Source organism: Bos taurus, chromosome 6 (genome assembly GCF_002263795.3).
Source record: "Bos taurus isolate L1 Dominette 01449 registration number 42190680 breed Hereford chromosome 6, ARS-UCD2.0, whole genome shotgun sequence".
Taxonomy (NCBI): domain Eukaryota; kingdom Metazoa; phylum Chordata; class Mammalia; order Artiodactyla; family Bovidae; genus Bos; species Bos taurus.
The window spans coordinates 18,049,736-18,338,093 of record NC_037333.1 but is presented as its reverse complement, the minus strand read 5'-3'; the positions used below and the strand labels follow the sequence as shown (position 1 = coordinate 18,338,093).

The following is a 288,358-nucleotide window of genomic DNA, read 5'->3' as shown; positions in this document are numbered from 1 at the left end:
CAGATTTTGCCTTGCTCAACTTTTTCATTCCTGCCAGAGAGTCCTGAAGTCCCTGCCCTATCCTGAGGGATAAGGAGCATAATTTGGAAGCTCTCTATGGAAAGTACTATATATTTTCTTACGGCTATTCCCAAAATGTTTCTTGAGTTAAAAAAATTAGATACACACACACCACACATATGCAGATATATGACGGCTTTTTTTTTTTCCTGGTGTTTGCTCAGTCTCTGAGTCATGTCTGACTTTGTGACCCCATGGACTGTATAGCCTGCCAGGTTCCTCTGTCCATGGGATTTCGCAGGCAAGAATGCTGGATTGGGTTGCTGTTTCCTACTGCAGGGGATCTTCCCTATCTAGGAATTGAACCCACATCTCTAATATATATATATATATATATATGCACGCGCGCGCACACACACACACACACACCTGCATACATACTGGCCTTCAATCTCTCTGAGGTCCAGTTTTTTAATCTGTTGAGTAGGCATTACGCTTTACCTCATGGGTTTTTATGACAACTGTGTTTGAGGATAGGGCCTGGTGTCCTTGCAATTCTATCTCTAGAGCCTCATCAGTTGCCTGTCACAGAGTACCAATGGATGCTTAGTAAATATTTTCTGAATAAGTGAAATGAAAAAAAAAAACAAAACAATAAATCCAGTATTTGAGCATGACTTAAAAGGACTTAAAATCCTATCCAAATGCTAATTGTTACCATTATAAATTCTGCTGAAACTAAAACACAAAATCATATCATTTTTCTTTTGCCATGGTTAAATTGATTTGCTGCGATTTCATATACGAAAGAGTTCTTTTGAAAGTGGTTAAATATTTCCATGTAAATTCCAGTCATCAGCCTTTAAAGAAAAACATAATGACTGTTAATTCTCCTGATTTGAGTTTTGGTGTTGGTCAGCAGGGGACAGAGAGACATTTTCTCTCATGACTTAATAACTAAATGTGCTACAATGACTATCTGGTTTCCTCAGAAGAATATGCAATATGGCATTGGACTTATTCCAAATAATAACTGAATATCATACACCAAGTCTTGGAAGACTAAAAATCTCTGATAATGACAGATTATTTGTTCTCAAAGATATATCACAGTGGAAGCCAAAGAGATCATCTGATGGTCACAAAAATGTTTTTTTTTAAGAAGTTGCTTACTGGAGGTACCTGCTTCTTTATTATAAAATCAATCCTAAACAAATCTTAGTCTTTACTTAATCATGATCTTACAGACTGAATAAAAAATGTTTTTAAAATTTAGATATAATCTTATTTTGTTTTCCATTTTTCAGTATCATTTAGAAGTCGTATATAGCCAAAATTTTTTAAGCATGGAATTAAAAGTTATATATTACTGGAAAATTTTGAAACATTTTAATATTGTTTTTCTATAATTTAATGTTTTTCATACCATCAATTCAGTTCAGTCGCTCAGTCGTTTACAACTCTTTGCAACCCCATAGACTGTAGCACACCAGGCCGCCATGTCCATCACTAACTCCCAAAGCTTGCTCAAACTCATATCCATCAAGTTGGTGATGCCATCTCACCAGCTCATCGTCTGCCATCCCCTTCTCTTCTTGCCTTCAAACTTTCCCAGCATTAGGGTCTTTGCCAGTGAGTCAGTTCTTTACATCAGGTGGCCAAAGTATTGGAGCTTCAGCTTCATCATCAGTCCTTGCAATGAATATTCAGGACTGATTTCCTTTAGGATTGACTGGTTTGATATCCCTGCAGTCCAAGGGACTCTCAAGAGTTCTCTCCAACACCACAGTTGAAAAGCACCAACTCTTCAGCACTCAGCTTTCTTTATAGTCCAACTCTCACATCCATACATGACTACTGGAAAAACCATAGCTTTGACTAGATGGACCCTGTAAGCAAAGTAATGTCTCAGCTTTTTAATATGCTGTCTAGGTTGATCATAGCTTTTCCTACAAGGAGCAAGCATCTAATTTCATGGCTGCAGTCACCATCTGCAGTGATTTTGGAGTCCGTGGAAATAAAGCCTTTAACGATTTCCATTGTTTCCCCATCTGTTTGCCACGAAGTGATGGGACTGGATGCTATGATCTTCATTTTCTGAATGTTGAGTTTTAAGCCAGCTTTTTCATTTTCCTCTTTCACTTTCATCAAGAGACACTTCAGTTCATTTTCACTTTCTGCCATAAGGGTGGTTTCATCTGGATTTTTGTGGTTATTGATATTTCTCCCAGCAGTGGTGATTCCAGCTTGTCCTTCGTCCAGCCCGGCATTTCTCATGATATACTCTGCATAGAAGTTAAATAAGCAGGGTGACAATATACAGCCTTGATGTTCTCCTTTCCCAATTTGGAACCAGTCCATTGTTCCATACCCAGTCCTAACTGTTGCTTCTTTACCGGCATACAGATTTCTCAGGAGGCAGGTCAGGTGGTCTGGTATTCATATCTCTTTAAGAATTTTCCACAGTTTGTTGTGATCCACACAGTCAAAGGGTTTGACAGAGTCAGTAAAGCAGAAATAGATGTTTTTATGGAACTCTTTTTCTATGATCCAACTGATGTTGGCAATTTGATCGCTGATTCCTCTGCCTTTTCTAAATCCAGCTTGAACATCAGGAATTCTCACGTGGAGAATTTTGAGCATTCCTTTCCTAGTGTGTGAGATGAGTGCAGTTGTGTGGTAGTTTGAATCTTCTTTGGCATTGCCTTTCTTTGGTATCAGAATGAAAACTGACCTTTTCCAGTCCTGTGGCCACTTCTGAGTTTTCCAAATATGCTGGCATATATTGTGCAGCACTTTCACAGCATTATCTCTTAGGATTTGAAATAGCTCAACTGCAATTCTATCATCTCCACTAGTTTGTTCGTAGTGATGCTTCCTAAGGCCCACCTGACTTCACATTCCAGGATGTCTGGCTCTGGGAGAGTGATCACACCATCATGGTTATCTGGGTCATTAACATCTGTTTTGTACAGTTCTTCTGTGTATTCTTGCCACTTCTTAGTATCTTCTGCTTCTGTTAGGTCCATACCATTTCTGTCCTTTATTGAGCCCATCTTTACATGAAATGTTCCCTTGGTATCGCTAATCTTCTTAAAGAGATCTCTAGTCTTTCCCAGTCTATTGTTTTCCTCTGTTTCTTATCATCGATCACTGAGGAAGGCTTTCTTACATCTCCTTGCTATTCTTTGTAACTCTGCATTCAGATGAGTGTATCTTTCCTTTTCTCCTTTGCCTTTGCTTCTCTTCTTTTCTCAGCTATTTGTAAGGCCTCCTCAGACAACCATTTTGCCTTTCTGCATTTCTTTTTCTAGGGGATGGTCTTGATCACTGCCCTCCTATACAATGTCATGAACCTCCATCCATAGTTCTTCAGGCACTCTGTCTACCAGATCTAATCCCTTGAATCTGTTTGTCACTTCCACTGTATAACCATAAGGGATTTGATTTAGGTCATTCCTCAATGGTCTAGTGGTTTTACCTACTTTCTTCAATTTAAGTCTGAATTTGTCAATAAGGAGTTCATGATCTGAGCTGCAATCAGCTCTTGTCTTGTTTTTTTAATTTTGCTTCCCGTTGATTTTATTTTTTTGGTTTTTTTTTTTGTACCTTATTCATGCCTTATTTATTCATTCAACAATGTGGGTGTCATCTGGTGGCCCTAATCTTTCTTTTCAGCTTCCTAATTTTAATGACATTTCATCCTGTATCTTTGCTTTATTTGGTAAGAGCTCAGAAGCCCAATTCTGTTTACTAAAATCTTCATATTATTTGATTTTTATTTGCATCTGATAAGCTGCTGACTTACCTTCTTGCCACCTTACCAAAATATTTTTCTGGAAGATTTCTATAGGACCTATACCATAAAAAAGCATCTAAAGTGAGAATGACTATCATTCTTTTTCATCTTTAAAAACTTGTATTTGCTTTAAGGAAATAAATTCAACAAAATATCTTGGTAAACTCAAAGTAATTCAAATAAGGAATTTAAAAAATTAACACGTTTTCTAGTCTGTATATGCATGTGATTATATATTTGATATGTTCTTTATTGTGTATAGTGAGTTATATAACAGTCAAGTATTTTTATTTTGATACTGTCAGAAAAGTGCTTCATAACCTATAGGTACGTAAATAAAATTTATTCTACTTCTAATCTTTAATTCCCAGTGTTCATTCATTCTGTTAATTTAATGACACATGAGCTTTAAAAGCTCCTTTTTTTTTGGCAAAACATGTTAATAAAACATAATGATAGCTTCTCTGGTGGCTCAGTGGTAAACAATCTGCAAGCAATGTGGGAGATGCAAGTTTGGTCCATGGGTGGAGAAGATCCCCTTGAGGAGGAAATGGCAGCCCACTCCAGTATTCTCACCTGGAAAATCTCATGGACAGAAGAGCCTGGTGGTCTGTAATCCATGGTGTTCCAAAGAGTCAAATGTGGCTTAGCAACTAAACAATAATAATAGAACATAATATTTATCATGTCTTTATTCTAAACATTTGTTGCTGTTGTTGTTGTTCAGCTGCTCAGTCATGTCTGACTCTTTACAACCCTATGGACTACAGCACACCAAGTTTCCCTGTCCTTCACCATCTCCCTAAACTTGCTCAAACTCATGTCCATTGAGTCAGTGATGCCATCCAACCATTTCATCCTCTTTCGTCCCCTTCTCCTTCTGCCTGCAATCTTTCCCAGAATCAGGGTCTTTTCTAAGGAGTCAGCTCTTCACATCAGATGGCCAAAGTATTGGAGCTTCAGCTTCATCATCAGTCCTTCCAGTGAATATGCAGGACTTATTTCCTTTAGGATTGACTGGTTTGATCTCCTTGCAGTCCAAGGGACTCACAAGAGTCTTTTCCAACACCACAGTTCAAAATCATCAGTTCTTTGGCATTCAGCTTTCTTTATGGTCCAACTCTCACCAGAAAAAACCTTAGCTTTTACTAGATGGACCTTTGTTGGCAAAGTAATGTCTGTGCCTTTTAATGTGCTGTCTAGGTTTGTTATAACTTTGCTTCCAAACTTTCGCTTCTAAGAGTAAGCATCTTTTAATTTCATGGCTGCAGTCACCACATGCAGTGATTTTGGAGCCCAAGAAATACAGTCTGTCACTGTTTCCACTGTTTCCTCCTCTATTTGACATGAAATGGTGGGACTGGATGCCATGATCTTCGTTTTTTGAATGTTGAGATTTAAGCCAGCTTTTTCAATCTCCTCTTTCTTATTCATCAAGAGGCTTTTTAGTTCCTCTTCACTTTCTGCATAGGGGTAGTTTTATCTGCATATCTGAGGTTATTGATATTTCTACTGGCAATCTTGATTCCATCATTCCAGGATGAAGCTTGTGCTTCATCCAGCCCAGCATTTCGCATGATGCACTTTGCATAGAATTTAAATAAGTAGGGTGACAGTATACGGCCTTGATGTACTCCTTTCCCAATTTGGAACCACTTTGTTGTTCCATGTCTGGTTGTAACTGTTCTTTCTTGACCTTGCATACAGGTTTTGCAGGAGGCAGGTAAAGTGATCTAGTATTCCCATCTCTTTAAGAATGTTCCACTGTTTGTTGTGATCCACACAGTCAAAGGCTTTGTGTGTTATGTCACATCAGTTGTGTCCAACTCTTTGCAACCCTATATAGACTGTAGCCCACCAGGCTCTTCTGTCCATGGGATTCTCTAGGCAAGAATACTGGAGTGGGTTGCCATGCCCTCCTCCAAGAGATCCTCCCAACCTGGGGATGGAACTGGTGCTTCTTGGGTCTCCTGCATTGGCAGGCAGGTTCATTACCACTAGCGCCACCTCGGAAATCAATGAAGCAGTAGTAGATGTTTTTCTGGAATTTTCATGCTTTTTCTATGATCCAGTGGATGTTGGCAATTTGATCTCTGGTTCCTCTGCCTTTTCTAAATCCAACTTGAATATCTGGAAGTTCTCTGTTCACCAACTGTTGAAACCTTGCTTGTAGAATTTTTTTTAATTTATTTGTTTTAATGGGAGGCTAATTACTTTACAATATTGTAGTGGTTTTTGCCATACATTGACATGAATCAGCCATGGGTGAACATATGTTCCCCATCCTGAACCCCGCTCCTACCTCCTTCCCCATCCCTTCCCTCTGGGTCATCCCAGTGCACCAGCCCTGAGCACCCTGTATTGAACCTGGACTGGTGATTCATTCCACAAATGATAATATACACATTTCAATGCTATTCTCTCAGATCATCCCACCCTCGCCTTCTCCCACAGAGTCCAAAAGACTGTTCTATACATTTGTGTTTCTTTTGCTGTCTCACATATAGGATTATCAGTACCATATTTCTAAATTCCATATATATGTGTTAGTATACTGTATTGGTGTTTCTCTTTCTGACTTACTTCACTCTGTGTAATAGGCTCCAGTTTCATCCACCTCATTAGAACTGATTGAAATGTGTTCTTTTTAATGCCTTAGTAATATTGCATTGTGTATATATACCACAGCTTTCTTATCCATTCATCTTCTCATGGGCATCTAGGTTGCTTCCATGTCCTGGCTATTATAAACAGTGCTGCGATGAACATTGGGGTACACGTGTCTCTTTCCCTTCTGGTTTCCTCAGTGTGTATGCCCAGCAGTGGGATTGCTGGATCATAAGGCAGTTCTATTTCCAGTTTTTTAAGGAATCTCTACACTGTTCTCCATAGTGGCTGTACTAGTTTGCATTCCCACCAACAGTGTAAGAGGGTTCCCTTTTATCACACCCTCTCCAGTATTTATTGTTTGTAGATTTTTGGATAGCAGCCATTCTGACTGGCGTGAAATGGTACCTCATAGTGGTTTTGATTTGCATTTCTCTGATAATGAGTGATGTTGAGCATCTTTTCATGTGTTTGTTAGCCATCTGTATGTGTTCTTTGGAGAAATGTCTGTTTACTTCTTTGGCCCATTTTTTGATTGGGTCATCTATTTTTCTGAAATTGAGCGGCAGGAGTTGCCTGTATATTTTTGAGATTAATTCTTTGTCATTTGCTTCGTTTGCTATTATTTTATCCCATTCTGAAGGCTGTCTTTTCACCTTGCTTATAGTTTCCTTCGTTGTGCAAAAGCTTTTAAATTTAAATAGGTCGCATTTGTTTGTTTTTGCTTTTATTCCCATTACTCTGGGAGGTGGGTCATAGAGGATCCTGCTGTGATATATGTCGGAGAGTGTTTTGCCTAGGTTCTCCTCTAGGAGTTTTATAGTTTCTGGTCTTACATTGAGATCTTTAATCCATTTTGAGTTTATTTTTGTGTATGGTGTTAGAAAGTGTACTAGTTTCATTCTTTTACAAGTGGTTGACCAGTTTTCCCAGCACCACTTTTTAAAAGATTCTTTTCTCCATTGTATATTCTTGACTCTTTTGTCAAAGATAAGGTGTCCATATGTGCATGGATTTATCTCTGGGCTTTCTATTTTGTTCCATTGATCTATATTTTTGTCTTTGTGCCAGTACCATACTGTCTTGATGACTGTAGCTTTGTAGAATAGCCTGAAAACAGGTAGGTTGAATCCTCTAGTTCCACTATTCTTTCTCAAGATTGCTTTGGCTATCTGAGGTTTTTTGCATTTCCATGCAAATTGTGAAATTATTTTTCTAGTTCTGTGATAAATACCATTGGTAGCTTGATAGGAATTGCATTGAATCTATAGATTGCTTTGGGTAGTATACTCATTTTCTCTATATTGATTCTTCCAATCCATGAAATTGGTATGTTTCTCCATCTGTTTGTGCCCTCTTTGATTTCTTTCATCAGTGTTTTATCAGATCAGATCAGATCAGTCACTTGGTCGTGTCTGACTCTTTGCGACCCCATGAATCGCAGCACGCCAGGCCGCCCTGTCCATCACCAACTCCCAGAGTTCACCCAGACTCACGTCCATCGAGTCAGTGATGCCATCCAGCCATCTCATCCTCTGTCGTCCCCTTCTCCTCTTGCCCCCAATGCCTCCCAGCATCAGAGTCTTTTCCAATGAGTCAACTCTTCGCATGAGGTGGCCAAAGGACTGGAGTTTCAGCTTTAGCATCATTCCTTCCAAAGAAATCCCAGGGCTGATCTCCTTCAGAATGGACTGGTTGGATCTCCTTGTAGTCCAAGGGACTCTCAAGAGTCTTTTCCAAGACCACAGTTCAAAAGCGTCAATTCCTCGGTGCTCAGCTTTCTTCACAGTCCAACTCTCACATCCATACATGACTGCTGGAAAAACCATAGCCTCGACTAGATGGACCTTTGTTGGCAAAGTAATGTCTCTGCTTTTGAATATGCTATCTAGTTTGGTCATAACTTTCCTTCCAAGGAGCAAGCGTCTTTTAATTTCATGGCTACAGTCACCATCTGTAGTTATTTTGGAGCCCAGAAAAATAAAGTCTGATACTGTTTCCACTGTTTCCCCATCTGTTTCCCATGAAGTGATGGGACCAGATGCCATGATCTTCGTTTTCTGAATATTAAGCTTTAAGCCAACTTTTTCACTCTCCACTTTCACTTTCATCAAGAGGCTTTTGAGTTCCTCTTCACTTTCTGCCACGAGGGTGGTGTCATCTGCATATCTGAGGTTATTGATATTTCTCCCGGCAATCTTGCTTCCAGCTTGTGTTTCTTCCAGTCCAGCGTTTCTCATGATGTACTCTGCATATAAGTTAAAGAAGCAGGGTGACAGTATACAGCCTTGATGAACTCCTTTTCCTATTTGGAACCAGTCTGTTGTTCCATGTCCAGTTCTAACTGTTGCTTCCTGACCTGCATACAAATTTCTCAAGAGGCAGATCAGGTGGTCTGGTATTCCCATGTCTTTCAGAATTTTCCACAGTTTATTGTGATCCACACAGTCAAAGGCTTTGGCATAGTCAATAAAGCAGAAATAGATGCTTTTCTGGAACTCTCTTGCTTTTTCCATGATCCAGCAGATGTTGGCAATTTGATCTCTGGTTCCTCTGCCTTTTCTAAATCCAGCTTGAACATCAGGAAGTTCACGGTTCACGTTTTGCTGAAGCCTGGCTGGAGAATTTTGAGCATTAGTTTACTAGTGTGTGAGATGAGTGCAATTGTGCAGTAGTTTGAGCATTCTTTGGCATTGCCTTTCTTTGGGATTGGAATGAAAACTGACCTTTTCTAGTCCTGTGGCTACTGCTGAGTTTTCCAAATTTGCTGGCATATTGAGTGTAGCACTTTCACAGCATCATCTGTCAGGATTTGGAATAGCTCAACTGGAATTCCATCACCTCCACTAGCTTTGTTCGTAGTGATGCTTTCTAAGGCCCACTTGACTTCACATTCCAGGATGTCTGGCTCTAGGTGAGTGATCACACCATCATGATTATCTGAGTCGTGAAGATCTTTTTTGTACAGTTCTTCTGTGTATTCTTGCCATCTCTTCTTAATATCATCTACTTCTGTTAGGTCCATACTGTTTCTGTCCTTTATCGAGCTCATCTTTGCATGAAATATTCCTTGGTATCTCTAATTTCTTGAAGAGATCCCTAGTCTTTCCCATTCTGTTGTTTTCCTCTATTTCTTTGCATTGATCGCTGAGGAAGGCTTTCTTATCTCTTCTTGCTATTCTTTGGAACTCTGCATTCAGATGCTTATATCTTTCCTTTTCTCCTTTGCTTTTCACTTCTCTTCTTTTCACAGCTATTTGTAAGGCCTCCCCAGACAGCCATTTTGCTTTTTGCATTTCTTTTCCATGGGGATGGTCTTGATCCTGGTCTCCTGAACAATGTTACGAACCTCACTCCATAGTTCATCAGGCACTCTATGTATCAGATCTAGGCCCTTAAATCTGTTTCTCACTTCCACTGTAAGGGAATTGATTTAGGTCATACCTGAATGGTCTAGTGTTTTTCCCTACTTTCTTCAAATTAAGTCTGAATTTGGCAATAAGGAATTCATGGTCTGAGCCACAGTCAGCTCCTGGTCTTGTTTTTTCTGACTGTATAGAGCTTCTCCATCTTTGGCTGCAAAGAATATAATCAGTCTGATTTCGGTGTTGACCATCTGGAGATGTCCATGTATAGAGTCTTCTCTTGTGTTGTTGGAAGAGGGTGTTTGTTATGACCAGTGCATTTTCTTGGCAAAACTCTATTAGTCTTTGCCCTGCTTCATTCCGTATTCCAAGGCCAAATTTGCCTGTTACTCTAGGTGTTTCCTGACTTCCTACTTTTGCATTCCAGTCCCCTATAATGAAAAGGACATCTTTTTTGGGTGTTAGTTCTAAAAGGTCTTGTAGGTCTTCCTAGAACCATTCAACTTCAGCTTCTTCAGCATTACTGGTTGGGGCATAGACTTGAATTACTGTGATATTGAATGGTTTGCCTTTGAAACGAACAGAGATCATTCTGTCATTTTTGAGATTGCATCCAAGTACTGCATTTCAGACTCTTGTTGACCATGATGGCCACTCCATTTCTTCTGAGGGATTCCTGCCTGCAGTAGTAGATATAATGGTCATCTGAGTTAAATTCACCCATTCCAGTACATTTTTAGTTCGCTGATTCCTAGAATGTCGACATTCACTCTTGTCATCTCTTGTTTGACCACTTCCAATTTGCCTTGATTCATGGACCTGACATTCCAGGTTCCTATGCAATATTGCTCTTTATAGCATCAGGCCTTGCTTCTATCACCAGTCACATCCACAGCTGAGTGTTGTTTTTGCTTTGGCTCCATCCCTTCATTCTTTCTGGAGTTATTTCTCCACTGATCTCCAGTAGCATATTGGGCACCTACTGACCTGGGGAGTTTCTCTTTCAGTATCCTATCATTTTACCTTTTCATACTGTTCAGTGTTTTATAGTTTTCTGTATATAGGTCTTTTGCTTCTTTAGGTAGATATATTCCTAAGTATTTTATTCTTTTCATGGGAGAATTTTGAGCATTACTTTGCTAGTGTGTGAAATGAGTGCAATTGTGTGGTAGTTTGGACATTCTTTGGCATTGCTTTTCTTTGGGATTGGAATGAAAACTGATCTTTTCCAGTCCTGTGATCACTGCTGAGTTTTCCAATTTTGCTCATATATTGAGTGTTGCATTTTCACAGCATCATCTTTTAGGATTTGAAATAGCTCAGCTGGAATTCCTTCACCTCCCCTAGCTCCTCAGCCAACCATTTTGCCTTTTTGCATTTCTTTTTCTTGGTACTGGTTTTGATCACTGCCTCCTATACAGTGTCACAAACTTCTGTCCATAGTTGTTCAGGCACTCTGTCTATCAGATGTATTCCCTTGAATCTATTTGTCAGTTCCACTGTATAATTGTAAGGGATTTGATATAGGTCATACCTGAATGCTCTATTGGTTTCCCTACTTTCTTCAATTTAAGTCTGAATTTGGCAAGAGGTGTTCATGATCTGAGCCACACACAGCTCCTGGTCTTGTTTGTGCTGACTGTATAGAGCTTCTCCATCTTTGGCTGCAAGAATATACTCAAATTTCAATGACCATTTGGTGATGTCCATGTGCAGATTAGTCTCTTGTGTTGATGGAAGACAGCGTTTGCTATGACCTATGAGTTCTCTTGTCAAAACTCTGTTGTTCTTTGCCTTGTTTCATTTTGTACTCCAAGATCAAACTTTCCTGTTATTCCAGGTTCTTTTGACTTCCTACTTTTGCATTCCAGTCCCCTATATGAAAAGGACATCTTTTGGGGGGTTTTAGTTGTAGGAAGTCTTCTATGTCTTCATAGAACCATTCAACTTCAGCTTCTTTGGCTTTAGTGTTTGGGGTATAGACTTGGATTACCCTCATATTGGATGGTTTACCTTGGAAACAAACAGATCATTCTGTTGTTTTTGAGATTGCACCCAAGTACTGCATTTCAGACTCTTGTGTTCACTATGAGGACTACTCCATTTCTTCTAAGGGATTCTTGCCCACTATAGTAGATATAATGGTCATCTGAATTAAGTTTGCCCCGTCTGGTCCATTTTAGTTCACTGATTCCTAAAATGTCGATGTTCACTCTTGCCATCTCTTGTTTGAATACTTCCAATTTACCTTGATTCATGGACCTAACATTCCAGGTTCCTATGAAGTATTATTCTTTACAAAAATGGACTTTACTTTCATCACGAGACACATCCACAGCTCGGTGTTTCCTCTTTGACTCAGCATCTTCATTCCTTCTGGAGCTATTTGTCTGCTCTTCTCTAGTAACGTATTGGGCACCTACCAACTGGGGAGTTCATCTTTCAGTGTCATATATTTTTTGTCTTTTCACACCGTTAATAGGGTTCTCAAGGCAAGAATGCTGAAATGGTTTGCCATTCCATTTCCATTGGACCACATTTTGTCAGAACTCTCCATCATTACATGTCCATCTTGGGTGGCCCTACTTAGTATGGCTCATAGTCAATTCAGTGAGTTAGACAAGACTGTGATCCATGTGATCAATTTGGTTAGTTTTCTGTGATTGTGGTTTTCATTCTGTCTGGTTGAGGATAACAGGCTTGTGAAGCTTCCTAAGCTTCCTAATGGGAAGGACTGGCTACAGGTTAAACTGGGTCTTGCTCTCATGGGCAAGGCCATGCTCAATAAACCTTTAATCCTGTTTTCTGCTGATGAGTGGAGTTGTGTTTCTTCCCTGTAGTTTGGCCTGAGGCCAAACTATGGTAGGGGTAATGGAAGTAATGGTGACCTCCTTCAAAAGGGCTTATGCCAGCATCCCATGGTCCCAGGACTGTTGTAGTCAGTGTCCTTGACCCTGCGGCAGGTCACTGTTGACCCACACCTTTGCTGGAGACTCCCAGGAACTCACAGGCAGGCAAGTCTGGCTCAGTCTCTTTTGGGGTCCCTGCTCCTTTCTCCTGGGCCCTGGTGCACACAAGGGTTTGTTTGTGCCCTCTTAGAGTCTGTTTCCCTGGGTGGGGGGGGGGGCGGTTCTGAGTCCTTTTGCTGGATCCCCAGGTTGGGAAATATGTTGTGGGCCCTCGGACTTTTGTTACAGTGCCAGAACTTATTTGGTGCAATTTTTCTCCAGTTTATCAGTTGCCTTCTCAGTGGCTCTGCTGCTGCTACTGCTGCTAAGTCACTTCAGTCGTGTCCGACTCTGTGTGACCCCACAGACGGCAGCCCACCAGGCTCTTCCGTCCCTGGGATTCTCCAGGCAAGAACACTGGAGTGGCTTGCCATTTCCTTCTCCAATGCAGGAAAGTGAAAAGTGAAAGTGAAGTCACTCAGTCGTGTCCAACCCTCAGCGACCCCCTGGACTGCAGCCTACCAGGCTCCTCCGTCCATGGGATTTTCCAGGCAGGAGTACTGGAGTGGGGTGCCATTGCCTTCTCCGTCTCAGTGGCTCTATAGTGGTGCTAATAGCAACCTCCTCCAAGAGGACTTACACTATATGCTGCACCTCTCAGGTCTGTTGCAGCCAGAGCCCCTGTCCCTGCAGCAGATCACTGCTGACTCGCACTTCCGCAAGAGACACTCAAAGGTAGGTCTTGCTCAGTCTCGTGTGAGAGTCACTACTCCTTGCCTTCGGTCACCTCTGAACATCTCTGGCAGGTCTGAGATTTTGTTTCAAATGTCATTGTGCCCCTTCTACCATCTTGTTGGGGCTTCTCCTTTGCCCTTGGACATGGGCTATCTTTTTTTGGTGGGATCCAACATTCTCCTGTCAATGGTTTGTTCAGCATCTAGTTTTAATTTTGGTGTTCTCATAGGAGAAGATGAGCCCATGTTCTTAAACTCCACCATCTTATACTAGTACCATTTTTGATTAAATTTTTATGATGAATTGTATCCTATATATGGTGTGTAGTTAACAATATGGACTTAAAAGACAATTTTATTTTGCCAGCCCACATTTCTTCCTCTAACTACAATAAACAGAATCAGCTTTTATTATTTGTTTGTATAAGTCAATAATTTCATATCCAATTTTCATTTATACTTGAATAATAATTTATATGTAGTTTGTAAAAGATGCCATTTCTGTCATGACAGATTGTGGGAAGAAATATTTTATTTCACTTCAGCCAGGATTATACTTGGATTGGATATTTTCTGCACCTCATGCAAATATTCTGCTAATCTAAATATAATATTTAAAGATCATTCTGTGTATTTATGAGCAATGACTGCTTTGTTTTAATTTGTTTAAAAATTTTTTTACAAATTTTATTCAAATGTAATTTATTTACAATGTGTTCATTTCTGCTATACAGCAAAGTGATTCAGTGATTACATATATATATGTGTGTGTATATTCTTTTTAATGTTCTTTTCCATTATGATTTATCACAGGATATTGAATAGAGTTTCCTGTGCTGTACAATAAAACCTTCTTGTTTATTCATCCTATATGCAATAGTTTGTCCCTGCTAACCCAAAACTCCCAATTTCCTCCCACCCCTGGAAACTGCAAACCTGTTCTTTATGTCCATGAGTCTGTCTGTTTTGTAGATAAGTTCATTTGTGTCATATTTTAGATTCTACATATGAGTGATATCATATGGTATTTTTGTTTCTTTCTCACTTACTTTGTTTAGTATGATAATCTCCAGGTCCATCCATGTTGCTGCAAATGGCATTATTTCATTCTTTTTTATGGCTGAGTAGTATTCCATTGTGAATATGTACCACATCTTCTTTATCTGTTCATCTGTCAATAAACATTTAGGTTATTGTTTTGTCTTGGCTGATGTAAGTGGTGCTGCATATATCTTTTCAAGTTATAGTTTTGTCTGAGTGTATGCCTAGGAGTGGGATTCTTGGATCATATTGCAACTCTGTTTTTAGTTATTTGAGGACCCTCCATGATATTTTCCATTGTGGCTGCACCAATTTATATTCCCACCAGCTATGTAGTAGGGTTCCCTTTTCTCCACACCTCCCTATCATTTATTGTTTGTAGACTTTTTAGTGATGGCCATTCTGATCCATGTGAGGTGGTACCTCATTGTAGTTTTGATTTGCATTTCTCTAATAATTTTATGATGTTGCACAACTTTTCAGGTGTCTATTGGCCATCTGTATGTCTTTGTTGGAGAAATGTCTGTTTAAGTCTTCTGCCTATTTTTTGATTGGGGTGTGTGAATTTTTTGTTGTTGAGTTGCATGAGCCATTTGTATAGTTTGGAAATTAAGCCCTTGTTGCCTGCATCATTTGCAAATATTTCCTCCCAGTCCACAGGTTGTCTTTTAATTTTGTTTATGGTTTCCTTTGCTGTTCAAGAGCCTATAAATTTGATTAGGTCCCATTTGTTTATTTTTGCTTTTATTTATATTGCCTTAAGAGACTAAGAAGACATTAATATAATTTATGTCAGAGAATATTTTGCCTATGTTCTTTTTGAGATTTTTGGTGTCTTGTCTTATATTTAGTATTTAAGCTATTTTGAATTTATTTTTATCTATGTTGTGAGGGTCTGTTCTGACTTCATTGATTTACATGTGGCTGTCCATCTTTTCCAATACCACTTTTGAAGAGGCTGTCTTTTCCCTATTGTATATTCTTGCCTTTTTTGTCAAAGATTAATTGTCTATAGGTGTGGAGTTTATTTTTGGACTCTATTCCATTCCATTGATCCATATGTCTGTTTTATGTGCCAGAACCATGTTGTTTTAATTGCTATAGCCTTATAGTATTGTCTGAGGTCTGGGAGGGTTATGCCTCCTGATTTTTTTTTTTCCCGCCTTGGGATTGCTTTGGCATTTCTGGGTCTTGTATTTTTCCATATAAATTTTAGAATTATTTGTTCAAGTTCTGTGGAAAATGTCATGAATAATTTGGTAGGGATCACATTAAATCTGGAGATTGCTTTGGGTCATATGGCCATTTTATTTCTTCCAATCCAAGAATATGGATATATTTCCATTCTTTGAATCATTTTTTATTTTCCTTGTTAATGTTTTGTAGTTCTCAGTATATATCTTTCACCTCCTTGGTGAGGTTTATTACTAAATTTTTTGATATGGTTTTAAAAAGATTGTTTACATTCCATTTCTGATATTTCATTGTTAGTGTAAAGAAATGCAACTGATTTCTGTATGTTAATTTTGTGCCCTGCTACCTTGGTGAATTTGTTAATTAGTTTTAGTAGTTTTTGTGTGGAGTCTTTAGGCTTTTCTATATACAGTATCATACCATCTGTGTATAATGACAGTTTTACCTCTTCTCTACCAATTTGAATATGTTTTGTTGTTTCTTTTTCTTGTCTGATTTCCATTGCTAGGACTTCCACTACTACTTGCATAGAAGTGGTGAGAGTGGGCATCTTAGTCTCATTCCAAATTTTAGTGGGAAGGCTATCAGTTTTTCACCATTGAGTATTATATTGGCTGTGGGTTTGTCATAGATAGCTTTCATTATGTTGAGATATGTTCCCTCTATACAAACTTTCATAAAGTTTTTTTTATCATAAATAGATGTTGAATTTTATAAAGTACATGCCATGCATTTATTGAGATGCTCATGTGGTTTTGGTCCTTTTTTGTTGATGTAGTGTATCATATTTGTGGATTTCTTTATGTTGAACCATCTTTGTGACCCAGGGATGAATCCAACATGGTTGTGTTGTATGACCTTTTTTGTCCATTGTTGGATTAATTTTGCTAATATCTTATTATGAATTTTTGCATCTACATTCACTAAAAATATTGGCCTGTGGTATTTTTTGGTAGTGTCTTTGTCTGGTTTTGGTATTAAGGTGATGGTTGCTTCACAGAATGTCTTTGGGAGTATTCCTTCCTCCAGTCTTTTGGATGAGTTTGAGAGGAATCCTTTTAAGTTTTTCTTTGTATGTTTGGTAGAATTCCCTAGTGAAGCCATCTGGTCCACAGTTTCTCATTTCTTGCTTTGTTTAAATTTTTGATTCTTCTGGAAATATGGGGAATATATAGAGACTTACTCCATTGACTTGAAATGTGTACCTAAGATATACAATAATCATGTGACAGATTTTTCTATAATGTGGAAAACGTTTTGTTAAGATAAACATTTAGCATTAATAAAATACAAATTAGCCTTTAATTTTTCGAGTTTATAGAATATTATTAAGTGTAAGTCGAAAGGAGAGGAAAAACTTTAATGTATGAAACTGTGAAAAATTAGCCTCAGTTAGTGTCAGGTAAACAAAAGGGGGAACTCTCACACCCTGTGATGTTAGCAGAGCCCAACAGAAAGGAAAACTCTACTTTGCCAGCAAGGACATAGCCAATGAAAAGCTCGATTTACTATATATAGCCCTGCCCACTTTTCCTCTATAGAAGAGTTATTTTCCCCCATCTGGGGGGCCTTGTGTTTCACTTGTTTGCCATGGTTGTACACCCTGAATTGCAATTTTTTATTGATTGTGAATAAGCCTATTTTTTCTTGAGAAATGATCGACAGTCTTATTTTTTAGGTCAGCAAAGCCATATGCTTATACAAAGTAGGAGTAGTCTTCTGGGCAAGTGTTCTAAAGAAAGGGAAAAAATGGATATCAAGAAGGAAAACAGTAAGAGTAGAATTTGGTGATAATAAAAGAAGTTAAGACAGATGAGAGAAAGCGAGCAGTCAAGCGATCAAAGGAATGACCAAGAAGTAAAAGTAGGAAAAAGACAAATACTGTGGAGTGGTGGAGAATGCAGAAGCAAGATTAGAAGTCAAGAGCCTCACCATCCAAATTTGGCTGAAGAACTACCATTGGCTACCCTTATTCCATTTACAGATTCAGCTTGTTTTTCTATATCCCTAGAAATTAGGAGTTAGTGAGATCAGGATTATCTTTCCCCGGAGAGAAAACACTTGAGACCAGAGAAGTTAAAGAGAAAAGGGCTGCCTGGAGACTGGGCTTCCATCAGCACTGCATGCCTGCAGATGAGTTTCACAGTTGGGCTCCTCTGAAAGAAGGACCTTGTATTTATAGTGATGCAGCTGGAGGCACAAAGGCTTGAGGACTGAGTGGTTTTCAGGCATGGATCACACTGACAACAAGTTGGCTTACAGTTAATTCAGACTGTCATGAACCCATCCTGTTGGAATGAAAATGGCAGAATCAACCGATACGAGGAAGGGCTCAGGGTGTGCTTTAAGTACTCCATGGCCCAAGTCTTCAATTCTACTAGTCTCTCCTTGTGTCCAAAGCTACTTTGTGGTCACAGCATGCCAGAAATGTCCACATCCTAAACTTAATAGCCAGGAGTAAGCTATTAGCTTAGGATCATAACTAAAATTAATATGGGGTATGGATAAGCAAGATTCTGGAGGAGTCATTATCTGTCTTCCAGATGCAGGGGCCAGGAAAGTATGGGAGCAACTGTGCATCTAAAAATATTCATATTCTCCTGGCTCCAGTCCAGATCCTGACTAATAATTTTGAAATGCTGAGGACAGAAGTTAAACAGGCATCTAGATCCATGTCCACTAGGGAGCCCTTGATCAGCCAGCAGTGGGCCAGCAGTGAGAAAAACTCTGAATCTTGAAGCCAGGCCAAGAATATAAAACCCAGTGGGTCTGGGCCTATTGTAGGCGCTAATTGAGAGACTGAGTCCTAATGAGGGTAAAGGCCAAAGTCTAAGAAGCAAGGATTGATTGAGAAGTGATGGAGTTGTGTGAGTTCAAGTTGCATAAACATAAGGAAGGTGTCTCATGTTAATAGCTCAGAAACTGTAAAGAACTAGGGGCATAATTAGGGCTTTATGTATGTTTGTGATTATCTTGTCTAAATGCTGATGAGGGAATGATAGTGAGAAATAAGAGGGTATAAGATCAGTGGGGTCAGGATAATAGCTTATTGGGGGTCAACTTTAAAAATACTCAGTTAATTGAAAAGGTAATCAATATGTTATCATCTAATTAGCATTCTGTTTACAATGTAAACTAAGGTCACCCTCTTGGGATTTTGTTTTGTTTTTCAACATTTCCTGAATGGTCTCTATGATTACTATTTGTAGTTTATTTTCCCAAAGCACTTTTTTTGTTTTTTTTTAACTTTAATATCTGAAAAGTCATCAAGGAAAATATCAGAATGTATTGCTTCCTCCTAATACCTCACCATTTATGCTATTACATTACAAAGAAGTAATTTGGAAAGGTTAGGTCATAAAAATTAGAGCTAGCTCTAATATCTAAACTTAATATTAAGTAAAACTTACTGTGTTTTATACATTAATAGGTATACATTTAATATAAATATTAGATAAAATAACATTCATTGGAATGTTTATTGCTTGCCCCATATGTATTATTTACTTCACATATATAATGCATTTTTTGAAATAGATACTGCCATTATACATAGTTTATAGAGAGAAAACCAAAGCACAAAGAAATTAAGTAACTTGTCCAGAGTCATAGTTTGTAAACTTATAAACCAGAATTCAAATCCAAGTAGTATACTCATGGGCCTATTGAATATATGATCTTGTTGCTTTTGGAGGGGAAACACACACACACACACACACACACACACACACATATAAAACTTTAACTGAGGATCAAATTGAAATAGAATTAATGAAATAAAAATGTTGCTTGGGGGCCTGTTTGAAATGGTATTTTTCTAAAAAAAAAAAGCTTTAATATCAGCATTATTGAAAGTCATTAAGTGCCTGCTCACCAGAATCTGGGTACCCAGATAAGGAAATAAATCCAGGAACCACAGGATCCAGTAAAAACCAACTAAGTTAGCCATTTGTTGTAGTTGTCCAGTTGCTCAGTCATGTCCAGCTCTTTCCAACCCGGTGAACAGGAGCATGCCAGCCTTCCCTGTCCTTCACCATCTCGCAGATTTTTTTCAGACTCACGTCCATTGAGTCGATAATGCCATCCAACCATCTCATACTCTGTCGTCCCCTCCTTCTCCCACCCTCAATCTTTCCCAGCATCAGGGTCTTATCCATTGAGCTGGTTCTTTGCATTAGGTGACCAAAGTATTGGGGCTTCAGCTTCAGCATCAGTCCTTCCAATGAATATACAGGATTTGCTTCCTTTAGGATTGACTGGTTTGATCACGTTGCAATCCAGGGAACTCTCGAGAGTCTTCTCTAGCACCACAGTTCGAGATCAGCAATAGGTCTGTCACTACTGGCGTATTTAAATTGGATTCTTCCTATATCCTCAGAAATAAGTGATGCTCCAATTTTTTTCTGGCTTTTTGTCCTGAATATCATTCCCCTGAAATATCTCCTTGAATTCCTTGTTCATTCAAGCAAGACTTGAAGAAAGGGCACTTTTATCTTTAGCTGTGTCATTCATTGATCCTTTTTTTTTTTGTTTGTTCCTCTTCTGAGCTCTAAGTAAAACTACAATTAAATGTTGTACTATCTGGGGCAAATGGAATCTTAAAGAGATAGCTTCAATAAAGCTGGTTTAAGAATCCCTGTCTCTCAACCCAGAGCCAAGCTATGACATATTACATATTAACAATTACAATATAATTTGGGCAAACATTTTGCCCATTAACTGCATGATTACTGTCATCCTCAGCTTCACATTGATATTGGTCCCTGATCCCCAAAAGGACTACATTTGGGCAGACCGGATGTAAGCACTCCAACAGGGAAAATGAAGATTGCAGAGGAATACTAAGCAGAAATGGCTTGGGAAGAAGAGAATAAAGGCTAAAAATATACAGAAATAAAAAGGGAGAGGAGTCTTGGTTATATGGGAAAAGAAAAAAAGAAAATTTGTTAATAATTTAGAAGAGGTCTTCAGATATAGAAGTTTTAAAGGGAAAGTTGTTTTACTTCATAAAGAAGTTTTAGGTTCTGGATTCCTTGCCCCATTAAGATAATTTAGGTAAACTGGAAAAAAAAAAAAAAAAAGATGTGAAAAAATGTAATTAGGTGAGAGAAAAAAGAGCAATTGACCATGCCAGGTAGAGAAAATAAGATTTTATGCTAAAATCCATAGGAAAATGTGATATGGAAATATTTCGTGAAATTTTTTTCTGTTTTTTGGTGATAGAATGTCACTCCCATTAAAAACAAAACTATGCTATCTCAAATTGGATAAATGTTTGGGGAATATCCCTTTTTCCTGAACATTTACACTGACATAAAGTTCACTCATAAAGTGTTATTGATTAGAAATTTTATTCATGTCGATATGTTACCATTGTTTTTTTGTTACTTACATATTATAATTTTCAATAGCTATAATTTGTTGTTCTTCAGTGAATTTATCATTTTTATATTATAGAGGCTGAATTAATGAATCAGTTTGTATCTATAGTATTCTTAAAATTTTAAACACTCAAAATTAAACGATATATATATATATTTTAATGGAAAAGGAAATGGCAACCCACTCCAGTACTCTTGCCTAGAAAATGCCATGGATGTAGGAGCCTGGTGTCCATGGGTCGCAAGAAACTATATATAAGAAAAAGAAACAGAACAAAAATAAATTATTTTAAAAACTGGAATATTTATTTCTCAATTTGCTGTCTATGCATATGGATGTAATATAGATTTTATAAAAATCAGATTATACTCTAAATATTATATGGCAACCTACTTTTTTCACTTAATGTATTTTGCACATTTGGCTTTGAAAGTATAAATGCCTCTTTTCAGAAGCTTTGTGGCATTCCATACAATGAGTAAACATGTCTTCCAACCTGTGTAAAAGTTTAGTATTCCTATTTTTTTTGCTGTTATCTAAAACAAAGAACATCCACTATAGCTAAATTATGCACTTATCTCTAATTATTGCTCTAATAAAAGTTTCCCTGAATAGAAATAATGCAAAATGAGCCTCAGCCAAATTTCACTCCAGAAAAATTTTAATGAGTTATAATTCCACTAATGATATATGAAAATATTATTTGCATATGGAAGGGAGTGAAGCATACGAACGCAGAGGGCCAAGAGGTGGTGGTGAGAACATCCCAATGAGACCCCAATATTCGTTTATTCTTGAATTCATGCCCTGTATAATCTCTCACCTTGACTAGGGCTGGTTCCTATGACTTGGTTCTTTCTCAATATGGCAAAGGTGATAGAATGTCACTCCCATAATTGTTACTTTACTTTGTATAAGGCTGTCTTTCCAGTAGACTAGAGCCTCTGTTGCTGGTTTTCAAGAAGCCAGCTGCCATGAAGTTAAGGGCAGTGTGAAAAAGCTCACATTGTAAGGGACTGGAGGTGGCCTCTATGAGCCAAGGGTGATTTTCAACAAAAAAGTCAAAACCTTCAGGCCTGCAGCTGCAAGGAACTTAATTCTGCGAACAAGCTGAGGAGGTTTGGAAGCAGATCTTTCCCTAGTTGAGCCTTTGATGAGACCACAGCTCTGGCTGACAATCGGATTGCAGCCTGGCAAGGCCCTGAATGAGAACCTAGCTAAGCAGTGCCCAGACTTGTGACCTGCTCAAAGTGTGTAAGAACAAATGTGTGGTGTTTAAAGCCACAAAGCCTGGAGTAATTTGTGGCATAGCAGCAGAAAACTCATATATTAACCAAACTGGCATTTTACTCACTAATTTTTATAAATATTGACCTATGGTTTCTAATTCTTTACCATCATTTATTTCAATGCTCTTATTGTCCCAGATTTGACCAGTGTGAACCCCTTCAGTATGGTTTCTGTGTCGTTTTGACATGGGGCCATCATTCTTCGATTATCTCCTGCTTTCAGTCACAATACTTCTTCTTCTTTGCAGACACCCTCCCAGTCACACTGAGGTTCTCATATACTGCCCTGAATTTTACTGCTCCTTCCCCACTCTTCCATCCCCTGCCACCTGCCACCATGGACATTCTCTTTACTCTGCTTGAAATGTGATTCTCAAGCCAGGCTGCCTACATCCTACCCCTGAGTTGATGTCTGCTTTGTCCTAGTTGAACTCAAGACAGGCCCTGTCAGCTCATCCTTCCATGTAGATGCTCTTTTCAAGCTGCTAAATTGCTGGCATGCTGTGCCAGGCAGTTACTTTGCATGGACACCTCCTCATCTCACTCAAGCTCTGATAATCCATGCCAGGCCTTCTTATTGAATCCTCTCTTGCCTATCTTCAGGTTCTGAAGTGAGACTGTCCCTTGGGTGGATGATTTCCCCACACAGTTCAGGCTTTGACACCCAGTTCTGGTCATTCCTCCCATCCACATTTAGTCTCTAAAACCTCTCATTTGGTCAACCCTCTGCAAGGATGCCCTACTCTCCCTGCTTGAATTCTGACAGCCTACAATAGATTTTCTAATGCATGGATATTCCTTTTACCCTTCTTAATTTTCAACACTGAGGCCTGGCAGTCCTTCTGTGAAAAAGCCTTCCTTGCATAGAAGGCTGCTCTTCCTCCATCTAGACCACCATGACTCATTCCATCTCCTCAGTACAGATACCTACCTGGTTTTCAGCCTCACCAAATGTCTTTGAACTTAATTATTCAGAGAGAGGAATGAATAAAGGACAGGCAAATTAAGGGTGGAGAAGGAGAATTGAAAGAGGAATGAGAAAAGTAAGAGGAAGATACATACATACATACATATATATACATATATGTATGTATCCTATCTAAATTAAATATACCAGTAGCTAAGGCATAAAGAATCTTCCTGCAATGTGAGAGACCTGGGTTAAATCCTATCTAAATTAAATATACCAGTAGCTAAGGCATAAAGAATCTTCCTGCAATGTGAGAGACCTGGGTTAAATCCCTAGGTCCGGAAGATCCCCTGGAGAAGGGCATGGCAACCCACTCCAGCTTTCTTGCCTGGAGAATTCCATGGACAGAGGAGCCTGGTGGGCTACATGAACCCACAAAGAGTTGGACACGATTGAGCAACTAACACACACACAAATTAAATATCAGAATAAGTTTCATAGGTCAAAATGTATAACAATACTTTGTATTTCCAGGTCTTATAAGGTTGCTCAAATATATTTATTAACATAAAGTTTTTAAAAGTTTAGTTTATTATGGAATTTAATCACAGTAGAAACTTTCCCTTTCACATCAACTGTGCTAGGCACCTAAAACGTACTCAAAAAATTAATTTCTGCTTCTTTTTTAAAGAAACTTAATGAATTTGATACTGATTTTTCTCATAAAGTATTTACCACCATCTATTTATTTTCTTTTGTCACCCTGCTTATGTAACTTCTATGCAGAGTACATCATGAGAAACGCTGGGCTGGATGAAGCACAAGCTGGAATCAAGATTGCCGGGAGAAATATCAATAACCTCAGATATGCAGGTGACACGACCCTTATGGCAAAAAGTGAAGAGGAACTAAAAAGCCTCTTGATGAGAGTGAAAGAGGAGAGCGAAAAGGTTGGCTTAAAGCTCAACATCCAGAAAACGAAGATCATGGCATCCGGTCCCATCACTTCATGGGAAATAGATGGGGAAACAGTCGAAACAGTGTCAGACTTTATTTTGGGGGGCTCCAAAATCACTGCAGATGGTGACTGCAGCCATGAAATTAAAAGACGCTTACTCCTTGGAAGAAAAGTTATGACCAACCTAGATAGCATATTCAAAAGCAGAGACATTACTTTGCCAACAAAGGTCCGTCTAGTCAAGGCTATGGTTTTTCCAGTAGTCATGTATGGATGTGAGAGTTGGACTGTGAAGAAGGCTGAGCACCGAAGAATTGATGCTTTTGAACTGTGGTGTTGGAGAAGACTCTTGAGAGTCCCTTGGACTGCAAGGAGATCCAACCAGTCCATTCTGAAGGAGATTAGCCCTGGGATTTCTTTGGAAGGAATGATGCTAAAGCTGAAACTCCAATACTTTGGCCACCTCATGCAAAGAGTTGACTCATTGGAAAAGACTGATGCTGGGAGGGATTGGGGGCAGGAGGAAAAGGGGATGACAGAGGATAAGATGGCTGGATGGCATCACTGACTCGATGGACAAGAGTTTGGGTAAACTCCGGGAGTTGGTGATGGACAGGGAGGCCTGGCGTGCTGCGATTCATGGAGTCACATAGAGTCGGACACGACTGAGCGACTGAACTGAACTGAACTGATTTATTTTCTGTGACTTATGTGTAAGCAGTATATGTCCTTTACCTATCAAAATACAACTAAATTGAAAGGTAAGCCAGAATATAATTTTAATGATGTCTCAATTCAGTGTTATACCTTACTCTATACACATATAAAATTTAACCAAAATGACAAATTTTTATTTCCTCCACAATATGAGAAAGTGTTTAGTCTTCTTGAATTTTTCTACTCCATTTTCAAATATTGTTCTTGTACAGTCACCAAGTCATGTCCAACTCTTTGTGATCCCATGGACTGCAGCACACCAGGCCTCCCTGTCCCTCACCATCTCCTGGAGTTTGTCCAAGTTCGTGTCCATTGAATGAGTGATGTCGTCCAACCATCTGATCCTCTGTTGCCCTCTTCTCCTGCCTCAGTCTTTCCCAGAATCAGAGTCCTTTCCAGTGAATCAGCTCTTTGCATCAGGTGGCCAAGGATTGGAGCTTCAGCTTCAGCATCAGTCCTTCCAATGAGAATTCAGGGTTGATTTCCTTTAGGATTGACTGGTTTGGTCTCCTTGCTGTCCAAGGGACTCTCAAGATTCTTCTCCAGCACCACAGCTCAAAAGCCTAAATTCTTCAGTGTTCTGCCATTTTTATGGTCCAACTCATATCCATACATGAATACTGAAAACACCATAAGGTAAGTCACTTCAGTCGTGTCCAACTCTGTGCGACCCCATAGACAGCAGCCCACCAGGCTCCCCCGTCCCTGGGATTCTCCAGGCAAGAACACTGGAGTGGGTTGCCATTTCCTTCTCCAATGCATGAAAGTGAGAAGTGAAAGTGAAGTCACTCAGTCGTGTCCGACTTTTCGTGACCCCATGGACTGCAGCCCACTAGGCTCCTCTGCCCATGGGATTTTCCAGGCAAGAGTACTGGAGTGGGGTGCCGTTGCCTTCTCCGGAAAACACCATAGTCTTGACCATATGGACCTTTGTCGGCAAAATGATGTTTTTGCTTTTTAATAAATTGTCTAGGTTTTTCATAGCTTTCCTTCCAAGAAGGAATTCTCTCCTAATTTCACTGATGCAGTCACAATTTCACAGTGGTTTTAGAGCCCAATAAAAGGAACTCTGTTACTGCTTCCACATTTTCCCCTTCTCTTTGCCATGAAGTGATGGGACCAGGTACCATGATCTTAGACTGTTAAATATTGAATTTTAAGCCAGCTTTTTCAGTCTTCTCTTTTACCCTCATCAGGAGGCTCTTTAGTTCCTTTTTGCTTTCTGCAATTAGAGTGGTATCATGTGCATATCTGTTGCTGCTCCTGCTAAGTCGCTTCAGTCATGTCCAACTCTGTGCGACCCCATAGATGGCAGCCCATCAGTCTTTCCTGTCCCTGGGATTTTCCAGGCAAGAACACTGGAGTAGGTTGCCATTTCCTTCTCCAATGCATGAAAGTGAAAAGTGAAAGTGAAGTCGCTCAGTAGTGTCCGACTCTTTGCAACCCCATGGACTGCAGCCCACCATGCTCCTCCATCCATGGGATTTTCCAGGAAAGAGTACTGGAGTGGGGTCCTTCTCTATCTGCATATCTGAGGTTCTTGGTATTTCTCCCAGCAGTCTTTATTCCAGCATGTAACTCATGCAGCCCGGCATTTCACATGAGGTGTTCTGCATATAAGTTAAATTAACTGGATGACAATATATAGCCTTGTCATACTCCTTTCAGAATTTTGAACCAGTAAATTTTCCCATGTAAGGTTCTAACTGTTGTTTCTTGACCCACATGCAGTTTTCTCAGGAGACAGGTAAGATGGTCTGGTATTCCCATCTTTAAGAGTTTTCCAGTTTGTTATGATCCATACAGTCAAAGGCTTTAGCATAGTCAGTGAAAGAGAGGTAGATGTTTATCTGGAATTCCCTTGCTTTCTCTATGAGGCAGAAAATATTGTCAATTTGATCTCTGGTTCCTCAGCCTTTTCTAAACCCAGTTTGTACATCTGGAAGTTCTTGATTCAAGTACTGCTGAAACCTAGGTTGACGAATTTTGAGCATAACCTTACTAGCATGGGCAGTGAGTGCAATTGTCCAGTGGTTTGAATATTCTTTAGTGCTGCCTTTCTTGGGAATTGGGATGAAGATTGACCTTTTTCAGTCCTGTGGCCACTACTGGGTTTTTTTAATTTGCTGACATAATGAGTGCAACACTTTAACAGCATCATCTCTTAGGATTTTAAATAACTCAGCTGGAATTCCATCACCTCCAGCAGCTTTATTGGCAGCGCTTCCCAAGGCCCACTAGACTTACCACTCCAGGATGTCTGGCTCTAGATGAGTGACCACAGCATCAAGGTTATCCCAGTCAGTAAGATTTTTTTTTTGTACAGTTCTCCTTTGTATTCTTCTCATCTCTTATTGATCTCTCTGCTTCTATTATGTCTTTACCATTTCTTTCATTTATTGTGCCCATCTCTGAATGAAATGCTCCTTTGATATCTCCAGTTTTCTTTTTTTTTACTTATTTTTTTTATTTCTAAAAAACACAGGTATACATGTGTTCCCCATCCTGAACCCTCCTCCCTCGTCCCTCCCCATACCCTCCCTCTGGGTCGTCCCAGTGCACCAGTCCCAAGCATCCAGTATCGAGCATCGAACCTGGACTGGCAACTCGTTTCATACATGATATTATACATGTTTCAATGCCATTCTCCCAAATCATCCCACCCTCTTCCTCCCCAACAGAGTCCAAAAGACTGTTCTATACATTAGTGTCTCTTTTGCTGTCTCGTATACAGGGTTACTGTTACCATCTTTCTAAACTCCATATATATGTGTTAGTATACTGTATTGGTGTTTTTCTTTCTGGCCTACTTCACTCTGTATAATAGACTCCAGTTTCATCCACCTCATTAGAACTGGTTCAAATGTATTCTTTTTAATGGCTGAGTAATACTCCATTGTGCATATGTACCATAGCTTTCTTATTCATTCATCTTCTGATGGACACCTAGGTTGCTTCCATGTCCTAGCTATTATAAACAGCGCTCTGATGAACATTGGGGTACACGTGTCTCTTTCTTTTTTTTTTGTTTTGTTTTGAATTTTTTTTTAATTTTATTTTATTTTTAAACTTTACATAATTGTATTAGTTTTGCCAAATATCAAAATGAATCCGCCACAGGTATACATGTGTTCCCCATCCTGAACCCTCCTCCCTCCTCCCTCCCCATACCATCCCTCTGGGTCGTCCTAGTGCACTAGCCCCATGCATCCAGTATCGTGCATCGAACCTGGGCTGGCAACTTGTTTCTTACATGATATTTTACATGTTTCAATGCCATTCTCCCAAATCTTTCCACCCTCTCCCTCTCCCACAGAGTCCATAAGACCGTACCATACATCAGTGTCTCTTTTGCTGTCTCGTACACCGGGTTATTGTTACCATCTTTCTAAATTCCATATATATGCATTAGTATACTGTATTTATGCTTTTCCTTCTGGCTTACTTCACTCTGTATAATAGGCTCCAGTTTCATCCACCTCATTAGAACTGATTCAAATGTATTCTTTTTAATGGCTGAGTAATACTCCATTGTGTATATGTACCACCTCTTTCTTATCCATTCATCTGCTGATGGACATCTAGGTTGCTTCCATGTCCTGGCTATTATAAACAGTGCTGTGATGAACACTGGGGTACACGTGTCTCTTTCCCTTCTGGTTTCCTCAGTGTGTATGCCCAGCAGTGGGATTGCTGGATCATAAGGCAGTTCTATTTCCAGTTTTTTAAGGAATCTCCACACTGTTCTCCATAGTGGCTGTACTAGTTTGCATTCCCACCAACAGTGTAAGAGGGTTCCCTTTTCTCCACACCCTCTCCAGCATTTATTATTTGTAGACTTTTGGATCGCAGCCATTCTGACTGGCGTGAAATGGTACCTCATAGTGGTTTTGATTTGCATTTCTCTGATAATGAGTGATGTTGAGCATCTTTTCATGTGTTTGTTAGCCATCTGTATGTGTTCTTTGGAGAAATGTCTATTTAGTTCTTTGGCCCATTTTTTGATTGGGTCATTTATTTTTCTGGAGTTGAGCTGTAGGAGTTGCTTGTATATTTTTGAGATTAGTTGTTTGTCAGTTGCTTCATTTGCTATTATTTTCTCCCATTCTGAAGGCTGTCTTTTCACCTTGCTAATAGTTTCCTTTGATGTGCAGAAGCTTTTAAGGTTAATTAGGTCCCATTTGTTTATTTTTGCTTTTATTTCCAATATTCTGGGAGGTGGGTCATAGAGGATCCTGCTGTGATGTATGTCAGAGAGTGTTTTGCCTGTGTTCTCCTCTAGGAGTTTTATAGTTTCTGGTCTTACGTTTAGATCTTTAATCCATTTTGAGTTTATTTTTGTGTATGGTGTTAGAAAGTGGTCTAGTTTCATTCTTTTACAAGTGGTTGACCAGTTTTCCCAGCACCACTTGTTAAAGATTTCGTCTTTAATCCATTGTATATCTTGCCTCCTTTGTCAAAGATAAGGTGTCCATATGTGCGTGGATTTATCTCTGGGCTTTCTATTTTGCTCCATTGATCTATATTTCTGTCTTTGTGCCAATACCATACTGTCTTGATGACTGTGGCTTTGTAGTAGAGCCTGAAGTCAGGCAGGTTGATTCCTCCAGTTCCATTCTTCTTTCTCAAGATTGCTTTGGCTATTCGAGGCTTTTTGTATTTCCATACAAATTGTGAAATTATTTGTTCTAGCTCTGTGAAGAATACTGTCAGTAGCTTGATAGGGATTGCATTGAATCTATAAATTGCTTTGGGTAGTATACTCATTTTCACTATATTGATTCTTCCAATCCATGAACATGGTCTATTTCTCCATCTATTAGTGTCCACTTTGATTTCTTTCACCAGTGTTTTATAGTTTTCTATATATAGGTCTTTAGTTTCTCTAGGTAGATATATTCCTAAGTATTTTATTCTTTTCCTTGCAATGGTGAATGGAATTGTTTCCTTAATTTCTCTTTCTATTTTCTCATTATTAGTGTATAGGAATGCAAGGGGTTTCTGTGTGTTGATTTTATATCCTGCCACTTTTTTATATTCATTGATTAGTTCTAGTAATTTTCTAGTGGAGTCTTTAGGGTTTTCTATGTAGAGGATCATGTCATCTGCAAACAGTGAGAGTTTTACTTCTTCTTTTCCAATTTGGATTCCTTTTATTTCTTTTTCTGCTCTGATTGCTGTGGCCAAAACTTCTAAAACTATGTTGAATAGTAATGGTGAAAGTGGGCACCCTTGTCTTGTTCCTGACTTTAGAGGGAATGCTTTCAATTTTTCACCATTGAGGATAATGTTTGCTGTGGGCTTGTCATATATAGCTTTTATTATGTTGAGGTATGTTCCTTCTATACCTGCTTTCTGGAGAGTTCTTATCATAAATGGATGTTGAATTTTGTCAAAGGCTTTCTCTGCATCTATTGAGATAATCATATGGCTTTTATTTTTCAATTTGTTAATATGGTGTATTACATTGATTGATTTGCAGATATTGAAGAATCCTTGCATCCCTGGGATAAAGCCTACTTGGTCATGGTGTATGATTTTTTTAATGTGTTGTTGGATTCTGATTGCTAGAATTTTGTTGAGGATTTTTGCATCTATGTTCATCAGTGATATTGACCTGTAGTTTTCTTTTTTTGTGGGATCTTTGTCAGGTTTTGGTATTAGGGTGATGGTGGCCTCATAGAATGAGTTTGGAAGTTTCCCTTCCTCTGCAATTTTCTGGAAGAGTTTGAGTAGGATAGGTGTTAGCTCTTCTCTAAATTTTTGGTAGAATTCAGCTGTGAAGCCATCTGGATCTGGGCTTTTGTTTGCTGGAAGATTTCTGATTACAGTTTCAATTTCCATGCTTCTGATGGGTCTGTTAAGATTTTCTATTTCTTCCTTGTTCAGTTTTGGAAAGTGGTACTTTTCTAAGAATTTGTCCATTTCTTCCACGTTGTCCATTTTATTGCCATATAATTGCTGATAGTAGTCTCTTATGATCCTTTGTATTTGTGTGTTGTCTGTTGTGATCTCTCCATTTTCATTTCTAAGTTTATTGATTTGATTTTTCTCCCTTTGTTTCTTGATGAGTCTGGCTAATGGTTTGTCAATTTTATTTATCCTTTCAAAGAACCAACTTTTGGCTTTGTTAATTTTTGCTATGGTCTCTTTTGTTTCTTTTGCATTTATTTCTGCCCTAATTTTTAAGATTTCCTTCCTTCTACTAACCCTGGGGTTCTTCATTTCTTCCTTTTCTAGTTGCTTTAGGTGTAGAGTTAGGTTATTTATTTGACTTTTTTCTTGTTTCTTGAGGTATGCCTGTATTGCTATGAACTTTCCCCTTAGGACTGCTTTTACAGTGTCGCACAAGTTTTGGGTTGTTGTGTTTTCATTTTCATTTATTTCTATGCAAATTTTGATTTCTTTTTTGATTTCTTCTGTGATTTGTTGGTTACAGCAGCGTGTTGTTCAGCCTCCATATGTTGGAATTTTTAATAGTTTTTCTCCTGCAATTGAGATCTAATCTTACTGCATTGTGGTCAGAAAAGATGCTTGGAATGATTTCAATTTTATTAAATTTACCAAGGCTAGATTTATGGCCCAGGATGTGATCTATCCTGGAGAAGGTTCCGTGTGTGCTTGAGAAAAAGGTGAAATTCATTGTTTTGGGATGAAATGTCCTATAGATATCAATTAGGTCTAACTGGTCTATTGTATCGTTTAAAGTTTGTGTTTCCTTGTTAATTTTCTGTTTAGTTGATCTATCCATAGGTGTGAGTGGGGTATTAAAGTCTCCCACTATTATTGTGTTATTGTTAATGTCTCCTTTCATATTTGTTAGCATTTGTCTTACATATTGTGGTGCTCCTATGTTGGGTGCATATATATTTAAATTGTTATATCTTCTTCTTGGATTGATCCTTTGATCATTATGTAGTGACAGTCTGTCTCTTTTCACAGCCTTTGTTTTAAAGTCTATTTTATCTGATATGAGTATTGCTACTCCTGCTTTCTTTTGGTCCCTATTTGCATGGAAAATCTTCTTCCAACCCTTCGCTTTCAGTCTGTATGTGTCCCCTGTTTTGAGGTGGGTCTCTTGTAGACAGCATATGTAGGGGTCTTGTTTTTTTATCCATTCAGCCAGTCTTTGTGTTTTGGTTGGGGCATTCAACCCATTTATGTTTAAGGTAATTATTGATAAGTATGATCCTGTTGCCATTTACTTTATTGTTTTGGGTTCGAATTCATACACCATTTTTGTGTTTCCTGTCTAGAGAATATCCTTTAATATTTGTTGGAGAGCTGGTTTGGTGGTACTGAATTCTCTCAGCTTTTGCTTGTGTGTAAAGCTTTTGATTTCTCCTTCATATTTGAATGAGATCCTTGCTGGGTACAATAATCTGGGCTGTAGGTTGTTTTCTTTCATCACTTTAAGTATGTCTTGCCATTCCCTCCTGGCTTGGAGAGTTTCTATTGAAAGATCAGCTGTTATCCTTATGGGAATTCCCTTGTGTGTTATTTGTTGTTTTTCCCTTGCTGCTTTTAATATTTGTTCTTTGTGTTTGATCTTTGTTAATTTGATTAATATGTGTCTTGGGGTGTTTCGCCTTGGGTTTATCCTGTTTGGGGCTCTCTGGGTTTCTTGGACTTGAGTGATTATTTCCTTCCCCATTTTAGGGAAGTTTTCAACTATTATCTCCTCAAGTATTTTCTCATGGTCTTTCTTTTTGTCTTCTTCTTCTGGGACTCCTATGATTCGAATGTTGTAGCATTTAACATTGTCCTGGAGGTCTCTGAGATTGTCCTCATTTCTTTTAATTCGTTTTTCTTTATTCCTCTCTGATTCATTTATTTCTACCATTCTATCTTCTAATTCACTAATCCTATCTTCTGCCTCTGTTATTCTACTATTTGTTGCCTCCAGAGTGTTTTTGATATCATTTATTGCATTATTCATTATATATTGACTATTTTTTATTTCTTCTAGGTCCTTGTTAAACCTTTCTTGCGTCTTCTCAATCCTGTCTCCAGGCTATTTATCTGTGATTCCATTTTGATTTCAAGATTTTGGATCAATTTCACTATCATTATTTGAAATTCTTTATCAGGTAGATTCCCTATCTCTTCTTCTTTTGTTTGGTTTGGTGGGCATTTATCCTGTTCCTTTACCTGCTTGGTATTCCTCTGTCTCTTCATCTTGTTTATATTGCTGAGTTTGGGGTGTCCTTTCTGTATTCTGGCAGTTTGTGGAGTTCTCTTTATTGTGGAGTTTCCTTGCTGTGTGTGGGTTTGTACAGGTGGCTTATCAAGGTTTCTTGGTTAGGGAAGCTTGTGTCGGTGTTCTGGTGGGTGGAGCTGGATTTCTTCTCTCTAGAGTGCAATGAAGTGTTCAGTAATGAGTTATGAGATGTCTATGGTTTTGTAGTAACTTTGGGCAGCCTGTATATTGGAGCTCAGGGCTGTGTTCCTGTGTTGCTGGAGAATTTGCTTGGTATGTCTTGCCCTGGAACTTGTTGGCCCTTGTGTGGTGCTTGGTTTCAGTGTAGGTATGAAGGTGTTTGATGAGCTCCTGTCAATTAATGTTCCCTGGAGTCAGGGTTTGGACTTGAGCCTCCTGCTTCCAGTTATCAGTCTTATTTTTTTTTCTTTTTAAACTTTACATAATTGTATTAGTTTTGCCAAATATCAAAATGAATCTGCCACAGGTATACATGTGTTTCCCCATCCCGAACCCTCCTCCCTCCTCCCTCCCCATACCCTCCCTCTGGGCCGTCCTAGTGCACCAGCCCCAAGCATCCAGCATCATGCATCGAACCTGGACTGGCAACTCGTTTCCTACATGATATTTTACATGTTTCATTGCCATTCTCCCAAATCTTCCCACCCTCTCCCTCTCCCACAGAGTCCATAAGACTGTCTATACATCAGTGTCTCTTTTGCTGTCTCGTACACCAGGTTATTGTTACCCTCTTTCTAAATTCCATATATATGTGTTAGTATACTGTATTTATGTTTTTCCTTCTGGCTTACTTCACTCTGTATAATAGGCTCCAGTTTCATCCACCTCATTAGAACTGACTCAAATGTATTCTTTTTAATGGCTGAGTAATACTCCATTGTGTATATGTACCACAGCTTTCTTATGCATTCATCTGCTGATGGACATCTAGGTTGCTTCCATGTCTTGGCTATTATAAACAGTGCTGCGATGAACATTGGGGTACATGTGTCTCTTTCCCTTCTGGTTTCCTCAGTGTGTATGCCCAGCAGTGGGGTTGCTGGATCATAAGGCAGTTCTATTTCCAGTTTTTTAAGGAATCTCCACACTGTTCTCCATAGTGGCTGTACTAGTTTGCATTCCCACCAACAGTGTAAGAGGGTTCCCTTTTCTCCACACCCTCTCCAGCATTTTTACAGTAGTCTCAAAGCTTCTCCTTCTATAGAGCACCATTGATAAAACATCTAGGTTAAAGATGAAAAGTTTCTCCACCATGAGGGTTACCCAGAGAGGTTCACAGCTTCCAGAAGGAACTGGCTGAGGGAAATCAAAGTGTCCTAGTCCCAGAAAAAGTAGACTGTCCTGGAAGGAAGCCAAGAAGGAATCTGATATCTCCAGTTTTCTTGACGAGCTCTCTAGTCTTCCCCCTTCTGTTGTTTTCCTGTTTCTCTGCATTGTTCGTTGATGAAGGCATTCTTGACTCTTCTTGCTATCTTCTGGAACTCTGCATTCAGTTTGCTATACTTTCCCTTTCTCCCTTGCTTTTTGTTTTCTTTCTTTTCTCAGCCATTTTTAAAGCCTCCTCAGACAACCAGTTTGCCTTCTTGCATTTCTTTTTCTTTGGAATGGTTTTGGTCAGTGCCTCCTATACAATATTATGAACCTCTGTCCATAGTTCTTCAGGCACTCTGTTTACCAGATCTAATCCCTTGAATCTATTCATCACTTCCACTATAGAATCATAAGAATTTGATTTTGGTTGTACTTGATTGGCATAGTGGTTTTCCCCATTTTCTTTAGTTTAAACCTGAGTTTTGCAGTAAGGGGCTAATGTACTGAGCCACAGTAGATGTAGGTCTTATTTTTGCTGACTGTGTAGAGCTTCTGATTCCTAAAATGTCAGTGTTTAACTCTTGTCATCTCCTGATTGACCACTTCCAATTTTCCTTGATTCATGAACCTAACATTCCAAGTTCCTAATACAGTACTGTTCTTTACAGCATTGGATTTTACTTTCATCACCTGACACATCCACAACTGAATGTCACTCTTGCTTTGCCCCAGCTACTTCATTCTTTCTGAAGCTATTACTAATTGTCCTCCGCTATTCCCCAGTAGCGTATTGGACACCTTCTGACCTGGGGGGATCATCTTTTGTGTCCTATCTTTTTGCTTTTTTATAGTGTTCATGGGGTTCTCTTGGCAAGAATACTGAAGTGGTTTGCCATTGTCTCCTCCAGTGGACCACAATTTGTCAGAACTCTTCACCATGACCCGTCCATCTTGGGTGGCCCCGCAGGGCATGGCTAATAGCTTTACTGAGTTACACAAACCCCTTTGCCCATATTCTAAAATCAGTGCAAATTTCTTGCAGTTGTTAAGTGGTCACAATCAGAAGACTAGTTCATGTGATAGTCAACTCATAGGAGAGAGAGAATAGACAATTGAATTTTCAGTCTTTTCAATAAAATATTAAATACCTAATTGAGTGCTTTCCCCCCAGTGTTTGCAGAGGATTCAGGCTGAGAGGCTTTGGTCCTCCTTAGTGCAGTAGAGGGAGAAGGCCATGGCACCCCACTCCAGTACTCTTGCCTGGAAAATCCCATGGATGGAGGAGCCTGGTGGGCTGCAGTCCATGGGGTCGCTAAGAGTCAGACACAACTGAGCGACTTCCCTTTCCCTTTACAAAACAAATAATGTTTGCAGGGAAAAAACAGTGACATACAGATTGGTCATTTATTTAGCAGATGGGAAAAAAGTTGAAAACAATTGAACTTTAAATAACAAAAATGAGGAGAGAGTGATTATCTTTGCTTTATACTGATAAAGTAGTGGTTGTATGTATGAATATTTTATAATACCTATGTCATAGCATATGTTGTTAATTGTTAAAACAATACATATTGAAATATATATGATTTATTCTTTTTAATAGAGTTAGCAAATTCCCTTGAGTTTGCTCAACTTAATGTCAAGGTCAATTAACATATGCCATTTTTATTCCACCAAGTGTGACATGTTTATTGAAATGTGGTATATGGACTTTCTATCTTTTCACTAAGTGGTTTCAAATTAACTCAAATCTGTATGCTCAGAGAAGACTGTGTTCCATAATATCTGTTTCCTAGAAGTAAAAGTATGGTAAGAATAAAGTAATAAAAAAGAACAATAAGGAGGAAATAAATTGTGCAAGGGCTGGAGCATAATGAAGTTGTTACTGGCATGAATGGTACTAACTGTAAATTGTATCTGGGTGGTCAAGCCACAAAGAGATGATGCAATCAGTGATAAAACTATGTATCTTAGGACACAGTCACTTTATTACCACTTTTATTTTGTGCTCTTCTCTTTCTAAGGTCTTTGTAATATATAGTGTAATTTATGGATACCTTTAGTATGACGATCCTTGCTGAAATGTAGCTTATGGAACTTTTCAGTAAGGATAAGTACTTCCTGAAAATACTTCATTTTGAAAATCAGTTTTTATTTCCAGACAATTTATAACACCTCTAATTTTTTTATGAAAATATACATTTTGTATTTTAAGCTTTGGGTTGATTTTAATATTTTTAAGTTTTTATGTGCATTAATTTAACTTTTATAAAAAGTAAGACAGTTATTTGGGGATGATACTAGAATTATCTCCTTGGTTATATTATAAAAATAATGTTTGTCGTTTATTCAGTAAATGCCTGGAACTTGAATTATTTTCTGTATTCTTTCAACAGCCTTTGGCCATAGATGCCATTGTGTCCTCCACGTTTTACCAGAGGAAGATGAGCTTTGGAGCAGTAACAAATCCGTGGTTACAGAGTTAGGAAGTGGTCAAGCCAATTAAAATCCAAGTTTATTCTAGGCCCATGATCAGCTACTATACTGGCATAGGAAAAAAAATAACTAATTTTGTTTTTAGTCTCCATAATTGTGGTTATGTGCGGGTAGAAGGAAATACATGAATTTAAGGACTTCTTTGATAATAAAAAAATTGCTTGTCGGTTTTAGAAATGAGTGCTTTGGTCCATGATCCTAGTTTCCCCTGCAGATCACATGAAAGCAACATTCTTCATGTGCTCCTTGGTTCACTTACTGTAGAGTCCAGCAGTGCTGGTGAGGCCGGATCACTGCCCGGGGTGGGGTTTTAGCTACAACTAGAGAAGGCAATGGCACCCCACTCCAGTACTCTTGCCTGGAAAATCCCATGGACAGAGGAACCTGGTGGGCTGCAGTCCATGGGGTCGCTAAGAGTCGGACACGACTGAGCGACTTCACTTTCACTTTTCACTTTCATGAATTGGAGAAGGAAATGGCAACCCACTCCAGTGTTCTTGCCTGGAGAATCCCAGGACGCCATCTATGGGGTCACACACAGTCGGACACGACTGAAGTGACAGCAGCAGCAGCTTAGACCATGGTAGTCATTGTTCACTCACCAAGTCATGTCCAATTCTTTGCAACCCCACGGACTGCAGCATGCCAGGCTTCCCTGTCCCTCACCATCTCCCAGCGTTTGCCCAAGTTCATGTCCATTGAATCAGTGATGCCATCCAGCCATCTTGTCCTCTGTCACCCTCTTCTCCTTCTGTCTTCAGTATTTCTCAGCACTGGGGTATTTTCCAGTGAGTCAGGTCTTCACACCAGGTGACCAAAGTATCGGAGCTTCAGCTTCAGCATCAGTCCTTCCAATGAGTATTCAGGGTTGATTTCCTTTAAGACCATGGTTATGTTGGGTGAAATTCTCAAGGTACTGCAAGGCTGGAGAACATCCAGAAGCAAAGACTTTTTAACTGACTTCTATTTCTCTTCCATAAAGTACCATTTTCAGTTTGAAGTTTCAGGAAACATTCTTTAAATGAGGAGGGATGACTGACTTCTGTCTTCTACTTTACCTTTATAGTTTTTAGGTTGCTTTTCCCCTGTGTTAGTGAAATGATGGCATATGACACTGGTGACTGATGTTCTGGCACATACTTTGAGGCAAAATTATTCTCAAAGTTGGGAATTATAATATTATTGATCCTTACTCTATATCTACCCACCACCACCAGCTATACTCCATCCCTGTTACTTCTTAACTTACTAAGTAAAGTCAGGTTAGAAATATTAATTTTAAAAATACATTTAGTTACAAATCTGACCTGTAATCAGCTATATCAGCAATGTCAGTAAAACTATAGTGTATGCTGTGTATATAATTTTATTATTTTTTAATTTTTACATTAGAATATTTTATTGAAGTATTATTGATTTACAATGCATTAGTTTCAGATATACAATGTAGTGATACAAATTTTATAGAGGCTATTTATTATAGTATTGTACCCATTTAAATTTATTATCAAATATTGGCTGAGTTCAGTTCAGTTGCTCAGTTGTATCCAACTCTTTGCGGCCCCATGAACCACAGCACGCCAGGCCTCCCTGTCCATCACCAACTCCCAGACTTTAGCCAAACTCATATCCACTGAGGCAGTGTTGCCATCCAACCATCTCATCCTCTGTCATCCCCTTCTCCTGCCCTAAAACTTTCACAGCAACAGGGTATTTTCAAATGAGTCAGCTCTTTGCATCAGGTGGCCAAAGTATTGGCGTTTGAACTTCAACATCAGTCCTTCCAATGAATATTCAAGACTGATTTCCTTTAGGATGGACTGGTTGGATCTCCTTGCAGTCCAAGGGACTCTCAAGAGTCTTCTCCAACACCACAGTTCAAAAGCATCAATTCTTCTGCGCTCAGCTTTCTTTATAGTCCAACTCTCACATCCATACATGACCACTGGAAAAACCATAGCCTTGACTAGATGGACCTTTGTTGGTAAAGTAATGTCTCTGCTTTTTAATATGCTGTCTAGGTTGGTCATAACTTTCCTTCCAAGGAGTAAGTGTCTTTTAATTGGCTTTGTGGCTTGTGCTATACAAAATGTTTTATGGCTTACTTATTTTACACGTTGTTTGTACCTCTTAATCCCCTACACCAAGTCTGCCCCTCCCTTCTACCCTCTCCCTGCTGGTAGCCACTACTTTCTTTGTTCTCTGTATCTGTGAGTCTGTTTCTGTTTTGTTATATTCATTTTACTTTTTAGATTCCACAAACAAGAGATGATATATAGTGTTTATCCTTCTTTCTCTGACTTACTTCTTTAGCATAGCATCTGCTAAGTCCATCCATGTTGTTGCAAATGGCAAGTCTATTCTTTTTTATGACTGAATAGTATTCCATATCTTTTACCTAGGAGTGGAAATTCTAGATCATATGATAGTTCCATTTTTAGTTTTTTGAGGAGTATCCATACTGTTTTTCCATAGTGGCTGTACCAATTTGCATTCCCACCAACAGTGTGCAAGGGTTTCCATTTTTCCACAGCTTTGCCAACATTTGTTACTGTGTTCTTTTTTATGGTAATAATTCTGAAAGATGTGAGGTGATATGTCAGTGTGATTTTGATTTGCATTTCACTGGTAACTGGTCTTCCCTAATAGCTCAGTTGGTAAAGAATCCATCAGCAATGCAGAAAACCCCAGTTTGATTCCTGGGCTGGGAAGATCCACTGGAGAAGGGATAAGCTACTCACTCCAGTATTCTTGGGTTTCCCTGGTGGCTCAGCTGGTAAAGAATCTGCCTGCAATGCAGGAGACCTGTGTTTGATCCCTAGGTTGGTAAGATCCCTGGAGAAGGGAAACGCTACCCACTCTAGTATTCTGACCTGGATAATTCCATGGACTGTAAAGTCCATGGGGTCACAAACTAGCTGAGTTGAGCATCTTTTAATGTGCCTGTTGTCCATCTGTGTATTTTATTTGGAAAAATATCTATTCAGGTATACTGCCTAATTTTTAAACAGGTTGTTTCTTTTTTTATATTGAGTTATATAAGCTATATATTTTGGATGTTGCTTTTGTTCAGTCACTAAGTCATGTCTGACTCTTGCAACCCCATGGACTGTAGCACGCCAGGCTCCTCTGTTCTCCACTGTCTTCCAGAGTTTGCTCAAACTCATGTTCATTGAGTCAGTGATGCCATCCAACCATATCATCCTCCATCATCTGCTTTTCCTTCTGCCTTCAATATTTTCCAGCATCAGGGTCTTTTCCAGTGAGTCAGCTCTTCACATCGGGTGGCCAATGGATTGAAGCTTCAACTTCAACATCAGTCCTTCCAATGAATATTCACGACTGATTTCCTTTAGGATTGACTGGTTTGCTCTCCTTGCAGTCGAGAGGACTCTCAAGAGTCTTCTCCAATGCCACAGTTCAAAAGCATCAATTCTTTGGTGCTCAGCTTTCTTCACAGTCCAACTTTCACATCCATACATGACTACTGGAAAACCATAGCTTTGACTAGATGGACCTTTGTTGGAAAAGTGATGTCTCCGCTTTTTAATATGCTGTCTAGGTTTGTGATAGCTTTTCTTCCAAGGAGCAAGCATGTCTTAATTTCATGGCTGCAGTCACCATCTGCAGTGATTTTGGAGCCCAGGAAAATAGTCTGTTGCTGTTTTTGTTTTTTCCCCATCTATTTGCCATGAAATGATGGGACTGAATGCTAACCTCTTATTAGTCATATCATTTCCAAATGTTTCCTCCTATTCAGTAGGTTGTTGTTTTATTTTGTCAGTGGTTTCCTTTGCTGTGCAAAAGCTTTTAAGTTTAATTAGATCTGATTTTTTTGCTCTCCTTAAGAGAACAAAAACATATTGCTATGATTTATGTCAAATCTGTCTTTGTTTTCTTCTAGGAGTTTTGTGGGTTTTGGTTTTAGATTTAAATGATTAATTCATATGAGTTTATTTTTGTATATATTGTGAGATGTTTTAATTGTTTTCCATGTAGCTGTCCTGTTTTCCTGACACTGTTTTTTTAAATTATTTCTTAATTAGAGGATAATTGCTTTAAAATTTGTATTAATTTCTGCTGTACAACAGCATGAATCAGATGTAAGTATACATAAATCCACTTCCTTCTGAACTTCCCTTCCACCACCACCCTCAGTCCCATCCTTCTAGGGCATCACAGAGCACCAGAATGGGTTCCCTGCAACACTGCTTATTGAAGAGACTGTTTTTTTCTCCATTGTATCTTCTTGCCTCTTTTGTCATAGTTTAATTGACCATAAGTGGGTAAGCTTATTTATGGATTATCTGTTCCATTCCAATGATCTATGGGTCTTTCTGTTTTTAATGTGTCTGTTTTTGACCCAGTACCATACTGTTTTAAATAGTGTAGCTTTAAACCATAGTCAAAAGTCAGCAAATGTGATATTTCCCTGTTCCAGCCCTATTCTTCTTTCTCAAGATTGTTTTGGCTATTTGAGGTCTTTTTTGGTTCCAAAAAATGGTGTTGAAGGAGACTCTTGAGAATCTCTTGGACTGCAAAGAGATCCAATCAGTCCATCCTAAAGGAAATCAGTCTTGAATATTTATTGGAAGGATTGATATTGAAGCTGAAACTCCAATACTTTGGCCACCTGATGCGAAAAACTGACTCATTTGAAAAATACCTTGATGCTGGGAAAGATTGAAGGTGGGAGGAGAAGGGGAAAACAGAGGATGAGATGGTTGGATGGCATCACTGACTCAATGGACATGAGGTTGAGTAAACTCCAGGAGTTGGTGATGGACAGGGAAGCCTGACTACTGCAGTCCATGGGGTCACAAAGAGTCAGAGATGACTGAGTGACTGAGTCGGAGATGACTGAGTGACTGAACTGAACTGAAGTGTTTTAAGATTGTTTATTCTATTTCTATGAAAAATACCATTGGTATTTTGGTAGGGACTACCTTGGGTAATATGATTGTTTAACAATATTAACTTTTCTAAGCCATTAACATGGTATATCTTTCCATCTATATGTGTCTTCTTTGATTTCTTTCCCAGTGTCTTATAGTTTTTCAATGCAAGTTTTTTTCCTCCTTAGATGGATTTATTCCTAGTTTTTTTTTTTTTTCAATGTAAGGCAGGTTGTTTCCTTAATTTCTCTTTCTGATAGTTTATTGTTTGTAGAAATGCAACAGATCTCTGTATATTACTTTTACATCCTGTAATTTTACCAAATTCATTAAAGAGCTCTAGTAGTATTTTGGTGACATCTTCTGTGTCATGTCATGTCATTAGCAAACATGATGATTCTGCTTCTTTTCCAGTTTGGAGTCTTTTTCTTTCCTTTTTTTTTTTTTTTTTGGCTCTATGATTACTGTGTCTAGGACTTCTAAAACTATATTTCATAAAAGTGATGAAAGTGAGCACCCTTTTCTTTTTTATGATTTTAGATAAAATGCTATCAACATAATATCATCATCATATTATCATCATTAAGTATGATGTTATCTGTGGGCTTTTCATATGTGGATTCTATTACATTATGTTCTCTCTATACCCACTTTGTGGAGAGTTTTTTTTTTTTTTTTCTTTAATTGGTATTGAATTTTGTCAAGCTTCTTCCGTATCTATTGAGTTGAACATATGACTTTTATTCTTAAGTTTGTTAATATGATGTATCACATTGATTGGGCTTCCCTTGTAGCTCAGTGGGTAAAGAATCTGCAATGCAGGAGATCTGGGTTTGATTCCTGGGTCAGGAAGATCCCCTGCAGAAGGAAATGACAACTCACTCCAGTATTCTGGCCTGGAGAATCCCTGTGTGGACAGAAGAACCTGGCAGGCTACAGTCCATGGGGTTACAAGAGTCGGACACATATTAATCACATTGATTAATATGCAGATATTGAATCATTCTTGCATCCCTACAATAAATCCCACTTGATCATGTTGTATGATCCTTTTAATGTATTTTTGGATTTGTTTTGCTAACATTTTATTGAGGATTTTTGTATTTGTGTACCTCAGTAATACTGGCCTGTGATTTTCTTTTTTGTCATATCATCATCTAGTTTTGATATCAGGATGATCCTGATCTGAAAATGAGTTGTGGAGCATTCCTTTCTCTGCAATTTTTAGAGAAGTTTGAGAAGTTAAACCTAAATATTTGGTAGAATTCACCTGCAAATTTTTCTTGTCCTGGACTTTTGTTTGTCAGGAGTTTCTTTCATTACCATTTCACTGGTCTCTTCATATGTTATATTTCTTCCTGGTGCAGTCATGGCAGATTATATTTTTCTAGAAATATGTCCATTGCTTCTAGGTTGTGCATTTTACTGACATATATTTGTTTGCAATAATCTCTTATCTCGTATTTCTGTACCCACTCCAGTATTCTTGCCTGGAGAATCCCCATGGACAGAGGAGCCTGGTGGACTATAGTCCATCGGGTCACAAAGAGTCAGACAGGACTGAGCAAATAAGCACAGCATAGCACAGTGTTATTTTTAGCTTCTCTTTTTTAATTTCTGATTTTATTTGATCTGCCCTCTTGATGAGGCTAGCTAAAGATTTATTGTTGTTGCTATTGTTTAGTCATTAAGTTGTGACTGACTCTCCTGCAACCTCATAGACTGTAGCCCACCAAGCTACTCTGTCTGTGGGATTTCCCAGGCATGAATACTGGAGTGGGTTGCCATTTCCTTCTCCAAGAGATCTTCCTGACCCAGGAATCAATCCCCTATCTCCTGCATTGGCGGGCAGATTGTTTACCACTGAGCCACCATGGAAACCCACAAAAGTTTATTAGTTTTCTTTATCCTTTTAAAACCAGATCTTAATTTCATTGACCTCATTTTTTGTTTTGTTTTGTGTTTTTCTGTTTCTTTTATTTATTCTGTGTTCTTTATGATTTCTTTCCTCCTACTAGCTTTGGACTTCATTCATGTTTTCCTAGTTGCTTTAGGTGTAAATTTAAACTGTTTATTTGAAATTTTTCTTGTTTCCTGATATAGGCTTGTATTGTTATAAACTTCAATCTTAGAACTGCTTTTGCTGCATTTCATAGGTTTGGGCTCTTTGTGGTTTCTTTTTCATTTTTTCTCTTAAGTATTGCTTAATTTATTCTTTGATTTCTTCAGTTATCCATTGATGGTTTAGTGGTGAACAGCTGACTCATTTGAAAAGACCCTGATGCTGGGAAAAATTGAGGGCAGGAGGAGAAGGGGACAACAGAGAATGAGATGGTTGGATGGCATCACCAACTCAATGGACATGAGTTTGGCTGAAGTCTGGGAGTTGGTGATGGACACAGAGGCCTGGCGTGTTGCGGTTCATGAGGTCGCATAGAGTCAGACATGACTGAGCAACTGAACTGGACTGAAAAATATACTCACAATCCAGCCATATTTCACTGTTTCCATTGCAACATCCATGATGTGATTCATCATGGCACATGCATGCTAAGTCGCTCAGTCATGTCCAATTCTTTGTGACCCCATGGACTGTAGCCCATGAGTTTCTTCTGTCCTTGGGATTCTCCCAAGCAAGAATACTGGAGTGAGTTGCCATTTCCTCCTCCAAGGGATCTGCTGTTGTCTCTTAATTCTTCTCTTTTCCATCCTTGACCCCATAGCCAATAAGTCACTCAATAGCCAGTGTTTAAAATGTGAGAATCATATTACTCCTTTGTTCTAAAACTTCTGAAAGCTTCTCTGTCTGAATAAAAAAGCGAGTTTTTTACAGTGCCCTGTGAGACTCTCCATCATTTGGCCTCCATAACCACACATTCCTTGAAGGATCTGGCTACCTCAGGACACTGAAGGGCTGGCCCTTCTCCCTGGAATTATATTTTTCCAGATATCTTATTAATTCAAGTTCTCATCTCCTTTCACTATCTGTTTTAATGCCTCCTTTTCAAGAAAGCCAACCTTGATCATTTTGTTTTATAAAATTGAAATCCTGTCTCACTTGACATTGCCAGTCTGCTTTACCCATCTCTCCATTTTTTCTTCCCATAACGTTTGTTTATTTCTAGCTTTCCATTTATCTACTAACTAGTATTAATTATCTTTTTTATTTCTGGTAGAAGGTAAGCTCCTTGAGGAAAGAGATTTTATCTATTTTATTCACTAACTTACTCAAGTGCTTAAAAGTGTATCAGAAACTCAGAAACTGAATATTCATTAAATATTGTTACATGACTAAACAAGAAGCAGTCAAAAATTAAATTTTCTCAAGGCCATGTGGAAGCATCATTATATTTTTAACAAGCAAATATACTGAATGTGTTCTCTGATCCACAGAACAATAAAATTAAAAATTAATAATTAAAGGAACTTTAAAAAAAAATCCTGAATGTCTGGAAAAAACAAAATAATGTACTAGAAAAAAACCCTTGAATTAAAAAGCAAATCTTTAGGGAAATTATAAAATGGTAAAAACTGAACAAAAATGAAAACATTACAGTTAAAATTTATTGTGTACACTAAAACAGAGTTTGGAAAGAAATTATAGCCTTGTATAGAGTTAGTCACAAAGCAGGAAATGTTGAAGTCATACTAATTTCCTTTTGAAAAAGAGCAACAGAATAATGCCAATGAAACAAGAATACAACAAACATAAAAGCAGAAGTCATTTAAACAAATAATGAAAGAAGTCAAAATTTTAGCAAGATTTATGTATGGATTAAAAAGGAAGGTGCTAGCAAAAATATTCTAGGAAAGTGGGAAGTAATCTCAGATATAACAGATTTTTTAAAAGCAATATATGAATACTTTATAAAATATAAATATGATAATTTGTTTTCAATCAGAGGCAATATCAGTTCCTAGCTGGCATTTGGAAATCTGTATAATTGTCTTTATAATTATCACAGTGGCTGGGGATGTGATATATTTAGTGTCCAGAGCCCAGGATAGAAAACTAAAATATTGAAATAAATTGAAATGATTAATGAAAGATACGCCATTTTCCTCTTTTCCTACCCTTCCTTTTCCACAAAAAGCCCTGGTCTGTATTGCTTTATTTCTTAATTTTGCTGAACTTTATATTGACAGAAATATCTACCATAAGTATTTTGTTTCAAGACATAGGAAAAAAGGACAAGTTCATGAATAAATTTTATGAGGCTGGCACAACACTACTGTAAAATCATCTAAGAACAGTATAAGAAAAATATGTGATAGATAATTTTTATTTTAAATCTAGAAGTAAATATCTTAAGTAAATTGTATCAAAGTCAAAATACACTAGGAAACAGAGGATGGTTCATCATTATAAACTATTATTTTTTTCAACTACCTTCATTTTACCACATAAGTGAGTATTACAACAAGCAGATAAAGCATTTCATAAAACTAATTACTTATATTTGGTTTTTAAAATTCATAAAACAAGGACTAGATTGAACTTTCCTAACAATAAACATCTGTATACCTTAAACCCACAGAAAGAAAGCATTCTTACTGCAAGAAATTTAGATGAATTTAGATGCATAATATCAGGGATATGATACAGAGTTCATCACAGCTACTTTTTAGCATAATATTGAAGATCATTGCCAGTGGCTGTGATTTAATGTTTGTGCGTGCACCCCCCACTCTTCCTGTTAAATTTATGTGTTGAAATCCAAATGCCCGAGGTGAAGGTATTAGTAGGCGGGGATCTTTGGGAGGTGATTAGGTCATCCACATGAACGAAATTAATGTCCTTCTGAACGAGATCCCAGAGAATAGCCTTGTTTTCTGTCATGTGGGAATATGATTAAGAAGTCTGTGTCCCAGATGAAGGCCTTTATCTGACTATGCTCTTCTCAGACGTCCAGCCTTCAGAACTGTAAGCAATACATCTCTCCTGTTTATAAGGCACACAGCCTGTGGTGTTTTGTTAGAGCAGCCCAAATGGACTAAGACAGCCAACATTTGAGAAACAGGCAGGAAGAGTGTTAAGGATTATAAGGGAAGGAAAAAAAATCTGTTATAGATAGTTCAATAGTAAACAATTTTTAAATAATAATGACAGTTCCCCTGAATGAAAGTTCAACTTAGAAAAGCAATGATACAATTCTTTACTAGCATCAAGCAAATAAAAATAATTTTAAATGGGATTAGATTTACAAGAGAAATGTAAAATATATAACTTATGTTATAAATTAATACAAGTAAAACTAACAGTACATAAAGCTCCTCAGAGAAAAACATGAGAAATATATTAAAGGAGTAAAAATGAAAAGATGCTCAGCATAATTAGTCATTATGGAAATACAAATAAAGCCCACAATGAGATACCACTTCACATCCACTAGAATGGCTAAAATAAAAAGGAAAAAGCAGGAGCTGCAGAAGCTATTGAATAATGGGAATCCTCACACATTACTCGTGGGAAGTAAAATGGAGCAGTTATGCAAAAAAATTTGTTGATTTGTCAAAAAGTTAAACTTAGATGTGACCCAGAAATTCTTTTCTGAAGTAGAAGGCCAAAGAATCGAAAACAGCTACTCAAATACTTGTACACAAGTATTCATAGCAGCACTGTGAACAATAGCCAAAGGTGGGGGAAAAATAATCTATCAGCAGATAAGTAGGTAAACCAATAGTAGTATATTCATACAATGGAGTATTATTCAGCCATAGAAGAGAATAAAGTATTCATATATGCTACAACATGGCTAAACTGTGAAAACATTAGCCCTGTCTGGCTGATATCTAAATCAGTCCTGATCCAAAATTCAGGTGGACTTTTGTATTGCGTATTGAATAGTTGAGTGAGATTTCTTTCCTTCTCCATTCTCTCCTACCTTCCTCACTTCCTTCCTTCCTTCCTTCCTCTCCCCTCCCTCCCTTTCTTCATTTCTTTCTTCAGTTAAATGTTTTGTTTTGTGGTAACTATAGATTCACATGCAGTTGTAATAAATTACATAGAGAGGTTCACTTTATACTTTGCCCAGTTTCTCCCAGTGGTAGCATCTTGTGAAACTATATTACAGTATCACAAGCAAGGTATTGGCATTGCTATACATCAAGGTACAGAACACAGAAATTGGATTTCTGTCCAATTCACAGAAATCTATCTTGTTACCATTTATAGTCACATATATTTCTCTCTTGCCCTAATTGTGTCATTTCAAGAATATTCCATAAATAGAATCATATACTACATAATCTTTTGAGATTGGCTCTTCTCAGTATAATCTGGAATTTCAAGCTGTGGTGTGTATCAATGGTTCATTCTTTTTTATTGCTGAGTGGTATTCCATGGTATGGATATATGAGGTTGTTTAACCATTTACCTGTTAATGGTTTAGAAAGACATCTAGGTTTATTTCCAGTTTTTGTCTATTAAAAATAAAGCTGCTATAGGAGTTTTAATGCCAGTGTTTATAGCAGCATTAGTCATAGCAGAAAAGTGGAAACAACACTTGTGTAGGTCAACAGATAAATGGATAAACAAAATGTGATATATATATTATGCTGTACTGTGCTTAGTCACTTAGTTGTGTCAGATTCTTTGCAACACCAGAGATTCTAGCCTGCCAGGCTCCTCTGTCCATGGGGATTCTCCAGGCTAGAATACTGGATGAGTTGTCATGCCCTTCTCCAGGGGATCTTCCCAACCTAGGGATTGAACCCAGGTTTCCCACATTGCAGGCAGATTCTTTACCATCTGAGCCACCCTGGAAGCCTGGTGTGTGTGTGTGTGTGTGTGTGTGTGTGTGTATAGCGAGAGAGAGAGAGAGAGAGTGAGTGAGTGAAGTTGCTCAGTCGTGTCCAACTCTTTGTGACCCCATGGACTGTAGCCTAACCAGGTTCCTCCGTCCATGGGATTTTCCAGGCAAGAATACTGGAGTGGGTTGCCATTTCCTTCTCCAGGAGATCTTCCCGACTCAGGGATTGAACCCAGGTCTCCTGCATTGTAGGCAGACGCTTTACCATCTGAGCCACCAGGGAAGATCAATATATATTATATATATATATATTAGCATGGAATATTTTTCAGCCTTAAAAAGGAGTAAAATTCTGATACATACTTCAACATGGAGGAATCTTGAAAACATTATGCTTAGTGAAATAAGAGAGGCACAGAGTCATACTCGAATCTATTTATTGTGTATATTATGTGAAATATCCAGAATAGGTAAATCTATAGAGACAGAAGATAAATTGGTGATTTTCAGTGGCTGGGGAAAGTGGGAAATAGGGGGTTGACTTGCTTAGTGAGTACGATATTTTGTTTTGTGATGATGGAAGTTTTTATAAATTGATAGACATGGTAGTTGCACAACACTATGAATATTTTATGCCAATGAATTATGCACTTTAACATAAAATTTGATGTTTAGTGAATTTTGCCTCTCTAAAAATAAGTAAATGAATGAATGAGTCAGCAAAACATTGTAAAAGGTAAAATAACTCCTGAATACATAGAAATATAAAACATCTTTATATAGAAATTTTAACCTAGAAAATATGTTAATTATCTTTAAATTTCCCATAAATTCTTTGAAATATAAATTATATATAGCACTATATTGGGAGAAGGCAATGGCACCCCACTCCAGTACTCTTGCCTGGAAATCCCATGGACGGAGGAGCATGGTAGGCTGCAGTACATGGGGTCGCTAAGAGTCAGACACGACTGAGCAACTTCTTTCACTTTCCACTTTCATGCATTGGAGAAGGAAATGGCAACCCACTCCAGTGTTCTTGCCTGGAGAATCCCAGGGACAGAGAAGACTGGTAGGCTGCAGTCCATGGGGTCGGTCGCACAGAGTCGGAAACGACTGAAGCGACTTAGCAGCAGTAGCAGCAGCAGCACTATATTAGTTTTACCATGTCCAATATATTAAGTTGATATTTGTATATATTGCCAGATGATCACCACAGTAAGTCTAGTTAACATCTACATCTACCACTACATATAATGATACATTTTTTTCTTGTGATGAGAAAATTTCTGATTTACTCTCTTAGCAACTTTCATATATACAATATAGTATTATTAACTCTTGTCACCATGCTGTACCTTATATCATATGGACTTATTTATTTTATAACTGGAAATTTGTACCTTTTGAGCACCTCACCCATTTAGCTCCTTGTTCCCTCTGCAACCCCTACTGTGCCTTTGGTAACAACCAGTCTGTTCTCTGTATAGCTGAGTTTTTATTGTGTGTGTGTGTGTGTGTGTGTGTGTTTATTTTTTAAGATTCCACATATGATATCATATATTGACTTGGCCTGACTTATTTCACTTACTGTAGTACCCTGAAACCTCATCTATGTTGTTGTAAATGGCAAGATTTCACTCTTTTCCATAGTGTTATAGAGATAAAATTGATATATATTGCTGTATTTGTGTAAGATTAATAACATAATGATTTGACTTCATATATCATGAAATGATTACCACAATCAGTTTAGTTAACATCCTACATCTCATATAGTGACAGTAAAAAGAAAAAGAAAAAAGAAAAAGCTTGTGGTGATAACTCTTAGGACTTACTTTTTTAACAATTTTCATGTACACCATATGGCAGTATTAACTGTAATCAACAGATTGCATGTTATGTTCCTTGTATTTATTTATCTTGATACTAGAAGTTTGACCATTTTCTCTTTTTTCCTTCCCCCACCTCTGGTAACTACAAAAAGATTTCAGTCTTTTTGTGGCTGAATAATATTCCATTGTGTGAAATATTCTTTACCCTTTCATCTATTTTTGGTTGCTTAGGTTGTATCTATATCTTGACTATTGTAGAAAATTCTGCAGTGAACATAGAGGTATAGATATTTTTTTGATAAATTCATTTTCACAGTATAATGAATTAATATTTCAAGTAGACTCTTATGTGGAAAGAATTTTTATGAAAGTTAATAATAACAGAGAGAAATGCCTTCTTCCCAGATATTAAAAGATGTTTTAAAGCTATAGTACAAGAGCTTCTGGCTCTTGTACCTAGGATGGAGAAGGCATCACTCTCACTCTGACACGAAAAGTGCAAAGCATCTACAAAATTATTATTGTTCTTCAACTCCTCAGTGAGCTGAGGCTACAGAGTAACCTGTTTGCCCCCAATTTAAGGAAAGACTTTTGCTCCCAACTGAAATTTGTGCATGGCAGAAAGACAGCACTGCCATACAGCTGGGTAGAAAGAATTTGCATTTCACAAATATCTGAAGGCTGAGCGTGAAGGTATAAAGTTCTTGGGCAAGTATGAGGCTGCAGATACAAAGGGAGTTTGTATAAGTTTGTAGGCTCTTCTCCACAAGTAGGCATTCACAAGAAAACTGAAAAGCCAGTCAGGAAAGCTAGAGAGCTCCTGTGAGTGGTGCAGGCTTGAACAGTGTCACACTGCTGTGGGAAGGCATTAAATTCTCCACGGCACTTTCATCCATAGACCAAAAGACAGAGTATTGCCAAACATTAACTCCCTCTACTTTGATCTATATGTTCACTATAATCCCATAAAAATCTCATATATGTTAAAAATTGAAAGATTTTTTCCAATATATATATAGAAAAGCAAAGGAACTAGAATATTCAAAAACATTTTGAAAAAGAACAGAGGCAACACATAATATCAGATTTCCGGATTTACTCTAAAGCTACAGTATTGGCTGCAAGAGTCTATGTAGAAAGCAGAACAGAATAGGGAATCTAGAAATAGACCCACCCACGTGGTCAATTATTGTATCAGAACAAAGGAAATTTAATGGAGCAAGGACAGTCTTTTCAACAAATGGTACTGAAACAATTTGCTATACATATATAAAAAAATAATCTTTGACCCTTACTTCTCAAGATATATAAAAATTAAGTTAAAATAGATTGTATTTCTCATTGTAAAACCCAAACTTAAAACACTTTGAGAAAAAAATTTATGTGAGAAAAAGATCTTTGTGATTTTGAGATAGCTATTTCTTTTTTTTTTTAATCATGGGATATTGCTTTAGTAGGATTTATTTCTATACAAGTAAACTGTGCATGCCCTTTCACTATATGATATATTTTAGTTTACTTTTTATTGGAGTATAGTTGCTTTACAAAGTTGTATTAGTTCCTACTGGTGACTCAGTAAACAATCTGCATGCAATATAGGAGACCTGGGTTCGATCCCTGGGTCGGGAAGATCCCCTGGAGGACGAAATGGCAACCCACTCAATGTCTCGCTTTGAGAATTCCATGGACAGAGGAGCCTGGTGGGCTGCAGTTCATAGGGTCACAAAGAGTTGGATGTGACTAGCACTTTCACTTTCATACCATTTTTCTAGATTACACGAATATGTGTTACTGCACAATATTTGTTTTTCTCTTTATAACTTACTTCATCCTGAAGACAGTCTGTAGGTCCATTCACATCTCTACATATGACCCAGTTTTGTTCCTTTGTATGGCTGAGTAATATTCCATTGTACCTATGTACCACATCTTCCTTATCCATTCCTCTGTTGATTGACATTTAGATTGCTTCCATGTACAGGCTATTGTGAATAGAGCTACAGTGAAAATTGTGGCATGTGTGTCTTTTGGAACTATGGTTTTCTCTGTATATGCCCAGTAGTGGGATTGCTGAGTCATATAGTAGTTCTATTTTTAATTTTTTAAAGAACTGCTATATGGTTCTCCATAGTGGCTGTATCAATTTACATTCCCACCAACAGTGTAAGAGCGTTCCCTTTTCTCTACACCTTAAGATTGGCCATAGTGGGAAGTTGGAGGCGATCTGTGTCTTTGCAGAACCTAATATATAAGATGTGGTAGAGAGAAAACTCTAAAATATGATTCACCAGTGAGGAGCAATAAGCTACAGTGCAAAAGTTGCTTAACCTTATTCACCTTTAAGTAGAAATAATAAAAATGCATATACAATGGAGTTACTGAAAAAAGTAATGAGTTAATATAGCACCTTGGTCCCTTTGGGCTGATGTAGCACAGGACTGGAGACTGGGTGGCTTAAAAACAAATTTATTTCTCACAGTTGTAGTAGCGTGAAGTCTGAGATCAGATTGCTAGCATGGACAGGTTCTGCTGAGGACCTTCTGACAGATAGCTATCACGAGTTCTCCTTGTGTCTTCACGCGGCAGAAAGCAGAGAGGAAAGCAGTTCTCTCAAGGTACTTAGAAGGGCACTGGTCCCATCATGGGGCAACATCCTCCTGACCTCATCTAATCCTAATTACCTCCCAAAAGCTGAGTATGACTTCAACATATGAATTTTGGAGGAACATATATGTTCAGTTCATAACTTGAAGCATATGTAAAGACTTTGACAGAACAATATTATAAATTATAAATACCCAATAAATACTAGTTATCAGAATTTTTGTTCTTGCATGTAAGACTATGACAAGATGATTTTAGTAGTATTAAGTGAAAAAAGTAAGAAACAGGCTTTAAAGGGCTGAGAGAGAGAGAGCAAGAAAGCTGCATAATTCCTACCACTGTTAAATCCTCTGACTCTGTAATTTGAGATAAAGCATTTCAGAAGCGAAATTCCCCCGTTTCTTGGCTCTTTCTACCAATATCTCAGTAAACCTCATAGATCTGAAATGGCTTATCTCCCATTGGTAACAAACTCTGGGGATATTTATAATAAGTTCTGACTGCATTGTACCTTGCCTGTTGGCTGCTCCAAACTTTCCTTCCCGTGGATTCTCCCCCTTTCCCTGGTTAGAGCTGAGCTGTAAGTATGCACCATTGCCCTCTACTGGATGAAGTGTAGTGGCTATTAAAAGTAGGGTCGGATTTTCTGGAGCTCTAAATTTAAACTTCATGTGTTATGATTAACTCATGAAATAGTATCAGCATTGCTTAATAAAGCCCCTAAATAGAATTTGGTTGCTGGATTACATAGTGACATCTTTTATTCCTTTGTTTTATTTCAGAAAAATGTTAAAATACTTCACTGGAATATATTTGGACATTAGTTTCTTTCTGTTTCAGTTGCATATGTATAAATAGTTTTACTTTGATGACTTGCCTGGGATATTGACTTTTTTCCTTTTTTTAGTAGAAAAGTTTGAGATTGTTCTTTCCAAAAATTATTATATCTGTATTAATTCCAACTTTGAAATCTGAATTTGTCCCATCTTAGATGCCTTAATATGTTAAAGCTTCATGCCCTTTATCCTCTTCTTAAGTCAGTTTCTAACTTCAAAACTTGTCCAAATATGGCAGTTGGTTTCCTAGGAAAAGGTGAATACCAGGGGATGATGTCTTCATCACCCTGTACAGCTACTTCAGTCTTAAATTTTCTCTTGGTTAGTGTCAGCTGTTCAGTTAAGACAGCCAAATTCTCTGTTAAAATAATCACGCTGATAACATAAAAGTTAATAAACTATTTTAAAGATAAATTTTAAAAAAAGATAACGACATAAGACTCATAAGATTTAATTTTTTTTTTTAGGTTTTGGACATTGAACATTCCAATTTGTTTTCTTGACTAACATTCAAGAATATGTTAAGTCTGGAAGTAACTTTTAATATTTAACTTCCTAAAAATGGTTAATTTTAAAGTATAGAATTAAAGTTGCGTGTTAGCTTGTTAATTTACTTTGCTGTATCTTTAAACTTAATTTTAAGAACTGTGTATCATGTGCTTCTCTAGTGTCTGCATTATGTTAAAGGCAAGCACCCCTCCCCAACAGTCAACTAAAATGTCCCATTTCTCAACACACTTGTTTTAGTTCTATTAAAAATGAATTGTAACTAAAACAGAGATTCTAAGCCTCCAGGCCTGTTGAGTCAGAAGATGAGCAATGATCTGTAGTAAGGAAGGTTTGTCCACAGAATCTTTTGTTATGACTCTCGTGTGCCCAGAAAGAAGACAACTAACACAACTTAACAACTAAGACAAAGGCAAAATCGTAGGAAGGACCTTAAGAGGGAATGCAAAGGCAGTATTAAAGCACGTTAATTAGAAACAGTACAGTATGAACGAAGAAGGCACCTCTCCCGGGGTGAGAGGCACGGGAAGCGGTTGTGGGAATGAACTGAATGAAACACTAAACTTCCTGCGTGGGTTTTGAAAACAAGTGGCAAAAGTGGGCTTTGAATCTACTTGATAGATAGCTCTTCAAGGTAGTTTATACGAAGCTCCACCTAGTGAAAGGGAGGTAATTTTGGAAAATCTGTATTTAATTTCATGATGGGAATAACATTTAAAGTTTGTCATTTATCTATTAGAGTGTTCTGACACGGTACCTCAATATAACTGAAGCTTTATTGGCTGACCGCCAGGACAAAATGACTATGAAAAAACTGTCAGAAGTTGGTTTTGTGTAACTTTAAAGAAGAGGACAGCAGAAGTTGTATTTGTTACGATCTTTTTGTTGTTGGTTTGATGAGCTTCTTTGCCATTGAGCTGATATTGCATGTGTTTTAGAAGAGGACATCAGGACAGCATCCAAATGCAAATGCTTCAGGCTGGCATGTTGTTGTACTTAATGATTTTAAAAGGCTGTGTCATGAATGAAGGGATCATCTTTGCAGAGAGAGTATTGTGAAGTTAAGTATTTTCCCAGTTTCCTCTGGCAAAAAGCTCTGAAGCTATGGGAAAGAGTTTGTCAGAGAAGAAACCAAGATCTTATTAGAAATTGGGCAGAGGGCTCAAAGAGATAGATAGCCTCAGAGGATTCGGTGTTAGAGAGTATATCCTGAACAGAGACACTTAATATTAAAAAATTTACTAGCTCATGTGACACCTCCTATTGGACATTTAATTTTCATCCCAAGTCCATAAGACAAATATAACATTTCTAAGTCATTGTTTTACATTTTCTAACTATAATTGATTACATTCTTTGAAACCAAGGATGGAGAAGCTCTATACACTCAGCAAAAAACAAGACCAGGAGCTGACTGTGGTTCATGTCATGAACTCTTTATTGCCAAATTCAGACTTAAATTGAAGAAAGTAGGAAAAACCACTAGACCATTCAGGTATTACCTAAATCACATCTTTTACAATTATACAGTGGAAGTGGGAAATAGATTTAAGGGACTAGATCTGATAGACAGAGTGCCTGATGAACTATGGATGGAGATTCGTGACATTGTACAGGAGGCAGTGATCAAGACCATCCCCAAGAAAAAGAAATTCAGAAAGACAAAATTATTTGTCTGAGAAGGCCTTACAAGTATCAGATAAAAGAAAATAACTGAAAGGCAAAGGAGAAAAGGAAAGCTATACCCATCTGAATGCAGAGTTGAAAAAAAAAAAAAGCAAGGAGAGATAAGAAAGCCTTCCTCAGTGATCAATGCAAAGAAATAGAGGAAAACAACAGAATGGGAAAGACTAGAGATCTCTTCAAGAAAATTAGAGATACCAAGGGAACATTTCATGCAAAGATGGGCTCAATAAAGGACAGAAATAGTATGGACCTAACAGAAGCAGAAGATATTAAGAAGAGGTGGCAAGAATACACAGAAGAACTGTACAAAAAAGATCTTCATGACCCAGATCATAACGATGGTGTGATCACTGACCTAGAGCCAGACATCCTGGAATGTGAAGTCAAGTGGGCCTTAGGAAGCATCACTATGAACAAAGTGGAGATGATGGAATTCCAGTTGAGCTATTTTGAATCCTAAAAGATGATGCTGTGAAAGTGCTGCACTCAGTATGCCAACAAATTTGGAAAACACAGCAGTGGCCACAGGACTGGAAAAGGTCAGTTTTCATTCCAATCCCAAAGAAATGCAATGCCAAAGAATGCTCAAACTACTGCACAATTGTACTCATCTCACATGCTAGTAAAGTAATGCTCAAAATTCTCCAAGCCATGCTTCAGTGATAGTTGAACCAGGAACTTCCAGATGTTCAAGCTGGATTTAGAAAAGGCAGAGGAACAAGAGATCAAATTGCCAACATCTGCTGGATTATTGAAGAAGCAAGAGAGTTCCAGAAAAACATCTATTTCTGCTTTATTGACTGTGCCAAAGCCTTTGTGTGGATCACAACAAACCATGGAAAATTCTGAAAGAGATGGGAATATCAGATCACCTGACCTGCCTCTTGAGAAACATGTATGAAGGTCAGGAAGCAAGAGTTAGAACTGGACATGGAACAACAGAATGGTTTCAAATAGGAAAAGGAGTACGTCAAGGCTGTATATTGTCACCCTGCTATTTAACTTATATGCCGAGTACATCATGAGAAACGCTGGGTTGGATGAAGCGCAAGCTGGAATCAGGGTTGCCAGGAGAAATATCAATAACTTCAGATGTGCTGATGACACCACCCTTATGGCAGAAAGTGAAGAAGAACTAAAGAGCCTCTGCTGCTGCTGCTGCTGCTAAGTTGCTTCAGTCGTGTCCGACTCTGTGCGGTCCCATAGATGGCAGCCCATCAGGCTCCACCGTCCATGGGATTCTCCAGGCAAGAACACTGGAGTGGGTTTCCATTTCCTTCTCCAATGCATGAAAGTAAAAAGTGAAAGTGAAGTTGCTCGGTCGTGTCCGACTCTTATCGACCCCATGGACTGCAGCCTACCAGGCTCCTCCGTCCATGGGATTTTCCAGGCAAGAGTACTGGAGTGGGGTGCCATTGCCTTCGGTGAAAGTAAAAGAGGAGAGTGAAAAAGTAGGCTAAAAGCTCAGCATTGGAGAGTGAAAAAGTAGGCTAAAAGCTCAGCATTCAGAAAACTAAGATCATGGCATCTGGTCCCATCACTTCATGGCAAATAGATGGGGAAACAGTGGAAACAGTGACAGACTTTATTTTTTGGGCTCCAAGATCACTGCTGATGGTGACTGCAGCCATGAAATTAAAAGACACTTACTCCTTGGGAGGAAAGTTATGCCCAACCTAGATAGCATATTCAAAAGCAGAGACATTACTTTGTCAACAAAGGTCTGTCTGTTCAAGGCTCTGGTTTTTCCAGTGGTCCTGTGTGGATGTGAGAGTTGGACTGTGTAGAAGGCTGAGTGCCGAAGAGTTGATTCTTTTGAACTGTCATGTTGTGCCGGAGTCCAACTCCAGTAACCAGGGATTCAACCCGAAGAGGTGAAGGGTGTTGGCAATGAGACAGCCTCTCATTTTTCTATGGACTGCCTGCTTATTCCAAGTTTAAGAGTCTCTTTTTACTTTTACAAAAACATTAGGCCAGAGGTTTGACATTTTCAGTTCCCCCTCTCCCAGATTTATTATCTCCATAAATGATTGTTGCTCTTCAAACAGAGTCCCTGCTTCAGTGATTCTCTGGGAATCAGCCTTATCATCTATTACCTACCTCCTCTATTGTGTCCTATAGTTAACTTGTGATTACATTGTAACTCATGCTACATTCCTCAGTTTACTACTTATCTTCCTAAATCCTGTTTGCCTGTAACATCCTGAGCTCACTATCTCTTCAAAAGGCTTCTAGCTATAGTGTCTCTAAAAATTCCTAACTTCTGTAAGCTATAGTAAAATATGCTAACTTTACAACATTCCTTAAATCTTTAACTTTTAACTGTTTAAATTATTTCTAAGCCCTAAATTCAGTAAACTCCTTTGCCATAAACATTCTCCTCACAAATAGGCTTCAGATATCAATCCCTCCCATGGCCTCAAGCTACAGCCTATGTGCTCATCCTGGAACACTCTTTTGTAAAAGTCCTTACAATGATTAACTTTTGAATTATTTTCTGAGCAATGCTGCAGAAGGCTTTGTGCCTTCTCATGCTCCTCTCAAGAACCATAAGCACCTTAATATTCCTTTTCAGTCAACTCTGCCGAGGAGAGGAAAAGACAAGTCAGAATTACAAGGCCTAACTCCTTCATCCCAGGATCCGTGACTGCGGAATGAGGAGAGGGGGCTGAGGACTGTGCCTCCATTTTGTCAGTAATGCCTAACGCGGCTCCCGACAGTGTTGGAGAAGACTTTTGAGAGTCCCTTGGACTGCAAGGAGATCCAACCAGTCCAGACTAAAGGAAATCCGTCCTGGGTGTTCATTGGAAGGACTGATGTTAAAGCTGAAACTTCAATATTTTGGTCACCTGATGTAAAGAACAGAGTCATCGGAAAAGACCCTGATGATGGGAAAGATTGAAGGCAGGAGGAGAAGGGGACGAAAGAGGATGAGCTGCTTGGATGGCATCACCAACTCAGTGGACATGAGTTTGGGTAAACTCTGGGTGTTGGTGATGGACAGGGATGCCTGGCATGCTACAGTCCCTGGGGTCGCAAAGAGTCAGACACGACTGAGCAACTGAACTGAACTATAATTGAAGCTCACTCTAAACATTTTTATACTTTATTTCTTGGCAGAATGTTTTCTATTTTAAAAACCCATAAAAATAAGACTAGATCTCATTCTTTCTTCCATATGCCATGAATTTATTTGATCTTCAGGATTATTTAGATTATTACGTAGACTTTTTGGCATTTCCATCCTTTTCTTTACACTACAGACACTCAGTGAAGTCTGAGTCAAGGTCACCATGCTGTACAGGGCAACAGATATCTAATAAATGTCTGCTTTTCTTCCAGGTTCAGGTTGGATGGGTAAGTAAAGCCACATGTGTCTTTAGCACCTAAAGAAAGCCTTTAGCATCCATCAGTTGATGCTGGTCAAATATGTGAAGCTGGGAAATATGTTTCCTAGAAACTCCTCGCCTATGTGGATCCATGTTAGAAATTTGAGTGAGATCTAGAAAAGAGACATGAAACAGACCTCTTTGCAAGCCAGATGTCTTCAAGAACATTGTTTAGCAATTCTCATCAGGCCCAGTTTATCATTTCTGTCCTCTGCTCTACGTTCAGATCTTTCCACTTCAGGTCCTGTTGACCAAAGTGGCTTCAGGACAACTAGCAGATGAACTTGACCGTGACCCCACAGGGATGGTTGCTGTAGCCGAGTTTTCTCTAGACATAGCCACAAGCTCCCACTGAGGAGACTCACTTTAGCAACTGGACAGACTTGGTTCCTGGGCTTCCCAGGTGGCACTAGTAGTAAAGAACCCGCCTGCCAGTGAAAGTAGACATAAAAGACATGGGTTCGATCCCTGGGCCTGTGAGATCCCCTGGAGAAGGAAATGGTAACCGACTCCAGTATTCTTCCCCGAAGAATTCCATGGACAGAGGAGCCTGGCTGGTTGGCAACTCTCTCCTTTATCTTCCAACTCTGTATTCCAGACGTTCATTTCTCAACTCCTCCCACAATTGCCTAAAATATAATAACCATAATAAATTTTCCATAGCAATAATTGCATCTCTTCTGCCTCCATTGATGAACCCTAAGCAATAAAATAGGAATTTTCCCATCTTGATTTTTTGAAAAATTGACTCACCATCATAAATCTTTTCTTATACTCCTTTCTCTTTCTTTGATTTTTTTAGATTAGTCTTTGTCCTGCCTCTGATACAAACTTTTCTGAGGATGAATTCCATAATACTAAAATAACAACAGCAAAACTTTAAATGAAGTTTATGTCTGTTATGTGATGATTAAATTTTCCTTACAAAAAGTTGAAGGTCAGAGTTTATTCATTGATACATAGGATACTTTGACTAGTATGAACCAATTACTGAGAGAGAAAATTGTGACCAAGACATAATCATTACTCTTATGAAATTTAAAATATAGTGATTGGTTACCGGCAGTTAGTCAATAAAACACCACATAAAGTGTGTAACTATAGTGAAGTTGAAGAAGAGTAACAGCCAAGAACAGTGGAAGGGCGAGTTGAAAATATTTGCTAAAAGAAATGAGATCTATCTGGAAATACATATATTCCAGGGAAAAGAAACCAAATATTCAATAGCTCAAGGTAAGAGGAAAGTCCTGAGTTCCTTAGAGGAACTGAATGTGTTTAGTATGCTGAGAACACTGCCTGAGTGGTAAATAGTAACTGAGCAGGAAACTGGAGAGGTAAGCGGGGACCTTTGAAGCTGCATTATTCTAACAAGGACTGATAAGAGGACATTAGGCAAAGAAACCATAGAATTGTATTTTCTTGGACAAACATCACTGTCTGCAGTATGAAAAATTAATTAGAATAAAGGGTGGGTTAAGAATAAAGCCATCAGTCAGGGAGCTGCAGGTATAATCCTGTGGATGGTGGCCCCAAAGGAAGAGATATTCAGAATAGAGAATGTACAGGACTTTATGATTCATTGAATGTAAGGGCAAGTAGAAATGAATGATAACTCCCAGCTCTCTTCCTTGGGCAAATGGAAAGATGGTTGTAGCATTTACTATGATAAGAAACATAAGATGTCACAACATTTGCAATGTTATCAAGTAGATGAAATCTAAAGTCAAACAATAAGACAGACTATCCCTGGGAGAGTCTGCAGTCTGTGAAGAGAGGATCCAGGTCCTTGAAAAAAGCATCACGTTTTCCAGGCAAAAAGATATCAGAACAGGAGACTGGATAGAAAATCAGTGTTACAGAAGTCGAGAGAACAGAATATTTGAAGCCAGAGGGCATGAAAAACAATGTTGTATTTTATTTGACCTTTTGATAAAATTTAAGTTGGAAGATCTGACTAAATTTTCATCTTGCACCTTCTTACTTAGTGTGTTATTTTTTTCCCTTTGTGAATATTCTTTCAGGGTTCCTTCTCTCTATTATAAAATTAATTTGCAATGTATCTTCTAGCTGCCCATATCCTGTTCACACTGGGATTGAACCCTTCCAAGAAACTAATGGGTTTTGCATCATTTTCTTTTCGATAATCCATTTGGTTTGGAACACCAGTGAAATAATGTAATTACAGACACTAGAATCACTTCACTGTAACCTAGCTTGAACTTTTTTTTCATGTATTTTTGGAGCCTGATCCACGAACCAGAATCACTCACCTCAGTCACTTAACAATGACTTTGGGAAGAGTTTCTTCCTTTAGTAATTTTAGAAACCGTAGGGACCATATAAGGACTCTATTGATGAATACCACAAATTAAAAGAAAGAGGAAAACAGTGCAAAAACCACTTTATAATGGAAAGTGTTAACTGTTAAAGATGAGCAGCTGGGATTTCTATATCAGGCAATCAGAGCAAAACCCTTGTGTATTAATGCACTATGCTTTCCAAAGATTTTTTAAAAGTGTCTTACAGTGGGTTGTGCATGTTCTCTCCCTCTGTCTGGGAGCCTTCAGGTGCATAATTTCTAATAAAGATGACTGTGGCTCACTCTTCCTCGTACCCAAGGGAATAGTTCTGCTGGATAAAATTTCTCAGCTTATTCATCATTTCTCCTTAAGGACTCTGAGATGAAGGCTGCAGATGAAATTATTCTATCTTTCCAAGTGATAAATTTTATGTTCCTTTGTGTTCCCCAAAGATAGCATTAGGCTTTGAGAAGGACTCCTTCGAAACCCAAATCTACTGCAGCCACAGGTCAGATTGAGACTGAGGTCTCGGCCACTACTTCTCCAGAGGTGACCACCAGAGTTCCTTCCACTCATTCAGAGACGAAACCTGTCAGTAGGAAGGAAAAAAATGTGTCCCCATGGCCCATTTCCACCCTGAGTCTTTTTTTGACAGAGTAAAGATGGCTAGTTGGACCAGAGTTGAGGTCCTTTAGTTATGTGCTGGGAACTCGATTTCTCTGGGAATAGTGCCAAGACCACCAGACTCATTGAGCTCACAACTTTTTACCATCACATCATCAGAATGAATTCCAGTCCCTCTGGTCAATATTGGATTCCAACCAATGTGAGTCAGGTTAAAGGTTACTAACTTTAAAATTACTTTGTGTCTTTGGATTTTTTTTTAATGTTTCTTTCTGACCCCTCCCCATTGTCTTGGTAATTAACTTACGTCTATCGCTTCTTTATACAAGTTGTGTGTCACCATATACTGGTTTCCAGGCTACTGGTTGACAAATGTCTGTCTGTCTTTATATGGCTATAATTATTTAAGTTGAAAACGTTAAGCCTTACTTAAGAAGGGATAGTTCATAGGGAAATTTTACAAAGAAGAATGAAAAGTGAAAATTAGTTCTCAGGCTGCATTTCTATAAGGAAAAGATTCTGACTCCTCCTTTGGGTCTTGCCTTTTTGAAAAAATAAAACTTAAATGAACACAGTGGCTTCGTTACCTTGGCTAATCAGTCATGTCAATGGAGAAGTGCTATGCAGGATGGAAAAGTAAATTGAAGGACACATTCAGTTCAATATATGGCCTCCATGATGCTGATCTAGGCCTTGCTGGTAGGTTGAAGGGCAGAGAGTGGATGTAGTGGGAAAGGTACTGAAACTGTCAGATTCTAAGGTCTGAATAAGTTCAGAATATTCAAGCTTTAATAGTACCACCTAAAGCAGCTACTCCAAATACCTAATTCAGCTCATAGCAACAAAAAATTATTAATTCCTCCCCCAAAATGGCATATATATTCCCCTGATGTTCATAAAGTTTCACAGTGGGGTTTGTTGTTGTTCTGTTTTGCTTTGTTCTATAAGTCAAGGGATGTGATTGGAATTTTCAAGACTGGTACTTCTCCAGTCTTTAATTCTCTGTTTTGAAATAAAATTGCCTTCATATTACTATCAAAGATAGAGTAGGATAGTCTTTGTGCTGATAGAAATAGTTACTCTGTAAAAGTCACACCTGCCTAAAACCCCTGTGCAGGTTTCTGAAAGGGTGCATACTCGGGGCTGAGGAAGCCACAACCGTCTTCCCTTTAGCCAGATCATCAACCTGCTCCCAGAATGGGCTTCCTTCCCCCCAAGAAGCAGGCCTTGAGTTTTTGAGTTGGAACACTTCACAGAGCGCTGGAGCTTCTGGCGTCTGTTCCCAGCTGCACCATCAGATCACAGAGTGACCTTCTGCAAGTGAACGTCTGTGTGATGTGGAGTGGGTTACCTTGTGCAGGGGAGAGTTAGCATGCATGGTCAGTGTTCACTGTGAGCATCTTGCCTGAAAGGTGTTGCATGCTCTGAGGAAGGAAGGTTCCTGCATGATGTCATTGCTTCCAACATATGCTCAGATGTTTAAAAAAAAAGAAAACAAGGTAAGATAAGGAAAGCAAGCCTCTTTTCTTGGAGGATGTTTCAGGGATTGTAGGAGGGATGCACAGATAAGTAGGTGGCAGGTTGTTTTCCTACCATAAAGCACAACTTTTGCATCATGTCACTCTGACAAGTGGAATTTAAAAGATATTTCCAGCAAGGTGTGATGTATGCTGGAAATGTTTGATGAAAGAACATGGGGAAGTGATTGGGGACCTGGAAATATGGAGTTGATTTGAACCTTTCGATGAAAATCCTCTTTTCTGGGTTGTTTCCATGACTTGTAATATTACCGTGATGACATTTGCATTCTCCAGCTCAGGATTAGCTAGAGAGGAAGTAAGGGCTCAGTTCAATTGCTTTAGTGAGCACATAAACCATGACCTCTCCTGGAAGATAATTCTAATTAAAGGATAGCAAACCCTAAGTCCATTTGCCTCTAACATGGGTAATAGAATTATACACAATTGTAACATTTGCCTGAATATGCAGAGGAAATCTTTCTTCATTGTTGCTTACATCCTGGTTTTGAGTTGAAAGCAGTCATAATTTTCACGTGGTGATGTCAGATCCATTCCCACAACAGAGATTAGACAATACCACAAACACAGATTTATGGTTTCATGGGAAAAATCTCCTGTTTTCAAACATTTATCTTTAACAGTAGGCTACTGGCAGGGAGGGAAGGCCACCAGTTGCGCATGAAAAGTATGGTATCCTGTTGTCGATGATGAGCAATGCACTGGCACAGACCCTGGTTGCTTCTGTTGGCTCTGCTCCCACTCACAGCCTCCATTCCTTGGGTATATTAGACATCAGCCATTATAGGTTGAGCACGTAGTAGATTGGTGGCCTCACAGCTCATGTATGTAAGAGAACTATCAAATGTTCATTAACAATAAAAAAATACAATAAAGTACTTTCTATCAAGGTACTTCTATTTTCAAATATTTAATTAAAGGAATCTTTTTAAAAATATTCCATAGTTGAGGAAGCTAAAAGAAAACTGTGCTTCAGTTTTCTCCTCTGTAAAAAGATAAGTAAAACATCAAAACTTCTAGGTTTAAATTTTTTTTTAACTTGCTAAAAATTTCAGATTTTCTAATAATATCATGACATTGCACTTAGTAATTTCAGAATAATTACTTTAAAAAAGAAACTACTGCCTGAATTAGTATTTTATGATCATTTAGTGCTGTCTTTGTTTATCTCTTTATATACTATCTTGTCCCAAAAAAGACTTAAAGGGATTTGTAAATATGTTCACAGTATAGTAAGATGAAATAAATACATGATCAAAGTGAGGCAAAAAAAAAAAACTAAGGGGTGAAATTATAGTGAGGATAGTGTTAACTCTTTCATATAGTTCACTCCGTTTCATCTCATCAGAGATGAGAACCCTAATGAAATGGTGAAATAGTGCCAATTAAAGCAGTAATTCTCAAAATGTCATCTGAGTCCACCTTAGTGCCTCTTAGACGCTTTGGGGGAGAAGGAAACGGCAACCCACTCCAGTGTTCTTGCCTGGAGAATCCCAGGGACAGAGGAGCCTGGTGGGCTGCCGTCTATGGGGTTGCAGAGAGTCAGACATGACTGAAGCGACTTTGCAGCAGCAGCAGCAGCAGATGCTTTGGGGGTTACAAAGTGAAATTATTTTCATAATAAAACAAAAACATTATTTGCCTTCTCTCTCTTGACTGTCTCTTGTTCACACAGTGGAATTTTCCAAAGATCACATGGCCGTCACTCTGATGGTGATTACTCTGAAGGCTGATGGAATCAGCCTTGTGTGCCTGTATGTGTTTGTATTTGTTTCAGTTCCTCACGTGGTACATTCCACATAAACAAAAGCGCTGTAAATTCCTCAATTGTTAAGAGTATCAAAGAGTTCCGTTCTAAAATAGGAACAGTTTTTTCAGTTGCCAGTTTCCTTACATTAAGGCCTGTAAATTGTCATTCATAGAAACTTAGTAGATATTATTCTATCTGCTCATGAGCAGATGAGTAACATTTAGGTCATTTATGATGTACTGTAATCATCAGGAAAGCAGTGGATCTTACTGAACTCTTTATTTTGAGGGTATTGTCGAAGCTCCTTTGAGGAACTGATGAAAACTATGAAGCCTCTTAACTAAACAACAATGGACACACAGATATTACAGAGAATTTCGTAATGTTTTTTAACACCCCGAAGTCTGTCAGTTGACACCATAGAGTTCTAGGAACTGCACAAGAAAACCAAGAATTGTTTCCTATAATTGATGTCTTTAAATTGCTTTATAATACAGTTTTAATGTAAATTTGGGTAATAAGATACAGACAGGCTTAATGAATAGTGGTTTCTTTTTATCCTCTCTCGTCATCTCTCTTTCTCCCCAGAGTATAAAGTGTTTCTAGTTAATCGTAACTCATTCTATTCCAGAAAGAAATATTATTTCTGATCATGTTGGTGAATGGAAGGTTTTGCAAGCTCAGCTTTCCTTCCTTAGATCCTAAAAATAGTAACCTCAGTTACATAGCATAAATCTATTTCTTTGGAATATTCTAATGATCTCAGAAATAAAAATGCTGAAGTCTCATAGATTTAAAAAACTTGGCTACATGCAGCTGCTGCTGCTGCTAAGTTGCTTCAGTCGTGTCCAACTCTGTGCGACGCCATAGATGGCAGCCCACCAGGCTCCCCCATCCCTGGGATTCCCCAGGCAAGAACACTGGAGTGGGCTGCCATTGCCTTCTCCACATGCAGGTAGGTGAGCTGGTGTAGAACTGTGGAGACTCTTTATGAGGAATGTTTAGTTCAAACTACAGCTTCTGAATTTCTAAGATGTATTTATTGAGTGACCCCCATAATACAGGCCTGGGCACTATAGGGACTATTTGAGTATAGTATGACATTTAGCTGAGACTCAATGAATATATAAGACATAATTCATATATGAGTAGATGTTTTTATGTGGGAGATAGTGTAACATAATCAAACAGAATGGTTGAAAAGAATGTTTCTAAATTCAAAAATATTGGTTAGGTGATAACATTTACTGACCATATGACTTGAGCAAATATTTTAATCTGGTCTATTGAATTGGCATAAAGAGCCAATAGGGTTGATACATAGGGTTATTGTGAGAATTAAGTTTTGTGATTCATGTAAAGTACAGAGGAGTGTGTGTCATACAACAAGTGCTCCGTAAATGTTATTACAGAAAGTGCTGTGGGATGTGATGCAATGAAAAACGCAATATGAATTTGGAGAAGGAAAGGATCACCAGGGGTCAGAAAGGTCTAAGGGAGAGTTCATGAAAGAGGTAAGGCTTCAGCTGTGGGGCTACTAAGTGGAGTGGGGAGTTATAAACTTCTTGGTGCGCCATAAATTTAAAATCTAATGGAGGAGAGAGGATCAGCCCCAATACGTATAAGCACAAGTGTCAAAAACATGGAAAGAATGCTTAGGTCTCTAGAGATATGCATAGAAGTGCTAAAACACAGGCAAATGAAAAGGATAAAGAGTGGGTGTGAGTTATTATAAAATGATTGGAATAGAACTAAGTATATTGCACTACTTATGGGACCAGATTGTTCCATTCATCCTTACCAAATTAAATTTCACTTTCCTCGTAGGAATCTTTTGTGGTTAATGGTTCCAAAGGGAGAACTTATCTTTTGTTTTATTTATTTTGGAGAAAACACACCTTATGCACACAGAAAATACACAGACATGCACACCCACACCCCAAAACTGAAGCACCAAAACTCTGTACCTTTGAAGACATTTGTGCTTTTTGTCTCTTCATTCAGTGAATTAAAAAATGTGGAAGGAATTTTAGAGAAGGCTCACAAGTACATGTTAATGGAAATATATGTCTGTAGAAAAATTCAAGGATATCCTAAAGTAATGTCTTTCCTGATTTTTTTAATGATCATGATATATCCTGGCTTTATTAGTACACTTTTCCTGATTAAGAACCCCCATTACACTAATTAAAATAACACCATCTGGTTTTAATACTGCATAATAACTCTTCCTCCTCTTAATCCCAGGGCTGAAGCAACATTCAGTCTGGACCACGCAGAGGTCATGTGGTGGTAGCTTGCTTGCTGCTACAATTTATGGATTTGTTGGTGGAGGATCCTGAGAGAGAGGGGTGCTGGAGATTGTATAAAAAGTAGGCCGAGGATCCAGAAGAAAGATATAAGAGCTGTACGCATACATGCTAGCTTCTTTTTTAATTAATTAATTTATTTTTGGCTGTGCTGGGTCTTCGTTGCTGTGCAGGCTTTCTCTAGTTGCGGTCAATCGGGGCTTCTCAGTTGTGGTGGAGGGCTGCTCATTGCGGTGGCTTCTCGTGGCAGAGCACAGGCTCTAGGCGTGCGGGCTTCAGTAGTTGCAGCACATGGGCCCAGTTGTTGTGGCACACCAGCTCAGGTGCTCTGCAGCATGTGGAATCCTCCCCCCGGGACAGAGATCAAAGTCGTGTCCCCTGCGTTGGCAGGCGGATTCTTATCTACTGCACCAGCGAAGTCCTACATGCTAGCTTCTGCTTTCAGAACGGATACTCCAGATTCTAGAGAGACTTTTTCAAGAAAAAGCATTTCATGGATCTTTACAAATTAAGGAAGCAAGCCATGTGAACACCAGGTGGGAATGTGTGTATGGAAACTACACTAGGCAAAAGGACTGAAGGAAGAGTGAGTTTGATAAGAACAACCTTGGTGAATTTCAAAGAACAGGAAAAAGAAAAGCTTGACTGGAGTGGGATGAGAGAAAGAGAGAGAGATGGGAGAGGAGCTCTAAAAGATAGACAGAGGCCAGACCACATTGAATTTAGAGGCTGTTCTGAGGGTAATGAGTGACTGGAGTTTTTGTAGCAGAGAAATCTATGATATTGCATTTTGTTACCAAATATACAACAATTATAAATTAATTGTTTCACATTCCACATTCAATTAAAAAAATAGCCATTGGTAATCAAATGCAAGAGTGGTGGTAATTGAAGAAAGAGACTCCAGCTCCCCAAGGCCCTAATCAATTGTTCTTGGGCAGAAATACAGATCCAGCATTTTCCTATAGTTCAGGGTAGTATGTTTTCTTTTTCAGGAGGATATAGAAATCCAAGTTTTTTATGGGGGGTTATATGTGAAGATAATATAATTTTTATTTTATTGCTTTAATATTTTTATGCAAAAAATTACTTGTAAAATCATAGTGCTAGCCTTTTATGAGCATATGAGTAATGAATAACTGCCTTTACACAGCGTTAGCAGTTAGGTTTTCAGATAGGCTAGCCGGCATATCAACAAGGGCACAGATAACAGACTGTGGGATGCTAGGCAGATAAGAATAAGTGGTAACTCATCTTCATAAAACATTAGAGATTCAGTGGATTGTCTTGGAAACATAAGGAGGAACAGAATAAAAGAGAAAGGAAGCAACCCTAATCAACAAGGACCTACTGTGTAGACCAGGAACTCTGCTCAATATTTTGTAATAACCCACATGGGAAAATAACTTGAAAAAGGATAGATACATGTATATATGTAACTAAATCACTTTGCTGTACACCTGAAACAAGCACAACATTGTTCGTCAACTATACTACTACTACTACTAAGTCGCTTCAGTCGTGTCCAACTCTGTGCAACCCCGTAGAGGGCCAGCCCACCAGGCTCCGCCATCCCTGGGATTCTCCAGGCAAGAACACTGGAGTGGGTTGCCATTTCCTTCTCCAATGCATGAAAGTGAAAAGTGAAAGTGAAGTCGCTCAGTCGTGTCCGACTCCTAGCGACCCCATGGACTGCAGCCCATCAGGCTCCTCCATCCATGGGATTTTCCAGGCAAGAGTACTGGAGTGGGGTGCCATTGCCTTCTCCATAGTCAACTATACTCTCATATAAAAAAACTGAAGCATGTTCAGTCAAAAAGTCAAGCTATATCATATGTAGATGGTAAATATGTTTTTTAGAAATTAATCTTACATATAATGTACTAAAAGTCAGATTTTTTTTGGTAAAAAAACTCTATTTTTGAAATGCTAGAAATAATCCACATTTTTCTAAAATCAGCATACAACCCCGTGCTTGTAAATTCAAGTGGTTAGTAGACAATACTGAACAAACTGGGAAGCCAGATGAAGCACTGGCCTTGATGATGCTACATCTTGATGATGCTACCTCTTGGCTTGCATAGACTGTGAGTGAGAACAGTGAAGAGGAAAAGCACATTAACCTTTAGACCTGGTCAGGTATCAGGCTCCTGGCAGGAAGCAGGTGGCAGACAGAGACAGGTCACTGAGGAGAGACTGATAAAGTACTATTTAAAATGGTGTGGGCAGTGTTAGGAAAAGGCAACAAGGAATATTCACGTCTTCAGGGCTAGGATTAGCCTGAAGTAATGTTGGTAGGACTGAAGGAATCGTTCCTGAAACCTGGAGAGGACTTAGAAGAAATATGCTCATCCCTGCCTGTGGCCTTTGGTGGAAGAATACAGCCACTGCCAGACTCTGCCACACCAGGGCAGGAGCCAAATGTAGATACACTCTGAGCCATCTGTTCTTATTCCCAGACCTTTCTCGGGTGTCTTCCAATGGCCAAACCTAGAAAGGAGCTAGAGGTTTAGAGAGCCCCCTGACCGCAGTTGGTACTGGTCAGTCTTGTGGGACACAGGAGGACCAAGGTAGACCACCCTGCACAGTCAGGCAGCTCTTTTAAAAAGTGATTTAAAATACTTTATAACCTTTAATATCCATCCAGAACGCATTAAAAACCTTTCCAATTTAAGATATTTTTATGAAAATGAATTGCAAACTAAAAGTTGTAGCTTTTTTTTTTCTTTTAACTAGCAAACAGTGGCCATTATGCAGTCTTTTCTTACCTGACTCTGATTCTTCAAGTTTTTGTTTTCCTTAAAGGAAAGAACTGCTTCTCAAGAGTACTTTTCATATTCTGGTGAAAATTACTCATCCAACCCAGGGTTTTTGAGAAAACACAATCTGAACTCATAGTCGGCCTCACATTCCTATTAAGGAGTTGGGTGTAGTGAATGAATGGAGGGAACAAAGGAGGCTATCTGTGAAGCACTGTATAATATAAGAATCACCATTCTTCCAGGAGCTGTTCAGTTCTCTAGGCCACACTAGGCAAAGAAGCAAAATATATGTATAGTAATATTTTTAAAAATATATAAAAGAACTTGGCCCACAAGTAAAGTACAGGTGTCTAAACAAAGCATATTGGACATGGTCTGGGCAAATCTCCACCTTCACTTCCTCTGGCCCCCACTCCAGTGACACTGGCAAGTCATTTCATTCAGTTTGTATTTCTGTTTCCCTGACAGATGACTGGACCCTCTTTGAATGTGTGCAGTCAAAGAGTGATTAACACATTTGTATCATGTGTAGTAATTCTGTGTATTATCTAAATAGGTTTAATGTTTTGGTATAAGTAGCACAGAACATAGTGTAAACTCAGTGGAACCTTAAACTGATTTTTTTTTTACAAGATAACAAGATGTTCAAAGAAGTAATGATTAATTTTCTGATATGAACTATGTTTCACAGCAGAATGCAATGTGAGGTGGGATGGAGATTCAATCACTATTTTAGCATGTTAGTAATCCCACGGATGGAGGAGCCTGGCGCGCTGCAGTCCATGGGGTCGCTAGGAGTCAGACATGACTGAGCGACTTCACTTCAACTTTTCACTTTCATGCATTGGAGAGGGAAATGGCAACCCACTCCAGTGTTCTTGCCTGGAGAATCCCAGGGACGGGGGAGCCTGGTAGGCTGCAGTCCATGGGGTCGCACAGAGTCGGACACGACTGAAGCGACTTAGCAGCAGCAGCAGCATACCAGAGCAAATTGCAATCATATACTCTCCAAATCCTGCTTTGAAACATCCGATTCCTGCTTTCCATTCTTGTTGTGAAATTTTGAACTTTTAAATTACCTTCCAGTTGTGCACCTGTAAAGTGATAGATCATTTATTTGTAAACTTTATAAACTTATTCTTGGTAACATTGTCCAAAATACTAATTAGATAGATTTGTCCCCTGGAACAGAGAAGGCAATGGCACCCCACTCCAGTACTCTTGCCTGGAAAATCCCATGGACGGAGGAGCCTGGTAGGCTGCAGTCCATGAGGTCTCGAAGAATCGGACACAACTGGGCGACTTCACTTTCACTTTTCACTTTCATGCACTGGAGAAGGAAATGGCAACCCACTCCAGTGTTCTTGCCTGGAGAATCCCAGGGGCAGGAGAGCCTGGTGGGCTGCCGTCTATGGGGTCACACAGAGTCAGACACGACTGAAGTGACTTAGTAGCAGCAGTCCCCTGGAAAGAAGTCAGTGGGGAGTAATACCTGCTGGGGAGAAAATGATGTTTTCTCCAATTAGCCCACATTCTAGCACTATGATTTCAGGGGAAATAAGGAAAGTGCTTTAGGAAGTACTCAGTAAATCTTGGGAGTGAAGAAATGGTTATAAAAGATGTCCTTTAACTTGAGATCTGATACTAATGAGCTCTGTGGTAGCAGGCAGGCCACAGAATCCCCTACAATCCTGAAAAGGGTCATCATTTCCAAATGGGGGCAGCATGGACTAACTGATAAGAGTGCCGAGTCTGGCTTGAGAGAGTCAATCTCAAGTCTTGGCTTCACTGCACTCGGCTACAGAGCAGTTGCTGTGAAAAGTGACCAGAGATGATGGGGAGACATCAGTAAGCGAGCACCTGGTCCACCGTCAACCTTCAAAAGAGACAGGAGCTGCAATCGTATTATAAGGAATAAAGCATAGTAAGACACTTGGCATTTCTGAAGCAAATAAGTGCTGTGTAAATAGTAATGATTATCATCATCCCTCTTGTGTATGTTTCCTATGGGAAAGTCCTTATGAACATTCCTCTTTGCCAACTGACGATGAGATAAGAGCTGGATTCTCAGTAAGATGACTTGAAGCATCAGAAAGGAATGTTGGACTAGTGCAGTGTTCTTTTCGGATAGTCTCTAAATCACTGTTTTTTCTGTGACGCTCCCACCCATAACAACCAGTTTTTACCCGGTCAGTCCTCCTTTTCCAGTGCTGCATTCGACTTATTTCAAAGCTACCAAAACAAAGATTTCTCCAAGGAGAGCTTGCGTAACAGTCCTGATTCTTTAACATTTGCTCGAATTGCTTCTGCTTTTCTTTCTTGCACATGATCACTCTCTTCAGCCTCTCTCCCTCTTAACACTGAGTAGTTTCTCCCCAACCCAAGGTGGGTTTTCCCTGTTAAATAACAGATACCCACTCTCCTCTATAACCTTAAAATAGTGTTTTGAGTGACTTCACACTCATTTACAAAATAAATCCTGTTTTCAAGGATTTTTCTTAAACCACTTTTATTTCAAGAGAAGTTAGCACAGCACCCCCAACTTTTCTTTAGCTAATGTTCATTTTTAACAGTCCCAAACTGAAGCCCATGGTATACTGGGGCATTTACTCCCCATAGAGAAATCAAGGTCCCTTAAAATGTAAAAATGAATTTTGCTATATCTTCCTCTGAGGCATTATTAAAAGGTAGCATCGCTATATTTTGATCTTAGAAAGTTATAAGACTTGGATACATGTTAAATAGCTTGAATGATGCAGTGCAATTCCCATAGACATTGCTTAGCCTTCCTGTTATCTAAATAAGCTTGAAGTAATGGCATACATTTGGGCACAGAATAAAAAGCTATTGAAACAGGGAAAAAACACAGCTGCCAGGAGCAATAGGCAAGATAGAGAAATAAATGGTCGATAAAATGATCTCAATTTCAAAGTCTGCGTGAGAAGCTTAAGTAGGACTTAGAATATTTTACATGCACTAGCTGATCTGATGTTCTCCATCTGTTACTGGGCCCTGGAGGCTGACTGGCCATTAAACACAGAATGATGACTGGTGAAGCAGGTGCAGTGAAGTGGGAAGGTGTGGAACAAATAAAACAAGTCCATGGCATCTGTAAGAAATGCTGACCCCCAGGAAATTTTAAAAGGCCATGCACTGTGGTATTCATGACGTATGTGTGAGAGGTATGATAGCCAGTGTATTTCTCATGAAAGTACTTCAATTACTTGCATATTGTTATTTCTTTAGAATCCCCAGGTCCTACACTATACAATTACTTAAGACTCAAAAGATAGCTATGACTTGCTTTGACAAATTGCCCTTTAATGCAGCGCATTGGCCCAGTGTCAATGGGAGTGTTGCCTGAGCTACACCCTTTGCTAAAATAGTTTCCTAAATCTACTGCTGAGAGTCAACTGTTCTCTTCCTGTAAGCTTTCCTTGACACTCTTTGACATCTGCCTCAAATTGAAGCTCCTTATTAGCACCTTTGCAGAGAAGGCAATGGCACCCCACTCCAGTACTCTTGCCTGGAAAATCCCATGGATGGAGGAGCCTGGTGGGCTTCAGTCCCTGGGGTCGCTAAGAGTTGGACACGACTGAGCGACTTCACTTTCACGCATTGGAGAAGGAAATGGCAACCCACTCCAGTGTTCTTGCCTGGAGAATCCCAGGGATGGGGGAGCCTGGTGGGCTGCGGTTTATGGGTTCATACAGAGTCGGACATGACTGAAGCGACTTAGCAGCAGCAGCAGCATTAGCACCTTTCCAGAGAAGGCAATGGCACCCCACTCCAGTACTCTTGCCTGGAAAATCCCATGGACAGAGGAGCCTGGTAGGCTGCCGTCCATGGGGTTGCGAAGAGTTGGACACGACTGAGCGACTTCACTTTCACTTTTCACTTTCATGCATTGGAGAAGGAAATGGCAACCCACTCCAGTGTTCTTGCCTGGAGAATCCCAGGGATGGGGGAGCCTGGTGGGATTCCATCTATGGAGTCTCACAGAGTCGGACACAACTGAAGCAACTTAGCAGCATTAGCACCTTTTAATATTTCTGCTATCTCTTTCCATCCACCTCATGCTTTCTCTCCTCAGTCTCTATGCTCTGGCACCTGTTTATTCCCTTTCCTATATCTTCCCGATGCCCCTCATCCTTTCATTTGTCTGCAACTGCTTCCCTTAGCGCATCCAACAATCTCTCTCTTTTTATTGATGCAATCTGTCCTTCATATAACTTTTCATTATGTTCTCAAATGTCTGGTGAGAAACTTACAAAGGGAAATTTTCTAAAGAATTGTCAGTATTCTACTGAGGGCAATTCTGTATATATTTACTATGATAGCACTGTTCAGGGAAGAGATATTTTTTTTAATCTTTCTTTTCTCATCAATACTTTCTCTATGTTCTTGATCCTTATATGAGGCTAAAGAGGTTTTACTTTCTCTCACAACCCTCATCCAGGTCAACAGCATATACAGTTGCCTCCATCTCCAGCATATCCTAAGTCCAGTGATCTGTCAGTACTTCCACCTAATCTCACCATTTAAGTCACTAACAGTTCTTGCCTGGATGCACTAGTCTCTTTGCTGCAAAGCAGCTTAGGTGGTCCTTTCAAAGTGTGTCAGCTCACGCTACTCTCCTACTCAACGGTTCTTGCCAGCTTCATATCTTTCAAAATAGACGTATTTATGATGGGCAGTAAGGGTCTACACAGTCTGACTCAACTCTTTGTCTGACCTCATCCTCTTTCTCTCTTCCCTTACCCATTCGACCCCAGTCTGCCTCTCAACTTCTTCCCAGGGTCAAATGTTTATTTTGCTCTTCCCGTGACACTGTTTCTCCAGACCACCCCTCATTTCATTCAGGTTTCTACTCAGGTTTGCTTCCTCTGACAGATCTTCCCTGACTGCAAAAGCTAAAATAACACTCCTCATCTCCCTCTGTTCCTTTACCCTGCTTTGGTTTTCTTCACAGGGCTCATATCTCCTCTCCTGTAGTATTTATACAATTGTTACTTAGTTATTTCCTGCCTCCTAGCCATCTCCCTGAAAAATAACTGGAGGGTAAACACAATAAATGAATAAACCTTACTGGTTTGGTTTTCTGTTTCTGCCCACTGTGCCTGCAAAGTTGCCTAGCACAATAGACATTGCTCTTCACAAGTACGTGTTGAGTGAAGGAATGTTAAATTGGGATTGTCGTCTATGTCCCTGTGCACTCTTTGCTAAAATAATTTTCAGAAATATCTGTAGCAGTTTAATTTCAGGAATGTGTGTTGGTGTGCTTCTACAATTAGAGCAAATGCAGGGTAGAGGGAGTAAGGAATTCCACAGTATGAAGCAGTGGAAGCAGCTCCTGCAGTACAATCCTGAAAAGGCCAGCTTGCAGGAGACTGGAGGCCACATCCCCCAGCTAAACCTGTCCTCAGATAAGCACTGGTAATGCTCTGAATATGCTGAGAGCAAAAGCAGCCTCAAAGAGGCCCGCACTGTGGCAGACTTCTAACTTGACCAGTTTTACACGAAGGCAGCAATACTTCAACTAACAGTCTCTAACAGTAGGTGAAGAACATAGCTGGGATTCTCCCTTCTCTCCACCCCAATTTATGGTAAAATATAGTTCTGTAGCTAATATCTTGGTGGGACATTTTTTGCACATAAGTTTAGGTATATAGGCCATGGGTTCCAGACAGCTAATTTGGATTGGTTGACTTTAGCAAAGCAAAAACAAAGATTTTCTCCATCCATCTTTCTTCATTTAGATTCCAAGCATCTCTACTGTGGTTTTTGACAACACCAAGTCCTAGATTTGTTAATAGCACATTCTCTGAGATATCTGTTCTATGAGGTAGAGATGGGCTTTCTTTTCTCAATGTGGTGACAGTTTTTACTTAATCTTGTGCATCCTAAAAATTTATTGGACTTTATTAAAAGTGAAAGTCTCTCATTCCAGTGAGACACAGTCCATTCCGTAACTGTTGGAATCCCGCTTCACCCAGGCATCCAGAACTGTTCTGGCAGCTTACAGATGGAGAGAAGGAATTGACGGTTACCGGGGGGGAGGTGCTAGGGGGAGGGATAGGTGGGAAGTCTGGCACTGACAATGCACCGTGTGCTGTGATTAGTTACTCAGTTGTGTCCGACTCTTTGTGACCCCATGGACCGTAGCCCACCAGGCTTCTCTGTCCATGGGGATTAAACAGGCAGGAATACTGGAGTGGGTTGCCATGCCCTCCTCTCGGGGATCTTCCCAAACTGGGGATCAAACCCAGATCACCCGCATTGCAGGTGGATTCTTTACTGTCTGTGCCACCAGGAAAGCCCACTGACATGTACACACTACTATATTTAAAAGAGATAACCAATAAGGACCTACTATAACAAAATTAAAAAGTGAATTAATTTATAGTAAACAAACAAAAAATAACTCCTCTGGCTGAGTCAGAGAAGAATATGGAATGTGGGAGAAATACTTCAGCTGTGAACTTGAGGATTTTGAATTTTGATTTCCTTTTACTCTATTCTGTAGAGGAAGCTAGCAAATGTATAGTATTATGTCACTGGCAAACAGTCACAGTTTTACTTCTTTTCCAATTTGGACTCCGTTTATTTTTCTTTTCTAGGACTTTCAAAACCATGTTGAATCAAAGTGGTGACAATGGACATCCTTGCCTTGTTCCAGATCTTAGAGGGAATGCTTTCCGCTTTCCACCATTGGGAATGATGTAAGCTATGAATTTGTCATATATGGCCTTTATTATGTTGAGGTAAGTTCCCACTTACTGCAAGAGAGATAAGAGAGCTTTTATCTTAAATGGGTGTTAAATTTTATCAAAAGTTTTTCCTGCCTCTGTTGAGATGATTATATGGTTTTTATTCTTCAATTTGTTGCTGTGGTGTATCACAATGGTTGATTTGTGGATAATGAAGAATCCTTGCATCCCTGGGATAAATCCTACATGATCATGGTAAATGATCCTTTGAATGTATTGTTGGATTCGGTTTGCTACTATTTTGTTGAGCATTTTCATGTCTATGTTCATCAGTGATATTGGCGTGTGATTTTCTTTTTTTGTGTGATATTTTTGTCCAGTTTTGGTATCAGGGTGACAGTGGCCTCATAGAATAAGCTTGGGAGTGTTCCTTCCTCTGAAATTTTTTGGAAGGGTTTCAGGATAGGTGTTAACTCTTCTCTAAATGTTTGATAGAGTTTGCTTGTGAAGCCATCACTATTTCAATTTCAGTACTTGTGAAAGGTCTGTTCATATTTTCTGTTTCTTCCTGATTTAGTCTTGCAAGGTCGTACTTTTCTAAGAATTTGTCCATTTCTTCTGTGTTGTCCATTGAAGATAGCAAATATAGACTGATTTTTCTGGACTTCAACTTATTTTGGTTTTAACATGCAACAAGATATAAATTTTGTACTTGAATTCATTCCAGGAATTTTTTAATGGAAGAGGATTTATATTAAAAAGTGGGGTATCTGTTTTCTCAGAATTTTATGACTGAAGTGCTTTTATACATTTTATTACCAGATACACGTGTTATTTAATCCCACTACAGAACCTCTAATCAACTATATTAGTAATGTGATGGACATAATTTGGATTATAAAAAGAAGGAGGCAGCTATTGGATTTTTTTCTTTTCAGTCCTGAGGATAGTGTGATTTTAGAGTCGGTTGAATTAGTGAACTATTTTCATCCATTTTACAATTTTCTGCAGATAAAACCTAAATCACCTAGAGGATCCATAAAGAGGGAGTAATTGGAATTGGGGAAATGACCTCAACTAGTAGATAGCTTCTCAGACTTTGGTTACAACCCTTATCTTCACCATAGTCAATAGTTATGTATACTCGATTAAATATAAAGATCTGGGGAATAAAATGGAGAGAAGCTCTTCTTTTCTAATCCTTAGTTTTATGTGAAATGTATAATAATCTTTGTCTCACTTCATCCCTCACTCACTCCTTTCTTGTGGTATGAATTACCCAGTTTTAGAGAATTTCAAATAAGAGATGCTTGAATGATAAATGCATTGTTCCATCTTCTCTTCACCCGTCTTCTTTGGCAGTAACTTCGAGAAGCAAGTGTCTCATTCGATTCTGCCCATGTATATTGTAAGTTTTACAGGGGCAGCTCCAACAGGTAGAATTGATATTGTTTGGTGTTGCCTGACAGTGGGCACGAATTCTGTCTCCTTGCCCACAGATACATGCCACACTCTCCATTATTAACTTTATCAGCCACAGGGTTATCTGTCATCTGCCTTTCTTTCTTAACCTTTTTCTCAAATGGTCTCAATTTGAGGGAGGAGAAAAGGGTAATTGATTGTTTCCCCTTAAATTCTAAGGCTGCAATAGGGTATTGTTTTTTCTTGGCTAAAAAGAAAGTCAGGGCAATTCATCACTTCTCAGAGCATCTCACTGAGCTCAGTGGAAAAGAAAAATATCACCCGTATGATTGTTATAATCTAAAAATACACTGTAGCTTGGAAATCTGAATGTTCTCAATTTGAAGAAATGGATAACTATTTGTGAAAACACTAAGTGACTAATTAGAATAATGTGGGGAGTTATTTCAGCCATGCTTGAGATGTCCTCAATCCTGACCTCTGTCGCACTGTTTTAGCTTCATTAAGCTGCCATGAAGCTGTACTTAATTCATTCCACTATGTCACAGAATGTTTATTTTCCACATTTCCATCCCATTAACATCTAATACAACATGTGCTCTTGCAACCACTCCCAGTCTCATAATTGATGAGTAATGTTTGTCAAACACTCCTGACATCTTTGTGTTCAGGAAGAAGGGGAAAAACCTTCCAGGGAACTAGATTTTAGTTCATGGGTGCTCTCTGTAGCCACAGGGGTAAACATATTTTGTAATTTATTTGTGCCATACAGGAATGAACCAATACCTTAAGCATATTAGCATTTCTATTTGGAGAAATTTTGACCTAAAATGAGGATTATAGGAAATACAGTAGGTGACTTCAAGTGTTTTAAAGAGGTTTGTGGAATATTTGTGTTCTAAGATGTTTCAGAAGGAAAAAAAAAAAAGGATAAATGGGTAGAAAGCACAAGTTAGAACACTATAGGTTTAATAAAGAAAAAAATCAGTTCAGTCCAGTCTCTAAGTCATGTCCAACACTTTATGACCCCATGGACTGCAGCTTTGTCAGACTTCCCTGTCCAACACCAACTCCCAGAGCTTGCTCAAACTCAAGTCCATCAAGTCAGTGATGCCAACCAAGCATCTCATCCTCTATCCCCTTCTCCTCCTGCCCTCAGTCTTTCCCAGCATCAAGGCCTTTTCAAATGAGTCAGTTCTTCCCAGCAGATGGCCAAAGTATTGGAGCTTTAGCCTCAGCATCAGTCCTTCCAATGAATATTCAGGACTGATTTCCTTTAGGATTGACTGGTATGATCTCCTTTCAGTCCAAAGGACTCTCAAGCGCCTTTTCCAGCACCACAGTTGAAAAGCATTAATTCTTTGGTACTTAGCTTCCTTTTTGGTCCAACTCTCACATCCATACATGACTACTGGCAAAACCATAGCTTTGACTAGATGGACCTTTGTGGGCAAAGTAACATCTCTGCTTTTTAATATGCAGTCTAGGTTGGTCATAGCTTTGCTTCCAAGGAGCAAGTGTCTTAATTTCATGACTGCAGTCACCATCTGCAGTGATTTTGGAGCCCGAGAAAAGAAAATCTGTCATTGTTTCCATTGCTTCCCCTTCTATTTGCCATGAAGTGATGAGACCGGAAGCCATGATCTTAGTTTTTTGAATATTGACTTTTAAGTCAGCTTTTTTACTCTCTTCTTTCACTTTCATCGAGAGGCTCTATAGTTCCTCTTCCCTTTCTACCACAAGGGTAGTGTCATTTGCATATCTGGGTTATTAATATTTCTCCTGTAAATCTTGATTCCAACTTGTGCTTCATCCATCTGGCATTTCACGTGATGTACTCTGCATAGAAGTTAAATAAGCAGGGTGACAATATACAGTCTTGATGTACTCCTTTCCCAACTTGGAACCAGTCCATTGTTCCATGTCTGGTTCTAAATGTTGCTTCTTGACCTGCATACATATTTCTCAGGAGGCAGGTAAGGTGGCTTGGTATTCCCATCTCTTTCAGAATTTTCCACAGATTATTGTGATTCATACAGTCAAAGGCTTTAGTGTAGTCAATGAAGCAGAAGTAGATGTTTTTCTGGAACTCTCTTGCTTTTTCTATGATCCAACAGATGTTGGCAATTTGATCTTTGGTTCCTCTGCCTTTTCTAAATCCAGCTTGCACATCTACACATACACGGTTCATATACTGTTGAAACCTAGCTTGGAGAATTATGAGCATTACTTTGCTAGCGGGTGAGCAAATGAGTGCAATGTGCAGTGGTTTGAACATTCTATGGCATTGCCTTTTTTTGGGATTGGAATAAAAATTGACCTTTTCCAGTCCTGTGGCCATTGCTGAGTTTTCTAAATTTGCTTGTATATTGAGTGCAGCATTTTCACAGCATCATGTTATAGGATTTGAAATAGCTTAGCTGGAATTCCATCACCTCCACTAGCTTTGCTCATAGTGATGCTTCCTGAGGCGCACTTGACTTCACACTCCAGGATGTCTGACTCCAGGTGAGTGATCACACCATCATGGTTTTCTGAGTCATTTCTTAGTGACTCTCTTTTGTATATAGTTCTTCTGTGTATTCTTGCCACTTCTTCTTAATGTTTTCTGCTTCTGTTAGGTCCATACAGTTTCTGTCCTTTATTGTGCCCATCTTTGCATGAAATGTTCCCTTGGTATCTCTAATTTTCTTGAAGAGATCTCTAGACAATTACAGCTGTCCCACCATGAAATAAGCACCTAACCATAAACTGCCTTGGATCATCTCATGGTGATGTCATCCAAAGGATATCTGCTAAGACTGCAAAATCAGACCCATCTGTTCAGTTGAACTCTGAAAATCTGTGCTTCTTAAAAGTTTTTCCCAAAGCAAAACACAAGGAAATTTGAATTCCATTTTTGAAGGCAAAAAATTTAATATATTTTATCTTATTATACATTTCCCCTAAATTACAATGTCAATAGCTGCAAATATATTCTGCTACAAAGCTTTCTGTAAGAAATATCTCTATAAGAAAATACATCTCATTAACATTTCCTGTAAATAAATTACTTCAAATAATAATTTTTGAAGGGATGTACATAAGGGAAATAATGCAGAAACCAGATTTTAATTGTAATTGTTGTATAGGAAATGTTTCCCTGAAATGTTCCATTTTCACGTTGCTAAGCTTATAGAAACCTGTTTGTACAGACTTTGGTTCTTAATTTTTGTTTTAACAGACATGTGGGGGGAAAATGGAAATCTTAATCATATTAGTGAACCTATGTGGGAAGGTGAAATTCTTAATAGACATGCAGGCTCAGGTTCAGTTTCTATTGGGAGAACTTGAATTTGAGACTGCAAATGAGCTTTAAGTAAATGAAAACTAGGGAGTGATTTATAGTCTGTAAAAGAAAAGGTCCAAAGTAAAAAGTATAAGATAACTTTTTGGTTTTAATCTCTAGACATAATATTTAGAACTGAATAGAACTGAATAAAGTAAAAAGTAATAAAATGGATGTAAAAATTTAGAACCTGTGGTTTCTATAGATTAGCAAAATGTAGATTTTACAAGTTACTCCATTTATAATTTTTAATCTCAGTGGCTGTAGAAGACAGAAACTGTATCTTTGGCAAAAACAAAAAAACAAAAAAACACAGCTGTTACAGAAAGAGTTGATGCTGAAAAAAGTCAGATGGTGCCGTCAGCCAGTTAGAAAGCAGCTTACCAAGAGCAATGGAATCTTACTATCCTAACTGTCTTGGAGTCCATTTAATGAGACCTCTTCAAAATAAGGTGATTGTATGACCTCAGAAATATAAAAGAATATTTTGCGGTCAAGTAGTTACCTCACACTGAACTTATCTGCGTAGTAAATATTATGATAGCAAATCCCATGGACAATTTCCATGTATGTTGTGCAGCCTTGGGCTTCACATATGAAAAGTCAGCTTGTGCTTCAAACACATGATCCATGTGTTGCCAAAACTGGACAGTTGACAAAGTTTTCCCCATTTCCTTGCTGTGCTTCAGTGCAGAACAGATATATCTCGTTTCTTTTATCATTTTTACTATACTGCAGAGTATGTGAAGAGTAAATGTCTAGTTCTATCTAACATAGGGAATGCCAAAGCTTTGAATAATATGATCTAGTAACTTTTACTTTGGGCATCTTAAAATTTTTACAACCTGAAAATTCTGCTCTGTGTTATTCACAATGTGTGTAATTTGGAGAATAAAATGAGTAAGAATAATGCATAATCAAGAGATGCAATTTATATCCTCTAGAAATCTGAATGGATTATTTTGGTCTTATTCTACTGGTTCTTATTAATTGTAGCTGAAATTAAACTTTTCAAAAATATGAATAAGCAGCTTAAGGAAAAACAAAGATTTTTTTTTTTTTTTCCTGAAGGACTTAAAGACCTGTGATTATTTTGAAATTATTTGGAAAATATTGACTACTTTTTTCCTACCAAGGTCTTTAATTGAGCAGTAAGAAGTAGTGTTCCAAACTAAAAGGTGAATCTATGTTGCAGATTCTCTGTGCTCCACGCTTTTATTTCCCATTACATGATTCCTCTTTTCATGTTTTAGAGCCTGCTGTATGCCAGGGTATATGGGGAGATCTTTGTTTAAATAGAAATAAGGCTTTATGGTTATTTTTTATAGGCAATCACCACTGTGAAAGACATTGATCCTCCAGCACAACCTAAACACCTGGAAAGTCACATGGTATTCATCAGTAATCCCTCTGTGTGCCTTTTATTTATTTATTTTTTTAGTCATGGCATCTTCACAAATGTGTACATTATTTACATAAAAAAGTTGCATGATGGAAAACACACTAACCACACTTGTCACCCTTTCTGATCTTCCATTTCCTTTTTCTTTGATCTATGTTCTTATCATATTCCTCATTTTACCCCGTCTTCTGAAACCCAAATCCTACTCTCCACCATGCTATAATGCATTAAATACATGGATTCACAGTCTGCTCCTGATGCTTGTCCTCAGAGGTGGTCATATTTTCTGACAGACGTGCAGTCTGGCTTTGGAGGAGTAGGTGGCATCTTTCCATACTTTACAAGATAGGCCTTTTGCACAGTCACACCGCTGGAAGATTTCCAGCCCGTGTGAGCCCTTCTTGCGCTGCTTGGTACAGACTTCCCCCTGATGGAGCACGGGTTTGCAGATTTTGGTCCAGAAGTGACGAGCACAGCAAAACCCTTCAGTGCAGTCTAATGATCGTAGACAGGGATCTCCTTCATGTCCTAAAGAAATGATAACCAAAAGATTTTACCATGACACTGTAGGAGAAAAATCTATTCTGCAAACAGAAGCACCTAAAATATTTGTACTCATACTATCTTCCTATCTTCCGTGATGTCTTACAGTCATATCAATTGACTTTCCCTCTAATCATGTGAACCAACTTTCATCTCTTTCTGTTGTTTGCTGTCTGAATATTAAGTTTAACGAATAGCTAGGATGGGGCTGCATCTTCTCTTCACTTTGGTATGGTGTGAACTTACTTAGATATTTCTGTTTTGTATTGTTGTTTACTTAACTGAATGACAATAAGTAAAAAGAAATGCCTTCTATTTAATTTGATACCTTCTTGGAAAAAGTAAACAAACTGAGTCAAGAAGGCTGAAGTTGTCTGTACCTCCTAAGGCCAGGTATCAGTTAAAATCTAGCCAGGAAAACAGAAGCTGAGTATTCAAGAGAGAAGATATTTAATGCAGAGAATGGGTCACACAGGCAGTGAGTTATGAGGCTAAGAAGCACCAGAGAACGTAGAGCAGCACCGCAGGAAACCACCACCACATTTAGGCTGGAGGATCCGGAGAAGCTGGTGACGTCAGAATGGCGCAAGGGCAGGGGACTGGAATCCCGGCAGGAGCTGAGACCCTGAGGAGGCGCAGCTCTGCCAGAAACACTCCCAGAGGCAGAGCGAATCCATTGGCCGTTCCCTTCCTCTGCCTCTCAATCTCTCACCACAGCCAAACCCATGCAGCTGGAAGCCACCTGACAGGGAGTCTAGGCAATGAAGTCTGTGAAAAGCTATGATACAGAGTGGAGCAGAGCAAGGGCAAACAGCCCCAGGGTCAACCAAGAACCCATAAAAAAAAATCATAGGAGCACAGATCTGGGGATTCAATTCAGTAAAAGGATGAAGTCAGCAGAGAGCACCCACATGTCACAGTGGGGTTGATGTGTAGCCCACAAGCTGCTTTGTCATCTCCCAGATTGTAAATACTTCTGACTTTTTAGGCCATGTGATCTGTGACACAGCTCTTCATTCTGCTTTCATATCACAAAAGCAGCCACAGATGATTCCTAAGTGAATGGGCAGGCCTGTGTTACGATAAAACATTATTTACAAAAACTGGCAGCAGGACAGACTTGGCTCACGGGCCGTAGTGTGCCAAGCCTGGTCTAAAAGGTTAGCTGCCATCCTGGATGTCACCAGTCCCACTGTGTGAATGTGGGCACAACTCACTAGCCATCAACATTTCTTGCTAGCTGCCATCAGGAAATTATACATATAATTAGCTAATAGTGATTAATAAATTAGAAACTGTACTGTAACACAGATATCTGTCAGAATAAAGATGGACACTCATGTACTAAAAACTTTTCAGACAGTTCAGCGGGTAAAGAATCTGCCAGCAATGCAGGAGACAGAGGAGGTGCGACTTTGATCCTGAGTCAGAAAGATCCCCTGGAGAAAGAAATGGCCACCCACTCCAGTACTCTTGCCTTGGAAATCCCATGGAAAGAGGAGCCTGGTGGGCTACAAGTCCATGGGGTCACAGAGTAGGACACAACTGAGTGACTAAGCATGCATGTACTAACAAATGCATGTGATTTCAGTGGGATAGAAATAGATGTGGGAAAAGGGCTAGGCCTTCAGAAAGTGTAGACGGGGGCTGGTTGAAGAGGAACTGTCAGTTACTTTAACCCTATTGATAGAATCATCAGTATTTCAGGTTGGACTAACAGGTCAGATATTTTGTAGGATACTAGATCCACAGAAGGTAAAAATATGGGGAAAAGGTTTTATGGTTAAGTAAACTAGGGAAATACAGTGTCTGAAAAAGTTAACCTATTTTCCTCATTGCTGAACTTCTCAGAGCCGTCAATTTATCAATGTTTATTTTAAAGTTCCAAAAATGGGCAGATACACTATTACAAAACTCTTGAACACACGGGCTCTTTTAGTCATATAATGTCTTGAAAGAACAGTGTTCCACAGAATACACTCGCAAAAGCCTCCTTTAAAAATATAGGTATTTCTACTTTTCAAAATTTTACTATTAGTGATTAGGCTTACCAAATATTGTGACACAAGGAAGGGAATTTTTATGGGCATACGTAATCCCTCTAGAAATGAATTATTTTTGGAAAATTGGTTTATGCATAGTATATTACCTGGTTGTTTAGTGAAATAAAATTTCTGAATCTGCAAAGGTGAGAAAAGGACTCTAAATCTTAGTAATTTAATCTATAGCAGCAAACATTTTCCCATTTATGTTTTGCAATGCTTTATTCTTGATTATGGAAGAGAAATGTTTGTGTAAAAGATTTGTTCTAAATATCCTGTAAAAAGGCTGAACTATTTAGAAGATGGCATGGTTAATTAGAATACAATTCTTGTCATATGTATTTCTCACAATTTAAGATCTCTGAGAAACCTCTAGCATCCTCAAAATTGAGAAGAAATTCAGTTAAAATCTTACTATTACAGTAACTTCCCATTATTTTTTTTCAAATTGCACTCAGAAGCAATGGAATTAATTATCTACATTTCTCTGGAGCTCCAGCTATCCCCACCTTTTATATGTGACAGCTTAGTGTGAGGTCTTCCCAGGTTCTGCCATCCCAGGTCGTGGTTCGAGTGATGGCCGTGGTTCCGATCTCTGTGCCGAGTGCTGTCCAGAGCTGGGATATGAGGGGTTAAGATGCTCTCAGTGACTGGGATGCAGATGCCTGGAGATGGTCAGATAATTAGTTAGACTTGTTCAGTTCTGTAAAGTGTGTTTTTTATCCAAGTATTCTCCTGACGTGAAGTATGAGGCCATGTATCTATCATCTATCTAGACTTGAGATCTCAATAGTTTGGACCTAAGCCAGGCTTTCTTGATTTCAGTCTTGTCAGTCTCATGACCAAGTGACCTTGGGCAAAAATAGGGATAAAAACAGAATTCCTTTCATAAAGTTACTGTGAATACACAGGAAGAGTTTAGAATAGTGACAGCGTGAAGTATTATCAAATCTTAGTAGCTTAAAACTGTCTGATCAGACATCTGTGTTCAGGATCAAGGTTCCTTTTTTAATCAAAAATAAAATCCCCATCTACACTGTAAACATCTCTAATGGGATGAGGTCTTCTTCCCTTCGCTTCTTGTCCAGGGTACTCTCAGTAGGACCAGGCCCACAGGTCAGGAACAAGTGTAGGAATATGAGCCTGATTATGATGTTTTGCATGACTAATTGTGTTCCTGATCATGTTCTGTAAGTATTTAATTGTTTACCATGTGTTGGAGGTTCTTCATTTCATCATCAATGCTGAACTGTCTGCCCATAAGGTCATTGAGATTGGCTGAAGGCCGAGTAATAGACTTCTGTGTTTCCTTTCAGAGGAAACAATCACTCTGTCAGCATTTGTGTGTGCCACAGTGTGGGGCTTTCAAAAAAGGACACTTTGCGTGTGAGAATCAAGCTATGAAATTGGTATGAAAATGAAAACAAACTCACAAGTGTACTGATGAATCACAGGTTTCTATCTTTGGTTCCTTTGCACATATCCACTTAAGTGTTCAGTGGAATATAACATCTAGCTATTTATATGCAACATTTCAACATGGCACATCCCAGGTCAGCATAGATTATAAATTACAGCAGGTGATCAGAGCCCAGGAAAACCAAGATTTGAGAGGGACAGTAAAGCACTCACCTGCAATGCAGGACACAAAGGTTTGATCCCTGGGTCAGGAAGATGCCCTGGAGAAGGGAATGCCTACCCACTCCAGTATTCTTGTCTGGGAAATACCATGGACAGAGGAGCCTGGCAGGCCCCAGTCTATGGGGTCGCAAAAAGTCAGACACAACTGAGAGACTAATACACACACACAAGGTAATCTTATACATTTCTAAACCCTGATCCCATTCCTGCCAGTTTGGAAGTCTCCTTACATTTTAGACGTATGACTAAGGAGAAGGCAGTATAACTAGGTATCCAGGTTTCCTACATGAAAGGAAAGAGGCCCATCAGCACCGAATGAGACCTTTACCATTATTGCAGCGGGTACCAGGACAACACATGCCATCTCTATGGCAGCGCTTCTTTTTCCTTCGACACACCATGCAGGCCGACGATCCTTGATGAGGACTGTGGCAGTACCTCCCAACTTCACATTCCTTATCACTGCTACAAGGGTAGGCCTGTCATGAAATAGAACAAGAACACCAAAAGCAAAGATTAGATCTTGTAAGCAAAAAGCTATTGCACCAAATCGTGATGGAAAATCAGAATATTTCCCTCCTCAAAGGAAATATTTAATAATGTTCTGAGCAGAGGTACTGCTGCTGCTGCTGCTAAGTCGCTTCAGTCGTGTCCGACCCTGTGCGACCCCAGAGACGGCAGCCCACCAGGCTCCCTCGTCCCTGGGATTCTCCAGGCAAGAACACTGGAGTGGGTTGCCATTTCCTTCTCCGATGCATGAAAGGGAAAAATGAAAGTGAAGTCACTCAGTCGTGTCCGACTCTTAGTGACCCCGTGGACTGCAGCCCACCAGGCTCCTCCGTCCATGGGATTCTCCAGGCAAGAACACTGGAGTGGGGTGCCATTGCCTTCTCCGGCAATCAATGTTTATAAAGCCCTTAATTAAGCAGAGGTACTACATAGTAACAATTACTTAATTAAGGGCTTTATAAACATTGATTGCCGAAGAAGGCAATGGCACCCCACTCCAGTGTTTTTGCCTGGAGAATCCCAGGGACGGGGGAGCCTGGTAGGCTGCCGTCTCTGGGGTCGCACAGAGTCGGACACGACTGAAGCGACTTAGCAGCAGCAGCAGCAAACATTGATTGCTGATGGTGATGACAAAGATAAAGTTGACAGTATCCATATGCTTTCAATGACACAACTTTGGGGTTAGGATTTAGATTTTATTTTGATTAGTAGAGCCCTAAAGTGTGACTCTGGAGGCTCAAAAAATAGCTGTAATTGTTATACTGCCAGTGATTTAAGGTATAAATGAAACGGCCTAGTCACTCTTTTTTTTACCCACTGAACTAGCATAAGGAGAAGGTTACATAAAGCAACAATGGGCTGTGCTAGCAGCTAAAATACATCTCCTGCCCATTTATGGAACAGATATTCTAAGAGTGTTTTCTCAGTTCAACACAAGGAGATGCTTCCAGAGAGTTTGAAGCAATGAAACTTTGGGAACAAAGAATTCAAGGAGCAGCATCTTCACTCCAAATTCAGTGATGAGCAGCAGTAGCATTCTGAGTGGTCAGAGCTTGCTAAACTCCAGTTATATCGTTATGTTCTCAGGAAACAAAAAAGCAGACTTGGAACATACAAAACAGCCCTACAGGCTACTTACACAGAAAGGACTTCTGTTCCTACATTTCTCTACCAAGTTGTTGATTCAGAAGGCTACTTAAGCAATGCCATATATTATCTCAAAAAATGCATTTATATATACACTCCAATTATATATTCCTTGTATCTAGGAAGTTACTGGAATGCTTAAAATATCCCTGTTTTCAGAGACTGAGAATTGAGAAATAGAAATATCACACCACACATCAAACTAACTCACATCTTGAGGCATGTTGACAGGGAGACTTACTTGGAAGTCTTTTTTATTGCTGTGGTATAGTATGTTTTTTTTCCTACTTTTCACAATAATGCATTTTTAAAATTGCAAAATAAAAAAATTTAAAAAGCAATATAGTTTTTAAGCAAGCATAAACGATAGGACTAGAAAACTACGGGATAAAGTTTTTGTGACTCTCAATTAGTGTGTTTTGAATGTTTTACTTTTGAAATGAGGTTGATGACTTGACCCTGCATGCACTGCTTCTCCCTTCCCCTCACCCCTCTCTTTCTTCCATCACCTTTTCTCCCTGGGCTTTCCTCCTGCGTATGTTTGCATGCGTTCAGACCCCTTGTGTTTTCTATTCAGATCTGATCATGTTAGAAAGAGGAAATAAGTGTGAAGTTGATGTGTGACTCTGGAAACTTTACATGTTATTTGATGAAAAAAGATAAACCTTTAACATCATTACAATTTACTTTTACCCTCAGAAGAGAACAGAAAATAGAAAAACCTCTAACTTCAGACTGAAAGTGTTCTTGAAGCATTGCACACTGGAAATGAAGCCAGATAAAACTATAAAATTAATTTGGATATTACTGTCCCATTCTGTAACTCCATCATTAGGCTTAAGAAAGAATCTGAATGAGCTTGAATTCAGAGTATCAGGCCACTTTTCAAGAGTCCAGGACTGATGAAAACAAAACAAACGTCACTTCCCGACTTGCTACACTCTTTTCCCCCTGAGCACTTTACTGCCTTCATATTTAAACCCATTAAGTTTAACTGAAATACACTTCACATGTTTCTGATTCATTTACATTTATTTCACCAAATAGTTTTGCAAGAAACATTTGATGTATCACAAGGCTTTGTTTTGTTTTTTTTCTTTTCTCAAAAATAGGACACGTTCTTTCAATGGAAGTAAACAGGCCACCTAAAACATCATGTGTAATTCAACTCAAACAATGACTCTTCAAGGGATTTTGAATATAGAGAAATACTTGATTCCATTCCTAAAAGAATAGCCTGTACGGTAGAAAGCAACTTGTTTTCTAAAAGTTGAAGTTCATTTATGCAGAAAATTAGAGAAGGCACATTATCATCTTCCTGTTCTCAGTTGGTGGGAAATACTTGATGGAAAATATTTGACACTGTTACAGAAAGCAGTATGCACAGTACTTTGTGAATGGGATCACAGTAAAATTCTCACCAATTTTTCAGAGGAGAGAGCAAAAATATTAGGCAGTTTTATTATATTTCAGTGTGTCTTTTATTGAACTAGAAATGGTATAGGCACAATAAGTATGCAGGAATTTTTTTTTTTAATGGAAGGTTATTGTTAATGTAAACTTGTCCTTGGAATGGAATCCCAGAACATAATATTAAGGGAAGTTCTTTGACAAAAATAAGTTTTTAATTATTAAAATACAAGGTTATATTACATAGCTTCTAGTATGCTTATGGAATTCCTGGCTCCAATAAACAGCATTTATATATGAATAAAATAAAGAGTAGATGAGAAAAATTGATTGAAACAAGTTATAGGGAAAGCAACTGATATTTGGGGACATGCTTTGTCTTCTGAAAATCAGTGTCCCTCAGGATGGATCTGGTCAGCAATAAAGTTTACTTGATGTAACCATTAGCAAGAAAATGCAGAACCAGGAGAAAACACGACTCTGACTGATTAAAAGGGATTCTCATATTTTTGGCCTAATGCATTATTTTTCAGGAAAGAGTTTTAAACTCAAGTATGAGGGTTCTACAGTTTGCTATTGAGTTTTTCCTGAACATTCAGTTTGGTTCCGTTGCTCAGTCATGTCCAACTCTTTGCGACCCCATGGACTGCAGTATGCCAGGCTTCTCCGTCCTACATTAGTCCCTTCTAACGTGTCTGGAAACGGTATCATATTAGGCAAGAGAGGGAGGGAGAGACAGAGAAGAAAAGCACGTAGTTCATATAGTTATGGAGAATCCTGAAGAAGTGATGACCTGTGGCAATTAACAAGCCCATTGAAGGGACTTACAGGGAGGGGAGAGGGAGGAGGGTTCAGGATGGGGAACACGTGTATACTTGTGGCAGATTCATGTTGATATATGGCAAAAGCAATACAATATTGTAAAGTTGAAAAATAAAAGTTTTAAAAAAAAAAAAGTGTCATTAAAAAACTTTCCTTTCCTTTGGCCCCCAAAGGTCCATTTAATGATGATTTTTCATTTGAGCACCTCAGTCTAAGTTTCCATTTAACAAAAATAATAATATGCATCTCTGGTTCTTATTTTATAAATGAGTAAGAAGACTGATTCTCTTCGCCTGATATGGAAATTATTAATAGTGAATTTCTTTGGCTCTTCATTCACTTGACTCTAAGTAAACAGTATAAGCAACAGTGACAGTCTGTGCGGATGTCTAGAAATCAAATGAAAGAATTAGAGACTTTATACATGCCTATCCTGTATTAATATTTCCAAAACTGAATCAGAATTCCAGTTCCCTGAGCATCCAGGAATACGCGCCTTCATGCAAAATCATTCATGACTTATCCTCAGTCACACTTAGGGGCTGAATTCATTTGCGAGACCTAATAATAGCAGAAGATAGGCCATAAATTAAGAAAGCATGAGAGCTGTCCCTGATCAAGCCAAAAAGCAGAGACGTTTTGACCAACCACCTCCCCCGCCTTTTAGACTAAAAATACGGTGGTTCCCATAAATAGAAGTGCCAGTTATCATTAGCATGATGCCATGGACTAAAATAAGAGTGAACACATTGGGCACAGCTTGAAAATAATGTCCATCAGAAGTGAGCATTTCTTGTTTAGTATAAAGGGTATTTTTTAACATCTGTTTACTCTGTACTAATCTGAAACCTTTCTTTACAGTTTTAGCAACGAAGTGAAGAGAGGTTAAGTAACTTCTGCAAATAAGTCTTATGAGCTCAGCGGCAGAAAAGTTGGGGATCAGAGCCCTGCCCTGGGTTGCAGACCTCACTGTAAGGTGTCACAACTGATCTTTTAATGACTGTTAATGCACACATAGAAAAGGTATTTGAATGGTGACCAGTGTGCTGAATTTAGAGATTAGGAAAATAAACTTGGCCACTTCTCTTTCTAGAAGCCTCCAAATACCAACAGCATGTCCTGCTGCAGCTGTTGGAAAAACAGAATACTGGCAGAAAACACTGACAAGACTATAAACAGCGTTTCCTCTTTCCATCTTTTTGACAACCGTTTTATGGCTGTTTAAATTCAGTGTAACCAGAGTTATAAGCAAAATCCCATCATGCAAATAATGATAAATAATATTCTAATGAATAAGATAAAATGTTACTGCATCTTCTTAAACTAATTGAGCCTCTTTTTTCCCCTATTATTCTTAAAACTGCAGAAAGAAAAGGCTTATTAAATCAAGACTTAGATTTAGGGCCGAGTATATTTTTTTTTACTTTTCAATTGCTGCCCATCCCTTACAGCCTTCTCCGCAGCACCCCCCCCAACCAATGCAACAGTGAAGTGATTATGAAATGAGAAGTGTTTCAGGTATCTCAGCAGCACTGAGTACTTTTTATAGACCTTTTGCCACAAGTAAAACCTTAGTTTAACTCCCAAGCTTTCAAAACAGTGACATTGTTCCTGTTTAATAAAGGGGGAAAAAAGGAAGAGAGAAACATCACAAAGTTTTCATGTGGGCGAGCCACCCATCCGGATTCTTGCAAGAGCGTCCCAGTTTTGTTGTTGTTTTACTCGGGACAATCCTTTGTCCCTGCAAGCACTGTTTGTAACAATCTTGGAAGTTTTCTGGAGCCAGAAAAACATCATCAGCTTGGGCAGGCAGAAGAAAGCCTGAAGGGGGACAACCCAGCTGTGGGAATGAAAAACATTTGAAGCAAGTGGACAGAGGGAGGTGGCCGAAAGGGCTGGGGACTAGAACGTGTCTGAGGGCTTAAAGAGAACACGGCGAAGGGTTGGCGAGTGCGCTTGGGAAACCAGATCAGACTGGCTTCCTCTCAGTCCTTAGGGAAAAGATTAATTTCCCTTGTCATGACATTATGCATGATACAGCTATATTTCAATGAGCATGCAAAATATGCTACTCTTTAAAGTGGTCATTTCAGACTCATACCCTAACATTGTAACTGCAGGAGGTGCAGGGAAATATAACTCAATCTGTGCAATTGTACACTTCATGCCAAAGGCTAGGCAATTGGATCGTTTCCTTTGTCCACAATTACCTCTAGGGGACAGGGGTTTACTAGATGCATCTTTGAGGATTCCTGAACCGCATCTTTGAGGATTCCTGAACCTAAGGCCAGGAGAAATGAGCTGTATTAACTTTGAGGGGAAATTTTCAGATATTTCATGATATTCTGGATGTGTACCATAGTTTCTTAAGGCAGCTGCTTGGATATTCCTTTAGTATTCAATAATTACTTATTCAGCTTTTATTTATTGAACTCCCAACTATAATACAGAAACTAAAAACTATATTCTGTGATCTGCAAATCATTGCACCTAAAATAATTTTGAAAAACATGCATCATCGCATGCATTTGATGGGTAAAATGTTTCAGTGTAAGTTTGTTTTATTAATATAAATGTTAAACATTTTATAGATGAAGTTCACAGTAATTTGTCATGATTCAATAAAATATTGCCCAATGCAGCCTGATCCTAAAGTAAATTGCAATGTATTTATTAGTAGATATTCTTCCTTGAGAAAGATAATCTTACAAAACATTCAATTAAATGTTAAAATGAACAAGTCATCACAACAGTTTTGAATGTTCTATATTCAGAACTTTGCAACTAGAGCCAAGACTCACTTAAAAAAAAAAAAAAGAATGATAAGGACGTTTAAAGTGATGAAGGATACGTAAATTGATCAAAAAGAAAAACCTACAACCAAGAATACCAAGTAAGGCTCTTATTCAGGCTCTCACTCAGATTTGACAAGAAATCAAAAGCTTTACAGATAAGAGAATTCAGCACCACCAAATCAGCTTCACAACAAAAGCTAAAGGAACTTTTCTAGGCAGGGGAAAAAAAGAGGCCACAACTAGAAAGATGAAAATCACAAATGGGAAAGCTGGTAAATGTACAGTAAAAGTAGGAAATCACCCACACACAAATATGATATCAAAATCAGCAAGCATGAGAATAGGAAAGCACAAATGCAAGAAATGAGAAACACATTTGAAATTAAGAGACCAGCAACTTAAAACAACTGTGTGTGTGTGTGTGTGTGTGTGTGTGTAGACTGCTATATCAAAACCTCATGGGAACTGTAAACCAAAAAACTACAATAGATAGACACACAAAAAAGAAAAATCAATGCAAACACAACTCTATAGAGTATCAGATTGTCATCAAACCATAAGAAGAGCACAAAAAGAAGGGAAGAACAAAGACCTACAATAACAAATCCAAAACAGGTTTTTAAATGGCAATAAGAACATATATGTTGATAATTACCTTAAATATAAATGGATTAAATGCTCTAACCAAAAGAAATAGACTGGCTGGCTGGTTACGAAAACAAGTTTCATATATATGCTGCCTACACGAGACCTACTTCAGGCTCAGGGGCACATACAGACTGAAAGTGAGGAGATGGAAGAAGGTATTCCATGCAAATGGGAATCAGAAGAAAGCTGGAGTAGCAATACTCATATCAGACAAAATGGACTGTAAAGACTGTTACAAAAGATAAGGATAACATAATATATAGTGATCAAGGGATCAATCCAAGAAGAGAAGAGAAGGAAAGAAAGTGCCTTTCTGTGTTTAGAATGTCCTGATCAATCACTAAGGATACTTTGTTAAACCAGTATTCTGAATTCTATTTTAGTTTGCCAACAAAAGTTTTTTTTTTTTTTTTTTTTTTTTTTACCTCTGACTAATGCAGTGTATCAGGATTTGGAATGTGTGGCAGTTTTGCCTTTTCATACTGTTCATGAGGTTATAAATGAAAGAATACTAAAGTGGTTTTCCATTCACCTCTCCAGTGGAACACGTTTTGTCAGAACTCTCCACCATGACCCGTCCATCTTGGGTGGGCCTACATGGCATGGCTCATAGTTTCACTGAATTAGACAAGGTTGTGATCCATGTGATTAATTTTCTGTAATTAGTTAACATTGGTTAGTTTTCTGTAATTGTGGTTTTCATTCTGTCTGCCCTTTAACGGATAAGGATAAGAGGCTTGTAGAAGCTTCCTGATGGGAGGGACTGGCTGTGGGGGAATCTGGGTCTTGCTCTGATGGGCTAGACCATGCTCAGTAAATCTTTAACCCAATTTTATGTTGATGGGTGGTACATTACACTGAAAGATGAACTCCCAGGTCCGTAGGTGCCCAGTATGCTACTGGAGAAGAGTGGAGAAATAACTCCAGAAAGAATGAAGGGATGGAGCCAAAGCAAAAACAGCGCCCAGTTGAGGATGTGTCTGGTGATGGAAGTAAAGTCTGATGCTATAAAGAGCAATATTGGTTAGGAACCTGGAATATTAGGGCCATTAATCAAGGTAAGTTGGAAGTGGTCAAACAGAAGATGGCAAGAGTGAACATTGATTTTAGGATCAGTGAACTAAAATGGACTGGAATGGGTGAATTTAATTCAGGTGACCATTATATCTATTACTGTGGGCAAGAATCCCTTAGAAGAAATGAAGTAGCCTTCATAGTCAACCAAAGAGTCCGAAATGCAGTACAGTCCTAAAAATGACAGAATTATCTCTCTCCGTTTCCAAGGCAAACCATTCAATATCACAGTGATCCAAGTCTATGCCCCAACCACTAATGCCAAAGAAACTGAATGGTTCTATGAAGACCTACAAGACTTTCTAGAACTAACACCAAAAAAATGTCCTTTTCATCATAGGGGACTGGGATGCAAAAGTAGGAAATCAAGAGATACATAGACTAACAGGCAAGTTTGGCCTTGGAGTACAAAATGAAGCAGGGCAAAGGCCAACAGAATTTTGCCAAGAGAATGCACTGATCATAGAAAACACTCTCTTGCAACAACGCAAGAGATGACTCTACACAAGGACATCACCAGATGGTCAATACATAAATCAGATTGATTATATTTTTTGCAGCCAAAGATGGAGAAGCTCTGTACAGTCAGTAAAACCAAGACCAGGAGCTGACTGTGGCTCAGATCATGAACACCTTATTGCCAAATTCAGACTTAAACCGACGAAAGTAGGGAAAACCACTAGACCATTCAGGTATGACCTAAATCAATTCCCTTTTGATTATACAGTGGAAGGGACAAATAGATTCAAGGGATTAGGTCTGATAGACAGAGTGCCTGAAGAACTATGGACAGAGGAGGTTCATACCATTGTATAGGAGGTAGTGATAAAAACCATGCCCAAGAAAAAAAATGCAAAAAGGCAAATGGTTGTCTGAGGAGGCCTTACAAATAGCTTAGAAAAGAAGAGAAGCAAAAGGGAAAGAAGAAAAGGAAAGATACACCAATCTGAATGCAGAGTTACAAAGAATAGAAAGAGATAAGAAAGCCTTCCTCAGTGATCAATGCTGAGAAATAGAGGAAAACAATAGGATGGGAAAAACTAGAGATCTCTTCAAGAAAATTAGAGATACCAAGGTTACATTTCATGCAAAGATGGGCACAATAAAGGATAGAAATAGTATTGACCTTACAGAAGCAGAAGATATTAAGAATAGATGGCAAGAATACATAAAAGAACTATACAAAACAGATCTTAATGACCCAGATAACCATGATGGTGTAATCACTCACCCAGAGCCAGACATCCTGGTGAGTGAATTCAAGTGGGCCTTAGGAAGCATCACTATGAACAAAGCTAGTGGAGGTGATGGAATTCCAGCTGAGCTCTTTCAAATCCTGAAAGATGATGCTGTGAAAGTGCTGCATCCAATATGCCAGCAAATTTGGAAAACTCAGTAGTGGCTACAAGACTGGAAAAGGTCAGTTTTCATTCCAATCCCAAAGAAGGGCAATGCCAAAGAATGTTCAAACTACCAAACAATTGCACTCATCTCACACGCTAGCAATGTAATGCTCAAAATTCTCCAAGTGAGGCTTCAACAGTACATGAACCACATATGTGTAGATGTTCAAGCTGGATTTAGAAAAGGCAGAGGAACCAGAGATCAAATTGCCAACATCCATTGGATCACAGAAACAGCAAGAGAGTTCTAGAAAAATATCTGCTTCACTGACTACACTAAAGCCTTTGCCTATGTGGATCACAACAAACTGTGGAAAATTCTTCAAGAGATGAGAATAACAGACCACCTTATCTGCCTCCTGAGAAATCTGTATGCAGGTCAAGAAGCAACAGTTAGATCCAAACATGGAATGACGGATTGCTTCCAAACTGGGAAAGGAGTACATCAAGGCATTTATTGTCACCCTGCTTATTTAACTTCTATGCAGAGTACATCATGTGAAATGCTTGGCTGGATGAAGCACAAGCTGGAATCAAGACTGCCAGGAGAAATATCATATCCCGATGACACAACTCTTATGGCAGAAAGTGAAGAGAAACTAAAGAGCCTCTTGATGAAAGTAAAAGAGGAGAGTGAAAAAGCTGGCCTAAAACTCAACATACAAAAAACTAAGATCATAGCATCCGGTCCCATCACTTCATGACAAATGGATGGGGAAACAATGGAAACAGTGACAGACTTTATTTTCTTGGGCTCCAAAATCACTGTGAATGGTGATTGTAGCCATGAAATGAAAAGAAGCTTGCTCCTTCAAGAAAAGCTTTGACTAACATAAACAGCATATTAAAAAGCTGAGATGTTACTTTACCGACAAAGGTCCATCTAGTCAAAGCTATGGTTTTTCCGGTGGTCATGTATGGTTGTGAGAGTTGGACCATAAAGAAAACTGAGCACTGAAGAATTGATTTTTTTGAACTGTAGTGTTGGAGAAGACTCTTGAGAGTCCCTTGGACTGCAAGGAGATCAAACCAGTCAATTCTAAAGGAAATCAATCCTGAATATTCATTGGAAGGACTGATGCTAAAGCTGAAGCTCCAATACTTTAGCCACCTGATGTGAATAACCGACTTCTTAGAAAAGACCCTGATGCTGGGAAAGATAGAAGGTGGGGGAGAAGGGCACAACAGAGGATGAGATAGTTGGCTGGCATCACCATCTTGACAGAAATGAGTTTGAGCAAGCTCTGCGAGTTGGTGATGGATAGGGCACCCTGCTGTGCTGCATGAGGTTGCAAAATGTCAGATAAGACTAAAGGACTGAACTGAATTCAACTGTTTTCCTTTTTTCTCCCCATAAAATAGCAAAAGACTTATTGTAAACACAGGCATTTTCCCAGACAATTTTAAGGAAAAGAACCATGGAAGGTGAAGATCTGGAAATTGATTCCCTAAAACAATCATGCTTTGCACACTGTGGAAAACCTTTGGATACCTTTTACACATACTCATTTTAAGACTAAGTTTGTAAGACATTTGATTTTTTTTATATAAAAGTTCAGAATTTAGAGAATTTCTACTAATACTTCCTGGATTATAAATTAGGAATGCTAGGTTTCTGGCAAGGGTTCATTAACCTCCCCAGTGTTCAGAAAGCCTCACTTAAATCCTAAGAAACAATAATTTTGTGAAATAAATGCAGGGTCCTCTCCCACTTCAGTTCTTCACCCTGTTCTCTGTATGGCATTAAGTAGAAAAGAGATTCTAAGGAATTCCCCGCTTCCAACACAGACCACATTCTCAACAGCACTGTGTGTTTTTTCTGCTGTTGATCAGGGGTGAATGGAAAGAGGAACCCTTCTTTATGGTCTCAGGACCTGAGAAATCTAAACCATCTTGTTAACCTGGCTTTTATTTTGCTGGTTTTAGGCCATTTCCCCCTCATTTGGAATATATAGTGCAGAACACATCTATCCCTGTTCAAAAAGCATTTCCAGAGTGCTTTTATAGCAGTGGCTAGAGCCCTTTATACTCCATATGTAATCATAAAGCCGTTTGTAATTCTGCAGTTGGTTCCATATAACTGTCCTATCCAAAACAGCAAAAGAAATTCCACAATTTTGCATTTTCTTTTAAATCCAGGATCAAATGTCTGTAATATATAATTTTCATTGTAGCCTTTCAGATTTACCTGACCTCATGACCTGTAGCAAAGTAATATGGTAGGAAGAAATTTGGAGTTATACTGAAGTTTGAATTATGCATTCACAATTAATTTGTTGTTACAAGTTATTTAACTGAGTCTCAGTTTCTTCCTTGGTAAGATGGAAATAATCCCTACCTTCAGCAGCATTTCCCCCTGTTTGTTGTTTAGCTGCCAAGTTATGTCTGAGTCTCTTGTGACCCCATGGACTATAGCTCACCAGGCTCCTCTGTTCATGGAATTTTTCAGGAAGAAGACTACAGCGGGTTACCATTTCTTCTCCTGGGGATCTTCCTGACCCAGGGATCAAACCCATATCTCCTTCATTGGCAGGTGGATTCTTTACCACTGAGCCACCAGGGAGCCCTTCCCCTTCCTTAACTAATCTTAAAAATCACATTGGGTTTCTTTAAAAACAACTTATCCTTCACGGACTACCCATAGAGGCTAATTCTGTAGAACTAGATGTGGTCCAGGAATCTTTATTTTTAATGAATACTGTCCTGGTAATTATATGTTAAGGTAAGATAGGGAAACACTGCTTTACAGAATTGCTGCAAAAATTACAGATGCTTTTGTACATGTATTACACTGACAATGTCTGGTCTACATGAGATACGGACTCCATAGTGTTCCAGATAGACATGAATATAAGGTAGAGATTGGTTCCCTAACATCAGCATGAATCTAAGTAAGAGACGCACTAACAACAACAACTATTTCCACACAGGTTTATCCTCTGTGCTAGGACGTAGCCACTGTGCTTAGGGGTGGCTTAAGAATTTCTAAAACTGTATGATAAAGTAAAGTAACATATAACACAGCAGTGCATTTGGGAGAAACACAGTGTAGACTCAGAGCTGTCAACACACCCCTTATGGCGGGCTGGCTTTATATCCTCATGTGGTGTCCACCTGGTTCTGGTTGACAGCACGTGGCTTTGCAGTTTTCTCTGCATCGTGTGTCCTGTTGGTCTTTACAAAACAAGTACTCTTCCTCCCCACATCAAGTATGATAAATAGATGACATATGATTTTATTATTATTTTCTATTTCTTTGTATAGCATCAGATTTTCCTTTCTAATGAAACGCACATTGAAAATTCAAATATTGATGTCCAGGTAGATATGAAAACATTCTTTCAAACTGCTGTTTCAAACAGTCTTTATGATGATAGAATAGGTCAGTGTTGGTAAATATTTCTGCACCCCCAGTGTAAACACTTGTGAATTTTAAATGTTTCAAGAGTTGGGGTCATTTTTCACTTATAATATAATATATATAATATATATAATATATATATATAATATATATAATATAATATAATTTCACTTATAATTTTCACATATAATATCATAATTTCATAGAAATGAAAATCCTATGGAGGTGTGTGTGTATGTGTATGTACATAAGTTACCTTGCCTTCTTGCCTTCTCTTGGGAAGATATACTCAAGAAACACACATCAAAATTTATCAGTGGGAATGTGGACAGGGTTGTTGAGAACAAAAAAAAAGGAACATTTAGTTTCCATATAAATGCTTTTTTAACATTTTATAATATGTGATGGGTACATGTATTAATATTAACATAATTTTTAAAAGATCTACAGTTAATAGGCCCCATAGAACACACCAAAGCAGAAGCTTGACTATAACTAAGCCATTTCTTTTAAGGGTCTTGAGCATCCTCAAATTTTGGCAACTATGAGGGTCCCTGGAACCAATTCCCTGTGAATACTGATGAACAACTGTAATATTATGAGATTCAAAGTGAAATTTTTTACTCCTTGCTAATTTATGCCTCATGTTTTTCATATTAGGAAGGCTTGGAAGAACTTGGATTTCCTAAAGCCAGGGTTTCTTGCAAGAGTATCAAGAATACAGATTGAAGTTTCTTGATTAAAAATTTTCTCTTTTGTTTCATAAATGTTTATCTTATTAGCAGAATCAATCAATGCAACATTCAAATTATATATATATATATGCAAATATATATAATATATATATATTATATTCAAATATAATTTGAATGTTGCATTGATGGTGTTTTAATTTTTAATATATATATACACACAGACATACATACTCACATATAAACAATCCATTGTCCCAACAATTATTTAATTGAGCTAATGTTTATTGTCTTGGCTCATATAATTTAATATATAATGTACAAACTTTATGCTTCTCTAATCTCATTTGATTCTCCTTTATTCTTCTAAGAATCAGGTTAGACCAATAGTCAAATAGCCACTTGCCATATTCTATTCTGACTTTGATGCAACAGTTGATGGAAGCTGATAAAACTGAAAATATTGCTGTTTTACTTGGGAAGATGGAAAAAGCACAGCAAAATATAACACTCAATATTCATTGGTAGTGAAAATACTCAAATTCTGTTTAAGAAAGGAACTACTTGAAAAAAAAAAGAACTACTTGAAGCTCCTTATAAATATTTCTCAAAAATATAAAATGTTACCATTTAAATTTAGAGTCATAAATCAGAAAGCAGGCAGCATTTTATCCTCTAGATATTCTACGGGGAGAAGCAATCATTTGAGATAAAGCATGGCCCTAGATGATCCAGAATATTGGAATAAGAGATTTACTCAATAGCAATAACCACAGAGATTAGATTGAAACCTAAGAAACCTTTTAATTAAAAGAGTAAGATGAAGAGGTAATTCACAACTCTGCCTAAGTAACTCAGTGTATTTCTGCCTTTGCCATTTGGAGGAAAACAGTAAGTGCGTGAAGAGTCTATGGAGGGACTAAGATACAAGTTATAGGTGCAATGGGATAAAGACTTCAACTCTTGCACTTTGGATGAGTTACTGAGAGATAAATTTGTATGTTACTAAGAGAAAGGAATAGGAGTTATAGCATCAGTTATTTCACCATACTTATTCTTTCCCAGTTTCTAGTTTTTTTCTTTAGGTTGTTTACATACCTGATACATACATAACCTGTAAAATATGTAAAGATCTATGCTACATATCTGTCTCATTTTTATTAACTTGGAATGTTTAGTTGGTAAGGCAGATCTCACATGGAAGTTCTTCATGCAAAGAGCACTCTACATACTCCCATGTCATCATTTCTGGGTTCCAAAGATCCAAACAATGTTTCAGTTAGAGTTTGAGTTAGTCTAAAAGACTCTAATATAATCATATGGTTAAATCATCCAGGAAAATTATTACCTGAGTTTCTGTAAGATGAAATTATAATATATAATGATACTCATCTATTTCAGACATTCACAAGATGATTGGATTGAAAAGCCCCAACCGGGAGAGTTTTAGTGTCAGATAATAGCAATTATATGACTACATGATGTTTATTAATAAAATTCTTCAAAAAATAGTCAGTATTTTAATACACATGTGGTTCTTCTCAGCTTTCTACCCTCATGACCAAATTTAAACTCTTATTATGTAGAAGAAGAAAAAGGAGGTTAACACATAAACAGTCTACTTCTAGTGAGCAATATGGCATAGAGCAAAACATCACTCATTAGCTTATAATCTCTTGTCAAAAAATTCTATGTAAATGCTTTTCTTGAGATGGGAAAGGTAGGAAATTATGAGCCAGATGACAGATACTTTGGTTTGTGTGATCTTTGTGTTCAAACCTCAGCCTCAGAAATGCGGTTCATTTAGTGATGACATATTCAATGTGTCAGTAATCTCAAAGAAAACACATAGAAGACATTAATCCCCCAAACCACACGCATCTCAATACATCTACTTGGTGTGCTGACCAGGACCTTCTCAGTAGTTCAGGAGAGGTCAGATGATTTGTTACTAGATGAAAGAAATGAAATCCCGTCTCAGGCTCAGATCAGTTCCCCCTTCATCCTATTGGTTTTTCTAAACTGTGCAAACTGTGCAAAGAGTAGGCTCCTATGTATTTCTGCTGCTTCTTTTGTCGGCCCGTGTTCATTACTAAGGATCCCCAGATGTGCTGGCACCGGACTCTTTTAACACCTCTGTGTCTGGCATCACATTCCAGCAGGATTTTCAGCAACTATGGGGCTTTAACATGTGAGCTGGAGGAGGGAGAGTGTGAAAGAGAAGTGGAGTGCAGGATCACCCCAGAGATTGGGGTAGATAATGTACTGCCTCAGCACAACTCCTCAAGTGCTGTTTCGGTCAGAAGGAAGTCTAGACAAACAAATCAAACAAAATTATTAATTAGCCAAATGGCTAATAGAGTTTTTGATACAACTTTGCTAGGGTCAATCTGAAATCTTACACTTTTTTTTTTTTTCAGATTTTTTCCCTGCTCATATCCAACGGTAAAGTATTGCTGGCATTATGTTTGAGATGCTATCTGAAATCTATCCCATTTACTTTGGTTTGCCTGGTTTACCCAAACCAGGCGATTTTGTTTCAATAAAGACGAGCAGAAAATATTTCTCTTCTTAGCATGGCATTCTGATCCCTATTTACCCCCTATACTATATAATATATGCCAGAAATAAGGGGCTGCTTGCCCATCCCTTAGCCACACACCCCCATGTCTATGCATTAGCAGACGTTTTTCCTCTGCTGTGTGACTACCTTTCCTCCACTCACTTCATCATCAGAATAATTCCAACTCATTCAAAGATGATATCCAGAAAGTGCTGCACTCAGTATCACAGCAAATTTGGAAAATTCATCAGTGGCCACAGGACTGGAAAAGGTCAGTTTTCATTCTAATCCCAAAGAAAGGCAATGCCAAAGAATGCTCAAACTACCGCACAATTGCACTCATCTCACATGCTAGTAAAGTAATGCTCAAAATTCTCCAAGCCAGGCTTCAGCAATATGTGAACCATGAACTTCCTGATGTTCAAGCTGGTTTTAGAAAAGGCAGAGGAACCAGAGATCAAATTGCCAACATATGCTGGATCATCGAAAAAGCAAGAGAGATCCAGAAAAACATCTGTTTCTGCTTTATTGACTATGCCAAAGCCTTTGACTGTGTGGATCACAATAAACTGTGGAAAATTCTGAAAGAGATGGGAATGCCAGACCACCTAACCTGCCTCTTGAGAAACCTATATGCAGGTCAGGAAGCAACAGTTAGAACTGGACATGGAACAACAGACTGGTTCCAAACAGGAAAAGCAGTATGTCAAGGCTATATATTGTCACCCTGCTTATTTAACTTACATGCAGAGTACATCATGAGAAATGCTGGGCTGGAGGAAGCACAGGCTGGAATCAAGATTTCTGGGAAAAAATATCAATAACCTCAGATATGCAGATGACACCACCCTTACGGCAGAAAGTGAAGAGGAACTAAAAAGCCTCTTGATGAAAGTGAAAGAGGAGAGTTAAAAAGTTGGCTTAAAGCTCAACATTCAGAAAACTAAGACCATGGCATCTGCTCCCATCACTTCATGGCAAATAGATGGGGAAACAATGGAAACAGAAGCTGACTTTATTTTTCTGGGCTCCAAAATCACTGCAGATGGTGACTGCAGCCATGAAATTAAAAGACGCTTACTCTTTGGAAGGAAAGTTAAGACCAACCTAGACATTATATTAAAAAGCAGAGACATTACTTTGTCACAAACGTCCATCTAGTCAAGGCTATGGTTTTTCCAGTGGCCATGTATGGATGTGAGAGTTGGACTGTGAAGAAAGTTGAGTGCCGAAGAATTGATGCTTTTGAACTGTGGTGTTGGAGAAGACTCTTGAGAGTCCCTTGGACTGCAAGGAGATCCAACCAGTCCCGTCCTAAAGGAGATCAGTCCTGGGTGTTCATTGGGAGGACTGATGTTGAAGCTGAAACTCCAATACTTTGACCACCTGATGCGAAGAGCTGACTCATTTGAAAAGACCCTGATACTGGGAAAGATTGAGGGCAGGAGGAGAAGGGGACAACAGAGGATGAGGTGGCTGGCTGGCATCACTGACTCGATGGACGTGAGTCTGAGTGAACTCCAGGAGTTGGTGATGGACAGGGAGGCCTGGTGTGCTGCGGTGCATGGGGTCACAAAGTGTCGGACATGACTGAGTGACTAAACTGAACTGAACTTCATTTTGGGGAAAATTTTTGGCCTGGCTTCTCACCCCCCAGCTAATTTGGATATCCAGTTTAACCGGCCTTCTGCTAACACCTCATGCTTATTTCTACTGTGTTGTTTATAGATCCTGTTCTGTTAAGTTATTCTTTTGCCTTTTTTATGATCTTTGATCATGGAAATTATATTTCCCCATGGACACATAATGAAGTAAGTTAGTTTTCTGCATTTTGTCTGGTAATGAATTAATGAATGAGATATTGTTGCAATAGTGGTTTGAAATTTGTACCACTGAGTGCTCACATAAGTACCCATAAGAAGACGTTAAAAAGAAGTATTTTGAAAATCAAGAGATGGTTTTGTATATATTTTGAAATAGATTTTTTAAAAATCAGCTAAGTCCTACATAAATTATTTGTAACCTATAACTTTTTAACTAAGAACCTCATATGTGTTTATAAAAAGAAAATCAATTGAAAAGTAATTTTCCAGCTAGCAATTTGTCTGCAGATATTTCATGTTGAGCCTCAGATTCACATTTTCAAGTGCTATCCTCAGCCCTTTACATTATATCCCTAAATGGCCAACAAACACATAAAAAGATGCACAGTATGACTAATTATTAAATGAATCTAATACAATTATGTAAAGTTTAAAAATAAAATGTAAAAAGAAAGCAACTGGTAAGCAAAAAAAAAAAAAAAAAACTACAATGACATGTTACTTCACACTGGTCAGAATGGCCATCATCACAAAATCTAGAAATAATAAATGCTAGAGAGGGTCTTAAGAAAATGGAATCCTCTTGCACTGTTAGTGGGGATGTATTATTGTTCTCTACTATGGAGAACAATATGGAGATTCCTTAAAAAAAACTAAAAATAGTCTATTGTGTGACTCAGTAGTCCCAGTACTGGGCACATACTAAGAGAAAACTATAATTCCAAAAGACACATGCACCCCAGCGTTCACTGAAGCACTATTTACAATAGCCGCACGTGTAAACTACCTAAACGTCCATAAACGGAGGAATGGATAAAGGTGTGGCACATATATACAATCGAATAATCAGATCAGATCAGTCACTCAGTCGTGTCCGACTCTTTGCGATCCCATGAATCGCAGCATGCCAGGCCTCCCTGTCCACACCAACTCCCGGAGTTCACTCAGATTCATGTTCATCGAGTCAGTGATGCCATCCAGCCATCTCATCCTCTGTCGTCCCCTTCTCCTCCTGCCCCCAATCCCTCCCAGCATCAGAGTCTTTTCCAATGAGTCAACTCTTCGCATGAGGTGGCCAAAGTACTGCAGTTTCAGCTTTAGCGTCATTCCTTCCAAAGAAATCCCAGGGCTGATCTCCTTCAGAATGGACTGGTTGGAACTCCTTGCAGTCCAAGGGACTCTCAAGAGTCTTCTCCAACACCACAGTTCAAAAGCATCAATTCTTTGGCACTCAGCCTTCTTCACAGTCCAACTCTCACATCCATACATGACCACAGGAAAAACCATAGCCTTGACTAGACGAACCTTTGTTGGCAAAGTAATGTCTCTGCTTTTGAATATGCTATCTAGGTTGGTCATAACTTTCCTTCCAAGGAGTAAGCATCTTTTAATTTCATGGCTGCAGTCACCATCTGTAGTGATTTTGGAGCCCAGAAAAATAAAGTCTGACACTGTTTCCACTGTTTCCCCATCTATTTCCCATGAAGTGGTGGGACCAGATGCCATGATCTTCGTTTTCTGAATGTTGAGCTTTAAGCCAACTTTTTCACTCTCCACTTTCACTTTCATCAAGAGGCTTTTGAGTTCCTCTTCACTTTCTGCCATAAGGGTGGTGTCATCTGCATATCTGAGGTTATTGATATTTCTCCCGGCAATCTTGATTCCAGCTTGTGTTTCTTCCAGTCCAGCGTTTCTCATGATGTACTCTGCATAGAAGTTAAATAAACAGGGTGACAATATACAGCCTTGATGAACTCCTTTTCCTATTTGGAACCAGTCAGTTGTTCCATGTCCAGTTCTAACTGTTGCTTCCTGACCTGCATACAAATTTCTCAAGAGGCAGGTCAGGTGGTCTGGTATTCCCATCTCTTTCAGAATCTTCCACAGTTTATTGTGATCCACACAGTCAAAGGCTGTGGCATAGTCAATAAAGCAGAAATAGATGTTTTTCTGAAACTCTCTTGCTTTTTCCATGATCCAGCGGATGTTGGCAATTTGATCTCTGGTTCCTCTGCCTTTTCTAAAACCAGCTTGAACATCAGGAAGTTCAAGGTTCACATATTGCTGAAGCCTGGCTTGGAGAATTTTGAGCATTACTTTACTAGTGTGTGAGATGAGTGCAATTGTGCGGTAGTTTGAGCATTCTTTGGCATTGCCTTTCTTTGAGATTGGAATGAAAACTGATCTTTTCCAGTCCTGAATACTCAGCCATAAAAAGGAATGAAGTTGGGTCATTTGTAATATAGACAATGGAATAATATTCAACCATAAAAAGGAATGAAATTAGGTCATTTGTAGAGATGTAGATGGACCTAGTGTCTGTCATACGGAGGGAGGTAAGTCAGAAAGAAAAAAATACCATATAGTAATACATATATATGGAATTGAAAAAGTTGGTATAGATGATCTTATTTCCAAAGCAGAAATAGAGACACAGATGTGGAGAACAACCGTATGGATACCAAGGAAAGGGAGTCTGTGATGAATTGGGAGATTGAAATTGACATACTATGTATAAAATAGATAACTAATGAGAACCTGTGGCATTACACAGGGAGCTCTACTCAGTGCTCTGTGTGACCTAAATGGAAATGAAATCCATAAAAGAAGGTACGTGTGTATATGTACAGCTGATCCACTTTATTGTACAGTGGAAACTAACACAACATTGTATAGCAACTGTACTCCAATTTAAAAAAATTTAAATTCACATGTTACATTCCTATAGCTGATATTTTTCACATATAAATTATCTAAAGGAAAAAATAGACTCTTTCATCCCTAAGTGGTATTGATGGTCTCTGCCATGGCAATAATGCTGTCCTAGCAGCACACAATGACTCTCTATTTCATTTCTTCCCTGATTGTTCTCAGGAAATTGGTTAAGCCTCTTGGTTGGTGGGAGCTATTACACTGGGTACTTACAAGGATCAAATGAAGCTGCTGACCTTCCATCCTAAATACCTCTTCCTAAATTTTCTTTGCCTTTGTCTATCAATATTTTTCTCATTGGTGGTCGTATCTTATAGCATTCCTAGTTAACCGTCACCACTGTATTTTTGTAAGGAAACAAAAAGGTGAGCAGCTAGTCATGGCTTCCTTTAAATATCCTAAAGATATGTAGATGGAATACTAAGGGTATACAGTTTCCTGATACACCTTCATCACCACCATACAGAAACCAGTACAAAACTACTACTTTTTCAAAATGCTTGCCCCAAGGAATACCACCACCCAATCATTTATTTTAAAGTCTAACTTGTTTATGAGTCTAAACAAACTGAGTCAGTAAGCAAGTTTCCCACCATGTTAATTCTGTTCAATCTCATGGGCATGCCAGTTTTCACCCCAAAATATGGACAGCATGTCTATTGTTTGAAATAAACTCGCTTCAGATCATGTCTATAATTCTTATACACACCTATCAACTCCCCTTGTTATGGCCATGCATCAGAATTTTGAGGATAGCCATACATTTTTCAGGCCCTGCTCCCAAGTTTATGAGCTTAGAGAAATTTGCAAAGTATTTTACTCAGCCTAAACTGGAATCACATTTCATATTTGTAAAAAGATTTGTAGGAAGAGCCCATTGCCTGGGCAAAAAGGCACAAAATAACTCTACATCAGGAAATGTTGCCAGAAGTTGCATATTTGTTCCATGTTGTGAGTCAAGGCAAGGGCGTCACTGTATGTTTGAAAAGGTTAAGTCTCTTTTTAAGACTCCTGTATAATTCTGGGGCATGGTCTAGAGACGTGAGCGATTGGATTCCCTATCGTAGGAAGAGGAAAGACAGCCACACCTGGGCCCAGCAGGTATCAGATAGGATGGATTACAGCCTAACTGTAACATTTCCTGTGTTTAAATGAGATCACCAGAACTTTATTCACACAAACAAATCAAGTTGTTTCCACATTAACATTGGATGAAGTGATTTTTTATTACAAAACCCAGTACTCGCCAGACTCTTTTCTGAGTGTGGATCAAAAGCATAAGGATCTGGTCATGCACTGCTTTTCATCTCCCCTCCTTGAGCACTGACCAATATGCACTGACCAAATTCCACCTGCAATTTTAAACAGGACTTTTTGGAAAAGTCAAGAATATGCTTTTGAAATAATACTGCTCATCCCATGGTAACAAGAGCTGTACTTTTATAAATGGTATACTGAAAACTGTTTACAACTTGCAAATGATGATTCCAAGAAACATTACAATGCCTTTCTTATACGTAGACATTAATAAACAAGAGCAAATTTGCTAAAAAGTCCAGTCCTACTTTTTGGGAACCTTCCAAAAAGAAGTTATTATTCTTTAAAACACAGTTTCATAGAATGAATCAGTTAAAAGAGTAATCAGCCAGTTACTGATTAAATAATAATAATAATAATTGCTATTTAACATCAATTGTGCATACAGCTGTTTGTCTTCAAAAGTAGTGACTTTCTTAAGCATTAACAAATTAACTGTCTCTGTCACAACTGCCAGCATGTGTTTGGAGAGCCCTAGGGAGAAGTTCATTTAAAATTCATAGGTCCTGTCCTTTTAATGTCTGGGGGGATCTTTCCATTGCTAGATAAATGTGTTTGGATGTACAGAGATGGGGTAAGAGTACACACCCATGTCCTGCTGTCTGGCTGGCTCACTGCCAAGTCCTCAACCAATCCCTGATCATTGGCAAAAATTTGTTTCTAGCAATAGAGCAGGATGGTTCTCATTGAGAACAGTCTTTGCCGAAAATGATACAAAAGTTGTCTGGGAATTTGGGTGCATAACCTGGGTGTGGTGAGTATGAGTTCAGTACTCTCCCCCATAACCTCAGCCCAGATGTAAATCCTTAAATTCACCATGTCACCAGCCAAAAAGACTCCTCCCGCTAATAGATGCCATAGATGCTGGAGCTTCTCTACAAACTGTTTGTATTTTCATGAGACCCTGAAAATAACAGGCTCCTGGAAACTGCAAATACTTTGCAGATGTGCTTTTTACAAAATGATTTCACAGTATGACTAAGCACCTTATCGATATGTTACTCACCAATGAGTAAAAAACAACCACTTGTCTTTACACATTTCAATTGTAATCACTTTTCCTTGATGATTTCCAAAATTGTAAGCATTCACGAATTCTTATTGGATACTTAATGATATTAAGGAACTCAAAGTTTTGATAATAGTATTGCAGTTATTTTTCTAAAGTCCTCTTCTATTAAAAAAACAACTCCTCAACAAAATACTGGCAAACCAAATCTAACAATATATTAAAAGGATCATATACCATGATCAAGACGGATTTATCTTAGGAATGCAAGGATTCTTCAATATCCACAAATCCATGTGATACAGCCCATTAACAAGCTGAAGAATTAAAAACATATGATCATCTCAATAGATGAAGTAAAAGCTTTTAACAAAATTCAACACCCATTTTATGACACAGATGCTCAAGAAAGTGGACATAGAGGGAATATACCTCAACATAATAAAGGCCACATATGACAAACCCACAGCTAACACCATTCTCAGTGGTGAAAAGCAGGACAAGAAAAGAGATGTCCCCTCTTGCCACTTGTATCCAAAATAGTTTTGGAAGTCCTAGCCATGCTAATCAAAGAAGAAAAAGAAATAAAAGAAATCCAAATTGGAAAAGAACAAAATAAAACTGTCACTGTTTGCAGATGACATCAACTCTACATAGAAACACCTAAAGATGTTATCAGAAAACCACTAGAGCTCATCAATGAATTCAGCAAAATTGCAGGATACAGTGGGAGAAGGCAATGGCACCCCACTCCAGTACTGTTGCCCAGAAAATCCCATGGATGGAGGAGCCTGGTAGGTTGCAGTCCATGGGGTCACTAAGAGTCAGACACGACTGAGTGACTTCACTTTCACTTTCCACTTTCATGCATTGGAGAAGGAAATGGCAACCCACTCCAGTGTTCTTGCCTGGAGAATCCCATGGACGGAGAAGCCTGGTAGGCTGCAGTCCATGGGGTCACACAGAGTCGGACACGACTGAAGCGACTTGGCAGCAGCAGCAGGATACAAAATTAATACACAGAAATCCTGTGCATTTCTATACACTAATAAGGAAAAGAAAGAGAAATTAAGGAAATGATCAAATTTACTATCACATCAAAAAGAATAAAATAGCTAGGAATAAACCTAAGGAGGCAAAAGACCTGTACTCCAAAAACTGTAAGATGTTGATGAACAAAATCAAAGATGACACAAGCAGATGGAAAGATAGTACCATATTATTATATTGGAAGAATCAATATTGTCAAAATGACTATATTACCCAAGGCAATCTACAGATTCAGTGCAATTCCTATCAAATTACCCATGGCATCTTTCACAAAACTAGAACAAAAAATTTTTAAATTTGTATGGAAACACAAAAGACCCAGAATAGCCAAAGCAGCCCTGAGAAAGGAAAACAGAGATGGAGAAATCAGGCTCCCTGACTTCAGACTATGCTACAGAGCTACAGTCATCAAACCAGTGTTGTGCTGGCACAAAACAGATAAATAGATCATTGGAGCAGCATAGATAGCCCAGAAATAAACCCACACGCCTATGGTCAAATAATCTGTGACAAAGGAGGCAAGACTATACAGTAAAGACAGTCTCTTCAGGAAACCTTCTCACTGCCGAATCTGTGCCGAGCTTTGGAAGCACAGAGGGCAACATAACAGGAAGAAAAAATAAATAAACAATTAAAACTCGAAGATTGCGAGTCCTATGGTAACTCCCCCAGCGGAGAAGCAGCGCAGACGCCTGCACGCGCCATTAGCAAGCGGGGGCTGGGCAGGGAGGCGCAGCGCGGGCTGCATCGCTTAGAGTAAGAATCTGGCCTGAATACCCTGAGCACTATCTGAGCGAAATAATTTGGGCTAGCAAACCAGACTTTGGGATATCTACCACGCGAAAAGCCAGCCCTAACTTAAGACCGCCAGGCCCATGCACGGAACAAAGGACTGAACAGAGATAGCCGTCTGCAGACCTTCCCCCTCCGGTGACAGGCAGCCAGAGCCGGAAGGGGGCAATCGCAGCCCCAGAGAGACATTATCTATAAAACTGTAAGCAGGCTTCTTTGCTAACTAAAACTTCTTGGGGGTCTGGACGGTTAACATCTGCCTGAGAAGGTGCGCCAGTTTTACACCCAGATAACCGAGTGGCGGGGAGGCGATAAGTCGCAGCATTGGCGCTCGCCAAACACCTCATCACTTGAGCTGCTCGGACCTGGGAAGAGCACAAAACTCAGGCCCAACTGAGTCTGCGCCTCTGAGGACTACCCGAGTGCCTGAACCTGAGCGGCTTGGACCTGGGAGGTACATGCAACCCAGGGCCAGCCTCGGATTGTTCCCGGCGGAACAACCTAGAGCCCGAGCAGTGTGGGCAGGGGCAGACCCAGTGTGGCTGAGGCACTGCGAGCGCACGCCAGTGTTATTTGTTTGCAGCATCCCTCCCTCCCTCCCCACAGCGCGACTGAACAAAGAGAAGAAATACAGCTCCACCCATCAGAACACCGACACAAGCTTCCCTAACCAGGAAACCTTGACAAGCCACCTGTACAAACCCACACACAGCGAGGAAAAGCCACAATAAAGAGAACTCCACAAACTGCCAGAATACAGAAAGGACACCCCAAACTCAGCAATTTAAACAAGATGAAGAGACAGAGGAATAGCCAGCAGATAAAGGAACAGGATAAATGCCCACCAAACCAAACCAAAGAGGAAGAGATAGGGAATATACCTGATAAAGAATTCCGAATAATGATAGTGAAATTGATCCAAAATCTTGAAATTAAAATGGAATCACAGATAAATAGCTTGGAGACAAGGATTGAGAAGATGCAAGAAAGGTTTAACAAGGACCTAGAAGAAATAAAAAAGAGTCAATATATAATGAATAATGCAATAAATGAAATTAAAAACACTCTGGAGGCAACAAATAGTAGAATAACAGAGGCAGAAGATAGGATTAGTGAATTAGAAGATAGAATGGTAGAAATAAATGAATCAGAGAAAATAAAAGAAAAACGAATTAAAAGAAATGAGGACAATCTCAGAGACCTCCAGGACAATATTAAACGCTACAACATTCGAATCATAGGGGTTCTAGAAGAAGAAGACAAAAAGAAAGACCATGAGAAAATACTTGAGGAGATAATAGTGGAAAACTTCCCTAAACTGGGGAAGGAAATAATCACCCAAGTCCAAGAAACCCAGAGAATCCCAAACAGGATAAACCCAAGGCGAAACACCCCAAGACACATATTAATCAAATTAACAAAGATCAAACACAAAGAACAAATATTAAAAGCAGCAAGGGAAAAACAACAAATAACACACAAGGGAATTCCCATAAGGATAACAGCTGATCTTTCAATAGAAACTCTTCAAGCCAGGAGGGAATGGCAAGACATACTTAAAATGATGAAAGAAAATAACCTACAGCCCAGATTATTGTACCCAGCAAGGATCTCATTCAAGTATGAAGGAGAAATCAAAAGCTTCTCAGACAAGCAAAAGCTGAGAGAATTCTGCACCACCAAACCAGCTCTCCAACAAATACTAAAGGATATTCTCTAGACAGGAAACACAAAAATGGTGTATAAATTCGAACCCCAAACAATAAAGTAAATGGCAACGGGATCATACTTATCAGTAATTACCTTAAACGTAAATGGGTTGAATGCCCCAACCAAAAGACAAAGACTGGCTGAATGGATACAAAAACAAGACCCCTACATATGTTGTCTACAAGAGACCCACCTCAAAACAGGGGACACATACAGACTGAAAGTGAAGGGCTGGAAAAAGATTTTCCATGCAAATAGGGACCAAAAGAAACCAGGAGTAGCAATACTCATATCAGATAAAATAGACTTTAAAACAAAGGCTGTGAAAAGAGACAAAGAAGGGCACTACATAATGATCAAAGGATCAATCCAAGAAGAAGATATAACAGTTATAAATATATATGCACCCAACACGGGAGCACCACAATATGTAAGACAAATGCTAACAAGTATGAAAGGAGAAATTAACAATAACACAATAATAGTGGGAGACTTTAATACCCCACTCACACCTATGGATAGATCAACTAAACAGAAAATTAACAAGGAAACACAAACTTTAAACGATACAATAGACCAGTTAGACCTAATTGATATCTATAGGACATTTCATCCCAAAACAATGAATTTCACCTTTTTCTCAAGCGCACATGGAACCTTCTCCAGGATAGATCACATCCTGGGCCATAAAGCTAGCCTTGGTAAATTCAAAAAAATAGAAATCATTCCAAGCATCTTTTCTGACCACAATGCAGTAAGATTAGATCTCAATTACAGGAGAAGAACTATTAAAAATTCCAACATATGGAGGCTGAACAACACGCTGCTGAATAACCAACAAATCACAGAAGAAATCAAAAAAGAAATCAAAATTTGCATAGAAACGAATGAAAATGAAAACACAACAACCCAAAACCTGTGGGACACAGTAAAAGCAGTCCTAAGGGGAAAGTTCATAGCAATACAGGCACACCTCAAGAAACAAGAAAAAAGTCAAATAAATAACCTAACTCTACACCTAAAGCAACTAGAAAAGGAAGAAATGAAGAACCCCAGGATTAGTAGAAGGAAAGAAATCTTAAAAATTAGAGCAGAAATAAATGCAAAAGAAACAAAAGAGACCATAGCAAAAATCAACAAAGCCAAAAGCTGGTTCTTTGAAAGGATAAATAAAATTGACAAACCATTAGCCAGACTCATCAAGAAACAAAGGGAGAAAAATCAAATCAATAAACTTAGAAATGAAAATGGAGAGATCACAACAGACAACACACAAATACAAAGGATCATAAGAGACTATTATCAACAATTATATGCCAATAAAATGGACAACGAGGAAGAAATGGACAAATTCTTAGAAAAGTACAACTTTCCAAAACTCAACCAGGAAGAAATAGAAAACCTTAACAGACCCATCACAAGCACGGAAATTGAAACTGTAATCAAAAATCTTCCAGCAAACAATAGCCCAGGTCCAGACGGCTTCACAGCTGAATTCTACCAAAAATTTAGAGAAGAGCTAACACCTATCCTGCTCAAACTCTTCCAGAAAATTGCAGAGGAAGGGAAACTTCCAAACTCATTCTATGAGGCCACCATCACCCTAATACCAAAACCTGACAAAGATGCCACAAAAAAAGAAAACTACAGGCCAATATCACTGATGAACATAGATGCAAAAATCCTTAACAAAATTCTAGCAATCAGAATCCAACAACACATTAAAAAGATCATACACCATGACCAAGTGGGCTTTATCCCAGAGATGCAAGGATTCTTCAATATCCGCAAATCAATCAGTGTAATACACCACATTAACAAATTGAAAAACAAAAACCATATGATTATCTCAATAGATGCAGAGAAAGCCTTTGACAAAATTCAACACCCATTTATGATAAAAACTCTCCAGAAAGCAGGAATAGAAGGAACATACCTCAACATAATAAAAGCTATATATGACAAACCCACAGCAAACATTATCCTCAATGCTGAAAAATTGAAAGCATTTCCTCTAAAGTCAGGAACAAGACAAGGGTGCCCACTTTCACCATTACTATTAACATAGTTTTGGAAGTTTTGGCCACAGCAATCAGAGCAGAAAAAGAAATAAAAGGAATCCAAATTGGAAAAGAAGAAGTAAAACTCTCACTATTTGCAGATGACATGATCCTCTACATAGAAAACCCTAAAGACTCCACTAGAAAATTACTAGAACTAATCAATGATTATAGTAAAGTTGCAGGATATAAAATCAACACACAGAAATCCCTTGCATTCCTATACACTAATAATGAGAAAACAAAAAGAGAAATTAAGGAAACAATTCCATTCACCATTGCAACGAAAAGAATAAAATACTTAGGAATATATCTACCTAAAGAAACTAAAGACCTATATATAGAAAACTATAAAACACTGGTGAAAGAAATCAAAGAGGACACTAATAGATGGAGAAATAGACCATGTTCATGGATTGGAAGAATCAATATAGTGAAAATGAGTATACTACCCAAAGCAATTTATAGATTCAATGCAATCCCTATCAAGCTACCAACAGTATCCTTCACAGAGCTAGAACAAATAATTTCACAATTTGTATGGAAATACAAAAAACCTCGAATAGCCAAAGCGATCTTGAGAAAGAAAAATGGAACTGGAGGAATCAACCTACCTGACTTCAGGCTCTACTACAAAGCCACATTTATCAAGACAGTATGGTACTGGCACAAAGACAGAAATATAGATCAATGGAACAAAATAGAAAGCCCAGAGATAAATCCACGCACATATGGACACCTTATCTTTGACAAAGGAGGCAAGAATATACAATGGATTAAAGACAATCTCTTTAACAAGTGGTGCTGGGAAATCTGGTCAACCACTTGTAAAAGAATGAAACTAGAACACTTTCTAACACCATATACAAAAATAAACTCAAAATGGATTAAAGATCTCAACATAAGACCAGAAACTATAAAACTCCTAGAGGAGAACATAGGCAAAACACTCTTTGACATACATCACAGCAGGATCCTCTATGATCCACCTCCCAGAATATTGGAAATAAAAGCAAAAATAAACAAATGGGACCTAATTAAACTTAAAAGCTTCTGCACATCAAAGGAAACTATTAGCAAGGTGAAAAGACAGCCTTCAGAATGGGAGAAAATAATAGCAAATGAAGCAACTGACAAACAACTAATCTCAAAAATATACAAGCAACTCCTACAGCTCAACTCCAGAAAAATAAATGACCCAATCAAAGAATGGGCCAAAGATCTAAATAGACATTTCTCCAAAGAAAACATACAGATGGCTAACAAACACATGAAAAGATGCTCAACATCACTCATTATCAGAGAAATGCAAATCAAAACCACTATGAGGTACCATTTCACACCAGTCAGAATGGCGGCGATCCAAAAGTCTACAAATAATAAATGCTGGAGAGGGTGTGGAGAAAAGGGAACCCTCTTACACTGTTGGTGGGAATGCAAACTAGTACAGCCACTATGGAGAACAGTGTGGAGATTCCTTAAAAAACTGGAAATAGAACTGCCTTATGATCTAGCAATCCCACTGCTGGGCATACACACTGAGGAAACCAGAAGGGAAAGAGACACGTGTACCCCAATGTTCATCGCAGCACTGTTTATAATAGCCAGGACATGGAAGCAACCTAGATGTCCATCAGCCGATGAATGGATAAGAAAGCTGTGGTACATATACACAATGTAGTATTACTCAGCCATTAAAAAGAATACATTTGAATCAGTTCTAATGAGGTGGATGAAACTGGAGCCTATTATACAGAGTGAAGTAAGCCAGAAGGAAAAACACCAATACAGTATACTAACGCATATATATGGAATTTAGAAAGATGGTAACGATAACCCTGTATACGAGACAGCAAAAGAGACACTGATGTATAGAACAGTCTTATGGACTCTGTGGGAGAGGGAGAGGGTGGGAAGATTTGGGAGAATGGCATTGAAACATGTGAAACGTCATGTATGAAACGAGATGCCAGTCCAGGTTCAATGCACAATGCTGGATGCTTGGGGCTGGTGCACTGGGACGACCCAGAGGGATGGTGTGGGGAGGGAGGAGGGAGGAGGTTTCAGGATGGGGAACACATGTATACTAATTAAATAATTTTCTATTAAAGAAAAACAAAAAGAACATATTCCCAAAATGCCTTGCTCTCCTGAAAGGAAAAAAAATGTTGCAAGTGAATTTATATTGATAATTGTTGCCAAGTAATGCAATTATGGGTACATCTTATTGTCTTTGTTATGAGTTTCTGTTTTTCCAAAGTTTCTACAAAACAATGCATGAGTTGTATAATCAGAAAAAAAAAAAAAAAAAAACTTTTCCTAGTTAGAAAAATTGAGTACAAGGCATCAAGAGAACTTCTGTCTCCATTTTTCTCATCACGTATCTATGTGAGACCCAAATCTTAGCTGTTCTGACTTGAAAGCTTCAACCACCAATTAGAACAGCTGGACCGACAAACCTTCCAAAAAAAAAAAAAGACAGTCTCTTCAATAACTGTTGCTTTGAAAACTGGACAGCTACATGTAAAAGAATGAAATTAGAACATTTTCTAATATCAGATACAAAAAATAAACTTAGAATGGACTGAAGACTTAAATGTAAGGCCAGATACTATAAAACTCTTAGAGGATGGCATAGGCAGAACACTCTTTGACATAAATTGCCACAATATCTTTTTGTATCTGCCTCCTAGAGTAATGAAATGAAAAATAAAAATAAAGAAATGGGACCTAATTGAACTTAAAGTCTTTTTGCACAACAAAGGAAATTATAAACAAAATGAAAAAATAAGGCACAGAATGGAAGAAAATATTTGTTAATGATGCTGACAAGGGATTAATCTCTAAAATTTACAAACAGCTCATGCAGCTCTATATAAAAGAAACAAACAACCCAAACAAACAAACAAAAAAAATGGGCAGAAGATCTAAATAGACATTTATCCAAAGAAGAAATGCAGATAGTCAAAAAGTACATGTAAAAATGCTCAGTATCACTAATGATTAGGGGAATGCAAATCAAAAATACAGGGAGGTATCACCTTACACCAGTCAGAATGGCCATCATCAAAAAGTCTACAAATAGTAAATGCTGTAGAGGATGTGGAGCAAAGGGAACCCTCCCGTACACTGTTGGTCAAAATGTAAATTAGTACAATCCCTATGGAGAGCAGTATGAACGTAAATCTAAAAATAGATTTACCATATGAGTCATCAATCCCATTCCTGGGGATATACCCAGAGAAAACCATAATTCAGAAAGATATATGCATCCCCAGTGTTCACTGTAGCACTGTTTACAATAACCAAGACGTGAACCATCATGCTAGACTGAATTGCCTATTAGCATATTTCCTAGTTACAGGTTTTGCTAATTCAATCAGGGACATTGTCTCTTTAAACAAAATAGGCTTATAAACAACTGACTGGTTCAAAATTGATAAAGGAATACAACAAGGTGTATATTGTCACCCTGCTGATTTAACTTACATGCACAGCACATCATGTGGATGTATGATGGATGACTGGATGGATGACTTACAAGCCTGAGTGAAGATTGCTGGGAGAAATATCAACAGGCTCAGATATGCAGATGATACCTCTCTAATGGCATAAAGTGAAGAGGAACTAAAGAGCCTCTTCATGAGTGTGAAAAAGTGAAAAAGCTGGCTTGAAACTCAACATTCAAAAACTAAGATTATGACATCCAGTCCCATCATTTCATCCCAAACAGAAGGAGAACAAGTGGAAGAAGCAGTGACAGATTTTTTTTCCCTTGGGTTCCAAAACCACTGCAAATGGTGACTGCAGCTATAAAATTAAAAGATGCTTGCTCCTTGGAAAGAAAGCTAAGACAAACTTAGCATATTAAAAAACAGAGACATCACTTTGCTGACAAAGGTCTGTACAGTCAAAGCTATGGTTTTTCCAGTAGTCATGTATGGATGTGAGAGTTGGACCATAAGGAAGGCTGAATGCCAAAGAATTGATGCTTTTGAACTGTGGTGTTGGAGAAGACTTGTTTGTTGGAATGTAAGGAGATCAGACCCCTCAATCCTAAAGGAAATCATATCATATTTAGGAAATAAATATTCATTGGAAGGACTCATGCTGAACCTGAAGCTCCAATCTTTTGGCCACCTGATGTGAAGAGCCAACTCACTGGAAAAGACCCTGATGCTGGGAAAGATTGAAGGCAAAAGGAGAAGGGTGAGGCAGAGGACGAGATCGTTAGATCAAGCATCACCAACTCAACGGACATGCGTTTGAGCAAACTCTGGCAGCTAGTGGAGGACCAAGGAGACAAGTGTGCTACATACAGTCCATGGGGTTGCAAGGAGTCAGCCATGACTGAGCAACTGAACAACAAGAACAGGCTTATAGAAGGTGTCCACTTTTTCTACATCACAGGTTCACTGGCTGAGTGAACATCAAAATGAAAACATGTAGGTGAGAGCACTATGTCAGCTTTAAAATGATCGTGTAAATTAGTGTCTTATTCCTGGCTGAATATCAGTACTTGCTCCTTGGAAAGTGTAAATTAGTGTCTTATTCCTGGCTGAAGGTCAGTACTTTTACTTAACTAGTTAAGCTTACTATCTCTTCCAGCATGTATGAGGAAATTACTAAACTGTGTAAGTTTGTACTTGCAAAATTCTAGAACTAATAACTACTATCTTGGGTCTGACACAGAGTGCCTGGCATAGAATAGTCATTAATGTTGAATGAATTAGTTTGCTTAACAGTCAAAGGTAAGAGGGATTATTTTAGTATTACTTGAGGTGCTTCTAGATATATAGAGATATACATAGAGCTGTAAGCAACCCATCTGACATAAAGACACAGGTCAATCCTCACACATAAAGTTTTCTGCCTGTGTCCTAGTCCACGTTTACTGAAAGGTCTTAGAAGTACAGATTGGGGCATCGACTCCTATCCTGCATCTCTGCAAGAGTGATGTCAGTGTCTTAGCATCAACCCCAAACCACTTTCTTTGCCCTCTCCCATGTGTGTACATGTGTATAGATGACAAGTGGCGATATAGCCAACATATATTCCAACATCTGCCTACCAGATTGTGCTTGCTCCCCTAGTCACTTTGCTTAGAGTTGCGTGTAGAGGAGCACTGCAGGGAAGAAAACGGTAGATTTGACAATGTCTTGTTTCTAAAGTGCTAGGATCCTTTAATCTTCTTTCTTCCTTTGATGTCTGAGGTTTCCTTCTTTATGCACTGACACTGGGACTAAATGAAACACCAGGAAATCATTTACCAGTAAAGGGTATGTGTTACAAACACCTGCAGAGTCCATAGTACCCAGGTGACTTGAATTACTCACACATTTCTAGAGCTCTGCTCTGCGGGTGGGTGGCTGTTTGGACTCTTTTTTTTACTTTAGGTAAAAAGATGACAGCTTTGGTCACATTTTAATTACTTCTATTTATTTTCTACCTAATCATCACAGAAAAGCACAAACAATGGGAGTGTACCTTTTTGGCTCTGATGAACATAAACACAGTTGCCTGAAAACATAGAAATCTTTGTACAGATGAATTTTGGATTCAAACAAAAGAGGTAGTATTATTGTGGTCCAAGTAGCTGAGGACCAGGAGATGGAATTCTGGATTCAGGTCCTGATTCTCCCTTATCAGCATGTAGACTTTGCACATATCACTAACATCTGTGGGCTTTTGGTTTTTGTCTACATAATGAGGGAAATCACCTCTTAAAAGCTGTATTTTGGTTTCTGTTTATAAAAGCTATTTGTTGCAACTAATATAAAAGTTGCCCATTTTCAGGGACTATATGTCATTAACCTGCTTTTCTTTAGCATTACAGAAATAATATGATATTACCTGCTTTTACTGTTTGTTTCCATCTAGTAGAACAAACTAGAGATCTAGACAAAACTTTTGGTAAATATAGCACCAGCATCTCAACAGCCTGACACTACAAAAATTCTAATAATAGGTAATATTTATTGGAATCATTTTTTGTAGTTACTATGGACTATGTTATGTGTTAAGTGCTTTACATGCAGTAACGTGTGTGAGGCTTCTGCACAATGTGAAATGTCATGAATTGCAAACCTTCAATTCAATTCAGTTCCAAATTGGAATGTTAAAAAATCCCAGTGAATGTTTTGTGGAATTGCATATAGGTGGGGACGATCCTTTGGAGACCTTCAGAAAAAGATTACAAATGCTATTCTATTTCTTTTTCACGGAAGTCTTCCCTATCTCAGTGAATGGCAAGTCTGTAATGGCAGTTGTCAGGCCAAAACCTCACACCATGCTGTATTCCTCTTTCACTCCTAACTTCAAATCTATCACCAGATCCATGGAGCTCTATCCTTAATGTGTTTTTGGAATCCAGCCTCTGCTCACTATCTGCACTGCTTCACTCCTTCCATCTTTGCTCCTCCATCCCAGAATTCTCCTACACCATTGTATTCTCAACAAAGCAGCCTTAGTGGGTCTGCTGAAATGGAAGATCTATGCTGTCAGTTACTCACTAGAAACTGTCCACTGGCTATCCATCTCCTTCCGCACAAAAGCCTGAACCCCTTCGGTTTGAAAGGAGCTGACCCTGTGCTTGTCTTACCCTGCTCACCCCACTCCAGCCATGCTGATCTCCTTATGATTCCCACACACCAGGCCTCTTCATACTTAACGACCCAGCAGCCAGCCCTTCTCTTTGCTGGAAGGCTCATCCCCAGAGAGCCACCTCACCCAGTCGCCCCTCTCCTTCCTTCACTGTATTATTGAGGCCATCCTGACACCCAACTCCGTTGCTCCCTCTCCCCCTTTACAGCTTTATTTTTCTCCACAGCATTTCTCACTATATGGCATGCTAATTATTTGAATCATTTACTTATTTATTGTCACTCCCCTGACTGAAGTATAAGCACCATGAGGGCAGGGGTTTTTATTTTCTTTTATATGACTGTGTCTACAACATCTGGAACTGTGCCCGGCCTATCATAAATGCTTAAAAACAAATGAATGAATTGCTATATGAACATTGTTTTGCACATCTAGCATTAACAGGGTACTGTTCCTCCCTACTGCTCTCTCGTTTAGGCTCCATAGACTCTTTACTTCTCTAATGGTTTTTCCTTTCTCTTGTATAAGTTTGGCCTGCTACCCGAATATATTGTTTTCTGGAGTTTGACTAGTGAGAGTTTAGTTAGAAGGAGAGTGTGTATTTTTATTTCTTCCCATCTGCTAGCAAATTGTGCAAAATTCTATTTAAAAAAATCTCTATGCTTATTCTCTTTTTGTTAGTAAATTTCTTGAAAGAGTAGTTTGCACAGGCTCTCTCTGGCTGCTAATCTATTCCTTAATTCATCATGTAACCTGAGATCTGATGCTATCAATGTGCAGAAACTCATAATTTACCCCTGGTTAACCTTCAAAGAGCTCAATACAGAGTTATCCCTACTCGTTTCATTCTCTCTCTCTGAAGGACATGATTGTCCTTAATGGACACTGATTTTCTTAGTGTATAGCACTCATCATTCCTGGTTCTTCACCGTATCTTAAATGAGTCATCTTCATTCTTTCACCTTTCTAACACAGTAATTCTAAACAGCTCTGCTCTCAGATTTTCCAGTTTCTTGGTAGAATGTTTCGCTCCAGAATTCCGTCCATTTATGGCCTTGACTGCCTTCTATATACAGCATTCTCAACAGTAATGACTAAAACTTGTCCCCTGAAACTCTGGACATGATGACCTCAAGGGGCTGTCTATTCCTTTTTGGAAACAAATTCCTAAACTATTCTTCTCTGTGACAAGTAAAAGTCTGATTCCCTTTCTATTCCTATCTAGATTTTCTGGTTCTGCCTATTAAATCTACTCAGAATAAGTCTTACACTGTTATGAGTCCGGTGGCTTTATTTAGCTTTCTGTGATTATATCTTAAACCACAAGAAAGCCTCTGCTTATTTTCAGTCACTTTCCTTGTAGGAAAGAACCTATTTCTATATCATATATTTTATTTATGAGAGTAGATATAGCAGGAATTTTTTTGTACAATTGTAATTGGAAATTTAATGAACTTTCCAACTTTAAAGGTGAAGGTGGAGAATTATCACTATGAATCTCTGTTAACAACTTTTTGTAAATAACATCCTGTGCCCTTCAGAATGAGTAATATTGGTGCCAACATTATTTTTTGTATTAACATTGTGATTTAAAATGAGTACTACTTCAGTATTTATTCAGTGAGTCCATAAAAAAAACACCTCCTCAAAATAAAAATAACCTCAAATCCTTCAACTATAATGACATGTAATTCTATGAGTAGAAATCAATAGTTAAAAGCTCTGATCAAGAAATCCTGAGTATTTTCTCATCTTCAAACACTTTACCAAGAATGTTCAAAAGGTTTGAGTACACTTGCAATCATGATTTCCACTTGTGTTGGGACTTAAGGAATACAAAATATAGTCTGTTGGTTCATATTCTCCAAAATTTAATTTTGATCTTTCATCTTTCCAACATGTTGGTCAATTTGCCTTATAAAAATAATGCAAAACTTTTAACTCAGAATATTCATTATTTTCCAAGTGACATTATCTTTTATCCATTTTTTAATCCCTGATATATTTCTCTCTGCATTTTGCAAGTTGCATCTCATTTCCTGCTTTAGCTTAGTTATTTCTTGGTATTCCTCCTAGGTAACTCCTTTTATTTTATGGTATTCCCATTTGTGTTTCAACTCCTTGTTCAATTTTTTCTGTAGACAACCAGCTGTTAAGCTTAAGAACACCAGATGTTAGTGTAAGATTTGAGATGCTGTTACCAGGACAACCAGCACTGCGTGCCGGCCATCCCATCACTGTGTTCATGCTCCAAAGCAGGGATTGCACTTCACCTTCCTCTATGGAAATAAAACAGACAAAAACACATTTGTAACACAAATCTAAAGAGGTGGCTAGAACACCCTTCTGGTATAAATTTTGTTCATACCTTCCCACCGGTTTTGTTCTATAGAAGGAGAACAAAGTAACAAATGTTTAATACAGAAAAATATGAGATGAAGGCTTTAACCATTACCACTTGGAAGATCAATTACATTTTGATGATTTTGAAGGCTATAGATAATTTGCCTCATTCAGTAGATAAAAGGGAAAGCTGAGACTTCTCATCTTTCCTTCCCTTTCCTTAGAAGCTCAGAGGTTACTGAGACTTTTTCCCCACTGTGTTCATGTGAGGTAGTCCCTCACATAAAAACAGCAATCCTACATTTAAGTCACTAATAGCCCACTGAAGAGTTGAGCAGCAAGAGATTGAGAATATTCCCCGCAGAAAGGAGACTATTTCATCCTCCTCCTCACATTCCAGAATCACAGAATAATGGTACATAGGGTTGCACTACACTATCATAAATTCTATCACTTTCAAGTAATAAAATCAAATATTTTAGACTTCAAAAATATACTCACTTTATAATTCCAGTTAATTTATCATAAGGCTCTAGACATCTAGTTTTCATACAGTGTGAAAGTCCTACTGTACATTATGGTGAGGAAAATACAAGTTATGGATGGAGTTTGAGCACCATCTTTTGCAAATTATCAGCCAAGCCTCAATTTAGTTCAGTCACTCAGTCGTGTTTGACTCTGCGACCCCATGAACTACAGCACTCCAGGCATCCCAGAGTTTACTCAAACTCCTGTCCATCGAGTCAGTGATGCCATCCAACCATCTCATCCTCTGTCATCCCCTTCTCCTCCCGCCTGCAATCTTTCCCAGCATAAGGGTCTTTTCCAGTGAGTCACTGCTTCGCATCAGGTGGCCAAAGTATTGGAGGTTCAGCTTCAGCATCAGTCCTTCCAATGAATATTTAGGACTGATCTCCTTTAGGATGGACTGGTTGGATCTCCTTGCAGTCCAAAGGACTCTCAAGAGTCTTCTCCAACACCACAGTTCAAAAGCATCAATTCTTCAGTGCTCACCTTTCTTTATGGCTCAACTCTCACATCCATACATGACTACTGGAAAACAATAGCTTTGACTAGACAGACCTTTGTTGGCAAAGTAATGTCTCAGTTTCCACAAATACACAATGAGTATAATAATCACTATTTACTAGACTGTTGAGTGGTCAAATGAGATAACCTGTTACTTAAAGTACATTATAAATGTTGTAAAAGTGTTATTATTCTCATTAATTTACATAAAATTCCCCAAATAGATGATAAGCTGCATGATGAAAATCTGTCTGCTCTTCCATATATAGCCAGGGTCACCACTGAACCAGCTAAAATTTCAGACACAAGGTTTAGATGATTAGTGATGATCTAAAAGTCCTAGGATGTGCATATGAATTTTGAAGCTTTGAGTTGTTTTGTTTGTTGATTTGTTTTGCCTAATGTTATCATCACTGCTTTTTATTTTCTATTTGGACTACCTAATTTTTTATATTTTTATCATAGCAAAATTAGAGAGGAAAGAGGTATGACTTCTGTAATTACATCTTAAGTAAGGCACAATACATTCCTTAATAAACCACTCCATTACTTCAAATGATAGCCTAAATCAGAGTTGAGAAATTTCTCTGTCTCATTTTTATGAGACAGAGAAGAGCAGGTATCTGAAAGTTCATATGTACAGAAACCACCATCAGTGTTAGATGGGTGTGTGTGTAAGACTGGAATGGAAACACTTCCTGACAGTGTGGAGAGATCTCACCATTGTGGAATATGATCCCACAAGTTCATAATTAATAGCACTGCTTTGTCTCAATTGGAGAGCCTTGGGAAACTGCATTGTGAGGCAACTTTGCTTCTCCATGGAATTTCTCAATGGATTTTTTTTTAATCCACAAATCAAGTAATAATGAACAAGACAATGTGCTAGATTGTACTGTTAATTATCTCTTAAAATAACTACTGGAAATGTAGTAGGTTTTATTTTCTCTTTTAATGATATACTCATGCCCTTCTCCAAACTGAAGGCCAAGCAGGTTTTTATGCTTCTCTTTTTTACCCATATTTCCAACCCATCCTTCTAAAGTCAGAAAGGTATACTTTCTGTACAGCTGAAACTCTTTGAAAGCAAGTGTAAGGTGAATACATTTTTAAAACAGGCTCCTTGTTGACTCCACTCACTAGGCTTGAGCATACTGATTAAAAGAGAAATCCTAGGTTTAAGCTATGACACGGCCCAGTAAAGAGAAGTGAACGTGACCCCTCTGGTGGAGCCCTTTCCTCAATTCCCTCCATCTGCACCCCAACCCCAGAAACAGAACTCCCACTCTTTCTTTTCGTCACCAGGGAAGGTTTCAGAGGGTTGGCAAGGGCGCCACCACCCCAGAGTGTGTCTGTGGAATAGCTGCTTTCTCACCTATGCAGTCACACCCAGTAGGTTTCAATACACCACCATGAACTCACTATCACACATCTTTTCACTCCTAAAAATACAAAGGAAAAGCAATTAATTTTTTCCAAAAAGGTTAACAAATTTCTGATGTACCACAGAAACTTTGGTGAATTGCAGTCAACCCTAGATATGCTAAATGGTTTTGCCACAGTCAGAAATACAGAGGGAACAAATGAAAACATTGCCTGGTAGTAAGCTATCAGTATCAACTACATAATACTGATTAAAAGAGAAATCCTAGGTTTAATCTATGACATGGCCCAGTAAAGAGTTAAGTGAATGTTACCCCTCTGATGGAGCCCTTTCCTTCATTCCCTCCATCTGCACCCCAACCCTAGAAACAGAAGTCCCACTTTTTCTCCCAGTAGAACTCATTTCCCTTTATTACAGCAATTATCACAAACTACTATAGTTGTTTAGACATTTCCTTAGTGCAGGTAAGGTGTTAGACTCATTTCTATATTCATGTTCATAGTAGTTTCTGATATATAGAGAAGGGTCAGTGAATAATTATTGAAAACAGAAATTCTGAACTCCAGAGATAATTTCATCTAAACTGTAGACTGTACTCCGTATTTAGATGGTAATATACTAGCATTTAACAAAAGAACAAGAACTCTTCAAAAAATTTAGCTGACCACTTCTACTGAAGTAAAAGAACTGAGAATTGATTCAGAATTGTCTGCATTGCAAAACAGTATTTTTGCAATTTCTCTGACCTAGAATAGAAATGGCCAATAATATGATGTGTGATGCGTGTCTGACTCTTTGTGACCTCATGGACTGTAGCCTGCCAGACTCCTCTGTCCATGGGGATTCTCCAGGCAAGAATACTGGAGTGGGTTGCCATGCCCTCCTCCAGGAGGGCTCCCTGAGCCAGGGACAGCACCTGCATCACTTACGTCTCCTGCACTCGCCTGCATGCTAAGTCACTCAGTCATGTCTGACTCCTTGTGACCCTATGGACGGATTGCAGCCCACCAGGCTCCTCTGTCTGTGGGATTCTCCAAACAAGAATACTGGAGTGAGTTGTCATTGCCTTCTCCAGGGAATCATATAAATTATATATAGATTATATTATAGGATCCTTGGAATGGACTGTTGGTACTTTTATCTTTGTTGAGAGTTTTATTAACAAAATTTTAATTATCTGAAGCTCAAGTGTCAATACTAATCTCAATCCTTTTAAAAGAATCAATCAAAAATAGATGCAAACCTGAGATCTGTCAAAATATGCTTGGATTACACATTATTTAACTTTACAAAATCTGTACTGTTAGTCAAGAAATAAGGCGATACTGTCACTCTTAATCTCTCATTTATACCATACATATTAAAAAAAAAAAAAAAGTCCTACTGTACTGAATATATGGGAGGCCCTGTGAAGGAGATCTAAATTCATGGTCACATGGCTAGAATTTTTAAAGGATATAGTTTGGTAAAATTTTAATTAAGTAAGGAGTACAAAAATTATGTACTTGAGCAATCCTGTTTCTAATTTTTGGTGTCTAGTTCAAACAGTTGCTCTCCTGCCTAATAGATTCAGTTTTCTTTATGTTCTCCCAATTCCGCAAATATAATGAAAGGAGTCAACAAATTATCATTAAAAAGCTAAGAGATGAAAAATGACTTTAAATAAAGACACACGTTTACATTTGTTTTCTTTACAGGTGATCATGTCAAGCACACATTTTGGAATACCAAAAAAATGTGCCTAATTATTGTACTTGACTTTCACAAGATGTCTAAAAAAAAGATTTTGTCTGTGTGGGAAACATACTCCAAACATATAAGGATTTTCCTAGTGGATAAAAATTAAATATTGCAAGTATCCACATCACAAAAATTCATTACATTAAGTTTTTTTAAATAAGCAGGGTGACAATATATAGCCTTGACGTACTCCTTTTCCTATTTGGAACAAGTCTGTTGTGCCATGTCCAGTTCTAACTGTTGCTTCCTGACCTGCTTACAGGTTTCTCAAGAGGCAGGTCAAGTGGTCTGGTATGCCCATCTCTTTCAGAATTTTCCAGTTTATTGTGATCCACACAGTCAAAGGCTTTAGCATAGTCAACAAAGCAGAAATAGATGTTTTCTGGAACTCTCTTGCTTTTTCGATGATCCATATGCAGACTACATCATGAGAAACGCTGGGCTGGAGGAAGCACAGACTGGAATCAAGATTGCCGGGACAAACAGCAATAACCTCAGATATGAGATGATACCACCCTTATGGCAGAAAGTGAAGAAGAACTAAAGAGCCTCTTGATGAAAGTGAAAGAGGAGTGAAAAAGTTGGCTTAAAGCTCAACATTCAGAAAACTAAGATCATGGCATCCGGTCCCCTCACTTCATGGCAGATAGATGGGGAAACAGTGGAACCAGTGGCTCATTTTATTTTCTGGGCTCCAAAATCACTGCAGATGGCTATTGCAGCCATGAAATTAAAAGATGCTTTCTCCTTGGAAGGAAAGGTATGACCAACCTAGACAGCAACACTGGAATGGTTTGCCATGCCCTCCTCCAGGGGATCTTCCTGTCCCAGAGATCAAAACCGCATCTCTTACATCTCTTGCATTGGCAGGTGGGTTCTTTATGACTAGTGCCACCTCGGAAGCCCTTAATAATATAGTCACTGATGTTTATTATTCAGTATAATTATGCATATTTGGGTGATCCAAGCGTGTGATTTTTTTTCTCTTTTTACCCAAAGTTTTGTTTTTCTTTTGACAACTTTATATATAAAGAGGTTTTCCACTTAATTCATCTATTTGTTAGAATCTTAACTAATATTTTGATGAAATAGAAGTTTTACATTAAACACTATGTTTGGCTTGACACTAAATATGAATTCTCATGCCATCTCATCTCCCCTTTCTCTGGAAAGTTAAGAGTTGGCTCAATTTTTGTGTGTTCTAAAATAGAAACCCTAAATTCATTAAATCTTCCAGGAAAAAAAAAAGTGTTTTCACCCTGTTGAAAAGTTGGTACATATTATGAGTTTTCTCTTTTGCAAAATTTAGAGTTGAAAAATATACATTTTAATCTTATTAAAACTTCTGAGACCTTGACATTTTCACAAAGTGGTTCTAGAATTTCAAGAGTCAAAAAAAAAATACAACAATAAATTTTAAAATGTTTTAACTTTATAAAGAAATTTCAAACTCAATGTTTTAACCATCAATAACTAAAAAAAAAAAGAAGAAAAATAAGAAAATCTGGTAATGGCTAACAATCACAGACTTTATTTGTGTGAATTTTCCCTTTCTTGTGCTTCTGACATTTAATTTGAACACTATATAAATTAGATAGACAATAGTAAACCCTTTATGCAAATTTACAGATATTTAAAATATGCTTCATAACTTTTTCTACTGGAAAAAATGTCTCATATATTTCTGGCCTTCCATCATTTACCACAAAACTCAAGCAAATACAAAGAAACCAGTTATATAGCACAACAGTTAAAAGACCATGAAGGACCTGGCTCTATCATTACAAAACTGTTTGCTTTAGACAAGTTACTTCGCCTCTCTGTATACCTGTAAAATCTTACCTCATAGAGTTTTTCCAAGAATGACGTGATGTGACATATTTAAAACACTTAAAACAATATCTGGCAATTAATAGTTGTTTTAAGTGTTTAGCTACCGCTATTACTGTTCTTGTCATCAGTACAAACGTGAGAAATTAAATCCATGGATAACATCCAAGTCGCAGTTGATTAAACCATCTTTTTTTTCCTTACCAAACAGTGGACTGATTCTTAACCAGAGGTCTCTGAACTTGGTTGGGAGGGCACAACATCTGTATTGTCACTAACCTCCAGCTCCATGTCTTTCAATTGTAAATACACACAATGGATCACAGTGGTATGAGCAGTATCTGTGACTTTGTCAACAACAGAAATCACAGATAGCTTCATATCACATTACAGTCATTTCTGGAATTCAAAATACTGTTCCTATCCATCATTATTTTTAAATCACAGTATTTATTAAATCTATCAGATCAGTTCAGTTCAGTTGCTCAGTTGTGTCCGACCCTTTCGTGTGACCCATGAATCGCAGCACACCAGGCCTCCCTGTCCATCACCAACTCCCAGAGTTCACTCAAACTCATGTCCATCGAGTCGGTGATGTCATCTAGCCATCTCATCCTGTCGTCCCCTTCTCCTCCTGCCCCCAATCCCTCCCAGCATCAGAGTCTTTTCCAATGAGTCAACTCTTCGCATGAGGTGGCCAAAATATTGGCGTTTCAGCTTCAGCATCAGTCCATCCAATGAACACCCAGGACTGATCTCCTTTAGGATAGACTGGTTGGATGTCCTTGCAGTCCAAGGGACTCTCAAGAGTCTTCTCCAACACCCCAGTTCAAAAGCATCAAAATTCTTCGGCACTCAGCTTTCTTCACAGTTCAACTCTCATATCCATACATGACCACTGGAAAAACCATAGCCTTGACTAGACGGACCTTTGTTGGCAAAGTAATGTCTCTGCTTTTCAATATGCTATCTAGGTTGGTCATAACTTTCCTTCCAAGGAGTAAGCATTTTTTAATTTCATGGCTGCAATCACCATCTGCAGTGATTTTGGAGCCCAGAAAAATAAAGTCTGACACTGTTTCCATGTTTTCCCCATCTATCTGCCATGAAGTGAGGGGACCAGATGCCATGATCTTAGTTTTCTGAATGTTGAGCTTTAAGCCAACTTTTTCACTCTCCTCTTTCACTTTTATCAAGAGGCTTTTTAGTTCCTCTTCACTTTCTGCCATAAGGGTGGTGTCATCTGCATATCTGAGGTTATTGATATTTCTCTCAGCAATCTTGATTCCAGCTTGTGTTTCTTCCAGCCCAGCATTTCTCATGATGTACTCTGCATATAAGTTAAATAAGCAGGGTGACAATATACAGCCTTGATGTACTCCTTTTCCTATTTGGAACCAGTCTGTTGTTCCATGTCCAGTTCTAACTGTTGCTTCCTGACCTGCATACAGGTTTCTAAAGAGGCAGGTCAGGTGGTCTGGTAATCCCATCACTTTCAGAATTTTCCACAGTTTATTGTGATCCACACAGTCAAAGGCTTTGGCATAGTCAATAAAGCAGAAATAGATGTTTTTCTGGAACTCTCTTGCTTTTTCCATGATCCAGTGGATGTTGGCAATTTGATCTCTGGCTCCTCTGCCTTTTCTAAAACCAGCCTGAACATCTGGATGTTCATGGTTCACATATTGCTGAAGCCTGGCTTAGAGAATTTTGAGCATTACTTTACTAGTGTGTGAGATGAGTGCAATTGTGCAGTAGTTTGAGCATTCTTTGGCATTGCCTTTCTTTGGGATTAGAATGAAAACTGACCTTTTCCAGTCCTGTGGCCACTGCTGAGTTTTCCAAATTTGCTGGCCTATTGAGTGCAGCACTTTCACAGCATCATCTTTCAGGATTTGAAATAGCTGAGCTGGAATTCCATCACCTCCACTAGCTTTGTTCATAGTGATGCTTTCTATGGCCCACTTGAATTCACATTCCAGGATGTCTGGCTCTAGGTGACTGATCACACCATCGTGATTATCTGGGTCATGATGCTCTTTTTTGTACAGTTCTTCTGTGTATTCTTGCCACCTCTTCTTAATATCTACTGCTTCTGTTAGGTCCATATCATTTCCGTCCTTTATTGAGCCCATCTTTGCATGAAATGTTCCCTTGGTATCTCTAATTTTCTTGAAGAGATCTCTAGTCTATAGCTATATCTTATTATTTAATATAAATACATATATTATCATATTACAAACTTGGTTAATCATATTTAAATATAAACGACATTCCTTTTAGTTTTATTATTTTATTTCAATGTTATTCTGAGAAGGTCCCTAAGTTTCACCAGACTGCCAAAGGGGACTTGTGTACTTGACCTACTGATTAAAGTACATGGATGGATAGAGGGAGCTTTATTTACTCTAATTCTCAGATGACTATACCAATATTCAGCAAAATGACTAAGGGGTGAGAAACTAAAAGAAGGAATGATTATTTTTGGTGGAATGCTCCAAACAGTTTACAAGATTTAATATATATAACCTACTGACTTGTTTTTAATTGTTTATGTAATTATTTCAGTATTCTTCCAAAATATCTTAATACCACTGAGAAGTTCTTGGTTATATTTGAAGTCTAGTGAAAAATCCAGGGATACATATAGTAATTTAAGATATAAAAATAATTTAGAAAAATATAAAGGCTTTTACATACTTAATTTCAAATGAACTTGGTTCAGATGTTTGTAGTAAGCCATGGATAATTAATTTATATTCTAAGATGATTGAAATTATGATATAATGACCAAGTAATTTAAACAATAATTCATGAAAAAACAGTAGCTAATATGCTGTCTCTAGTAAAAACTGGCTTTAGTAATATAATATCAGATTCATGAAATTCATTCACTTTTTTTTTTCATATGCCTTTTATACTGTGGAATGTATTACAGGGCTTCCCTGGTGGCTCAGAGGTTAAAGCGTCTGCCTTAACCTCTGCCTTAACCAATGCGGGAGACCCGGGTTCGATCCCTGGGTCGGGAAGAACCCCTGGAGCAGGAAATGGCAACCCACTCCAGTACTCTTGCCTGGAGAATCCCATGGACGGAGAAGCCTGGTAGGCTACAGTCTACAGGGTCGCAAAGAGTCGGACACAACCGAACGACTTCACTCATGTACATTACAGGACAAAATGTATGTAGCATTACTGTCAACTACAGTCACAAAAACTGCAATTGAATACCAACTAATCAATTTCCTGGGGTTTTTCTCCTTAGTAGCCAACTCTCCATCTCTCCTAAATTTTCAGCCATTTTAATTTTCCCAAGAAAGTACTTTTTTTTTTTTTTTTTAATTTAAACCTCATCTGTTAGGAAGTAAACTAAATGTCTTGATCCTTGTTCTCAAATAGTCATGATTGAAAGAGCATGCTGTAAGCCCCTGGGTTCATTCTTTCTTTAAACCATATGCATCTTAATGAAGAGCCTGCAAGTCTTAATTCTCTGGAGGCTATCTCAGAACTACCAAGCTCTTCAGCTGCAGGAATCGGGTTAATAATATTGATAAATTACGAGTAGAAGAAAGGTCACAATAAGGCACTGTCTTCAAAAAATTATCTTCATGATTATAGTCCATTTGTATAATAAAGCAGTGCATTTTTTTTTGTTTTTTAAAAGGAGGAACTGCTTTATATAAAGCTACACAGCAACTTATAGGACAGGAACTGAGGACAGTGACTTTTCCTGGTGGATTCACTTACTCACCATCGATTCATTCAAATAACAATTACTGAGCACTTACCACTGATCAGGGCTGTGGGACGCCCTGGCTTCTCAATGGAGGAAGTAAACAAATACAGAGTGTGGTCTTAAGGAGCTTGCTGCTTGGTGGAGTAGAGAGTAATAAATAAATGTAAGCTCAGATAGGTAAATGAGACACAGCACGTAGAAGCACACAGCCAAAGAACCTCATCCAGATGAAGGGTCAGAGAAAGTTTTTCTGAGGAGGTAATATTTGAGCTGAGAGTTGAAGGGAACCTAGGAGTTAACTAATTGAAGGGAGAGCCATGCTGAGGAAAAGTTCCAGAAAATGGAAATGGTTTGTGAAAAATCCCTGTGGCAGGAGGCTGTGTGGTGAAAAAGAAGGTGGAAGTGTCCAGAGGTATGAGAACAAGGTAACAGTGAAGAGAGATGAGGCTTGCTCAGCCATGACCCAGATATTGGTCTTTATTGTAAAAGAAATAAGAAGTCACATAAGGAATGTAAGGAGAAGGATGCATTGACCTTATGACGCAGATCTTTCTTCTCTGCTGGGGGTTTTGTTAATTACATTAAACACAGTGCTTAGCACTTAATAGAGTTGATCAGATCAGTTCAGTCGCTCAGTCATGTCCAACTCTGCGATCCCATGAATCGCAGCACGCCAGGCCTCCCTGTCCATCACCAACTCCCAGAGTTCACTGAGACTCATGTCCATCGAGTCAATGATGCCATCCAGCCATCAAATACATGTAAAAAGAAAGGAGGAAGAAAGGGATGGATGGAGGAAAAAAGGAAGAAAGGAAACCTCAGGGAGTGAAACAGTAGAGTTGCAAGATCTGGAGATATCTAAGTCGAATAGAGGGCTTCCCTGGTGGCTCAGAAGGTAAAGAATCTGCCTGCAATGATCCCTGGGTAGGGAAGATCCCTGGAGAAGGAAATAGCTACTCTCTCCAGTATTCTTGCCTGGAATTCTATAGACAGAGGAGCATGGTGGGCTACAGTCTATGGGATTACAAAGAGTCGGACACAATTGAGTGAGTAACACACACACAAGTCAAATAGAGCCCCCATCCACTATGGGGCTCCTCAACTTTTGACGGAGTTTATCTCATTTTGGTTGTTATTGTCATTTTTATATAGATGGGATAATAAAGCCAGAATAGCTCAGCAGCTTGCTTAAAGTGATTCAGCCATACCAGCCCTCTCTCTAGCATGTTAGTGTGAGTGTGTCGATACACACACACACATAAATCTTTTTTTTTTTTCCTCTCTCCACTGAGGGGGTCTTGATAGTGGTTAAGATTTAGAGAGTCTACATAATGGGGCCATGCTTCATATTCTTAAAATTCTTGCAAATACTACATTTAATTAAAGTTTGTTGCAAAACACAGTGTGCCCAACAGATAGCAGAAACACAGAATGCATAAAATGGTCTGCATATGAGTCATCGAGTCTCCCTTCTCCATATGGCTTTCTGGGCAGTTTGACTTTAAATGTGTTGGCAAGATTCCTGAACCTTGTCACACATGGGATTTACAGAAAATTGGAAGAGCTGGCTCTGGTTGTAGTTCTTCAGGTTAAGAGAAAAGGAGTTAAAAATATTATTGACTCCCCCACTGAAGAGACGATAAAAAGACACTCCCTCAAGATATGCGGTCATATTCTTTCTCCCTTTCCCACGTTGCCAATTTGGATTTCACAGAAGCATGACTGGTCAACTTAGAGACACTCCCAGAGCAAAACAAAAGTACTCAAGAAGAAATTTTAGCATTTGACCTAAAACAAATCCCAGTTCTTTTCCGGAATTAAGTGGAGTGCTAGGTTCCTAGAGGATAAGGCTGGTTTACGCTATTTTTTCCTTTCTTCTTTTTTTTTTTTTTTTTAATTTAAGAGTTAAGCGCTGCAAAGAGGCAGTTTGATGAGCTTTGCTGAGAACTCAAACCTGGCTTCCCTTACTCTGCCTTTGCTCAGACTTTAAGCTCCAGTTTGAGACCCCTCTTCCCTCCTGTCCCACATAGCCTGGAGCCATCCCAGGTGCTGCCCCTTCACCTTCTCCAGGACTATTTCCCTGGGGACCAGCACTCCTGGGACCTACTCTCTCAGTAGCACTAAGGCCCCTTCTTCCCTTATCTTTCTGTTTCCACATGTCCCAGCCCTCCTCCCCTCAGAAATCCAGTGCCAAGCTGACTCCATAACCACACACCAAAAAAGCTTTATTCTGAAAATCAATTACGTAACTTGGACCAACGGTAAGTGTTTAAATGGGGGACAGAGGACGGGGTGGGGAGGGGAAAAAGATAGTTTAAAACAAAAAGGAGGAATATGTTTTTGTTCCTGATGTACTGTCAACCTGTTTATTTCTGCCTGCACCACCCCCCAGCAACAGAAACCTTAAGTGTTTTTTATATACTGTAGCACTTGCTTTAGGCGTGAGAAATACTCTACCACTTTCTGAACTAATGGGAAATAGAGCAACTTGGAATTTACTGGTAGCAGCAAAGGACTTCATTTTCACTTTTCACTTTCATGCATTGGAGAAGGAAATGGCAACCCACTCCAGTGTTCTTGCCTGGAGAATCCCAGGGACAGAGGAGCCTGGTGGGTTGCCGTCTATGGGGTCGCACAGAGTCGGACAAGACTGAAGTGACTTAGCAGCAGCAGCAGCAAAGGAAAGGAGCTGTCACAAAAGGGACACAAGGAGTCCTCATGAGCACCGACATATCCCCAGATGTCTAGTCAGTCACCTCCTTCACTCTCCTGAGTCTAAGCTTCCTCTCAAATCCACTATGCAAGACCCTCCTCCCCCCAGGGGGATAAGACCTGGAGAACTTCCTGTTTCTACTGAGGAACTGGATGTGGACTAGAGGAGGAAGATGTACACCACACAGTTTCAGCGAGATTAAGCTAGATAGGACTGTATAAAAACCCAGCCACTGTCATCGTTTTCCTTAAAACATGTGTTTTTGAGTTTGAGTCAGACTTTAGTGCACTTGAACCAGGTGGCTTGGGTTTGAATCCCAGTTCTACCACTTTTGTGATGCATGGCTTTCAACAATTTATTTAACCTCAATTTCACATTTATGAAACAGGGATAATGTTTCTATCTGCTTCACAGAGAACACTTTCTGGCACTATGTGAGCCTGTTAAATTAAGGATATAAATAAACAAACATTTTGGAAGCATTCTGAACACATGAGTAACTGCAGGCATGCAACTGCTGTCCATCTAAGAAAAGAGTAATGGCTCTTTGTTAGGACCGTGGCCACACTGGCAGGGCTGACCATCGGGAAAGTCTTCAAACCACACAGTGCAGTTCCAAACTTTCAGGCCAACTCTGGCTACCTTTTGCCTAAAGAAGGAGAAATTGGTGGCCAAAGTTTACATTTGACAATGTCTATCAGGAAATCTTGCTGTAAAATGCGACTGACCACTTTGAGAAGGATCAGAAAGGTAAAGGTTCCAAAATGTTAACGCAACTATTTGGAAACAGAAAAAAATGAATCAAATAAGTTTGTTGCTGTGTTTCAAACTTTTAAAATATCCAATTAGGTTTTGTTTTGTTGCTTTGCTTTACAGAAGTAAACATTTGTTTGGGTGGCCATCTTAGAATCTATTCTAGCACTGACTTTTGTCACAGTGTGCAAACATTTTCTTGCTTTGTATTTTCTCCGGGTAAACATACAGGGAATGTGATTTTCCATATGTACTCTGTCATTTGCATTGCTTTGGGGGATTTGATTAGTCAGATATAAAAGAACCCTGAGTCAGGATAAACCCAGCGACTAACTTTCTAAGTGATATTGAGTTGTTCCCTCTGGACATGCAATTTCTCTGTATTACAGATTTACCTCTCCTTAAAAAAGCAAAAACAAAACCATGATATGTTCCTCCTGGTACTTTTTATGTTATTAAAGCAAAAGTGGTTGCAAATCCATTTTAACGTATTTCAAAAATAATTCTTCAACAACCTATATCTATACTCTGCTTAGTGCTAGAAGAAGAAAGAAACGGAAGATTAATGACACACTCATGAGACAAAGCAGAGGAAACTCTTGCCCTCAAGATCATCAAAACCTAAGACATGTACACAACTACCTATAATGTAGGCCAGACCACATAAATGCTAAGCAGTGCTTTAAAGTCCTCTGAAAAATAATGCCCTAACTAAACATAATCACCCTAAACTCAGAGTATGAATGATGCTGTTATTACTTATTTCTACTGTCTTCCATCTATTTTATGGTGTTCTTTGATCCATTCTTTGCATTCTTCTTGTCTGAAAGTAATATTCTTGATATGTTTAACAAGGAGACCCCCTCCTTTGTTCCTAGATGCCTTGGCTGCTGACCAACAAAAGCCCTTGAAAGACTTAACCCTCTAAGCTTGGCACCACATCAGTCTGGAAGTCGTTTACATGCAGAGTCCCTTGGAGTAAACACTCATTAGAGGTTCCGTTGGCTCATTTGGTCACCCACATTTTGCAGTGGGTGGCCCAATTGGTATCCTCATTATTTTATTTTCCACCCCTGAAAATTATCCAGATGTAGCAACCTGACGCTACTCCCTTGGTACTCTAAATCTGTTGTAAGCAGCATCCGTTCATTTGTGATGCTAGTTAATAGATCCAAAGAAGTAAGGGTCTCAGACTGGTAATGCTATAATAAATTTTTAGCTAAAATACCTTTTTCAGTGCAACTCCTGAAATGCAATCTGAGTACTTCCAAGAGTAATTTGCTAGTACTTTCTCATACCTGAGGACGCAGAAGACTGTGTCAACTCCGTTCCTCCCTCTCTCTTTCCCTGCCCACACCCCTCCACACTATCTTTATGTAAATGAACAGACCAAATGACAAGGTTTGGATTTTATCAAGGTTATTCACAAATTATACAACATACTTTTTCTTGTACTACCTAGGTACCTAGAGCTTCTTGATTAGTACTTAGGTCAGTGAAACAGAGTCTCTATGCTGTCATCTTTCTGGGTTTAGCAATGAAAGTTCTGAAGGGAAAGAAATCAACTAATGTTTCCTGACTACGTATTAAGTGCAGAACAGAATAACATTAAAACAAAAGGCAGTTAAACTTGCCTTCCTCTTGCTGAGTTTGCATCGTAATGTACTTAGTCATTCAGTCTTGTCCAGCTCTTTGTGACCCCATGGACTATAGCCCGCCAGGCTACTCTGTCCGTGGAATTCTCCAGGCAAGAATTCTGGAATGGCTCGCAGTGTCCTCCTCCAGGGTATCTTCCCAACCCAGGGATCAAACCCAGGTCTCCTGCATTGCAATGCATTCTTTACCATCTGAACCACTAGGGAAGCCCAAGAATACTGGAGTGGGTAGCCTATCCCTGGAACTTCCTGATCCAGGAATTGAACCATGGTGTCCTGCATTGCAGGTGGATTCTTTACCAGCTGAGCTACCCGGGAAGCCCTTATTCTTGTCATAAGGCCAGTGTAAGTAGGTACTTTTTTCTTCATAATTGTTATGATATGCATATGCAAAATACTTACAATAATACCTACCAGATGGGGTATTTATTGACGTATGGATTAAAACAATATCGTATATAAGGCTTCCCCAGTGACTCAGGGACTAAGAATCCTCCTGCCAGTGCAGGAGAGACAGGTTCTGTCCCTATCCAGGAAGAACCTACATGCCATGAAACAACTAAGTCAAGTGCCACAATTACCAAGCCTGTGCCCTGGAGCCCACGAGCCAGTTACTGAAACCTGAACGTGTAGTGTCCGTGCTCCCGCACACTTCAACTAGAGAGCAGCCCCCGCACACACAACTAGGCAAATCTCACACAGCAGTGAAGATCCAGCACAGCCAAAAATAAATAAAATTATTTTAAAAATAATAACGCATGTAAAGTTCATAGGTAGGACAGTTGCTGGCTTTCTTTTCTTATAGGTACCAATATCTGAGAAGGTATTGCATTCTTTTCATATGAATTAGCGTCAGTTTTCAGTAGGAAAACACAGTTTTTATTTTTAGAATTTATAGAACTCTAAAATTTGTTGTTAATTTTCCCTTGGGCTATGGAAATGGAAAGGAGAGGTGGTGTTCAAGGGCAAGGGAGTGTGAAATCTAAAACATATTGGACATTACATTGAATTTTTGCATCCATTATTTCATTTAATGGATGAAAAGAGTAAAGAATCTGCCGGCAATGCAGGAGACCTGGGTTTGATCCCTGGGTTGGGAAGATTCCTGTAGAAGGAAGTGGCTACCCACTCCAGTATTCTTGCCTGGAAAATCCCATGGACAGAGGAGCTTGGTGGGCTATAGTCCATGGGTTCGCAAAGAGCCTGGACCCAACTGAGCGACTTTAACTCACTTTGATCTCATTTAATACTCAAAATAATCATACAAGGTGAATATTGTTCTGTCTGTTGTATAAGAAAGCATAAAACTTGGACCAACAAAAGCTAAATAAAGAGCCAGGCAAGTTCATCTGGCTCGAAAACTCACGTTTTTCCCATTCCTTGAGTTCTGATTAGCTTATGCTTAATATCATTTTTCCAAAGACAAGAGGCATGTAGGAAGCATCCTGTCATCTTGTGCAAAGTCATACAGTCTCCTGGATTTTAACTGCCACTAAGATTTAATAACTGTGTGAAAAAACAACCAGCGAGGTATCCCCCTGTGTACCATAAATAGGCCACTCCATGGTAAATTACACACTCGTGACTCATCCTAGAAGGAGCTCCACATCACTGTTAAACACTGTTGCTGACCCAGACCTTGAGGCCTTGCACGTGTTCAGGATCTGCTCTGCTGAGTGTGTAGCACACTTGGCAGAAACCGTGCTGTTCCCGTCCTTACTACTGACTTACTCAGACTCCCTGCACCCGTCCACAGATGCAGTTTCTGTCTGTCCTCGTCCGTCACAGTGTCCAGGTGTTTGTTTGTTTGTTGAACCTGGATGTTTAACCCCATAAGACTTTTCCAAATGGTCAAAAAGATTCATAAGGGGATAATACATAAAACTCATCACTTTACTACCACAAGTCTTAAATTTTTCACCCACAAACCTGAACGTAAAATTTCATTTTGGTGGATATGTTACAATTTCTGCTACATCAATCTTTATTACAGACAGTTTCTCCCATATAGGATGCTGTAAGAGTTCTAGAATAAAGTTTTAATTTTAACAACACAATTTCTGATTTTGTTTCCCTATGAATGTGACTTGAAACTCAGCACATTCTGAGACACTAGCAATATTAATTTCAATTTAGGCCATACGGTTGTATATTTATAATAGCTATACATCTATATATTTACATATATAGGTATATACTTCTAGATATCTGTGTTTATATATACATATATTAATATGTATATATCTATCTAGTCATATATTATTAAAAATTATGTTTAAATATTTAGGTCAAACCTTTTAAACTTCTTTTTTGCATGCTATAGTGTGACTATAAATCTGCTTACCCATAAAGTGAAGCCAGTGGAAGATATATAATTTGACTTTTATTCAGCCTCACACTAGATATATCATCATAGAAGTGTAACAAGTAATAATTCTTTGGGTGTTCTTTTTTTTTGACACAAGTAGTAGGACTTTTCTGAGGGATTCACTGCAATTAAACAGAATAATTACGTGCTAAATTCTTTGTAAACAAGTTCACAGAACATGCATTTATCAGACATATTAAACAGATTATGTGTATAGGCGAATAAATGTACTGTGGAATCATTGCTACTTTTAATAATGCTGCTGATTGTAAGTAGGCTCTGTGTGCTGGGTACAGGCACATGGAGAATGCAAAGGTATATGAGGAGTAGTCTAAGCCATCATGAAGTTTCTTACATAATAATATTAAATTGGCACTATATACCATTTTTTAAATCCATATATATGATCTCATTTTATCATTATAGCAACAACATGAAGTTCAGTTCAGTCCAGTTCAGTCGTGTCCGACTCTATGCGACCCCATGAACCGCAGCACCTCAGGCCTCCCTGTCCATCACTAACTCCCGGAGTCCACCCAAACCATGTTCATCGAGTCTGCCTGTTACTGTTGGCCGCAAAGCCCAGCTTTATGATGTTACTTAGTGGTGCTTTTCCATGATTATTCCCAAGGGAAGAGACTTTTCCTCTTCACTGGACTATTTTAGTGTTTGTTTGTTTTTTAACGTTTATTTATCATTCTCTTTATATGACACTAATTTAAAATATTTGTGCTTATGTATATTCTTACCTCCTCAGCTAAATTACAAATTCTTGGAAATCAAAACTTACACAGTTTTTTTTCTTTCAGATTACTGCAGCAACTAGGACATTACTGGTATATGCCATAAATATTGGGAAATCAGTAAAACATTGTCAATGAATCAAAACATATCACTCTAATGACACATTTTGTAATTCCAATATTATAATCAACACAATCTGAAGGTTTGGAGTATTTCAATGTATGACAATGATGAAACCCTGTAAAATGACGTTCATTCTGTTTTCACTTTATTTGCTTATCTTCTTCCTATTTCACCGGAATAAAATCTCTATGAAATAAAAAATGTCTACTTTGTGTAACATATTACTCCTATTTATTTATTATATTTAGAAGGAAGGAGACAGGGAGGGAGGGAAGAAATGATGTATAAGGTCTGTTTGCATAAATCACCGCGTTTGCTACAGAGACACCTGTGCCTCATTCCCAAGTCCCCGGTCCCCCCAGTATACCAGATAGAAATAAACCCAGACGAGCCGAGGCTGCTGGCACTGAGCACACTGTACGAGAGAGAGAGCACTGAAAGGTCTTACCTGTCTCCATCTCTCTTTTGCTCATTAATTAAATGAGGGTTATGAAAGTGCAAAAAATCGACCAGCAAAATACTGATTTAGGTGTTTTATAAATATTTAGAAAATATAAAGGTGTGCCTTCCACATACACACTCATCATCAAACTTCATAGCATGAAGGTGTTTACAGCCACAGCGAAGACAGTGTAGATTATGTAAAGCAGTGGCCAAAAAGAGAAAGAGGAAGGGAGGGAGAGGGAAGGAAGAAAGGATAAAGCATTGTCTTAGGGTAATTTTTAAAATTCAATGAAAACAGGATTGTCTTTTCAGCAAATGGTGTAAAAGAAATTGGTTATCCCTAAGGGAAATAATAATCATCTTGACCTAAACTGTACATCTTATACAAAAATTTACTCAAACTAAATCATGCATTTAAATGTAAATGTAAAATTATAAAACTTTTAGGGAAAAAAAGTAGGAAGAAACTTTGGGATCTAGGACTAAGCAAAGCCTTCTTAGATCTGACACAAAAAAATCATAATCCACAGAAAGAAAAAAATGATAAATCAGACTTCATCAAAACTTAAACATTTTGTTCTATGGAAGATGATATTAGAAAGATTGAGAGACAGATGATAAGAGTAGTTGAAATTGTCTGCAAACTATACCTCTGCCAAAGGTCTAGTATGTAGACTATGTAAAGAATTCTCAAAAGTCAATAGTAAAAAAGCAAACCATACAGTTAGAAAGTAGGCAAAAGACATGAAGAGATACTTCAACTAGGAAGATATAAAATTGGCAAAACACATCTGAGAAGACATTCAACAGCACTGGTTATCAGGGAAATGCAAATTAAAACTACAGTGAGATAGATACCGGTACACACCTATCAGAATGGTTAACTTTTCTTTTTTAATTAGTGACAACACCACATTTTGGTGAGTATGCAGAGATACTGGGCCACTCATGCATTGGTGATGGGAATTTAAAATGTACAGTACTCTGGCATTTTCTTGAAAAACACAAATGTAACTATCATACAAACTAGCAATTGCACTTCTGGACTTTTATCCCAGAGAAATTAAGACTTCTATTCATATGAAAACCTACACACAAATGCTTATATATTCTTTTTTTTAATTGTGGGAAAATATACATAAAATTTAGAGTTTTGATGTGTACAATTAATTGGCATTAAGTACATTCACAATATCATGCAATCATCAATAGTATTCATTATCCCAAACAGAAACTTCATCCTCATTAAATGATAACTCCCCATTTCTTTCTGTTCTTCAGCCCCTGCTAACCTCTATTCTACTTTCTGTCTTTGTGAATTTGCCTATTCTTGGAAAATCATATTAGTAAGTGAAATTGTACAGTGTGTTCTTTTGTGTCTGACTTCTTTCACTTAGTATAATCTTTGCAAGGTTCATCTGTGTTGTAGCATATACATAATGTCATTCTTTTCTAAGGCTGAATAATATTCCATGTTAATATACATACATACATATATTTATATTTATACACACACACATATATATACACACATTTTGTTTATCCATTTATCTGTTGCTGTACATTGGTGTTTTTACCTTTTGGTTACTGTGAATAATGCTGCTATGAATATTCATATACAAGCTTCTATAGCAGCTTTATTCTGAATAAACAAAAACTGGAATTAAACCCAGATGTCTTTCAACTGGTGAATAATAGTTAAACAAACTGGTATACCCATACCATGGAATACTACTCAGCAATAAAAAAGATGCGTTATTGATACACATAACAGCTTGAATGAAGTTTCAGAAAAGAATGCTAAGTGAGAAAAGCCAATCTCAAAAGATTGTATACTGAAAGATTCCTTTATGGAACATTCCTGAAATGACAGAATTTGGGCAAGAGAGAAGCAAGTGTGACTATAAAGGCAACACAGTAGATCCCCATGGAATGTAAATGTTTGGTACCTTGGCCTATATCAATGTAAATATCCTGGTTGTGATATTATGCTGTAGTATTATGACACCACTGAAGGAAGCTGGGTAAAGGATACAGTAAATCTCTCATTTATTAGTACTGCTTGTGAATCTAATTGTCACAAAATATTTAACTGAAGAAAGGAGAGAAGAAAGGGAGGAAGGTGGGAGGGGATGAAGAAGGAAAGGAATTTCACTCAGATAGTCAAATATACAATACAAAATCAACCTGAATCTTTGATCAGGACTCAATTTAGATCCCAGCTGATGCTGGATCAGAACAACCAAGGTAGCAGAGCAGAAAGAAACTGTGCTCACCTCCTGTCATGAGTGCACTGAACCTACAGCTATCTGCAGAATAACCACTGATGAAAAAGACTGGAACCTCCTAGAAAAGATCCTCTACCATTAAAGATGTAAAGAAGCACAGCCCAAGACAGGCAGGCAAACCTGTGATACCGAATCCCATACCCTCAGGTAAGTAACCCACAAACTGGAGAATAAATACATTACAGAGGTTCTCCAACAGGAGGAAGAATTCTGAGCTGCATGTCAGCCCTCCACCCTCACCCCAGCCCAGGGATCTGGCACCAGGAAGATGCCAAGCCCTCAGGGCCTAATAGCAGGAGCCCCACAGGACTGGGGAAAATAGAGACTTCAGTCTTAATGGGCGCACACACAAAATCTCATGCACACAAGCACCCAGGGCAAAACAAGCAATTTGATAGGAACCTGGGCCAGTCATTCCTGCTGGTCTCAGTCTCCTGGAGAGGGATGTGTCTGTACTGGGAGTGGGTGGGGACTGCAGCTCACCCACAGGAATGTAGACACTAGTAGGAGACATACTGGGGACATCCAAATGCAAAAACCCTCCTGGCAGCTACATATCGGCTCGCTAGTACCCAGACCTGGCTCTACCAATGGCCTGTAGGCTTCAGTGTGCAGGGGACACCACACCAAATAACGAACTGGCTAACCAACAGACTGGCTGCCTAAAGACTACAGAGCCCACAGCTGCTCCCAGACATGCTGCTAGACACGGTCCAGCCCACCAGAGGGTCAAGACCCAGCTCCACACATCAGTGGGCAGGCACCAGCCCCTCCACCAGGAAGCTGCACAAGCCTCAAGACCAGCCTCACCCACTAGGGGACAGACCCCAGAAGCAAGAAAACGGTAATCCTGCAATACTGGCCAGACTGTCCCCTGTGACCAGCTGGGCCCTGGCCTTGCCCACTAACAGGCCAACACAACCTTCAGGACATTCCAGACCTCATAGCCAGCTGTGTCAGGAATGCCTCACCCCAACAATCTGAAGAAAGCTCTGGGACTCATGGGTCCTATAACCAGACTCCAGGAACCAACTCTGCCTGCCAGTAGACTGGCACTAACCCCAGGTTCTGTCTTCACCTGCCAGTGAGTGGGCAACAGCCCCCAAGTCTTTGGGGACCCTGAATCTGCCCACTGGTGAGATGGCACTAGCCCCGGGGCCCCTAGGGTTCTTCAACCAGCCACCTTGTGACCAGACCCCACTAAACAGCAGCCAGCAGCATCCACACAAGACAGGACCTGGCAGCCAAGCAGACTAGGAGCCAACCAAGCCTAACAGACTGCCCACAAAGCCAGCCTGCCACTAAAGGAAGGCCCACACAGCCTGTTCAGGGGAAACCCCTAGAGCATATAGCTTGGGTGACCAGAGCGGGGTGCACTTCTGGGATCCATAGGACACCTCCTACAGAGTGCCACTTCCCCAAGGTTGACAAATGTAACTAACCTACCACATACATAAAAATGCCAATAGCAACTTAGACAAAATGAGGTGGCAGAGGAATATGGTCAGATGAAGGAACAAAATAAAACCCCAGAAGAAGAACTAAGTAAAGTGGAGATAGGGAGTCTACCTGAGAAAGAGTTCAGAGTAATCATCATAAATATGATCAGAGAACTTGGGAAAAGAATAGAGGTAAAGAGCCAGAAGTTAGAATTTTTAAACAAAGAATTAGAAAATATAAAGAACAACCAGGGATGACAAATACCATAACTGAAATGAAAAAATACTCTAAAAGGAATCAATGTTCCCAGCTAGTCAAGCTTCTTCCACATTGCCCCCTAAAGGTAGCTCAGACACTGTGTGAATACTAAGATATTTCCAGAATAGAAAGAGTGATTAAATATCCAGAGTGTACTACACAAAGTACAACTATAAAATGGCACAATTTAAAATTCCCTTCAACCCATGTTTATTTAGAGAATCCCTCAAAAAGTTTTGACAGGCATTATATATCTTGACACTATGTAGCTACTACCTTCAGTTCAGTAGGAGTTTCTCTTACTAGAGATGTTTCATGGAAGCAGAGGGCATACTCGGGTTCCTCTTCATATTGAATGAATATTTTGCTTATCACTGAAAATTTCCAATAAAGGAAATAACTCTGAGTCTATGTTAATTGTTGGAGGCTTTGCTATGAGGGTGCTAATCGTTTAGTTTTTTTTTTTTAATTTGTTTTTTATTGAAGGATAATTACTTTATAAAATTTTGTTGTTTTCTGTCAAACTTCAACGTGAATCAGCCATAGGTATACATATATCTCCTCCCTTTTGAACCTCCCTCCCACCTCCCTGCCCATCCCACCCCTATATGTTGATACAGAGCTCCTGTTTGAGTTTCCTGAGTCATACAGCAAATTCCTGCTTGGCTATCTGTTTTACATATAGTAATGTAAGTTTCTATGTTACTTTTCCCATACATCTCACACTCTCCTCCACTCTCCCCATGTCCATAAGCCTATTTTCTATGTATGCTTCTCCATTGCTGCCCTGTAAATAAATTCTTCAGTACCATTTTTCTAGATTCCGTATATGTGCATTAGAATACAATATTTATCTTTCTTTTTCTGACTCACTTCACTCTGTATAATAGGTTCTAGGTTCATCCACCTCATCAGAACTGACTCAAATGTGTTCCTTTTTATGGTTGAGTAATATTCCATTGTGCATTTTATGGCTGAGTAATACTCCAAAGAGTAGTACACGGTTCTTTATCCATTCATCTGTTGATGGACATCTAGGTTGCTTTCATGTTCTAGCTATTGAAAATAGTGCTGCAATGAACAATGGTATACATGTGTCTTTTCCATTTTGGTTTCCTCAGGGTATATGCCTAGGAGTGGGATTTCTGGGTCATATAGCAGTTTTATTCCTAGTTTTTTAAGGACTCTCCATACCATCTTCCATAGTGACTGCATCAATTTACATTCCCACCAACAGTGCAAAAATGTTCCCTTTTCTCCACACCCTCTCCAGCATTTATTATTTGTAGACTTTTTGATGATAGCCATTCTGACTGGTGTGAGGTGGTATCTCATTATACTTTTGATTTACATTTCTCCAACAATGAGGGATGTTGAGCATCTTTTCATGTGTTTGTTAGCCATCTGTATGTCTTCTTTGGAGAAATGTCTGTTTAGGTCTTTTTCCCATTTTTTGATTGGGTGGTTTGTTTTTCTGGTATTGAGTTGTATGAGCTGCTTGTATATTTTGGAAATTAATCTTTTGTCAGTTGTTTCATTTGCTCTTATTTTCTCCCTTTCTGAGGGTTGTCTTTTCACCTTGCTTAGTTTCCTTTGTTGTACAAAACATTTTAAGTTTAATCAGGTCCCACTTGCTTACTTTTGTTTTTATTTCCATTACTCTAGGAAGTAGGTCATAGAGGATCTTGTTTTGATTTATGTCATCGAGTGTTCTGCCTATGTTTTCCTCTAAGAGTTTTATAGTTTCTGGCCTTGCATTTAGGTCTTTAATCCATTCTGAGTTTATCTTTGTGTATGGTGTTAGGAAGTGTTCTAATTTCATTCTTTTATATGTAGCTGTTCAGTTTTCCCAGCACCATTTATTGAAAAGGCTGTCTTTTCCCCATTGTATAGTCTTGCCTCCTTTGTCAAAAATAAGGGACCCATAGGTGCAAGGGTTTATTTCTGGGCTTTCTATCTTGTTCCATTGTTCTGTATTTCTGTTTTTGTGCCAGTGCCATACTGACTTGATGACTGTAGCTTTGTAGTATAATCTGAAGTCAGGAAGGTTGATTCCTCTAGCTCCGTTCTTCTTTGTCAAGATTGCTTTGGCTATTCAGGGTCTTTTGTGTTTCCATATGAACTGTGAAAATTTTTGTTCCAGTTCTCTGAAAAATGCCACTGGTAATTTGATAGGGATCGCACTGCATCTGTCGATTACATTTGGTAGTATAGACATTTTCACAATATTGATTCTTCCTTTCCAGAAACATGGAATAACTCTCCATCTGTTTATGTCATCTTTGATTTCTTTCATCAGTATCTTATAATTTTCTGTGTACAGTTCTTTTGTCTTCTTAGGTAAGTTTATTCCTAGACATTTAATTCTTTTTGTTATAATGGTGAATGAGATTGACTCCTTAATTTCTCTTTCTGATTTTTCATTGTTAGTATATAGAAATGCAAGTGATTTCTGTGTATTTATTTTGTATCTTGCAACTTTGCTAAATTCACTAATTAGCTCTAGTAATTTTCTGATATATCTTTAGGGTTTTCTATGTACAGTATCATGTCATCTACAAACAGTGAGAACTTTACTTCTTCTTTTCCAATCTGGATTCTGTTTATTTCTTTTTCTTCTCATATTGCTCTAGCTAGGACTTTCAGAATTATGTTGAATAATAGTGGTGAAAGTGGACAGTCTTCTCAAAATGGTTGATAGAATTTCCCTGTGAAGCCATCTGGTCCTGGGCTTTTGTTTTTTGGGAGATTTTTGATCACTGCCTCAATTTCAGTGCCTATAATTGGGTGGTTCATAATTTCTATTTCTTCCTAGTTCAGTCTTGGAAGACTGAATTTTTCTAAGAACCTGTCCATTTCTTCCAGGTTATCTATCTTATTGCCATATAGTTTTCATAATAGTGTCTTATAATCCTTTGTATTTCTGCATTGTCTGTTCCAACCTCTGCTTTTTCATTTCTAAATTTGTTGATTTGATTCTTCTCTCTTTTTTCCTTGATGCATCTGGCTAAAGGTTTGTCAATTTTATTTATCTTCTCAAAGAACCAGCTTTTAGTTTTATTAATCTTTACTATTGTTTCTTTCCATTTTTTTCATTTATTTCTGCTCAGATCTTTATGATTTTTTTCCTTCTACTAATTTTGGGTGTTTTTTTGTTCTTCTTTTTCCAGTTGTTTTAGGTATGAAGTTAGGTTGTCTATTTGATGTTTTTCTTGTTTCTCGAGGTAGGATTGTATTGCTATAAACTTCCCTCTTAGAACTGCTTTTGCTGCATCCCATAGGTTTCATCCCATGAAAACATGTCGAGTTTTCATTGTCACTTGTTTCTAGGAATTTTTTTATTTCCCTTTTGATTTCTTCAATAATCTATTGGTTATTTAGAAATGTGTTGTTTAATCTTCACGTTTGTGATTCTTAGTTTGTTGTTGTTTTTTTTTTTCTACAATTCATATTTAGTCTCATAACGTTATGGTCAGAGAAGATGCTTGATATGATTTCAATCTTCTTAAATTTATTGAGGTTTGATTTGTGATCAAGGTGTGGTCTATCCTGGAGAATGTTCCATGTGCACTTAAGAAGAAGTTGTATTCTTCTGCATTTGGATGGAATGTCCTGAAGATATATCAAAGAGATCCATCTTATGTAATGTATGATTTAAGACTTGTGTTTCCTTATTAATTTTCTGTTTTGATGATCTGTCCATTGGTGTGAGTGGGGTGTTAAAGTCTCCTACTACTATCGTGTTACTGTCAATTTCTCCTTTTATGTCTGTTAGTGTTTCTCTTATGTATTGAGGTGCTCCTATGTTGGGTGCATAGATATTTACAGTTGTTATGTATTCCTCTCGAATTGATCCCTTGATCATTATGTAGTGTCCTTCCTTATATCTTGTAATCTTCTTCATTTTAAGGTCTATTTTGTCTGATGTGAGGATTGCTACACCAGCTCTCTTTTGCTTCCCATTTGCATGGAATATGTTTTTCCATCCTCTCACTTTCAGTCTATATGTGTCTTGAGGTCTGAAGTGGGTTTCTTATAGACATATATATATATGGGTCTTGTTTTTGTGTCCATTCCACCAGTCTGTGTCTTTTGGTTGGAACATTTAATCCATTTATACTTAAAGTAATTATTGATATATGTTCCTATTGCCTATTGCTTAATTGTTTGGGGCTGACTTTGTAGATCTTTTTTCTTCTCCTCTATTTCTTGACTATATGAGTTCCTTTAATATTTGTTGTAAAGCTGGTTTGGTGGTACTGAATTCTCTTAACTTTGGCTTTTTGTCTGAAAAGCTTTTTATTTATCCATCAATTTTGAATGAGATCCTTACCAGGTAGAGTAATCTTGGTTGTAGATTTTTCCCTTTCAGTACTTTAAATATCCTGCCATTCCCTTCTTGCCTGCAGAGTTTCTGCTGATAGATCAGCTGTTAAGTGTAAGGGGTTTCCCTTGTATATTACTTGTTTCTTCTCCCTTGCTCCTTTTAATATTCTTTATTTGTGTTTAGTTTTTGTTAATTTGATTGGTATGTGTCTTGGCATGTTTCTCATGGGTTTATCCTGTACGGGACTCTTTGTGCCTCTTGGACTTGATGACTCTTTCCTTTTCCATGTTGGGGAAATTTTTAACTCTAATCTCTTCAAAAATTTTCTCATACCGTTTCTTTTTCTCTTCTTCTGGGATCCCTATAATTCAAATGTTGGTGTGTTTGATATTGTCCCAGAGATCTCTGAGACTGTCCTCAGTTCTTTTCATTATTTTTATTTTATTCTGCTCTTCAGAAGTCATTTCCACCATTTTATCTTCCAGCTCACTGATTCATTCTTCTGCTTCAGAAATTCTGCTATTGGTTCCTTCTAGAGTATTTTAATATCATTAATTGTGTTATCTCTGTATGTTTATTCTTTAATTCTTCTAGGTCTTTGTTAATCGATTCTTGCATTTTCTCCATTTTGTTTTCAAGGTTTTTGATCATCTTTACTATCATTATTCTGAATTATTTTTCAGGTAGTTTGCCTATTTCCTCTTCATTTATTTGGACTTCTATGTTTCTAGTTTGTTCCTTTATTTGTGTAGTATTTCTCTGCCTTTTTATTATTTTTTCTTAACTTATTATGTTTGAGGTCTCCTTTTCCCAGGCTTCAAGGTTGAATTCTTTCTTCCTTTTGGTTTCTGCCCTCCTAAGGTTTGTCCAGTGGTTTGTGTAAGCTTCTTACAGGGTGAGATTTGTGCTGTTTTTGTTTGTTTGTTTGTTTTCCTCTGTTGGCCAAGGCTGAGTGAGGAGGTAATCCTGTCTGCTGATGATTGGGTTTGTATTTTTGTTTAGTTTGTTGTTTAGATGGGGTGTCCTACACAGGGTACTACTGGTGGTTCAGTGATGCTGGGTCTTGTATTCCAGCAGTTGCCTGTGTGTGAGTTCTCACTATTTGATACCCTCTAAGGTTAGTTCTCTGGTTACTCAAGGGTCTTGGAGTCAGTGCTCCCACTCCAAAGGCTCAGGGCTTGATCTCTGGTCAGGAACAAATATTCTACAAGTGGTTTGTTATGGCATTAAGTGAGATTAAAACAAATATCCAAAAATAAGAAACCAAAGATGAACCCCAGCCAAATGACAGTTACCAAATCAGGCAAATAATAATTAAAATAATGGAATATATATATATATACCCACGAGCACAGTCAAAACATTCCAACAAAAATAAAAGTACAATAGATTGACACAGCAAACAAAGAAAATCAAAAATTATATTTACCAGTTAAGAACAAAACTAACTAAAGCACAAACTGGGGGGAAAAAAAATGAAAGCAAGGTGCTGAGTGGGGAATAAAGCAATGAAAACAAATGTAACAAATATGTTGAGAGGAAAGGAAAGAAAGAAAGAATAGATATGCAAAGTTAAATAGAGGTAGATGAAAGTGAAAGTGAAACTGAAGTCACTTAGTCCTGTCTGACTCTTTGTGATCCCATGGTTTGTAGCCTACCAGGCTCCTCTGTCCATAGCATTTTCCAGGCAAGGGTACGGGAGTGGGTTGTCATTTCTGTCTCCAGGGGATCTTCCCAACCCAGGTATCGAACCCGGGTCTCCTGCATTGCAGGCAGATGCTTTATCATTTGAGCCATCAGAGAAGAGGTAGATGAAGAAGATTTATATACATTAAAGATTAACTGCAAGGGGAAAAGAGCAGTAGGAAAGGCAAACAAAGGAATAAATGTAGAAAAAAAATATAATAGGTTTAAACAAATTGAAAGTTAAAATTATAAAAAGAGGAAAGAAAAATAAGTGGAAGAAGAAAGATAAAAGGAAAACTCCACAGAACTACAAAAGCCCAATGTAGATGCAGAGGTTTATAAGACCAATAAAAAATGTGACTGAATATACACATATACATATACACCCATAGGCAAAATCAAAACAGCCCAACAACAATAAAGTACAATAGATTGACCTGTTGAACAAAAGAAACCAAAGAGTATATCTATCAGAACAAAACTAACTAAAGCACAAACTGGAAAAGAAAACTAAAGCGAGGTGCCATTGGGGAATAAAGCAATGATAATAAAACTAACAAATAAGTCAAGAGGAAAGGAAAGAAAGAATAGATATGCAAAGTTAAGTCAAAGATTCACTGCAAGGGGAAAAGAACAGTAGGAAAGGCAAACAAAGAAATACATGTAGAAAAAATATAATAGGTTTAAAAACATTAAAATTATAAAAAAGAGAAAAAGGAAGAAAGAAAAAAGGAAAACTCCACAGAACCACAAAGGCCCAACATGGAGGTAGAGGTTTATAACAACAATAAAAAGTGTGACCGAATGTACATATATACATATATACCCATAAGCAAAATCTAAACAGTCCAATAAAGTACAGTAGATTGACCCAGCAAACAAAGGTAACCAAACAGTATGTCTACCAGAACAAAACTAACTAAAGCACTAATTGGAAAATAAAACTAATGCAAGGTGCCAATTTGGGAATACAGCAATGGAAATAAAACTAACGAATATGTTGAGACTAAAGGAAAGAAAGAAAGAATAGATGTGCAAAGTTAAACAGAGGTAGATAAAGAAGATTTATATATATTAAAGAGTAACCACAAGGGGAAAAGTACAGTAGGAAAAGCAAACAAAGGAATAAATTTGGAAAAAATAATAATAGGTTTAAAAAAATTAGAAATTAAAATTTAAAAAAGAGAAAAAAAAAAAGACCTCCCCAGAACTGCAAAAGCCCAACACACAGGCAGAGGTTTATAACAATAAAAATGTGACTGAGATAAAAAAAGAAAAAAAAAGCTCAAAAGCCTAATTAGATTTCATAGTGCCAATAAAACTGACAACTACAAGAGTGGGGAGAAAAACGAAAAAAAAGAAAAATCCAAAAGAATCTACAGAACAAGTCAAACATAAAAATAATAAATGTTCTTCTGGAGTCACTGCTGCCAAGAGTCCTTTACCTCTCTGGGAGTCACAGTCCACCTCACCCCCCTAGGATGCCCTCTAACATTGTGCTGATCTCTGGACCTGCTTTGGGGGCAGCTCAGATTCTGATCTGGTCCTACTCCTCTGTGTTCTTGCCTCCAATGTACACAACTATCAGAACTAGTGTGTTTTCTTTTGTGGGAGCTCTCAAGGACCTTTCAAATATTCCATAGACACAGAGTCTGCCTAGTTGATCACGTGGATTTAATCTGCAGCTTGTAGAGCTGGTGGGAGGGTTTGGGGTCTTCTTCCTTTGCCACACTGCCCCTGGGTTTCAGTTGTGGTTTTATTTCCACCTCTGCATGTGGTTTGTCCACTGGAGTTTGCTCCTGAGGCTGCCCTGGAGGGCGTGGGTGTGCCCCTGTGAGGGCCAGGTGTGGAGGTGATGCAGCTGCTTGGGTTGCAAGGGTTCTGGCAGCAGCAGGTACTCAGTGGAGTTGGCGGCTAGGGCAGCAGGAAATACAGTGCTCTAGAAGGGTATGGCAATCAGTATTGGCTAATACACTCCAGTATTCTTGCCTGGAGAACCCCCCTCCCTGACAGAGAAACCTGGCAGGCACAGTCCAGAGGGTTGCAAAGAGTCAGACACTACCAAAGCGATCCTGCATGCATAAGCACAAGACTTTTTTTTTTTGCTGAAGGCAGTGGCAACCCACTCCAGTACTCTTGCCTGGAAAATCCCATGGATGCAGGAGCCTGGTAGGCTGCAGTCCATGGGGTCGCAAAGAGTCGGACATGACTGAGTAACTTCACTTTCACTTTTCACTTTCATGCACTGGAGAAGGAAATGGCAACCCACTCCAGTGTTCTTGCCTGGAGAATCCCAGGGACGGGGGAGCCTGGTGGGCTGCCGTCTATGGGGTCGCACAGAGTCGGACACGACTGAAGCGATTTAGCAGCAGCAGCCACTGCCACAGGAGTTAGTACCTATTAGGTCTTTTTTCTAGCCTCTTGTAACCGGTGATCAGAAGGCCTCTTTGGCCAGTCTTTCTCCTTAGCTCTGCCTGTACATCACTCAGAGGGCTCCCTTGCCTGGGGTCCTTCTCTGTTGTTTGGTGCATCAGTCACTTAAAGGAGTACCCTGGGTGGGGTCCTACTCTGTAGTTCAGTGCCTCAGGCATTTGATGGGCGAACCTCTCTATTGTTCAGCTGCCTATGCTGGCATATGGGGAGAGGGAGGCTATGGTGATGGCTCCACCCACCACCACGTGTGACTCAGCATTATTGCCTTGCTTCCATGGCTGCCTGGCTTTCCTCCACAGGCATTCCCACCACAATGGCCTTCCTCACATCTCCTCAATCCTCTCTGCAGTCAGCAGCAGCCTTCGCCCAGGGATTGCTCCACAATCCCTAAACTTCAGCTCCCAGCCACTGCGTCATCTGGGGTATGTATGGCTGTGGCAAGGACTGTCTGATTCTCATTCCATTTAGGCCACCACAGATCAGCTGTTGCACTCTCAGCCTTAAATGCTTCTCCTCTGACTCAGACAGTTGCCCTGATGCAGGGATTGGACCCCTGCTTCAGTTCCCCTGCCTGCTGAGGGCAGGTCCATTCCTACTAACACTCCTGTTTTTCCCCCTAGTTCCTTCATCCTGCCGAGTTCTGCGTGGTTCTATATATTCTTTTCTGCTGGTCAGGTACTCCTGTCCGCTCTCAGCTGGTGTTCTGCATGCACTTCTGTGTCTGAAGGTGTATTCTTGATGTATCAGTGGAGAGAGATGTACTCCACATCCACCTACTCCTCTGCCATCTTGTTCTCTGATCTAATCATTTAGTATTAATGGAAGACATTGTCAAGTGAATGCAGAAGTTGAAAAAAAAATAGAGATGGTTCCTTTTAAGTTTCTGGTATTGGCATTCAGTTCATAAGCAGTTTCAGGCCAAGTGTAAATAGACTCTCGAATCTTAATGTTCTTTATAAAGTTACAAATTTCAATGTAGATTGGCAATCTTAGTGTGGGATAGCAATTTACCACAGAACATTGGTGGTGGTTAGTCACTAAGTCATGTTCAACTCTGCCACCCCCTGCCAGGCTCCTCTGTCCATGGAATTTCCCAGGCAAGAATACTCAAGTAGGTTGCTACTTCCTACTCCAGGGGATCTTCCTGCCCCAGGGATCAAACCTGTGTCTCCTTCATTGGCAGGCAGATTCTTTACCACAGAGCCACCAGGGAAGCCCACCACAGAATGTATTTCTCTAAAAACTAATAGTTCAGGGAAGTATTCTAGACTTCTGTTTGCACTTAGCTGAAAAGACTCATTCATACACACACATACAACACACACACACACACACCATCAGTGAACTCATGTCAGAAGAGTTTAGAGCCTCTCTAATTTGAAGCAGTTAGTACATTCTAAATATGGAAAGCCCAGGCTTCTAGAATCATCAGTACCTTCATTAAGAATCAGAATCCTTGATTTTAAAATGTTCTTTAATATTCTCTTTGTAGGGGGATTTATAACACATAGCTGTTAGCACTTCCCCTATTATACCCAGAATGTCATGCATAAATGTCAACAACAGTATATTTCATTCATACTCTAAAATTAAATCCTTTATCCCACAATTAGCCATAATCATGACCACATACGACTATGATTTACCGTAACTAAAATAGATGGCGTGGGATTTATTGTTGGCTTATGTTCGAAAAACCAAAGGCATACTTTTAAGTTAAATAATTGCATGCAAACTATTTGGGACATAATTCCTACTTATTTTGTTTTCCATATATCTCTATCTAGTAGATAGCAAATTGTTACAATACCCCCATTAGTAAAATCTGAGGGACTGCTCTGTCTGTGTGTGTTTGAAATACGCTCTTTGAAAACATAATGGGAAGAATAAATTAAATTATAAATTCTATCTTACTGATAATTTTTTCAAATTATCTTTATTGATAATTTATATGTACTGTTACTATGTAGACCTACATCAGTGATCTGATTTGAATAGCATAATCACTCTATAAGGTCAGGAGCATGTAAAATACATCATTTCTTTTGCTTGTCCAATGCCCATACCTCTTTCTTGGGTAACACCACCCTGATGTTTTATTTAGGAACTCAGCCTCCCTCATTTACTAGTTTGTCAGTCGGGCCACACTTCCTTTTCCTGCCTTCCCTTCATCAAGGAAATGAAGTCAGTTCACTGACTCTTTCTGGGAGTTTGTATCTTGAGTAGAAGAGCCAAAGGATGAAATCTGATAAGAAACCTTACTTTGGCTGAGGTGCCCTAATAATGCCCAAAAGGTCTTGTTTTCTAGAACCCTGGAGCTCTTCTGAGGCTCAGCTCATTCTTGCATTTGATTATTTCAGCTCTCTCATATCCTTACAGTAAATTCCTTTTTAAAAATAATTTTGTGTAGTCAAGAGTTGATTTCTGTTTCTTACACCTGAAGAACTCTACCTGCTCTGCTGCTACCTTCTTGCGGACAAGGCAGCTGAGGTGCAGAGAAGTGAAGGAGCCAGGCCACACCCATACATCTGGACAACACAGCTAAACCCTGGTCTGCCTGCTTCAAGCTCTCTTTTAATCCCTAAGTAACATTGCCTCTGTTTTCAGTTTCAGAAGAGTTTAAATGAGAGAGTGTCTAGAAGGTCACACAGTTATATTAGATCAGACCAAAAATATAAAATGAATAGAGGAGGAAACATCCCTTTCTTTGTTACATTTAATCAGATAGTATTTATTAAATGTTTAAGTATTAAATATTTAATCACTGTTTACATTTAATCACTGTGTACCTGAAGAATGCCTTACACTAAATAAAGAGTACAAAACCATGACCAATTTTGCAATGAATCTGGAGGTTCCTGTAATTCTTTTTAGTGTTTAATGTGACACAGCTGTACACAATTCCAGAATTAACATGGGTTCAACTACCTGCATTTAAAAACACATTTTTATTTCACACCCATTTAGCTAGGGATGATAAAGTGAAGTCCAAAGCAACATGTGCTAACATGTGTAAACATCACTTTAAAACCCCCATGAAGAAATTACATTGTAAGTCAGAATCAAATGCAGGAGGATCAGACTATACATTGAAAATAAGAATGGGAGGCAGCACTATGATGTCTTCAACCCCAGGCTCAAGGACCTTTGTCCCTTTTGTGATCTGGATACAGTTTACGTCTCTGAGCCTGTTTACCTCCTTCCCCAGTGTCACTGAATGGAAGCAAGACTACCTAAGGGTGCACACGGCACTCTGATTAAGGATAGGGTGAGGCTGCGGCCGGGATCGGGGCTGGACTCAACAGAATGCAGCCTGCCCAGACTGGCCTGATTTATTCCACCAAACCTCTGTCTCTCCCTTCTGGCTAGTGACCTGACAAGCCCTCCCTAGAAGCTCCTTTGCATGGAAGTTTTGTGAGCTATGGTCTTTTCTGGGTCTGTTTGAAAGTGGTTACCCTTGGGGCTGCTGAAGAAGTGGAATGTGGTCTGAGAGATTGGGTAGAAAAGAAATACAGCACTAAAGACCACCTACATTGCGAGGAAAGTTTTAAAATCAATACCTGGTAAAGTCAACAAATTTCCCCCTTAAATTTTGTTTAAAATGTCTTAGAGTAAGGAATATTTTATTGTTTGGTGTGCTAGAATGATCCTGGGCTATAAAGTCAAGCAAATCTGGACTTAATTTGGCCTCTATGCTTGCCTGCTGTGTGACCTTAAACAAGTAACCTCTCCATGCCTCACTTTCCTGGTCTGTACAATGAAGGCAACTCAAAACATTCCCACCTCAAAGGACTGCTGGGAGACGACTTGAGGTTTGTTTGAAAGTGGCTACCCATGAGGCTGCAGAAGACATAGAAAGTGGTCTAGGAGTTGGATAGACTGGATAATCTGTCAAAAAAATTTCTGGCATATGATAGCTACTTAATACTAGTACTTTCATTCAGAAAACATTTTTGAAGATTATTTTACTAGTCCACAATGTAAACATTGTTTAGGAAACATCTTTAAAAGCCACATATTGCCTGGCTACTCATATAAAGCCCACTGGCGGGGCGGGGGGAATATATATATATATGTGTGTGTGTGTGTGTGTGTGTGTGTGTGTGTGTGTATCTTCCTCCAAAGAAGCCTATATTTTTCTTCTCTTTAAAAACAGAGTGGTGATTATGGTTCACAAGAAATAAAGTTAATTGGTCACAGTTTTGTTTGGTTTTTTTTTTGGTTGCAGTGGGATCAGGGTCAGAAAGTGGTGGCATATTTAAACTGTGTATATTTGAAGAGTATAAAGGGGCTATTTACAATGATGTGGGCAAGATTTACAGCAGGAATGGTCATTAGTGGCAGCCACATAGTAATTCAGAATTTTCTAGTAACAACATTAAAAAAGTGTAAAGAAACAGGTAAAATTAATCTTAATAATATACTTAGTTTAACCCAACCTATCCCAGTTATTTTAATGTAATAAATATTTTAAATGTTCAGTAAGATATTTTTCTTTTTTCATATTAAATCATTGAAATCTGACGTGTATTTTACATTTATAGTCCATCTCAGTTTAAATAATAAATTCTCATGTAAAATATAGTCCTACCGAAATAATAAAGCTGTGTTTAGTTTTATATTATTTCTGGCTTTTAAGTTTAAATTTAATTAATTTTAACTAAATAAAATTAAAAATTCAAGTCATCAGTTCCTGCTGCTGCTAAGTCACTTCAGTCGTGTCCAACTCTGTGCAACCCCATAGACGATAGTCCACCAGGCTCCCCCGTCCCTGGGATTCTCCAGGCAAGAACCCTGGAGTGGGTTGCCATTTCCTTCTCCAATGCAGGAAAGTGAAAAGTGAAAGTGAAGTTGCTCAGTCGTGTCCGACCCTCAGCGACCCCATGGACTTCAGCCTACCAGGCTCCTGTGTCCATGGGATTTTCTAGGCAGAAGTACTGGAGTGGGGTTCCATTGCCTTCTCCAGTCATCAGTTACACTATTACGTTAATCATACCATCAAGTTGTCAATAGTGCCCTGTAGCTGGTGGCTACCATATCGAATGGTACAGGTTTCGAGAAATAAAGGAAACCATTATCTCTTTTAAGCCTGAAGAGGAAGTGGTGGTGGCAGAAACCTGAACAGTGTTGCTATGTGGAGAAAGTGTCCTCCACATACCTTTGGTTAAGCTACATAGCCAATCTAGATGGCCAAGTACAGACGGACCAAAAAAGTATACTATGCTTTTATTCTAGTAAAATATGAAATACTCCTCAGAACTGGTGTATTATTTTATTAAAAAACCTGGCTTCATTTGTTATAGATAATACTGTTATTATCTGTAACAGTACTAATCCATTAAGAGTACTAATCTTGTGTAAACTAAAACTATTACTTAAAAGATTAATTTCCTATAATCCAATTTGTTTCCTTTTTTGTTTCCAGAATTTCATAAAATTCAATATTGAGATTCATACAGTCCTAATGTCCTTTTCTAAGATGATGTTTTTAAGAATAAGTGAGTCAGCAATTAAAACATGTAGTATTTTTGTTATCCCACCTGGCACTGCTGGGTTCGTCTTCTTAAGACACCACTTCTTCCATCATCCCACTGTTCAAGAACTTCAGGGCTCTCTATTCTCTACCAAGACAAGGCCAATCCTTGGCCTGGCCTTCAAAGAACTCCATCACTTGAATTTAGCCTACATTTCAAATTTCCTATGAGCATTTCCATGCAGCCAGATCAGGTTATTGTAATCTGCAGAATACAGGCTCAATTTACAACCGTACTTTTTCCCATACTAACTCATTTTCTTCTGGCCTCCAATACACACATACGCAGATTCATGTACACACATGTGCATATCAGAATACTACTTTTCTTCTGAATTTTTCCAAATCCCACCCATCAGTGAGGTTCCTCATTGGGGCTCAAACTTTTGAAGCCTGGTAAATCATTCATTCTACATCCTCAGCTTCAAACCCTGAGCTCCAGCAAGAGTCCGTTCCCTCACTCATTTGCCACTTGGATCGTCTGCCTCCAGTTGTTTCCATGGCCCACCTTGCACTGCTCCGTTCTGTCTCCATCCTAATGCTCAACTCTTAAGTGATCCCATGGAGCCAGAAACGTGACCAGATTTTGAATCTGGGTCACTTGCTAAAGCCTTCCCTCAGAGGCCTGAGTTAAGCAGCAGGTTGTGAAATACCAACCATTGTCACATGTAAATGTACCAAGAGTATCTCTGCTTGAACAGATTTATCGTATTATCATCAGTTACATTCATGGTGCTCATCATCTGCCTTAAGCCATGGAATCACTGGATTATTAGATGAGAGATTTGCATTAGCAAATAAGCAGAGATGCTAAAAAGTTTGGGTTAAGTGCTGACCTGCAGTTAAGTGCCAGAATTTCCCTCTATGTAGTTCTGCACTGGCAAACAACACTCTGATTGGCACATGGAATGTAGCTTTGCTCACCAGAGCCCAGTGTCTCTGGTGTGGTCTGTAGAATTGCTGGAGTAATACCCCTCTCCCCCTGCTGCTCCACTCCTCACCTCCTAGCCATTAAGATTTTTCCATGGGTTTGCTTCTGAATTCAGGCTGTTACTGAAATCAGGAACAGCAATCCTTGATCTGTACTCTGTAGCATATTAATAGGTGTTAGTGGCAATAGGAGTGAATAATAAAATAAATTTTGAATACCCTGGCTAGAAGAAAGATAAGCTTCTTTGCTGCAGAGATTCTCAGAGCCTTTCCTAGGCTCATGTGAACTGTGAATCATTAAAAAGAGATATAGTAGGAAGCATTTACATGTATGTTTGAGTAGAAAAAAATCACCTCCCGACCCCCACCTAATCTCTGGCCCCAGAAAATGAGAATTTCCCTCATGGGGTTGTTGTGAAGATGGAAACGAGTTACTGCGTGGAAAGCACTTAAAACAGTGCCTGACAGAAGTGCTCTTTGGGCTTATTATTGCCATTGTTATCACATGACACAGTTTAAATGAGACTTCACTGGTGTTCCTGTGCTCTTGAGATAGAAAGAGTTGCATGTGGATTGAATGGAGTTCTTTTTAGGAGTTATGAAGATCTCATACAGATACTGCATAGAACAAGTATGCATCTCTCTTTGGGTTCCTTTGAATCAAAAAATGGTTCAAGTGCAAAGAAGTTTATTCTTTTCCATTCTTCCCAAAGCCTGGGTGACCAGGGTTCAATTAAATTGCATGGAATAATGGTCCGGAGTATAGCCTTCAGTGTTGCGTTAGTTACTCAGTCATGTCCAACTCTGTAACCCCATAGACTGTAGCCTGCCAGGCTCCTCTGTCCATAGGACTTTCCAGGAAAGAATACTGGATGGGGTGGCCATTGCCTACTTCAGGGGATCTTCCCGACCCAGGGATCGAACCTGGGTCTCCTGCATTGCAGGTAGATTCTTTACCATTTGAGCCACCAGGGAAGCCCAGAGTCTGGTTTAAATCTTGACTCTTCCACCAATGACCATATACCCTTGGACAAATTGATTAAAGGTGCCCAAAAATCTGTAAAATTATTTAAAATCTTTTTATCTCTCTGGGTTGTTGTTAGTAATTTAAAAGATTGTGCCTATGAAGTACTTAGCCCATGACTGAATGGCAAAATATGGTACATGGTTTTATTTGTTGTTTAGTCACTAAGTCTGCCCAACACTTTGCGACTCCATGCACTGTTCGCGTCAGGCTCCTCTGTCCATGGCATTTCCCAGGCAAGAATAGCCGAGTGATACATGGAGAAATGCTCAGGAAGTGGAGGTTCCTAATTATCTCACTAACAGAATAACTTCTCTAGTTTATTTAAACTGTGAGATAGTAGTTCAGTTGCCCATGTAATCATTGCCAAAATATCTACGGGGACCAATTTGCTTCACAAGTGAAAGTGAAAGTTGCTCAGTCGAGTCCGACTCTTTGTGACCCCATGGGATTCTCCAGGCCAGAATACTGCAGTGGATAGCCTTTCCTTTCTCCAGGGGATCTTCCCAACCCAGGAATCGAATCAGGGTCTCCTGCATTGCAGTTGGATTCTTTACCAGCTGAGCTATCAGGGGAGTCCTATTTGCTTCACATCTGCTAGGTATTTAGTAAATATATTGGCCTCTTGAATTGCTGACTGATTGGATTGCTGGATTAGACTCCAGAAGCCTATTGGGTAACTCCCTGCCATTAAGAATTGAAGGGGGATGCCATACAGGCTCAGTGACCACTGTCCTGGGCAACTAAAACAGGCAAACTGGTTTTTTCACAAGATCAAAAATAATCTCTGAAGGAACTCTGCTACCCCTTTATGTTTAAAAACCTATAAACAATTTCTAATATCATAAAGACTTAGTTCCTAGGCAAAATAAAAAGTATTTCCAAGTTCATTGCTTTGATTAGGAAGGTTGTGAATAGTATCAAAGCTATTCACAAGCCAGTGGTCAGAGGCTGTGGGAAACATACTTTTCATTTTAGATATTTCATGCAACACTGCTAATGTTATCTATCCTGTTTGGGCAGGGAGAAAACTGGCAAGCATTGTGAGATAGGGATTTTATGTGAGTTAATGGAAATGTTGCGGCTGACCAACAAAGGAACTTCCCCAGCCAAAATCAAAACAAAGACATTAACTTGGAAGGGGGAAAAAAGCCTGCAGAATAATAATATCATGCACTGAAACCTTATCTAGTGGTTGAAGTAATTTGGTTTGAAGAACTTAAAGAGTATTTTGTGGTTTGTGAAAACAGCCAGCAGACACTGTATTTAGCAGCCTCTCCACTATTAACTTCACATACCATCCTCTCCTCTCACCAAGTGGGGCCATTTAACTATCTTTATCTCTGGATTTTTACCAGCCTAAGACCTCTTGAGGACAGAAGCCAAGGTTTCAGAATCTGCAATGCAATGCCCATACACCACAGACTATTTCTGAAGATCAGTATGGCCACAACAGATCTGAAGATTTGCTTACATTCACTTAGGATAAATTTTCAGATTTTAATCCATGATTTAGGAGCATCTATCCCTCTTCCACGGAGAAGGCAATGGCACCCCACTCCAGTACTCTTGCCTGGAGAATCCCATGGACAGAGGAGCCTGGTGGGCTGCAGTCCATGGGGTCACTAAGAGTCGGACACGACTGAGCGACTTCACTTTCACCTTTCACTTTCCTGCATTGGAGAAGGAAATGGCAACCCACTCCAGTGTTCTTGTCTGGAGAATCCCAGGGACAGGGAAGCCTGGTGGGCTGCCGTCTCTGGGGTCGCACAGAGTCGGACACGACTGAAGTGACTTAGCAGCAGCATCCCTCTTCCAAAACAATCACACACACACATACACACACACACACACCCTCCCACAGATGATTCCTCATAACCAGTTCTCAATTAGAGTTGATAACAATTCTGAATTAAATAACTCAAAAAGCAGGTTATACTAAGTGAACCAGACACTGCAAAAGAAAAATAATCTGAAGGTTAGAGACCAATTCTTTTTATCTTGTAATTCAGCACCATGGCTTTTTTTGTGTAAATAACAGGAAAGTCACCAGAGAAGATGAAGAAACTTTGCTAAGGAACTTACCAAACTAACCCTTTCATGGCCTACCACTTGCCCCATCTGGGCCCAGCCACTCTCCTCTGAAGTCCCAATGCTCCTCTGAGCACTGCCTTGCACACCCGATAAGAGAAAGTACAATAATGGCTCTTGTTTGACCAACACGTGGACACATAGTGTTAACTGCTCAAACAGCTTCAGTTCAGTTCCATCGCTCAGTCCTGTCCGACTCTTTTCGACCCCATGAATCGCAGCATGCCAAGCCTCCCTGTCCATCACCAACTCCCGGAGTTCACTCAAACTCACGTCCATCGAGTCGGTGATGCCATCCAGCCATCTCATCCTCTGTCGTCCCCTTCTCCTCCTGCTCCCAATCCCTCCCAGCATCAGAGTCTTTCCCAGTGAGTCAACTCTTCGCATGAGGTGGCCAAAGTACTGGAGTTTCAACTTTAGCATCATTCCTTCCAAAGAACACCCAGGACTGATCTCCTTTAGAATGGACTGGTTGGAACTCCTTGCAGTCCAAGGGACTCTCAAGAGTCTTCTCCAGCACCACAGTGGGGACTTATTTCCTCGTTCGTATTTCATTGATTGATTTTTCATCGAAGAAATCTTTAAAAAATAAGTTCACCAATATGAATTTTCAGGATGCTACATAATGTAAGAGGGAAAGTGAAAGTGAATCATAAGGTCACTAAGAAACAGGAATTTATGTACTTTTAGGTACCCACTCACCAAGAGAAATCCAAAAGACATTTTACTTCCATATTTTTACGTAGCCATCTGTCCCAAACTCAGTTCTGTGATATTGAGAAATCCTTAAAGTGTAGAAAAGTGCTGGAGAATAAAAACCAAAAAAGCCTACTTTGGAAAACTTTCAACTGTAATGAAAATTCAAACAGAATGCATACAGACAAACTATAGTTGTCATTTTAGACCTTCAGAGTCACAGAGTCTCTTAATTGATAAGTGCTCAGATACAAAACTGACCCCAACTGCAGTAATTTCTAGATTAAAAAAAAGTGTGAATCAATTTATGGACAATGTAGAATATGCGACTATTAAGGAAAAAAGTATAGACTTAGAGATGTCTTATTTCAGGTGCTCTGATCAGGATCCCATTCTGTTTCTAGGAAAGGTAACTGAACCCTTCACATTTTAAAACTATATGATTGTAAATTTAATATGATGTCAAGAAAGTGTTTTGAATGGAGTTCTTCTGAGCCCAAAGTTCTCTGGTAAACTATGAAGTCACATGGATGTTGAAGCTGACAGATCTCGGAGGCTACAACCACCCTCACCCTCCAAGACATCAAAAGAAGGACAGGATCTGGTGATTAACCTCACACACAAAATGGCTGGGCCATGGGATGGAGACGGGTTTTCATAGTTCCTCTAGTGGCCTGTTTCACTAGTCTAAAAACCAGTGAGGTGACGAAAAACAGCTGCTCAAGATTAGGCCTCTGCTTTCTGCGGCAGTTGTGACAGGAACACAGCTAGTAGGCTTCCCTGCTTCTCTGAAAAGTGCCTGACACCAGTTTAGCCTTTTTCTGTAGGCCAAGGTTAACTCTGAGTTAACTCTGGCTAATAATAAATTACATGTGATTTTGAAAAGAAATCATTGAGTTGAGAGGAAGCATAGGAAGTTTCACCATGTTAATGTATGTGACAGTGAAAGTCACTCAGTCCTGTCTGACTCTTTGTGACCCCGTGGACTGCAGCCCACCAGGCTCCTCTGTCCATGGGATTCTCCAGGCAAGAGTACTGGAGTGGGTTGCCATTCCCTTCTCCAGGGGATCTTCCTGACCCAAGGATTGAACCTGGGTCTCCCACATTGCAGGCAGATTCTTTACCCTCTGAGTCACCAGGGAAGTCCTATATTAATATATATAATGGTATACATTAAATATTCCCTACAAATTGGCACACAGTTATCTCTAGAACATTCCTAGAGGGTTCTATAACACCAAACAGCCCACTTACTTTCATAAAATCTCTGGCTTTTAGAAAATTTTACCTTAATCAAAATTCAAGTGTAATCTCTATAATGCCTATAATGCCTATTAGTTCCAGTTCTTTTTTCCAGTTACAAAGAAAAACTGTTTCCACCATACTAGCTATATAGTGCAGCAACTCTTTCTGTATTTAGCACAGGTCCTAACATGCAGTGGACTTTTGATGTCTGTTATATAAATAATTGAGTGAATGGATAATTACTCCATACCAACACTTAGAATACCGCTAGATATTCTTTCCAGGTTAAAAGTTTCAATTATTTTATTTGTTCATCCTATGAAATGATTTTCAGATTTTTTATCAGCCAAGTGCCACATGTTTTGGTCAGAATATTTAGATTATACTTATGCTTATACTGTAAATATGCAAATAGATTCAATTCCTCCTGAAATACAGGAAATTACTAAGAGTATCAACAAGTTTATCTGGGGCCAATCAGCTATCCAGGCACTCAAGAGATTTATTTTTAATTCTCTTAGTGCTTCATTTTTCCTTTATCATGCCAATGAAAAATACTCCATGTAATTTCATCTAAAAAAAGATATTGGAAGACTGGAATGTATTAATAGTAAGTCCACAAACCAAAACATCCATGATAAACATGGTAACTTAAATACTGATATTTCTTTTCAATTTCCAAGACTCAGGTGTATTGAAACAAATATTCAGGTCTGCAATTATGCATGTATGCGTAATCAGCTACTCAATTTTTAATGAGCATTATACTTGCCCTTTTCATTTTAAATATTTCCTTTTTTCTCTCTTTTATAGTCTACCAAATTACGTCTGAAAATGGAGTCCATTAGAGTATAATCTTACCCAACTATTGTTTTCTTCAGGAGGAAATAATGGAGAGCACATGCAGATGCATCATATCAGGCTCCTGTTTCCAGAATTACAGTCTTAAAGCTGCCAGGACTGTTTAAGAGCAGGGATGATCAGATTGTTCGGCATATGAAACACCATTTTCTGAACATTTAAGCAGGTGAGGCAGGAGAATGTGAAACAACTGGCAAAGAGAACTTGAAATATTCAAGCAAAGGACTTTTTTTTTCCTTCTCAGCTTTCAAGACATCCTGTTTTTCCACAAAATAAATGAATCATATTTTCTATTCTATTTTCAATGCACTGAGTTTTTCTGTCCATTCTGTTTCAGTCTCACAGTATTGTAGGCCTCCATCTGGCCACAAACAAGTCATTCTGCTTACATTTCTTCTGGAAGAAGAGTAAAATAAGTGTATCCAGATTTTTCTGGATTCAAATTACTGTAACCTCTTTGGTGTTGCAGGAGCTTAAAGGTATATTTGGGCCTCCCGGGTGGCACTAGTAGTAACGAACCCATCTGCCAGTTCAGGAGATACAAGAGATATGGGTTTGACCCCTGGGTCAGAAAGATCCCCTGAAGGAGGGCATGGCAACGCACTCCAGTATTCTTGCCTAGAGGATCCTATGGACAGAGGAGCCTGGTGGGATACATTCTATAGGGTTGCAAAGACTCAGACACAACTGAAGCAAGTTAGCATGCCCACAAAGATATTTACATCTGTTCCTTTACTCCAGTAAGGGCAACCAGTCAGTCTTCCCTACAGAAGCACTCTCTGAAATGAATGCCACCAAGGATTTACAATACATCTCATTTAACACAGTAGCTCTAGTCAAAAGAGAATACTGATATAATTTTTTTTAATCTTCAATGTATTCTCATATAAAGGGAATAGTTCTACAAAATAATAATATTTTCATAAATGTATGTCCAAATAATTTATTGTCAAATTTCCTTAAAATGAGCCATATACAAATAGCTATAGCTAATCAGAAAAATAGTCCTAAGTCTTATTTTGAGAGAGCAATCTTATTTATTTGTGTTAATTACAGAAAGCATGAAATAGTACTTTAAATTGATGACCATATTAGAAAGCCTACATTTGAGACACTAAATCACAAGTAATCACATAAACTGATTATAAGTGTGTGATTCTGCAGCTGATACAAACAGCTCCCTGAGTAATATGTGAAAAGCAGAGCAGCAACTGAAACATTAAAACTGAGTGTCTCTGACTTAACCATGATGTAGTATAGTAACGGAGAAGGCAGTGGCACCCCACTCCAGTACTCTTGCCTGGAAAATCCCATGGACGGAGGAGCCTGGTGGGCTGCAGTCCATGGGGTCGCTAAGAGTCGGACACGACTGAACGACTTCCCTTTCACTTTTCACTTTCATGCATTGGAGAAGGAAATGGCAACCCACTCCAGCGTTCTTGCCTGGAGAATCCCAGGGACAGGGGAGCCTGGTGGGCTGCCATCTCTGGGGTCACACGGAGTCGGACACGACTGAAGCGACTTAGCAGCAGCAGCAGTATAGTAACTCCTTAGAGTCATCATAGCAAATAGAAGTGGAAAAGGTGGAAGTAGTGACAGATTTCCTTTGCTTGGGCTCTAAGATCCCAGTGGATGGTGACTGTAGCCAAGAAATCAGATGATTGCTTCTTGGCAGGAAAGCATTGACAAACCTAGACAGTGTATTAAAAGCAGAGACATTATTCTGCCAACAAAGGTCTGTGTAGTCATGGCTATGGTCTTCCCGGTGGTCACTTATAGTTATGGAGAGCTGGACCATAAAGAAGGCAGAGCACCAAAGAGTCAATGCCTTTGAACTGTGGTGCTGGAGAAGACCCTTGAAAAGTCCCTTGGGCAGCAAGGAGATCAAACCAGTAAATCTTAAGGGAAATCAATCCTAAATACTCATCGGAAGGACTGATGTTGAAGCTGGAGATCCAGTATTTTGGTCATCTGGTGCAAACAACCAGCTCATTGGAAAAGTCCCTGATGCTGAGAAAGATTGAGGGCAGAAGGAGAAGAGGGCATCAGAGGATGAGATGGCTGGATGGCATCATCAATGCAATGGACATGAACTTAGGCAAACTCTGGGAGATGGTGAGGGACAGGGAGGCCTGGCGTGCTGCAGTCCATGGGGGTCGCAAAGAGTCAGACACGACTGGATGACTGAACAACAAGAGAGTCATCTACTTTAAGTTTCTTTAGGGGGAAAAACATGTAGGAGTTGGCTTCAGGGACAGTATACAGACTTTGGACATAGAAAGACCTGGGTTAATATCCTGACCTACTTTTGTGTCCTTAGGCAAAATTATTTTATTTTCCTGGTGATAATCCTAAACCTACCTTCCAGAGTTACTACACTAATCACAACTAAAGTATGTAAATCACCTAGCACAAAGCCTGGGTCACTGCATATTTTAGGGTTTTAAGAATACATTAGAAGCGACCCTACTTTATAAAGAAAATCTGTGTGTGTGTGTGTGTGTACATACATATATATGTATATATCTTTTTTTAAGGGGGCTTCTTTTTCTAGTTCAGCCTTTATTTCTTTAGTTAGAAAGGATATGGCTACTTGAAAAACAACTTGTTAAAAAATCTAAGTCAAATTTTTGTATTTTTCTTTTTACTTTACTATTTTATAGACATATGCATAATGTCAATTTTAAGTGTAAACTGGAGTATTTTAAAATGTAAGAAATCAACTCCTCAGATATTTCTAGGAGAAAGAACTGTGCCTATGAAAGGAAGGGGAATGTTTTGAAACCTTATCACTATGAAAATGAATAAATGTGATAACGAAACATGTAATATGAAAAGAAATACATAAAGAGGTGATAAGAGTAGATATATTTGCATAAGAGGAAAGTGTGTAAAGGGTGATAAAATGAAAATATAAACGTCAACGGGCCAAAATATTTTAAAAACAACGCATAGTTTTAAAAATCATCAAGATAAAAATCCACTAAAACTTACTTGTTGGACTTAAAATTTGCTAGATATCTAATAAATTCTTACTTTTAAGAAGAATGATCCTTGATTAACGGCAAATTTGCTTTTACTATGGATTTTTATTTTTTAGTGTTAACAGTGTGAAAAACCAGTCTAATAGTTTTGAAGTGATGTTAATAGCTAGAGATTAAATTCCAGTGTTTGTTTAATTCATCAAAAATATAACACTCATTTCAATTAGAATAAACAATGTTGTTTATAAGATTTAGACAAAATGACTATGGATTTTTTAATCTAAGCAAAACTTGCACCATCGATTTTGCAACACTTAATACTAAACTACTTTTAGTACCAGAGGCTTTTACTCAGAGTGGAAGCTTCTATTCAAGGAGCAAATGGGCATTATACTGCATACCTCAATTGGTTATTTGGTAACTGGGCTTCAAAATCACTGCAGATGGTGACTGCAGCCATGAAATTAAAAGACGCTTACTCCTTGGAAGGAAAGTTATGTCCAACCTAGATAGTATATTCAAAAGCAGAGACATTACTTTGCCAACAAAGGTCCATCTAGTCAAGGCTATGGTTTTTCCTGTGGTCATGTATGGATGTGAGAGTTGGACTGTGAAGAAGGCTGAGCCCCGAAGAATTGATGCTTTTGAACTGTGGTGTTGGAGAAGACTCTGGGGAGTCCCTTGGACTGCAAGGAGATCCAACCAGTCCATTCTGAAGGAGATCAGCCCTGGGATTTCTTTGGAGGGAATGATGCTGAAGCTGAAACTCCAGTACTTTGGCCACCTCATGCGAAGAGTTGACTCATTGGAAAAGACTCTGATGCTGGGAGGGATTGGGGGCAGGAGAAGGGGACGACAGAGGATGAGATGGCTGGATGGCATCACTGACTCTATGGACGTGAGTCTGAGTGAACTCTGGGAGTTGGTGATGGACAGGGAGGCCTGGCGTGCTGCGATTCATGGGGTCGCAAAGAGTCGGACATGACTGAGCGACTGATCTGAACTGAACTATTCAGTGTCTTTCTCTATGCTAATCATTTTATCCTCCTATTTTTTCTATTTCATATGCTAATAGAGGAGGCTTGTACCAGATTTCCTAAATTGTGACCCTTCTGAGATATAGTGCACCCACATATATCAAAGGACAAAGAGAACAGATGGTCCATTACATGCAAGACATGATGCCATACTCTTCAAATGTAATGTCTCATAGAATCCTTACAATGAATATTATCTCCACTTTGCAGATGAGGACACTGGCCTTTGAGTTCAGTTTCTTGTCCATGGACAATACAGCTAGGAAGTTTAGATCTCACCACCTTGAAAATCTGTGAGAGTTGGGTAAGTTGTTTTTTTCTGTTTCACCACTACCTGAAATATACTAACTGCAGCCGGCTCTAAGATCTTAGATTTGAAGCATCCTGAGAGGGAAAACCCAGGTATGACTGGTTGAAGGAGTAATCTCTTTTACCTTTTCTCCGTATCATATGGACAGGATTCCTTTCTCTGCTAAAAACAAAAAAACAAAACAAAAAACCTACACTCTGTTTCATGCAAGATGGGCACAATAAAGGACAGAAATGGTAAGGATCTAACAGAAACAGAAGAGATTAAGAAGACGTGGCAAGAATACAAAGAAGAACCATACAAAAAAGGTCTTAATGACATTGATAACTACGATGGTGTGGTTACAAACCTAGACACCCTGCAGTATGAAGTCAAGTGGGCCTTAGGAAGCATTACTATGAACAAAGCTAGTGGAGGTGGTGGAATTCCAGCTGAACTATTCAAAGTCCTAAAAGATGATGCTGTTAATGTGCTGCACTCAATATGCCAGCAAATTGGAAAACTCAGCTGTGGATACACGACTGGAAAAGGTCAGTTTTCATTCCAATCCCAAAGAAGGGCAATGCCAAAGAATGTTCAAACTACTGCACAATTGCACTCATTTTACATGCTGGCAAAGTAATACCCAAAATCTTTCAAGCTAGGCTTCAAAAGTACATGAACCAAGAGCTTCCAGATGTACAAACTGGATTTAGAAAAGGCAGAGGAACCAGAGATCAAATTGCCAATACTCACTGGATCATAGGAAAAGCAAGAGAATTCCAAAAAAAATTCTGCCTCACTGACTACACTAAAGCCTTTGACTGTGTGGATCACAACAAGCTGTGGAAAATTCTTAAAGAAAAGGAATACCAGACCGCCTTACTTGCCTCCTGAGAAACCTATATGCAGGTTAAGAAGCAAGTTAGAACTGGACATGGAACAACAGACTGGTTCAAATCAGGAAAGGAGTACATCAAGGATGTATATTGTCACCCTGCTTATTTAACTTACATACAGAGTACATCATACAAAATATTGGGCTGGATTAGTCACAAGCTGGAATCAAAATTGCCTGGGGAAATATCAACTACCTCAGATATGCAGATGATACCACCCTAAAGGCAGAAGACAAAGAGGAACTAAAGAGCCTCTTGATGTAGGTGAAAAGGAGAGTGAAAAAGCTGGCTTGAAACTCAACATTAAAAAAACGAAGATTATGGAATCCAGTCCCATCACTTCATGGCAAATAGATGGGAAAAAATGAAAATGGTTTATTTTCTTGGGCTCCAAAATCACTGTGTCCAGTGACTGCAGCAATGAAATTAAAAGTCACTTGCTCCTTGGATGAAAAGCTATGACAAAATTAGACAGCATATTAAAAAGCAGAGACATCATTTTGCCGCAAAGAACCATCTGGTCAAAGCTATGGTTTTTCCAGTAGTCAGGTATGGATATGAGAGTTATACCATAAAGAAAACTAAGCGCCAAAGAACTGATGCTTTAGGACTGTGGTGCTGAAGAAGACTCTTCAGCGTCCCTTGGACTGCAAGAAGATCAAACCAGTCAATCCTAAAGGAAATCAGTCCTGAATTTACCTGGAAGAACTGATACTGAAACTGAAGCCCCAACACTTTGGCCACCTGATGAGCACTAGAAAAGACTCTGCTGCTAGCAAAGATTGAGGGCAAGAGAAAGTGATGACAGAGGATGAGATGGTTGGATGGCATGACTGACTCAATGGACGTGAGTTTGAGCAAGCTCTGGGAGATAGTGAAGGACAGTCTGGTGGGCTGCAGTCCATGGGGTCCCAAAGAGCTGGACATGACTTAACGATTGAACAACAACAACCTTTTGTTTAGAAATATAGAGCCCCAGTGAGGCCAAGCTTCACCACTTTTTAGCATCATCAATCTATACAACATACAAAGCTACTGAATGCCAAGGATTGCCAATAATATCAGAAGAAGCAAGAACGAATCCTTCCCTAGAAACTTCAGAGGGATAATGGTGCTGCCAACAGCTTGATTTCAGGCTTCTCCCATCCTGACCTGAGAGCGAATAAATTTCTGCTGTTTCAAACCAATCGGTTTGGCTTAAATATTTAAATTTCTATTGTTTTAAGCCACTCACTTCATTACAGCAGCCCTGGGAAATTCATAGAGATCTTGGTAATCCTAAGGCTTTCCATTTCTAAGAATTTTCTAAGTAAACGACTTAACCCTTATATGATGAAATTCATGCCTTCAAGACTAGATTAAGGAAATAGCTTTTTGAGGCAACAGGACTGGGGTTTAAAAATAACTGGCACTGATTGCTGTAAGGATTAAATAATAAATTTAAAGCTCTTAGCCCCAAACCTGGGTGGTATCTCTTGCTCAGTAAGAAATAGTACATTCTTTTTCTTCCTTTGTATCTCAGATTATCTGCAAGTTTTAAGGTCATGCAGGGCAGAGAATCATGGCTTGCCACCTCTCACACCATTTGGTGCATTGTCTTGCTCATTAAGTACGATATGTTGTATTTACAAAAGAATGAACTGTTATTTTTTTAACCTAAAGGAATGAGAAGTTATTTGTTTTCCATAAGTAAAGGCACATAACAATGTATTAAAGAAATCTTCTGTAACAGTTAGGAAAAAATAAACATTTTAATTCACAATAGGGAAAAATCACTCTCCTTTGGAATGTGAAAGCCTTATCATTACATCATTACCTTCAGTAGGCTAATGCAGACCTCAGCCCTGAAAAGCACTATGGTCTTTGCTGACAAGAAATACACTCACCCAATCAAAAATAAGCAGGAAGTGAAATGTTACATACCATGAAACTCTTACTCTGTACTTAATTTTTTGCACTTGGTACATGATGACTTTTCCATCTTCCTTCAAAAAATCTTTGATTTTAAAACCATGTGTCGGGGGAGGAAAAAAAAAAATCTGTCCTGAATTATATCATTCTGAATTAGCTACAGGATGCTGTTTCTTCACAATGCCTGATTTCACAGTGCACAGATATACAAACAAATTGTTCAAATCTTTTAAGTCTACATTTTTGTATTCTGGAACTCAGCGCATCACTGTGTGGCCCTACAGTTAGCAGACCTACTGGTCTTCTCCCCGCCTTTTACTTGCTTTTTCCATAATCAGAAGCTGGATCTCATTTCCAAATGAAAGACCTCTTTACCAAAAATTTATTTTTATGAAGGAATGGCTTTACAGTGTTTGCCATTTGGGTTATTTTATTTGGCTTTTTTATTCTCTTCAAAATGTGAATGGAAAATGTTTATCTGCTGGAGGGCTTCACATGCATCTGCTTTGCTGGCTCAATGATTTCCACTGCCAAAAAGCAAAAGAAGGGAAAAAAGAAAGAAAAGGCATAGAAAAACCACTAGCACTAGTCACTGAACAAATGTTGAGTCAAAAGCAAATTTGGCATGCCCTAAAAATGGTATAAAAAATTAAAAATCAGTTTCATTCTAATATTCTAACTTCTGGACCTGGGGTTCAGAGTATGCTGCTGCTGCTGCTAAGTCGCTTCAGTCGTGTCCAACTCTGTGTGACCCCATAGACAGCAGCCCACCAGGGTTCTCCATCCATGGGATTCTCCAGGCAAGAACACTGGAGTGGGTTGCCATTTCCTTCTCCAATGCATGAAAGTAAAAAGTGAAAGTGAAGTCGCTCAGTCGTGTCCGACTCTTAGCGACCCCATGGACTGCAGCCTACCAGGCTCCTCCGTCCATGGGATTTTTCAGGCAAGAGTACTGGAGTGGGGTGCCATTGCCTTCTCCGGGGTTCAGAGTATACTCTCTGTTAAAATACTTACCATAACACAGTGATTAAAATCCCAGGTTCTAGAATAACATAGATAACGTGTTTGAATTCAATTGTGCCACTTACAAACTATGTAATCTTGAACAAATCATTGACTTTCCTCAGCCTTCACTTCCTTTTCTATAAAATGGGGATAATACCCATCTCTTGGTACCACCGTGAGGATTAAATTAGATAACATAAGTAAAATGCTTAGCATAGTATCATATAGGGCTTCCCAGGTGGTACAGTGGTAAAGAACCCATCTACCAATGGAGGAAGTGTGGGTTTGATCCCTGGGTTGGGAAGATCCCCTTGAGGAAGAAATGGCAACCCACTGTAGTGTACTTGTCTGGGAAATCCAATGGACAGAGGAGCCTGATGGGCTATAGTCCATGGGGTCACAGAGTCGGACACAACTGAGAGACTGAGCCGAGCACTCACACATAGTTACAGATGTTATCACATTCCACAAATGGTTAATAGTACATAATTCAGGGCACCTCCTACAGGATTATGGAGAGGTTGAAAGTGAGCTCTTCCATAGCTCAAGTCCACAAAACCTTGTTACTTAACAGGTAGGGGAAGGTTGGTTCCTTCTGAGGGTGCTGAGGGGGGCTGTTGGCAGTCTTTAGCCATCCTTGACTTGTAGATCTCTGCCTTCCTCTTCACATGGCATTCTCCATGTGTGCCTGCTACCCTGATGGAATCTTCAGAGGGAACTAGCTACTGGATGGCTCAGTTTTCCTCTCCTACACCCAAAGCCAGAAGAGGGATCAGCACAGGATGTCTACGGATCTCCACCAGAGTCTGCTCAGGCTTCATTCGGCCCAGGCAAGTTTACCATCACTTCAATCCTAACAAATGTGTTCATGTTCCCAGAATTCCCTTAGCTGACTGGAGAGGCCTCAGGATCCCAGCCCAGTGACCTTCATTGTCATTGAGCCAAAGGCTATACAAGAGGCTCAAGGCTCGCTGACATTGCCCTGAAGCTGGTATTGGCAGAGTGCTGACTTAGAGGCATTCAGTCATAATTCCAGGATAATAGCTTGGCCCTTCGGAGAAGGCAATGGCACCCCACTCCAGTATTCTTGCCTGGAAAATCCCATGGACAGAGGAGCCTGGTGGGCTGCAGTCCAAGGGGTCGCTAAGAGTCGGACACGACTGAGCGACTTCACTTTCACTTTTCACTTTCATGCATTGGAGAAGGAAATGGCAACCCACTCCAGTGTTCTTGCCTGGAGAAGCCCAGGGATGGGGGAGCCTGGTGGGCTTCCGTCTATGGGGTTGCACAGAGTTGGACACAACTGAAGTGACTTAGCAGCAGCAGCAGTAGCAGCTTGGCCCTTTTGGCTTCTTGGCCAAGAATATGCACCAAATGCCTCAACTAGCAGCTTCCTTTCCTCCTGGCAGGGTTACCATGGCAACAACAAATCATCAGGGTAAAACTAAATCATTAGGGTACAACCAATTTGGAAAACTCAGCAGTGGCCACAGGATTGGAAAAAGTCAGTTTTTCATTCCAATCCCAAAGAAAAGCAATGCCAAAGAATGCTCAAACTACCGCACAATTGCACTCATCTCACACGCTAGTAAAGTAATGCTCAAAATTCTCCAAGCCAGGCTTCAGCAGTACATAAACTGTGAACTTCCAGATGTTCAAGCTAGTTTTAGAAAAGGCAGAGGAACCAGAGATCAAATTGCCAACATCCGCTGGATGATGGAAAAAGCAAGAGAGTTCCAGAAAAGCATCTATTTCTGCTTTATTGACTATGCCAAAGCCTTTGACTGTGTGCATCACAATAAACTGTGGAAAATTCTGAAAGAGATGGGAATACCAGACCACCTGACCTGCCTCTTTAGAAACCTATATGCAGGTCAGGAAGCAACAGTTAGAACTGGACATGGAACAACAGACTGGTTCCAAATAGGAAAAGGAGTACGTCAAGGCTGTATATTGTCACCCTGCTTATTTAACTTATATGCAGAGTACATCATGAGAAATGCTGGGTTGGAAAAAGCACAAGCTGGAATCAAGATTGCCAGGAGAAATCTCAATAACCTCAGATATGCAGATGACACCACCCTTATGGCAGAAAGTGAAGAGGAACTCAAAAGCCTCTTGATGAAAGTGAAAGAGGAGAGTGAAAAAGTTGGCTTAAAGCTCAACATTCAGAAAACGAAGATCATGGCATCTGGTCCCATCACTTCATGGTAAATAGATGGGGAAACAGTGGAAACAGTGTCAGACTTTATTTTTCTGGGCTCCAAAATCACTGTAGATGGTGAGTGATGCCATGAAATTAAAAGACGCTTACTTCTTGGAAGGAAAGTTATGACCAACTTAGATAGTATATTCAAAAGCAGAGACATTACTTTGCCAACAAAGGTCTGTCTAGTCAAGGCTATGGTTTTCCCAGTAGTCATGTATGGATGTGAGAGTTGGACTGTGAAGAAAATTGAGCGCCGAAGAATTGATTCTTTTGAATTGTGGTATTGGAGAAGACTCTTGAGAGTCCCTTGGACTGCAAGGAGATCCAACCAGTCCATCCTAAAGGAGATCAGTCCTGGGTGTTCATTGGAAGGACTGATGCTGATGCTGAAACTCCAATACTTTGGCCACTTCATGCAAAGAGTTGACTCATTGGAAAAGACCCTGATGTTGGGAGGGATTGGGGGCAGGTGGAGAAGCAGACGACAGAGGATGAGATGGCTGGATGGCATCACTGACTCAATGGACGTGAGTCTGGGTGAACTCCAGGAGTTGGTGATGGACAGGGAGGCCTGGCATGCTATGATTCATGGGGTCACAAAGAGTCAGACACGACTGAGTGACTGAACTGAACTGAACTGAATCTGTCCCAGTCAGGGTTCATCATCATTACGTGACCTATGTGTGCACACATGCTCAGTTGTGTCCCACTCTTTGTGACCCCAGGGACTGTGGCCCACCAAGCTCTTCTGTCCATCAGAATCTCCAGGCAAGAATACTGGAGTAAGGTTGCCATTTCCTCTTCCATGGGATCTTTCTGACCCAGGGATCAAAACCAGGTCTCCTGAATCTCCTGCATTGGCTGGTGGATTCTCTACCATAAGCCCATCACCTGGGACCTTCTTAAAATGCAAAATGTTAGGCTCCACCCCAGATCCACTAAAGCAGAATCTGCATTCTAATCAAATTCCCAGGTAATCTGTATGCTCATTATGATTTGCTAAGCCAGCTCTAAGAAGTTAAGTCTTGCATTCCAAACTGAACTACAGGATGGGGGAAAAAGCACAGGCATGGAATTCACATACTCTGTTTATTTTACTTATTTTCTTATGAGTGATGGTCAAAATTAGAAGTGATAAAGCAACTAATGGTTCAGCATAACATATTAATAATGCTATGTGGATTGAAAGAGAGCAAGAATCTACAAAATAGAATTCAAGAGAGAGAACAATTTACATTAAGCCCACCATTCCAAATTGTGTGATCAGAGTGAATGGGGTTTGGGTATATGAATATGCTACTGAATTATTCAAAATGCTTCTTATATTTTGTGACATGGTATTTCATTTCACTGTGACTCAGATGTTTAGAGAACTACATTTTCAACCTATTAACTACTGTGTCTGATGCTCATACTGATCGTAATTCTAGTGATCCTTTCCAATCATGAAGAAAAATGGATTGTATTAGTTATTAGTGATAGGCCTATGCTGGAGTCCATAATGATGACTTCCTAAGAGATTTGTGCAAGTGGTCTAGACCAAAGCCCCAGTTAAAAATTTATTAACATCTATTCTACCATGAACCACAAGTCATCTGCAGTTGCCAAAAAAATATTTTACAGTTTTAAAATGTATCTCACTATATAAAAATAATATTAATCCAATAAACTTACAGAAGATGTGATGTGCACAATGTGTGATTAAAGATCACACATACAGTAGGCAGGATAATGTCCCCCCAATGATGTCCATATTCTAGTCCCTATAACTTGTGAATGTGTGACTTCACATGACAAAAGAGACTTTGCAGATATTAAATACCTTGGGATGAGATTAGTCTGGAATATTGGGGTACACAGATTTTAAAACTGGAAAAAATTCCAGAGTGATGCAGTGTGAAAGGATTCAACTTTCTGTTTCTGGCTTTGACCATGGAAGAAAGGGGTCCAGTGAGCCAAGGAATGTGAGAAACCTCTAGAAAGTGGAAAAGTCCAGGTAATGGATTCTCCCCTAGGGCTGTAGAAAGGAACTCAGGCTTGCTGACACCGTGATTTTAGTCCCAGTGAGACTAGTGTTGAATTTCTGACATATAAATCTATAAAATAATTTGATTGATTTAAATGGTTGATTTAACCCACGAGTGAAGTGAAAGTCGCTCCGTGGAATTCTCCAGGTCAAAATACTGGAGTGGTTGCTATTTCCTTCTCCAGTCAACCCAAACCAGTAGGCACTGATGTCTCTTCGCTTTTGGCATGAGTGAAGTCTATCTGCCAGTCCTCTCCAGGATATCTTCCTGTACGCTGTAAACCTGGAAGAGCTGACTGGTTGTTACAGGGATTATTCTTTTGACAGACTTCACATCCTTTAACAATCTGGCTTATGGTTTTTATTAATCCTTTTCTCTTGAAAAGACTCTTAGCAAATTGGTAAGTATTTTCAATTACCAAATGGAAAGTTTCATGTAGAGTTTTAAGAATCTTCCATTGGTTGCTAGAGGGCAATACAAGTTCTTCATCTTCTGTTTGAAGCCATCCAGAGGGGAGAAGTATCTCCATGAGAAAGTGTTGAAGTTCCTCGGGAACTTCCTTTAACCCACTAAGTTTGTGGTAATTTGTTATGGCAGCAAGAGAAAACAAAAAATAGAAAAATTTAAAAATGTGAAACAGCAGAGAGACCTAGAACATCTGTTTCTCCCTTCTTGATGCCTTCAACACAGTTCTCCCCAAAATACATACAAATATCTTGGATGATATTCTAACATCATGGCATTTTTTGTTTTTTTTCTATGGTCTCTGATGAGCACCATTCTCTTAATTCACCTCTGCATCTCTTGCAGTCTATTTGCATTATTATCCCAAACTTGCAATTTAAGAGGTAGAAGCTATTTTCCAGTATTTTTTTTAAAGTGGGAGGATAAAATGCACAGATTTGAAGTTTCTATTCTTTTAATATCCTATGGGCTCATATATACTCTCTGTTAGACAAATTATATTATGATCTTACAATTATCAGTAGAGTTTCACTGACTACACTACACTAGTCGACAGAAGTTTTTAAATCTCACTTAGTAAATACTTTGTTTTCTAGAGCAATGAGTTCCCAAATCTGGCGGCTTACCAGAATCACTGGAAAAGCTCCTCAAAGAAGATGATGGTCTCCTCCTGTTTTAAAACCACACAACTATACAGAAACTAGAATTGTAATGGGGGTTTAAAGTAAATAACACCCTTCTATGTAAAACCCAGTCCTGGCTTCAAAGACAATCCATTTAAGAAAATGTTGGAAATAAAAACTAAAGAGCTGAGAAGGTAATCAAAGAACTAGAATGTCACTAATGAGCTGGAAGGTAAATGTCGGAAATAAAAATTAAAGGGCTGGAGAGCAATGGTTTGAGGCTCACATTAAAATGACTCAAGAAAAAAAAAACAAGCAGCTTTTTCTGTTTTATTAATGATCATCCTAAAGTTGAATATACAATTTTGATAAAGTGGATAGAGTGTTACAGCAGTATTCAGAAGGTGGAATTCCAACATCTCAACAACATTTCAAAGCAGCCCACTTCTCTGTATACCTAACTAAACCCCAGGAGGGAGCCCTCCCTGCTTTCTCAGCTCCTCTCTCCATGCTTAGAAGCACCTGGTGGTAGGGGAAAAGAATACCTTCAGCAGACAATCTGGGTAACCAAGAAGGTTTGTTTGTTTGAATCAAATTTCTAGAGTCTGGTTGAAATTGTTAGTGACTCCGAGATCTTGTTAAGTGCATAGTTATTTGTCAAGTGTTCAATTCTATGTGATTCATTTGATGGCTGAATTGAGTGCAGGTGTTTTCTTTTCTTTTTATGCTCTGCTCATCCCCTCCCCTCCCTTATACTCCCCACCTCCCAATCTGACTTAAGTGAAAGAAGTAAAAAGCCAGGTGACAATCTCTGGCTTAGGTCCTGTTTCTAGACAAAGCAAATCATGTGAAAATTAAGGATGTTAAGTAAGAACCTTTTGGTAAAATATTGTTCTCAAGTTTTGATTGGAAAGGACAGAATTTTGAGAGCAAATTAAAAGAAAATTTTAACCTTCCTTGGTTGTAAGTAAAATGCAGCTATTTTGGAGGAGAAAGTAAAGGGAAATAAGGCATGTTAATATGACAAATATGTCAAACATTGATAAACTGAAAACCTTTCAAAAAGATAGTATTTTAGATGTTATAAAGAGAAGACACTCTTTAAAACAGAACCTCACTTTACATTTTCAGAGATAATGGATAAAATCAGTGAGCACATGTATTCGGAAGGAGCAATTATCATAGTAACTTTGCTTTTATAGGTTAATTAATGACAGAATGATCCTGAATTCATTATTAAAAAAACCCAGAAGATTTAGTGCTTTCTTTAAGTTTGTGCTTAAATTTAAGCTCCTGCATGAAACTTTAATATGCCCTCTGTGTAACTGGGGAGAAGGCAATGGCACCCCACTCCAGTACTCTTGCCTGGAAAATCCCATGGACGGAGGAGCCTGGTAGGCTGTAGTCCATGGAGTCGCTAAGAGTCTGGATGTGACTGAGCGACTTCACTTTCACTTTTCACTTTCATGCATTGGAGAAGGAAATGGCAACCCACTCCAGTGTTCTTGCCTGGAGAATCCCAGGGACGGGGGAGCCTGGTGGGCTGCCGTCTATGGGGTCGCACAGGGTCGGACACGACTAAAGTGACTTAGTAGCAGCAGCTGTGTCACTGGACTCAGGAGTAACGGAGGCTCTGTTTTATTTGTATTATATGGTCATGAAAAATTTGTGGAATAGGTTTCAGAAAGGTAAGAATATAGAATATTTTTTCATATGTATTTGTTTTTTCTTGAAAAAGTAGACATTTATTTCAGCATTCCTGAAAATAGAGTGACTCCATTAGTACAAATAAATACAGTTTTAAATTATACCACTACAAAATAAGAAATGTTTTGAGAAGAAATGAAAGACTTGAAGTACAGTGGTGCTATAGCTCACAACTCGAGATAATTTTCTAACCGAAAGATGCTCTTCGTTGAGCATGCTCGTGGAGTTTCATGTAATCCCAAGGCAACAGCTATGTTGTTATCTCCAAGTACATCACATCTCAAATTGGCTGCACATTACACTCACTTAAGAGCTTTACAAACTAACCATGCCTGGATTTTACACCAGGAGACTTCACTGTTCTGAGGGTCAACTGGGGAATCTGATGATTCTAATATGTAGCTAAGTTTAGGAGCTGATATGCTAGTAGATGAAGTCATGCTTTGGGCAAAGATAGATAATGACATACTTGATATTGGAAAGACTTGTGGTGAACAGTGGGAGGCAAGTGCATGCCATTAAACATGGTTGCTGATTCCTTGGGAAATACCAACTCTCAGAATGAGAAACTTCCCAAACTAGACCCCCATCTCATCTCCTGACTTTTACTCCTTTCCTGGCTGCACCTTGCTTGATTCAACTCCAATATTCTCTACTCGTAATCCCCCTACTTAATGTTTCAGCCTTTGATAAAACAGGGTAAAAGAAAATAGGTATTCTCTAATTACCACTAATAAAAACTAAGTAGACAATATAAAAAAGCAATATGGAATCATATTCCATATTTAAGAGGTACTTTAAAAGATTTACAATTCAACACTTATTCATTCATTTAAGTAATATTTACTACATGTCCACTCTGTGTCTGTGCTAAATGAAGGATGGATATACAATAGTGAAAATAAGATTTTCAGTCTGAGTGGAAAGGGGGGCTCAGCAGTAACTGACCAAAAATATTCACAGCAGCAACAATTATAATGAAGGTAAATCAGATCAGATCAGATCAGATCAGTCGCTCAGTCATGTCCGACTCTTTGCGACCCCATGAATCGCAGCACGCCAGGCCTCCCTGTCCATCACCAACCCCCGGAGTTCACTGAGACTCACGGGTGCTATAGAACACCTAGGAATCTTACTTTGTCTTGAGAAGTTCGGGAAAGCCTGTAGGATGAGCAAGAGTTATCCAGGTAAAATGTGTAATGGGAAAAAGAAGAAGCCCACACGTTAGGCGAAAATAAACACTCTTGTAACGTCATGGACCTGTAAGTCATGGTAAAGCAGTTAGACTTTATCTTAAAGGGGAGAAACACCATCAGATATGCAATTTGGAAAGTTCACTCCAGCCATAACATTGAATAGCAAAGCAAGAGGCTAAACCTCCTTTAGTGTCTCATACACAATACCTTACACATGCACACACACACGCAAACTGCACATTCTATACAATTCAGGTTATTTATGTAGTGCCAAGTAAGACTTATACTTGCTTCCAAGTTTTAGGATTTAATATTCTAGGAAAATTAAAAGTCAAATAAAATTGTTACTAGTAGTAATAACATAGAATGGTTTCCTAGACTTGACATTTTACTAAACAGATGTTTTCAAGAGTATTTAGAAAGATGATGAACAACTATAATCAAAACTGGATTATATAACAGAAGTATCAATTTGTCACTCTGTTATCAGGAATATTTCATGATTTGTAATGTCTTTTCATAAAATGCCAAATAACAGAATATGCTGTTTGCAACCTGATAAACGAAAATGGTCATGAACATCAAAGATTATCAAAGGAGAACCAAATAAATCTTCCCAACAACTGAAATATTTTCATACACTTAACATTACTCATATAAGGGAATTCTAGATTACTTACTAATGGACCAGTTCAAAAGGCTCATGTCTATCATCTTCAAGCACAGAAAGAAAATTCTCCTCAGTTTTCATACTAGAAAATTATAACATGCCCTTCCTTAGCTAATGCTCATTCAGTAATGTTTTTAGGACTGGGGAATTCAAAAGTAAAATAAAAACAGTGGAATTCAAAAGTAATGTTGCAGCTGAGGAAGGGCCTGGGCTAATCTCCACTGGCAAGAATCAGAACCACTGAGAGTCCATACAACAGTGTGGGTTTGGAAAGAGGAACCAGGGAATCTGAACTTGTTCTGGATTCATGAAATATTACTACAAACAAGAAGCTCAAAAAAACCATGAAAGGGCTAGAAATCTCCAGCTGGAAGGGTAGGGGGGGAGACGAGTTCTTATTTTCAACATATGTATTAATTATTGAACAAAGCAGGGTAGGAGTTTGCAGCTGGAAGGGGTAGAGCAAAGGAAAAAAGAAATTTTATTTCAGAATAAATTTATGAAATCATGCTTCAACAAGGGAACTTGCAGCTGGGGGAGGGCAAAGGGACAGCAATATTTTTCAAGTAAGTCACTTTAATAAAATATGCAAACCCTCACTTTGACAGCATTGGAAGGGACGTTCTTGAATCAGTATCAAAGTGGACTAAGGCATTTTCTTATGCGAACAAAAAAACAGTTTTAGGCTCCTTGGACAACAGAGATTTTTCTTTTAATGAGTACTTGCTAACCAGTTCTCTAAATCTGTGTAATTCTGTGGGAATTCTTCTCGAATTACAGGGAATAAGATTTTGGCCCCAGGTGACTGACTGTTCCTCAATTGTTCAAGTTTGTACTTCAAAAGAATTTATTTTCCTCTAAGGATCCCAAAGCATTTTGCCATCTGTGAAGTGTACCATCACTTTATCGGTTTAAATGAGCTGTTTTTTACACTAAAAAAAAAAAAAAAAAAAGTATACTTTTTTATTACTCCCATTTAAATGACTTGATTTACCTTCCAGTAGGCTGTCTTGTTTTTTAAATGACTTGATTTACCTTCCAGTAGGCTGTCTTGTTTTTGTTTTTTTTTTTTTAACCTTAAACAGATCCTTTTATTGCAGTGCTTATCAGAGCTTTTATTTACTGATGGGAAGCCAACAATGATATAATAACATCTATACTCATGTGTGCGCTTTGAGTTAGATGACAGCCATGAGTCTTGATTAAACCCTCATCAACTAAAGACTATACACTATTCCATGATTCCCTTTCAAAGTATAGGTTAACTCTGTATTAAGATACATAAACATGAGAGCCATTAGGCAATAAAAATAGATAATACTTCTATTCCTTTTTTAAAATTGAAATAATCTACTAAATTGTGAAGGAATGAATAAAATGGAGTCTACAATGCCAAAGCTTCTCAAGTGGCTCAGATGGTAAAGAATCTGCCCACAATGCAGGAGACGCAGATTTGATCACTGGGTCAGGAAGATCCTCTGGAGGAGGGTGTTGGAATCTGCTCCATTATTCTTGCCTGGAGAACCCCATGGACATGGGAGCCTGGCAGGCTACAGTCCATTGAGTCGCAAAGTCAGACACAACTGAGCCACTAACACTAACTAACTAACTAAGAGAGCACTGAAATGGAGCCAGGAGACCTTCGGGTAAGCAGACCTATGCATGAACTTTGAACTGGGCCACAGTGTCCTGAAAGAACGCTTACACAACAGACTCTCGAATAATAACAACCTTAGCAACTAATTAAGTATAGACAAAAATGGTTCCAGTCAGCCAGCCCCAATCATACTTTCTGCAATACGACTTATATCAGATTCTTCCTTTTACATTAAAAACCTTTTGGTTTTCAACTCTCCTCAGAGTACATTTGGGTTTCTACCAGATTTTGTGTCTCCAGAATTATAATTCCTAAGGCCCCAAATAAATGCTTTTGTTGCCTTACAGCAATGGTCTTATTTTTTGGTTGACAAAATACAAATGAAGTACCTTCACACAATCTTTCACTCTTATCAGATCAGATCAGATCAGTCGCTCAGTCATGTCCGACTCTTTGCGACCCCATAAATCGCAGCATGCCAGGCCTCCCTGTCCATCACCAACTCCCAGAGTTCACTCAGACTTCACTCTTATCAATTTAAGCTAAATCCAGTATTTAATTTAAATAACATTTCTAAGAGAGGACAGGGACATTTGTCTTTTTTTTTTTTTTTTTTTTCTTTCTATGTTCCCAGTTCTAGGACAATACTTGTCATATAAAAGGTTCTCAAAAATTTGTGGTTAAGAGAATAAATGTTGGGTTCAATTTTAGTAAGAGGTGACAAGTCTCAGAACCTAAAACTAAAGAGAATGGATCAAGTTGCCTTTCTAGTTCTCCTGTTAAGTACTAAAATTCCTGAAAGTTTCCTATTTACTTTGCTCCAAACCACTGAAATAGAAAGACTAAGAGTTTGCAAAAGAGAATTATCCTCAAACTTTTGAGTCTAAGAACCCTATTAGAATCTTAGAAACTATTGAGGGCTCCCAAAAGCTTTTCTTTATGTTTGTGACAGCTATCAATAATGACCACATCAGACATTAAAGCTTTTTAAGGCACAATATTTAATAGTTCATTTCAAAAGAATAACATAACCCCATTATTTCTTATGAAAAATAACTATATTCTCTAAAACAGGAGAAAACTGTAGTGAGAAGCATGGAATTGTTCTACATTTTTCAAAATCTCTTTAAAGTCTGAGTTAGCAAAAGACAGCTGGATTCTCTTATCTGCTTCTGCATTTAATCTCTTGTGATATGTTGTTTTGGTTGAAGCAGATAAAGAAAATCTGGCTTCACTTAGATATGTAGTTCAAAAGGGGAGGAGTATCTTAATAGCTTTTTCATATAATTATGAATATTCTTCTTTGATTACTATACCAAAACTCAACAGATGGTAGTTTCTTAAAGGTTAGTTACAATATAGAACCCAAGGCCATATTAATGAAACATTCATACTGTATTACATTAAAATCCTTTGCTGTCCTTTGCAACATCATCCATTGATCTTTTAGGAAATGTTGGTTCACAGACTTAAACAGACCTTGAAAAATCATATCTTATCATGGCAGCAAATATCATGAGCTGTTTTCCTTGAATTAACAGGTTCATTTTGTCCATTTCTGAGAAAACACTTGCTAAATACTTGCTAAGTCTGAATAACTACAGCTTGTTTTTCAATAATTCTTTCAGATTTAAAAAAAAAAAAAAAAAACTGCTGTCACTGAAAAACAGCAGCAAGTTCAACTTGCAACTCAAGTACTGCAGTTGTATAATGAGATGCAACAGAAGGGCTTTATGCATATTTTCTATTTCATCACACAGAATGTTTGAAGATATGCACAATTAAATTTTACTGCTTCTTCAAGGACATTCTTAAGGTAAAATACATATGCTTGTGTGCATGTATGTAAGTATAACTTTATTATGAGTATGTTGGTGAAGAACACAATGGCTATTGGCACAATTTGGTGCCATTATATTGATTCATGCTAAGACACCAGCAAGTTTACTCACCATTTTTTTGCACTGTGTTTTTGATAACTTATTAAATAACATCTTAAGTCCTGGATATACCCAAGAGTCTGTGCACCAAACATTAAGAACCACTTAGGTAAGGCAATATTTTCATGCTAATAAATTAGAGAAAGTAATTTTTACTCTTAAAGAAAAGAATTAGTATCCACCTCTATTCTCTTTAGAACAGGAAGTAGCTAACCAGATATAACCTACCGTTCATGTAATAAAAATCACTTTAATCACATTCACCAAATGCAACAGGCAAAATGCATCCAAAGCTAAACTGCTGAAATATCTCCTATCCCATACAAGCAATCTTGCTGAAGGGAAAGTTTAAACACAGGTTTTAAAGATATTTCAATCTGCTTTACTACAGCTTAAGAATTATCACCTACTTTACAAGCAAGGAACCCACGAAGCAAATAGATTTAATAAAATTCCCAATAGAAGAGTTCAGCAAAAGGTTTTTCTACATGCGATTAAGTCCATCCAGGATTCATATTAGCTGCAGCACTGAGGCCTTAGCATTAATATTCTCTTCATCTCTAATAAGTAATTTCATCTCTATCAAATCGCCTAAGAAGTTGCAGAAATAGGATAGAGACATGTTTTGTAGAAAGGGTTGCTTACTGAAGCCATGAATCCTCTTCTAAGGATTAGAAAAGAGGTTAGGGAGAAAATACCCTAAGTAAGCAGAGTAAGGTGAGTAAGCAGAGGGATATCTAGGCTCATAGATCAGGGGAATATGCCAAAAGGTGGGATATGTGAGGGGCAAAGAGGCTCATCACTGGTTGGATAGGAAACTCATAAAGGCTTTAACTACATTCTCTAAGGTCTGAGTCCTACTTTTATTCAACTCTCCCTAATCTGTTTACCATAGTGTCAACATATGACTTCCAAACATCACTTTTAAAATGATAATACTTCTTAAAGGGTATGCTCAGAGATATTTACCTCTCTCTCAACTCTCATCTGCCAATCTCACCTTAGTGGATCATCCCCAAGTTATATACAGGTTCTCAGATCTGTCTTTGGTATTACCTTTTAATTTTTTATGTTTAAAATATATTAAAGCATATTTGGTACATGCAAGATATATTTAAATATGTGTATATTGTAAAGTGTAACTATGAACACACCATCTAACCCAAGAACTAGAACAATATCAATAATTCATCTCAATTTAGTATATCTCCTATATTTCAACCCTCCTGACTCTCCAAAATTAACACTGTCTTCCATATTATTTATATATTATTTCCTGTCAATAACCATTATATTTCAAAGCTTCATTTGTGCTCGGGTCTAGCTATAGTTCATTTATGTATCTTCACTGTTCCATAACACTCCACAGCATTAATATACCATAATTTACATATACATTCTTTTGTCTATAAGCTTGGTTGTTTCCTGTTTTTTTATACTACACACCATGATGCTATAGCCCTTTTTATACATATCTTTTGGTGCACATAAATAAACATTTCTCTGGGTTATACCCTCAGGAGTCTTAGGAGTAGAACTACTAGATGAGAGATTATAGGAACATTTATAATTACAAGGCATTGTCAAGGGATTATAGGTGGCACTAGTGGTAAAGAAGCTGCCTGCCAAAGGTTTGTGATTCGATCCCTGGGTCGGGAAGATCCCCTGGAGAAGGAAATGTCAACCCACTCCAGTATTCTTGCCTGGGGAATTCCACGGACAGAGGAGACTGGTAGCAATCCACAGAGTCACAAAGAGTGGGACAAAACTGAAGTGACTTAGCACACAAGCACGTAGCCAGGGGCTTATGTGCATATAGTGATTACACACTCATGAACAATATACTGAAATTCCAGAGATTCTCTTACACACTTGGTATTATCAAGTTTTTAATTTTTCATCATCCAGCGTATGTTAAAAGGAAAGTCAGTATCTTAATTTGCATTCTCTTTATTATTAATTAATATTGATACTTTATTCAAATTTTCTTTGGCCATTTTATTACTCTTAAGTGCCTATTCATCGGTTTTTTTTTTTTTTTTTTCATTTTTATGGAATGTTTACCCTGGTTTTAATTTCTTGTTAACTCACAGGAATTTGCTGAATATTCTAGACACTAATCCTTTGTCATACAAGATTTGGGTTGGCTACATGTGCTGCTTCCAGTTATTATCCAGTTCCATGTACTATCCCAGTTAGTGATATACTTTTCCTTTATGGTATCATTGGGTAGGCCAGCATTCTTACTTTTAACATAGTCAAATTTATCATCTATTTTCTGGTTGGTGCCTTGCTTTTTAAAATCCTTCTCCTTTTCATGATTCAAAAAATATTTATTATATTTTCTTCTAAATGTTTTTCATTTTATTCTTTTTGCATGAAAATACTAATTCATTTAGAGTTGATCTTAGTATTTAGTATGGTAATGTTACAATAACAGATTTTTCCATATAGATACTCAATTTTCCAGGATCAGTTTTTAAATAGTTCCTCTGTCTCTTAATGATCCATGTCTCAATCTTTACCTTGACTCTCTAATCTATTTCATTGGTTAATTTGTCAATATCACTAGATCAACTAATATAGTCTTATATTTTTCATATCCCAAGACATAAATACTAAGTCCTATAAATGGGATTACAGAATAACCCAAAAATTTGGCAAAATAAAATATTTTTTGTAGTTAAAATGAAATACAATTTTCCTCATGTGTCTATGACAGATCAATCATTTATTGGTAATGTGGTGCTGGTTTAGTTGCTAAGTCGTATCCAACTCTTTGCAACCCCATGGACTGTAGCCTGCTAGGCTCCTTTGTCCATGAGATTCTCCAGGCAAGCATACTGAAGTGGGTTGCCATTTCCTTCTCCAATATAAGAAAACACTAAAAAAGATAAATTGAATAATTATGATAAAAACTGAGACCAGGATAAATGGCATAATAACATCATAACACTTCTTTATGATATCATTTCCCCTACTTCTAAACAATAAATTAGGCCTGCTCTTTCAAAGAATCAAAAAAGAGCAAAAGTTATTTAAAAGTCTGAGTTTGGAGAACTAAGTCACATCTCAATACCATCTGAGCCACAAGGGAAGTCCCTATAAGACTATTAGAGAATCTAGTGGCCAATCTAAGAAACCATTCTCCTTGTCTGCTAGCTATGTATATAACATAGAGAAAAACCCAAAAGAAGAAGACCCCAAAAAGCCAAAGAGAAGTGTCAAGAAAACAAACTAAGACATGGGTTTTGGTGCTGTCTGGTCACTTAAAAAATGACTGAGGAATCCAGTATAACAACAGGATTTTCAAAATGTTTTTGTTTTTATATGCTATGGTCAGTAAATGCTACTTGAGTAATTTTTCCTGCCCTGGCAATGCAGACTTGATGACTGAATTGGTTTTTAGGATACCAGATTTTTTAATACTCTAAATGTATACAGATATAACACTTCCTAGACTATATAATAAATATGTTTCTCATGTTTGTATGAAGGTATTTTCTTGGGAAGTTCTGCTTTGCCCTATGTGGTGGTGTTGTTCTTCAGTTGCTAAGTCCTGTCCAACTCCTTGCAACCCCCTGGGCTGCAGCAACCAGACTTCCCTGTCTACTATCTCCCACAGTTTGCTCAAATTCATGCCCATTGAGTCGGTGATTCTATCTAACCATCTTATTCTCTGCCGCCCCTTCTTTTGCCTTCAATCTTTCCCAGCATCAGGGTCTTTTCCCGTGAGTCAGCTCTTCACATCAGTTGGCCAAAGTATTGGAGTTTCCACTTCAGCATTGGTCCTTCCAATGAATATTCAGGGTTGAGCTTGTCCTAAGTTCAATTGCTAAGTCAATTTTCTATGAACTACTGTTAATTCACAAGCAGAAATGCCTGTTTTGATCTATGGATATGTTTTTAAGATAGAGCTAAGGGGCTTTCCTGAGGGACTGAACATGAATGCATGGGAAAAAAAGAAGTTACAGATGAATCCAAGCCTTTTTGTTTGAGCAATTAGAAAAACAGATTTACCATCAAACGGGTTGAGGGAATCCATGGGTGCTACAGCTTTGGAAAAGGGAAAAGATGATTTTGACATGGTCAGTGTGAAATACGTATTAGTGGAAATGTTAGGTGGACATTTATTATTCTGAAGTTCAAGACAGGGGTATTGCTAAGAAATACAATATGAGAGTCACTGGCATACAGTGGTATTTAAAGACAAAAGATCATTAACTCTCAAAGGAAATGGCTATAAATGGCATCATAGTGTCAGCAGACTGGTTTCCATGTTCAAGAAATTATAGTTAGTTTGTCATGATTTAATCTAAGTAAACCTGTGTCTTTCCTTTGGTAAATCTATTTCCATAAGTACTTAATTTTATAATCTGCTTTGTAATGTAGGCCACAATCAGTATCAAACTCATCATTCTATGGAATAAACCATCACTTTTTGAAAATTAGGATATCTCTTCCATATTATATCATTCCTTTTAGATCAAAGGCAATAGCTGAATTATCTTAAAACAGTGGGCTAAAATCACTTCTGAGTAATAAACTTTTCTTTCTTGAGCTGAGCTGAGTAATTATGTCTACTTATCTAAAGGCAAAGCCAATCAGATTTGTAGGACATATTTGAGTAAAGATGAATAGCTTTTGGTAAAGAAGACATCATTTTTCAGAATTATCTTTTGTGAGAAAGAATCAGAGTCAGGGCAGGAATACAATCTATGGCACTAAATTATGTTACCATCTACTTCCCTCATTATTCCCACTTATGTTTTTCCTACTTGGACATATTCATTATAAGTGGATGTTAGAAGCAGCTGTTACTAAGATGGAAAGGAATAAGAAAGTTCTTAAATATTGCTGTCTTTAAAAAAAAAAAAAAACTAGAACATCTGGGTTCTGCACTAAGAAATATTTTCGGTGAGACTGAAATGATTATGTAAAAGATTATGTAGAAAAGAACAACTACATTTCTTCCTTGTTGCCTGCATTTTTAAAAATCTCCTTTTACTTTCACAGTTGTTTTTGTAAAATACTATGAAAAGTATTTAAAGAAATTGTCTAGTTTTGCTTATTTTTAAACCCTTGACAACTATTTAACATTGGAATATGGTTGCTCTATATATACTAATGATTGGAAGACTACCATCCTATGTATGTACAATTTTTAGCTTTGTTTATGTATTGCAGCAGTATTTTCCTTCTCTAAGAAACTTTCCCACCCTTCTGAGACGCCCCCCAAATCCTAAGAGGTGAGAGGAGGGAACATGAATGACAAAACACAATATAAAAGAGGAAATCAAAACCAAAAACCTGGCCCAGACTCCTAGAACAAACCCTGTACCCTGGGTCCCAGCTAAGTGTGAGTTAGAGGGCTATGTTATCACCTTACTTGGGGCTGTTATTGTTAGCCCGGTATATCTGTTGTCACTGGAAAACAGCATAGCCAAGTCATACTTCCCAGTGGAGGAAAACGTGGTGTCAGAATTTCAAGAAGGTCCAAATTAGGACACCTGTGTGCCAGATAGGCGCAGCTGCACAGGCGGGCTGGCCGGGGCCTCAGGACATCATCTGCTCAGCACATGAAATGCCAGTTTCTTTGCTAAAGATGGGCTTGAAGGATGGGATTCTTTAAAGGGAAAGCTCACTACTCGGCTGTGACATCCTTAGCCTTTCTCAGATTTTAAAATAAACAATTTTAGGAAGAGGGGATTAAAGGCTTATGTCTGAGAGATGACAAGTAGAGTATACAGTGAGCTCCAGAAGAACTGCCTCAGAAGTTCTCCTTCAGATCGGCATTTGGCTTTTCATTCTGGTGACTGATGAAGTATGACTATAACTCTCAGAATATTCCAGGTGTTAAGCATGTGCAAATTCCAAAAATACTCTGTGTTCTTGTCACCGGGTTTGCAACAATCAGACCAGCAAGGAATTCTCTCTCTTGCCTAGTTCCCTTAAGCTGTAAAGAGCCATCTGGCCCCTACCTTGACTGACTAACCTGTAATGAAATTATGGTCAGAGAAAACATGGCGGACAACCCAGAGCAATTGAACAATTAGTGTTAATTGTTTTTTCTTCCCCACTAAAACTGACATCTAGAATAGTATAAACTATTTGCAGTTTGGGATCTGAATTTCCCATAGCCTATCTTTAGGTTCTTACCTAGCAATCTGTTGTTATCTTTAAGTGACCATTAGTAATTATTATATATTTAAAAGGTTTGTATTTCTTTTAATGGATATATATATACTCTACTCAGCTTGAAGCTTGTAGCAACTGTGATTTCTTCTTCAGAGATGAGAAAACAAAGTTCATAATAGTTTCCAGAGCTTATATGCACAGTTCTATAAAGTTGTTAAATTCCTGAAAAAATAAATAAAACCCAATATGGAAAAGTCTCATTCACTTTTACAAAAAAAAAAAAAAAAATGTGTGTTCTTTCCATTGCATTCATCAAGACAAAACTTTTCTGTATTAAAACTATACTCAAATAACTCTGAGTTTGAAGCTGATCCATCATGGGACCACAGATACCAAACACTGAGCTCGCTTACAATGCATATGGTCACTTTTTTAGCATTTTCCTTCCTGCCTGACTGCCTCCCTCAAGTATTTACTGAGGGCTCTGCACATGACAGGTGCTATAGGGTATTGAGACGATGAACTAATGTTATTAATATAGTGAAATTAACAGAAATTTCTTGACATAAAGTAGGTTCTCAACAAATGCTGGTTGTATTATCTTCTAGAAGCAAGGACTTGTGTATTGCTTAGATATCCAACCACAGTACCAACCACACTGATGCTGTTTGTAGGATATTGGTAGAAATGTGCTGGAGAGGTACAGTCACAACATGGTTAATATCAGGCTACATTATCCATGGGGCAGGCAATGACTAAAGTTTGGAGGTCAGCCTGTTTATCCTGCTTAATTTTGTGTTTAAGACACAAGTAGCTATCATTTATGGTCTTCCTCTCCTTTCCATGCATCTTAGCTTCAGAATATCACTCCTTCAGTTCCTCATATTAAATCTTATTATGATGATTGATACTAGCTCTTCATTGAACGTGCCATTCTTTAATCTGCTATCAGGGATTTGAAATCAATAATTTGTCCAAGGCTCTGGCCACTCTACCTTGATTCCCTGAGATATTTTAAAGAGTTCTTTAAAATTAGGACTATCTTACTTCCACAATTAGAGCGTTTTCTCTAGCTAGTCTCTGACTCTCCCAGAAATGGACTTTTTTTATAAAACAGAATTACTCGTGAGGTTGGGCTACATTTTTTTATTGCTGTCTACTAAGAACCAGAACTGTATTTTGGTCTGTCTTAACTTTTTAACTGATAGGCTATCAAATATAGCTGTTCTTTTGTGTTGAAAGCTTGTATTTTTTTAACAAGAAAATTCACAGCACTCATTCCAGTCCAATTTGTAGTCAGTCACTGGGGTGGCTGTGGCACAAGACCTGAGTGTTGGTCACTTGTGCTTTTAACAATGAGAACCAAAATAGACAATGGTTTAGTCACCGTGTGTTGTAGCTGGTGTGGCCAGGGCCCCATTGGAAATGCAACTTCCAGAAGGTTTTTCTTGTTAAAAACCAATTTCCTTCTAAAGAGTGTTGGGAAGATAGCAGGAGAGCACATAGGCAAGGAAACTTACAAGGATTTCCAAAGAGCATTTTGGAAGCATTGGATTAATTTTGAACAATTGAAAAAACATTTTTACTGAGTTAAGCTGTTTAGTCTTTTCTATGAAACTTTAATAGAATGCGTTTGCATTAAAAAAAATAACTTTTGACAGACCATCTTTTCTTTTTTTTCCCCCTGACCTCAGTGCATATATTTTAACTAAAAAGTGGTACATGAAGTAACGGGTGTCATCAGACTGGACTCTAGGGAAATGCGCTGGTGTGATTTGCTCTTGCTTCCTCTTTCACAGAAAGAGTGGGTTTTGGGTGGGGAACACACTAGTGGCTTGCACTCATTAATTGCTTCCTGAAGTTCCTGCTTCCCTGAGAAATGGCAACCATATTACATAAATTCCAGCCAGGTTCTTTCTCCTAGAGTGGACTTGATTACAAGGTGACATGACAGATTTGTTTAAGGCTATCAGCCAAACTGAGGGTATACCACCTTAAAGCAATCAACATTGAACTGTTTACAGTTATAGCTACAATACTGATTCTGTGACTCCGAATGCCTTTTGGAGCTTTTGGGAATTGGTTTCACCCAGTGTACCACATTTCTTCGATGTCCTCACCTTCCGTGGGATATTTTGTTTATGGAAAGAACACAAAGGCACTCGGTAATCAAGGATTTCGAATACAGTATGTTAATCAGCATATATAACCTTGTTTATGGTCATAAAGTTATGGCCTTCGATAAACATGTCAACTATTTCTGAAGTTGATTTCAAAAGAAAGGTCTAAATGACAATATCAAAGGAATGAGTTTTCTGCAGTGACCAATTTGGAAAATAAATGCTTAAGCGTGCTCGTTTAGAAAAACGTGTGACATCATTTTAAACTTGCACTTTACCACACTCTTTCTTTAATACATTTCAGTCCACCTGTTCCTCCACCCCTGTTTTAGGAACTTGCCCACTTTAATTAACACAACCCTTCTACCATTCGTTCTGAGGTCACCAGACTCTTACCCTTCCACTAGTACAATTTTGCTGTTTCCTACCATGCTTCTAATTCCTTGTGAGCCTGCCTTTTTCTGGGCCAGGAAGATCCCTGGAGGAGGAAATGGCAAGTCACTCCAGTATTCTTGCCTGGGAAATCCCATAGACGGAGGAGCCTGGCGGGCTACAGCCCATGGGGTTGCAAAAGAGTCTGAGCTACTAAACAACTGCCTCTTCCCATTTATGTTTTCAAAGTGCTTTCGTACACGATAAAATTAAGATCCGACTTCCTCCAGGAGCAGTGAGGCACTGACACACAGGAAAAAATAATAAAAATTTAATTCCTTCCAAAATATTTGGAACAGAAAAGGCAGGCAGGCACCACCTCTTAACATGATCACCATAATGTCCAGCATGTCAGACCTTTTCTTAACAGGTTGATGAATACAGTATAACTCTTCAAGGACAACCTGACTGTCTGTCAAAGGAACCAGAGTATATTCTGTGAAAAATGGCTAAAATAAGTAGATACCTTTTCTGTTAGTGAGGAAGTGTTTTTACATAGAGATCAATATCCAGCTTCATTTTATTCAAGTTTCACTTACAGCAGCACACAGAAGGTTCCTGTTCTTAACATAATTAAAGTCTGGGTAACCAGATAACTAAGAGATACAAGTGTTCCTCTTAAAAATCTGCATAAAAAGGAAAACTCATCAAACTGTTCAGCTCTCATACCGTACTGAAAATAGAGGCTTGAACTGGACAATATATGGGAGTCTCATTCAACCTTAAAATTCCAACCGGCTTCCTCAAATACACTGTATTTGTTTTTATGGCTACTTATACCAAGGACCCCGTAGAACATATGTGTCTAATAAATGTTTGTTGACTGTGATCGTAGCATCTAATACCTCTAAGAAGTAAGCAATTAGCAAGCTGACTGGCTTACCAGAAGAATTTAATCACATCTGAATTCTCAAACATACCAATAAAAAGTCTTTAGCTGGATTCTCTGGCATCCAATTTATATGAGGCTGCGGCATAGCACAACTAAGTAGACTCAAGTAAAACTGCTTGGCTTTAAACCCTAGCTCTGCCACTCATCAGCTGTGTGGTCTCAGGGCCAAAGTATGAGGTATAAGGTAACTGACGTTGTTGTGTGCCAAGCTGAGAAGTGTAGACTTCATGCCCTAGAAGTGAACATTTCTAGAACAGCTTTATCAGAGTTTTTACTTTAGAAAGCTCACTTCTGAAATAGTGCGGAGGATGGTTTGAAGAAGCAAAAAACTACCACAATATTGTAATGTTCCCCTGGGAAATGATAACGGTCCGAATCAAGGCCATGAGGGCTTGGATGACAAGAAAACAACAAAAGCAATCATTATTGAAGAAGAAGAAGAATCCTCTAAATTAGAGGATAATTACTAAGGAGCAGGAACGGCAAGCAGGAAGCCTGCACTGTTTATAGCCTGAACAAATGTTTGGGTGAGATCCCTGCACATGTAACATGAAAGATCAGAGCTGCTACACTGTTCACTAGGAAATGCCAACTTAGCAACACAACAGTATGTTTTCACCAGCTTTGAAAAATACCCACTTTCCTGTTTGAAGGGTTTGTGGCAAAAATCTATTTTGTCTGTCACAATTAATGTGATCTCACAGCCATACAACTTGACTTTACAATTGGCTGTTTCCCTGAAATTTATGCTTTGTGAACCCTATAACATATATATGTTATATGCGTAACATATATGCCCAAAATATGATGCTCAAGTTTAGTTCCAGAACTTTAAAATACACTTACTTCTATTATAGAGACCTTTATTATGCCTTTCCAAGACATTTTAAAAATATATAAACAGTAACATATCTTATACATGATAGAATAAAAACGCAGAGGGCTCTTCTTGAAGTCATAGGCAGGATATTCTAATAGCAGGCTGTCTGTAGCCTGCAGGAATAAAAGTAATAATTATCATAATAACATCACCAAGTTCTAATCAGAAATGTGGAGGTATTACTACTGGCACTTATTTTTTCCCAAGAAACCCAAGAGAATCAAGACAAAAAGGCAAAGAAAGAAAACAAAAGCGAAGAAACACCTTCCACACTCGGTCTTTCTTTCTTTAAAAAAAAAAAAAAGAGGCAGTCTATCAAAACAGAAACTGAACTTATAATTCCAGAATCATAATCACCTAGAATAACTTATTCTTGGTTTAACACTAATTCAGATTTATCGTTCATAAATTCAGAGTGGAAAGGTCTTTAGTTTTTTCATTAAAACAGCCTCTAAAGATATAATGTAAATAAGCAATGCTTTATATTTTGCAAACAGATAAGATAAAACACCATCATTACAGGCCCTACTTTTCTGATGAGAAAACTAAAGCTTGAAGGTGTCAGATGATTTCTTCATGTCCAGTGTGTTAGACAATAGGCTAGCTAACCAGGTCTTCTCAATCTATAGTCCAGGCTGTGTCACGTTCCCCTGCTATCCTATGTAGAAACTGTATCCTCAACTGTATACTCTTAGAAATAAAGTATGATGATACACATTCTGGGCACACACCCAGAAAGAACGATACTAATGTGGGATAACAGACTAACATTAAGATGTCTGAAACATCCAAGTACCAAACACAGCATTGTTTTAAGTCACTTACTCCTGAAATAGAGAGGCAGAGATTCGGTCCATCCCAGGTGAAGAGCTCCCCTACATCGAGACCAGAGGCTGATAGGCAGCTGAGAAGGGAAGGTGGGAGCAGTCTGAGATGACGGATGCGTCATACCATGAAAACCTGCTTGCCTCTGCTGTCTACCTTCCCTCACTGGGGCTGACTCCTCAAGTACTACTGATCTCCGACCATCATGCCCTGAGTTTGCTGCAAAGCAAGGGCAATAGCAGACGGGTCAGTGGTTTTTCAAACAACAGGTTTTGGTCAGTCTATTCTATAGTGATGACTAGTATTCAAAGATAAAGAGCAAAGAGAACAGAGCAAGAGAGTAGCACAGCGCAGAATAGAAGGAAAGGACTAAAGAATTTTTTTTTTTTTTTGCCTGGCCTGCTGCAGTCCATGGGGTCACAAAGAGTCAGACACGACTGAGCGACTGAACAACTGCATCTTAAAAGTATTTATTATTGAAACTTCTATCAGGGTTGTGTGCATGCGTGTGTGCATGTTCTGGATTACAAAGGAAAATGTTTTTCTTTGGTAGAGACTCTCTTCAGCCAGGCTTCCTGCTAAATGCATTATTAAAGTATCATGACTAAAAGAGCAGGCAAGGATAATATAGCCAAAGCCCTGTCATTTCATTAATTTTCTTTAAATCCTACTGACACAGTTGTCATCATGGTATTGTATTCTTTGCTAATACATTTTGACACACACAAATTGAGAGCTGAAAGGGGGTTCTATATATAATTTATCTCCCATTAGTTTTTTTAATCAACTGAAATTAATTCGTCTGCAGAGCTTTGTTATTATTTGAAAGGCCCTTGCTAGAAGTCAGAAGATACAAGTTTCAGCAGAAGTTTCTTTGTCACAGGCAAAGTATTATTTGTAGTATTAGAGCAGATCACAACAGTCTCCCAAATTGCTTCCCTCATATGTAAAATAAGCTGAGTTAAACTTGGTGATTTCTAATGTATATCCCAGCTCTAAGCATGCCCACCTTAGTCTGTTATACAAGTTCTTGAAACCTGCAGGTGATAAAAGTTTTTCTTTGTTCTTTCTATAACACTCTCCATCTTGATTAATAGTGATTAAGCACACTTTAAGAATCTTCTTATTCAGTTATTAAATATCAAGCACTTTTAAGAGTGTATCAGGTAAATGTTGAGTAAATGTATAAATGTCGAGGTTTCTCACTCTAAAAATTAATAGTCATTTATAAGATTGGAAGTAGCAAAAAATGACTCTTTAGTGAATAGTTCAAGCTATAAAAACGAACATTACATATTGCTTAAAATATTTGTGTGCATATTATAATATGTAACATTTAATAAGCATAAATAATAGATACTTGCATCTTCTCATCAGATATTAATGTAACAAGTTCATCATAGAGGGAAAAAAATTGGAGGCCATTTAAATCCCAAGGATTCAAATACACAAAGGTCAAAAAACAAAAGCATTGATAGGAATGTACACAGCTTTCATTGATCAGCAGCGAGTGACGAAACAGACCAGAGCATAAGAAGTTAGGGTAATCAGACTAGATTCTTGTGACCTGCATTAGTCTGACCCTGGGAACTTTCTAGCAGGCTTTTTTATAACATTTAGAAATCAAAAAGACCTGGTTGCCTGATTCCTGACAATTTGATGTTAACCATAAAAGGTTACATTTCGATATGGAGATTTGTTTGTTTCTGGAAGGACTTCCAAAACAGTTGAGCAGGCAAGGAGGCTCAGTAGTTTAAACAAACATACCTCCATAAGTGACAAACGATTTCAAATAAGGAAATAATGGGTTTCCCTGATGGCTCAGATAGTATAGAATCTGCCTGCAATGCAGGAGACATAAGAGACCCGGGTTCGATCCCTGAGTCTGGAAGATCCCCTAGAGAAGGAAATGGCAATCCACTCAGTATTCTTGCCTGAAAAAAATTCCATGGACAGAGGAGCTTGGCAGGCTGCAGTCCAAAGGGTCTCGAAGAGTCGGACACAACTGAGTGACTAAGCACAGCACACCCACACACAAGGAAAGAAAAGAAGATGGAACAGAAAGAAAAGAGAACTGGGGAGAGAATGTGAAGGAATGCCCACATTTATAGCACAACGCTGTGGAGGAATCAGCGAAAACCATAAAGAGGAATGAACCAGAGCGGAAAAGAAAAATTTGTAATATTACAGAAGTAGGGGAATGTATTAGGTATAAGAGATAGATAACAGGCTACAGAGTATACAGGATGGGGACTAGAAAACAGACTTTGGATTTCAAGTGACAAATTAAGACAATGCTCGTTGAGCCAAATTTCAAAAGGCTGAGATGAAATTAGAATGAGCAAGTGAACACTGTTGTTTGACTCTGAGCTGTCATCTCAGTTGATTGATTTTAAATGACGGTTTCCCCATCTGAATGAAGGTTTTTAGCTCATTACCAGATAGAAACTCTTACTGGCAGTTTATATCTAATACATTGAAAGAAGTATATTACATACTCCAGTGAGTTGACTTTCACTCTCAATTTAACATTATCAAAATATTTCCAGATTACCTGAATCTTAAAAAAAAGAACTCAAAACAAACAAGGGGATGGAATGGGAATAATGAGCTCTGAATCTATGAGTCCGCCTCGTACATGACAGGCTGACACTCAAAGAGGGTTTTAAGTCTTCCAAATTCTTAGCAAGCTCTTCGGGGTCCAAGCACTCTGCATAAAGTGTCAAGAAGTTTGCCTCTACACAGGTTGTCTTACTTTAGAGAATATCAAATTAATGCTGTTGGCAGCTGACTCTAATATGTTTTTCAACTGTTTTGGTTCCTATGCTTAAATAACTAATATTGCCATTCTTGTTAGGACCCCCTCCTATCATGGTTGTATTTTTAATGTCTGGTACACTCTTGCTTCTGTGTAATTTCACCAATTATTCAATTACGTACTATTTTGCTTTTTTTTTTTTACAACACTGACCTATTATCACTTTTAATGCTAACATGCAGTACAAGAAACATGACAGCATATGTATGTGTGTATATGTATGTTTTTTTGTCTTGTTTTCTTCTGATTGACAATTCTTGGCATTGGTGTAATTGAGTTCATTTGTTTCCTTCATGGATATCATATGCATTCATTTAGTTACTCCTGCCCATCTTGGTGGGGAAAATTAAGTAGCCACTTTCTATTTTTTACAGGAGCACTTGACCTTACATATTTCTGTAATGGTAATAGAAATAATAACATCAGTTAAATGACTGAGTGCACTTTCCTCTTCCTCCCTGTTGCCCAGTAAGTTGAGTGTTATTACTATTATGGTTGCTATTGTTATTATTATCCTATTTTACAGATTTTTTTAAAAAAGGACCAGAGATTAAGTGGCTTTTCCAAAGCCATTAAGCTAGCCAGATGCAATTGAGAAAAACTCCCCTAGGAGTTCTGTTACGAAACTCTAGTGCTGCTACAAATCAACCGATTATCTGAAAGGCAGTTAGGAGGAGGTCAAAAGTAAAGGAAAAACAAAACCGATAGCAAGTTCTAAATGGCTTCTCCCTCTCTGATCAGAGTGTGATGGATGCCAGCCAGACCAATGAAAAGTCACTCCAGAGAGGCCGCTGGGAATGCCCCCACATTGCTGATGTCAGTGGGCACACGGTGTCACTTAGAGGCAGGGGGGTGGGTACTGTGTGGTGGTTATGGAGAGCAAAATAGGATTTATGCAATAGCGTTCCTTTCTACTCACGGCAATGCAATAATTTAATGGAGAAGAGTAGGAGAAAGAAAGAGGGTGTGTGTGTGTGTGTGCGTGCGTGTGTTAGTGAATTTTCTCTGGCAGGGAGGCAAGTAAAGGCAGAGATGACACTACTATGTGCCTGCTTTTGAGTCCATAAACTATTCTCATACTCTGGCTACTCAGAGTAGCAGTTGGCATCAACTGCTTGATGGTTTGGGTTTGGGTTTTGCTATGGTTTTTAATGAACCTAGAGTCATACCTGTGTGAGTCGAAAATAGAATAGGGAAGAATAAAATAAAGGTCCATGTCTCCTCTTAACTCTGTATTGTATAGATAGCGTACCCATGTCTTATTTGGCTGGACACTGTGGCAGCGCAGCCTGGTAGGTAACTATTCAGGCTCTAACACTACATCACTTAGGTCCATGTTGTGGCTTTCTGCACCTACTGCTGTGTGACTGGTACAAATGGCAAAACCCCTCTGTGTCCCAGGAGAATTATTGCTTTATCATTTATAAAAAGAAGGGCAATATTAGGACTTACTCGCTTCAAAGGGCTACTGAGAGAATGAAAAAAATTAATTCAAATGAAGTTTTTGAAGCAATGCCTGGCAGAGTAAATAAGTAACAAATGGAACCTCTTACTATAATTTAATGTGTGCTATACCAACTTGCATGCCAATTTAAGAAAATGATATCGGAAAGCCACTCTTGTCTTCCAGTCCTGGGAAGAACATTCTTATTCTACATGATAAAGCATAACATGGAGAGCTAAAATTTTTACGAGATATTTGGATAAATCTAACACTTAAAAAAGTCTCTCTCCCTAATTGTAATGCTTTGTTTTTCTAATTAATGTTCATATTCATTCACTGCTTTTATTTATTTGCTTGCTTTAGACAGGGTGGGATAGCTAAAACGTTGTATGATAATGAAATATTTAAATTTAAGCTATTTTATGTACCAAAATTATAATACTTAAGTAGAATCAACCAATTAAATTAGACCCTGCAATATATTTCAAAAGATATCTGATGCACATTTGTCCCTTTTATCTGACTGTGGAAGAGAGATAAGTAACTTATTAAAATATTTACTACTTTTCTGTTTTGCTGATTTTATTCCTACATTGAAGCACATAGATAAATCTAAGCTACTATTAAAATCCCACAAACGTAGTATCCTAATCAGGTTCACTGGTTGTGGATAAAAGTTAAAATACTAATTCTGTTTTTAGTGCTGCATAAACTGAGTTAAAATACGTCAGTTTATATCTGATATTGAAATCTCTTCTGCCTCAATGGTTTCTGATTTAATTTACCATTACAAAGACAAGGATTTACAGGATGAACTGTCCCTAAGGACTCTGATTAGACGTTGGTGTTACTCATGGTCTTCCTTTCTTGTTTTGAACCCAAAGAAGTGGGCAGTAACCCAAAACTGTTAACAAGAGAGACTCATTGGGAAGCCACTATTTAAAATATTTGGATGTTGACTTTCCTCCTGTGGACAGATGTTCCTATCAAAAAAAAACAATCACCCGTATTTTATATCAGTTGACCTCTGTGTGTGGGAGAATGGTTTATATTTATTCTGGAAAACAACAACAACAACTATTAGAGAAAAATATATCGTTCTCTAATTCCTGGAAAGTAAAGCGGGAACAGAGGAAGAAAAACAATTAACTTCTGCTTTCCTTAAACAGTAATACTAAAGTTTTGTTTTACATTCCATATTAACATATTTCTATGTAATCTTAAAGCAATGTTACATGACACAAAAATCTATCTATTATTATTAATTTTGTTTTGGGGAGGTTGCTTCAGATTTTTAAAAAAATGACTCTAAGAGGAATATAAATATTGCACAAATGTTTTCAATGGTTAAATAATTAACTAGGAGTAGCTTTATCACCTTTTTATAGATGAATACAAGTGACTAGAGGTATAATGAAGCAAAATGACTTAAAAGGGCCCCGAGGAAATCACAAAAATAAGATTGTAACTCTTTTCAATGCTACATCAATACCAAAGAATGAACAGCCAGAAGAGACTGAGTCTAAAATACTAAATATACTGACTATTATAAAGGCCTCTGTAATTTAACAGGTCAGTTTACTGTACACTTAATATAACTGTGCAGGGAAAAGAAGAAGAAAGCACGATAGTCTCCTAGGTACCCTTCTATTACATTGCTTTCTCTACTTTAAAAATTATACGATTTGAAACATCCTGGGAATGAGTTTGTATCAGAGAGGAGTACTCAAGAAGACTATGGTAAGGTCAGAGTCACAGCTGGAGTGAGTTTAAGTAACCTTGTCCTTTGCTTTCTCTTCTCTAACACAGAAATAAAATGATGGATGTCCCCACTTAGATTATCATTAAAATACTTTTCTTGCTATTCACTAGGTAACCTTCACTGGTGTCAACCATCAACTCTCTACTGTCGATAAAGAAAAGAAGTAGTGTAGTGTATTTCAAATATTTTTGTTTGTTTGTTTGGAAAGAATTAATTTTAGAGATGACTTGCTTTCCTGATTACGTTTAGTGTCAACTGAAGTACAGAGGAGATAGCAAATATTTAACCTCTAAGAGGGGAAAGTTGGGCTGGGATTTTCAGAAAAAGGTCACGGCTAATTTTAGAAAGTTAAGCGATCACCTCCAGAAAATAGGATATATAGTTTTTTTCAATGAGCATTTTCATGAGTGCATGCAAATAGATATGGCATTTTTATTAAAGAAAATTCAAAAAAAAAAAATATTAGTGTTCTCTTACCAACTTCCTCAAGCTTCCGTTTTAGTGTATTTCAAGCGTTCTTTTCTTACAACATAATTTCATCAAACCCCTGTCCCTCAAATGTCCAAATTATATTAGAAAATAATGGAATCTGAATTTATATGAAACCAATTTCACCTTCTTTTTAGAGACATACACCAAGAAGCTTTTCTACCTTTAAAATATAATTATTTTTCACAGTTCTAATCATAAGTTTTACAAATACTTCAAATTCATACAGCGTTGTGTTCAAATTAAATCTGCTGGTCTCAAAAAACAAAACAAGGAGTAAAGGCTAAAAGAAGCAATTACAAACACATTCAAAAGATTTCTCATTCACATATAAAAAAAATCACTGTTCATTTCAAGGGTAAACTGATTTTATAAATTGCTTTTTGAAAAAAAAATCTGCCTTTAAGGTGGCCTGCAAAAATCGATACCTCATACACCTGAGGTGATGTTGAGCAATAGTGTACTTAACAGAATATATTTGTTCACATGATATTGAAATTTTGTCTAATAATGCTTTTGATTTAGAAAGTTTGCAAGTCTCTTCATAAATTGAGATGTATAAATTATTCATATATAAGCTAGTTACAGTCCTACGATCTAATTTATCCAATATACATATACAAACGCATACTACCTTTTAAAACCCATCAGTAATAATAGATGCAAGTGGAAAGTCAAATTAAAACAATGTGAATAATTCACCAAAATAATTTTTGCTACTTCTGTTTCCATCACCTGAATGAAGAGTAAGACATTCAACTTTCTATGGCAGTTTGAATCAAAACTCATAACTATGTCTTTGAAAACAAACCTAAGGATGAGAATTTTAACATCCCTGGAGAACAGTGGATTTTCTCTGGGCACCCTCTAAATCTTTCCTGAAATTCAAAGACAACTTTTCCAGAAGTGATTTACAAATAATCCACCTTGCTGACAGGACAAGTAGAATTCCTATAAATAAGAATATTTTCTTTATATGACATCAGACTACGGTGAATCAAGAAAACCTTGGAGCCCATTTAGCCTCATTTTCACGTTTGTAGATTAATGAATTATTAAATTTCTTCAACAATTTCTTCTGCAATAGCAATAACATTTTTATTTTTATTCTCCATTATGAAAATAAATCAGGAAAAGTAGACAATCATTCAACTTTCACTTAAGGAAAAGAAGACTAAAGACTAAGTTTCTGACACTCATACTTGAGGTTTTATCTTACAGTCTCTGGTCCCTGTATCTTTACTGTTCGGGGCTTCCCTGGTGGCTCAGACAGTAAAGAATCCACCTGCAGTGCGGGAGACCTGGATTCAATCCCTAGGTTGGGAAGACTCCCTGGAGGAGGGCATGGCAACACACACCAGTATTCTTGCCTGGAAAATCCCACGGACAGAGGAACCTGGCGGGCTACAGTCCACAGGGTCGCAAAGAGTCGAACACGACTCTTAGTCGGACTAAGTCAGTGACTGACAGAACATCATCAATCAAAGACTGAGGATGGGAGACAGACATATTAGGCCTCAAAATGACACTATATAATTAGTTTTGACAGTTGGCATTTTACTTACAAATTTTCTCAATCAATTATTTTGTGATGGATAAAAATTCAGCTCAACTGAATTTTATTTGTAGTTTTTCTCCATAAAAGGATGTGGCCTCTTCCGTTTGGAACAATCTTTCTAATTTCCATTCCACTGTTGAAAATAAGAGTGCTAAAATTTTTGGTAACCACGTAAGAAGTGGAAGTAAGAAGATAAAGAGATCCATAAGTATTCAAAGAATTCCTCTACCTCTATAAGAAAAAGTTTTTTTTTCTATTTGTTCCTTCACAGCAGTACACATTTTAGACCACCCGATAAACAAGTGCAAAGCCAGAATATACAAAAGATAATAATTTTATTTTCCAGCTGTCTTCCTGTGATTCAACTCAGTGTTTCATTCCATGTTCCCACTGTCTCTAATACGTTACAATTTTCTCACAAATCCGATGTCAATTTTTAAGGATCCTGTATTACAATTAAGTGAATATAATGAAATATATTCCATTGAACCACTAAGATACGGAGAGCATAAAAGATATTCAACTCAAAAAAAAAAAAAAAAAGGAACTTCAACTGATGTATAAAAGAAATCTTCAATTTGAAGACATGCAACATAACTCAAATCCTCTTTAAGGAGCAGAAATTTGGAGAGATAGAAAAATAAGCAAACATATTTGTGTATGGATTGATATCAACACATAAGTGATAAGCCAGGTTTTTAGATGGATCCCACAGTCTAGCCCATATAACCCTATGGCTAGTGGTAGTACTGATATAACTGATAATTTGACTGAGCAACATTAGGTGTTGGGGCCCATGGTGTCAGAAGCTTTTAAACTTCTTTACAGAAATTCACAGAATGTACATAGATTAGAATCAAAAGGAACCTCAAAGATTACTGGGTCCATCCCTCTGTTCTTGGCTGAACTCAACACGGCTCTTTTCAACAACTGATAAGGTGGAATTTGAAGTCAGTAACATTAGGGGGGAAAGTCAGATGATTTGGACTGAATGCACCCTTTCTCTGTAAGCTTTGACCCATTGTGTGATGGGTTTCTAAGAGAATGTTGTCAGTTCCTATTGAAAACGGCAGAGCATTTCCTAACGAGGAAAAAAGAGCAATGAGAATGGTCTTGTAAGTGTGGATGGAGGTGTGTGCACATGTGTGAGAATATGCACAGGACATGTATGCCTGTGGTGTGTATGCAGATGTATAGTTTCTTATTTCCCCTGAGTCATTAAAAAGAATCCTGTGTTTGCAGACTTTGTTTTCCTTTCAGAGGAGAGCTGAAATGTTTGACATTTCAGAACCCAGGAAGCATTCTGGAACTGTAGAACTAGCAAAACTCTCCCCGTGAGAGGGCAGTAGGGGGCCAAGCAGAGCAGACTCTTCCCTGTGGTCCCTCCAAGACCGGGCTTGGCTGTCAATCTTCACCCTGACGCCTGCGCTGCGGGCATGGGCAGTGGAAGACGCTGCTGAGAGCGCGCACAGCAGCTGCAGCAGGCTCCTCTCGTAAAACGAGGAAACCCACGATCTGTGGGGCAATGAGCTGCCTTTATGAGTTGACAGTTGGGCTGTGTGAGGTGCCGGTGCTGCTGGGCAAACTGGCTCTCAGTCTTGGCTTCCCACAAAAGGAGCGGAAGGGGGAGCTGTAGTGGTTCCCAGTGCCCACAGGGCCCCCTTTCCTGGCTGCTGTGTGCTGGCCACAGCGGGTGCCGCGTGGAGCATGCGAGCTCTTCTCTCTGTGTCTGTTTGTGTAACTACTTGCATGACTGTCAATCTCCCTGTCTGCCTGTGTGACAGAGAGACAAAGATGCTCGGCAAAGTTTTCACTGGAAAACATACCTCGGGAGTTCTCCTGGCTATGTCCCAGGTACCCTGGTCCTCCGCACCTGATACTACCTCTGTCAGCTCATTATTTTGTTTCCTCTTGGATGATTTATATCCAGACGTGAGAAATGCACGTGTACTGAGGTTTTCTGTATGTGACCTAACTTCACGGAACTGAGAAGGAAGGAGAACCTGAAAAACGGTAAATTTTCCCTTCGGATTGTAAAGTGCATGGGATAAGAGCCCAGAAACTGGACTCAGACTGTCCGAATTGGAATCCCGCTCTGCCACCTACACTAAGTGTGTGCCTTGGGCAAATAGCTTCTACTCCTTGCCTAAGTTTCCTCATTTGCAGGGAAGGCATAATAACAGCGCCAAGCTCATAGGGTGGTGAAGATTAAATATATGGAAAACTCGTAGAACAATACCTGACACCCAATAGTTGCTGTGTGTTAGCTAGTAACAGCATCCTCGACATCCGCTGTGTTAAATGCGGAGAAGGACCGTCCTGCCCATTTTCCCCATCGGTACTCACTAGGGCTCCGTACATGCCCATATCCCAAAACAGAAATGACAAAGTACCCTATCCCCTATCCATCCCGCCCGCTCCATATCCTCCAGCACTCACACCCACACAGCCATTCCCACCAGCGCAATCGTGCATCTGGGAACCCCTCCCCAGCTATCCTGTGCGCCACACCTGGGGGCGCACTCCGTGTGGGCTAAGTCAAATGAAGTGCCCAAGAGCCCCGGTCCCTACCTCTTCTGGTTGAAGAGTGTATTGGGGGTATTTTCCTACCTGCCCCAGGTTTTTGCCCTTCTTACTGCCGCCGAAAGCCAGTCCTTGGTAAGTGCCCGCAGATCGATTGGCGGCCTGGGCAGGCGTCTCCCCGCCCAGAGAGGACTTGATGGAGTTGAGTTTGGCCCGTGAGCTGCCGAACTGTGAGCTCTCCACCATCAGCACCGCGGCCAGTAGGAGCAGGCAGCGGGAGGAGTCCTTGCCCCGCATCAATGCGGCCATCTCCCGGCGAGGGGTCCCCCGGGGAGGCGCAAAGCCCGCAAGGATGCGGATACAAATGGGAAGGAGGACCCCAACACGGGGCCCTGCACTCGGGGCGCCGGGACTCGCAGACTCTGTTCCCCCAACCCCACTTGGCTTTGGGGGCCCAGCACCGTGTGAACTCAGTCTCAAGCCTCAGACCCGGAGTAAGCGCGACCCAAGCAAGACCCGCTTCTCCGCCAGGGCAGGAAGTTCTGCAGTAACTGGAAGCAATCAAAGGCGAGGCGCCTTCTCGCCAAGGAGGCGTGACCCGAGGTGCAAGCAGACCCAGCCCCACGGACCGCACCGCTTCCGTTGCTCCTTGCCCACACCTCCTCCGAGGTTCTGCCTCGGCTCTCAGAGGTCCAGTCCTCCTCTTAACTGCTCAGGAGGTCCACATGAGTTCGTTCTCCTTCGGCCTCAGTTGCGTTTTCTCTCCTCTCTTCCTTCTCTACCTCTTAGGTCTCAACCTCTGCGGGACTCAAGCCCTCCTTTTCAAAGTTAGCGGGCACTAATATGGGAGATCAGGAACCGCCCCCAGACCGGACCCTGGAGATCAGAGGCCAGCTAAGGTTTCCCACGCGCATGCAAAGTCGCCCGAAGCGGTGTTCAACCAGCCCGCAGCCAAGCGCTGCCAGGGATGCTGCGTTGCCCCGGGAGCTGCCCTGCGCTCCGCGCGGTCTCCCTCGCTGCGTCTGCTCTCTCACCGCCGCCCCCTTTGCTTTTTATAGCTTCTCACAGCGGGGTGGTTGGGGGGGTGTTCCCTCCGCCCCCAGTTTAAGAGTGACAAAGACTAAAACCGTTTCTATCACCCCCACGTCCCCGCCCGCCCCCTTTCTCTTTTTCTTGCGGCTTTTCCTTCTGAGGCTTCCCCTTAGGCTTCTCCTCGCCCCCTCCCACTACCCTTCCACCGGAACAGCAACTGAGAAGATGGGATTTACCCCTAGAGTAACAGGCGGACTCCTAATTCCTGACAACCAACCGCACCAGAGGGTGGAAAAGCCTTTGCCAACAAACGGAGGGCAAATGTGGAAATTAAGAGGGTCGAACTGCCACCGCGGTTCAGGACTGCCAGCACCCTTCCATGGGTTCCCCCACCCACCTCCAGTCCCTGACTCCGAGAGGAGCCCTAGAAAAGCCCGACAGAAGGTTAAGGAAAATGAGCATCTGGGCGTTAATGGTCTGTGTACACTCACGTTGGGTTTTAGCCTGTGCCTCCCAGAGGATGTGTGAGGCTGGCACTGTATTGGTGCGCCAGGGAGTGTGTAACCGATCCAGATGGGGCTTTGGGAAGAAGAGCATCAGAGAAGGGGGAAAGAAAGTCCCACCACGCTACCAAGAGGCATTTGGCACTTTCTCGTCTCCTCCTTCTTCACCCTACAGACCCCCTCCCCACCACACAAATAGCTGTTTGTCTCTGTCTTTGAGGAGCGGGAGGAATAGAGGCTGGGGACCTGAGCTCTGAACCGCACAGTTCTACGGGCATCTTTATCATCCTAGGCAACTCCTCCTCTGCAAAGAGGAAATCCCAGATAGGAATGAACTGCGGGCGAGGGAGTCTCTGAGGTTCTGCTTTCTGCCTCTTAGCCTCTGGCAATTATATGCAATGCCTTTCCTGGGAGACCCGGAGGCTCGCCAGGTCTCCTTTGCTTCGGCGGGAAAGAGGTTCAGAAAAGGGCTCGAGCGTGGCGCTTGGGGGCGCCAGTGGCAGCTGGCGAGGCGAGGAAGTAAATGCTAGAGATGAGACTTGTCCCAGGCAATCTCCCGGTTTGGAGATGATCAGAGGCAATAGAGCGCCCAAGCTTCCAAAACAACCCGAGGGCTTAGGAAATTGTTGCATTTCTCCTTCTCTGCTGTGCTACCATCTGTGCACAGAGAAGTCGAGGCTGTGCGGCACCACCACTCGGTGGAGAACAGCTAGGGGAGGAAGCTGTTCTTTCGGAACACGCTGTCGAATTTTCAGACCCGAGTTCCTCAGCTTTCACATCGGATCCTAGCACACAAGGGAATGGACAGGGACACACAGTCAAGGTGGTACTGAGAACGCTAGCCATTCCTTTCTTTTCTCGCAAAAGGGCTGAGGTCTAAAGTGTGAATTTACAGCTGGGTCCCCCAGGCTGCACCAGCCTTGCATGGAATCTGTGTGTGGAATTCATTTTCAGAATGATTTTTTTTTTCTTTTTGAATACACAAGCAAAAGGTGATTAAAATTTGAGGAATCCTCAGGTATGTTTTCTTCAGATTTCCATGTGCTTCCTCAGAATATAAGAGATTTACCTTTAAAAAATATTTTTTTCACTTTTAAAAAATGTGCCCAGAAATGGATTTGTAAGGACAAGTGAAACATTCCAGGCACTACTGGAGGGCAAGAAAACTGACTTACACTCTATAGATCAGTACTTGGGATTCAACGCATAGCCTTTATACAGGGGCATATCTTTTGTCTTCATTGGGATTTGCCAATCAGAGAAATAGATAAAATTAACTTAGGAGGCTAAAGGTTTGTATATTTTTCAAGAGTATTTTAGAGCAAGAGGAAAAGGGAGTTAAATATGTAAGCAATAAATTGCTTAACCTCCACTTGAAGAGTGTGGATATCCACAATCTGCTGAAGAACCACCTCAAATGAATCAAAAGAAAATTTGAAGATACTTTGCCTGTTTCTGTTGATTCCCTCTTTCTTTACCACCAAAGTAAGATGCTACATAGTCAGAACCTAACTCCTGGCATGTTCTACAAAGAAATAAGTGTAAAGCTCAGCATATGTACTCTTGAGAAACCCCTAGGCTCTGGATATCAGGATAAAGAGATTATCTCAGAGGTTTACACAGGACCCTACAAATTCCAAAAGCAAACTTTGCAAATACAGTTAAAAATCAAAGTTCACATGAAAGTTACTTTCACAAACATTGTCCCTTTTATATAAAACAAAATCAACTGCTAAAACATACACAACTGCACCTGAGGCTAAAAAGGAGGTAAAAAACTAATTTCATTCATGATACAAATGCTCTCTGTAACACTGTATAGAAGACAGAAACAGACACACAAAACCCACATGCAGACAAGTAGATACGCATACACAAAATCAACTAACTGCAAATAAACGTAATCCTTTGGATTACTGTCATGATCCCACACATGTTTTCTTATGTGTTTTCGTAAGTATGAAGACACACATTTCATATTCTACAAAAACAGACTTTTATACCTTTTGCAATAGCATCATTAGGAAGCAAATGTATAAAAGCAACACTATACAGAAGTATAGGGTCCTCTTAACCAGATGAAAGTGCCTCTTTCTCCTTTGGCCATAATTTCCCTCTTTTTGCTCCTCACTTTAGGGTCAACTTTGGTTCCACAGAAAAATCACAACTGACTCAGCAGTTCCTACCGGGTCCTGATTTCCTTCTGAACACTTAGGGCCAACGTGAGCTCAGTGTGCTCCTCGTTGCCTTATTCTTGTTTTCCATCCTATTACCTCTCCCTGCATTAGCAACTACTTCCAACAATAATCCATTATCAGTTGCTCATTTATTCACTGTAAATTTATTAAACGTAGGGCCTTGAGTATATAAAAGTGAGTAAGTCAGGGCCTTGGCATTGGAGGGGCTCACATTCCACTGTGAAGGCCGTGACTTACTGAAATCTGCCTCCACCCATCTCAGGAGTTGCTGCCATGACCTTCCTCTGTTCTCATCTGCCACTGAATTCTGCCAGCCAAAGTCTCTAAGAGGGTATTTGGATCTTCCAAGCTAGACTGAATTTTCACATGACTATGGGAATAAAAGTATTAGCAGTGTCCCCCCAGAGTCTTGTCTTTTCTCATGAATTGCATTTTAATAGCATACAGGGAGATAGTATCCCTATATTTGTGGTTAAATGCAGAGAAATGACACTAAATAAGAATAGAAGTAGGGTACTATGGCAAACTTGGAAAGGGACACTAATTTTCAGTAGGGCCCACAGGTCCACAATCATTTTGTTCACATGAGATAGACATGAAACATCATCATGCTGGTGTTAAAGGATTTGGAATTTCTGTCTTTGTAGGTTTCCTCTCTCCATAATAAATCAATAAATCAGCCTACCTGGTCCTCTATTCTAGCAAGACTTTGGCTCTTACCAATGACAATTTTATGTTTCTCACTTTGCCTAAGGAAAGACAGTACCATGTGTCAGCACCAATTACATTTTAAATAATGCATAATAAATAGTTGTTAGCACTAGTACTGTACACATTACCAGATATGAAAAATTGCATCTCCTGTACACACTATCCTTGCGATAGTTCAGCTGTTCACTCTCTTCTAACTTGATCTCCTGGACAACAGAACCAGCTAATGAGAAAAGACCATGTCACTCACATTTAAGGCACTAGCTGTACTTGACATAAACAAGCACAGGTGAAATGGTTCAAGTTTATTTCGGAGTAAATCCATCAGAAACATGATTTCTTAGCCAATGTCTTGTTTTATGGTCCTAACACATCAGTCTTCTCAATACTTAATCTGCCACCCAAATGAAAGAAATTTATTAAAGTAGTCCCTCCCGGAGAGACTAAATCCAGCTAATAAAAAGCATGCAAATAATATAGTCAGAAACTCAGGTACAGAAACTTCTATTGATTCTTGTGCATACGAGTGACCTTAAATAGAACTGAAATTAGGTATCACCTCCAAACATTTAACACCAAACCTGTCACAATTTCTGCTGGTTCTACACCTCTACTGCTGAGCTCTGGCAGGTTGTTTTAAGATTCATCTTTGGAAAGAGTACTAGACTTGGTGGCAAAAGGGAATTCTACTTAATTCTTGACAGAGGGCAGTAGTTTCCAAACTCTGTTCCTTGGATCTCCAGAGTTCTCCAGAAGTCTGACAAGGAAGTTAGACCTGCTCTTATTTTTGACAGGATCTCATGGGAAATGGCTCCAGCAAGATGGATTTTTAAATGCCTGTCTTGTTACTGTTTTTATTTAGGGGAGGGCTGTGTTAGTTGCTTGGTTGTTTTTAATCATCTGCATAGATATGGATGCAATAATGAGTTGGGCAAAATGCTGTATGAGCCCTTAACCTGCCAACTGCATGGAATGATTGCTATCCTGTTTGCAGATTTTTTCCAAAACAAACATTACTCAAAGGAAGAAGCTATTGAAAATCTGGCAGTTTTTCCAATCAGATATGATCATTTGAAGTAAAGAATACTAAACAATGGAAGGGCAGAATAGCTAATCAAGTCATGGTAAAATGTGTTTGTTCCTGGTCAGTTATCTAAATCTATGAATATAAACACAGAAAAGCTTCAACTATAAAATAAACTGTGGCACAGATTGGAAAATAATAGGAAAACTATTTGCAAAAACTAAGGGAAAAGGTTCTTAAGTGGCAATTTAAAATCTGTGTTTGAAGCCTAACCAGGCTTAGTAACAGGAAATGCAAACTGTGATGTTCATCTTCAAAATGATTATTCTGTAACAGATCTTACATTCTGATACTCTGGAAATAGGCTCCAATGCTCAAAATCAGCTTGAGGTATGAAAAAAATCAAGGTATTAAACTTTCAATCAGTTTAAGGGCTTTTACGGGTAACTGGCTTAGAAGATACAGGAATAACAAAAAATAATAATAACCAAAATATACAAATGCTTACTATGTACCAGGCTTGTTAGGTACTTTACATGTATTACATGTATTATCTCTTATTTGTATCCCACAGTTCATGTCTTTAAGTACATGTCCAATATTAAACTGAGCAGAGGGTAACTTGCAGCACATCAGGCCCTCAGTTATACTTACAGAGGTGCAACCATGGCAACAACGTGGAATGCACCTAAGAAAAGGAGAATTCATCTGAAGAAAATGGAGACACCTTTGCATCACTGAAGGAGGACTTAAAACACTGATTCCTCTAAAAAAGCCAAGATAAATCCTTTGATAAAGGGCCAAAAATAACACCTACAACACAAGTGGATGAATATGTATATTGCAGCTTCAACCAATAGAGTAAAAGCCTCTTGGAAACAATGATATAACAGAAAACCAACAAAGACTGTCTGTTATAAAGAGGGTGTCTTCATCTGCTCAGGCTGCAGCAGTGAAACACTACAGACTGGACGGTCTAAACAACAGAAACTTTACTTACAGTTCTGCAGTCTGGAAGTGCAAGATCAAGGTGTGAGCAGGTCTGGTTTCCTCTGGGGCCGTTTCCCCTAGCTTGCAGATAGCCCTCTTCTCGCTGTGCCTTCCTTCCATCTTTGTCCAAATTTCCTCTTTTTAAAAGAATACATGCCATATTTGCATTAGGGTGTATCCTAAAGACTGCATTTTAACTTAATTACCTTTTGAAAAACCTTATCTCCAAAGGCAGTTATGTAATCATGCCTTATCTCCAAAGGCAGTAAAGGAGTTATGGAGGTACTGGGGGTTAGGGTGGCAGCATATACATTTGGGGAGGGGGCATGAAATTCAGCCCCAAACAGATGGATTTATAGACACCGGGAATATAAAACATTTGAGGAAAGGGTAACATTTCTGGAACTCTACCAGAGTTCCTAAACATAATGTGGGGTAAGTGGTATAGGTTCAATTAAAAGTGTTATTTAGAATTTTCCTACTATCATTTTACCTCTTACCTGTGTTAATAATATTAACTTCTTCACCTTTCTTCTGTGTGAATTATGGCCAAATATGAACACAGCTGGAGTCTGAATGTGAACGTCGAGATTTCACAGGGCCCCTGAAAAAGACAACAAAAAATACAAGCTATTTGCCAAGAAGATAAGATCATTTCAACCTTTAAAAACAGGACTTTGTTAATGAAAGATGGAAACAATAAAATACAGGAGTGAATAATACAAAAATGAAGTTATTATAGATCAAGGGAAAAGGAAGCAGCCATCAAAAATAGAGTGATCTAGCAATCAGCACATTGTTCTGTTAATAACTTAATTTGTCCATTTATTTAATTTAACTTGTTCAGTTTACTCAGTAAATTAATAGTCACTTGGAATCACAGTACCTTTAATTAATTCAAGGCAGTGCTAAATATGTTGAAGCACAGGGACTATCTAATTTCACTGAAACTGTTCATGAAATCATTTTGTAATATATGTGCACTGTGACCACTTGGTTTTTAAATTATTAAGAAATCTGAGTTAGAATAAGCTCAAACTTCATTTTTTTAGTTGTTACTGTTGTTGTTCCTCCTGAAATCCATAAAACTCATCTACAGCAATACCACCCTGAACACACCCAATCTAGTCTAAAACCCATAAAATGCCATTTGATTATTGGTGTCAAGAATATATGTGCAGATTTGTATGTAACTAAGATAAACAACATCTCATAGAACACAATACCTGTTTCCATATTCCAAAATTCAGTTACCTTCCTTCTTGAATACCAGTATTATATATTTCAATTAATAAGAGAATCACATTCTCAAATCTTTGATCAGTTTGCCTTTTAGGTATCAACATGTATTATATGCCCCTCAGTGAAGAGTAACTTTTGGAAACAGAATTTGCAAGAGCAATCAGGACAAAAGAAAAAGCCTAGGTAAAAATGAACAAAGGGAGAAAGTAGATCTCAAATATATGAGACCAGTTTTTAAATCACTTCATAAACACGAGAGAAGAGGGAGTGCTAGAGATATGTAGCTAGAAAAGTTATTTTGTTCCAAAACTCTCTCTAATACAAAGAAATGCTTATCTGAATTAACAATGGGCAACAAAAGAGGGTTGTGGTCCAATCCTATACAAATTTAATATGTAAAAAAAAAAAGAATACAGACATAGCAATACTACCTGCAGGAAAAAAAAAAGAAAGAAAAGAAACAAAAAACACAATGCCCAGTAAACACATAAAAACAGTAACCTAATATTCCAAATAGTAACCTAATATTCCAAAACATGATAAAGAAAATTAAGAAAAATTTGTAACTATGAAAGGACATATGTCAGGATTAGAAAACTTTAATAACATGTTTCAAGAAAAGAAAGATATAAAAAGAGATGTAACAAGCAAAATCATTTCAGAAATTAAGACTGAATGAATGTCATAAAGAAAATCTTTAGGAAAAATACCAGATAAAAAGGAAGAATGCTGATATATTAAGAAAGAAGGAAAGAAAAGAATTCAAGAAAAATAAATGCAGAGATAGGAAAAGCTGATTCAACATACTTAAAATAGTTTTCCCCAAATAAGAAAACCAGGCAATGGAACAAAACAAACCCAAAATAAGAAAATGTTCTAAAATAACATGAAGAAAAGCAAAAAGATCTAAAATTACACATGATAATTTTACACAGGAGAAAGCCTAGAATGAACAACCCCATAACATATTCTAGTTAAACTACTGAACTTGAAAAATAAATAATATAATTTGGTCAGTAGGCAAAAAAGTTGTGTCACTTGCATCAACCATGTTTTATACTAGGAGACAATTAAGTAACATATATAAGATATTCAAAGAAAGAAAATATGAACCAAGGGTTTTAAATACAGCTAAACTGATCTTTATGGACTAAAGTTTCAGAGAAATGGTTTGTGAATCCAAGGAGTCAGAGAACATTATCACAAAACCCCTTCCTTAGAAATTTGCCAGAAAATAAGATTTGGACAACCACAAAGATTTGGGAGACCTTGAAATGAAGCAAGGTACTGAAAACACAATTACCTATAGAGCGAAGACAACAGGATGGTCTCCAGAGAGGGATATAGTATTATATAAAGTCTGTCTACGATAACGAGTAACAGGAGAGAGAGCGCACAACACTTATGTATATGAATGTGAAGAAGTCTTCAATAAGGTTGTAGTAAACAAAATTCTAGTAAAATCTTTTCAACAATACACCATGACTAAATGGGGTTTATTCAGAAATGTAATGTACTTAGAAAATCCATTAATATGCTTCATCAGTATAATAGAGTTAAGAAGAGAATAATATGATTATCTCCATAGTCGCAGAAAAAGCATTTGGCCATACTAAGTCAAAATCATTCATGTTAAAAATCACCTCAATAAAATGGGGTTTTATGGAATTATATTCAGTTTACCCTTGAACAACACAGGTTTGAACTGCCCAGGTCAACTTATATGTAGATTTTTTTTTTTTTCAGTGGTGACTCCCACAGTACCACAGAAGCTTGGTTGGTTATATCCTTGAATATAAAGGAACTGTGTATACAGGGTGGTGACTACATACTATACTCAGATGTTTTTACTTCACAGAGAGTTGGTGTCCCTAATCCTTGCACATTGTTCAAGGGCCAACTGTACAGGTATTGGTATAAACACAGGTATAGGTAAAGAGACAGAGACATAGGGATGGACATAGACAAGATCAAGTTAATAGTGATAGAGAAATCATTACAAAATACGGAATATACTTTATAGAGTCACTTGATGCTTAAATGAGAAAGTCAGAAACAAGATAAGGATGATCACAATCTCCACAACTTCTGGGCACTGTGTTACTGGTAACAGTCATCAGGTGAGCAACAGAAATCAAATATAGCCATAGGAATTGGAAAGGTTAAAGTGAAACTACTATTTGAAGATAATGTAAGTATATATTTGGAAAACTAAAAAAAAATGGAATTCACCAAGGAATCCATTTTTAAATTTAATATTTAAAAATCTCTAGTCTTCATATATAAGAAAAAAGTGTTTAGATGTTACCATGGAAGTGAAGAATCCCATGTCAATTGCCAAAAATGAATAATACAATTTTTAGGTATAAACCATAACCTAAAATGTACAAAGTATTTTTTAAAAATATTTAATCTTTTTAGTCTCTCGAATACTCCTGAAACATTAAAAAAAAAAAAAAAAGTAGACTTAAGCAAATGGAAAGTAATACACTATTCCTGGAGCAGAAAACTAAACATTATAAAGATGTCAGTTATGCCTGAATTAATTAATAAATTTCATGTAATCTCAATAAAAAATACATCATGTTTCTTTTCCCCCAAAACTGATAACGTTGTTTCTAAAATTCATTGGATTAAAATCTTTCAGGAACGTAAACAAGAAAGGTCAGGAAAACTCTAAGAAAGAAGAATAGTGATTGGAAAGATGGAGATAAACTTACCAGAAATAAAAACCTCTAAAAAAGGCATTAGTTTATTACTGACACATAAAAATGGTTTGTTACTGGCACATGAAAAGACTTAGAAACCACCATAAAACAACAGAAAACTCAGGAGATTACCCAACTGCATATGGACATTGAGTATATGATAAAAGTACCATCCCAAATCAGTGGGCTAGAAGATGATTAGTTTAACTAGATAATCATATGGGGAGTGAAATGAATCTATTCTTCACACCCTAACAGATAAATTCTAAGTGTAAAAAAACCTCAAATAATCCAAGAGGTAAAAAGAAAACATGGATGAATTCCTCCATAAACTGAATTCCTTCTTAACCAGGGAAATGGAATTCACCAAAGAATCAGTTTTTAAATGTAATATTTAACAATAATAACATTTGATATTTAACAGTCTCCTAATTTAAAATCCAGAAGTAATCAATGGAAAGATTTAAAAATTTGATATCATAAAGATGATTTTTCATGGTAAAAAATCACTATAAACAAAGATAAAATATTAATGACAAACAAGAAAAGTAATTGGATATTTTGTCAGAGATAAATGATGACTGTCCCTAATGTGTAAAGAGATTCTAAAAAATAGAAAAATCCAACAGCTCTAATTAAATATAGCCTAGTGATATGAACAGCATTTAGAGAAAGAAAGCAACTGGCTTTTGAAAATGTGAAAAAGCACTTGCATATAAGAGAAATACAAACTAAAATTACACAATATATGACTTCTTATCTATAAGACTGAAAAAATCCTAATGTTCAACACTATCTCTACACAAGCCTGTTAGAAAACAAGCAGCTCTGTTGATGGGAATACAAAGTGATGGTATCCCACGCCGAGGGAATTTGTCAACCTAATAAAACAACACAAGCATTTACCTGTGACTTAGTGAGTAATCCCACTTTTAGGAATCTATTCCAAAGATACACCACTAAAAGTAAGATCATATACTGACAGAACAGTGTTTACTATAGCCCTGTCTGTAACAACAGGGGTTTGAAAAGAATGTAAATGTTTATAAGCAAAGCACTGGTTGAATACACTCAGAAAAAAGTGAAAGTCACTCAGTTGTGTCCGACTCTGAGACCCCCATGGACTGTAGCCCGCCAGGCTCCTCTGTCCATGGAATTCTCCAGGCAAGAATACTGGAGTATGTTGCCATTTCCTTCTCCAGGGGATCTTCCTGACCCAGGGATCGAACCCAGGTCTCCTGAGCTCCAGGCAGATTCTTCACTGTCTGAGCCATCAGAACATATCCACAAATCCATAACGAATTTTTATGTATCTTTAAAAATGAATAAGTAAAATGTTTAATACACTTAATAGAGTGATCTCCAAGATGCATCATTAACTGAAAAAGGCAAGATGGAAAATTGTGTACTATCATTCAACTAGGAAAGGATAGTTACAAATATATATCTACAACGGTAATTCTATCCACTTGTCTTTGCTTACAATTTAAAAAGTATTAAAGATAAGCCACCACAAAAATTAAAATGGAGGACAGAAATAGAGTGGGGGGCACCATGAATATAAATTAGTCTCATTTACAATAATTGGCATTGTCACTGTAGAAGTACTTTAAATAACTATAAAATAATTATTCATTGTGCTTCATTGCTCAGTTGTGTTCAACTCTTTGTGATCCCATGGACTGTAGCCCACCAGGCCCCTCTGTTCATGAGGATTCTCCAGGCAAGAATACTGGAGTGGGTTGCCATGCCCTCCTCCAGGGGACCTTCCCAACACAGGGATCAAACTCAGGTCTCCCACAATGCAGGTGGATCCTTTACTGACTGAGCAATCAAGGAACCCCAATTATTCATTACTGAACTATTTTCAATCATCAGATTCTTAGTGGTAGGGGTGGTAGCATTATCTTGAGACTTTCCTGTGGTTTCTATGGGGTTTTAATTGTAATTTATGTGGTGGGGGCCAGGACTTTTGATACTGGAGATACTGGAATTGGAAGAAACAGATGTAAGATCTATGAGGCTAAGTGTAAACTTTCCTGGTGCTCAGCTGGTAAAGAATCTGCATGCATTGTGGGAGACCTGGGTTCAATCCTTGGGTTTGGAAGGTCCCTAGGAGAAGGGAACAGCTACCCACTCCAGATTCTGGCCTGGAGAATTCCATGGACTCTATAGTCCATGGGGTTGCAAAGAGTTAGATGTGACTCAGTGACTTTCACTTCTTCAGTTCAGTCGTTCAGTCGTGTCTGACTCTTTGCGACCCCATGAACTGCAGCATGCCAGGCCTCCCTGTCCATCACCAACTCCCAGAGTCCACCCAAACCCATATCCATTGAGTCGGTGATGCCATCCATCCATCTCATCCTCTCTTGTCCCCTTCTCCTCCCGCCCTCAACCTTTCCCAACATCAAGGTCTTTTCAAATGAGTCAGCTCTTCGCATCAGGTGGCCAGAGTATTGGAGCTTCAGCTTCAACATCAGTCCTTCCAATGAACACCCAGGACTGATCTCCTTTAGGATTGACTGGTTGGATCTCCTTGCAGTCCAAGGGACTCTCAAGAGTCTTCTCCAACACCACAGTTCAAAAGCATCAATTCTTCGGCACTCAGCTTTCTTTATAGTCCAACTCTCACACATCCATACATGACCCCTGGAAAAACCATAGCCTTGACTAGATGGACCTTTGTTGAAAAAGTAATGTGTCTGCTCTTTAATATGCTATCTAGGTTGGTCATAACTTTCCTTCCAAGGAGTAAGTGTCTTTTAATTTCATGGCTGCAGTCATCATCTGCCGTGATTTTGGAGCCCAGAAAAATAAAGTCAACCACTGTTTCTACTGTTTCCCCATCTATTTGCCATGAAGTGATGGGACCGGATGCCACGATCTTAGTTTTCTGAATGTTGAGCTTTAAACCAACTTTTTCACTCTCCTCTTTCACTTTCATCAAGAGGCTCTTTAGTTCTTCTTCACTTTCTGCCATAAGGGTGGTGTCATCTGCATATCTGAGGTTATTGATATTTCTCCCGGCAATCTTGATTCTAGCTTGCGCTTCCTCCAGCCCAGCATTTCTCATGATGTACTCTGCATATAAGTTAAATAAACAGGGTGACAATATACAGCCTTGACATACTCCTTCACTTCATTGGAATTTGAATTTTCAGTGTCATTATCAACTTCTTACTAAAAGGACTAAGGGCTCTTTACAGAAAAGGCTAAAGTAGGAAATATACGAAATCAGCCTTATTATCTTGACAAATCAGACAGCAAAGAAATTATAAAAGACCAAGCTAATTATTTTGAAAATGATAAAAGAAAAAACAAGCATTTATTATGCTTTTTCTAGTCTCACAATACTTCAGGGTAACCAAATAAATTATCAAGATGTGCTTTTCATATAGGGCTTTCTAGGTATAGGGGTTAAAATATGAAGAATAGATGGTAGAATTAAAACATTATCATTTTGCCATTCTTAAGGAATTATGGAATCTAGGCAATTATCATCAGTGCTTGGTTACATTACAAATATTGAGACTGCCAACTATTAAACACTGCTTGATGGCAGTATACCCTTGAACTACATGGGTTTGGACTGCACAGGTAACTTATACACAAAGTTTTTTCAGTAAATACACACTATGATACTACATAATCTAAGGTTGGTTGAATTGGCAAATGTGGAACCGAGGATTTCGAGGGCTGACTGTGAAGTTATGTGTCCATTTTTACTGTGTGGAGGGTGGTGTTCCTAACCTCTGAGTTGTTCAAGGGTCAGCTGTACAACCTATCAAGGTGTCTTGCCAAAATACTGAATCTGATCAAGCCTCTATAATGAAGTATGAATTTTCAGATATATAGGAAATGGAGGAACATATTAAATAGCACCATGGGGATGAAATCAGTAAACCCTGACTACATGTGTAACTGTATAACAAATGACTCAATTTTTATGAACAGCAGAAAAAATGACAAAAAATTCAAGGAAAGAATTGACAAATGAAGAAACTCATAAATTAAAAGATAACTGAGTCACATTAAATGGTTGTAATGCATGGATCATATATGGACCTGAGTTAAATGAAAAATTATATGATGGATACTTGATAAATTTAGAAGCTATTATTAATTTTCAAGATGTGATCATGGTTTCTGTGAATGAGTTTTCTTTTGCAGAAAATTTTTATCTTTTAAAGATATATACATACTAGAATATTTACAAGATGAGATGGCTTTATGTCAGGAGTTTGCTTCAAAACAATCTCAGGGAGGGATTTTGGGATTAAGTGAAACCTGTTTGATCATGAGTTGGTAATTGTTGACTCAGTGATGTGTACATATCATACATATATGAATTCATTATAATTACACTCTTCTATTTTTATAGTTATGAAATTTCCATAAATAAAAGTAACAATAGCAATAACAATAAGACATTAAAGGCAAAAACTCCAATTATACAAACAGGTGGCCTTTGGAGCAAAGTATCTTCATGAATATTGATTATATCATTTTATATTCTTCTAAACTCTTCAAGAGAACTGGAAACACTGAAATATTAGGGCTGTAACTTAAAGTTTTCATGAGGAATTCAGTTCAGTTCAGTCGCTCAGTTGTGTCCAACTCCTCGTAACCCCGCGAATCGCAGCACACCAGGCCTCCTTGTCCATCACCAACTCCCGGAGTTCACCCAAACTCACGTCCATCGAGTCAGTGATGCCATCCAGCCATCTCATCCTCTGTCGTCCCCTTCTCCTCCTGCCCCCAATCCCTCCCAGCATCAGAGGCTTTTCCAATGAGTCAACTCTTCGCATGAGGTGGCTAAAGTACTGGAGTTTCAGCTTTAGCATCAGTCCTTCCAGTGAACACCCAGACTTTCCTCAAATCCCAGTAATATAGTCTGTGCCAATAAATTCAGTTCAGTTCAGTTCAGTTCAGTCACTCAGTCGTGTCCGACTCTTTGCGACCCCATGAATCACAGCACGCCAGGCCTCCCTGTCCATCATCAACTCCCGGAGTTCACTCAGACTCACGTCCATCGAGTCAGTGATGCCATCCAGCCATCTCATCCTCTGTCGTCCCCTTCTCCTCCTGCCCCCAATCCCTCCCAGCATCAGAGTCTTTTCCAATGAGTCAACTCTTCGCATGAGGTGGCCAAAGGACTGGAGTTTCAGCTTTAGCACCATTCCTTCCAAAGAAGTCCCAGGGCTGATCTCCTTCAGAATAGACTTGTTGGATTTCCTTGCAGTCCAAGGGACTCTCAAGAGTCTTCTCCAACACCACAGTTCAAAAGCATCAATTCTTCGGCGCTCAGCTTTCTTCACAGTCCAACTCTCACATCCATACATGACCACTGGAAAAACCATAGCCTTGACTAGACGGACCTTTGTTGGCAAAGTAATGTCTCTGCTTTTGAATATGCTATCTAGGTTGGTCATAATTTTCCTTCCAAGGAGTAAGCATCTTTTAATTTCATGGCTGCAGTCACCATCACGAGGAATTAATCTCTTCTAAATTCTTCTGCCATGGCAAGTTGGCTTCACTGCCACTATCCATTTACATTTTTTACCAGGAGATATATCGAAAAAAAGCATGTTTTGACTTTTTTTTTTTTTTTTTTTAGGTGACATCCAATTTCAATGATAGTTTTTGTTTCAGTAATAACATCTCAGACTATGTTTTCTGATTTAGTTTGGGGGCGAGTGGAGGGAGAGTGTACTCAGATCCCAAAGCATTGCATTTTGTAGTATAGAATGCATAATTGTAATGCAGGTTTAGAAGCTAGAGAAGAATAAAAGACTATCCTAGAAATAGTTGTCGAAGATAATTCCTATACAAATACACAAAATAATGCTATTGATACTAGAGTTTACCTTTGAGAGGTAAGTTTTACAACTGAATTAAATTGTTTTAAGAGGACATTACCTAAAAGTGGCAGGGGCTTCCTAGGTGGCGCAGTGGTGAAGAATCCACCTGCCAATGCAAGAGGTGTAAGAGACATGGGGTCAATTCCTGGGTTGGCAACCCACTCCAGTGTTCTTTTTTAATTTGTTTACTTTTAATTGGAGGATAATTGCTTTACAATGTTGTGCTTGTTTCTGCCATACATCAGCATGAATCAGCCACAGGTATACATATGCCCCCTCCCTCAGAAAACTCCCTCCCACCTCCCACTCCATTCCATCCCCCTAGATTGTCACAGAGCAGCCAGTTGAGCTCCCTGGGTCATACGACAAACTCCTACTGGCTGTCTATTTTACATAGGGTAATATATATGTTTCAAAGCTACTCTCTTAATTTGTCTCTCTCTCTACTTCTCTGACTATGTCCACAAGTCTGTTCTGTATGCCCGGATCTCTCTTGCTGCCCTACAAACAGGCTCATCAGTACCTTTTTCTAGATTTCATATATATATATATATATATATATATGTGTGTGTGTGTGTGTGTGTGTGTGTGTGTGTGTTAATATATGATATTTGTTTCTCTCTTTCTGACTAACTTCAATCTGTATAATAAGCTCTAGGTTCATCCACCTCACTAGAACTGACTCAAATGTGTTCCTTTTTATGGCTAAGTAATATGCCACTGCATTCTTGCCTGAAAAAATTCCGTGGTAGGCTCCATGGGATCACAAAGAGTCAGACACGACTCAGCACAACACAACAGCAGCCTGGAAGTGGACCCTGAGTGAACTGTATGCCTAGACCCCCATCTCTTTCTTGGGGAACCATTTTCACTGAAAACAGACTCTCATCTGCAGTTCCCTTTTGGTATTATATGGTATGTGAATTTTTTTATTAAATTATAGTTGATTTACAATATTGCATTAGTTTCAGGTATACTGTAAAATGATTCATTAAATATTTTTTCAGATTCTTTTCCATTACAAGTTATTACAAGATATCGCAGCCATGAAATTAAAAGACACTTACTCCTTGGAAGGAAAGTTATGACCAATCTAGATAGCATATTCAAAAGCAGAGACATTACTTTGCCAACAAAAGTCTGTCTAGTCAAGGCTATGGTTTTTCCTGTGGTCATGTATGGATATGAAAGTTGGACTGTGAAGAAAGCTGAGCACTGAAAAATTGATGCTTTTGAACTGTGGTGTTGGAGAAGACTCTGGGGAGTCCCTTGGACTGCAAGGAGATCCAACCAGTCCATTCTGAAGGAGATCAGCCCTGGGATTTCTTTGGAAGGAATGATGCTAAAGCTGAAACTCCAGTCCTTTGGCCACCTCATGCGAAGAGTTGACTCATTGGAAAAGACTCTGATGCTGGGAGGGATTGGGGGCAGGAGGAGAAGGGGATGACAGAGGATGAGATGGCTGGATGGCATCACCGACTCGATGGATGTGAGTCTGAGTGAACTCCAGGAGTTGGTGATGGACAGGGAGGCCTGGCATGCTGCGATTCATGAGGTCGCAGAGAGTCGGACACGACTGAGCAACTGATCTGATCTGATCTGATGTTACGTGCAGTAGTTTGTACCTGTTAATCTCATGCTCCCAATTTGCCCTTCCCCGTCCTTCTCCCCTTTGGTAACCATAAGTTTGTTTTCCATGCCTGTGCGTCTGTTTCTGTTTTGTATCTAGATTCACTTGTATTATTTTGTAGATCCCACATAGAAGTAATGTCATGTAACATTTGCCGTTCAGCTGCAGAACAAGATTTCTGGCAGTCATGTTGCCACAACACCATCTGCCTCTGGCCACATGGTTATTTCCATTTGGTGTCACATCTGAGCTAATAAGGCCAGTGAGCCCCTTCCTTCCCTGTGAAACTGGGAATCAGCACTAAAAATAATAGTCTGATTCTATGTGTGTTCTTGATATAAGATGCAAACTCAGAGTCAGCTGGTGATAGTTTCTGTCTTGTGACCAAGAAGGAAAGAGAGTCAGTCTTTGGGGAGAGAGATTGATGCAGGCGAGCAGAAAGAAATCGAGATGACTGATGAAAGAGGTGGAGATGACCGATAAGCTTATGTGATAATGTTGAAAATGAGAGATCAGATAGTTAAATGGCTGGATGGATAAGAAGGTAAACAGATACAGAGACAAAATGGTAGAGATAAGTGAATAGTTGTTACACACAGATATCTCCAAGTTATACAGATAAATGAGTAATGCAGAATAAAGAAAAACAGTTTGTATTTGTGTGTATGTACACAAAAAGTGAACATTTAAATAAAACTCATACTTCTAATAGGTTGGTTTCACCATGGGAAAGAATATAGTACTGAGGGGAAATAGGCTGCTGAAGGGTGCTTTTTATTATATATATATATATATTCTAACATTATTTAATTTTTTATGGATCAACTTGTATTTTTGTTTTACTTATGCAAATGTTAAGATATACTTATATTCACATAATATTTAAGTGGATAGAAAAATAAATTTTATAACTGTAAATATCCAGGAAATACTGAGCAAGAATCCAAGACCTAAAGGGGAAAATTTTTGACTTCAAAACAATTAGTAAAACATTAAAATTTTTATCAATTAAAAAATTATCAATTCTTACTATTAAAAGAAACAAGTAAAAGCATAAGACCCACTTTGGGGATGTAATACTTTATTTCCTTTCACAGACCTGCTCTCTTGTGTTTACTTAGGCTAACACTAAATAAATTGCTATTCTCTAAGCATTCACATTCCCTGGAAGAAAGAAGCCATAAATTGCGTCATTTAACAGCAAAGGCAGGGCTGGGAATACATACTCAGGACAGAAAATTCAAAATATATCATAGTTATCAAGCGTAGGGACTCTGATTTTCTGGTTTTGTAATTTTTTCCCCCCAAATTCTTTAGCTCCATCCACTGGGTTTCATATTAACAAATATTTATGAAATGATCACATATGAATTATAATTGCCAATTGCCAAACTAATCTCAGATAAATTTAATCAACTACTAAGTTACTTCACAATAGTGTCATCAGACTTTTTCATGTATTTAAGATTCTGGTCAATACGTAGCCCATAGTTGACCAGCGCCTCAGTGGTCATGTCTAAACTAAACTTTATCTCGACTTCACTTAAGCTGCATTTCCAACAAATTCCAGTGGAGCAAGGGCTGCACATTTTCTTTCTTGGACGCTAGAGGGAGATTGGTTGCAGTCATCCACTTTTAGGTGTATTTTGCAGCAAGGCATGTCCTTCTCATGACCATCTAGTCTGCTGCTGAGAATAGTCACATATGGCAGCTTCCTACCCTTTGGCCCTATCAAAACCACACATTTTTTTGAGTGCTCTTCTAACATACGTGATGGTGGTGGTTTTTAGCTCATATTTATTTAAAAAATGAGATTACAAATTGAGGAAGCTTAAAACGGGTACGGCTAACATCAAACCAAAGGAGTCCATACAGAACTTGTTAATCTAATCATAATTACAAAGAAAAATACATTAAAAATGTAATAGCTGAACGTTTGGAACCTCAGAGGATACAACTAATTTGTACTAAAGCAGGTTGGATGGCATCATAAATTCAATGGACATCAGTCTGAGCAAACTCCAAGAGATGGTAAAGGATAGGGAAGCCTGGCGTGTTGCACTTCATGGGGTCGCAAAGAGTCAGACATGACTGAGTAACTGAACAACACAATATAATAAAATCCTCTGTGTTCTCACCTCTCCCACTCTCCTTGGTCACTCACTCCCAGCATACCAGCCTTATTACTGGTCCTGAGTCCTACAGACACATTCTCCCCAGGAACTTCTCCCTGGCTGATCCCTCTGCCCACAATTTCTTCCTGCCAACACCCTACAGCTCATTCCTGCAGAGGTTCAAGTCTTTGCCCAAATGTCATCTTCCCAGTCAAATCTACCCTGCCTAGGAAATCTCATGGACAGAGGAGCCTGGTGGGCTACAGTTCATGGGGTCGCAAAGACTCTGACGCGAGCAACTGAGCACACGCATACAATGCCACACAGCCTACCTTATTTCTGCTAACTTATTCTATGTTTTATTTTTGCCGTGGCATTTATACATTTCTATTCTACATAGTTTACTGATTTGTTTTGTTGATAATAATCAGTACATAATGTCTATGTCCTTTACTAACATGTAAGCTCTATGAGAGTGAGGATGTCAGTCTGTTTGCATATCACTGTAGCCCAAACACCTAGATTAATGCCTGGCAGGGAAAAGGTACTAAATGTTAAAAGACTTAACTAGATCCTCTGCAGTTTAATTCAATAAAACATTATTGCTTTGTACTTGAATTTAATAATATTTTTCACGATCTTAACATCTGTTATTCAGTGAGTTTTTCTTACCAGAAAAACTTGCAAAGATAACAACATTATTTTGACATAGAATTTTATTCCATAAGCACTGATGGATAGCTATCATGTCATGTCTTCCTTGTGGTTTGGCACTTGAAGTCCCTTCTTTTTTTTTTTAAAGCATCTATGAATAATAAATCCTTCTGTAACTTTCTTCTCTTATGCACAATATAATTTATCTGCATTTTTCCATTGGAGTTGAAGAAATATAAAAGATGACTTAGAGCTGGAATAACCATAAGAAAACTGTGAAGTTAGATCAAGTAAATCTTTGATGCTGTGCCAACAAAAATCATCTACTATTCCATCTCTCTTAGACACTGTCCCTCAGAAAACTGTTTTATCACTGGCCATAAGCTAATCCCAGCTAGAGCACCAACTCTGAGTGCCTTAAGATAACTGCTGCTCTAAGGAGATATCTGTGTTTAAATTAAACTGGAAAACTCTGAGACCCCAAGGATACAAAAAAGTACATCTCCGTGCTGGGAAGTAGGAGGGAATATTTGGGAAAAAGAGGAAATATCCAGGCACTCTTTGAATCATATTACATAAAAGGTCTCAGCTCCTAAGACTGTCACAGGATGAATGATTTTTCAATTGGTAGAAGATCCCCTGGAAAAAGGAAAGGCTACCCACTCCCATACTCTGACCTGGAGAATTCCATGGACTGTATAGGCCATGGTGTTGCAGAGTCGGACACGACTGAGTGACTTTCACTTAATGTGGAAGATAATGCACTATTAGTGGTGGCTCAGACGGTAAAGAATCTGCCTGCAATGCAGGAGGCCTGGGTTTGAGCCCTGGGTCATGAAAATCCCTGGAGAAGGGAATGGAAACCCACTCCAGTATTCTTGCCTGGAGAATTCCATGGACAGAGGCGCCTGGCAGGCTACAGTCCATGAGGTTGCAAAGAGTTAGACATGACTGAGCTACTAACACACACAGTACATAAGAATGTGTAGGTTAACAGACCACAACTGACAAGAACAAAGCTGTAATAACTGTGGTGGGCATGCAGTCAGAGTAACTACAAAAATGCAAAATATATTGGGTAGATGTAGAGGATATCTTTGCTTATGCCTCCCAGCACCACCTATCCTTCTCATAATAAAAGCATCTTTGTTTTTCTTGGTGAAATTACCTGCGCCCATTGCCCTGCTCTTAGTTCATGTGACTTCAGAGTGGACACAGGACCCAGACCTTGAAACTCAGCATTCTATCCTTGGCCGCAGAAGCTGATTCTTAGTGTCAAGGTGAGGCATTTGCTGGAAACAGTGGAATGAGAAGTTCTCCTGCCAAGATTTCTTAATTTGCAAGAGGTAAGATAGGGGAGGGCTTCCCTGGTGGCTCAGTCAGTAAGCGTCTGCCTGCAATACAGGAAACCTGGGTTTGATCCCTGCAACAGGAAGATCCCCTGGAGAAGGAAATGGTAACCCACTCTAGTATTCTTGCCTGGGAAATCCCATGGACAGAGGAGACTGGTAGGCTACAGGCCATGGGGTTGCAGGAGTTGGACATGACTGAGCGACTAAACCTACTTACCTACCTAAGATACAAAAGCACCTACTCAAGAAAGAAGGCTCTTCAAGGGGAAAACTGAGTCAAGAGACAGAGAAAGGTTACTAGTTACAGTTTGAGCCAAATCTGAAGTCTAATATAAGAGGACCTGTTATGAGAACTGACAAACTTTCCTTTTTGTCTAAGTTATTTCAAGGTAGAGGATTTTGCCATGCAGGTCAAAAGAGCCTTATAACAAAATACACTGAATTTGGAATAAACAGTTAAAATTTTCCAGCCTAGAAACAAATAGAGAACATTTGTTACTTGAGCAAATAAGTATACTTTCCATTAAGTTTAAGCTTAGCACAAACTAGAGTTCAGGTTTAACTAGGGCCAAAATGTTTGAGAATTTACTACAGAACTATCATCCTATGTGATAGATACCAAAATTGCTTATGATTTTCTAATATGGAAATATACCTTAAGATTAAAAAGTTCTTTTTCAGATTGAAATGTATTTTATTATTCACATACTTTGGATCTGGTAATTTTATATGAAATGGAACTGTAAGGAGAATCTCTTAAACTCTTTTGATTTATAATGCCTATTATATATTATTAAATTTATAAATACTTTTTGATTTTAAATAACTCTCAGGATTATTAAGGGCTTCCCTAGTGGCTCAGATGGTAAAGAATCTGCCTGCAACACAGAAGACCCAGGTTTTGATCCCTGGGTTGGGAAGATCCCCTGGAGAAGGGAATGGCTACCCACTCTAGTATTCTTGCCTGGAGAATTCCATGGACAAAGGAGCCTGGCGGGCTACAGTCCATGGGGTCATATAGAGTCAGACATGACTGAGCAACTAAACTTTCACTTTCAGGATAATTAGGTTGCAATAAATAAAAATTTACCCAAGTTTGCATAGAAAGTTTGAAGCACATGAGAGAAGAAATTTGATGGCACCTGAGGATAAGACTGCACATGGTGACTGCAGCCATGAAATTAAAAGACGCTTACTCCTTGGAAAGAAAGTTATGACCAACCTAGATAGCATATTGAAAAGCAGAGACATTACTTTGCCAACAAAAGTCTGTCTAGTCAAGGCTATGGTTTTTCCTGTGGTCATGTATGGATATGAAAGTTGGACTGTGAAGAAAGCTGAGCACTGAAGAATTGATGCTTTTGAACTGTGGTATTGGAGAAGACTCTTGAGAGTCCCTTGGACTGCAAGGAGATCCAACCAGTCCATTCTGAAGGAGATCAGCCCTGGGACTTCTTTGGAAGGAATGATGCTAAAGCTGAAACTCCAGTCCTTTGGCCACCTCATGCGAAGAGTTGACTCATTAGAAAAGACTCTGATGCTGGGAGGGATTGGGGCAGGAGGAGAAGGGGATGACAGAGGATGAGATGGCTGGATGGCATCACTGACTCGATGGACGTGAAATCTGAGTGAACTCCGGGAGTTGGTGATAGACAGGGAGGCCTGGCGTGCTGCGATTCATGGGGTCGCAAAGAGTTGGACACGACTGAGCGACTGAACTGAACTGAACTAAGACACAGAAGCACAATTCAGCTTGATCACACTGGCCTAGGCCTGATAACTGAGAACCCTCTGTTTTTCATCAGACTCCCCGCTTCCTGTTCTTGCCTACCTTTGTGCTACTGCTTAATTCTGCTGTTTTTGTTTTTGTTTTTCTGAAAACCACACTTCTTTGCTGACTTGTTGCAGTCTTCTCTTTATAACTGGATTTGGCTTTTTTTTTTTGGAGAGCCAACTTCCAGTAATATCTCTTTGTTATCTTGGGACTCAGTTTTTCTTAGCAGGATGAATCAGTCAGTTTGATTTTTCTAAATTCCAAATTCCTGGTCAAGAGAATCTGCTTGGTTCCCTTTGGGGGCAGGGTCATCTGGTACAAAGAATCTACCTGGATTCACCATTTCCCATAGTGGAAGCATCCAGTGGGGACAGGTACTTTTCAGGAGGAAGGCAGGGATTAATTTTTCTACTGCAGAGAGTAATATATAAATAATCTTGATTACCACAAAAATAATTACATTCTTTCTCACTAGGGGAACATAAAGAGATAGCCTTACAAAATGATTTGAATCATTAATTCATAATTTCAGGGTACTATTGCATGGTTTGTGTTCCACACAGAGCACTTTGGTTTCTATTAAGAGTAAATTAAAATATACATAAGTTAGAAGACTCTTTAGACATGTTCAAAATTATTCTGTCCATTATGTTTTAGAAAGTTGGAAATCAACAGTATTGCCTCTATAGCATTCATTAATGTATGGTATATTTCTGAACAAAAGAAAGATTTTAGAAACAACCCAGACATTAATTCACTCTGATAATTGTTTAGAGAAGTTGGTTTCACTGGAAAATTGAGGAGGGACAAAGGAAATGAAAAAAAAAAATCAATGACTAACCTACAAGATCAATTGAAAAATTCAAAATTGTTTCTGATGTTACAACTGACCTAATTTCTCAAAACATCATAAAATAATTTAAAACATATTCATATAGCTATAGATAATATTTATCTAAAGCAAAGAAATTGTAACCATACAAAATCAAATGCGTCTGATTTCGTTTTAGGGAATCTTTATGACCTAATATGCAAAGCAATTTTGGAGGAAACTAAAGTAAAAAATTTAATCTCTCAGAGATCTGATATTTTTTTCTGAAATGTGACATATTGAAATAATCTCTACTAAAAGGAGTACTGATGAGGCAATTGAGCAAATGATATTAGTTCAAAAGATGAAAGAAGCAAATGACATATTAGCAATCAACAATATAAATATATAAAATAAAAAATATACAATACTTGCTGTAACTGTTTAGGGTTTCTCTACTGCTTGATATTTCAAGCTCATAAAGGTGATTTGATGATTTTTCACTAATGAAGCAATCTGGACATGAAATTATGCTTATGTTTAACTACAGAAAAAAATTAAGAAAGAGATTGATTAAAGGAACTGCCAGGAGAAATATCAATAACCTCAGATATGCAGATGACACCACCCTATGGCAGAAAGTGAAGAAGAACTAAAGAGCCTCTTGATGAAAGTGAAAGAGGAGAGTGCAAAAGGCTTAAAGCTCAACATTCAAAAACTAAGATCATGGCATCCGGTCTCGTCACTTCATGGAAAATAGATGGAGAAACAGTGGAAACAGTGGCAGACTTTATTTCTGGGGCCTCCAAAATCATGGCAGATGATGACTGCAGCCATGAAATTAAAAGACGCTTACTCTTTGGAAGGAAAGTTATGACCAACCTACACAGCATATCAAAAAGCAGAGACATTACTTTGTCAACAAAGGTCCGTCTAGTCAAGGCTATGGTTTTTCCAGTTGTCATATATAGATGTGAGAGTTGGACTATAAAGAAAGATGAGTGCAGAAGAATTGATGCTTTTGAACTGTGGTGTTGGAGAAGACTCTTGAGAGTCCCTTGGACTGCAAGGAGATCCAACCAGTTAATCCTAAAGGAAATCAGTCCTAAGTGTTCTTTGGAAGGACTGATTATTTAAATAATCACTATTAGAAACAAAACAAGAATGGTTTAAATTGTTACAATCTAATTCCAGAGGAAGAAGACAAATTTTTCCTAATGAAAGCCACATGTTATTTGTAGTATTAGAAAAGTGTTAGGATTCGTTAATTAATAAAGTGCAAAATCACAAGAAAACTAAGTAGATATATGAGTATTTTATAATAGTGGCCTCTTCCACTAGATATGGCATTTCAGATAACTGAGTAATAAGCTCAGCTTTTGAAGGGGGACCAAAAAATGCTTCCAAGCAGAGATGATATCTGACCTGAGATTTAAGGTATGAACAGGAAATAGTGAACCAGAGGACGGTGACAGAGGCCAGAGGAACAAAAAAGACACTGAGCTGCAAGCGTGCATGGCAGGATTCCTGGGTGGGCAGAGCTCAGGATGGACTGGAGACAAATGAGAGGAGCATGTAAAGCAGCAATTCCAGGAAGCCAGTGTCTCAGGGACGAGAGTGCCACGCCCTCGGTTTATTTCACAGCTTCAGGTTTGTCCAGTTATGTTCCCCTGAAAGTTTTATCTCCTTAAACCTGGACAACTCCAGGAATATCACCTGTCCTTCATCAACTATTAAAAAGGGTTTTTAACATTCAAAATACGTGTTCACAGGGGTGGCTCTTCCGCAGCCATACCTGCTCAGGGAGAGGTACTTTCTGCTACTCGGTATCCTGAGTGCCTAGCCCCATGCAGCACGCCAATGGTGCTTAATAAGTGTTTAATGAAAACGCTAAGCAGTAACTTTCTGCATATTTCTAGAAGGCCTTGCAATGAAAATTAATAAAAACCAGGCACTAAAGCATAGCCTGTCATGGTTATAATGTCATGGTTAATATAACTGTCATGGTTAATAATGAAATACCTGAAATGGATTAACAATTCATGGTCTAATAATCTCTGTCTGATTTACCTGCCTAAAAATAATAGGAGCTTGGTCTGCAAGTCAGGCAAACGCTGCTTATGAACTAGGTGTGTGACCCTGGACAAGTAACTTAATTTCATCATTAAACCAACTAGCACAACTGTCCTTTTAAGTCCCGTAATATAACAGGATACAGAGGTCATTTTAACTATAATTTTAAATACACTAAAAATAATGTATTTATCTCACTATCTCTGCTATTATGCACAGAATAATCTCGTTTTGTACAATGATTGAATTTCTTCCCTTTTGCCCAAACTATATGCAGAAAATTATTTTACTGTTATCAATATACAGTCATACCATTAATCATATAAATTTATGTATATATATATATATACACACACACACATATATATATTGCTTTTATCTCTCCTGAGTATAAGAAAAACAGTAGTAATATTCTAATGCAGTTACTTTTGGAAGTTTATAAAGTAAAATTTTAAAGAGTAAATGTTGAAAATAAGGAAGAGAGAGAAACAGAATTCAGTTACTAATTTATATATTCTCACCTTTATCTTTTCAAAAAAACTGAAGTAGTTAAACAAAAACATTGTACACAATATTCCAAAGAACAGCCTTTCTATATCTGCTGAATTTATTTATCAGAGGAACAAGAGAGACAAAATAAATCTTTTAAATTCAGGCTAGTTCCTTAGGGACAATTAAATCTAAGATATTTATATAACAATGTAGGTAGAGAGGCACTATATAGTTGGACAAAATTTGTCATTACAGGAAAAGTAAATAACTTACACACACACAACAGGAAAACATTCATCACAAACGGCAGAACAGACAGGAAAATTTTCACCAAGAGTTTAAAACTGCAATGTGAAGCAGCAGGAATTCACTGCCAAGAGTTTAGAGATAAAAAGCATAACAACAAGCCTAACTTTTACAAGTAGAAAATATAAATGTGTTAAAAGAGAACTTTTTCAAAACCATGACTTATTTCACATAGTCATGATTGTTGTGAAAATGGATGTTTTCACTATGTGTTCACTTAATGACTCAAGAACTCAATAATTCAGTTCAGTAAATATTTGCCACATATATAGTCAAGCAGCAAGTCAGGATACAAAGATGTTTACAGCATAGTCTCTACTCTCAAATGGCCCACAGTCTCAGAAGGGAGGCAGATATGCAAAGAAATAAGTTACAGTACAGTGAAGTGAAAGCTTAACAGTCTGTGCAAAGTGCAGAGGTAGCAGAGAAAAATTAATAATTATGAATAATTACCTCTATAGAGATTCAAGGGAAGGAAAGTATAGAAAAAAATTTCCCAGGGGAGGGGAATTCTGAGCTAAATAGTTCAACCAGAAGTTCACTTTCCCCTACTTCACTCTCTGTATTCCTGAAAAGACAATGCTTGTTTGGAAAAATGAAGAAGGATCATCACAGCAGGGTTTGATTTTATTTTTTGGCAAGAAATAAAGGAGTACAAGGGGCCAGAAATCATGGCAATTAGAGGAGAAGGGCCAGAACTTAAACAATCATAATAACCAAAGAGAAAGTCTTTTAAATCAATTTTAAATTGAATTTACAATAATTATGAAGCATTATTTTCCTCCATGTCTTCCAAAAGGATCTAAATCTGCCAAATACCATCCATAAATTTATCCTGCACATTTGTTTCTAGTAGAGTGAAAGTTGATTATGTATAGCTGTCCTACTTCAGAGGTGGTCAGGGCATGACCTTTATGTCTCTAAATATTCAGAATTCATTTTCAGAATCAAAGACCTAATGCATGCTCTCCTACTGTGCACTGAAAATAGCCTCCAAAGATACAATAAAGGAAAAATCATTTGTGGATAATATTGTTATGTCACTGGTTCAAAGAATATAGATGCAAGTGCTAGTATTTTCTAGTAAAGCTATCATTGATGAGGTCACAAGGAGTCAGACTTGACTTAGTAACTGAACAACAACATAAGTCATTGATGGAGTACCTACTGCATGTCAGGCTCTTCACTGAGGGCTGCATATACATTTTCCACTTGGTCTTTATCACTTCCTTGCAAGTAAATAATACCCAATTGACACGAGAATTTGAACTCCAGAATTACCAGTCTTCAGAAACTTCACAAAACTATAAGGCTAAATTTGAGGATGGGAGAAAAGAAAATATGGAGGACTTTTCAGGTAGATTAAACAGTCTGAAGCAAGGTGACCAGAGAATTTGAAGTGTTAATTCTGCCCCTTTTATACACAGGAGGACAGCAAGCACTCGCATCCACCAAGAGTTGGGCCACCCTGTGCTTATCCTCCTCCCTACTGTGTCTGACTTTCCTAAATTTCAGAGTCCATGTGTGACTTAAGTCATGCCAAACCCTTTGACTGAGGAAGCCCAAAGATCTTGGATGTGGGGGATGTAAGCTGTTGATGTGATTCATCCTTAAAGAGCTCAATATCCAACATGGTGTGGAACTTTCCAGCTCTACCTGTACAAGTACAAACGCTTTCGCCTGCTCAATCTGCAAAACTAAAGCATGCTGTTAATAATGGAAACATTTCTCCCTACTATTTTTAAGGATTCCAAGGAAATCCATAAAACAGCTTGCTTCCTCTCAAGAAAAAAGGGAGATGTGTTTGTTTTGACAGACTATCTCTTCTCCAAATACCTATCATAAATCAGTCGCTGTTTCCCTAACACAGATCCAAATTCCCCAAACCAGGACAGACAGTTTTATTTGCTATCCCTCATGTACTCTCATTGCCAGCATCAAGTCCCCAAAGTGGTGGTGTTAAAGCATGCCTTCCTTGGCCACACTGTATTTCAACAAACCTCCTTAAATTATTGCTCAAACTCCAGAATTTCATGGAAAAGACTTTGAAATTTGTTGGTCTGGAGTTACTACGTTCTTAATTTTACAGACAGATGGATATTTTTGGACAAGAGTAACAATCTCACAAGAGACAGTGAATTCATTACTAAGAGGTTAACTATTTTTAATTGTATATGTTTACATTCTCTTTACCAACGATCTTCCGGTTAAACATTTTACAAAGTTATAAATTATCTTATAAAACATGCCTGTTCCCACCAATGTCCATGATTTGCTCTTTGACCTTTGACTTAGATTGTCTTAAATCAACATAAAGTTGTTAGTGGTAAAGAAGGATGGCAGGTCTGATTCCAAATCCTCTGCTTTTCTGTAACAATTTTATTTCCTGTCTGGTAAGCTCCAGCTGGTGACTGTGCTGTGCAGCTATGGCACTTGGAATTCCACTGTAGATCTTGTGTAGGAGTAAGAAATCTGATTTGCACCACCTCTAACTCTGCACCTCAGTGTACACTTAAGACTTCTGCAATGTTCTTTAGGTTTACATGCTTCCAATCTAACATTTTCATTATTTCAACCAAGGCAGTTTTCAGAAAGGGTCTCAAGAAAGTTACTTGATTTGAAAGACAATTACCCTCAAAATGATCTGAACAGTTTGTATGAACTGGGCTATCAGTTCTAGGACCTTACTGTTTTAGTCAGTTTGGGCTGCTATTAAAAAATTACCATAGACCGGGTGGCTGTTAAAACAACAAACATTTATTTCTCAAGATTAGGCAGGCTAGAAGTCAGAGATCAGACTGCTAGTTTGGTCCATTTCAAGAGCCTCCTTCTTGGTTTTGTCCTCATACAGCCTTTCCTTGGTGTACAAGTGAAGACAAAGAGATTTCATGTCACCTCCTCTTTTATAAGAACACTAGTTTCCAAAGGCCCCCACTTTCAAATACCATCACACTGGGAATTATGCTTTCAACAAAAGAATTTTGGAGATACAAACATTCAGCTCATAGCACTTAAAAATAGACCATAAAGTTTTATTTTCTGGAGGTGGAGGGCATGCAGTGAATACTGGCACCAGTAATATCTGCTCCCAGTCTTCCCTTCCTATCTCAAGGCTCTATCCCAGGATCAGTTCCTGCTATACCTCTTAGGAATAATTGTCACTTTGACTTGTGTGATGTTAATGCCTCTACTTAGCTATGTCTGGTTATATGAACCCTCTTTGATTCCACACAAAGGCAAATGGGAAAGTGGGATTGCCTCTTGCATTATCACCTTAACTGTACAGGTCTAGAATGTCACTTGAGGCTTCCCTTGGTTTTGACCAGAGCTCAGACACTCCACAGAGCTTCCATTCAACATGACCATCCAACTAATTCATTAGAAGACAATATGTTCTTAGTAGTCAACTTCATGACTTGAATAGAGTAGAAGCAGGAGCTTACCTTTCATCTGCTTAATACTTCTAAGATCAATTCAGGGAAGCAGAAGCTGTATCATGAGTTAAAGAACTTTATTAAGGAAGGCAATATTAATCAATACTTAGTTGAATCTGCCCCAAGAGAAGTCAGAAACAGAGTTACTTCTTCATGAGATACACCTAGAATGCCAACTAACTCGAGTAAACCTTATATATTTATGTTTATTATTATTCCTGGGACATTTGACATAGACGACACCTATACTCTTTTTTAAATCTCCAATATAAGACAATTAGAAACAAGGTCCATGGTCAGAAATAGTAACATAGGAATTAAAACCTCATGAGAGGGATTCCATCACAACTAGGAAGCATTAAAGAGATTTTTAAAAATTAGTCCATATGAAAATAATTCATATTGCTTCATATCAAGACTTCTTTATCAATTTTAATTTAAATGTTTAATAATAAAGATCAGATCAGATCAGTCGCTCAGTCGTGTCCGACTCTTTGCAACCCCATGAATCGCAGCACGCCAGGCTTCCCTGTCCATCACCAACTCCCAGAGTTCACTCAGACTCACGTCCATCGAGTCAGTGATGCCATCCAGCCATCTTATCCTCTGTCGTCCCCTTCTCTTCCTGCCCCCAATCCCTCCCAGCATCAGAGTCTTTTCCAATGAGTCAACTCTTCTCATGAGGTGGCCAAAGTACTGCAGTTTCAGCTTTAGCCTCATTCCTTCCAAAGAAATCCCAGGGCTGACCTCCTTCAGAATGGACTGGTTGGATCTCCTTGCAGTCCAAGGGACTCTCAAGAGTCTTCTCCAACACCACAGTTCAAAAGCATCAATTCTTCGGCGCTCAGCCTTCTTCACAGTCCAACTCTCACATCCATACATGACCACAGGAAAAACCATAGCCTTGACTAGATGAACTTTTGTTGGCAAATTAATGTCTCTGCTTTTGAATATGCTAACTAGTTTGGTTATAACTTTCCTTCCAAGGAGTAAGCGTCTTTTAATTTCATGGTGGCAGTCACCATCTGCAGTGATTTTGGAGCCCAGAAAAATAAAGTCTGACACTGTTTCCCCATCTATTTCCCATGAAGTGGTGGGACTGGATGCCATGATCTTCGTTTTCTGAATGTTGAGCTTTAAGCCAACTTTTTCACTCTCCTCTTTCACTTTTATCAAGAGGCTTTTGAGTTCCTCTTCACTTTCTGCCATAAGGGTGGTGTTATCTGCATATCTGAGGTTATTGATATTTCTCCTGGCAACCTTGATTCCAGTTTGTGTTTCTTCCAGTCCAGCATTTCTCATGATGTACTCTGCATGGAAGTTAAATAAACAGGGTGACAATATACAGCCTTGACGAACTCCTTTTCCTATTTGGAACCAGTCTGTTGTTCCATGTCCAGTTCTAACTGTTGCTTCCTGACCTGCATACAAATTTCTCAAGAGGCAGATCAGGTGGTCTGGTTTTCCCATCTCTTGAAGAATTTTCCACAGTTTATTGTGATCCACACAGTCAAAGGCTTTGGCATAGTCAATAAAGCAGAAATAGATGTTTTTCTGGAACTCTCTTGCTTTTTCCATGATCCAGCGGATGTTGGCAATTTGATCTCTGGTTCCTCTGCCTTTTCTAAAACCAGCTTGAACATCTAGAAGTTCACCGTTCACATATTGCTGAAGCCTGGCTTGGAGAATTTTGAGCATTACTTTACTAGTGTGTGAGATGAGTGCAATTGTGTGGTAGTTTGAGCATTCTTTGGCATTGCCTTTCTTTGGGATTGGAATGAAAACGGACCTTTTCCAGTCCTGTGGCCACTGCTGTGTTTTCCAAATTTGCTGGCATATTAGGTGTAGCACTTTCACAGCATCATTTTTCAGGATTTGGAATAGCTCAATTGAAATTCCATCACCTCCACTAGCTTTGTTCGTAGTGATACTTTCTAAGGCCCACTTGACTTCACATTCCAGGATGTCTGGCTCTAGGTCAGTGATCACACCATCGTGATTATCTGGGTCGTGAAGATCTTTTTTGTACAGTTCTTCTGTGTATTCTTGCCATCTCTTCTTAATATCTTCTGCTTCTGTTAGGTCCATACCATTTCTGTCCTTTATTGAGCTCATCTTTGCATGAAATGTTCCTTTGGTATCTCTGATTTTCTTGAAGAGATCCCTAGTCTTTCCCATTCTGTTGTTTTCCTCTATTTCTTTGCATTGATAGCTGAAGAAGGCTTTCTTATCTCGTCTTGCCATTCTTTGGAACTCTGCATTCAGATGTTTATATCTTTCCTTTTCTCCTTTGCTTTTTGCTTCTCTTCTTTTCACAGCTATTTGTAAGTCCTCCCCAGACAGCCATTTTGCTTTTTTGCATTTCTTTTCTATGGGAATGGTCTTGATCCCTGTCTCCTGTACAATGTCACGAACCTCATTCCATAGTTCATCAGGCACTCTATCTATCAGATCTAGGCCCTTAAATCTATTTCTCACTTCCACTGTAGAATCATAAGGGATTTGATTTAGGTCATATCTGAATGGTCTAGTGGTTTTCCTTACTTTCTTCAATTTAAGTCTGAATTTGGCAATAAGGAGTTCATGGTCTGAGCCACAGTCAGCTCCTGGTCTTGTTTTTGCTGACTGTATAGAGCTTCTCCATCTTTGGCTGCAAAGAATATAATCAATCTGATTTCGGTGTTGACCATCTGGTGATGTCCATGTATAGAGTCTTCTCTTGTGTTGTTGGAAGAGGGTATTTGTTATGACCAGTGCATTTTCTTGGCAAAACTCTATTAGTCTTTACCCTGCTTCATTCCGTATTTCAAGGCCAAATTTGCCTGTTACTCCAGTTGTTTCTTGACTTCCTACTTTTGCATTCCAGTCCCCTATAATGAAAAGCACATCTTTTCTGGGTGTTAGTTCTAAAAGGTCTTGTAGGTCTTCATAGAACCGTTCAACTTCAGCTTCTTCAGCGTTACTGGTTGGGGCATAGACTTGGATTACTGTGATATTGAATGGTTTGCCTTGGAAACGAACAGAGATCATTCTGTCGTTTTTGAGATTGCATCCAAGTACTGCATTTTGGACTCTTTTGTTGACCATGATGGCCACTCCATTTCTTCTGAGGGATTCCTGCCCGCAGTAGTAGATATAATGGTCATCTGAGTTAAATTCACCCATTCCAGTCCATTTCAGTTCGCTGATTCCTAGAATGTCAACACTCACTCTTGTCATCTCCTGTTTGACCACTTCCAATTTAGATATTACACTTAAAACCCAAAATAATATAAAAAAAATTAACTTATCAACCAACATGGAGATGTACTGTTCCTGGGGTTCTCTGCCAGGCTGGATGACTCACAAGCTGGAATCAAGATTGCTGTGAGAAATATCAACAACTTCAGATATGCAGATGACACAACTCTAATGGCAGAAAGCAAAGAGGAACTGAAGAGCCTCTTAAGCATGAAAAAGAAGAGTGAAAAAGATGGCTTAAAACTCAACATTCAGAAACTAAGATCATGGCATCCATCATTTCATGGAAAATAGATGGGGAAGAATTAGAAACAGTGACAAAATTTTATTTTATTGTGTTCTAGAATCACTGCAGTCAGTGACTGCAGCCAAGGAATTACAAAACTCTTGATCCTAGGAAGAAAAGCTATGACATCATTTTGCTGACAAAGGTCTGTCTGGTCAGAGCTATGGTTTTTCCAGTAGTAGGGTGCAGATGTGAGAGTTAAACCATAATGAAGGTTGAGTGCCAAAGAATCAATGCTTTTGAACTGTGGTGTTGGAGAAGACTCTTGAGAGTCTCTTGGCCTGCAAGAGATCAAACCAGTTAATCCTAAAGGAGGTCAACCCTGGATATTCATTGGAAGGCCTGATGCTGAAGCTGAAACTCCAATACTTTGGCCCCCTGATGCAAAGAGCCGACTCATTGGAAAAGACCCTGATGGTAGGAAAGATTGAAGGCAGGAGGAGAAGGGGACAACAGAGGATGAGATGGTTGGATGGCTCAATGACTCAATGGACATGAGTTTGAGCAAACTCAGGGGAATGGTGAAGGACAGGGAAGCCTGGCGTGCTGCAGTCTGTGGTATCGCAAAGAATCAGACACGACTTAATGACTACACAATGAACAATGGAGATGTACGATTTTAAAATACCCTAACTCTGCTAAATTAACCCTTTAGTTTTGAAACTACTTCCATTTTTCCTATATATCCAAGAAATGCAAGATCTGTAGTATTATAATATTATTAATTATTTATTTTCATGCTATTATTAATTCATTCAACAAACATGTATTTCATTCCTGCTATATACCAAATTCTGTTCTGGGTTGCTTCATATGGCATAGTTTGCTCTTATGTTAGCTATAGTGAGCATGCTGGCAATGGATGCTCTTATTTACAGACTTTTCAATATGTATGTGCAGCTTTTAGGTGTAGCTGCTATATATATGCAGCACTCAGGTATAGCTGCTATATCTGGCTTAAACATTAATAAAAAGATCTGAAAGAACTTCTGTAATTTATTGAGTATGTACTATAGTCCAAGAATGCCTTTAAAGAGTTTAGGTAGATGATCAAGCATATAGTCAAACTTAAAAATGAGAAAATCAAGTCAAATAAAGATTAACTAACATGCCCAACCTTCCGCTATTGAACACAAAATTACAGATGGCCATAAATAATGTACCCAAAGTAACTGATGGTACATTTCAATTATAAAATCATACAATCACATTATTTTACCATAAGAGAGATAGTGAATACTCTAACCCCTATGCCTAAACAGTGCTTAGTAGATAAAGGTCATAAAACACACATATTTTTGATGATTAAATGAATGATTATTTTGTCATATTTTGGTTTGAAATAATTAAATTTCTTAGTCAGTTTCTCTGCTGGCTACAGAGTTTAAAGCTGAGGCTAATTTCCAAACTCATGTAGTAAATGGTGAATTGTGATAATCTGAAGAGGAGGGTAAGGGAATTTTTCTAACATCCAAATTCCTAGTGAAGGCAGCAGTACTCATTCATTTATTTATTAAAAAATAAGTGATCAGTCACCTTGTGCCAGAAAATGCAAAAATAAGCAAGAAGACACAGTCTTAGACTTTGCTAAAGTTTCAGTTGCATTATTAAAGGCTTGAACAAGCAAACGATAAATCTGCAATTTAGATAACTATCATGGGAAGCTTCAGGATACCTTAAGGTGGGAAGAGAAACTTCAGGACACTTAGAGAGAAAGTAAGGATAAACAAACTTGGAATGTTGGAGAAGCTCTCCTTGATAAAGTAATACTGAAGTTAGGATAAGATGGATAGCATCAACTCAGGTTAAAGAAAGGTGCTGGAGTGGTGGAAGGGCATTCCAAGCAATGGGACCACATGAGAAGAGCTTGAGCTTCTTCTGGTAGCATGGCCTTGAGCAGAGCAAGGTAGGTGGAGGCACAAGGTAAGAGGTGAAGCGTGATGGGAGGTGAGGAAGAAGATGCCGGCAGAAGCCACATCATGCAGGCTGTGTTACGGAGTTAGCACTTTATTCTAAAAACAGAGATACCACTGAAAAGATTTACATAGAGGAACAACTTGAACAAACGTATCTTGAGAAGTCCAGTCTGGCCATATTGTGCAGCATGGCTTGGAAGAAAACAAGGAAACTAGTTTGGAGATTAGAATAGTACAGGAGAACCATAACAGATTGAAGTAGAGAAAATAGAGTAACATGAACCAAAAAAACCCAGAAAAGATGTATTTAAAGAAAAGAATGAGTTGGTCCACAGAAGGAGGGATACCATGTCCCTAGAAGACTCTCCTTTTCATTCTCTTCAAAACAGCCCTATCACCCCTATCAGAACATGAATCCCAGGAAAATGACTGACAGAAACTTTCCTGACCCTTGAACAACACAGCTTGGAACTTAGAGGGTTCACTTCTGTGCAGATGTTTTTCAAGTACCACAGCACTACATGAGCCTCGGCTGAATCCAAGGGTGTGGAACTACAGACGTGGATGGCCAACTGTGAGCTTACGTGTGGATTTTCCACTTTGTACCAGGTCAGCGTTCAAGGGTCAATTGTACATGAACTAGTGAATACGCTAACCCTTATGCCCAAACAGTGCTTACTAGATAAAGATCATAAAACACACATTTTTTGGATGATTAAACGAATGAATAAATACAATCATTTTAAAGACAAGAGCTACTCCGATTCTTGGATAAAATATGTATCCACTGTCAAAATACTTTTTGACATTTTTGACAGTGATTTGTACAGCCTATCATTATTTAAATCATTATAAAATACCACCCATCTCACCACAAATGATAATTGGATATAAGTAAAAACATAGAATTGTAAACCAATAATGAAAACCTGTAAGGAATTTAATAGTTTTCAGCAAAATTGTTCTTGATTGGTATCTAATTACTCTCTCTCTTTTTTTTTTTTTTTTTGCAACATGTACCTATGGGAATATACAATATCCTCCTCTCCTACATAAGTAGCTTTAAATACATTTTTAAATAAAATTTATTCAGTATCTTTAGTTTTACATATTTTTGTTGTTTTTGTTTTTGTTTTAATTTAATTTTATTTTTAAACTTTACATAATTGTATTAGTTTTGCCAAATATCAAAATGAATCCACCACAGGTATACATGTGTTCCCCATCCTGAACCCTCCTCCCTCCTCCCTCCCCATACCATCCCTCTGGGTCGTCCCAGTGCACTAGCCCCAAGCATCCAGTATCGTGCATCAAACCTGGACTGGCATCTCGTTTCATACATGATATTTTACATGTTTCAATGCCATTCTCCCAAATCTTCCCACCCTCTCCCTCTCCCACAGAGTCCATAAGACTGTTCTATACATCAGTGTCTCTTTTGCTGTCTCGTACACAGGGTTATTGTTACCATCTTTCTAAATTCCATATATATGCGTTAGTATACTGTATTGGTGTTTTTCCTTCTGGCTTATTTCACTCTGTATAATAGGCTCCAGTTTCATCCACCTCATTAGAACTGATTCAAATGTATTCTTTTTAATGGCTGAGTAATACTCCATTGTGTATATGTACCATAGCTTTCTTATCCATTCATCTGCTGATTTTACATATTTTAAACCAATACAATCATTTTAAAAGAGGCTTGCTTTACTTTTTTGAATATACATAGCTATAAAATCTTTCCACATTAAATATTGTTTCTGCTTGTTTTCACTCTTATAAGAAAGAGATGTGGTCCTATCAAAATATTTTCTTGGGGCTGCCCTTGGTGATCCAGTGATTAAGAATCTGCCTGTCAATGCAGTGGACATGGGTTTGATCCCTGGTCTGGGAAGATCCCACAGGTCATGGAGCAACTAAGTCCACGTGCCACAACTACTGAAGCTCATGAAGAGGCTGTGTTCCACAATAAGAGAAGCCACCCCAATGCGAAGCCCGTGCACTGCAAAAGAGAGCAGCTCCTACTTGCTGCAGCTAGAGAAAGCCCATGTGCAGCAACAAGGATCTGCTGCTAAGTCGCTTCCATCCTGTCCGACTCTGTGCGACCCCATAGACGGCAGCCCACCAGGCTCCGCCATCCCTGGGATTCTCCAGGCAAGAACACAAGGATCTAGTACAGCCAAAAATAAATACAATTTTAAAAATATATTTTGTGAAAGGTAATAAAGTTTTAAACCATCACACAATATTTAAAATATCCCACCACATATTTTTTAATTATCTATACTTCTAGGTGAATTCTTTCAGTGAAATTGCAGTAGACAGATATTGTAGTACATTATCTCCAATGTGCTCTGGTGACTCACACACAGACGTCTGACAAGATGCAAAACCACTATCACCCATTGGTAGAGCCTTCCCCCAACTGTAGTTTCTCTATCCCTACAGCTATATGTCTAGGTAATGTATATAGATACAGCTCTAGCTTACAGAAATTCATTTCTACCTTTTTCTACCAATACAAGTAAGGTCCTTTCTCACTCCATATTTTTCTCTTCTTATATCCTTGTTAAAGAGAAATAACTTTCCTATTTTTCCTTTAGAAGCAATTCAACAAAAATTGACAAAGACTGCTTTATTTTACTGTTACATCCAAAATAATTTTCTGCTTATCTATAATACAGAGACACAGAAAATTTCAACCTTATCCTATTTGTACATTTTATACAAAACAGAGATGTATAATCTTCAGGCTGTTAGGACATCAAAACATGTGTCATTGATTTTAAAATTTACATTTCATTTTTCCCTTTTACAGCAGCTAATCAAGTAGTAGAAGGTCACCAATTGACCATCTGATTTAATATTCTGAAGTAATCACATAAAGCTGGTAATGAAGCAAAAAGAGAAAACGTAAATATAGGATGTGGTGAGATATTTGGACTGGAGTGTCTGTAAAACAGCACAAGCATTAGTCAAGTGCATTCAATTAAACATCATGTTCATTACCTCTGGATATTGCACAACCCTGTCTTTGGATCCAGTTGTGTATTTAAGTCTTTGACTTACGTGCAATGGAGAGAGAGCATGTTGATAGAATACGAGCTAGCTGCTTAAATTGCATAACCATTACATTTATGTGATTCACCCAGCTGGACATCCTTCCTGAATGACTCCTGAGTGGTATTTTTAAATATACATTCTTCTAGGGCAAGGGATGAGATAAATCACTGTATGTTCCTTTCTCCAAAAGCTGTTCCATAAAGATTCTGTCTCTTTGATGGATCTCAAAATTTCCTGACAGTTGAATATACCCTGTAACAGAGTATCTGTAAAGCAAAAATGTATATAACATGCTTTCTTCAAGCCCACATGTAACAAATAAAGATATCAAATGAACTGACATTTCTGCATTACAGCTTAAAATAACATCCTGTGTGACTTCTATATGCTGTGCTGTTAGCTCAATTTCAGATTTTCTAAACACTGGCTTTGCTTTCAAAGAATAATGTTCCAGTTCCTGTACTGAGTGTGTGGAAAGTGGTTCTAAAGCTGGAGGGAAAGTTAAGAATGTGTGGGTTTTGGCTTCAGAATTAGCCATGCTTTAGTGATCTCCTGAATTAAACTGTTTCTTATTAATAGATCATGCAACTACCCACCACCGTACACCCTCCCCCTTCCCCACACACATATCTGACACATTCTTATAATCAACAGCAAATGTTCATTCTGAAAGTTTCGCTTTTTTTTTCTTAAGCCCACCCTGACTTTCACTCTGATACAATGAAACCATCAACTATCAGAATTTAGTGTTTGGAGTGAAGCATATAAAATTAGTGAGTATATCCTGAAAGTATATTTGATACTTTTGAAGTAATATAACATTTATTGAGATCATGCTCTCCAAAGAGAATGGAGATTTATCCTGAATAAACAAAGGGAGAATATATGAAGTTATATAGATATTTAGTAATTATGACAAAAACGTATGAAAATTTTACATTTAAAGACCTTTTCACTTTGAATAAAGATTTTGAAAATGCTTTAGAAATAAATTATTAAAAGTTTTCAAAAGCTTATGCTGCCTTTTAAATCATCTGAAGTCACTGTAACAGTTCTAATACATTTAACCATGTAGATCTTATGATTTCACTCTGCCCAGTACAAATTGTAGCTCTTATTTAACATGTAGCCAAGCATTTGCTTTCCTCTCTATTCTCATCTTAACTGCTCTGCTTCACTGACACCATTGTTCCTCCTCTTGGCGAAATCCACTCCTTCCCTCAGTTTCTCTGTCAGTCTTCTACCTCTCCTCTCTACACAGATTCTTACCGAAATCTTCCCTGAATTGACCTTATTTCTCACACTTTCTAAATATAAATGTCCCACATCTCTCCTGTCCTCCCTTTCTGAACTTCTGTTAACATTACTTGCACTTAAATATCAAACTACAAATACATGGATTTTTTTCTCTTGCTCTCTCTCCCTCCCTCCCTCCCCATCCCCTTCCCCCAACTCTGTGTGTCTTTCCCTAAATTTCCTTAAATCTTTTTGTGATTATGCTTGAGAGAAGTAAATTACTGGTGTGGTGATACAGATTTACAATTAATACAACATCAGAGTAGGTAACTTAAGAGATCATCCATTTTACTTTATGAATGAAGAAATAATTTAGAGGGATTTATGAGCTCACTTTTTACTTTCATGCATTGGAAAAGGAAATGGAAAACCACTCCAGTGTTCTTGCCTGGAGAATCCCAGGGACGGGGGAGCCTGGTGGACTGCCGTCCATGGGGTCGCACAGAGTCTGACACAACTGAAGCGACTTAGCAGCGGCAGCAGCAGCAGCAGCAGCAGCAGCAGCATGAGCTCCCTTGCCTGGAAAATCCCATGGACAGAGGAGCCTGGTAGGCTACAATCCACGGGGTCCCAAAGAGTCGGACACGACTGAGCGACTTCACTTTTGCTGGAGTCTAAACCTATTCATTCAGCACATCCTACAGGGCAGGCACTATGCTAATGCTGAATAAGGTATAGTGTTTACTCTCAAAATGTGTAGGCCAACAGAAGAAAGAGATAGATAAAAATCACCACTACAGGACAATTGTAAATGTAAAATAGTAGATACACATATAATACACAGACATTTTATAGACAAGGGAGTATGATGAGTGGAGAGAGAAGCCAAAGATCAAATCAGAGGAAGGATTACTATGACAGGAGGTCAGAACATGTGGAAATTCTCCAGGAGGATAAAGGGAGCAAGGTATTTCAGACAGAGGGAGCAGTGTGCTTAGAAAACTTAACCTGGTGGCCGTGTGAATATTGATGGAAAGCTTAGAAATCGGCATGATCCTCATATAGAAAAGGGTTCTTTTTATAATACACATCAATGGGACCATGTTGTTGTTTGGTCGCTAAGTCGTGTCTGACTCTTTTGTGACACCTGGGACTGTAGTCCACCAGGATTCTCTCTACATATATGGGATTTTCCAGGCAAGAATACTAGAGTGGGTTGCCATTTCCTTCTCTAGGGGATCTTCCCAACCCAGGGATCGAACATGTCTCCTGCATCGGCAGGGGGGTTCTTTACCACTGAGCCACCATCCGACCTTTGAATAACACAGGTTTGCAACTGTGCTTGCCCACTTATATACAGATTTTTCTCACTAAATACATACTCCAGTACTACATAATCTGGTTGGTTGAATTTGCAGATACAGAGCTCAGGATATGGAGGGCCCATGGTAAAGTTATGTATGCTCTGATTTGACTACATGAGGATCAGTGACCCAAACCCCTGTGATGTTCAAGGGCCACCTATGTATACAATAAAGCATTACTACCTATATTAACATGGAAGTTCTCAGCACTAGGTCATGTCCTATACAGCATTCCCAGTAATAATTCACATGGGGTCAACAGATGTGATGACAATAAAATTTGCATTTTACAATATTAGTTTTTGATGTTACAAATTCTCAAATACTAATCTAAATGCAGCTCACAAATTTTTATAAATAAAATGTTATTATAACTGTCATAAATCTGTTCTCATTTTTATTAATTTTTGATCCACAAATCATTTAGAAAATGTTTGACAATGTCTAAATAAATGGGGGAGGGGGTAAATATTAATATGTTTTGTTGTTAATACCTATGGCATCTGGTCCCATCACTTCACGGGAAATAGATGGGGAAACAGTGGAAACAATGTCAGACTTTATTTTGGGGGGCTCCAAAATCACTGCAGATGGTGACTGCAGCCATGAAATTAAAAGACACTTACTCCTTGGAAGGAAAGTTATGACCAGCCTAGATAGCATATTGAAAAGTAGAGACATTACTTTGCCAACAACGATCTGTCTAGTCAAGGCTATGGTTTTTCCTGTGGTCATGTATGGATGTGAGAGTTGGACTGTGAAGAAGGCTGAGCGCTGAAGAATTGATGCTTTTGAACTGTGGTGTTGGAGAAGACTCTTGAGAGTCCCTTGGACTGCAAGGAGATCCAACCAGTCCATTCTGAAGGAGATCAGCCCTGGGTGTTCTTTGGAGGGAATGATGCTAAAGCTGAAACTCCAGTACTTTGGCCACCTCATGCGAAGAGTTGACTCATTGGAAAAGACTCTGATGCTGGGAGGAATTGGGGGCAGGAGGAGAAGGGGACGACAGAGGATGAGATAGCTGGATGGCATTACCAACTCGATGGATGTGAGTTTGAGTGAACTCCGGGCGTTGGTGATGGATAGGGAGGCCTGGCGTGCTGCAATTCATGGGGTTGCAAAGAGTCAGACACGACTGAGAGACTGAACTGAACTGAACTGAACTGAAAGTATACTGAATTGTGGTCAGAAAATGTAAGCTTGATGATATTAATTTTTTTATATTTGGTGACGCTGTTGCACACTTTGAGTTCAATTCTTCCAAATACCATATGGGTATATAAAACGTGCATTCACTAATTATTGAGTATAGGAATTTAACATATGTCTATTAAATTAAAATTTTAATGTGCTATTGAAATTAATTATATTTTCACTTAAGAATCTTTATATCTTAATGAAGAAATAATTGTATCCTCTTTACCTCTAGTAATTCTGTCTTAATATCTGTTATTCCATTCACTCAGACCCAAAGCCATACCCAAAATCTAGTCTCCTTTCTCTCACATAAAACCCAAGTCATTAACAAATCCTGCCAATATTTCATGGCTGCAGTTTCCATTTGCAGTGATTTTGGAGCCCCCCCAAAAAATAAGTTTCTCACTGTTTCCATTGTTTCCCCATCTATTTGCCATGAAGTAATGAGAATAGATGCCATGATCTTAGTTTTCTGAATGTTGAGTTTTAAGCCAGCTTTTTCACTCTCCTCTTTTACTTTCAGCAGGAGGCTCTTTAGTTATTTGCTTTCTACCATAAGGGTGGTGTAATCTGCATATCTGAGGTTATTGATATTTCTCCCAGCAATCTTGATTCCAGCTTGTGTTTCATCCAGCAAAGGATTCTGCATGATGTATTCTGCATATAACTTAAATAAGCAAAGTGACAATATACAGCCTTGACATACACCTTTTCCAATTTGTAACTAGTCTGTTGTTCCATGTCCAGTTCTAACTGTTGCTTCTTGACCTGCATACAGATTTCTCAGGAAACAAGTGAGGTGGTCTGATATTCCCATCTCTAAGAATTTTCCACAGTTTGTTTTGATCCACACAGTCAAAGGCTTTGGGATAGTCAATAAAGCACAGGTAGATGTCTTTCTGGAACTATCTTGCTTTTGGATGATGCAGTGGATGCTGGCAATTTGATCTCTGGTTCCTCTGCCTTTTCTAAACCCAGCTTGAACATCTGGAAGTTCGTGGTTCACGTACTGTTGAAGCCTGGCTTGGAGAATTTTGATCATTACTTTGCTAGCGTGTGAGATGAGTGCAATTGTGTGGTAGTTTGAGCATTCTTTAGCATTGCCTTTCTCTGGGATTGGAATAAAAACTGACCTTTTCCAGTCCTGTGGCCACTGCTGAGTTTTCCATATTTGCTGTCATATTGAATGCAGCACTTGTACAGCATCATCTTTGAAATAGCTCAATTGGAATTCCATTGGAATTCCATCACCTCCACTAGCTTTTTTTCATAGTGATGCTTCCTAAGGACCACTTGACTTTGCATTCCAGGATGTCTGGCTACAGGTGAGTGATCACAACATCGTGGTTGTCTGGGTCATGATGATCTTTTTTGTACAGTTCTTCTGTGTATTCTTGCCACCTTTTTCTATCTTTTGCTTCTGTTAGGTCCATACTGTTTCTCTCCTTTATTGTGCCCACCTTTGCATGAAAGGTTCCCTTTGTATCTCTAATGTTCTTGAAGAGATCTTTAGTCTTTCCTATTCTATTGTTTTCCTCTATTTCTTTGTATTGACTACTGAGGAAGACTTTATCTCTTCTTGCTATTCTTTGGAACTCTGCATTCAAATGGGTATAGCTTTCCTTTCTCCTTTGCCTTTTGCTTCTCTTCTTTTCACAGCTATTTGTAAGCCCTCCTCAGACAACCATTTTGCCTTTTTGCATTTCTTTTTCTTGGGGATGTTGCTGATCTCTGCCTCCTGTACAATGCCACGAACCTCCATCTACAGTTCTTCAAGCACTGTGTCTATCAGATCTAATCCCTTGAATCTATTTCTCACTTCCACTGTATAATCATAAGGGATTTGATTTAGGTCATATATGTAATGGTCTAGTGGTTTCTCCTACTTTCTTCAATTTAAGTCTGAATTTGGCAATAAGGAGTTCATGCTCTGAGCCACAGTCAGCTCCTGGTCTTGTTTTTGCTGACTGTATAGAGCTTCTCCATCTTTGGCTGCAAAGAATATAATCAATCTGATTTTGGTATTGACCATCTGGTGATGTTCATGTGTGGAGTCTTCTCTTATGTTGTTGGAAGATGGTGTTTGCTATGACAACTGTGTTCTCTTGGAAAAACCCTATTAGCCTTTGACCTGCTTCATTTTGTACTCGAAGGCCAAATTTGCCTGTTACTCCAGGTATCTCTTGACTTCCTACTTTTGCATTCTAGTCCCCTATAATGAAAAGGACATCTTTTTTGGGTGTTAGTTCTTGAAGGTCTTGTAGGTCCTCATAGAACCGTGCAACTTCAGCTTCTTCAGCGTTACTGGTCAGGCATGGGCTTGGACTACTGTGATACTGAATGGTTTGCCTTGGAAATGAACAGAAATCATTCTGTTGTTTTTGAGATTGCATCCAAGTACTGCATTTTGGACTCTTTGGTTTACCATGAGGGCTACTCAATTTCTTCTAAAGGATTCCTGCCCACAGTAGTAGATATAATGGTCATCTGAGTTAAATTCACCCATTCCAGTCCACTTTAGTTCACTAAGTCCTAAAATGTCAATGTTCATCTCCTGCTTGACCACTTCCAATTTGCCTTGATTCATGGACCTAACATTCCAGGTTTCTATACAATATTGCTCTTTACAGCATCGGACTTTATTTCCATCACAGTCGCATCCACAACTGGGTATTGTGTTTGCTTTGGTTCTGTCTCTTCATCTTTCTGGAGTTATTTCTCCACTGATCTCCAGTAGCATATTGGGCACCTACTGACCTGAGGAGTTCATCTTTCAGTGTCATATCTTCTCGCCTTTTCATACAAGATGGTAGAGTAGAAGGATGTGCACTCATCTTCTCCTGCAAGAACTCCAAAATTACAACTCGCTGCTGAACAACAGTCAACAGGAAAATGTTAGATCCTACCAAAAAAAGATAACAACATCAAAGGGCAAAGGAGAAGCCCCAGCAAGATGGTTGGAGGGGTGACATCATGTTTAGAATCAAACCCCATACCCACCAGAGATGCTTGGAGGGCTCAAACAGACCTTGTGTGCACCAGAACCCAGAAACCCCACAGAGACTGAGCCAGAACTGTGTTTGAGTGCCTCCTCTGAAGGCATGGTTCAGCAGTGGCCTGATGCAGGGGCAGGGGCTCTGGATGCAGCAGACCTGGGTATGGCATAAGCCCTTTGTTGGAGGAGGTAGCCATTAATCCTACCAGAGAGCCATCAGAACTTACACAGGACTGGGGAAACAGACTCTTATAGGCCACAAACAAAACCTTGTGTGCACCAGGACCCAGGAGAAAGGAGCAGTGATCCAACAAGAGACTGACCCAGACTTGCCTGTGAGAGTCCAGGAGTCTCTGGCAGAGGCATGGGTCTGCCATGGCCTTCTGCAGGGTCCTGGACAAGGAGTGCAGCAGTATGTGTACTGAACCTTTTGAAATAGTTTACCATTATCTTAATTATTTCCACCATAGTTTGGCCTCAGATCAAACAACAGGGAGAGAACACAGCTCCACCCATCAACATAAAATTTGATCAAAGATTTACTGAGCATGGCCCCACCCATCAGAACAAGACCCAGTTTCCCCCTCCATCAGTCTCTCCCATCAGGAAGCTTCCATAAGCCTCTTATCTTTATCCATCAGAGGGCAGAGAGAATGAAAACCACAATCACAGGAAACTAACCAAACTGATCACATGGACCACAGCCTTGTCTAACTCAATGAAACTATGAGTCATGCGCGTAGGGCCACCCAAGATGGACGGGTCGTGGTGGAGAGTTCTGACAAAACATGGTTCACTGGAGAAGAGAATGGCAAACCACTTCAGTATTCTTGCTTTGAAAACCCCATGAGCAGTATGAAAAGGCAAAGAGATATGACACTGAGATACCTGGTGGGTCAGCAGTATAGAATCTGCCTGCCAATGTATGAGACATGAATTCAATCCCTGTGTCTGGAAGATCCCCTAGAGAAGGAAATGGCAACCTACTTTTCAGTATTCTTCCCTGGGAAATCCCATGGACACAGGAGCCTGGCAGGCTACTGTCTATGAGGTCTCAAGAGTCGGACATGACTTAGTGATTAAACAACAACAAGATATCATATGTTGCCCATCAGAGACACAAAATTTAAAAGGTTGATGATATCCGTGTAAGCCAGGAAGTGAATAAATAGGAATTCTCAAACATTGTTGATAAAAATATGTAAATGGATACAGTATATCTAGAAGCCAATATTGCAATATATGTAATAATAAAATTAAATATATGTTTGGCTTTCGTACTTTGAGTTCTAAAAATTCATCCTATGAAAATAATTAGATTTGTGCACAAAGATTAATGTACAAAATTGTTCTAGTGTTCTCGTCACATAAAAGATGAAGCAAAAATTCCTCTCTGTGAAACCCTAGTCCTAATATTGAATATTTCAGGAATGAGAAAAATAGGCATTCAGGGGAATAGATTACATTATTTCCTGAAATAAAAGGTCATATCATAACATAATTAACATAACATCACCTTCTAATCTCAGTGCTATAGTTAGAAGAAAATCGTGGAGATAGAGCCTTTGTAGTTCCTGGGCAGTTCAGGCTCTGGGTTGTCCTTTTCCAAGCTGGGAGAGGATGTGCTCACCACAGAGGGTTCTTCAGAGAAGCCTACTGTGTCCAGTCTGGAGACCACCAGGGAAGCACTATGGATACTAATAAACAGACAGATCATTTACAGAAAGATAATCCATTATTGGTCCCAGGTCACAAATATTCAACACAGGGTTGTTTATAGCAGGAAAAACAAATAAGACTGCTTACAGCTCAAAAGTAGAATAGTGGGCAGTTTAACTGTAGGTGATGATATAGAATGTGATCTAGAGAAGTTTAGGCATGTAGAGTAGACTCTACACAAGTGGTTTGTGGTTTGGTATGATTTTGCTTCGTGGCCCACTGCACACATTGCAATTGAGTGAAGTCATTCCCATGGGGATATAGGCACAGCCTGGAAGCTTATCGCCTGCCACAGAGTGATACAGGAGCAAAGGAATATTATACATTCATTGCAAATGGTGTTTACAAAGAGCTCCTGTAATGTGGAAAACTGCCTAGCTTACAAAGAGTATAAAACTTGCATTCAAATGTTAATGTATTAAGAATACTTAAGTCCATAAAAAAAAAAAAACTAATAAAAAGAAATAAGAAATTAGAAATCTAAAGCATGAAAGTGTCTTAAAGCACACTTCTTTAAAACAGAAATGATGTTATAAGTACATTTGTTACAATGCTATTTTTAATCTATGCCAGCTAAGAGATTAGTTATTATAAGATAAGAGTAGCAAATAACTAAATGTAAATAAAGTGAGAAAGAAATCAAAATTATCACTTGCAGTTGATAAGATTTTATACTTGACAGTCCCATAAGGAAAAATATTTTTGAAACAATAACATAATATAGAAATGTAACAATTTACAATAGTATATGAATAATATTTTTCTAAAAAATACAGCAAGAATAAAATTTTCAAGTATAGTGAATAAAAGTTAAAATAACTAGAAAATTAGGAAAAATGTTTATGGTAGATGATTATATGAGGCAGTTATACTATACACTTTACTTCTTCATGTTTTAAAAATTCCATAAGAAAACGTTTTGTTAAATGACAAGATATAAATGTTAAAATTGTATAAAAATATTTTATAAAATATTGTAAAATATTTTGTATTGTAAATATTATACTATAAAATTGTATAAAAATATACAAATATTGTGTAAAATTTGTATAAAAACCAAGTCTTAAAATATACACAAAGATATTGAGGACTTCACTATTTTAAAATGCAAATCTTTTTGTGGTTAGGGAAAGATAAATATTGCCAAAAATCAATATTTACTTTACTATTAATTTAAATATTTAAAATATTTTAAAAATACAGTTTATTCCCCCTAAAATATCAACTTGAATTTGTATTGAAATGTTATAGAAAACAAAACCATAATTCAAAAAGCTAAATATGAAAGAACACCAGGAAAACTGAAGAAAAATAATGAGGTTATAGAGTGGCCATGTAGTTTATCATCCAAACCAGGTCGCTGGATAGGAAAAGTAATTAAAAGTAATTAACAGGTATTAACTTATTACCACAGGTATAAACTGGGACTGTTTTGATTAACTGGCCAGAATGATCACTCTCACTGTAGACCTACCAGGTATCAAGACGAAGTTTAACATTAACAATGGACAACAAGTTAGAGGAGGATTGGAAGAGCTAAATGCATCTGAGAATACAGTGCATGATCAAGGTAACACTACAACTCAACACAATCAACACTATATATTCAGTTATATGTTGAGACACACGGATGCTGCTCTGTTTTCCTTTTGCTTCCCTGTATGATCTCCACGAGGCTACTAAGAGGATCCCTTATAAATGAAAATCAGTTATGTCCATCTGCATGTTATCCTCCATGGCTTCCCATCTCACTCAGATGAATTAACAATGAATTTAAAATTTCCTGCCAACTTCTAACTAACCTAGAGACTCTCCCCAGCTGACCACAAATGCTCCCACCCCTCTGCTCTCTTTACCTTCCTGCTACAGGGGCCTCTTTGTAATACTGCCAGCATGCTGAGCAACAACCATCACTAGGCCTCTGTTCATGCTGTTTTGAATCTTCTTTCTCCAGACATCCCCATAACTTACTTTCTTCATTCAAGTCTTCACTTAAATATACCTATCAAAATATCTTTTTCTAAAGATTTTATAGAAAACAGAAATTCCTCAATCCAAAAATATATTTCCATTGTACTGAATTTCCCATACCATGCTTTATTCTTCTCTACACTTACTTACCACCATATGATATATCGAATGTGTTTATGCTGTATTTATTCTCTCTATCCTCATTACTCATTAGAATATAAACTTCATCAAAGCAGAATTAATCATATTCTCAGCACTTAGAACAGGGCCTGGAAGGTATCTGGTATACAACAAACATTGTTGAATTATTGAATGAATCAATAAATGAATGAAGACAGAAAGAATACTAAGAAATAAATTAAAAAGGAAAAGTATAAATGGGAAAATGACTAAGGCCTATAAATAGGCAAAGAAAAAGAAATACACAAGGCTGATAACATGTGTAAAAATGACTAAACCTAACGTATTCAAAGAATTATAAATAAAAATACCTCTCAAATGGACAAATAGTAAAACATTGAGTGAAATTCACTTTTGATAATGGATAGAAAAATAAGTACCCTATCATACAGAGTTGGTAGAAATGATAACTGGTACAATCTCTTTGAAGGGAAATTTGGCAACATTTAGCAAAATAACATGTTCCTATCATTCTACTTCTAGCAAAGATGGAGTAACTGGTACCAGACTGGCCCTTCTAGTAAAATAAATAGAAACTGTACAGAGTACATGAAACAAGTGTTTTCACACACTGGACAGGGGACAGCACACGACTAGTGATCTTTGAGGAAAAGGAAACAGAGGAAGTGATCAGTATGAACACCTGGACTTTGAGCCTGGAGGTACTTTCCTGGATCTTGGTGCAGGAAGAACAAGATGGTATTTTGAGTGAAAGGGAGAGATCAGAATCTGGGGAGACTGAGGTAGTTGGAATTTGTGAGGCACAGCATTGCAAAGGAGAAAGTTATCTAGTTAAAGAGATTCCAAAATAGGGCTAATGGTCTCAAGTGTTTGGCTGAGTGTAAAGCTGCTTGTGAAAAGAGTGAAACTCCAGAGAATCTGGCCACAGACTCAGGATGCACAAGGCTTAGAGATATTCAAACTTGGATTAGCCAGACTGAGCACCATACCCAAAGCTACATGATCAAAACAGTATGGTATTGGCACTAAGACACAAACATAGATAATCGGAACTTAATAGACAGCCCAGAAATAAACCCATGCACCTACGGTCAATTAATCAACAACAAGGGAGCCAAGAATATACAATGGAAAAAAGACAGACTCCCCATAAATGGTGCTGGGGAAACTGGACAGCTGCATGTCAAAGAATGAAATTAGAACATTTTCTCACACCATTTATAAAAAGAAACTCACAATGGGTTAAAGACCTAAATGTAAGACCAGAAACCATAAAACTCCTGAAAGAAAACACAGGCAAAACAATCTTTGACATAATTAGTAGAAATATTTTTTGAACTGTCTCGTGAAGCAAAGGAAACAAAAGCAAAAATTTTGAGATGAATGTAATTAAACTTAAAAGCTTTTGCACAGCAAAGGAAACCATTGACAAAATGAAAAGAAAACTTACTGAGTGGGAGAACATATTTGCAATTCACATTACCAACAAAGCATTGATATCCAAAATATATAAACAGCTCATACAACTCAACATGAAAAAACCCTAATTAAAAGATGAGCAGAAGACTTCGATAGATATTTTTCCAAAGAAGACATATATATGGCCAACAGATACATGAAAAGGTGCTCAACATTTCTAATCATCAGAGACAAGCAAATCAGAACCGAAGTGATATGTCACTTCACTCATGTCAGAATGGCTATCATCAAAAAGAACACAAATAGCAAATATTGGTGAGGATGTGGAGAAAAGGGAACCCTAGTACTCTTTTGGTGGGAAAGTAAATTTGTGCAGCCACTGTGCAAAACACTATGATGGTTCCTCAAAAAACTAAAAATAGAACTACCATGCTGCTACTGCTGCTAAGTCACTTCAGTCGTGTCCAACTCTGTGCGACCCCATAGATGGCAGCCCACCAGGCTCCCCCATCCCTGAGATTCTCCAGGCAAGAACACTGGAGTGGGCTGCCATTTCCTTCTCCAATGCATGAAAGTGAAAAGTGAAAGTGAAGAACTACCATATGATCCCATAATTCTACACTTGGGTATTTATCTGGAGAAAACGAAGACACTACTTTGAAAAGACACATGCACCCCAAAGTTCACAGCAGCATTATTTACAACAGCCAAGATACGGAAGCAACCAAAGTGTCCGTCGATAAAGCTACGGTAAATATGTATAAAGGAATACCGCTTGCCATAAAAAAGAATGAAATTTTGCCATTTTCAACAACAAGGATGAACCTGGAGGGTATTATGCTTAGTGAAATAATCAGAGAGAGAAAGACAAATACTATATGCCATCACTTAGATGTGGAATCTAAAATATAAAACAAACCAGTGAATATAGCAATAAAGAAGCAGACTCACAGATTTAGAGAACAAACTAGTGGTTACCATCAAGAGAGGTAAGGGTGGAAGGGAAAGACAGGATTAGAGGATTAAGAGGTACAAGTTATTATGTATAAAACAAATAAGATAAAAGAATATATTGTTATAGCACAGGAAATATAGCCAGTATTTTATAATAGTTATACATGGAGTATAATCTATAAAAGTTCTGAAGCACTACTTTGTACACTTGAACCTAGAGTAATACTGTAAATCAACTATACCTCAATTATAAAAAGTTAAAAATGAAAATGTGGTACATATAAAAAAGGATTAAAATATTAGATATTTTCATGGAAAAAGTGAAACGCTATACTTATCTGCCAACAGATACTCAAATTAACTTAAAATGATCTTAAATCTAAAAGTTAAAGCTAAAAATATAGAACTTATAGAAGAAATCATAAGAGAAATCTTCACCACTCATGTTAGACAAAGATTCCTTTGCAAAAAAAAAAAAAAAAAGCAATTTCACAGACCTTCGGAAAAAATGCTGATAAACCCGATCTGTACCAAAATTAACACCTTCAGCTTTTGAAAGATAATAAGAATATGAAATGCTGGAGGAAATATAAAATGGTACAACCATGTTGGGCAACTGTTTGTCAGTTTTGTATAAAAAGAAATACATGTCCTATATAAACCAGCACATTTACCAAAACAAATTTATATCATGTGTGCCCCCCTCAAAATATATGCATACAAATGTACAGAGAAGCTTTGTTCATAATAGTCAAAAACTAGAAGCACTGAAATGGCCAATGGTGGTAAATAGATGAACATGTACCTATATAAATATACTCAGTAACAAAGAACTATTCGCATATGTAATAACATGAATAACTCAAAAAGTGATGAATGCCTGGTTTCAAAAAAGATACCAAACACAGGAGACCACTTTCTGTATGATTCCGTTTATACGAATTTCTAAATCTGGCCAAACTAACCTAGAATGATTAATCTAGGAATCAGATCAGTGGTTGCACAGGGCCAGGATTGGGGAAGGGGTTAACTACATATGAATACAAGGGAACTTTATAGTTTGGTGGAAGTGTTTCATATCTTAATTATGGTGGTGTTTACATAGGTGTAAGTATTTGTTAAAATTCATCAAATTGTACATTTTAAATGGATGCGTTTTATTGCATGTAAATTACATCTCAGTAAAGTTGATTTAAAAAGGAAAACATAAAAAAGACTTGATGTGATGATCTAATATATTTATAGTATGTTTCACATAATCTACACTATTTTTATAAAAAGGAAAAAAATCTGTATCTGTGTGTATGGATGCCTGCCTCTCCTTTACCAAAGGGTTTGGCAGAGATTAAAAAGGAAATGAAATTGAAATTTTTTTCTCTTGATAATTTTTCATCAAATATAAATTCATGCATCATTTGTATAAACAATGCAAATAGCATTTTAACTACCTCAAACGTGAAAGATTTCAGGAAAATCTGAGAATTTAGAAATCGACCACTGAGAGCCTATTCCAGTTCCTTCACCATGGCCCTTTTCCAAAAATTCTATTTATAGGAACTTATATATATATATATTTGAAGAAAGTTTGCAAAGACATATGTAAGACAATGTTAACTTCTTGCAGCAAAAACTAGGGTAAATTTAAATTCTACTGTTGGAGAATGTGTTCAATAAATTATGGTCATCTATCCGCACTTTTGGAGAAGGCAATGGCACCCCACTCCAGTACTCTTGCCTGGAAAATCCCATGGATGGAGGAGCCTGGTGGGCTGCAGTCCATGGGGTCGCTAGGAGTCGGACACGACTGAGCGACGTCACTTTTACTTTTCCCTTTCATGCATTGGAGGAGGAAATGACAACCCACTCCAGTGTTCTTGCCTGGAGAATCCCAGGGACCAGGGAGCCTGGTGGGCTGCCATCTCTGGGGTCGCACAGAGTCAGACACGACTGAAGCAACTTAGCAGCAGTAGCATAGGCACTTTTAAAAAAAGAAAGAAAGTGAGATTGGAGGGAGAAAGGAAGGTTAAAAGAAGATTAAAAGTGACGACAGGAAAGATCCACTAGATAAAATTGGCAAATGTGTCTCATATTACTAAGATTCAGAGAAAAGCACTGAAAATCATAATATCATCATTGGATTGTTTTTTTTTTAGAACTCTTTAATAAGTTGTTTCCTATGGAGAAGTACAAATGATTACAAAATGTGATGGGCCTCACAAGACTAAAGTAAAATTAGTATCAGCATGTGAGAGTTGTAAGTAGAAAATGAAAAAAAATGAAATGATTTCTTTGTTCCGAAAGCCATGATTCTTTTTGAAGAAAAATCAACATTGAGAAAGATGTATAAAATTAGCTAAGTCAAACAAATTTTGATTACAATAGATGAAACCATCCTGTCTGATAATGAAGTTTTATTGTTTATAATGTACAGTTCATAAAAAAATGCAAAAGTATTAGTGGATATGTTATATTCAAAATCACATTCAATGTATACAAAGGGGTCCCTTATGTTTGAAAGCTTTAAAAACTAATTCATGGAAAAAGTCCATTTCCCAGTGGCAAACATTGTGCAATAGATGGAGCCCAGGCTATGGCTGACAGGCAATTTAGGTATACGAGCAACTTTTTAAAAAGTAGCAACAGATGTTTTAGTGATTCACTGTATTATGCATAGCAACAAATGGTCTCCAAGAATCATTATGAAAAAGCCCACAAAGGAATGTTATTATCAGTTCTATAAATGAAATTAAGAATAACATATATTTTATAAACTATGTAGATATTTAAGAACAATTTAAATATTATATTTTACATATGTAATTAAGGGGCTCTCCAAGAGAGACTTTTAAAAATAATGTTTGCAATAAATTTTAAATTATTGTCATTTTTTATTCAATTAATTAAAATTTAACAATCAGATTTATAGCATGAAATAATATGACATATCTTAAAGGCATGTTAAATGACATTTTTAAACCACAGGGAAAATGAGGTCAATTTTATTAATAGGGAGATAATTACCACTGGCTTTCTCGCACATTTACACCGTGTATAAATAGTACCACTCTCTGAGAATTGACAGTTTCTATGCATTCAGCAGAATGCAAAACTAGAAAAACAGGAATCGTTTGATCTAACACTATCTCTGCCACACCAATCCATCAGCCCATCTAAGACTGACAGCCAGCCCAAGAATTCTGTGAAATCCTTTAAGGAACATAGTCTGTCTCTCTCTCTAAAGCTTTGTGGGTTTTTCAGTCATATGACTGAAAACACATGTTCTGGGGATTCTTTTTTTCACCCTGACAGCCAGTTCATTTTATATAGGAAAATATTTTATTGTGTGTGTACCCTGAGCTTCCTTCTCCTAACCTCTTGTTTCTCCATCCCACATGGCATAATATGCTCACATCGCTCCGTTTCCCCATGAGAAAATAAATACAGGCACAAAATTCATAATCAGCATGGTTAATTTTGTGTGTGGGGTGTCTACTTTGGTGGAAGTTTCCTTTCAACACATAGCCTCTCATTCCTAGAGCTTCTAAGACGCGGTTGAATGCTGCCTCACAGAGCACCTGAGTTCTGCCATTCCACAAGGAGCAGTAAAAGGTAACATTTCAGCACACAGAGGAGGGAGTATTCACTTTCAGCTCTGAGATCTGAGTTCTGCTGCTGTTGATGTTTTGTTTGAATCCTGAACATTTGAACTTGGGATCCTTTGTTATGAGGTAACTTTCAGTTCAGTTTGAGTCAACACAAATTTACAGGCAGGCTCCTTCCAGGCATATTTTAAAGGATAACATTCAGTGATAAATATAGAATAAGCAGAAGAAAGAATAATTAACACAGAATTCTAATTTTGACCATGGCCATCACTTACTATAAAAAGAAATCTCTTAAATGCCTCTAGTTTTATGGGAGGTAGGTGGTTTGAGGTTTTTTTTGTTTGTTTCTTTGTCTTTTTTGGTTGGAGAATCTTAGTTCTCCAACCAGGAATCAGGCCTATGTCCCCTGCAGAGCTAGTATGGAATCCTAACCACTGGACCGCCAAGGAATTCCCTATTTGACCTTTTTAACATCCACAATAAATAGCTACTACTTTTATAATTTCAAATAAGCTCAGTACTTGTTATTGTATTTGTTTTTGTTAATATCCATTATCTTAGATTTATGATCTAGACAGCTGCTCACTGAGATACTAAGCGATCTAATCTATCTTCAAAGCTTCAATTACCATCATTATAGTTGAGGATTCTCAAGACAATGGTTCAATCTAGTGAATTACTCTCCTGACATCCGGACTTATGTATCCAACAATCTCTTGGACATCTCTACTTTTATGTCCTGTAGACAATAAAAACTCAACATGCACAAAACTGAATTCACCAAAATGAGCCAAGTTAACAAAGAATCCCATGTTAAAATGTCCTGAATTCAAAATAATTCTCCACTGCAGCAAAATTCACATCTAATATCTGAAAGCATATACTGAAATTTGGTCAAATATGGGGCATTTTGTGAATCAATAAAAAAGATGGTAGCAAATTAAAAACTGAAAAAAATAGGAATCCATGCATGGGGGAGAAAAGAAGGCTCTAGAGCACAATGCCAACTGGTAATTGTGGAGAGAGTGGTGGAGTTGGAAAATTATTTTGTAACTAGCATAGTAAAGATTGGCTCATGAAAGAAGCCTCAATGGATGGTAAATCAGAGAGGTTAGGGGCAGAGAGATTTTAATGGAGAGCATATGTTTATTTGTATGTCCTGGAATGTCTCTTCATAAAGTGTTTATAAGATGCAAGGGGGAAACAGTAATTATCCTGTAGAAAAATAAGGCAATGCCTTGATAAAATGAACTAAATCAAATAATCTGTTAAGAGATGGATAGAAAACATATGCCTCTGAATGTAATACCTTGAGAGGGGTACAACATCTCTCATGTAATGTCATGACCTGGGGAGTACAACTTGAATCTAACCAGGACAAAGTATCAGATAATTCCAAATAGAGAATGTTTCATTATATTATAACTTATTCTGTTCTATTATAAAAGATGGAAGACAGTGAAACTGCTGAGGAACTATTTCAGATGAAAGGATATTAAAGAGACAGAGAATGAAATGCAATACATGACCCTGGAATGGATCCAGTTCTGGAGAGAAGAAAAAGCTATAAAGGATATAATTTGATCAATTAACAAAATCGGAATATGGATGGCACATTAAAATGTTGTATCAATGTAAAGTTCCTAAAATGGAAAACTGCAGTATTCTTATGTAAGGGAATGTCCTTGTTCTTTAAAACACATGCAGTGAAAATAGAGACAAAAATTTATGATGTGAACAATTTATTTTTAAATAGTTCAGGGATGCTAAATCTAACTATATACCTGTGCATGTGTGTGTGTGTGTGTTACACAGAGAGAGAGAAGTGTCTAAGAGGATTTTTGTATCATTTTTTCAACTTTTCATTAAGCATGAAACTATTTCCAAGTCAAAAGTTTTTTTTTTTAAATAACCAAAAACCTTTAATTCATTCTCTTTGCTCCAAAACTTTCTTTCCTCCATATTTAAAAGCATTACATCACCAGATACTGATGGCCCACACAGAAACAGTGGTGTAATCTTTAAATCCTCCTCTTTCATGTCTCTGTTTAATCAACCGCAAGTCATGATGATTCTACTTTGTAACTATTTCTTGAATTTGTGCACCACTTTCCCTCTCACTGCCTTTACCAAGATGAAAAGCAAACCGTTCCCATCTCAAGTAAGATAACTCCTGAGGATGATCATTTCATTCGGACTACTGCAAGTTAGTAACGGTCCTAACCTCTGACTTCAGTTTTGACTTCCACAGTTCCTTCTCCAAACTGCAAGCAGAAGTTTAAAGCAAAGTTCTAAAGCACAGCTCTGATTGCCTTGAAGTATTTTAACTCATTCCCACTGCCCTTAGGATAAAGTCCCCCTTACTCAGCATGGTTTATGTGACCCAGCACTTACTTCCCCTACAAGTTGCAGAGCCCTTCCCTCTCATGTCCAGATTCACACAATGAATATTAACTTCTAGAAAAAGTTACCATTTTTGTGTCTGGGCCTTTGTCTATGCTGTTTGCTCTCCAACACTCTGGTCCCCTCTTTTCTTGCTGTATGTGACTCATCCTATAAGTCTCAGTGTAAACATCACTTCCTTTAAGGTACCTTTCCATCCCATCCCAAAACTGTGCGGTGTCTCTGCCTTGCCTTCTGGTTTCTTCCTTTACTTTCCCTCTCCTTACACTTAACACACATCATTACAAATCCTTGCTCCATCGTATGTTGTCGCATTGCCTTCACCACCATTGCAGTCTTGAGTCGTTTAGAGTCTGACACTAAAGAGACTATTTTCTATAATGAATGAATGACAGCAAAAATACATTTAAAGTTTATATATTTAAAATAAAACAGCAAATCAAGGTCTTTGTCCTTATAAAATCAATATACTAGATCATTAATTGGACAGTATATATAATATATCCTGTGATACAAGAAGAAAAATTAATGATTAACTTAAAATATGGAGTGAATGTTTGGTTTGCTACATTAATCATATTGGTCGTCTTATGTTAAAAGCTATTATTTGCATGCAATAAAACACTTGTCCAATATTTTCCTCAAGAGTTATTATTCTGGGGTTGTTACTGGATGTGGTAGACCACTTGAGATGGTGGTGCTCAGGGCAGCAGTGCTGAGAATGCTTCTGATGCAGCAGTGGTGATGGTGGCGATCGTTAGTGGTTCTGGTGTGAAAGAAACCGTGGTTGTAAACGGGGAGGCTAGTGTAAAAGGACACTGAATCACAATGACCCTGATGAAACCAATGGTGGTAATGATGATGTAAGCAAAGACTAAGGCTGGCTTGCAAGTCAGATTAAGATGCAGTCCTAGTTTAGCCACAAATCATCATCTTGGGGAAGTTTCTGAATATTTAAACTTTCTGAATATTTATAAAATGGGAGTAATACACATCACTATAAAGTTGAATATAAATATAAAGTTGAGTATAAAATTAAATGAAATTATTTAATGAGTTAATTCTTAAGCACAGAGAAAGTATTTAAGAAATGGCTACTTTTTTTTTTATTTCAGAAGTCACACAATTTTATTGAACATTTATAAAACGAAAGACTCAGAAAATGCCATGGAAACTCTGATAAGAAATGTTTTTATTGTTAGTTCCTGCACTGCTTATCTTCAGCCTTCATCAAACCCTGCCCATCTCTGAGAGTTTAAATTCTTTGCTCATCTTAAATCTTTCTTGAGCCAAATACTCCTTAGGACTTTTCAATATGTAATGACCATGGTTTTCAGGAAACATTTATGCATATAATATGCCATAAACGAAGCAGTGGGCGCTCTCTTCTTTGCATTCATTCTTAGACTAGAATTAGTTTTCCCTCACCCTTTGCAGCATAGTGTTAGTCAAGACTATTTGGCCCATAAGCTATAACAGCTTGACTTAAATTTATTTAGCAAATCACATACACAAAAATTTATTTGTCTACTTAATTAGAAAGTCAGGAAGGAGCACAATCATACTCAAACATTTAAAAATCTTCAACTTTTATTGACTACAGGAAGACTTTGTAGAGTAGAAAAGGAAGTTTCCAGGAAACCCAGATGCCTACATTTGATAAAAACAGACATGCTTCCTTAAATTTCCATTCTCCACTTTTTCTGTAATAGAGTTTTTAACTAGTCATGTGGTTACTCATATAATGGAGACTATTTCCAGCTTGCCTTAAAGACAGGTGTGGCCATGTAAGTTACAGCTGGTATGATCTGAGCAGTAGTGATTTCCACATCTTCTAGTTATGCCTTTGAAGGGATGAGGTATGCCATCCCCTTGGTGGTTCCCTTCCCACTAGCTGGAATGGAGACATAGGGTAGAAGCTGGAGCAGTCCTCTTTGACCATGAGACAAAACTTGTATGTTTAGCAATGCAGGGTGACTATATATAAAGAGTGTGGGCTCCTAATGACTCAGTGGAGGACAGCTACGATACAGATCAGACTTTTACATGGTAAATTAGTCAACTTCTATCGTGTTCCAGCTAATGCTAACTTGAGGTCTTTGTATTTAACGTTACCTGGATTATAATCTAATGAATACCATACCCTGCATTACCATCCAGAAAAGAACCTTTGTGGAGCTATCAGATCAAATCAGATAAGATCAGTCGCTCAGGCATGTCCGACTCTTTGTGACCCCTCCACAAAATAAAGACTCCTGGAAAAATGAATTGATTGACTTCTCTTGGCTCACATGCCTATATTTGAATCAATCAACATTACAGTAGATTCTATAAAAGAGCAGAAAAGTATGTCCCAGATCACACACTCAGTCCTGTGACCAGGAGTGTGATACTGTGTGTGTGATCACAAGGAGTGTTATGTGATTGGTAGTCCCAATCGAATCACAGCGGATGAGACAGCAAACCTTTTCTAACAGAACAGAACTGAACAGTTAAAACAACAGATGATCTCCAGACACTGGAGGGGAGAAGGAAATGATAACCTACTCCAGTATTCTAGTCTAGAGAATCCCATGGACAGAGGAGCCTGGTGGGCTGCTGTCCATGGGGTCGCACAGAGTCAGATACAACTGAAGCGACTTAGCATGCATGCATGCATTGGAGAAAGAAATGGCAACCCACTTCAGTGTTCTTGCCTGGAGAATCCCAAGGACAGAGGAGCCTGGTGGGCTGCCGTCTATGGGGTTGCAGAGAGTCGGACATGATTGAAGTGACTTAGCAGCAGCAGCAGACACTGGAGATCATAAGTAAGAAACTTTAACAGTAATGTATATTTTCTTACATATGAAAACACATGAGGAAAAACAACAAACAAATACACTTTTTGACTGGGAAAAGAATCCACCTTATAACTGAGACCAAAATCAAGAATATAACAAGTCTCAAAGCATAGACAATCTTAAGACACTATTAAAGAATGCCTTCTCCTCAGGAATTGTCCTCACTCTCTTAGAGGCTTGGTAAGAACAAGGCAAGGCTTCTAATCTTTCATTTATCAATCTCTCTTTGAGTTCTTTCCAAACGGTTGGTCCTGTTTTAGTAGGAGATATTCAAGATAATGTACCTTGAACAGGAGATGACGATTCTAAATCTCTCTCTGCTCCACAATTAAGTTTTATCCACTTGATGGTTACAAGGGTGAGTTCCTTGTGCACAGAAGAAGGGATGTATGCCCAGTATATGAAGACCCCCATAACTCCCTGTGTTCTTTCACAAACTGCCCCAATTGGTATTAAAATAATGTCATGAAACATCTACATCTTCCCCAGTATCACATGCTGGACTGGGCATAAAAGGACTCTTTGCATACTACTAATTTGTGGGTAGGGCTTCCCTGGTGGCTCAACTGGTAAAGAATCCACCTGCAATGTGGGAGACCTGGGTTCAATCCCTGGGTTGGAAAGATCCCCTGGAAAAGGGAATGGCTACCCACTCCAGTATTCTGGCCTGGAGAATTCCACAGACTATAGCCCATGGGGTTGCAAAGAGTTGGACACAACTGAGCGACTTTCACTTTCCCTTTTCACTATTTGTGGACTTAGTTCCAATCCTGCATATTACTTCTATTTCTTCCCAAGGACTGGCCTTTGCTGGACTTACCGTTCTCTCTCTATTTGATCCTCGCTATCTAAACTCATAAAGCCATCTCTCCTGAATACTCTTACAGATGGCTCTATCTTTCCTTTTCAGTAGCAAGTTCATGTTATACATAGAGGAACACGATTGGGGATGCAAATTAGTTTCCAGACCTCTCTGCAAATAAACTGCTCCTTTAAGAGCCTCCTCACATCAAGTCACCCATCACCGTGTCTTGGTCTTATGGTCATGGCCCATTTTCCTTGAGCATGTTGAAGAGTCAAAGGGTAGATAAATGTGGAATCAGATCTGTCATTTGAGGTTCATTTGGTTTCCGATTCACTCATCCAATTGTGTTCCTCTGAAATGTTACAATTGTAAATTGTCAGAGGCATTTAATGACTAAGAAGCTTTTCAATACTCCAGTTAAACATCTCAAAGAAGCATTCTGAACAGGAAATAACTGTTTGACAAGAGTTGATGGTGGTGGTTTAGCTGCTGTGTGTGTCTGACTTGTTGCAACCCATGGACTGTAGTCTACCAGGCTCCTCTGTCCAGGTGATTTTCCAGGCAATAATACTGGAGTGGGCTGCCATTTCCTCCTCCAGGGGATCTTCCCAACCCAGGGATCGAACCTGAATCTTCTGTATTGGCAGGCAAGTTCTTTACTGCTGAGCCTCCAGGGAAGCCCCTTGACAAGAGCAAGTTAAGCTAAAGAAAAAGCTCGAAATTGGTTCCAGACCTTGAATCCAAAATATCACAAAGTGTTCTCCAATTTTATTTATTACATATTGTTTGTCTAGACAGTTGCCAGATAACTGATACATGATAACATATTCATTTCCATCTTTTCTTCACCTTAAGGTCTTTACTCACAAAAAGGCTAAATTCTTTTCTGCAAGTAAGCACAGGCATATTTTCCTCCAGAGATTTCTAGCTTTTCCTTGAGTGCAGGAACTAGAAGTCATTTGATTTTTTCATGATGCCCTTTAAAAACAACTAAGACAAGAAAATTAATTCCGTTTGTAAGGAAGACCCATGATGGTTCCTTTGGATTACGGCATACTAATAATGGTCATTCAAAAGAATATGGTGGAGTACCTATGCCCAATCTGGCAACAAGAAAAATGTTTCTCTACTCTATCCTGAAGACAGAGGACCTTTGTCAGATGCTTAAAACAGCTCAAATCCATTGTTACAGAAGGAAGAAGTTGAGCAAAGATCAAGTGACATATACCTAAATTCAGACTGATTTTTTCTAAACAGAGGGCTAACTTTATTTCCTATCATTTAAAACCTTGTAAGGGTGCCTTGGATACAAAATACCATGTTGATTTTAATTCTAATATTAGAGGTCAGACTAAACACCAGTTGGTTCTTCTAGTTCTTTGATTTGTTCATTTTTTTATTCACCTGACAGAAAAAGATTTTAGTTGTCTGTATGTCCAAGGATAAATTCAATACTGAGCATAATATTGAAATTTGAGACTGACAGGGTGGCCAGTGTAGTCTCAGAACTTTAGTAGTAAAAGAAGTAGTAAGCATTACCCAGCGACAACGTTCTAATCACCTAATCTTAATTACAGTGATAATATACAAATGATATACACAGAATTAAAATGGGATTTATTGTGCATACTAAGGCAAAGTAAAATTTTAGCTTTGTTTGTTAATTTCACTGAACAAGGTGTTAGTGATCAGAAAGTCAAAAGTCCTGAATTTTATTTCTCAAAATTTTATCTCTCTCCCATCGAATTGGCTCACCCTTCCATCCCAAGAAAATGAAAATATCTAGTATGAAATAAGGAATAAATTGTGAATTCCACAGTAACAAAGAGGGTAAACAAGGTTGTATTATCATGAGTAGAAATTATAGAATTTTTTCCCTTGGGTAGAATAGTAATAAAAAAAAGTGTCTTAAAAGACAGGAAGTGAAAGGTTTATAATTTGGCCATTAGTGTGAGAAAGAAGTGTTTGTAGAAAATACTCGAATAGCTAACGTTCTGGAAACAAAGCTGAATGCAGGACAAGCAAGTTAGAAGATTAATATAAAAGTAACCCCCTCCTTTAAGGCAGAACTTTTCATGTACTGTTTTTTTTGTTTTTTGTTTTTAATTAAATTTACCAGCTTATTAAAGGCTATGATAAAGGATAAAAATGAATAGCCAGATGAAGCACACACCGTGTCTTGAGCTCTGGATTTATGTATTTCTAGAGATGGGATGTAAAATCTATAGTTATCTTTGCATGGAATAAAAGACTGCTTATTCACTGTGGCTTATCAAAATAGAATTAAGAAATGCTATACTTAACAACACAAATGATCCAAAACAGACCTTTTTTCACATAATTCAGAATCTTTTGGAAAGAGTCAGACTTCCCTTCTACCCAAGGCTTATGATTAGCACTAGGTTTTAAGGAAAGTTTTAAAATATTACAGATATAAGAATATTCATCAAACTGAAATCTGTCTCAATATACTCCATGCTTAATACTCATAGCTATCAGATATTTCATCACTATGACACTCTTGATAAAAAGCGTTGATGGATGATACTATACATGTTTCCAAGGACTGATAACATTTCTAAACCTATTTATAAGGTTGACAAAAGGACCCCTGTATCTCTCTAAATAGCTATACAACTCAAGAAATTTTAAAAGCTCACTCTACTGAGAGAGAGAAACCATTTCAAATGTTTTTCATCTTAACCGGCTCTAGCAGCTCTGTTACTTTAATGTAACTGCTGCTGCTGCTAAGTCACTTCAGTTGTGTCCGACTCTGTGCGACCCCATGGACGGCAGCCCACCAGGCTTCCTGTCCCTGGGATTCTCCAGGCAAGAATACTGGAGTGAGTTGCCATTTCCTTCTCCAACGCATGAAAGTGAAAAGTGAAAGTGAAATCGCTCAGTCGCATCTGACTCTTAGCGACCCCATGGACCGCAGCCCACCAGGCTCCTCCGTCCACGGGAGTTTCCAGGCAAGAGTACTGGAGTGGGTCGCCAGTGCCTTCTCCCTTCATATAACTAACTGGTAGTAATAAAGCCATAACTTTGGGAGTACGCTGGTGGTCAGTGGACAGGACTTTGAGCTTCTATTGCAGGGAGCACAGGTTCGAACCCTGATTGGGGAACTAAGCTCCAACAGGCCACACACCACGCACCCCCCACTCCCAAAAGTCATAACTTCACTCCAGAAACCCAAGATTTAATAGGCTTCATAAAACCTAGTTGTGTACAATTAATAGTTTGAATTTGTGGACAGAGCATTTGCTCGACTTTATAGATTTGTGAATGCTGTACTTTATTCACCACCAGATGGGAAGGAGAAAATAAAACTGTCATTGTACACAGATGATGTGATTATCTATGTTAAAAACCCTCAAGAATGGACATCACAAAAACAAAAAATCTTTCTGTAACTGAGTATAGCAAAGTTTTAGGATTTAAGTCAGTTGATTTCCTATCTTCCAGCACCTAAGAATTTGAGTTTTTAAAATTAATACCATTTACAATAGCACTAAGAAAAATGAAACACATGTATGCCTAACAGAATATGTAAAGGATCTATATATAGAAAACTGCAAAAATCTAATCAAAAATTCTAAGTAAATAGATATTCTGCAATCATGGGTTAGAAAAACCAATATTATTAAGATATCAGTTCTTTCCAATCTTATCTATAGATTCAACATGATCCCAAACAAAATCCCAGCAAGCTGTTTTATATACATTGACTATTGATTGAAGAGTCTGTATGGAAAGATATAATATCCAAAATATTCAGCACAGTACTAAAGAACAAGAGAATTGGAGAGCTGACAGTACCTGACTTCAAGACTTACTATAAAAACTACAGAAGTCAAGGAAGTGTAGCACTGGCAAGAGAATAGACATGCAGATTAACAGAACAAAACAGTGAGCACAGAAATAGATCCCCCCCAACACACACACAAATACAGTCAACTGATCTTTGATAAAACAGCAAAGGCAAGTCAATGGACAAAGGAGTATCTTTCTAAACTTATTACGGTATTTCATTATCGATATATATGTAAATTATTATGCTAAGTATCTTAAATGTATATAGTGCTGAATGTCAATTATATCTCAAATGATGCTGGAAAAACTGGATGTCCATATGCAAAAAATTTAACCCACTTTTCATGAAAATTAATTCAGAATGGATCATACACCTATACATAAAATGCAAAACTATGAAGCTTCTAGAAGAAAACACAGGAAAACACCTAGGTGAGCTTGAGTTTGGTGAAGAATTTATACATACAACACCAAAAGTATAATACGTGAAAGAAAAAAATTGATAAGTGGCTTTATTAAAATTAAAAACATCTCTCTGTGAAGATACTATTTAAAAACTGAAAAAGCAAGCCACAGATTGAGGGGAAAACCTTTGCAAAACACATAAGGACTTTTATCCAAACTATACAAAGAACTCTTCAAACTCAACAAAAAAACAAATAGCCCAGTTAAAAAATGAATAAACTATCTGGACACGTCACCAAAGAACATGGACAAATAGCAAATAAAACCTCAGTACCATGTGCCATTATGCAATTAAAACAATGATATACGTATGCCAGAATGGAAAAAAATTGTTTAAGTGGTCACAGCAATTTCTGGTGAAGATGTGGGCTCTCATTCATTTCTGGCGGGAATCTCAAAATGGTACAACCATTATGGAAGATACTTTGGCAGTTTCTTACAAAGCTAAATATAGTCTCCCCACCTAATCTAGCAATCATTTCCTTAGGTATTTGCCCAACTGATGTGAAAAGGTATGTCAACACAAAAATTTGCATGCAGATGTTTACAGCAGCTTTATAATTGTCAAAACTTGGAAGCAGCCAGATGTCTTTCATTGGTAAATGCATAAACAAACTGTGATACATGCATGCAATGGTGTGTGATTCAGTGATAAAAAGAAATGAACCCTCAAGACATGAAAAGCTTAAATGAATCTTTTTTTTTTTCTCATTTTATTTTATTTTATTTATTTATTTATTTTTAATTTTTTATTCCTTTATTTCTCATGTGTTCCCCATCCTGAACCCTCCTCCCTCCTCCCTCCCCATACCATCCCTCTGGGTCATCCCAGTGCACCAGCCCCAAGCATCCAGCATCGTGCATTGAACCTGGACTGGCATCTCGTTTCATACATGACATTTCACGTGTTTCAATGCCATTCTCCCAAATCTTCCCACCCTCTCCCTCTCCCACAGAGTCCAAATGAATCTTAAATGCACATGCTAAGTCCTTTCATTTCTTTAAATCAACTTTAAAATACTGTATCCTGTACGATTTCAACTAGATGACAGTCTAGGAAAAGAACCACCATAGGAACAGTAAGTAGATTGGTGTTCACCAGGGACTTGAGTGAAGAAGGAAGACTGACTAGGTGGGTTACAGGTGGACCTCAGGACAGTGAAACTATTCTGTGTGACTATATAATTCTGAATACATGACACACTGCATTTGTGAAAACACAGGGGCTCCCCTGGTGGCTCAGCAGTAAAGAACCCTCTACAATGTAGGAGACTTGCAGGAGACATGGCTTCCATCCCTGGGCCAGGAAGATCCCTTGGAGGAGGAAGTGGAGACACACTCCAGCATTCTTGCCTGAAAAACCTCATGAACAGAGGAGCCTGGTAGGCCACAGTCATGGGGTCACAAAGAGTTGGACACAACTGAGCATGTACGCAGGCAGGCCACTGAATGTTAAAAAGGCAAAGAGTGAATTTCAATGTTTATAAAGTAAAAAAAAAAAAAAAAAATTATTTAGGAGGTCAGGAGATCCCAGAAGGGAATGTAGAATATGTCATAACAATCTAACAGTATTACAAATATTTGAGGCAATCTCACTGAAGGGTCATAGGGATCAAGGTACAGATAGATCCAAGTAACTATGGAGATGAGCAGAGTCTATGATTTAAGGCAAAAGAAATCATGCATAATCACTGGATTTTAGTTGATCTAGATGTTTCCCACGGAAGTATGGGTAAAGCAGATACTGTGATACATGTATGCTGGAACTGAATAATTAGGTGAGTGGATGGTAGTTGGTGGAAGCCAAGCATCTCGCTGTTGTAGTGGGAGTTCAGAGATGAATATGGGGAGAAAGCTAAAATGATCCATGTGGTAATGGATTAGAGTTGGAGACATCAGTATGAACTTAAGTGTAACTTAATATAGATACAGATAGTTACATAAAGAAATATTTATAGATTTGTGAACATCTAGGTAGCAAATACATATAGCACCCAGACTGTCTATTCTAACACCAATAAAATGAACCAGGACTCCTTGGAGAAATGGTTGATTTCAGCACTAGGACATAAAATATACAGCATAAGCATGGAACATCTCAGAACACCAAAAACAAAGGAGGAGCTAAAGATGATTTCTTTTTTTTTTTTTTTAACAAATCCTGCAAGGATGGAAGTATGTCAGAGGGCAGTGAAGTTAGTTAAAAAGAGACTGCAAAGGTCAAAGCTGGAAAAATGTAAACAATAAACTAGAGTTGTGCTAGGTTAAAATTCGAAGTGTAAAATAAATATCAATGAGTACATGATATAAATGAGTGATCAAATAATGAAATATATGAGGTTGGAAGAAAATTCCCCATGCAAAAGTATTCCAAATAATTTACGTGGGAGCCCAGCTCTTTCAGCGTTTGCCATTCATATGACATCATTACAAAGTGGAAAGTAGGGAAGAGGTTTGGAAGAAGTCTAACTTTATAGTGCAGACATCTGACAAACACCACCCTAACCAAATGACAAAGGTCAGCATCAATAGTAATAAGCTAAATTGATAATAGACTCTTCCCATGATATAGTTAAAATAGCGTCTTTCCTCTGTGGTCACCCTCCTCAAAACCCACGATCCCCTCTAATCCTCAGAAAAACATCAGACAAATTCCAGTTGAAGGACAGCTTACAATATAACTGACCAGTATTCCTCAAAACTGTCAAGGTTATCAAAAACCTAAGAAACTGTCCCAAGTAAGAGGAGCCTAAGGAGACATGACTAAATGTAATATCATATCCTGGATGGAATTCTGGAACAGAAATAGGATCTGAGGTAAAAACTAAGGGAATCTGAATAAAGAATGGACTTTAATTATAATATATCAATATTGGGTTCATTAATTATAACAAATATACCATAAGACATCATAAGAAGGGATACTGGCTGGAGGTTTTTGGGAAAACTGTATATTATTTTTGCAATTTATTTATAAATCTAAAACTGTTCTACAAAATAAATTTTATTTTAAAAAAAGTAATTGGAGATCCTGTGATTGGCAAAAGGATAAATGAACCAAGATTTTCCACTTAATAAGAACATCACAATTGTAGGAACTGTCATTAAGCAAGAATATGTAATATCAAAACCATATTGTCCAAATATTCTTAACAATAAACTACCTACACTTACATTTTAAGATAATTGTTTTATTCAAAATATCTTATTTGCTTATAACCCAGAAATGAGTTTTTAAGTGTTAATATCAAATATACTTTTAAATATGAATACTCCTTCAACTCATAGGAACAGTGAGTTTTTCTTTCTGTTATGCTCAGATCTGGTAATGTTAATAAGTACTAGAGATATGAGATCTCCTTTAGCAATTCTAAGCAACAAAGTGCACTTGAGGACTTGTTTAGAAGAGACAGTCCATGGGGTCTCACAGAGTCAGACACGACTGAAGCGACTTAGCAGCAGCAGCAGCAGGTTTGAAAAAGCAAGATCAAGGAAAAAGTTAAAGTCAAGGATACAGTCAGCTGTAAGCCTGAAAAGTGGTTTAATAATAATTTTAAGTGATGTTAAATAGTTTTATGCCACAGTAAGCCCTTACTTTGATCTCTAAATAAAGAAAAAACAATAGATTTTTAAAAATAACTTGAAATGGAACACTGAGTGAAATTTTAGAGACTTCTTAGGTTAGATTACCAGGAAGACAGGTTCATACATCTCTAAGATCCTTGAGATAACTGAATGCATGTAGTTGCTCATTCATTCAAAAACATGTATCATCAACTGTGTAAAACACATGGATTTCCAATAGCCCTACATTTCTAGCTGAGTTTAACAACAGAAACATGGTTACATGGTGATGCTAAAGCAGATTAGAAGTCATCATTTTATTCAGTACCATTGTCTAATTATGATGAAGTCAGTTGACATTTTCAAAAGACAAACCAAAGCAAATGAAGGGACACTGATAAAGGTGGAGGCAGGTGCTTTTAGTATTTCATTAGCTATATTTGTGACAGCCTTTGAAGACAGATATGAAAGGCATGATTATGACTTTCCTTTGAGGCCTACGTTCAATGGCAGATTAGTAACCTGATAAGTTTTCTATATTTATCTCCACAACAGAGATCCATTTTCAAATCAGCCAACACAAAGCATTTTTTTTTTTAATGTTATTGCAACACACAGTTCTCGGACAGGGCCATCTGGACAGATTGCCCGGGGTCTGCCAATTACCCAGGAGATGCCTGTAATGAATAGGTTACCTCTATGGAACTGCTAGGAGGCAAAGGAACATTTGCTCAAATCACCAGTTTGTGATTTAGAGTGATTTTTCTCAGATTAAAAACGACTTCTCTTTTAAGGGGGAAGACTGCCCTGTTCTGTTTGCTTTCATGAATCTGTAGAAAGTAAAGAAAAATAGAGCTCGGTTCCCATGTTGTGCTGTGTGGTGGGAGGGTTTCCGGTTGGGTGGGCTGCCTCCAAGCTGGATAGATGCTCAAAGTCCCACTCCAAGGAAGCACACTTCCTATCCCCTGGACTGGAGAACATCCAGTCTTTGGAAATAGGAAATGGGATGAAGTCTGACAACCACAGGAAGACACAACCCACTTTTAGAACACACTGAATTCTGCCTTCATCCAAAGTTTCCTTTTTTCAGGGGGAAAAAAAATGATACTTTTACATCTTCTATTCTGGAGTTGTCAGTTGGGAAATGGGTACTGAACATCCCCTATATCACACTATAGGTTATCATTTTTGTTCCGTAGAAAGAAGAGCAGAGTTAGAAAGGAAAACTCGGGCATAGATTTCTCCACAGTGCCCACTTGCAATCCCATTCATGTTTTCAGGTAGAAGATTTCCTGAGCCAAACAGGGAAACAAAAATCCAGCCTTCTTGTTAGTAACTTGGGGGCAGTGGAAGGTCAAAACATTGACTCAATACCTACAACCACTTGACCAGTGCTTAACATACTGGCAGGAAATTTTACTAAAATATTTGTGTTTCTCCTCCTTACATTTTTTTATGTCTCATTTCCCTGGAGTAGTTTCTTGCATTAGGTATATTTACAGGCCATAACACATCAATAAGCTGTTTAAAGTCAATGTTTTCCTATCATTTGGAAAATTTTTAACTTAATGAAGAGAATGTACTGGATATTCCAGGGGTCAGGGGACTCTATGGACAAAGAAAGAAAGATTAAGATTCCCAGAAAGTGGAAAGAGGACGGTTATCTGGCTCTTAACAAGGACCTGATCCAGATGATAAGGCCTTAAAGAGATACAGTGATGCTGTCTAACCACCAACGTCAAACTTTTGGGACCATGGTCCCCAGTCTTGCCATTCACCCCCTCACCATTCCCAAATCAGCTAAGAAACTATGAAGCTCACAGCTTATCTCACTTAATTCTCAAAACAGCTCATGCCATAAGTATTGCTATGCCCTTTTCTCTCCTGAATGACTACAAGACTTATTTATGATTTTCCTTTTAAATCTAAAGTACACAGATTTAATCATTAACTCATGGGTCATGATACACGGTTGTCATTGGCCCATAATGACCCTCTTCTATGTAACTGGTTTACAATTTGGGGTTACCTTTCATTATATAATCAGAACACATGAAATCACCACTCAAAATAAAAGCTAGAAACTTGACATAGACCTAATTACCTTCCCCATTCCATTCCTTTGCTTCCTCCCATGTAAGGTAACCACTATCTCAAATTCTGTTCCATCAGTCCCGTTTTTCCCTTTATGATATGATGTTATTCTCTATAGTTATATTCTTAAAATGTTTACTTTTGTTGTATTGTTTTTAAAATTATGAAAATGGTATTATGCTAGATGTATATTTGGATGACTGAGTTTTTAATACCTCTTACTATATTGTTATATTTATCTATACTACTGGGTGGGACTGTAATTTATTCACACGGCAGCTATATAATATTCTATTGTGTGACTATGCCATCATTATTCATGTCCCCCCACCTTCTGCAAAATAGAAGCATCTGGGTTGGTTCCAGGTTTTGCTATCGTAAGCAGGGACTTTTCTGTGTGTATATCCCCTATTGAACACTAGACTCTGCGCCTCTATTTCCCACCACTGTACACTCCAGCCCATGTTCTGCACTACTTTCCAAAGTGTATTTCTAAAGCCTGCAGCTTGGCTGGAATTCAAGGGAGTTCCGCAGAACACACGGAGGGCCTGCTTCACAGAGAGGCCATATGGAAAAGCAATATAACCCTAGGACAGGAAAAGCAACAAGTATCAAAATGGAGAGAAAACAATGGTGGCTGTAGCACAAATAAGTAAGTCCATCTCCACCCTGAAGAGGTCTACAGTTGTTCAGTGGTGTGAGCCACTGGTTTGAGGAAAAGCAAATAAATTAGCAAGTTAGGAGTCTTAACAGCCATGTGACTTATAGAGCTCAAAGAATGGGATGTGGAAGAACCTCAGAGAATAGACAGTAAGTGTAAGGTGAGCACAGGCTTGGAGAAGTCTGGAGGGAAATGCACACAACCAACTTCTCTGCAAGTTTATGTCCCTGTGCTCAAACTATGTATTTGCTGGCACGTGGAATAAGGCAGTGGGCTCCTTTTTGACACAAACCTTAGAATTCTCCTTGGTGTATTTTAATCAACTGTATTAGTGTGCAAAACTACCCAGTCCACATTTCAGATATTCCCAGAAGAACTAGAGGTAGCAGAAAAAAGATATAAACCAACATGGCAACATGCTGTGAAATGTATGTGAGTAATTACTGTCATCCGTATAGCAAAGACCTGAGACTATGTCACACTGTAGCAATTTTTTTTCAACTCTCCTATTGAGTCAGTAATAAACTCCAGTCTCAGGCATAAACCAAAAGACCCTTACTCATCTTTCCAGTCTCTTCTCCCACCATGCCCTTAAAAGGTTTAATCATCCTAGATATAGAGACCTAATGCTGCTCCCCAAAGTTGCCAAGGTTAGTCAAGGCCCCTTTATTTATGCCATTTCTGCTGTCAGAAATGTCCTTTGCAATCTCACCCACTAACTTCTAAGAGTCTCCGAGAGGCAGCCCAAGTGTAAGTTCCTTCTGGTAGCATTGAATTTCTCTTAGCCCTTCATCTGGAGAAGGAAATGGCAACCCACTCCAGTACTCTTGCCTGGAGAATCCCAGGGGTGGGGGAGCCTGGTGGGCTGCTGCCGTCTGTGGGGTCACACAGAGTCAGACACGACTGAAGCGACTTAGCAGCAGCAGCTGCAGCCCTTCATCAGTCCTTTTCTCCTCTCCCTTCTTCTCCTCCATGCTCCCATCCCATCTGTACAAAACAGATGGTGATACTACAAAAATACTTCTAATTTGAACCCTATCAAACATATCCCCCCCCCGCGTTAGATTTTGAGTTCTTTTAAGGTAAGAGATACCATCAATGGCATCCAGCAGACATGTAACAGAAGTTGATACAGTAGATGTTGTAAATGCCCTACCTGCTTAGCCTAACTTGCTATGACACTCAGCTCTAGCCGCTGAGAATAATATGGTCTAATAACTGACACCCTGACACCTTCAACCTTCTCAGGAGAACTGGCATCATCAGACAGGAGCCAACTCTCCAGAAGCTGAGTGGGATGAAGGCCATGTCAAACTGTTGTGGGGGTCAGCCAATGACTGACCGGTAAAAGGGGATAAAACTGTCCCTTCCCTAAGTCGGGCACACGCTTCCATAAAATGGATGTTTCAATGTCTGGTGTATCAGGCCAAGACTAAACTTGCTCTGAGACCACATCCTATGTCCACTCTTTCTGCTTCCCTAGTCTAGTCCCTTACTGTTTTTTTCCCCCAAACAGTGCATCCCTTGCAAAGCACATGTACACAAATCTCTGCTTTAGGTTCTGCCTCTGGGGAATATACCTTTGAGACAACTGACTTTTTTAATTGAGTCCCGTTAGACTGAGTAACTTGTTCGAGGAAGGCTAACATTTGAGTTTATGTCTCTATTACTGTAGTAGTAGTAGTACAGTCACTAAGTCGTATCTGACCCTTGCTGCCCCATGGCAGCCCACTAGGCTCCTCTGTCCATGGGATTTGCAAGGCAAGAATACTGGAGTGGGGCTATTTCCTTCTCCAGGGGATCTTCCCAACCCAGGGATCGAAGCGGCACCTCCTGCATGCAGGTGGATTGTTTACTGACTGAGCCACCAGGGAAGCCCCTGTCTTTCTGTAAAGTTCCTGTTTTATACTTATGAGGAGTAATTATAGTTAAAAAGTTATTAGTGGTAATTATATGACATATACATATACACTATATACAACATAACTTAAGATATATAATAATATATATCTCTGTACTCTAATTTACTCTGTGAGTCTCAGTTTGTTACTCTGGTAAGTAAGGATAACTACCCCATTGGATTTTTAGGTGGTTTCAAAGTAGGAATGGATAAACTACCCCCACTATAACAAATGCTCAAATTCCAGTACCCAATAATATTGATATTTTGATGATCTAGTGTATAGACAGCAATGGTAAGCAAGATATAAAATATACTCAGTTATCTTCTAGTTAGCAGGGTATCCACTCAAGGTAAATTTCAATAGGACCAACTTTCTATCAGAACCCTTGGGGGATGATTTGTGTTTGTGTCAGCTTATAGATATATATGAGTTTTGAATTTTCACACTCATAAACTATAGAGAATTGGGTTTATTGTAATTAATGATGTACTTCCTTTTGGGTTCATATACTCATACTCACAACAAACTGTGGAAAATTCTGAAAGAGATGGGAATACCAGACTACCTGACCTGCCTCTTGAGAAACCTATATGCAGGTCAGGAAGCAACAGTTAGAACTGGACATGGAAAAACAGACTGGTTCCAACTAGGAAAAGGAGTACGTCAAGGCTATATATTGTCACCCTGCTTAGTTAACTTATATGCAGAGTACATCATGAGAAATGCTAGGCTGGAAGAAGCACAAGCTGGAATCAAGATTGCTGGGAGAAATATCAATAACCTCAGACATGAAGATGACATCACCCTTATGGCAGAAAGTGAAGAAGAACTAAAGAGCCTCTTGATAGAAGTGAAAGATGAGAGTGAAAAAGTTGGCTTAAAGCTCAACATTCAGAAAACAAAGATCATGGCATCTGGTCCCATCATTTCATGGCAAATAGATGGCGAAACAGTGGCAGACTTTATTTTTTGGGGCTCCAAAATCACCACAGACAGTGACTGCAGCCATGAAATTAAAAGATGCTTGCTCCTTGGGAGAAAAGTTATGACCAACCTAGACAGCATATTAAAAAGCAGAGACATTACTTTGCCAACAAAGGTCCATCTAGTCAAGGCTATGCTTTTTCCAGTAGTCATGTATGAATGTGAGAGTTGGACTATAAAGAAAGTTGAGTGCTGAAGAACTGATGCTTTTGAACTATGGTGTTGGAGAAGACTCTTGAGACTCCCTTGGACTGCAAGGAGATCCAACCAGTCTATCCTAAAGGAAATCAGTCCTGAATATTCATTGGAAGGACTGATGCTGAAGCTGAAACTCCAATACTTTGGCCACCTGATGCGAAAAGCTGACTCATTTGAAAAGACCTTGATGCTGGGAAAGATTGAAGGCAGGAGGAGAAGGGGATGACAGAGGGTGAGATGGTTGGATGGCATCACCAACTCAATGGACATGAGTTTGAGTAAACTCCAGGAGTTGGTGATGGACAGGGAGGCCTGGCATGCTGCAGTCCATGGGGTCGCTAAGAGTCGGACACGACTGAGCAACTGAACTGAACTGAACTGACTCATACTCAAGATGATGTGTTAATCCAACTTTTTCAAATCTGGGGGAAAAAAGGAAGCTGGAATGACTTTCCTCATTAGAGCCGTTTGCATTACAGACATTGCTCCCAATCCATTTTTGGATGAGGTCTGCAAAAGGTGTTTGTCTGCCTTGCTTTTAATCAGGAAGTTTTCCTCTCTTTCAAGCAGCACCCCATTCCCAAATATCATAGACTAAAGAAAACTGGGGATTATTTTGACTGCACTGTAAAAGTAGTTCTTTCTGTCAAAAAGGGGAAACAAGTTGCAAAGGGAAAAAGCAGAGAGGTTTGCAACTGTTTCATCATCAGCCAAAACGAAAATCTCTAAAACTTAGTTCCAGAGTGCTATCTACTCTAAAGCGAGGTCTTTTTTCCCAAAATATAAAAAGCAAAAATAAAAGCTCACTGCTTGATTAAATTTACCGAAAATAAACTCTCCTTCCATACTTGGGCTTTTTCCCCACACCACCCTGAGCAGGGAATGTGCTGACAGCCTGGCTGGGGGGCCAGAGAAAGCCAAGTGGCAAAGCGCAGCATAAAGAAAATGGTTCCAGGAGAAAGTTATTCTCACCTCCCCGTGTTGGGGTTGTCTGAGCTCAGAAGCAATAAAGCTCAAGTGTCAAAAAGCAAGAACAATTTCTTTGCCTTGAGTGATATGTAGGTTATTTCCAGTGACTGGGAATTAATAGTTTTTAAGCTACTGTAGTCTGAAAATGCTGTCATTTCAGAGAATGGAATAGCCATAGGAAGTGG

At 38.5% G+C, this 288,358-nt stretch overlaps 1 protein-coding gene and 2 long non-coding RNA genes across 5 annotated transcripts; 2 read left to right on the top strand and 1 right to left on the bottom strand.

The window, feature by feature from the left end:
- Nucleotides 1–79,839: 79,839 nt before the first annotated feature.
- On the bottom strand, nucleotides 79,840–212,471 carry DKK2 (dickkopf WNT signaling pathway inhibitor 2). 2 transcript variants are annotated; one of them, XM_059887637.1, is made up of 4 exons: nucleotides 211,507–212,332; nucleotides 88,176–88,326; nucleotides 86,716–86,871; nucleotides 79,840–84,149 (listed from the first exon to the last, which is right to left on the bottom strand). In XM_059887637.1, the coding sequence occupies exons 1-4, from the start codon at nucleotides 211,765–211,767 to the stop codon at nucleotides 83,899–83,901; spliced, it is 819 nt and encodes a 272-aa protein (XP_059743620.1). In that variant the 5' UTR covers nucleotides 211,768–212,332; the 3' UTR covers nucleotides 79,840–83,898. The 2 variants fall into 2 exon arrangements, with proteins under 2 accessions (XP_059743620.1, NP_001076084.1); NM_001082615.1 differs by having other exon boundaries at nucleotides 83,269–84,149; nucleotides 211,546–212,471.
- Nucleotides 128,599–131,286, top strand: LOC132345575 (uncharacterized). Its single transcript, XR_009495028.1, has 2 exons — nucleotides 128,599–129,154; nucleotides 129,801–131,286. It is a non-coding gene; the product is annotated as an uncharacterized lncRNA (long non-coding RNA).
- LOC112447042 (uncharacterized) lies at nucleotides 167,192–169,316 on the top strand. Of its 2 annotated transcripts, none has more exons than XR_009494823.1 (2): nucleotides 167,192–167,516; nucleotides 169,039–169,316. It is a non-coding gene; the product is annotated as an uncharacterized lncRNA (long non-coding RNA). The 2 variants fall into 2 exon arrangements; XR_003035083.2 differs by having other exon boundaries at nucleotides 168,971–169,316.
- Nucleotides 212,472–288,358: the final 75,887 nt, after the last annotated feature.

Bases quoted from the DNA above. Each gene is read 5' to 3' on its own strand.
- DKK2 (XM_059887637.1), bottom strand. From the start codon at position 211,767: ATGGCCGCATTGATGCGGGGCAAGGACTCCTCCCGCTGCCTGCTCCTA. The intron at 86,872-88,175 runs GTAAAGGTCTCA...GACCATCTCCAG, and splicing joins TGGTACCCGCTGCAATAATG to GCATCTGCATCCCAGTCACT. The intron at 84,150-86,715 runs GTGGGGATAGCT...TCATTTCTTTAG, and splicing joins TAAGCTGTCACATATAAAAG to GACATGAAGGAGATCCCTGT.